This window comes from Borostomias antarcticus (genome assembly GCF_949987555.1).
Source record: "Borostomias antarcticus genome assembly, chromosome: 1".
In the NCBI taxonomy this organism is placed as follows: Eukaryota; Metazoa; Chordata; class Actinopteri; order Stomiiformes; family Stomiidae; genus Borostomias; species Borostomias antarcticus.
In genome coordinates this window covers 33,641,822-33,930,179 of record NC_140234.1, presented here as the reverse complement: position 1 = coordinate 33,930,179, position 288,358 = coordinate 33,641,822, and the positions used below count along the sequence as shown (strand labels likewise).

Sequence of the window (288,358 nt, the reverse complement as noted above, 5' to 3'; positions counted from 1 at the left end):
TTATGAGTACCTGGTCATGCCGTTTGGCCTCACCAACGCCCCCTCCGTCTTCCAGGAGGTGATGAATGACGTGCTCCGGGACATGTTGGACATCTTCGTTGTGCTCTACCTCGACGACATCCTGGTGTTCTCCAGGAGCGCTGTGGAACACGTCCAGCACGTCCGCCTCGTCATCCAGCGTCTCCTGGAGAATCGCCTCTTCATCAAGGCCGAGAAGTGCACCTTCCACGCTCCCTCTGTGGAGTTCCTGGGACTCATCGTGGAGGGTGGACAGACTCGGCCTGACCCTAAAAAGATCCAGGCTGTCGTCGAGTGGGGCCAGCCCACCTCCCGGAAGGCGCTGAGGGGGTTCCTTGGGTTCGCCAATTTCTACAGGCGTTTCATCCGGGACTACAGTCGGGTTGCCGCTCCCCTCACGGCTCTCACCTCCCCTCTGCATCCCTTCATCTGGACACCTGGGGCCAGTGCCGCCTTCGCCGGCCTCAAGGGGCGTTTCACCTCTGCACCCGTCCTCGTCCAGCCGGATCCGTCCAGGCCCTTCATCGTGGAGGTGGACGCCTCCGACACCGGGGTCGGCGGTGTCCTTTCACAGCAGTCAGCAGCGGACGGCAAGATGCACCCCTGTGCCTTCTTCTCCCGTCGTTACACCCCTGCGGAGGCCAACTACGACATCGGCAACCGAGAGCTGCTGGCTGTTGTGGAGGCGTTCGAGGAGTGGCGGCACTGGCTGGAGGGCGCAGAGAATCCCGTCCCCGTCTGGACCGACCACAAGAACCTGATGTACATCAGGTCGGCCAGGCGGTTGACTCCCCGACAGGCGCGCTGGGCCCAGTACCTCGGGCGGTTCGACTTCCACCTCACCTACCGCCCGGGGTCGAAGAACATCAAGGCCGATGCACTGTCTCGCATTCACGACTCTGGGGAGGACCCCGAGCCTCCTGGGACCATCGTCCCCTCGTCTCGGATTATCGGGGCCATCGTCATGAATGTCGAGGCAGTGGTCAGGAGGGCTCAGCGCGTCCAACCCTGTCCCCGAGGGGGACCCCCCAACCGGCTGTACGTCCCGGACAGCGTGCGGACCCAAGTGTTGGGGTGGGGCCACGGCAGCCGGTTCGCCTGCCACCCAGGGACGCACCGGACCCTCTCCTTCCTGCGCCGGCGGTTCTGGTGGGCCTCCATGGCGGCGGACGTTCGGGAGTACGTCGCCGCCTGTCCGGTCTGCGCCAGGAGCAAGACCTCCCACCAACCGCCAGCGGGCCTGCTGCGTCCTCTCCCTGAGCCCAGCTGTCCCTGGAGCCACATCGCGCTCGACTTCGTCACCGGTCTCCCTCCGTCCCATGGTAACACCGTCGTCCTGACCGTAGTGGACCGGTTTTCGAAGTCGGTGCACCTCGTGGCTCTCCCCAAGCTTCCCACCTCGGCGGAGACGGCTGGGCTGCTGGAGCAGCACGTCTTCCGCCTCCATGGCCTTCCCCTGGACGTTGTGTCTGACCGTGGTTCCCAGTTCACTTCAGGGGTGTGGCGGGCCTTCTGTGAGGGACTTGGAGCCACGGTCAGCCTATCGTCTGGGTACCATCCCCAGGCCAACGGGCAGGCGGAGAGGGCCAACCAGTGTATGGAGGCGGCCCTCAGGTGTGTATCTTCCCTCCACCCGTCCTCCTGGAGCCGGGACCTACCCTGGGTTGAGTACTCGTTGAACGCCATGGTCAACTCCTCCACCGGCAGGTCGCCCTTCGAGTGCTCCCTGGGGTTCCAGCCACCCCTGTTCCCGCTCCAGGAGGTCGAGGTGGCGGTCCCGTCCGTCCAGGCCCATCTCCCCCGCTGTCGGAGGGTCTGGAGGTCCGCACACGCGGCGTTGCTCCGTGCCGCTGAGCGAGCCAGCCGCGGGGCCAACCGTCGACGCACCCCGGCCCCGGAGTACACGGTCGGTCAGCGGGTCTGGCTCTCCACCGCCGACCTGCCTCTCAACACCGACTCCGGGAAGCTGTCGGCCCGCTTCATCGGTCCCTACCCTATCAGCCGGGTCATCAACCCTGTCACGGTCCGGCTGGACCTGCCCTCCTCCCTGCGGCGTGTCCACCCGGTCTTCCACGTCTCCCGGATCAAGCCCCACATCACCAGCCCCCTCGTGCCCCCGGCGGCGGCTCCCCCGGCTCCTCGACTGGTTGACGGCCACTCGCAGTGGTCTGTGAGGAGGCTGTTGAAGGTCCGTCGCCAGGGCCGGGGGTATGTTTACCTGGTGGACTGGGAGGGCTTCGGTCCGGAGGAGCGGTCGTGGGAGCCCTGCTCCCGCATCATGTCCCCAGCTCTCCTCCGGGACTTCTACCGGGAGTTCCCGGATGCCCCGGGTAGGTCGCCCGGTGGCTCCCGCATGGGGGGAGGTCCTGTTACGGCTCCGCCTCCGCCTGGGCGCTGTCCAGCTCCCACCACCGTTCCCGCAGCGCGCACACCACGGCCTTCCACTTCAGCGCGCGCCCTGCGCGCCCTCCGACGTAATCACCCCCGCACACCTGAACACGGTTCCGCTAACGAGCTCCAAGGGCGCGGCTCACCTGCTGCCACCACTCATCCAATCACCTCCCCTATAAGAACCCGGTCTTCCCAACGTTCGTCGCCAGTTCTTCCCTAAGATTCCTTGTGGCAAGTTGTGGTTTCTGAAGTTCCCGTTATAGTAGTTGTTATAGTTGTTTTTTTTCCCTTTACTCATTCTACTCTCCACCCCTCCAGATTCCGGTTTTGTTTGCTGCTCTTTTCCTGGACTGACACACGGCTTCCCCGACCCATTCTCACCGGACCTCGACCACGGCTTGGATTACGTTTTCTGGACTTTGTTTGTTGATCGATTGACCCCTGCCTGAACTTGACTACCCTTTTGCCTTGCCCTCTGTACTGCCGCTTTAATATTAAACCGCCCTCTGGGCTTGGAACTGTCCGTCTGTGTCCGTGGTCCTGCGTTTGGGTCAGCTAGCCAACCAGCCCCCTTACACTACCCTTATATCTCCAGACTCCTGTCTTATTGTACAAGCACCTATAGGCTACTACTAGACGAGCAGCAAATAGGATGCTTTTGGAAGTTCCCACGGTGCACGGAGCTTGGTAAAACCGCATTCTCCTTTTACGCCCCTTGGTTATGGAATAAGCTGCAGGATACCATTACTCTAGAAGCACTCCCTACTGTGAATGCCTTCAAAGGTATTTTACAATCAGCTCTTCAAGAAACATGCAGCTGTTTTACCTGATGATGACTGTTGTTATAGATTGCTATGCCTCCCTCTCTACTGCCCTTATAATGCTGTTTGTGTTTTTTTTTTAATGTATGATGTATCTCATGTACTTAATTGTATGTAGGCTAGTTGATTTTATGTGTGCAACTATCTGTGTGCCGTCTTGGCCAGGACTCCCTGGAAGAAGATATCTTGTATCTCAACGGGACATTTTCCAAATGAATGATAAATAAATAAATCTGTCAGCTTCAAAAAGAAAGGACACACACATCCACATGATCTCACTTGGAGGTATTGCTGCTCATCCAAAATATTTTTTTTGTTTGCACCCTGCTTTTAATGCTCCCCTATGCTAGCCTTGTGCAGTTGCTAAACAACACAGTGCATAGGAGCATACAAAGAGTTTTCATATCTCTTTATGGTCACTTTTCTTGTTAGGCATTCCTCATCCTTCTCTGCTGAGTGATGTCTTGGCTGTGAATAGCAGTAGGCTAGAATAACTTGTGCGGTAGCCTATCTTCATGCAAGTGTGACGGACTTCATTACGGTGTCCATATTAGGACATCCTCACACCTCAGACGAAAAGGCATCAGTCCTCAGACAAAAGGTTGTCAGTTCTTGTGTCTCACACAAAAAGGCATCACTCCTCAGAGGAAACGGCCTCACTCCTCAAACAAAAATGTATCGGTTCTCGTGACTCACACTAAACGCCATCGTTCGTTCAGGAGTGAGGCCGTTTCATCCGAGGAGTGATGCCTTTTAGTGTGAGACATGAGAACTGACAACCTTTTGTCTGAGGACTGATGCCTGAGGTGTGAGGATGTCCTAATATGGACACCGTACTTCATTTCACTCTGCGCAGTTTTTCTGTGTCAGTCGTTCCTTTGATCCATCACTGTCCAGGGGTGGGACGTGAATCTACAACCTTAAGCTTGCAAGCCGAATGTGCTAACAACTATGCCAAGATATAGGCCCAATCCCAATCCCCTTAGCCCTAGCCCTTGGCCCTACACCTACATTTTGCGTGTTCACGCGTAGGGTAGTGTGTCCCATTCCTTTTAGCTTCGAGGGCTAGGGGGCATATCGAGGGCTAGTGGACGTTCAAACAGCCCTCCAAAACGAGGGTTTTCAGATGCTGAATTGAAACCGAGGAGTAGATGAAAATTCACACAATGCTTTGCGAACCGAAGCAGTGATATGAAACATGGCTGCCGGTGCTGTGAAAAACCATGGTGAAAAAGCCCAATATCTTCGCAAATAATCATTAAAATTTTTTAAAATCTGTGGAAAAGCTTAGTTTAATGTAGATGCAAAGGAACATGTCATTGGATCGTTATGACACGCATTTCAGAAAAAAATCGGAGCAAAAACGCAAAAAATGATATACTCTAATTGAAATGGCTGTAACTTCAGAACCACACTGGCTATATGCATGAATGAAGTCTTGCCAGAAAGGACACCCAGAGAGTGTCTTGTAAAATTGTCAGAAACACTGCAGGTATTACAGGAACAGATCAGTGTGCCTTTGAAGTCAGTAGAAATTGAAGATTTTTGTCCGCCTAAAATAAAATAAAAACATTATTCAGCATAAATAACTCTGTGTGGCTTTATCTGTAAGTAAGTAGTGCAGAGTAGAGAGTAGTGGAGGTGTCTTTCTCGGCCGGGCAGCAGTAGAGACTGGTGGAGGAGTCACTCTGGACTGGGCAGCAGTAGAGACTGGTGGAGGGGTCACTCTGGACTGGGCAGCAGTAGAGACTGGTGGAGGGGTCACTCTGGACTGGGCAGCAGTAGAGACTGGTGGAGGAGTCACTCTGGACTGGGCAGCAGTAGAGACTGGTGAGGTGTCACTCTGAACTGGGCAGCAGTAGAGACTGGTGGAGGTGTCACTCTGGACTGGGCAGCAGTAGAGACTGGTGGAGGGGTCACTCTGGACTGGGCAGCAGTAGAGACTGGTGAGGTGTCACTCTGGACTGGGCAGCAGTAGAGACTGGTGGAGGGGTCACTCTTGGCTGGGCAGCAGTAGAGACTGGTGGAGGGGTCACTCTGGGCTGGGCAGCAGTACAGACTGGTGGAGGGGTCACTCTGGGCTGGGCAGCAGTAAAGACTGGTGGAGGGGTCACTCTGGACTGGGCAGCTGTAATGAAATATGAAAACGTTACTACTGGACTATTACACCACCATCTGAAATATCTAGTCTTCTGTTTCCAAAATTACCTTGAGGACTTTTCCCTTGATGAGTCCTGGCTTGTTGGCGCTGAGACTGGGTAGCTGTAATGAAATATGAAAACGTTACTACTGGACTATTTACACTACCATCTGAAATATCTGGTCTGCCATTTCCAAAATTACAATGAGAACTTTTTAGATTCCTTGACTAAAACCCGGATATAGCGGCACAGAATAGACTACCGACGACATTAAACAACATACCCCTTGTACTGACATTGCAAACATGATGGAATATAGGCAACAACGACAGTGAAACAGTTTTGACTAGAAGTTGGCTACATATAGCCGGGCTAAATTTTGGCTACGCATAAACCAAGTCCAACAAATTAAATTAAAATCATTGAAATCACTGTTTATTTAGCTTACATGAGGGGGATATATATATCGCAAGATGTGTTGGCCAAAACTACAGTGAAACAGTTTGGACTAGAAGTGGGTTACATAAAGCCGGGCTAATTTTTGGCTACGCATAAACCATGTCAAAAATGTGAAACTGAAAGCCTTGAAATCACTGTTGATTTAGCTTACATGATGGTAATATCATATATCTCGCAAGCTGCGTTGGCAAAAACTAAATTTAACACATTTGTAGATAATTTGGCTAGAACTGGGTTATAGATAGCCAGTATAAATCAGGGCTAGATCTAGCCAAGACGGCTAAATGACAACTATTGCTTGCTGGGTAGTTGATGACCCCTGGTCTATAGTGTGGTTCTGGGCAGGTTTATAGGGTAAACAGTCTTGAACAGAGCAGTAGACAGGCCATTTACTTGCCATAAGCTACAGTTGGGGAAGTATTTTGAAGCAGGATGGGATTAATGCTCTTGAGTTTAGGAGACAAAACAACAGGTTTCAAATCAGCTCCCGACCACTGTATAAATCATTCATGAGTTCAGGCCAACACATTTAAAGGAGGTAGAGCACTATGCTCAGACTCTCCAGTGACTCCATTCATCTGTGTGTCATTTGCGTTCATGTAACGCCTGTAATACGCTAAGAGCTGAAGAGGAGGGTGTCAGGCTCCTGTTTGGAGGCTACGCTGGACTATGACGGACATTAGCGTGCAGCGCGATAGTCATGGGTGTTCCTCTAGAGCCTTTATAGTCGGGCAGACTGAGGAGATTTTTAGAGTATTCCCTGGACAACAGAGTGAAGGGAAGAAGGAGAAGGTATTGATTTATGGGCCCGTGGAACACTCCTCCCTCATTCGTCAGCCCGTCCCCGGGTACCCAGCAGTCCTGGGCCACCGGCAGGCCACCCGTCTTCCTCCTTTGAGAAGCTGGCCCCTCCTGCTCACATGTCGGAGTAAAGATCTGCCTGCTCCACTCGGAGCCCGCCCCCCCACACACACACGCACACACACACATGCACACAAACACATGCACACACGTACACAAACGCATGCAGACACACACACACATGCAAACACACACACATGCACACACACGCACACACACAAACGCATGCATGCACACATACACACACGCGCACACACACATGCACACAAACGCATGCACACACGCACAAACACACAAACACACGGCTGTACACGCACACACACACACACACACACACACACACACACACACACACATAGGGAGAGTGTCACAGCGCAGGCACCCCTACCCCCCACCTCCTTACTCACTACACGGAAATATGGAGAAGCCAGATATGTCCAGACAGATTATACCAGCCATAGCTCATCGAAGAGCCTCTCAACACAGCGTTTCATTATCATAATTCCATTCCATTTGTCTTTCCATATATTATCCTTAATGTTCCTCTTTATTGGCCATCATTACATGATTGCAATAAAACAAATAGTTTTGTGATTTCAGCTGAAATGTAGGGAGCTTGGAGTGAGATGCAGACGCTCACAATGTCATTAGCATTCCAACAGGCTCCACTGAAGAGCAGGGTTCACCTCAGATCTGTTTACAGGAGCTAGCCCTTGGAAGTGATGTCTCTTCTATTATTCAAGAAAGAAAAAAAGGAACAAAATTGCACCTGTGTGTAATTTGCTCATCGTAACATGTTGGATTAGCTTCACGTTAATTAACATGAGGTTTCTCTTGGTGGGAGGTCTAAATAATTTAATAGCTCAACTTTATCACTGCGCTCTTCAGCTCCATTTCGGGGAAAAGGATTTATTATTCTGTCACATTTTAATGACCTCCTCCAGCAAGCCATACAACTTTATTGCTTCTTTACTGCCGCATTGATTTTTATAAATATTTTTTCTTTTATTCATGGATTTAAACGGAGGTCTAAGGCTGCCACTGGTTATGAATATTCATATCAGGCGCCCTTTAAAAGGGAAAAGCAGCGCCGTCAGGGATAAGCTGTATGAACGTACTGGGAAACTTCACCAGTAGGCCTACGCAATGACCACTTTGGCTACATGCTTTTTACAAGACAAGACATGACAAATACCTTTTTATATTCATACCTTTTTTCTTTTTTTTTTTACATATGCATATGATATTTTCTACGAAGTAACCGACACAATTGTACATCGTTTTGTCCTCCAACCAGGTGTCAGTGCATGCCTTTATCAAGGTTATATCCAGTAGGGTGAATAGAGCACATTGATCTCTGACCCAAGACAAATGTCTAAAGTGTTGTCAAGGCTGACACTGAACGGGGGTGAAAATCAAGGTACCACCCAGCCCTCATAAATCCCATGATTCCAATGGTGCTGTCAAGTGGTTCCAGTCACAGTCCCAGCCTGGGTCAACAGTTCAAGGATATGGCATCGAACAATCACTGGCTGAAGAGGCCAGGCAGATGAAGGTTGAAGACGATATAGAGTAGATGTTGAGGAAAGAAGGTTGAAGACGGTATAGAGTAGATATTGAGGACAGTAAAGACAGACACTAGACAACATTCAAATGGTTATAGTTCATTGATAATATACAGTATACTGTATGTATATATATCAAAAAAAAATCATGACAGATTCCTATAAAACCCTAATTTCTCACGAGAGATTTCTCACAAGAGACTTCTCATGAGAGACGGTGAGAATGCTCCCACAGACCTGGCGGTTCTCTGTCTATTCTCACCCGCCTTCCTACTGCACCACTCGCCTTCCCTGGCACATGACCCAGCAGCATAGCAACAGCACCTTCACATTCCAATTCTCCATACCTTCCTTCAAGGCCCTCACAAAGTCAGAGCCAATTTATACCCGGGGGGACGGACCCGGACTGATCATCAGCCAGGGCTGGTTTCATTCTGCTCCAGTAACGTGACAACAAGGTCCCCTTTCTCATCTCACAACTGCATACCTAGAAGCAGTTGCAAATGGACTTTCTTGATCAATCATTCTTCAAAAAAATAGCAATGGCCATCAAACACGTGGGTTAGTCACTGCATCTAAAATGATGGGCATAATCCCTCCTCTCGCAAACTGATATTGGTAACGCCATTACGTTTGCAATTAACGCTCTCTCTAATCCACCAGCAGATGTTCCTTTTTCTTTGAACATCTTTCACAGAACTGTCAAGGAAGGGATAAAGCTAACGGCATGGGAGAATAGTGGACCCCTGTTATGACACCAGTGTGTTTGGGAGATGTTTAAACCCTGTAAGAACAACTTTGCAAAATTCCAGGAATATTCAAAGTTGGAAACTTTCCATGGGAATTAACAAGAATTTATGGGAATTAATGGGAATAAACTGGGAATTTTGGGGCTATTTATACCAACTGTATTTACCTCATCATAAACAGACATAAATATAAACATTTTGTATTGTCATATGCAGACATTTCTAATACAAAATTTAAAGATCACATTAGTCTATTTGTGAGTGGATTCTACAGCCCTCTTGGTGTGCAGGATTCTAGGGATTTGCTGTGCATGTGATGGAAGAATGCCACTGCACCTGTTATGGATAAATGCACAGTACAGGGTTGAAAGTCAACTGAATGTAAGGGGGCTGGTTGGCTAGCTGACCCAAACGCAGACCACGGACACAGACGGACAGTTCCAAGCCAAGAGGGCGGTTTAATATAGAAGCGGCAGTACAGAGGGCAAGGCAAAAGGGTAGTCAAGTTCAGGCAGGGGTCAATCGATCAACAAACAAAGTCCAGAAAACGTAATCCAAGCCGTGGTCGAGGTCCGGGGAGAATGGGTCGGGGAAGCCGTGTGTCAGTCCAGGAAACGAGCAGCAAACAAACCGGAATCTGGAGGAGGGGAGAGTAGAATGAGTAAAGGGAAAAAAACAACTATAACGACTACTAGCACGGGAACTTCAGAAAACCACAACTTGCCACAAGGAATCTTAGGGAAGAACTGGCAACGAACGTTGGGAAGACTGGGTTCTTATAGGGGAGGTGATTGGATAAGTAGTGGCAGCAGGTGAGCCGCGCCCTCGGAGCTCGTTAGCGGAACTGTGTTCAGGTGTGCGGGGGTGATTACGTCGGAGGGCGCGCAGAGCGCGCGCTGAAGTGGAAGGCCGTGGTGTGCGCGCTGCGGAAACGGTGGTGGGAGCTGGAGAGCGCCCAGGCGGAGGCGGAGCCGTAACAGGACCCCCCCCCATGTGGGAGCCACCGGGCGACCTACCCGGGGCATCCGGGAACTCCCGGTAGAAGTCCCGGAGGAGAGCTGGGGACATGATGCGGGAGCGGGGCTCCCACGACCGCTCCTCCGGACCGAAGCCCTCCCAGTCAACCAGGTAAACATACCCCCGGCCCTGGCGACCGACCTTCAACAGCCTCCTCACAGACCACTGCGGGTGGCCGTCAACCAGTTGAGGAGCCGGGGGAGCCGCCGCCGGGGGCATGAGGGGGCTGGTGACGTGGGGCTTGATCCGGGAGACGTGGAAGACCGGGTGGACACGCCGCAGGGAGGAGGGCAGGACCAGCCGGACCGCGACAGGATTGATGACCCGGCTGATAGGGTAGGGACCGATGAAGCGGGCCGACAGCTTCCCAGAGTCGGTGTTGTGAGGCAGGTCGGCGGCGGAGAGCCAGACCCGCTGACCGACCTTGTACTCCGGGGCCGGGGTGCGTCGACGGTTGGCCCCACGGCTGGCGCACTCAGCAGCCCGGAGCAGCGCCGAGCGTGCGGACCTCCAGACCCTCCGACAGCGGCGGAGATGGGCCTGGACGGACGGGACCGCCACCTCGACCTCCTGGAGCGGGAACAGGGGTGGCTGGAACCCCAGGGAGCACTCGAAGGGCGACCTGCCGGTGGAGGAGTTGACCATGGCGTTCAACGAGTACTCAACCCAGGGCAGGTCCCGGCTCCAGGAGGACGGGTGGAGGGAAGATACACACCTGAGGGCCGCCTCCATACACTGGTTGGCCCTCTCCGCCTGCCCGTTGGTCTGGGGATGGTACCCAGACGACAGGCTGACCGTGGCCCCAAGTCCCTCACAGAAGGCCCGCCACACCCCTGAAGTGAACTGGGAACCACGGTCAGACACAATGTCCAGGGGAAGGCCATGGAGGCGGAAGACGTGCTGCTCCAGCAGCCCAGCCGTCTCTGCCGAGGTGGGAAGCTTGGGGAGAGCCACGAGGTGCACCGACTTCGAAAACCGGTCCACTACGGTCAGGACGACGGTGTTACCATGGGACGGAGGGAGGCCGGTGACGAAGTCGAGCGCGATGTGGCTCCAGGGACGGCTGGGCACAGGGAGGGTACGCAGCAGGCCCGCTGGCGGGAGGTCTTGCTCCTGGCGCAGACCGGACAGGCGGCGACGTACTCCCGAACGTCCGCCGCCATGGAGGCCCACCAGAACCGCCGGCGCAGGAAGGAGAGGGTCCGGTGCGTCCCTGGGTGGCAGGCGAACCTGCTGCCGTGGCCCCACCCCATCACTTGGGTCCGCAAGCTGTCCGGGACGTACAGCCGGTTGGGGGGTCCCCCTCGGGGACAGGGTTGGACGCGCTGAGCCCTCCTGACCACTGCCTCGACATTCATGACGATGGCCCCGATGATCCGAGACGAGGGGACGATGGTCCCCGGAGGCTCGGGGTCCTCCTCAGAGTCGTGAATGCGAGACCGTGCATCGGCCTTGATGTTCTTCGACCCCGGGCGGTAGGTGAAAGTCGAACCGCCCGAGGTACTGGGCCCAGCGCGCCTGTTGGGGAGTCAACCGCCTGGCCGACCTGATGTACATCAGGTTCTTGTGGTCGGTCCAGACGGTGACGGGATTCTCTGCGCCCTCCAGCCAGTGCCGCCACTCCTCGAACGCCTCCACAACAGCCAGCAGCTCCCAGTTGCCGATGTCGTAGTTGGCCTCCGCAGGGATGTAACGACGGGAGAAGAAGGCACAGGGGTGCATCTTGCCGTCCGCTGCTGACTGCTGTGAAAGGACTCCGCCCACCCCGGTGTCGGAGGCATCCACCTCCACGATGAAGGGCCTGGACGGGTCCGGCTGGACGAGGACGGGTGCAGAGGTGAAACGCCTCTTGAGGCCGGCGAAGGCGGCACTGGCCTCAGGTGTCCAGACGAAGGGACGCAGAGGGGAGGTGAGAGCCGTGAGGGGAGCGGCAACCCGGCTGGAGTCCCGGATGAAACGCCTGTAGAAATTGGCGAACCCAAGGAACCCCCTCAGCGCCTTCCGGGAGGTGGGCTGGCCCCACTCGACGACAGCCTGGATCTTCTTAGGGTCAGGCCGAGTCTGTCCACCCTCCACGATGAGTCCAAGGAACTCCACAGAGGGAGCGTGGAAGGTGCACTTCTCGGCCTTGATGAAGAGGCGATTCTCCAGGAGACGCTGGATGACGAGGCGGACCTGCTGGACGTGTTCCACAGCGCTCCTGGAGAACACCAGGATGTCGTTGAGGTAGAGCACAACGAAGATGTCCAACATGTCCCGGAGCACGTCATTCATCACCTCCTGGAAGACGGAGGGGGCGTTGGTGAGGCCAAACGGCATGACCAGGTACTCATAATGGCCTCTCGGGGTCTTGAACGCGGTCTTCCACTCATCCCCCTCACGAATGCGAACGAGGTGGTACGCACTCCGCAGGTCCAGTTTGGTGAAGATGGTCGCCTTTTGGAGGGGTTCGAAGTTCGCACTCATGAGGGGGAGAGGATACCTGTTCCTGATGGTGATCTCGTTCAGCTGCCTATAATCGATGCATGGCCTCAGGTCTCCTCCTTTCTTCTTCACGAAGAAGAACCCCGCTGCCACCGGGGAACGTGAAGGACGGATGAGACCCTCGGCCAAGCAATCGTTGAGGTAGCTGTCCATGGCCGCCCTCTCAGGAAGGGAGAGTAAAGGCGGCTCGCGGGGAGTTGTGCACAGGAGCGGAGCTCGATGGCGCAGTCGTAGGGCCGGTGAGGAGGGAGAGAGCGGGCCCGGTCCCTACTGAACACCTCTCCCAGGTCGTGGTACACCTCCGGCACAGTGGAGAGGTCCGGGGGTGCAGGGGCCGGACGGGCAGAGAGTGAGGGCGTCTGGGCGGCACGCAGGCACCGGGCATAACAGGCCGTGCTCCAGCTGAGTATACGTCCGGTGCCGTAATTGATGTGGGGGACGTGTTGCTCGAGCCATGGCCGGCCCAGGATGAGGCGAGTCAGAGGGGAACGGAGAACGTAGAGGCGGATCTCCTCCACGTGGTTGCCCGAACTGGTCAGGGTAATGGGCACCGTCTGTTCCACGACCGGACCCAGGCTGTGGCCATCCAGAGCTGTGACGGTGAGGGGTTTCTCCAGGTGGGTGAGGGGAAAAGCCGCCCCCCTGGCCAGGTCCGCGTCGATGAAATTACCGTCCGCTCCTGAATCGATGAGCGCACCGATGGTATGCGTGCGCCCATGCCAGGAGAGGGTGACGTCGAACCTGACCGGAAGGAGGGGCGAGGGAGACTGCGAGACATGGCTCACCAGGAGGCTCCACTCCCCTGATGAGCCAAGGCTTTTGGGCGGATGGGACAGTCCTCTCCCCTGTGGCCCTCCTGGGCACAGTAAAAACAGAGCCCCTGGACTCGCCGGCGGTGCCTCTCCTCAGGTGAAAGGCGGGCCCTGTTCACCTGCATGGGCTCCTCCCGGTCGGAGACAGCGGAGGATGCCGCGGTCGGGGGCATGCCAGGCTCCCGGGAGCACGGGTAGGTGAACGGAGCTCGGGTGGGAGGAGGACTGGCTCGGCGGGGGGTACGGCCGGTGGGCTCCGCCCGACGAGCGCGCCGACGTTTGGCCAGGCGGTGGTCGATGTTGACCGCCAGGCGGACGAGCTCGTCCAGGGTAGCGGGGTGATCCCTGACCGCCAATTCGTCCTTGAGGACCTCCGACAGCCCCTCCCGAAAGGCCACCTGGAGGGCCTGGTCGTTAAAACCACGGTCAGCGGCCAGGATACGGAGGTCGATGGCGTATTCCGAGACACTGCGAGCCCCCTGGCGGATGTGGTGGAGTCGGCCGGCAGCGTGGAGTTCCCGGGTGGGGTGGTCGAACACGGACCTGAACTCGGCACAAAAGTCACTGTAGGAGTCCATACAGGGAGCACCGACCTCCCACGCCGCCATGAACCAGGACAGGGGCTTGCCATTGAGGAGACTGGCAACGTACCTGATCCTGGAGATGTCTCTCAGGTACGCCTCCAGTTGCTCCGCGAAGAACCCGCACTGCATGAGGAACTCGCCGCAGGTCTCCACACCACCGTCGTAGGGCTTGGGGTGATGTAACTTGGGCTCCCTCCGGGGAGGGGCGTGGTCGGCCGGAGCCATGGGTGCGGGAGCGTTGGAGAGGCTCCAGTGGCAGATGCTGCAGGCGGCCGAGGGCGCGGGGAACACCCCTACGGGCACCAAGGAGGGACCCGAGGCGGGAGCTGGAGAGTTGGTGGCTGCAGCCGGAGTAGGTGAGGGAAGCAGGCGAGCCATCTGGTCGATGAGCTGAGCGAGGGTCTGGTTGAGATTCTGGCTGGTGGCGGCCTGGTGTTCTACCGCCTGTTGGAGTTCAGCCAGCGAAGCATCCGACGCAGCGACCTGGCGGGTAAGGTCCCCGATCTGCTGGCCGAGAGACCACACGGCAGCGTCAGCATTTCCCAGGGACTCCTCATGTTTCCTCAGCCAGGTCCCTTGCTGGGCTAGGACCGCTCCCTGCTGGGCTACCGCCTGGGACAGGGCATCCGGGTCTGCTGGGTCAGCGTTCATGGCCAGTTCTTCTGTAAGGGGGCTGGTTGGCTAGCTGACCCAAACGCAGACCACAGACACAGACGGACAGTTCCATGCCCAGAGGGCGGTTTATATAGAAGCGGCAGTACAGAGGGCAAGGCAAAAGGGTAGTCAAGTTCAGGCAGGGGTCAATCGATCAACAAACAAAGTCCAGAAAACGTAATCCAAGCCGTGTTCGAGGTCCGGGGAGAATGGGTCGGGGAAGCGGTGTGTCAGTCCAGGAAACGAGCAGCAAACAAACCGGAATCTGGAGGAGTGGAGAGTAGAATGAGTAAAGGGAAAAAAACAACTATAACGACTACTAGCACGGGAACTTCAGAAAACCACAACTTGCCACAAGGAATCTTAGGGAAGAACTGGCGACGAACGTTGGGAAGACTGGGTTCTTATAGGGGAGGTGATTGGATGAGTAGTGGCAGCAGGTGAGCCGCGCCCTCGGAGCTCGTTAGCGGAACCGTGTTCAGGTGTGCGGGGGTGATTACGTCGGAGGGCGCGCAGAGCGTGCGCTGAAGTGGAAGGCCGTGGCGTTCGCGCTGCGGGAACGGTGGTGGGAGCTGGAGAGCGCCCAGGCGGAGGCGGAGCCGTAACACTGAATTTGCATTAAATCAGGTTGTTTTAACCAAGATCATGCTGCAAGATCTAGAATTGCATTTTATGTTTTTTCCCTGAATAGGCTACATTTAAGTTCCCTGCTATTAGGGTCTGTGGTGGTGTAGCGGTCTAATGCATTGTGTTCCAGTGCAGCTGCCCACCGAGTATGGCCGGATCCCAGAGCGGCCTATTGGGCCACCGCTCCCAAGGATGGTTAATTTAATCTCGGCTTGAGAGTTCGTCACACAACAGCAATCCTGTCTGGTGTCGGAATTACGGTTGCGAGCTGAGATAGTCAGGGAGTTGTCTCTCCCTTTCGCATTGCTGACCGGCCTGGTTGTGTGACGAATCCTCAACAGTTAATAGGGGGTAACTGGACACTAGGTCAATTGGCTACCAAATTGGATGAAAAATTGATAAAATCCTAAAATAAGTTTCAGTCGAGATCACTTTAGTCAAAAATGACCCATTTATTAGCATGCAACAATATATACAGCATATGAATTTTTACGCATATGAATTTTGGCGGTGTGATCTGTTCGGGGGGCCCCCTGCCTTCCACGCATGTGGAGAGCGGCAATCTAGATGCCCCCCCCCCTCTTGGCCCAGAGTGCCGGAAGAGGGAATGGCATCTAGCCCCCTGCCTCTATGACGATCAGAGTGGGCCGCGATCGGGAAGACACTCGGAGGTAACTCAGCCCACTAAGACCGTCAAAGAGCGCCACAGGGGGACTGCTGTACATTATAGTCCCTGGCCTGCACGGGCCAGTGCATCGTGGAGTCCGAAGGAGATACAGCCTAGTGTCTCTGCCTCCATGCTGACCGGAGGTGCCACAGAGACTAAGCTAGTGTAATTCCCCAGCTTCCACTAGCCGACGCATAGTGGAATACCAGAAGAATGAGCGCTCTGACTAGGATGGCTAAGCCAATTTCAGCCTGTAAGAACCTGAATAGCCAGCAGGGGGAGCTCTTAACCAACAAACGTGCCATTTCACCATGGATGTATTAATAGAAGTTTATTAATAATAGTTAATTATAATTATTAGCCAATATTAATTCTAATTTTATTAATAAATGTATTAATTATTAATTTACTAGTAAGTTTATTAATTAATAGTTTCACGAGCAATTACATGCATTTTAAATAAGGCTATATCCGCGCAAACCACGTGAAATCCGCAGTGACACAACAAAACTTGGTTACGGTCCGCTCATCGCTTTGAGCATCCAAAACGGCCTGGACGCCGGGCCCGAGGTAGCGTTCGTATGCCGATGAAGGGGTCCAGGAAGCGCATGTGAAATTGTACACCTGCTACGACACTTTTAACCGACTGAGGCCGCAGCCGTCTGGACTCAACACAATGGACTATAAGTGCTGATAAAACCGAAATGTTAACGGGCATGAAGGTACATCAAATGTGGATCAGAACGCAGTGAAATGAGACCATGCCATCGTATTTGTTAATGTGGTCTTTGCTAGACCAGCTCTCATGTATCGGGCAGCGGATTACAGGAGGGCACAAGGGCATCGTTCGGTCCAGAACCGTCTGCCGAAAGGAGGGCAGACCAGGCCGGACGGGGCTGCAACCAGGCACAGACTGCGGAACTTAATTCAAACCGGAACAGCAAGTCAGCGATTTGATTGTTGAGGCCGGGGATGAGGACGCGTGGAAAATGAAGTTCCCTGCCCGGACAGCCATGTGAGGCAGCGGATGAATTATTAATGAATGGAATGTTCGAACGATCATAGTTGATAATATTCACGGTGCTTCGTTATCGCAGAAGAGAAAGCGTTTCCTAGACCACTGAGGGCCCCGCAAAATATTAGTGACGACAAAGAGATACAGCTCCATGCGCCGTGGAACTGACTTGGTAGGCGGCGAGGTCAGTTCGGTAGGCCAAGCGCTAGAAAATCGGTTACCGAACATATCCCCCAAAAACCACTGAGGCCGCGGCACCAATAAACACCGGAGGGACACGGACGAGTCACAGCCGACGGTGTAACAAACAGAAACGTCGGTCCACCCGTCGCACAACAGGACCCAAACGGAGGTTCGAATGACAGCACACGTCCGAGCTGACCAGGTCCCGCAGCGCTCGATGGACCGGGCAGTGTGGGCAGCCGGGAAACAAAGAGCGACCCGGAGGCATGACGTATGGGAAAAGTTCAAATCAGAATGTCGAGGTTCGGGATGTGCGCAGTTGGATCATGGATGTATTAATAGAACGAGTTGGATGCAACCTACAGGTAGACCTGGTCCAGGGAGATATCCTACGGATAACGCCCTGTTACTCTCAATGCAATTTGCCTATGAAAGTGCTTCATCGGCCCGGTCGTCCGAGTCTACAGACAAAACAGTTTCGTTACTCACCAAAGTAAACACATCGTTGGAAAGATGAAAGCCTTTTCTCCTAAGTCGCTACAGTTTGTAGTCCCCCACCTTTCAAATAAAAGGCAAATTTGTACACTTAAATGTTTTATATCCACAGCGCATCGACTGTCTTCTTCTACCGGCGAATCGGCGCTCTCCGCTTTGTTTAGCCTACTCACTGCTGCCGCCCATGTCGGGGATGATGCATTACATCTTAAAGTCTCTCAACACCATTTTAGATGTAATGCATCATCCCCGACATGGGCGGCAGCAGTGAGTAGGCTAAACAAAGTGGAGAGCGCCGATGGATGAGCCAAACATTTAAGTGTACAAATTTGCCTTCTATTGAAAGGTGGGGGACTACAAACTATAGCGACTTAGGAGAAAAGGCTTTCATCTTTCCAACGATGTGTTTACTTTGGTGAGTAACAAAACTGTTTTGTCTGTAGACTCGGACGACCGGGCCGATGAAGCGCTTTCATAGGCAAATTGCATTGAGAGTAACAGGGCGTTATCTGTAGATATCGCCCTGGACCAGGTCTAACCTACAGGTAGCCTGTGTGTAGGCCTACATTTGAATAGTACCGTTGCTACACCGGCCGGCGGGAAGTCAACTAACAGCATACGACTGCTGCGCCTGAACTGTTCAGTAAATGACCACAGTTCAGAAATGTCTTTGTCAACGTTCGCACACACCGGGAGAAAGAGGAGAGCAGACATCTGGATAAACTTCATATTTGATGCAAAGGAAAACAAAACCATTTGTGTGGGGTGAAAATGACTGGCAAAAATACAACAAACTTAAAGCGACATTTGGAGAACAGTCATCCCGAAATTCACGAGAAGGTAAGCACCCCCCCAACCCCGGCTAACGTTACTGTATTAGCTAAAACCAAGCTGGTGTGTTTCTGAAATACTTCAAATACAATACAAGCTAAAAGAAACCAGTGTTTCACGTAGGTTTGTGGCGGGGGAGAACTGAAGTGTCTGATCATTGCAACGCTAACGTTAGTGGCTAGCTAATGTTAGGCACAGGTTAGCTAGCAACAAGTGGGGCTATGCTTGTGGCGGCTGGAGGGGGTATCTAGCGTTAGCTAGTCTGGGTAAGCTAGCTAAGCAACTACTGCTGCTGTCTAATGTTATACTGTAGCTAGATGGATAAGACACGAACAGTTAGCTACCTGGCGCCGCCATAGCCCCTCTCCTCCGGTGTGACGTTAGCTAGCCTGTGCCTGATGTTAGCTAGCCTGACTAGCCAACTAGTGCTGACATGATAATGTTATAGCTTGCTATATCAGGCACAAACACAGTTAGCATAGCACAGATGTAGCTTACCGCCACCGGTATGACTGTCTGAATGAATACTGTACTCTGTAAAGCGCTCTGGGTTTCATGAAGGGCGCTATATAAATCCAACTTGATTGATTGAACTAAGCCTGTTAAATTTGAGTTGTCTAAATCTATGGTAGATTTTGTCGACTAAAATCGTAATGATATTTAGTCAACTAAAACTAGACTAAAACTAAAACAAGTCGGATGACTAAAATATGACTAAAACTAAATGGCATTTTAGTCAAAAGACTATGACTAAAACAAAATCATAATTTGCTGTCAAAATTAACACTGCATGACATGCATGGCGAAGTTCAGACACCCGAGCGTGGAGAGCAGCTCCCTCCCAGCAATAACTAAATGCCCCTGCGCGTCGCGCATAACACCCCGAATCCGATCCAGCTTCGAGGGGCAGAGAGCCTGCATTTGGCTTTTTTTTATTATAATTTTTATTTATTTTTTATTTTATTTTAACGCTATCCAAGAGGACACCGAGGAACTCTACCTGATTGTGCGGTCCGCCTGGTTCCCGTCAGACAGAGGAATGCCCAGCCGGGAGAAGGTGCTACGCAGGGCCGCGACACCCAGCCTATGGAATACCAAATGTGCCAATATTAAATAAATAAATATCCCTTCATTATATAAATAATCATATGTATAAATACAGGAATATAAATAAATAAATAGGTAAATTGTGAAATCGCTAAATAATTAAATACAATACAAACAATTAATATGAAATATTATTTCATAATGTATGTTTTATTTCATATTTCACATTTTATTTTCAAATTGCACTTTTTATTTATTTCATAATGGTACTTTTCCAAAGGACACTTTATTTCATAATGTCACATTTATTTATTTCATGTTGACTCTTTTCATAATGACTGCTTATTTATTTCATGTTGACTCTTTTCATAATGACTGCTTATTTATTTCATGTTGACTCTTTTCATAATGACACTCTTTTCATAATGACGTGCTTATCTGTCAATCAACGCGAATAGGGCTGGACCTATTTGCTGATTGGCTAATCCTCTGCAATTGATTACTCAGCCTGGGGCCTCATATATCACTGAGGTACGCCTTCTTTTACACGGGCCGTGTCCGAATTGCATACTACCTGCTACATGCTATATAGTAGGCACTATATAGTATGCATACTGCATACTATATAGTACCTACTGTTCCACAAAACGCGTGTAGTATGCGAGAAAATACAGCATGCTACTCGAGTCATCCAGCGGAAGTGACGGGATACGATACTGTTTACTCCCGCGAAGCTGTGGTACAATTATCCGTGTTTTCTGTGATCATTTTGTGTATTATCCACAAAAATGTAGCCTTTTCATGTCATGGGATGTGCTGCTGCTGCTGCTGCCGCCAGGAGAAGTCGTGTTCGCGCTGCAAGGAGAAGAGCCGTCATGAGATCTTCTCGACATGCTTGTAGTTGAGGTAAATATTGAACGTTAGCTTGCTAGCTACGCTAGTTAGCTAGGTTAGTTGACTGCCCCGCATGTGCTGGCTTGGGGCTAGCTATACTGTTACATTTGTACCAGGGATGTTATAGTAAATAGATTCTGAGAGGCAGGTAAGCAAAACAATAAAACTCAACTCATTTTAAAGAGGTGGGTAAACTGAGTTTACCTGGGTTTACTCATCACTACACGCCTGCTTTATAATGTTACATTTTAGCTCTACAGATAATGACATCTATCTATTATCATATTGTAAAGACAAGTATATGCCATACGCACAAATGAGTTAAAGTTTGCCCTAATAATATTCCCCCTGTAGGCTCACATGGAAGACAGAGGTCCTCACCAAGTCAACCTCCACGTCCCTGCTGAGGACCTATTTTGACGGCGCGGACACAAGGAGGGACTTCAGATTGTCAAAATCGACACAGAGGAACCTTGGTGATGGTCAGGAGGATGGGGCAAGACCATGGAGGTGCTAATAATAGCAATAACAATAATAATTCATTGCATTTAGAGCTTTTCTCAGTACTCACCCTTTACAATGGTCTTGTCATTCACACACAGGTGCTAGTCTTTGGAGGTAACATTACATCAGTCATTTAGCAGCCACTTTTGTCCAGCATTACCTTAGTCATTTATTTAGCAGACACTTTTGTGTGTCTGCTAAGCGACTTACAGTAGGCCTAATTGCATTTAACCATTTAAAGGTTGAAGACCTTGATGGTGGCATGGTCCTGCTGCTGCAGATCATCCCAACCCTGGAGATGGCCTCAGAAAGTGTCTCACAGCGGCAGCACCAGCACAAGCTGCCTGGATCGCAGCTCTTGGTGAGCACGACTACCCCCATCCTGCCATAAGTAGTCAGTCTATCAGTTCATGAGTGTGCTTTGCCTTGTTCCTTATAGACAGCCTTGAGGCTTTAAACACCGATCAGTTGGTTATAGGCAGCCTTGAGGCATTTGTTTAAATGTATTTGTATTTAAATTTATGTGTAACACTGTACATAGTAATCAGTTTAAGTATTTTAGGGGGAGACAACAGATCAGCGTTCTGTCAGTACCGTTTGCAAGGAAAGCTAATGATCTGACCAAATATAAACAAGTCAAAAGTATATTTGAAGACCATTGTGTAATAAAAATATCCAAGAAATGTTTATGGTTGTGTTTCTTCCATTATACATGTAAAGGTTACTTCTTGATGTATTAACATTTCAACAAAGTGTAATATCTACACATCAGACACATTGTCTTGATATGTGTACAGGTCATGTACAGTAACTTGGAAGGTCTTAACACAACACGCAGAGCGCTTTGGACATGTAACTCCCTTATCAAGTAGTCGTTAGTCAGACACATTAAACAGTGATGCTTTCATAACCGTCTCTGAATAATTCCAATGAAGCATTGTGAACCAACATGTGTGTTCCGTCTTTTATGCCTAATTGCAAACTACAATGTCCATTAGGAATGTTCTTTTACTCTAATGACTGGTTTTAGGTATAGTGACATTTGTTCTTTGACTGGGAATACATTACAAGGAATGACACACAAACACCAATTTAATTCAAGAAAATACATTTAATAAAAAATAACAAAAACAATAATGGAACAAGATAAAACAGTTTTTTTTGACTGAGGCTTCTAGAAGCAACATCAGCCGGTCCTCCCTCTCCTTAAACAACCCCCTTTCCTCCCTCCACTCAGCCTTCATCTCTGCCTTCTCTCTCCCCCATTCAACATCAGCCGGTCCTCCGGCCAACTCTTCCCTGTTTACGGGGAAGAGAAACACCACGCTGAAAGGCTTGGAGTAAGTTAACTAAAGTATGCATTGTTGTTCAGAAGCAATCCAGCGGCCTGTTTACTTTGAATATTGATTTATGTAGGACCTACATCTTAGAAGCTGGGCTGCAGGGGACGACGGAGACAGCCTGGATAAAGCACACAGAGAACCTTGTAGCCATGTACAAGGTGATTTTGATCTACAGGCTACATGATAGCAAATATATTGATAGGGACTCACAGTTTGTATGACACTAGAAAACTGTTATCTAACCTCATAGGACCTAAAGAGCCCCGGCCAGAACTGGGGTCAGCACAGAGGGAGGGGAGGCCACAGCCGCTTCGTGGAAGTGGTACGGGGTCTTGGAAGAGGCGATGGGGGCCACCCATGCAGCCGTCCTCCAGAGGATCATCGTCCCTGGTGTGGTCGTTGGTCCCTGTAATACATCCAGAAGTATTATGGGACAATGAATACTAATATATTAATATATGATATATTAACAGTTGAACTCGTTTAAATCACGGAATGAACTGACAATTATTTAAACAACTTCAAGTAACGTTAGGCTCGGTGGCTTAGGTTAGCCATTTAACAACTCATCACAATTTCGACATTTCTTATACATTTCTTAAGCAATCATGGTCATATTACATGGAAATGTTACTCTGTTTGTCTTGATTCTAGCTATAATAACATTTAAGCTATGAAATTAATACGTTTTGAGCAAGAGCCGTCTGAACACCTGTAACGTTAGCAGCCTATTAACGTTGGCTGGGCTAGCTAGCTAACGTAACGTCCACCACAGAGATCAATGCAAGCAGCTAGCTATCATGACGTTCTTTTTCGAAATGTCATTTCTACCCCACCTATATACACAAAACTGCATTTGTAGCTCTGTGTCGTTATAACTAAGATATCTGTCCGGAAAAATAATTTTTCCATCGACAAATTAAGTCAATACTTACATTTGAAAACTCCCGCTGCGGTCCCGGAGACCTCTTCGTTCGCCATCTTTTTTTATTTTTCTCACAGCCCAGTGACGTATCACGTCTCGACTTCCGGAACAGTGTGCTCTGGACTATGCTACATTTACGCCCATTTTTTCGCCGATTTCGCCTACTATATAGTACCTACTATATAGTAGGCGAAATACAGTATGCACAGTTTTGATGCAGCATGCTGCATCTCGCCTACTATATAGCAAGTTGTATGCAATTCGGACACGGCCACGGTCTTTTCCGCGATTTCAGGCGTACGCCATTTTCCCCCTCCACAGCGCGACCTATCAAGCCAAAAGGGCGGATATTTAGTCGCCTTTCTACGCGCTTTTGTAGGACACCTCTCAACTTATCGTACCGATTTACACGGGTTTCTACACCCTTTTTGAACACAGGGGGAACTGGCGACGCAGGTGGTGCGTCGGTGAATTAGCGTACACTGTTTGATGGAGAGAAGAAGAGCGAGAGTTTATGAACGCACAATCATGTAAGCTAATAAAGCCCAATTCAGCACAAACATATATCGCAATGCAAGATCGTATCCTCTAACCGGCTCATTAATGGTCCGATATGGATTTGTTCCCCAAACTTAACCTATGCGCACACCTAATGCAGGCACTCCATCAAACGGCAATAATTGACCAATTAGATTGTCATTAATATGTGATCATGTGGACCTGTTTACTGTTTGGTAAGCATATAAATGATAGTCCTCCTGTGCGTAATGCGAGCCTAAATGAATTCGGCGCTACTCGGCCTGCTGGCCGAGATAGAACTCCAAAGAGGTGACGGCGATGGCGACTGCACCCACATATTGATAAGGGCACCATCAGTGAATGAATATGTCTATGTGAATCGCAAAAATGTGCACACTATAAATACCCAAATCATATGTGACGCCGACATGCTCATCACAAGTGTAGTGGCACGGTGGCCTGGCTCCACGCATGACTCATTCATCCTGGCGCACAGCAGGGTAGGGGCTAGGCGCTGCGCGTGACGGCTGGCTTGTTGGTGTGTGCATAGCCAAGATATATTCTTTTTCTTCTTTACTTTAATCTTTATTAGCATTTTCCATCCATACAACGACAATACAATAAAACATAAAAACTTACAATAACAGCTTATGGGTACTTCCATCCATGCAGCTTTTTTCTCTTAATCAAATATTACAATTTCAATATAAGTGGTATCATCACACTTCCTTCTATAATCCATCCATTTTTCCCATCTCCCTTCAAACTTTCCTTCCTGCATCCTCAATGCATGCGTGAACTTCTCCCTAACATAAATCTCTTCCACAACATCCAGCCACTGCTCCTTGGTTGGGGGTTCCACCTAATACCAAGCCCTCGTTATTGTCTTTTTACTAGCAACCAATAGTACTTTCACTAGGTATCTGTCCCCTCCTTGTACATCATCCTGTGTTATGTTTGCCAAGATATATATTCGAAATGGAGAGTCAAGGGGTAGTGTTACTGTTAATTTGACACCCTCAGGAATCAGGATGACACTAGCCCTAAATGGCATCGTCAAAATCAAGAGGTAGGGCTAGTGTTAGGTCTAAGGGAAGAATTGGGATTCAGCCATTCTAACATTCAGTTCAATAACCATTCGGGATTATAAACGTTTTTGAAACTAAACTAATCAAAACATGCAACTATACAACAAACAAAGTTTTACCTTGAAATGAGATTCTTTTCTCCCCCAGACCAGCTGCTCCAAGCTGGATTTTAACAGCTTTGCTGGGTATTTTGTCTGTTAAATGATCACTTAAACAAAAGAATACATGGGTGTAGCTGATTCGTGGAGCCTTTGGAGCTGGTGGCCTGATAGACGACAGTGGCGTAGAGGGCCTTCTATTGTACGGAGCAAACAGCCTCGCCACTTCAGCTTCAAAATGTGGGGGAAAAGACATTGTTATGATGTTGTTATGATGATGTATTGGAGAAAAGGTGCAACATCTGTACAGTACTACTGTAGTTATGCATGGATACATTAGCCTAAATAGTGGCATGTAAAGATCCCATTTGAAAAGTGTTAGCTAGCAAGCCCAAGGTCCACACAGCACAGCCTCACGTCAAACTCGTCTCCAAAAGCCAGACCTATCTAATGCTGGCACAGTGTAGACAGGGCTATGCAAGACTAACTTTCTAAAAAGTACATGATACGAATGTTCAATGAACAGGTCTAGACCAACCATTATATTGCTATGGTGTAGTAGTATTTGTTGCTAGACTGTACCTTGAACAGGGGTTCTCGGGCTTGGAGCTGCAGCGGCCGTCGGACTAGGGACAGCTGCGGAGGTTGTCTGTTCCAAGCGGTTGGCTAATTCCCGCAGTAAGTCTGGGGTTGATTTCTCAGCAGCCATACCCCCTCTTTCTTCTTCTGGTAATGGTGGATCGCAAATTACACATTTATTAACATTTGTACATTCTAGAAATTAGATCATAATTAGCTAACGTTAGAGGCTGTAACCCCCTTAACCCCATGCTAGTCTCGCCTCCCAAACGTCAGTGACGTTAGCCTAGCTAGCTAACGTTAGCTCTCTAACCCCATGCACCATCCAGTCAAAATACAACATTTGATGCAACATATTGAACACGATGTTATATTATTTACCATGGGATTTCACAGGATGCTTCTTGTTAACGCGGGCCACGCAGGGTGGGGGGGGGGCGGCTTACCAGAAGTCGACTCGTCTCGGTGAGCTGTTGCTTTGGGCTGTACCATAGGTAACCATGACGACATTATGAAATGTCCTGTCATTATGAAAAGAGTCAACATGAAATAAATAAGCAGTCATTATGAAAAGAGTCAACATGAAATAAATAAGCAGTCATTATGAAAAGAGTCAACATGAAATAAATAAGCAGTCATTATGAAAAGAGTCAACATGAAATAATTTTAATTTAATTATTTAGCGATTTCACAATTTACCTATTTATTTATTTATTTATATTCCTGTATTTATACATATGATTATTTATATAATGAAGGGATATTTATTTATTTAATATTGGCACATTTGGTATTCCATACCAGCCCAGGTCGGCAGAGGGAAAATCGACAAGTTAAAACCGTCCAGCAGGCGAAGAACGAACGGGAGCCGGCATTCATACAGAGGGCCAGGCACGCAGATTGGCTGGGGCAAGGGGGGGGGGGGCGCAAACAGTCTGCAACGCGTCCAAAACATGTACTGTAGCCTAGAGACAGGGTCGCGACCGGACCGGAGAAATGCACCAAACAGCCTGGCTCCTGCATGTGTGAGAATTGATTGCTTCGCGGTGCCTATTCCCCATCCAGTTATGGGTGGATGAAAAACTACCAACCGAATGTTCATATTGTTCAGATATTTGTAGGCTATAGCAATATAAGAGTGGCAGCCTGACAGCAATCCAATGAGCTAATCCCACAGCTGCAGGCCTACCATTGCTAGCCATGAACGAACTGGTGGATACTGCATATTGCTGCGCAACGTAGGCCTATCGATCGTCCAGTTGACAAACCGATTATGCACGCAGCATTATTATTCTGGTGATTAGTCTTTGATATAAATGCAGAGAGGCTAAATGCGAAGAGGCAATTGCCGGATTCCAAACGCCGCTTATAATGACACATCCCGACATTGAAGCGTGAAAGGCGTAGCAAAGCCTACATTCCGTTTTAATTAAGAAATAAAAGCCCGTAAACCCTTCCCCAAAAGTCGGGAAAATTCTGCGATTATTGTGGTGAAAATGCAACCTTTCTAAAAAAGGGTAATCTGCCCCTTTTGGCATTAACATGCGATGGCATAATCATGTTTTTCTTTTGCGTTTCTGGGGTAACAGAAGACCCAGGGAACTAGGGCTGTCTTCGACTCAGGATTTTGTGATTCGACGCAGACTTGGTGTTCAAAGCGACGCGTCGAATCGTTGATGTGTTTTTTTCTCTTTCTCCTGGCTATCAGAAAATCACTTGACAGTTTCCGTGATTATTTTGGTTAGGCCTATATTGGTAGCCTATAGCCAAAAGAACCAATTGTTGCCGAGGCACATTTCTGAGTAGGCTAGGCTATTTAAAATCAACGAGAATGACAGTTACATAATTACAGCATTTTTAAATAGCTAGAATAGCCTGGCTGGAATAAGATGGAGCGATGCTTCATTTTGTTCAATATTTTTCTGAACGAACTTTCGTCCGTTTAGGTTATGCTTGAATAGCCTTTATTGGGCTATTTTACCTTGATTGGTGTTTATTATTTTCCTTTGAACAAAAACTAGAATAAAGTTTCAAAATAAATTATTAGGCTTGCTCATATTTCCGCTCAGCTAAAATCCTCTCCGCTGCCTCTCCATGTGATAGCTACTGAAACGTGGGTAACAACTTGGTCAGGTAGATGCAATTATGCAAGGTGAAATTGCTGCCTATTTGTTACATGCAAGATGCTGCACACATTTTTCAGAAACTTTTTTTTATTGAGTAGTTCTCTTTTCACCGATGCTCCGCTGTAAGCTATATGGCCGATCAACAACTCAATTCATATCGGCCGATCATCAGCACATTAACTCAAGTGTCTAATAAATAACAAATAACAGTTCAGTCCTCGCTTCTTTCTTCCTCCCACAGGAAAAAGACCACAAATAGCCTCGTCATAACTCGGTTATGGAGGAACTGGTGCTGCACCTGAAAATCACCGATGAGTTTGTTCGTTTCAGGCTATGCATAGCTGAACAACATAGGCTTACTGTAACTGATAAACCATAACCACGCCTTTTGTCCCCCCCCTGCATAGCAAATTCATAACATGGGAGATGATACTGTGCTTAAAAATAATTGTAGGCCTAGTCAACAATACTGCCTGTATATCTGATAGCCTACAAGTAACAGGCTAATAAACTAATTTAACAGCTGTCAGTCTTGTTATGTCAATCCTTTCCCCATATCGCAAATTCAAAGACAACACATTAATACCCATGCCCATGTGCCTATTAAACTGGCAAATGGCTCCCTTATAGGCTATTAAAAATCTCAATGTATGGTTGATAACATAGGCCTAGCCTATTCCTTTTGGCTCTCATTGGGCCGTGGCATGTTGCGGGTGAGGAAAATCAGCTTGTCCACATTTTTGGGGAGAAGGGAACTTCTTGTCTTGCTGACAATTAATCCAGCCTTGGAAAAAATTATTTCCGACGGTGTGGACGTTGTGGGTATGCAGTGCAGTCGTTTGGCTGCTATGGACAATGTTGGATATCGGTCCTCATTTATTTTCCACCACATCAGGGGCCCGCCTTTTTCGTCAACCTACAAATCAGAAATCATAATCATGTATAGTGAAAAATGAACTATTAGGCTACCAAACAGTAGGCCCAGTATCCAGGAGAGGAGACAATGATTATTTTTTGTAATATGCCTGTAAACAGATTCTAATTGTAGGCTATAATAGGCTTAGGCTAATTAGGCAAGGCATTAACGTCACTTAGTCCATTTTGAATTGTAGGCCTAAGGCCTAGCCTATATCTATTTCTAGCCTAATTTTAACCTAGGCCTACTATGCCTATATGTAGGCTATGTGATTGTTTATTCTGAATGGAGGGCTACTCTCTGTTTAATATCCTAAGTTTGAGATGGGCCTAAACAATAGAATTAAAAATGAACCTTTGTTTGGTCCTGTAAGTATATCTTCATTTCGTTCTGTAGACCTAGTCCTTCTGGTTCATCTTCATCTGCCATTCCCATCAGCATGGCAATCTCCTCCTCATCCCTTCTTCTTTTTTGAAAAGGCTCGGGGATAGGATCCGTAGTGGTTGCCTGTTCCACCTGGCCCGGCGCCCTGTGCGCAGAGGCTAGACTCTCCGCCAGATGTGCTACTGTTTCATATGCGTCCTGGCGTTCGGCTTCGTCTTTTATGAATCCAAGTTTTTAAAAACGCGGGTCAAGTACTGCGGCTTGTAAATAGAGTGTGCTGTGAAGTCTCCCTCTCAGGTCCCATCTCCTCTCAAATTCGGACACCGTCTTGGTGACTGGGCTGTCATCCTCATGCGCTCTGAGGTGGTGCGTCTTCACATTTATTATCATGGGCATCGCGGCAGACATTGAGGCATTTTTCTCCAGAGACAATTGCTTTGTGAGGGTAACCATAGGCTTCAGGATTGAAACAAGGTCTTCGGCTATTCTCCACTGGACTGTTGTCAGGTCCAAGTCCCGGTCAGCCCTCTTTGTGATGTTGGGGTCGGACAGGACCGCAGCAATGGGCCATCTCTGCTCCACTAAGCGTTCTAGCATGTAGAAGGATGAGTTCCAACGTGTAGGCACATCTTGTACAAGTTTGTTTTGATCCATCTTCTGAAGTACTTGTTTCTCTTTGAGGGCCGTCGTTGCTTTCATGCTTTTTTTAAAGTGCCAGACCAGTCGCCTCCCTGCTGCTATGGTGCGAGATACACAATCCTCTTGTAGGGCTGAGGTAATGCACAATTGCAATGTATGACCTGCACAGCGAACCCCCTTTACCGTTCCCCAGGATGGATCTTCTTTCAGTATATCAAGGCATCGAGTCATATTCGCGGCATTATCATGTACGACTGCCACTCGTTTTTCTGCTGGAATGCCATATGCATTGTCATAGAATTTTACAACTAGCCTCAAGACTATTCAGATAGCTTTCTGTTCTTAAAAACCTATTGATCCAGTCCCCTGCCTTTTGCTATTGTAAACACTTTAAACCTTTGTTCCCTCTCTCTTTTGTTATTCCAAACACCTCCTGAACCTCTGTCTTCCTCACTTCTCTTTTAAGACAGAGACCCCTGTTGTTGTATCCTCACCAGGACAGGAAGGCCTCACACTTCAACCTTCCCGTCCTGGCTCAGGCCTTTTGTTCCTTTGTCTATATTCAAAGTGTACCGCGCTTTTCTTTGCATCCCTCGACCACTGTTTGATATCCGTCACCTTACTATGACGTGTATAGATGAGTCAGCCAACCAAATGTCTGCTAGCGTCACATCCTTGTATTGAGCACATATAAGGCTGTACCAGACGAGCTTTGGCTCACTTCTTTTCTGATGAACCACTCTGTGTTTTATCTTGAGGTCCTTTTGCAATTGTATTGTTTTCTTAATAAATCTGACTGAACCTTTTTGTGCGAACCTGGGCAAATCCTTTATTTTTGACTTAAGATCAAAACTTCTACAACAGCATCCATGACTTCTCCGAGTCTCTGACAATATTTGCTGCAGTGTGACTCACCTCCATCTCTTTGGTCTCCAAAACAAATGACTGTAGGCGCCAGTCACTTGTAATAAAATGGGCTGTGACGATCATATAAGCTTCCATCTTCTGAGATGTCCAGATGTCTGTAGTGAAGCTGACAGCCTCGCTGTCCTTGATTTGCTGTTTGACCAACTCTCTCGTGGCATCATATTTTGCTGATATGCCATGCATTATAGTCTCACGTGTTGGCACCGTGTATCTTGGCTCCATAGTTTGCATTAATTTTTTGAAACCTGAGCCATTGACTACGTTCACAGGCCTCATATCTAATGCATTAAACTCCACAATGCTGTCTGTAATTTTTTTTAATAATAATAATTTCATTATTTATTTATTTATTATCACATTAAATCTGGCTAATTGCAGAAAGGCAGCCGCCTGCCTACAGTCTAGCTAGTTAGCTAGCTAGCAGGCCAAGCTAGCAAACAATAGGCCTAGAAACGTACCTGTGTCAAATGGTTCATACTGGCCGTAGAAGAGTGATATGCAAAAGTCCTGTTTGCATAGCTTGCATTTAACTTTCTTTTTATTGTCTGACAGTTCGAAATGCTGCCAGACCTTAGACGTTTTCTGAGACATTGTTAGCTAATGTTAACTCTCTTTTTTCGCACCTGTGGCCGACCCCGTCACACGCCAGAGCGAAATGGTTGCACGCACGCATTTCAAGTGATGCATATAAATACAGCCTGCCGTACCACATTATATTATGAATTTGAATTTATGATTTTTACATTTTAAATGTATCTATTTGTAATTGAGATAAGCTTCTACATGTTATAGCCTATTCAATTAATAGCATACAAATAAAAAATAAATAAACGGCTCGACTTGAGACATTCAGCTCTACTCGAGGCCTCAAGGCCGACGATTCAAATCGTCGACTTCATGGGGACAGCCCTACGGGGAACATAGGACCCTTTTTCGGGGGGAACATAGGACCCGGGGAGCATAGAACCTGGGGAACATAGGACCCGGGGAACATAGAACCCTTTTTTGGGGGGAACATAGGACCCGGGGAACATAGACATGTTCCCACGTGACCTAGCTAGCATTAGCTACACCGAACGGCTAACAACAGCTGTGTGGTGGCACTCGCAAATCATGGGTGCTAGCGAGTAGAGCAGCAGTTCTGCTGGAACCCTCGGGCTGCAACTAAATTGAAACGCGAGAATTATTCAGCTAGTATTAGCAATCTAAATATAACGATACCCCTATGTGCAATATAGGAAACCTTGACGAACGTCAGCTAGCTAGCAAGCGAGCAGTATAGCAAGTCATGTAGCTAGCACCAGCCAGCGAACTCACGAAACAAGTCGAGAAGGGAGTATTTTGATGAACCGATTATATTTTGAGAATCCACATAGGCACGTTCACGCCCGAACTGCTAACATTTCAATAGTGAATAGCACCCGGCATACATTTACAACAGTTGAGTAATTGCGGTGGACGAGGCATGAACAACCCGTGACACCAGCGGCTCATGAATGAAACCCAGTGGCTGGCGGTGGAGGTAACGCTTCAAAAATGGACTTCCCAACTCCCAACGCAAGCTACGCGACGCAACTGAACCATATGCAACCACAATCAAAATTATGGCACAACGGTGTTACAGAGGGACGTGCTCCTCGGAATCCGGCGCTCGACAACGCCACTAAACGGACCCCCCAAACCACGGACCGGAGAGGACATCGTGGGCAGCAGGTAGCAAAAACGCACCAAAACACAAACATGAGCACGGAACGCAAGAGCAGAGAACGCGGAAGCAGCGAGGACATCGCGGGCAGCAGGTAGCAAACGCACCAAAACACAAACATGAGCACGGAACGCAAGAGCAGAGAACGCGGAAGCAGCGAGCGCGCAGATACGAGCGATCAGCAGTAATGGCAAGAGCGAACAATGACATGTTTTGACAGCTTAAATACATGCGCTCTAGCGAGCTGAACCAATGCTATGACAGCTGACAGTCAGCTGGTGGGTTGCGTCATACGGGGTGTGACTGATTATCCTCTGCAGATTAGCCCGGCGTTGACATCCGTGCCTCGCCTGAGTTACGTTGGAGACTTCATATATAAAATAAAATAAAAATTTGAAAAAAAGCTGTTATAGGCTACAAAAAAGGTTACAATTTGAAAAATTCATGAGCTTAACGTCCCATGGAAAATTTCCAGAAAGTTTCCAGAAATTTACCGGAAATGTTCCGCCCCTTTGCAAACCCTAATTAGAACGTATGAATAAAACATGATTCAGGCTGGAGACCTCAGTCTTCAGTCTGCTTACCGCCTTTATTTTTCAGCTTCACTTAATAGTCTTGAGGAAGAAATGCTATTTTCAAAAGGGAATAAACACCCATGGGTTGTGAAAGGGCTTAAAATTCAGCATTATTCTGTAGTTTATTGCAAATGCTGATATCTCCCTGATGCTTCAATGTGCACAGTGGAACTGTTGAAAACCACAGTCTTGAATAAGGAGCATCTCTGTTGTATTTCAAACAATGAAAGTTGGCTTTATTCCCATTGGCTGTCTTTTGTCCTTCATGTTCCATTTACACAGACTCCACAATGAAGCCAAGCTGATTCTGAGGCAACCATGCTGAGCAAATGAAGCACAGCGTCTTTTTAAACTGTTTTGGCTTTGTGAACATAGCACTTGTTTAAAATGTACGCTGCTATGATTTCCTGTTAGAATGTACGCTGCTATGATTTCCTGCGGGTGCTAATTTCTGACTTGATAGTCCTATTTTACAGGTTTTTCAGTGCCAGAAATAAGTTAGCAGTGCATGCTGATTAGCAACGCCTCTGTTATCACAAGGTACCTTGTACGCTTGTTATTCAGGGAGTGTTTCTCATCACTGCGGTCTGATCAGCATGTGAAGGGGATGCATGTCAGAGGCCCGGTTTGCTGTGCCCACACCATGGTTGTCTACGTGTGATGGAGGCTGTGTGTCTGCAGCCACGCATGCTGTTGTGTTCTCTCTCTCTCCTGCCACAGGTCTGACCTTCCTCCTCTAGCTGCTTAACCTAATCAATTATGGTTCGGAACAGAAGCCAAGAGCGAGGGGAGACAGAGGGGGCCGGCGACCTTGTCAGAGCCCCGAGGAGACTGTGAATAATTCCCATTGAGCCCCATAAAGAACGGGTCCGTGGCAGGAAGAGAGGGAACTGCTGGAGGATGTGGAGGCAGCTTGTCGAGGACAGAGATACGGAGGCTGAACGACAGAGGAGGAGGGAAGCTCTGGACCCGAAGGTTTACCTCATAGAGTTTATATAGCACGTTAAAATGCAGCTGGACCAAAAAGCTTACTATAGGTAATTCATTGTTTATTTGGATCCCTTTTAGCGCATTGAGTTTCCTCCATGTATGAAATGTGCAATACAAATAAAGTTTGATTTGATTAGTTGTTACCAACTGGGGTCTTCCTGGGGTCCATATGAAAAACATCCATGTCCATCTATTAAATCAAACCCAGCAATGACCATGTCCACCAACAACACAGTCCCCATAAGATTGGGCCTCTTCTTAAAATCATAATGAAGCTAAATAATAGCTTAATCATTCATTATTTAATCCAAACATTAAATAATAAATGATTCAGAATTTAGCTTAATAAAGAAAAACAAAAAGTTGCATTCCATGTTAATATGAGATAAACTGTTAAGAACCTCTCACTGTTCGCACACTGCAGATCTTTGAATAATATAGAATCGTCCATATGCCTTTTTCCAAGTGAGTTGATCGGTCAGTGGGCAGTGCTTCATCTGTTTTGATCCGTAATCTGGAACTTAACCTGCCCCGGAGCAGGTTAGCTCGGCAGCATAAGTTACCATGGCGATATAGCACTGTGAAAAGTGATCCACCTTCGTGATACGGATAAACCAGGCTTGAACATGAAGTTATCACGCTAACCTTGTAATCCTGTTTCGTAGTACAGGGCCCTGGTCAAGCACAACTCTTTCCATGCGTTTACTTTACTTATCACAGAAAGAAAGCTCACCTGTAAACACGTTGTTGTAGTTGTTGAGTAAAGGAGTAACTTTTATAGCTTTCCATGCCAATAGACAATTGAAAATGTGGCATAGGGGTACTGCAATAGGGGCAGAAACCATTAGTTTGCCATCCAGATTATCTAATCTTGAGAGGTTTTCACAATTTACACTCACTCACTCACTCACTCACTCATGGACAGTACACGATCAGAAACCGCCCCAGTCATCATGGCAACACCACATGACATCACCTAGAGGGATTCCCTTACCCTTTGCTTCTTCCATGCACTATGCTAGAGAAAATGGAATACACATCACACATATAAACACAAATAAACACAAAACTGCTTTCCTACAGTAGATCAATCAATCTTGTATTAACTAAGATATTCGCTAATTTTGACCATGGACAGATTAAGCTGTAACGTCCGTTGTTGTACTGACAACGGCAAAATGCTACCTTGTTTTTTGCCTCTCAAAAACACCACTCAAACCATAAAGCCAACCACAGCAGGGCCTGCCCATCCATTAGGCAACAATAGTCAATCGCCCGGGGCCCCGGAATGGTGGCCCCCCTATTATTTTTGGTCAATAACATTGCTTCTAAAGGTTCTAGAGCTATGAAACTTGGTACGAGTGATGTTGGGGCCCTTACCCCTTGGCTCCACTGTGTCAACTGTCCACAGCGTCGTTGGCGATTCTTTAACCTCGGATGCAGGCATCAAATGCAATGCAACAGCTGCAGTGGAGACGCTGGCATTAATTACAATGAGTTAATTTCCTTAGCTTCTGATAGTTGTCACTGACGCTAACAGACCCAGTGAAGCCAAGCCGTAATAGAACAAGTCCATGGCCACACCCCCTCAATGCTGATTGGTCCACTGTTTTTGGTCAATAGATTTGCTTCTAAAGGTGCCAGAGCTACACAACTTGGTTGAAGTGATGTAGGGGATTGTTTCAAAGAATCCTATCTGATCAGATTTGTAGACTAACATAAAATTCAGACGATGTCAGTTGGTATAAGTGAACATAGCCATCTGGGAGGTTTGCACATTTTCTGATATATTAGTGCTCTGATAAGGACCCATGTATTTATTTGGACAATAATTGTCTCTTATAAATGTATGTGCGTTCCAACGCACATTGCATTTATAAGCACAATGACTTTCCACTCCATGATGTTGTGCGCCGTGGTCTTCAATCCACAATAGGTGCTTGTTCATAGTTATTAATCAATTGTTTTGAAAGTTTGTTATCTGAGGTAGTCTTTTAGTTTCTCAATCTCTCCCATAAAATATTCATTAAAATAGTTGGCAATATCTTTAGGTTTAGTAAGGAATGTGCATCTGACTAGGAAGGAAGGTGTATCTGAGATCTACCCATTATATAATTTAGAGTTTTCCACAATTTATTTCCGTCATGTTTAATTTCATTTATCCTACAGTTTTTTGATAATACCCACTTTTCCTTTTTCTATTTATTTTTGTCACTTGGTTTCTTAGTGAACAACATGACTTCCAATCAGTATTGCCAAACTTAATTGACTCCATTTTCATTCTATCCATCTGGGCCATCACAGCTTTCATTTTCTCATCAATCCAGGGAGCTTTTCTTCTTCTGACTGTGAATTTCCTGGGGACATGTTTATCAGCCATTTCTCAAAACATATTTGTAAAAAGTTCAAGTGCTGCGTCCACACTATTTATTGTACACACTTTATCCCATAGCACCTTATTTATGTCCCTAATAAAGTAATTCTCACAAATAAATATGTATGTGTGTGAGGTATAAGATGTATTTTCCTCACTTAAGCGTCAGTCTAACCCAGACAGAGGATCCTAGTGTAAGGCGAGTGTAAGAGTGTAAGGCGTCTACTGTAGACACTGATCAGCCCCAGTGCCCGGCCCTAGACCCAGCTCTCTGGCACTGCTTTGAAAGTCACCCTGGATAACCAGTGGACTGTGCCGCCATACCTCGGCCTACCCCACAGACAGGAACGGTCATTAAGCCGTCCATGGTGAGTGGTGAGATGTTTATTAACGCGGGGGCGAGCATGATTACAGCTTGTGGCTCTGTTGTTTTTGTGAGCTGGGCCAGGAAGCGTTAATGCTAATAATGGCGTGCGTGCGTTCTAGCCCCTGTCAACAGCAGCCCACTGGCTTCCCTGACGGGAGACAGAGCAGTCTCTGCTTAGAGATCGGCCGACAGACAATGGTGTGCAGTAGGAAACATGTTCACTGATTTCTTGATTTGCTTTGCGATATATTTTGTCAGTCTTAATTAATTGCCGTAACACTAATTGGCTAATTGCTTAATGGTCACAGTAGATGCTAGCCGCTACCTGAGCTGTATGTTATCAGCAAGTAATAGTACACTGACTTTTCCTACGTTAAATGCAACTATTGTAATTTGCTTTGGATTAAAGCGTCAGCTACAGTAAATTGTGGCAATGTAATGTAATGCCAATGCTCTTGTCACTGAGAAATACTGAAATACACACACATTCTGAGTGTGTTCCGATGATGACTACGTACCGGTATCCTAAACTCGCTTCAGCTTTTACTGCTTGCTTACACCGTTTCAACATTTTCAATAAGCAGCACTTCTCCATCTTAGTAGGAGTTTCAGTATGAGGTGACATTTTACATGGCAGCTTTTCATTTGAGGTTGTTTTGCTGAAGGGCTGGTTGTTCATGCAGCACATGGTTACATGAACAGCTTGTCTCTGCAGGCCGCTTCTGCTCAGACCCGCATATTACCTCCTGCCTTACTGCAGCTTGGGGGAGGCTTAAATCCTAGATCTATACAACTTTAAGACATTCTACAGTACATTCTCTCAGCACTACCTACTGTCTAGTGGTGGAGGCAGTAAAATATCTCTTATGGTAAAGTCTTGAATAGGCAGGTGAGCTCTAAAATGTCTCATGGCAGAAGGTGATGCTGAAAGATAAGTATAAAGTATAAACTAAGTATGTAAGTCCCTCCATTTAGCCATTCATGTCTGTCATTCGTGTTTCATGATAACCTTTGGATGAAATTCTAATCCTGTAATCGGTAATATTATTTATTTTTAAGTAAATATAATGGACTGATGGTGAATGCAGCATTATGTAATATACTGTACTTTTTATATGTCCACTATTTAAGTAGCTTTATTTACATAGGCTACCGTCTTATTGAGTCAGGATCATAATCATTAATCACTATACCAAACCCATAGAATGTAGTGGATGTTGTGATTTGGGCCGGGTCCGCCCCGGCTCGGCCCCTGCTCCCGGTCTGGACCCGCGTTCCTGCCCTGGACCCCCGATTTGCCCCGGACCCCTGGTTCGCCCCGGACCCCTGGTCCACTCTGCTCGCTCCTGGTCCGGACCCGCGTTCCTGCCCTGGACCCCCGATTTGCCCCGGACCCCTGGTCCACTCTGCTCGCTCCTGGTCCGGACCCGCGTTCCTGCCCTGGACCCCCGATTTGCCCCGGACCCCTGGTTCGCCCCGGACCCCTGGTCCACTCTGCTCGCTCCTGGTCCGGACCCTCGCCCCTGCCCGGGCCCCTGGTTCGCCCTGCTCACCCCCTGATCCTGGCCCTGAGCTCCTGTGCCCCCTGGACCTTCCTGGACCCTGAGCACCTCTCCCGGTGACTGCCCCTGCACTGCCCCCAGAGACTATTGTACACTTTGTCACTTGGTTTTGTTCTCCCTCCTTGTGTGTTTGGTCTTGTGTTCGTTGTCTTGTCTTCTATGTTGGTTTGTGTCCTCCCAGCCCCAGCTCTAGACACCTGTCCCCTCACTAGTCTCACGTCACTCAAGTCCCTCCTCTCCTGGCCCTTTAGTTCCCCCCTCTGCTTCTGCCCGGTCCCTTTCCCTGTCCCAGCCTCGTTCCCTGTTCCCTTCCTTTGTGTCCTTGTTCCTGTGTCCTTGTGTTGGTGTCTTGTTGGAATCCCTCCATGTCCTTGTCTGGGTGATTGTCTGCACCTGTGTCTCGTTATGTCTTGTTGCACACCTGTACATTGTTCCTTGATTGTTCTCCCAGAGTATATATGCCCTCCTGTTTCCTTTGTTCTCTGTCGGTTCATTGTCAATGTTAGTGTGTGTTTCCCCTGCGTTTCCTCCCGGTATTATTTGGATATTAAACTTATATTTTGAACCTGAGCTGCTTGCCTGCCGTCTGCTTTTGGGTCCTACCTCCACCAGCCTCAAACCCTAACAGAATGAACCGACCAATTATGGACCCAGCGGACGATTTAAGACAGGTACCATCGAATGCTTGGCGCTTTGTGGAGGCGGCTGTTAATGCCTTTCGCCTGACGGATGAAAAGATGTTTTATGAGTTGGCTCTCCAGGAGATCTCTAGCAGGCCTTTCTTGGCAGACTCTTTAGCCGGGACTACAAAGCGGTTGACCTCCGCCATCGCCTTGGCATCTGCCAGACTGCAGCCTGATTACAAGCCTGATTACCCCACTGAGTACATTGATCCGGGGTGGTACTGGTCTGAGGGCAAGGAGATGGCAGCGTCTCTCGGACCCCAGGTTCTTCCTGATGCCCCCCGGTGTCCTAAGAGGGCATCCAAGAGGCGGTGGTGTTCCCGTGGCAGCCGTTGCCTCCGCTCCTGCGCCCCGGCGTCTGCGCTCCCCAGTGCCCCGGCGTCTGCGCTCCCCAGTGCCCCGGCGTCTGCGCTCCCCAGTGCCCCGGCGTCTGCGCTCCCCAGTGCCCCGGCGTCTGCGCTCCCCGGTGCCCCGGCGTCTGCGCTCCCCGGTGCCCCGGCGTCTGCGCTCCCCGGTGCCCCGGCGTCTGCGCTCCCCGGTGCCCCGGCGTCTGCGCTCCCCGGTGCCCCGGCGTCTGCGCTCCCCGGTGCCCCGGCATCTGCGCTCCCCAGCGTATCAGACGTTCCCCTGCTGACCAGCGGCCCAGTGACTCCGCTGTCCAGTGTCCTCGAGCTACGGCAACCCAGCACCCCGGAGCATCTTTTGTTCAGCACTCTGGCGCCTCCTAGTCTCTGCACCGTGGGCACCTCCAGGTCTCCGTGCCACAGACGCCCCCTGTGTTCCATGCCTCAGCAATCCACGGAGTCCCAGCCGCAGCTGTCACCCATCAGTGACCTGCAGTGTTTCCTGGACACCGAGCTGCAAGCATCTCCAGTTCCTCATGTGCTCCAGTGGCCACCTGTGGTTGCATCCCAGCAGCCCTCCAGGACTGTGCTCCAGCAGGCCCCATTGGCTATGCTGTTCCCTGAGCTACAAGAGACTCCTGTTCCTCATGAGCCCCGGCAGCCTTCCATGGCTATGCTCCAGCAGGCCCCCTTGGCTGTGCTGTTCCCTGAGCTACAAGAGACTCCTGTTCCTCGTGAGCCTCAGCAGTCCTCCATGGCTGCTCCCCCACAGGGCCCTGTTCCAGGCCCTGTAGCTGTCCCTGGACCGGCAGCTGACACTGACCCTATAGCCGTCGCCATTGCTGTAGCCATAGCTGTGGCTATTGCGGTAGCAATTCCGGTTCCAGACTCCAACTCCTTACCTGACCCAGTTCCTGTCCCCTTAGTGGTGGCTGTCCCTGACCCCGGCAGCCCTGTTAGCTCCAGCCCTGTTAGCTCCAGCCCTGTTAGCTCCAGCCCTGTTAGCTCCAGCCCTGTTAGCTCCAGCCCTGTTAGCTCCAGCCCTGTTAGTAGCTCAGGCCCTGTTAGCCCCTGTTCCTCAAGCCCCAATCCTGTGAGACCTACTAGCCCCAGTCCCGTTGTCCCTGTAGTCATCCCATTCTCTGTAGATGACTCGGCCCCTGACCCCATAGTCATAGTCGTAGCTATAGTTGTAGGGGTAACGGTAGCAGTTGCAAGTCCTGACCCTGTCTGCCCAGCTAGTCTCGGTCCCGTTAGCCCTGTTAGGCCCAGGCTATCTAACCCGGTTCAGTTAGGGGATCCGGACTCTGATCACCAAGATACCCCTGGCTCAGCTGCCACGCCAGGCCCTGTGGCCACCCCAGCCCCAGGGCTGGTCCTCTGGCGATCTTCCAGCTCTGTTCCCCCAGACACCGCTCTTCTTGCCCTCCTGCTTCATGGCAGACCACCTGAGCGGTTTCGCCGGCCTCGGGGGTTCCGTCTACGTCGGCAGCCGCCTTGGTGGGTCCGTCTGTGGCGTCGGCCCCCTGAGCGGTCTCTCCTGTGCCGTCGGCCCCCTGAGCGGTCTCTCCTGCGCCGTCGGCCCCCTGAGCGGTCTCTCCTGCGCCGTCGGCCCCCTGAGCGGTCTCTCCTGCGCCGTCGGCCCCCTGAGCGGTCTCTCCTGCGCCGTCGGCCCCCTGAGCGGTCTCTCCTGCGCCGTCGGCCCCCTGAGCGGTCTCCTGCGCCGTCGGCCCCCTGAGCGGTCTCTCCTGCGCCGTCGGCCCCCTGAGCGGTCCTGCCTGCGCCGTCGGTCCCTTGAGCGATCCTGCCTGCGCCGTCGGTCCCCTGAGCGATCCTGCCGTTGCCTCTGGAGGCCAGCTCTGCTTCCCAGATGCTTCCGCCGTTCGGCCGGGCCTCCTGGTCATCCTCCGGACCTGCCCTGCCGTTTTGCTCTCTGGTTGCCCGCCTGAGTCGCCCTGTTCTGCTTCTGGCCAGTTCTCTGGTCGCCTGCCTGGGACGTTCTGCTCTGTCTCTGGTCAGCCCTCTGGCCGTCTGCCGGAGGGGTTCTGCTCTGTCCCTGGTCAGCCCTCTGGCCGTCCGCCAGAGGAGATCTGCACTGTCCCTGGCCAGTTCCCAGGCCGTCCGCCCGAGGCTCCCGGTGCTGTCCGTTTCCCTCCTCCGGGCCCCTCCTCCGGGCCCCCTCCGCCCTCCCTGGTTGGGGTTTTTTGGGCCGTCTGGGATTCGGCCTTTGAGGGGGGGGGGTACTGTTGTGAATTGGGCCAGGTCCGCCCCGGCTCGGCCCATGCTCCCGGTCTGGACCCGCGTTCCTGCCCTGGACCCCCGATTTGCCCCGGACCCCTGGTTCGCCCCGGACCCCTGGTCCACTCTGCTCGCTCCTGGTCCGGACCCTCGCCCTGAGCTCCTGTGCCCCCTGGACCTTCCTGGACCCTGAGCACCTCTCCCGGTGACTGCCCCTGCACTGCCCCCAGAGACTATTGTACACTTTGTCACTTGGTTTTGTTCTACCTCCTTGTGTTTGGTCTTGTGTTCGTTGTCTTGTCTTCTATGTTGGTTTGTGTCCTCCCAGCCCCAGCTCTAGACACCTGTCCCCTCACTAGTCTCACGTCACTCAAGTCCCTCCTCTCCTGGCCCTTTAGTTCCCCCCTCTGCTTCTGCCTGGTCCCTTTCCCTGTCCCAGCCTCGTTCCCTGTTCCCTTCCTTTGTGTCCTTGTTCCTGTGTCCTTGTGTTGGTGTCTTGTTGGAATCCCTCCATGTCCTTGTCTGGGTGATTGTCTGCACCTGTGTCTCGTTATGTCTTGTTGCACACCTGTACATTGTTCCTTGATTGTTCTCCCAGAGTATATATGCCCTCCTGTTTCCTTTGTTCTGTCAGTTCATTGTCAATGTTAGTGCGTGTTTCCCCTGCGTTTCCTCCCGGTATTATTTGGATATTAAACTTATATTTTGAACCTGAGCTGCTTGCCTGCCGTCTGCTTTTGGGTCCTACCTCCACCAGCCTCAAACCCTAACAGAGGAATGATCAAAGAGCTCTACCAAGACTAATTCAGTGTTCACAAGGAACTTTGATGGTTTTCAGACTAATTGGTCTGGCCTTCTGCCTGAGTACAAGCATGTATTAACCAAGGACCCATGAAGAGCCGCAACAATGACATGAGTCACAGTCTAGATCTCTAACTGAATCTCAACTCAAATTTTATTAAGCACATTTAAAACAACCGAGGTTGACCAAAGTGCTGTACAGCTTCAATCTCAACACCGGATGAAAAGAATGTTAATCAGTGCTGCTTTTATCAACTGAATATCATAAAACTTTACATGCAAACTATAGTAGAAAAATATAATCAGACCATCATTGGCCATATTAACATTATCATGTCATCACATGTTGGGGTTTGTTGTTTGACAAACTTTTGGTAAGACTTCACAATAATTGTCTTGGATGAGGAAATATAGTTTTGTATTTTCCAGGATGAAGGTACATTGAGGCATGATTGTGCTCAATTTGTTTAATATATTTCCTTGAGGAAGCTACAACTTTGCATTTAACTGAATTCATCATCAGCATGGATATTTCCTATATCTGTAGTCTGGCTATACTATAAGAGCAGCACAACCCCCACCAACTCATTTGTTTCTAAATCATCAATCACAGCCTGTCCCTAATGACTTATTCATTAAGCTCTTCAAACCACACATCTTGATGAGACTGGGAGGCACGTGTTTCTAGACACACAGTTGTAAGGGTCTGAGTCAGCGCTTTGTGCCGTTAGGTCCACTATTCAATTTTAGTTGAGCTAGGACAGATCCCAGATGTGTGATCTTAAGAATGAGAGGGACTTATCTTATGTGTATGTGTGTCTGTGTGTGTGGTGTCTGTGTGTGTGTGCGTGGTGTCTGTGTGTGTGTGTGGTGTCTGTGTGTGTGGTGTCTGTGTGTGTGTGTGTGTGTGTGTGGTGTCTGTGTGTGTGTGCGTGTGTGTTGGTGTGTGTGTGTAGGTGTGTATGAACGCACACGTGCGTGGGTGTGTGTGTTTGTGAGGGAGAGAGGAGAGAGAGAGACTGAAAGAGGAAGGGATGGTATGTACGAGGTGCAGAGACTGCAGAGGCAGAACGAGGGTAAAGGTAACCATAAAGGATATTGGGTATGGCGATTGCAAAGTTGGGGAAATGATCTTAGGACATGTGGATTAATGATGGGGAGTGTGTTTCAGCAGCAGGATTGCGCTGGCAGCTGCGTGTGGTTGGGGGTGGGGCTGTGGGGCTGTGGATGCTAGGGTTGTTAATAATTCGTAACAACATTATGGGACCACCCCCAAGCAAGTGACACCAAGTTTAACTACTTGCTGCTCAACACTGTTGTATACCACATAGGGATCAGACAGATCACCTATATACTGTTACTGCAGTTGCTCCCTTAAAATAAGAGCTAGGCCACAGAACGTCTAACTAAAAAACCCTTCCTTGCAGAATACTAAATGGGCAAAGACAGGTATTATATAGGAACCCAGAGCACACTGTATGTTTAGCTGCGTGTCCGACCGGGCAGCCTGCCACGATCAAGGGCGGGTCTCAAAGCATAGCTCCAGGATGCAGGGCGCCCCCCCCCCCCCCCCCCCCCGACGGGGAGAGAGAGGGAACACGGCTCCAGCTGTCAGACCCAGCTGCTGCTGCACTCTGAAGTAAGGCCCAGGGAAGGTGGGCAGCCTGCAGCGCCCCCTCAAAGTGGGGGCGGACACCGTCAGGGTGGGGGTGGTGCTGCCAGCGCCTGCCGTGCCCCATTTCAGCACGTCCCCGTTTTTTTTCCTTTTCTTCTTGCTTTCCTTCAAGACATAAGTGAAGCAGCACGGGCAGGTCCTGAAGTGCGGTGCAGACTCTTGTGCAGCGTATACGGTGAGATTGGAGTGCAGTAATGCTTGTGTGTGGCGTTTACGACTGGGATTGAACTTCAATCATTGAAGTGCATACTTTAAATTCAGATGTAGGCACGGTGCCGTTAAAATAAATAAAAAAGGAATAGGTCTATTGTTGACAACTCGCAGCCTTTGCTTCACCTCTCTCAGCAGAAATGTAGGGACTGAACATGAGATTGTATTATTACACTGGCATTATGATGATTATTTCTGTGGATAACATTTGACAATGAATGTTTAAAGAAACGACTCCATAGATGGTAGATACTGTATCTGTTAAACTCATTGCTGCAGATGACACTCTCTAGATTTATTAAGATAAAGCCAACCGAGCACAAAATAGCAATTAAATGTATTTGTTTGATTGTTTGTGCGTGCGTCCTCCCTCACTGGAGACATGGGTCCGTTTGAGTTAAAACCAAGTGAGTGGAAGATCTCTTTTCTTCTCTAGGAACTCCCAGCATTCCACCACTTGGCAAGAAAACGATTATGCGCTGCCTTCAGTTCTCAAAACACAAAACCCAAGTTTGTTTGACTGATCTATTCATTCCAGCTCAGTGAAACAAAGGAAAATGGTTTGAGTGCAATAACACCCCCCCCCCCTCCACACACACACACATATACACTTTCACATGGCTTCTTAGGGATCCACTGAGTCTGGTTTATCACCTGTGATGAGTCCCAGGTGCAGGGTGATATACATCTCTCATTACCTCAGGTCTAGGATGTGCACTGACACATGGCTAATTTCATATGAATCAATCATTGCACTGTTATAGATGTTATAGGTGGGTAAATACGTTTTGGGCCGTCTGTCCCGTGATACAGAGGCTAGCACAGCCCCCGGGACCACGGAGGCAGATGGAGGTGAGCTGTTGCCGCCGCTTAGTGAACAGGTAATGAATTACTCCAGTACAAACAGGGTTTGCCACATGGGGGATGCAGGGAAATCTTCCCTCAAATACTGTGAGCGAAGATAAAACAGATCCACACAGACCCAACAGATCCACAGAGGATCCGATAGATCACATCCTCCACACCCGATCCACCTAGGCAAGAGCAAAGGGAACGTGTCAGGTTATGTGAGACCGCTGTTCACCGACTACAGTTCAGCTTTCAACACTATAACCTCACCAAGACCGGATCGATATCTATCTTCTTACCCTTATTTTATACTGTATAGGAATTGTACTTATTGTGTAATTTGTACATTTGTAAATTGTAAATGTATAATTTGTAAATTAAGTATTGGAGAATATCTGTTGTTGAGCATAATCTTGGAGTCAGCAGCAACATTTCAATGTGACTGTACAGTGTACACGTATGTTACATGTGACAAATATAGAAATCTTGAACTGTGAACTCAAGATAATTGATATTCTCTTAAATGTTCATATTTTTATCTTATTAAAGGCATTTGGTTCTAATAGGCCCTCTGGATGGAATCATTATTATTTGAGATGTACAACCTTTCCAGTTACAGCGTTCAACCTTTCACATGGGTCCTGCTACTTCTTCACTGTAGCCATCTGATCAGTTATGACACCAGCCTAATGGTATTTCTCTGGTGGCACTCATGGCTGCAGGATATGATTACAATGTGGTGATTATCATGACTATTTGCAATCACAGCTACAGTAAACAGAGTCAGGGTGTTATTTCAGCACCATGGAGAGCTCCAGTGGGACTGGTCTTGGAGAAGCAAAGGAAGGGGGGTAGGATTGGAATATGTAGAGAGTGGGTCGTATGCCCACCTCCCTTGTTCTCTGTAAAGCGCATTGTGTTGCCTCTGGGTATGAAATGCGCTATACAAATAAAGCTTTGATTGATTGATTGGTTGATTGAGAGACTGGTCCGTCAGAACAGACCAGTCGTGGGGGGTGGGGGTGATAATGGGTCTTGGGGGATCTGACTCGGGCGGTGTCAATATCAGTCTACGGCAGCTGTTGGCTGTTGAGCTTGCGGACCTCGTCAGGAAAGATGCTGTTGTGAAACCTCTCCTTTGTCTCTCCGGTAAGATGGTGCGAACAGGTGGTAGCTGGTAGCTGCTCTGTAAGCGAACAGATGGTGTGAGTCTAGTGAGTCTGGTATGATAGTATTGGTGTGGGGTGCATTTTGTTGCCTCTGTGTATGAAATGTGCTATACAAATAAAGTTTGATTTGATTTAATTTGATTCATCACTGGTAGATACACTACTCGTAATGGACAAAAGTATTGGGCCACATACACATTACACCTACAGGAGCTTTTATGACGTCCCATTCTCAATTCATAGGCATTAATATGGAGTTGGCCCCCCCTTTGCAGCTATATAACATCTTCCACTCTTCTGGGAAGGCTTTCTACAAGATTGTGGAGTGTCTATAGGAATTTTTGCCCATTCATCCAGAAGAGAATTTGTGAGGTCAGCCACTGATGTTGGACAAAAGGGCCTAGCTCGCAATCTCTAGTTCTCTCTATTTCTAGTTCATCCCAAAAGTGTTCAATGGGGTTAAGGTCAGGGCTCTGTGCGGGCCAGGCAGGTTCTCCCACACCAACCTCACTCAACTATTCCTTTATTGACCTTGCTTTGGGCACAGGGGCACAGTCATGCTGGAACAGAAAAGGGCCATATAATTGTCAGGTTGTAGCATTAACATTTCCCTTCACTGGAACTAAGGGTAAGGCTTAGGTCAACCCCAGAAAAACAATCCCAGACCATTATCCCTCCTCCACCAAACTTTACAGTTGGCACAATGCAGTCAGGCAGGTAACACTGACATTTGCCAAACCCAGATTCTTCCATCAGACTGACAGATAGAAAAGCGTGATTCGTTACTCCACAGAAGACATTTCCACTGCTCCAGAGTTCAGTGGCGTTGTGCCTTTCACCACTCCATCCGACGCTTGGCATTGTGCTTGGTGATGTAAGGCTTGCATGCTGCTGCTCGGCCATGGAAACCCATGTCATTAAGCTCCCAGCTAATGCTCCCAGCGCAGTTTGTGCCGAAGTTAACGCCAGAGGAGGTTTGGAACTCTGCAGTTATTGAGTCAGCAGAGTGTTGGTGATTTTCACACACTTTGCACCTCAGCACTCAGCGACTCCACTCTGTAACTTTACGTGGTACTCAGTTAAAGAGGGAAAAATACATTTTGTTATGTTACGTTTTTTTTCTGTTTTCCTTGTTTTCATATTATGAAAATTGAAGTTGCAAAGAACCCACTCAATATAGCAAACAACAGTTTTAGGATCACTAAATTTGTCATATTTTGTTGTCAAAATGCATATCCTGTGAGAAGTGTGAACAGCTCAGAATCTTTAAAGCCCTTTTTCTCAGCTTAGTGATTTCAGGTGTACCAACATTCACAGAAGCATATCTTCAAATATTTGCAGATTTAAATGCATGACACATCATTTGAGAGCTTACAATTTACTCTTTCATAATCTGTAACAAACAAATAAAATGACCTTGGTAGACATCAGCACCAAACCTCCAGTGGCAGTCACAAATGTTTGTAGAGGCAGAGTGCATGGCTAGGTGCTTGATTTTATACACCTGTGGCAATGTGACTGAATGAAACACTTGAAGTCAATGATTAAAGGACAGGTTCGGAATTTAGCATTATGAGCCATGGTATGTTATTTACGATCATATACAATGGCCAATATAAAAGTTTCATCAAACAGTGCACTTTCAAGATATAGCCCGTCGCTGCTAACCATGGCCGCCGACAGGGGGGGACAAAGGGGACAGTTGTCCCCGGGCCCCAGATCAGGGGGGGCCCCAAACTGACCCTCTAACCTTGAAATAATCTGCTGGAATATTTTGTCAAAAATAAATATCCGTGAAGACTTAAGATAGTATTTGTCAGTCACATAAAAGCTTATATTTTATATTGATAATTTTCCTTGACATAGTGGTCAATAACAGATTCAAGTCCCCTCCCTGTAGCCCAATGCAAATGGTTTGGTCCGTCTTAAAGGACAATGCTCGTTTTTGACAACCTGGACCTTATTTACGACATATTCTAAGACGTTTGACTCACCGAGATCACTTTGGTGTAGTTCGGAGGCATGTAGAAGAAATTTAAAATCTAGCGCGAGCCAGTATATCCATGTAATGGTGGTGGTCGGGGCACTTAGAATGCAGTTTCTAAAAATCTATTTTCTGCCGCGAAACGGTTGTTTTCATCAATCTGTCTTGATGAATCGCTAGTTGTGCTTACATAGAGCATAGGCCTGTTGTGGTTTTCACATCACAACTTGCGCTCAACAATGTCACAATGTCACAGGAGAGGTTAAACAGCCTGGCAATACTCTCCATAGAGCGTGAACTGGCAGCGAAAATTAACTTCAATGACCTCATCAATGACTTTGCAACCCGAAAAGTTCGGCGCTTGTCTTTCATTCATTAAACATAGGAGCTGCTGTTTTTTGTTTATTGACAAAACAAAAGATTATTTCCTTTGCGATCCTTGATGTAAGTGATCTGTAGCCTACATGATTATATTTATCTGCGCAGTAAACAAGTTGGTAGCCATAAAGTGTTGTGTGTTTCATTCATTTATTGCATTAACACATTACTTTTTTTTTTGGAGGGGGGGGGGGCATGCAAGATCATCCTGCCGCTAACAGGCGCATAGACAAAATCCCTCAAAAACACCATAAACTCGTTTTGAAAGACAGAAAACTTGCAGAGTGGTCACTGGTGTCCGTTGATGTAATGGCAAAAAATTGCCACAAAGTAAGCTTCTGCAGTGTATTTCAAAAGCATAATCTTTGTGTGGAACAGATGTCATAGAATTTACAACTGGCCTCAAGACCTTTCTATTCCAAACACCTGAAACCTTTGTCCTCTATCTCCTTTTGTAATTCACCACCTCCCTCAACCGTTCACATAGACGGGATGGCCTCCAGGAGGTCCACACCAAGGTTATTATAGTTAACGAAAACTAACTAAAAAACGAAAACTAGGTGTGAAAAAACCCTTTAGTTAACTGAAATAAAAATAAAAACTAGACTTTACAGAAAAACGATAACTAACTAAAACTGTATTGTGTGTTTACAAAACTAACTAAAATAAACTACAATTATTGCGAAAATGTCCTTAGTTTTAGTCTTTTTCATTTCATACATAAGCCTAGTATTTTGGGTGGATATGAAATCTATCCTCCATGTTTTTTAGCTGTGCCCCTGAGCAGGAGTAACCTGACATGCACCAGATGGTTTGTTTCACACGGAGTGAAACAACGTGAGCTCACAAGATCAGGATGGTCTCACGAGGCTAGCACAGAAGAATAAAAAACTAAAACTAATACTGAAACTAATAAAAACGAAACTAAAACTAAGCATTTTCAAAAAATAAAAACGAAACGAAACTAGCAAACCTGCTTTAAAACTAATCAAAACTAAACTGAAATTGAAAACAAAAAGTTAAAACGATATAAAAATAAAAACTAATGAAAAAAGCAAAACTATTATAACCTTGGTCCACACACCTAGAAATCTGTCTACTCCAGAATAACCATCCTTTGTACCTTTGTCTCCAAGAAATTGCCGCCTTTTCTCATGTCACATGTCTGTATTCTCGGCCACGCCTGCCATTTCATATGACGTGCAATGGGTTAGCCAATCACATCCTAAAAGCGCCATACCTGTGTTTTGCTTGAGAATAAAGGCTGCACTGACCAAGAGGCGCCACTTCTTTGGATGAACCACTCATGTGCGTTGTCCGGAGGTCCTTGCGCTTGTATGTTTTCTCAATAAACCAGACTTAACCTGTTTGAGCGAATCTTGGTAAATCCTTTTTGACTAGATCAGTTAAAATCCATTACACAGAACTTCAAGGAGGCCAAAAACGTCGAATCAACAATTTATTGAGCATGCCTAACACAGGGACCAGAACTTCGGCAATACTAACTTTCTCAGGGAGTGTGCCGAGTTTATATCCTGGCTTCAGGCCAGGTATCACATGACAAACAAATTTGCATACAAGGAATGTTCATTAACACAAATATGGTCACAAACGGTCAACTTGTCTTCTTGAATGGTCAATGGGTCAGATGAGCTCTGCCCCCCCTCCGGACACGGGGGCTACTTTGGTCCTCCTAGGATCATGTTACAAACTGTAGGCTACTGACTCAAGAGGTGACCATTTGCTATAAGCAAAGGATCATGCTGACTCAGAGACATGTTTTAACTCACATGTTAAACTCCTTAATTTAACACAGTTCCAACTAAAGTGAAGTTTATTCATTATTCTAATAAAATGATCACTACATGAGAGTAATACAGTGTAATACAGTATAAAAATATACTACGCTTCCAATCTGGTTTTATTGATCATATTATATCCACTGATTTGTATTGACAACAAAGCCAGAGATGTTTAGATTAATCCTTGTTTTGCTCAATAAACACTTCTACCTAAACCCGATCGGAAGCATACTTTGCGGCAGTTTTTTTGTCAGAACATCATCGGACACCAGTGACCACTCAGTGTGTTTCCTGTCTTTGAAAATGAGAGTTTATGGTGTTTTTGAGAGATTGTGTCTATGCACCTATGGATCCATTGAGCTTGTTAGCGGCGTTTAGTGTGTTAGCGGCGTTTAGGTTAATGCACCGTTTGACGAAACTTTGACATCGGCCATTGTATATGATAGTAAATAACGTTATAACATGTCTTATAATGCTAAATTCCGAACTTGTCCTTTAAGAGACTCAATACATACAAATCATCCATGTGAATCATTTATTCCATAGAGCCATTGTAGGTCCCTTCTTATCTACCCTACTGTAGTTGTCTTAAAGCGGCACTGAAAAAAAAAAAAAAAAAAGGTTTAACTACTTACAGTATTCAGAATAAAAATCTTAATTTATTTATTGCCATGCCGTTTTTCAACGTAATAGGAATTTGCTTTCGGTCCTGGTGCATAACATGGAGACATTGGACAGGGTGCAGGGACGAGACAGGACAGTGCAAAGACAGGTCGTAAGTTATTGTGAGTAAGTGGACACAGAACACTATCATGCTGATTAATCTGAGTTGTAATTAGATTTTTTTTTTTTTAAACTACAACTTTAAACAAGCTCCTAATCTTTTATCTCCGATAGAGTTATTGTATGTTCCACATGCATACCTAAGTACCCCACCCTGCAGATGTTGCACCTGTTAATAATGAAAAGCTGCAATCTACAGTACCATTCAAATTATAATGCACCACCTCTATCTAGTCAGCATCTGCTCGGTAATAAAGAGAAATTGCTCAGATTTCCAGAGTGCCATAATTCAACTCACCATCTGTAGTTCAGAAACCACACTGCAAGATTACAAGGGAGATGACGGTGACAGACAAAATAAGCAAAGCCTGACCACACGCATGTACAGTAAGTACAAATGTACACATGTACAGTAAGTACAAACAACGCACATACAAACACAACTACACACTTGCTCACATTCATCAACTTGAATTACAATGGTCAAATGTATAGCAAAATCCATGAATGTTCAGCCGTTATTTTCATTTTGTCATGAATTACAACAAGCCACCACAACAGCTTCAATGATCCACAGTATGTGTACTGTATGTCTGAATAATGCAATGAAGGAACAGGATATCACATTTTACATCCACTGCCTCGGGGAGACGTGTATGATGTAGTAGTAGATTGAAAAGCAGTGCACTTAACAAGGCTTCCTGGGGTGTGTAATGAAGATTGATTAGAAACTGTCTTCTCTTGGAAGAGTTTCTGATAGATCAAGTGACAAATAATATTACTATCTTCTCCGGCACCATGTCTTAGGAGAATAGGACTCAGAGGGTGCTGCCATCATCACATGCCATCTGCAAGCACAGATGTCAAAGAGACTTGAGACAAGTCCGAGCACTGTTTCTCTCCCAGTCCGATAAGGACTTGGACGGACATGTGTAGAGACAGATTGCCCATCTGTCACCTATGTCTGGTGGTTAAACTTCCCAACCACAATCTATGACATTGGGGCTAGAGTAAGGTCTAGTGGTGTTGAAGGGTATATTTGTGTGTGGTTGGGTGTGCACTCTCATGAATGTTAACTCAAGTATATAAGGACTGGAAGCTACAGAATGACGGTGCAATATCTCAGTCCATGATATTTATCCCAGTGAACAAAGACTAAGGTGGACTGTAGCCTAGAGTACTGTATATCTCCCACGGTACTGCATGTACAAAGCATGCAGTCACCCAACTCCCTTGTCATTTAGCGGAGGAAAGAAACATCTTACAACAACCAGCTTTTAACAGTAAATTATTTCTTCATGGTACCACACAGGAGTAATCTCAGATCATAATAAGAGTGGAAAAATAGGACTAAGACACAACAGCTTCAGAGCTCCAGTGAGATCATCTTACTGTACAAGGTTGAATTCAAAAGAAAACACTTAAAATGTCATATCCCCCAGACTCACAGATATAAGTGATGCCATGAAATAACAGTTTAAAAAAAAAAGGGGAGGGGGGGGGGCTTTGAAGGGACGACGATAAATGCAGCCTCTACCGTACAGTATAATATATCTACTGCACATGAGGAGAACATAAGAGATGGTTCATTATGGATCTGGATGGAGATAAGCTATTAGCTCAGTGCCGTTCAGACACTCACAGCAGAGGGGGTGGGTGGGGGGGTAATGTAATTGATATTGGGACCAGGAGGAACCGATCTATACTCTGCTTTGATAGCATTCACAGTCACACTAAGGAGTGTCTCTTTTGGGAAGACAGGGATTGAGATATGACGCCGCTGTAAAGATAGATACCGCTTTGTAATCACCAGGTACAGTACAAAGGCATAACTAGGCAAGGGAGATTATTATAGGAAAGCTGGCTGCTCTTTTTGGTGATAACAGTGCTATAGCACCCCTATAGGAGACAGAGACAAGACGCAGCAAAACATCCCTGCTACACAGCCATCACTTGATGCTGGGTAAACATGCTTGCATTAAATCATTTAAGTTGCCCCCCCCCCTCCCCCCCAAAAAATAAAAATAAAATGTCAGAGCAGCAATGACCAGCAGACCTCCCTCCCCCTCCGCCTCTTAGGGGATTGGACACTACAATTTTCATCATAGATGTTCCTCTTCCTCTTTTTTTTAAGCCTAATTATTTTTAGATGAGAAATAAATGCAAGATGGTCTCTAGTGAATGAATGTCCCAGAAATAATTCATTTACTCTTTCTGCGAGGTGAAATACGCAGGACTCTGGGAGAGCCCAATGCCGTCTGAGAAAACTGACATTGATGTGAATGTGTGCTGGTGGCCTCAGCCAGACCCTCTCTTTGTGTGTTGGGTGCACTATAGCATGAAGAGCACGTTGAGTAGCTCTATTAATATACCCTGTAATGGAATCTAAAGTTCATAGAATTATTAGGCTGCTTGGCTAAAAACAGGACTGAACTCCGCAGGGAATTAACACACTCCATGGACGCTCCTAATACGTTGTAGGCCAACTGTTTGGAACATCTTAACCTATAAAACTAAACAAAAGTGCATTGAACAAATCAGCTACAACGAGTAAACTGTGATTATCCTCGATTCACTTAACTTGTTAATGTGATAAATTGAGAGTTTTCAAATGTATGCCTTTACATGGGAATATATTTATAATCAGATGTGGAAAGCCAACCAGCACGGTCAGGAACTGATGTGGTGTGATGGTACTGGCTATTACAGCAGCCTGCATCCCTGGGAGCGAGAGTGGGTTGAGGTCTACTGCTATACGCTGAAGATCAAGGCACACGCGCGGTGGAGCTGAGGCACACAGCCGCGGAGTCAACTCTGCTGTCATCACTGTTGGCGTTCAGACGACGGTCGACAGCGACCGACTCGGTTTCGGAAGTGGAGGCAAAGGTGAAGTGCCCCCGGAAAAAGGTGAACATTGAGGAAATCTACCCTACATGTCTAAGAAGACTGATAGGATGTATCATTCGCGTCGTTTTATCTTTTAGAGATACTGACGGACCCTTTGGAATCGGGTTTAGCCTACAATTCCGTAGTTCGGGACGAGCAAGACTGGTCCCCATTCCATTTCTCAGAGGGCGAAAATACCGTAACGTGACATTTCGCAGGAACAATCCCTATGGTCCCAGCATTGGCCGTGAGTAGACTCGCCTTCTATTTTACTGTTTTGTGTGTTTTTATGGGGGCTGCGCAAAGGGAACTGTGTAACTCTGAGACTGGGATTCTCAACCTCGTGGCACGCGTTCTCCTGACAGAGCCAAGTTTATTTGCGCTCAAAAATACAGGTAGCCTAGGCTATATCAAGTAGCCTAAGCAATAACCACACGGATTGACACATTTTACTATAACACCGTACATAGCCTACATTGTATCATGTGTAGGCCCATCTTTCATGACAGGTTGCTCTCTTTTAAATAATCTTCACACATTCCTCCAACACTAATAGACATATTGCTGAGGCTAGCCTATATGTTTTGTTTGCAAATGTATAAAACACAAAATAAATGCAACACCACAAACAAGATACTAAAAGACTCACTCATGAATATGGGAGAGCCTATATGAAAAGGATTGAAATTGCCAATTAAAAACGACTGAAGTTGTACCATTAAAAACGTATTGCATAGCGTAACGCCTTCATGTCACATTGAAGCAATGTGCTGGTTTGAATTATGGATGCCTTACCCCACACCAAGTATTAAAACTATCAGCTGGTGTTTACTCCCAGAAAATGTTTAAAGTTCCTCAAAGTTTTGACAATGTATTGTAGGCTCTGGCTAAAGCCTACAGGTAGGAACAGCCTTAATTGTTTTTCTCAGTGAGTGGAATCATGTGCAACACATGTTTCTATTTTTCTTCACACTCAAACAAATCTTTTTTCTTCTTCTTTTTTGTGTGTGTGTGTGGGGGTGTTATGTGCATTTTGTTGTGGATTTCATTCAGTGTTTAATGCACTTGTACTGTACTGTATTTCTCATTCCCTAAAATGTCCACACACTAGCAAATGCATTATCACCATCATTAGATGTAACTCAGATGTAGCGTTAATACACACTAATTTGGTGTGCAGTAGTTGAGCACAACGTAATGTGTTTTGTCATTTGTTATTCACTGTATTCCAGTGGGCACGGTGGGACAGTATCTTCACTGACCAGCGGGTTGAATACCCTCACTCTTCTAGTGAACCCATCAACTCACCCAATGGAAAGCAGCAGTGTCCCCATAGAACTGGTCAGATGGTCTAGGGTTTTATTTGCATAGTTCAGGTTGCATTTGCAAGGCTAGCAATATGCTGGAAACACAGAGAGAGAAACACAATTTTCTATTTCTAATCATCTGAATGCCTGCTCTTGAATCGGATTCCACTGTACCGTAAAATAGAAATAGGTCTACTCATGAAGACCCGTACAGTTTGCGATTGTCTTGCCTTTATTTGTACAAATATAATACAGATTTTATGAGATTGTTTGATGTGATACTAGACTGAGATTATTTGTGTTTGTGTTTATTTTATTATGGAGTAATGAGGCTGACACAGCAGATGTACTTTTGCAAATAGCTTTTCCCTTATTTACATACAACATGTCCCCTGTGTTGTGTGTTTGTTTAGAGGAAGTATAATACATGTCCATCATTAAGTTATAATTATAAACACGGTCTTGCTCTTGAGAATTGCTGAAGTGAAGATCACTGGGGTAAGTCAAGGCAGAATACTCTCTGCTTAAATCAAAGTAGCCTTACTAAATATAATGTGGCTATGTCTTAGAATATAATTTAAAAAGCAATGCATTCTCATGTAACCTCCCCTCGTTACATAAAGGATGAATGCATGAACAGATCAAATCCGGTTTCTGGTCCACTTTGTGAGAGAAGTGTCTCTGATTAGGTGATAGGTGATTTCTTCGAATGGTTAGGTGAGTATGTAGGGGTACTTGATTTAGAAACTACCAGTCTTGTGATAGTCAATCTGAGACTGGGAGGTTATCTGGACACACACACAAACTCTGAGCAGATTTTACACAGATTTTTTTAATATATTTTTTTTTAAATATATAAGCCTATATCTATTTCGGGGACATGATCTCTGATGTTATACCTGCTGAGAATAGCCAGATGCCAAGTGGTATTATGGAATTATATATTCCATATTTTCATAATTTATATGGTATCTTTATTTAAATGTTTGTTATGTTCAGAGTACACAGGTACTATGATCAGAAACTACTCTGGATGCATTTGAATGTGCAATTTGGCATTTTCCCTCAGTGAAATGGTTGCTGACATGCAGGCCGGCATTTGTATCTAATTCAAAGCGACAACTTTAGAGCAGACTAGCCCTTGGGAAACTTGAGCAAAACTGCGTCTTCAGAGTGTGAAGAGAGGGAGAGCGAGAGGGAGAGAGAGCGTGTGTTTGGATAAGATAAGATAATGGGTCTCAGGGGAGTTGCACTGGCAGGTCTGAGACTAATAAAGTGAGAATATACAAATATGCACAGTCTCTATAGGATCACATGTGATTCCACACTCAAAAATGGTAGAGAGTCGCTTTATATAGTACTGAAACTATGGAAAAATGGCCAGCAAATTGTATTGTGTTGTATCCATCGTGAGATCACAGAAGGGAGTTATTGTCAACATTCAGACAACATCTATACGGTTGAGGTAATGCTTACTATACTAGATTTTTTCTTTGGTCTGTATTCCATAGCGAATTCAAACCTTTAATAATATTCAAAACCAGTACATTATGTGCCTATATTCTTTAACTTATTTGCTGGATTAAACACGTTAATTTGATTTTATTTTCCCCTATGTTTTAGATGTTGGTGGGCTTGACAGCAACAAAGACTCAAGGCCATTTCATTGTTTTGCTTTATTAGCAGCAGCTCTATACTGTAGGTTGCTCTGTTGGTCGGTCACGCTTTTTTGAGGTCGGACGGACGGTCGGTCGGTTGAGTGCAATACTGCTGTCGTCCATAAAAGCATTGTGGCACCACAGCTCTTACTAATCCACTAATTAGACAAGAGAGGAGAAGATTCAGCCAGAATGTAAATGCTTGCAGCCTACTCTATAGCTTGTACGTGGTCGGAGCTATTGCTAATAGGTGCTTGTTTGCAAAGGAAACTCACAGTTTGAGAAGAAGACAAACATCCCTGCAGAACCATCTGACAAGTTCATTTATATAATTGCTTGTCTCTGCCTTTGCATTGGAAAGATTGACTTACAAATTCTTCACATTTCCACAGTTGTGTAAGACTCTGATTTGATGTGTAATGAATCAAACAGTCACATTCAAGTCAATTTGATGTCACATAACAGTAGGCCTATACTGTATGCAAAATGTCTTAATATTTGCATCCTTGGTGCAGAGCCTGCTCATTTGATTATAGCGTTACTGGCTTCTTACTGAACATCTCAGACTCAGTGTCAACCTGCCTGAGATTCGACCCTTCCTCTTCTATCCTCTTTTACAATTATGTTATTCAGAAACGGAATAAGAGAGAGTCCAGTGTCTGAATGAAGCATAGCAAATACTGTATGTGAAATTGAAAAGTTGAGTTTGCCCAGTAATTTGATTACCATTATAAACAAATGTACCAATACATTATATTTTATTCTTCATTGATGGCTCTCCCTTTGCCCCAAGCTGTCTTTAGACTATGTAAAGTAGATTGCCTGGGAGATGATTTACTGTAGGTTGTAGCACTAGTTTTGCATAGACCAATTCATCCCACAGATTGATGATACCTCATTTCCAGGCGATTCCTCTGGTGCTCTGTTTATTGTGTTACCTTTTTGCATATCATCTAAAGATATCCTGAGGCAGTCTCTCTCTGCAGGGTTACCGTGCTGGAGAAGATGTGTGTTAGAGATTTTCATTGGGTACTCCAGATTAGATGTATCCAGCTTCATCAGCGCAATGTCACTGAGAGCTGGCTGTTTGGAGAGCTCAGACCTACTGTACCTTTATCGGCTCTTCCAAAGCATTTTTTTTTTTTAAATTTGGGTAGGTCCGATCCTGATTTGGGTAGGTCCGATCCAGAGGTTTTGATCATCATGTATTTATTTTAAATAGTTGAAGTCGCTGAATGGCCCTTTACAGTATGTAATGCACGTTGATGTATTGATAAGTCAGTTTGCTAACAATCAATATTTTACTTAGAATAGGTTGTTTCTTAGATGAGAGACACATATTCAGAGAGTTGAAATGCAGGTGGTGGCTGTGATTGTGATGCTGAGCAATAGCCCACGGAAGGACTTTTTTCCAGAGCCAGCTTCTGATTTTATGTGACAGTGAAAGAGCCGTTTCTACTGGGTGCTACTTTGTTTGATGTTTTATTTTACCAGATATTTTACCCAGCGCCTGGTCAGCGAAGATCAGGGATATGAAGTTGTTCTGATGGGAGCAGCTATGTAGTTGCAGGGGAGTCAGATGGTTCAGGAGCAGGGGAGTCAGATGGTTCAGGAGCAGGGGAGTCAGATGGAGTCAGATGGTTCAGGGGCAGGGGAGTCAGATGGAGTCAGATGGTTCAGGAGCAGGGGAGTCAGATGGTTCAGGAGCAGGGGAGTCAGATGGTTCAGTAGCAGGGGAGTCAGATGGAGTCAGATGGTTCAGGGGCAGGGGAGTCAGATGGAGTCAGATGGTTCAGGAGCAGGGGAGTCAGATGGTTCAGGAGCAGGGGAGTCAGATGGTTCAGGAGCAGGGGAGTCAGAGGGAGTCAGATGGTTCAGGAGCAGGGGAGTCAGAGGGAGTCAGATGGTTTAGGAGCAGGGGAGTCAGATGGAGTCAGATGGTTCAGGAGCAGGGGAGTCAGATGGAGTCAGATGGTTCAGGAGCAGGGGAGTCAGAGGGAGTCAGATGGTTCAGGAGCAGGGGAGTCAGATGGTTCAGGAGCAGGGGAGTCAGAGGGAGTCAGATGGTTCAGGAGCAGGGGAGTCAGATAAGTCAGATGGTTCAGGAGCAGGGGAGTCAGATGGAGTCAGATGGTTCAGGAGCAGGGGAGTCAGATGGTTAAGGAGCAGGGGAGTCAGATGGAGTCAGATGGTTCAGGAGCAGGGGAGTCAGATGAGTCAGATGGTTCAGGAGCAGGGGAGTCAGATGGAGTCAGATGGTTCAAGAGCAGGGGAGTCAGAGGGAGTCAGATGGTTCAGGAGCAGGGGAGTCAGATGGAGTCAGATGGTTCAGGAGCAGGGGAGTCAGAGGGAGTCAGATGGTTCAGGAGCAGGGGAGTCAGATGGTTCAGGAGCAGGGGAGTCAGAGGGAGTCAGATGGTTCAGGAGCAGGGGAGTCAGATGGTTCAGGAGCAGGGGAGTCAGAGGGAGTCAGATGGTTCAGGAGCAGGGGAGTCAGAGGGAGTCAGATGGTTCAGGAGCAGGGGAGTCAGATGGAGTCAGATGGTTCAGGAGCAGGGGAGTCAGATGGAGTCAGATGGTTCAGGAGCAGGGGAGTCAGATGGAGTCAGATGGTTCAGGAGCAGGGGAGTCAGATGGAGTCAGATGGTTCAGGAGCAGGGGAGTCAGAGGGAGTCAGATGGTTCAGGAGCAGGGGAGTTGAATGGTTCAAGGCTGTATCTGCATCCTGCTGATAGCAACAAGAACAAGCAACAAGAACAAGCACAAATACATTGAAGCCCACGGCGCACTGGTGTGGCCATTCAGGACACTTAAGGAAATGCTTTGGGGGTAAACACAAGCTAAGTATACATCTCAGCAACATTATGCAATGTTAGTAACACAAATGTTAACTTTATGTCTAATCATAAAGGATGAGATGTTGACGTCATGAAAACTGATCTTTGAAAATAAAAACTGTGACTAAATCAATTTTCAATTTTGTTACGAGACTAAGACGAGACTTAAATAACAGTGGTGGACTAACGGACATACAAAATTGAATTAATTGATTTTTAGGAAATGCACCTCAGTAATGCAGTGCATCCTGTTGAATGTTGCCCGGTGGGCTAGTATCCACCTCCGCTCCCTGAGATCAGACAGGCAAGTGACGCCCACGTTATGATGGCTCCAGGCGTTCGGTACTGAATGGGGGGAAGAGTGGATATCTGGGCTGGCTGTTGATGGCTATGGTTAGCTCAGCTCTGTTAAATGAAGAATGGATATCTGTTACAAAAAACAACAAACACAAACATCTTAATTTGTCACAGTGAGACACACGCACATCACATGGTGCAGGCGGCAATGCCGAAACACACACACACACACACACACAAATGGCTGAGCATCCACCGATTATTTTTTTTCCTGCTCTAACCCTAACCCATCCCGTCATCCTTCCCCAAGGGCAGCCGGGAGCAGACAGTAGGCAGCGTGCATGGGACGCGCCCCAGGGGCCAACCAAGTGCTCCTGTCCGTCTTTGCCAGGGACGGACAGCGTTAGCGATCTGTTCTTCAGCATGTTTGGCTCCGCTCCGCGACCGCTGCGGAGGGTATATTTTGTCGTGTGTGTTATTTTGTTCATTCGTTCGTTCGTCACATAGCAGGATTATACAAAAACTACCATTATACAAATGATACCAACTACTACATTATACAATTTTCATGAAACTCGTTGGAGGGGTGTAGAATAGGCCAAGTTAGACCACATTAAATTTTGGTGTGGATCAGAATCACTGGGCGGATACACAAATGAAAAGAAAACAACATTTGCCATACTTGGACCGGCTTCCTTCCCTTTATGTCTACTTCTCCTGCTGGGTTTACTATACCGCTGGTGGCCGAGTGGTAATGTATCAGTCTAGAAATGCGTCGACCCGAATCTACTTTTTTTGCTGTTCACGCCCAATAATGTCTTATGTTTCTGTGCATGTAAAACAAAATCATATCTGATTCATAAAAAACAAATCAGATTAACTTTTTAGGTAAAGTTACATTTTCTTAGCCTGGATCCTGTGGTATTAGCCTCAATGGAGGGATGTAGCATAAGCCAACTTAGAACCCATTGTCCAGCCACACTGGACTAGTGCCCCTCTACCCCTCTCAGAGGCATGGACACAGGACTAGTGCCCTTCTACCCATCCCAGCAGGGGCGGGGTGGCCATCGGGAACCCCGGGAGTTTTCCCGGTGGACTGGCGTGCTAACTGGCCTCCCCGTCAACAAGTGAAATGAAAAAGATCTGTCGGCACAGATCAACTCGCCAACAATTTGTGATTCATAATCGGAAAGCCTGCTCATTTCAAGTTTACAAGACGATTGGCGAAACTGAAAGTGTTCCAACAAGATCTGGCTTAAAAAGTGCTCTGACTGGGGCTACATTTCCCGGCCTGAATTATTTCCCCAGTCTGGCCCTGCCTCCCAGAGACTGGGCTCATCCTTTTTACCCACCAGAGGAATGAACACTGGACTTCATTTCTGTATATAGTTTTGTAATGTATGTCTTCTGTTATTGTCTTTAATGGCTGATTGAAAAAATTACACAAGTACAGTATGTTCAGTTGTGTTCATACATGACCACCTCTAATAAAAAGAAAACTTTTTGGTGGTGTAACTGATAGTTTTCTCTTCAATGGTGCAAGTGTGCTATATTTATACTGAGAAGTGAGTTTAAAGGTAATATGTTGTATGTGGATTATTTCCCCATCTAGTGTCTAAAGATAAGAACTGCAACAACACAACGTATGCACTGTTTGAGTCATACTGTGATAAGATCTTCACTCCGAGAGGAACATACCGTTACACTAATCAGTAGTCACAATCAAGTATTTCAGAGTGCCATGTAATAAGTTACGTTAGATGCTGTAGTGTGGAGATAACGTTAGGTCTGGCTATGCAGATAATGATAGCTAGTTAGCTAGCTTACCGGTCTAGTAGAAAAGTAGCCATGTCACCATGCGACTTGTAATGGAATTTAACTGATCTAGTCAAAAAAGGATTTACCAAGATTCGCTCAAAAGGTTAAGTCTGGTTTATTGTGAAAACATACGAGCGCAAGGACCTTCCGGACAACGCAACAAGAGTGGTTTATCCAGAGAAGCGCCGCTCCTGCTCTGCCTTATATTCAAGCAAAACACAGGTACGGTGCTTCCAGGATGTGATTGGCTACTCCATTGTACGTCATATGAAATGGCAGGCGTGGCCAAGAGTACAGACATGTGACATGAGAAAAAGGCGGCAATTGGGGACAAAGGATGGTTATTCTGGTGTAGACAGATTCTAGGTGTGTGGACCTCCTGGAGGTTACCGTCTATGTGAAACGGTTAGGGGAGGTGGTGAATTACAAAAGAGAGAGAGGAACAAAGGTTTAAGGTGTTTGGATGTAAATTCTATAACAGACTTTATAAAAGGGCAAAAGAGCTGTGCGCACATCCAACCTTAGTAGGCCAGGTGCTGGATCTTAGAGTACATACGTGAGAAGAGGAAAGATCCGCACACTGATTTCTCCCGGTCCACTTTATTGAGAATATTGCAACGTTTCGCTTCGCGTCGGGTGGTTCTTCGCCTCCACGTCGTGGCTTAAAACTGTTTAACGCACACCTACTCGTTGATTATCCCTTACATATACCACGAGCAAAGCCTCTTTATCGTTCTATGTGAAATATTACTGCACCAATATAATTATTACTGACTGTAAAAATGTTAGTTCCATTGCGTAACGGTCTGTTGGTTACATTATGGTTTCTCCTCAAGGACAATGGAAACATTCAATGTCAATTTTGAGTTCTATCCATCCTGTAGCCTCTGGTTTATCGTCACCACTTTTGCAACTTGCAGTTGCACAGCAAAGGTAGGCTACACTTCGCTCTGAAACTCCATAGCAACGTGATAGTTTAATGAACTACCTTATTTTTTATTTTATTTTTTTTGCACAGATTTTAAAAAGTACAAAATTGACAGAGAACACAATTAATAAACGGTGCAGGGAGAGGCAAAAAACAAACAAACAGTGGGCTTATGTGGAGCCTCCACCTAATGATCGCCAAAAAGTGTTATAAAGAACACAAAAATAACATACAGAAATTAACGCAAATACATAAGAGTGATTGTAAACTAATAATAATAATAATAGCGACAAAATATATATCAACAACAATACCAAAATATAGCTGCAAGCAGCGATGACGGGGCCAAGCCCTTACGCATCAAAAACAACAAGACACCTCCTCCCCTACACCTCCTCCTCTACCCCTCCCCCCTCCTCTACATCTCATCCTCTACACCTCCTCTATACCTCCTCCCACCCTTACACCTCCTCCTCTACACCTCCTCCCTCCCCTATATCTCCTCCTCTACACCCCCCTCCTCTACACCTCCTCCCTCTACACCTCCTCATCTACCCTTCCCCTCTTCTATATACCTCCTCCCTCCCCTACACCTCCTCCCTCCCCTACACCTCCCCCCTCCTCTACACCTCCTCCCACCTCTACATCTCCCCCTCCTCTACACCTCCTCCCTCTTCTACACCTCCTCCTCTACCCCTCCCCCCTCCTCTACACCTCCCTCCCCTACACCTCCCCCCTCCACTACACCTTCCCCCTCCTCTACTCCTCCCTGAATGAATGAAAGCGCAATCGGGGTGTTGTTGCACAAAAACGCTTATATCAACATTATACTTTAATCTGACGATTTTGTGTCCAATTAGTAAAGGCTTGTAGAGCATGCCATCACCTACGCACACAAGCAAAATGAGCCCCATCCGGCCACAGGGGGCGCTACAGCAATCGATTGCATTTTAGCCACTTTTAAGCATTTTGGCTTGTTATAGCGCCATCCTGTGGCCAATTTGCTGCATATTTCTCAACTTACCTCAGGATATACTCTATACTGTACCAAGTTTTTGAAGAATCGGCATAACGGTTAGGTCTTAACAGGAAATTAGCTCTTTAGCGCCCCCATTTGAGTTGATTGGGCCAATAATGCAAGGATAGCCTTGGGGTATACAGTATGTGTGGATATGCTAGCAAAGATTTGTGGTGTTTTGTACAACCCTTCAGAAATTATACCACTTCATATGAAAAGCCACGCCCTCTGCAATATTCATTGGCCCATAGTTTCAGTTTTATTCAACTTTTCAAAAAATGCCGAATCATCTTTAAATATTGGTCCCAAGATTCTGTCTACCGAGTGTCATGTGAATCGGTGAAACTTTCTAGAAGGAGATAGATTTTAAGCGTTTTCCAAAAAATGCAAAATAGCAGATAATTTACATAACCAGAAGTTATAGGTTCTTGAGGCAAATTTGTTCATTGTGAGGACAGACATATGTCTCCAAAGTTTCATGACCCTATGTCAAACGGGGCATGAGCTATGCCTGTTCAAAGTTCGCAATTTCAGTCGGCTGCTATTGGCCAATCGATGTGAGACTTCTTCCATTGCCTCATCACATGATCCTCTCCCATCGTGCAAAGTTTCGTAAAAGGTTACCACTCGGCTCTATAGGCTGCCATTGACTTCAATGGCAGAAGCATAATAATAACACCATCAATTACAATAGGCGCTTCGCACTTCGTGCTTGGCCCCTATTAATGATAATACCATCATTACAATAGGGGCTTCGCACTTCGTGCTTGGCCCCTAAAAAAAGAAAATGTGAATGTGTGATTGTGTGGTGTAGATGCAAAATGGTGTGTGTATGCATGTATTTATGTATGTATGTATGTATGTTTGTATGTATGTATGCGTGATGCGTGATGCGTGTACATGATGTGGGAACCAGGTGAGGCCAGATGGGATGCACACAAATCGAGAGGAGACAGGGTTACTGCTCTCCTGCACAGATGTGCATTTATTGAGGGCCAAAAACAGAAAACACAGTGGGAAAAAAAAACAGGGACGCTGTCTCCCATCAGTCGGCCTCTCCCGGCAGTCGTGCTTCGTGGGGGTTGGCCCTGTTAATGAAATTCAAGTATCACCAATGTGTTACCCCCAATTTGTTCCTTTCCGTTTTCCTACTTGATTGATGTTCTCTAAGTTTCTCTGTGTGTTTTACAACCTCTGTAAAACTTCTTTCTTATCCGTTCCCAGAGAATCAGTCTGTTTGAAACACCATTTGCTCTGTGACACCTGTACCCTTCGTCTCTAAATGCACGTCACTTCCTCCATACCATTCTATAAGAGATTCTGCACTGTTGAGATACCAGTATTATGATGGGTGAAACACTTCCTGTTTCAGAATTCGGTTTGCAAATCGTCATCCAGAATAAAATTATTGTCTTTGTTTGAAACCAGCTTGAATCGACCACTCGCATGTTCTTTTGATTCTCTAATTTAACCCAGTTAGATTTTCATCCATAGCCCTCTTAGTCCTGGCGGGGACATACAGAAAAAACACCAGTCAGGACAATCAAAGTCAGCAAAACGGTTTGGAGCCAGCACTCCGTCTAAACTCGGTCTACTCACGTCTGCCCTAAGCCCCCAAATGAGGTCTGGAGTGTCCTTTTTGAGGGTGTTTGGCCCTGATGAGGTGATTTGCCCCAGCTGCTGCTCCCTCGGCAGGGCGGCTGACAAGACAAGTGGGGACAGCTGGGTCCGGTTGTTGCTTGGGAGACGGTGAGTCTCCTGTAAATGCCACTCACAACCAGGCCACGCTGTCCACGGTGCTGAAGTGGCTGTGGCCGGGGTCGCTGTCTGTCAAGGCGCTGAAGTGGCAGCCTGGCCTCTCCAAGTGGCCATGCCGGAGTCCTGGCCTCACCAGGGTTGCCAGACTGAGAAATATTAATATGGAACAAACAAGGAGTTCAGTAAAATATTATATCGATATTAAGGCACTGAAATAGTAGGTATTTATCCCTTAAATGTTTCCCGATGATGTAACCGTGGTATAAAAGCAATAACTCACTCGAGGATTTTGGTAAATGGACAATATACCACGGGTTGTGCTGCTCGATGGCACTCGGCTGTGCCTCGTGCCTATGACTGCAGCACAACCTGTGGTATATTGGCCATATACCACACCCTCTCATGAGTTATTGCTTCAACATACATACATACATACACGCACACACATACATACATACATACGAGGGCTGTAACAGACTCTGAATTTTCAAGTTGAATCAGATTTGCATATTCAAACCAGAGATTCAACATTTGTTCCTCCTTTTTATCCCCCATATGTCTAACGTTAGGCTGAGGGGAGACCGCGGGAGTCAAGACAGATGTCAAACTAACTCAAACTCGGAGGCAGCACAATAAAAGATGCCTGTTTTCCTTGCTAAAAATGAATCATCTAGCCCACATTATCCATCTACTTCTGATGCCTCCATGCTTTTATGCAGTGTTTCCCATAGCCTACAGTAGCATTCACTGCCTTCTTCCCTCCGCTATATCAGTCTTAAGTCTCCTTTTACTGGGAAACAAATAGCTATAGTAATAGCCTTGGTCGAAAATAAATGATTGGCCTGTCCTATATAAATCACAAGGCAGGTGAGTTGTCTTAGCCCACCAGTGCATCTTGACAGTGGAGCAAAAAAATGACTGCTCGACTTCAAGAATCTCAGTCGACTTAAGGGTCCCCAACTGATGATTTGATTCATCGACTTTTAGAGGGCAGCCCTAATACATACAAACAAACTAACAATCTACAATTTCCTTTGCCTGGATGGTAATAGGGTTTTGTTCCTTCTGAAGTCTACCACCAGCTCCTTGGTCTTGCCGATGTTGAGTTGGAGCTTGTTCTCCTCACACCATCTAATGAATCTCCCAACCACATCCTTGTACTCCTCCTCTATGACTTCTCCTGATAGAGGAATTGTCCGAGAACTCCTGGAGGTGGCATGCTCAAGAGTTGTGGCTGAAGTCGGAGGTGTAGAGGGTGAACAGGATAGGTAACAGTACTGTTCCTTAGGTGGCACCAGTGTTGCTCATCACCACATCAGACAGGCAGCCCTGCAGACAGACATACTGTGGCCTGCCGTTGAGGTAGTCCATAATCCAGGCCACCATGCTATGGTCTACCTGCATGGCTGGGAGTATTTCTGCGAGCTGGAGGGGCAGGATGATGTTGAATGCACTGGAAAAAAAACATGATTCTCATTGTGCTTCCTGGCCTCATCAGGTGTGAGTAAACTCTTTTGAGTAGGTAGATGATGGCATCGTCAATGTTGATTCAGGCCTGGTACGTGAACTGGAAGGAAGTCCAGGAAGTCACTCACCATGGGCCTAAGGCGCTGCAGAACCAGTCTCTCGAAGACCTTCATGACATGACATCAGTGCCACTGGCCTGCAGTCATTGACAATGCAGGAGGTCTTCCACCTTCTTCAGGCTTAGAGAGAGGTTGAATAGGTGCTGGGAGCTTGAGAAGCTCTCCTCTCACCTGGCTCATTGTGATGAACAGACTGGTTCTGGGGTGAAGCGGAAAGGGGGCGGGGGCATTGTGCTGTCCTATGAGCTAACAGGGGTGAGGGTGGGGGTGGGAAGTGAGTCAAGCCTTTTGAAATACTGGTTTAGCTCATTAGCCCGTCCTTGTCTTCCCCCACAGCTTAACCTGATAGACTTCCCCCACACTGCACTGGCACTGTTTTGCTCCAGTTTGCCCTCCAGCCTCTCCCTGTAGCTGTTCTTGGCCTTCCTGAACTCCCTCTTCAGCTTTTTATTTTGTATATATTTATTTCCAATTTTATTTTTCCAATTTTGTTTTTACAGTACACATTCATGAGCATTGCTGTAAATTCATCAGTATCAGCCGAGGCTGATCTGCCTATCAACAAAGCCTTGCACATCGTGACAGGATGCCTGCGTCCCACTCCTGTGGACAAACTTCCCAACCTTGCAGGCATCCAGCCCGCTGGCCTCTGCCGCGCAGGAACCACAGCACGTCTCGCCTGCCGGGCCGCGGAGCCTAACCACCTGCTCCACAACAGTCTCGCTGCAACAGTGGAGCGTCTCTGGCGTCTCAAGTCGAGACACCCTTGTGTGCCTGCCACACGGGATCTCCTGCAGCAATGCAGAGATCTTAAAATCAGGAGGCAGGATTGGCCGACTACACCTGGCGTGCAGAGTGGGAGGCGACCACCTCCAGACTCCGTGATTTTATCCCGGCCGCCAGTCCTTCCCGTACCGGGTTGGACTTACCCAGACCGGCGTGGGTGAGGCTTTATTGCCTCCGGACCAGCGTCGGACGCTTCCGCTCATCGATGCACAGATGGGGCTTGGCATCCTGTGTGGCGTGCAAGTGTGGGGCTGGGGAACAAACTGCAGACCACGTCATCCAGGACTGTCAGATATATCGGACACCCAACGGAATGCGTGGCCTGACGGTCGTGGATGACGAAACGGTGACGTGGATCCTGGAGGTGTGCCCGGATATATAGCCTGAGTTACCGTTATCCATGGTTTATTGTTGGGAAAGCAATGGACCTTTTTGGTGAGTACAATGCACTCGTTACAGAACCTAATGTAGTGTATACTACAATAGAAGAGACCTTCAATGTTGTCCCCATAGTCCTCCGTGAACAGCACACATCCAGAGTCCCTGATCATGCCGGCGTGATTGAATAGCAGCAATCTGGCAAAAAGCTGACTCCTAAGGGTTAAAACTCTGGCACTAGTCTACAGGGCAATGAAAGGAACAGCTCCCTCCTACCTCCAGGATATCGTCATTGGTGCTGGGGGGTTATTTGCAGACCTGCGACTGTGGAGTGGATAACGTCACAGGCACGTGCAGCCACTGCCGATGGTGGTATGTAAACAAGAATGGCAATGGCGTGTGAGGATTTGCGAGGGAGATGGTATGGTCTTAATCCTATTTAGTGCTGGGTTTAAAAAAACGATTCATCGATTCTGAATCGATTCCGAATCAAAAGATTCCGAATCGATTCATGAATCCCAAAATCAATCTTTTATTTAATGAATGAATGAATAAATGAAGGAATGAATAGTGAATAATCATTCATTTTTGTAAATCAGTATCGATACCCAGCCCTAGTATTGATGTGTTGCATAACTTGGCAGTCATGTAATTAAGGTTACAGCTAAAAAAAAAATTAGCGTTTTAGTATCACTAACCGAATCAATATTGAATCGAATCAAATCGTGATAATCGATTCTGAACCTTGTGAATCGGAATCGAATCGATTCTTGAAATTCAAATCGATACCCAGCCCTTATCCTATTGCCAGCAGCTCAATATCAGGAGTACAGATGCTCTCCTTCACAGCTAGTTGTCCGGGGTTACACCATTTGTCATTAACAAATACGGCTAAACCTCCCATTTTCTTACCGCTCTGCTGTCCCCTGTCCGCTTGCACCACCGTAAAACCCTCTAGTGGCTAAAGCAGTTACATTGATGATAACAAAGTTATCCCCACCTGGTCTTGAACCTCGTTCTCCCGGGTGGGAGTCCAATGCTCTGACCACTACTCTACTTGTGCAGTGGAGATCGGCTCGGCGGGTTGGTTTTGGTGTCCTTCTTCCAGTCCCTAGTGTGGGTTGGGGTTAGAATAGGATCTGACCTATAAGGCAAGGGGTAAAGGTTGGAGTGAAAGGATGAACATGTGGAGGTTTAAAGTCATCCCCACCGGGTCTGGAACTCCGGTCTCCCTTGTCCTCCTTCCAGTCCCTAGTGTGGGTTGGGGTTAGAATGAGGGTTGGGGTTGGGACAAGGTCTGACCTATAAAGCAAGGGGTAAAGGTTGGAGTGAAAGGATGAACATGTCTATGTTTATGTTTATTATGGATCCCCATTAGTCTTCACCTGAGGTGAAGACTATTCTTCCTGGGGTCCAGACACTCATACAGTACATAACAATCAAACATCGTACAGTGAAATTTAAGTATTAAATTATTAAAATATATATATTTTTTTTAAATACAGAAAACCAAAGAAAAATAATAATAAAACTCAGTGTTTCTATTCTTACAACAAACATCAATAAGTACAACTCATTCAACACATTTATACAAGGGTATTACAGAGTATTACAGTTCCAAAACGTCAATTTGCTAATTAAACCTAACTTTACAAATAATGGCCTCTTTTAATTTCTTTTTGAATCTCCATTTCTTTTCTATCTTGGTTATATGCGGTGGGAGCTTATTCCAGTATGCCACTGCTCTATACATACAGTTCTCTTAAGTGCATCAGTTCTTGGTAGAGGTAGAGTAAAGTGAACACTCAAGGCATTTCTAGTGGCATAGCCATGTCGAGCATTAGTAAGTTGTAGCTGTAACAACAGATTATTAGGTTTTCCAACATGATAAATATTAAACAGAAATGTCACAAGACTATAGGCCAGTCTTTGATCTACTGTCATCCAAGACAGCGCACCATGCATCCTCTCTACACTACTTCTCCCAGAGCAGCGGAGAGCAAGTCATGCCGCTCTGTTCTGTGTGATCTGGAGTCTTGTTTTGAGGCACTAGACCATATTGTTGGGAAATAGTCGAGACAGGAAAGTACTAGAGATTGCATTACAAGTTTAACTGCTGAGCTAGACAACAGATGTGCAGCCCTTCTTATCATTGAAATATTTCTACTCATTTTAGACACCACTTTATTAATATGTGACGACCAAGACAGTTTTTCATAAATAATCACACCCAATAATTTGGTCTCTCTAACCTACTCATTGCTCAATAATAATATCCTGTACAACAAGATGCAGTTCAGGATTTGATCTTACCATATATCTAGAGCCGAGCATGATACTCTTTGTTTTTAAAACTTTCAGCTTCAGCCTATTCTCACTAACCCAATTAGAGACTAATATTACCTCCTCTTGATATAATTTATTCACTAACACAGCATTCTCTCCGGAGACGTACATTGTAGTGTCATCCGCGTAGATTTCCATGCATGCACTTTTTAGTAACAGTTCCCAGTCCAGGGCGGCATCTCGCAGGGGGCGACGAACTCCGCAAAAAGTAAACAAACCCCCCCCCCCCCGTCAACAAATCGCACGACAATCAGAATTGCCTGTCAGCCAGCCCCCTCCCCCGCTCAACAACTTGCCGACAGTCTATTATTCACAATCGGAAAGCCCGTTCATTTCATGTTTACAAAACGAAACTGGGGGGCGCCGTAGCGGGGGGTTCACCCAGGGTGGCATATAAGCTATAAACGCTACTGTACATGAGGTAAATCGTTAACATAAATTGAGCACAGTAACGGGCCTAGGCAACTCCCCTGGGGGACACCACATTGAAGGGTCACCAAGTCTGAGATTGTGCCATTAAAATTGTACACATTGTTGCCTATTACAAAAATATATTTAATTTAATAGCACCATCTTCAAATGTATATGCTAATAGCTTCTTTATTAATAACACGATCTATTATATCAAATTCTGCGCTAAAGTCCAGGAGCACAGCACCAACCATTGACTTTGTGTCAATATATTTTAGCCAGTTATCATTTAGCAATGTTAGTGCTGTGCTCGTGGAATAGCCAGCCCTATATGCATGCTGACACTCAGTGTTGATGTTATTTACTTCAAGGTAACATTGAATTGCTTACACATAACTTTCTCCATCACTACTTAATACAGGTAGTATACTCACAGGCCTACTATTCGGACCAGCAAAGGTCTCCCTACTGTTTTTTGGCAGCGGGGTAACCTTTGCAATTTTCCATATATGTGGATAAACACCATTTTCAAAACATGTGGAGGTTTGGGGTATAGTCCCATAAAGTCATCCCCACCGGGTCTTGAACCCCAGTCTCCCAGGTGGAAATTGAATGCTCTCACCACTACTCTACTTGTGCAGTGGAGATCGGCGGGGTTGGTTTTGGTGTCCTTGATTTTGGTGTGCTGGGACTACTGCCTCTTGTGGTGCCAATAGAGAAATGCAGGCCAACATTGTCCGGAGTAACGGAGGGAGGGAGTGATAACCGGACAAACGCTATACTAGGTGCGCTGGCTTAAAGCCATGCACAAAAATCAACCACTCATGTCGTCCTCTCCTGGCAGACAAACACAGGCTAATTAGATACATCAAATGGACAATTTAAAGCAGTAGATTAACTTGCTTACACCTCATTTTAATCCACAACACCAGTGGTTTTCAAAATGTTCAAATCTCAAGGTACACCTGTGTTCATATCCCTGCAACAGAGAGGCTGCTTTCTCTGCTCCTCCTCGGGTGGAGGAATTTCAGTGAGCAATGTGTTATGGAGTTCAGAGCTCGTTTTGACAGGTTTTTGATCCTTTTTAGATTGGGTTGAACGACATTTTCATTTGAAGCCAAAAGAGTGGGGATTTCTGTATTTCATTTAATTGCCTGTGTGATATTGATATTCATTTCCTTTTGAAACCTTTTAATTATCTTTGAGATTAATTGAAGCGTAGGCTTTCTTGTTTCTTGTCTTTTTCAGCAACATCACACTGCACTTCTGTGGACTCAGTTTCAACAGTAACACGCTGCATATCATCCATTTTCAACAAACTGTTGAAACTGAGTCCATGTAAGTGCAGTGTGATGTTACTGAAAAAAGGAACAAGGAAGCCTACTTTTAAATGAATCTCAGTGATAATTGAAAGGCATCAAAAGGAAAGGAATATCAATATCACACTGGCAAAAAAAGACAAATATCACCACTCTTTTGGCTTCCAAGAAAAATGTTCAACAAAATCCAAAAAGGTTCAAAAACCTGTCAAAACACCTCTGAACTCCATAACAAATTGCTCACTGAATTTCCTCCACCCGAGGAGGAGCAGAGAAAGCAGCCTTGGATATTAAGACCGGGGTGCCTTGGGATTCTGGCTTGCTCTTTGGTGTGCCTTGGGCACAAAGAAAAAAGAAAACCACTGGTCTACACAAACAGGCACATTTTCCAGGATCTTGCTCCATCATGTTGTTAAGAGAGGTCAAGGACATTTTTTTATATTTATATTTAAATATAAAAAAAATATTTATATTTTTTATAGCTCTATTTCGGCCCTGTTTTTTTTCTTCCCTCCCCTTGAAAATGCTCACTGTGTCGCCTCTGTGTATGAAATGCGCTATACAAGCTTTCAAGATGCCGCCGGCTCCCACGCCTCTGTCTGCTCTCTTCCCTGGGGGGCGGGGGGGACGGACTAGTGCTGAGGTTAGTACTACTCCTGTACCTGTTGTTGGGGTCTGCAACTACTCCTAGTTGCAGCTTGCTGTTCGTGACAAACTCTGGATCTATTCAAAACTCGCTCCAGGCAAGCCTGCAGGCAGGGCGCAGTTTGTCTCATGACCTCCTCACCTCGGGGGTGGATTAAACTGCATATTCACCGCTTTGATGCTACTCTGACTCCAGGGTACTCTAGCCAACATCACACCTCTTGTCTCTGCACCTTCTTTGTGTCGGGTATTTGTCTATGTCCTGTTATCCCTGTATTAGATCAATCCCAGCCGTTTACAATACATCTGCCTTTATTCATCAGGGGCTTGGGATCCGGAAAGGGCACATAGCGCTACAGAGTACCATCCACATCAGCAACCTGGAGAGTAGGGACTATCTCAGGCTGTAACCATGACAACATATCCCCCCTCAGCCAAACAGGAGAAGTCAGGTGACATTGTGGGTATAAGGTCCTGACAGATGGGCTTTTTGACACAACCACTCATCTATTAGTTGGTTCCTCCTACCCATCTGTGGTTGTGTTAACCCTTATCAGTAATCCTCCCACATCAGTCATCTCCCGTCAAAAACAATACATAAATCATCAATGTAGCACCCATACCAGGTAATGCATTGATACCAAGGATTAATAGGATTCAAGACATGCATCTTTTCCCAGTACCCCAAATACAAACATGCATAATTAGGGGAAAAACAGGAGCCCATAGGAACCCAAGTTAGTTGTTTATATATCCCATCCATGAACATAAATACATTATTATGTATAACCCATCTGGTTAGTTGTAATAGAAACTCAGTAGGAGGTCTAGCCTCAGCCCTATTGGAGAGAAAATGCTCAAGTGCAACGAGACATTCCTCATGGTCAATATTAGTATATAAACATTCCACATCCATAGTGACCAAGTAATGTGATTGTCGATTAGAAAGGGTGGTAAGGCAGTTGAGCACATCAGTCGTATCCTCAATAAAAGAAGGAAGTTCCTTAACGGAAGGTTTAATAAAAGAATCAATGTACTTAGAGGCTGGTTCTGTTAAAGTACCATTACCAGATATAATGGGTTGGCCCAGAGGATTATCAAAAGGCTGTTTATGTATTTTGGGCATTAAATAAAATGCAGCCAATTTAGGGTGCTCGACCGATTGAAATTTGAATTCATCCTCACTAATCCAATTCTTGTCTCTAGCATCTTGTAAGATATTGTGAAATTGTAGAGACATCTCTGTTAGAGGATTTTTCGAGAGTTTCACATAATATCTGGACTCCAGCTGGCGATTAGCCTCCCTGATATATCCATATCCATGTCCTTGTCTGGGTGATTGTCTGCACCTGTATCTCGTTATGTCTTGTTGCACACCTGTACGTTGTTCCTTGATTGTTCTCCCAGAGTATATATGCCCTCCTGTTTCCTTTGTTCTCTGTCGGTTCATTGTCAATGTTTGTGCGTTTCTCCCTGGTGTTCCTCCCCCCTGTTTATTTTGCCTATTTGGAATTAAAACCTATGTTGCCTGCCTGCCGTCTGCATTTTGGGTCCCATCTCCACCACCCAACCCTAACACGTTTCTGCAGCACTCCATCAATCGGGTCTTTATGGTAGAGTGGCCAGACGGAATCCTGTCCTCAGTAAAAGGCACATGACAGCCCTCTTGGAGTTTGCTAAAAGGCACCTAAATGACTCTCAGACCATGAGAAATACAATTATTTTGCCTGAGGAAGCCAAGACTTAACTCTTTGGCCAGAATGTCAAGCGTCACATCTGGAGGAAACCAGGCACTGCTAATCACCTGACTAATACCGTCCCTATGGTGAAGCATGGTGGTGGCAGCATCATGCTGTGTGGGGATAAAAAAGTGAAGGGCGGTGAGTACTTTCCGGATGCACTGTACCTATATGTATGTATATGTTTATATACTGTATGTACTGTAATAGACCTATATATTTAAAATGTTTAACATACAGTACCATATCATGGACATGCCGCCTGTTAAACGTCCTATGACGTGACTTCATCACTGTAAATGAGGGAAACCTCAGTGCTTCACGTGTATAAATAAAGGTTTGAAATAAAAACTTGACCTGTTGGTCAGCGATCATCAAGCCGTCTGCAGTACTACTCCACTACTGAGCACCTGCATTTCTTCAAACATCACTGCTCTCTATTCTCTAGCCTGCGAGCCTGGAGAGGGGAAGTAAGAGGCATTGATAAAAATCGAGCGTGGGCTGTAATTCCAGTGTCTGCAGTTGATGACTCATGTATGAGCAGAGGTGTTAATTGGGCTGACTTAAGCTCAAGAGATATAAGAATCGGGCCTCATATACCAGATCATAGTCATTAAATCTCAATTTTCAACAGCACATTTTAAGCAGCACTCTTGTGATGTGCATAAAATCTGCATCCTATTATTTCCTGTGAATAGAGCACTATACTGTAGGTGAAACCCCAGCAAGCTTCACACGTTGAACAATAGTGTGCAAAGGTTTTGGATTTTGCAGTAGGACTAGTTGTTTTTTTGTTGTTGTTTTTTTATTCACAGTTTCACACAACAGAAAATTAAAGCACAGTTTGTTAATAGCATGCAATAAATTAATGAATGAATGATGGATAGTTGAAACTACAAGGTTGATTTAAGCAAACATTTCACCAGCGAAGGGAGGGAGGTCTTTTGTGTTTCAGTGATATACAGCAGCATGTAACCCAGTATGTTACCGTATGCAGAACTATCATGATTCTTACAGACAATCAATACAGTGTCTGGAAAAAAAGCAAAACAATAATCATGCATGGGGTATAGCAACAACACTGACATGATGTTGAAATGAAGGTCAAGTGGGTCTGAGTGGTGTGGACTGTGTTCTGCTTCAAAGAAGCAGGACTTGATAGATTGTGACTGGCCTCAACCTCTGTACACATTAGTTAAGACGTTCAGCATCCATCTCTAGTTTGAGATTGTTGACATTGCAGTCAAGGAGAGGGTGCTGTTTTTTTTCTAGCCGTCTATCATTTCTCTGGGAAACAAACAGGTAGCAGTACTTGGTTGTGAGAAGAATATCAAGTACCTGTGTGGTTTCTTGAGACTTTCAAATAACTTATTCAGACTCACGCGGACATGTTTACATTTTATCCGTTTTTGTTATTCAAGTAAGGAAGTCATTCAAAATCAGAAGTAAATATAGGCTAGATTCTATTTTCTCAGACCATTTCATGTTTGCTCAAGGTTATCCATAGCATTGATGATAAATGTCAGTGTCACACTTTAACTAGATTTTCCCCCCGCTGATGTATGTTATGGCTGGACACAAAATGAAAAGTCTTCAAAAGAAATGAAATGGCTTTTGAGAGTCTCATGGTCCTCTTGTGCTCTCTAATCCTTTTAGCAGCCAAACATGTGTGACACCCTTCACTGCAGGTCGCACTTATCTACCTGTCTCAGAAAAGTCTGTCTTCTCCTTACCATTCTGCTACTGTATGTGAGGTGGCTTGAGTGCTTGAGAGGATGGAATGTGTGTTCGACAGTCTTTTTCCCCATTTGATTCTATGATGCAAGATGCAGTATCCACAAAGAAATTCCTTAGATGTGTTTTCCATTAGAATTTGCAAAAGAGTAAGTAAGTAAATTTTATTCATATAGCACCTTTCACAGACAGGGATCACAAAGTGATTCACAAAACATCAGTAAATAAAAAAAATAGCAAAAAGCACAAAACACAAAAAACAAGGACACAGCAAGGATAAAGAAACACATAAAACAACACAGGAGGCTAGACAAAGGCTAGTCTGAATAGATTAGTCTTTAGCTGAGTTTTAAGCATCAACAGAGGCCACAAACATAGGTCTAATGGAAAGGCATTCCACAGCCTAGGAGCCACAATGTTGAAGGCTCGGTCACCTATAGTCTTTAGCCTTGAGCGGGGGACAACCAACAGGCCACGGTAAGATGACCTGAGAGACCTGCTTGTGATGTAGGGGTGGAGCTGTCACAGATGTACTGTATGCAGGTGCCAGACCATGCAGAGCTCTAAAAGTGATGACAAGTACCTTAAACTGTATCCCAAAACTGATAGGGAGCCAGTGTAAGGAGGCTAGGATGGGAGTAATGTGACAGGACTTTCTGGACCTAGTCGGCAGCCTTGCAGCAGCGTTTTGGACCATTTAGACGGTCCAGGGATGCCTTGCTGAGGCAGGTGAAAAGGGAATTACATTAGTCCAAACGAGAAGTTACAAAAGCATGAATAATCATTTCTAGCTCCGCTTGGGACACCATAGACCGGAGTTTAGCAATATTCCTAAAATGGAAAGAAACAATTTTGTGTCAGTGGCTTAATGTGATGATCAAAGTGCATTACCTACAGCTTATCAGTGCACTGCCTACACCTTATCACCTGACTAATAATAGTGATTTGGATGTTGCTCTGCTCTGAATTTAGGGCCTAGGGTCGAATCTTCTAGTTGTTTTTTTTACGACTGGCCATCTCAAGACGTCCTCTTCGACATATTTCTCAAAGTGACATTTTTTTCTCTAGGCCTACTCGCGTGTAATTGTACAATTATGAAATAATCTAAGTTACTTCTGTAACAGATTCTATGGACATAATTCACCATGATCTGTGGTTCACCATGATCTGTGGTTCAGTGTATGTTAAACACACACTGTTATATTGTGGGCCTTTCAGGGTTAGACACAGTCCCTTTAAGCTGATTGGCCTACTTTTGATTTTGTTTTGTTTTTCAGTTTCAGACAAATTATGGAAAATTTTGCAATATTCCACATTTTACAGTTGATTCCATTTTTATTACCAAATTCCATGATTCTGTCCGCATTTTCCACATCACAGAAATCAGAGGGCCCTATTCATTTTTGATAACAGCAATTCAGTCTGCAGCACAGGAGAATGATAACACAAGCTTTGTCTAGATGTTTGTTAGTATTAATCAATGTATGTATTTATTGATGTGCTCTTTAAGATGCAATACATAGGTTTACATCTCAATAGGAACATGAATGTAGGGCATGGGTAAGAGTGAATAACGTGGCCACAAAGGTTAGTAAGGAAAGTAATCATTCCATAATGATTGTTAGTTATCATAACATATGAAGAAATTCCGTGATGAACATCTTGAGACATACTGGGGCATGTCTGCTGTCATGTCTGGTGTTATGAATGCATGTCAAGCTGTCATTCTTCACAGAGTACAAAAGAATGTACGAATCCTGTGGAATGCCAGGCCTTCTTTTAATTGACACAAACTCTGAAGTTTTAATTAAGCAACAAAAAGTGTCTCATTCTATATGGATGTTTTGATTTAATGATAATACTGATTCCCCAGCAAGTACAACTTTTGATTGTTCTCATCCTTATCAGTCTGTTTTACAATCCAATCAGATACTCCCACATCTAACAGTGAATGCTGCCACTGTCGTCTCCCTTGGGGACAGACGCATCTTCAGTGACTACAGGAGCACAGTGCTATTTGAGAAGGCAGGGTTGGCATCTTTGCATTTGGAGGTTAATAGCACCAGTTATCCTTTCATTTCTGCCATCTGCTGTGCCCCGTATTCCTTGGAGGAAGGTATAAATAAATAAGTTGGCAGGACAGACACTGTTCCCACTGCTGTTGCTAGTAACCCATTACCATGGTCCACACGGAGCCTGTAATGGAAACTTCCTCATCAATGCAAACTCGTTTCAGACCACCATTAGAGAGGCCATGCTGAAATGTAATAGCTACATGCTGGACCAAAAATCATCCCATGGATCTGTTATCTGTGTGGATGTACTGTACAGCATCAACTGATGTCTGAATGTCTGAAGTGAGTTACAGGAAACTACAGTATGTGCTCATACTGATGATGCCTTAGCTATGATAACATTGTCTGGAGTTGATCTGTTTTTCCCAGTTTATAGAATGGCTGTATCATTTGGCATTTGCATTATTAGGCTCCGAGCAGTGGACCATGAGATGATAAGTACCACTGCAGGATTAATCTGTTATCTCAAACCACTGATACAAGCACCCCGTCAGAAACAGGTTCATCACCCCCTATGCTCTTCATCATTTTGTTGTCAGCTTGAACTAAAATCAATACCCCTGTGAGAAGCCATAGCTACATTCTCATATCCATTGCCCAATCGATAGCAGGGGAGTCATGGCTAAAATAGGCAGTCTTCACCATATCACAGACCATTGACAGTGTTGACAGAGGGAGGACAGGCCTCTACTTCCGTGGTCCTCAGCCTCGCCCTGTTAAATGCCTTTTACTGTATAGACTTAATTGTTGTCGAGAATCAACCTCAATATTGAACATTATCCTGTTCGAGACAAATGAAAATAGAACCATATCTGTATTCTGTTACCATCATGATGTAAAAGCTCAATGTGCCCTGAAGCAATCAAATCAGGCTTGTTCTCAGAGTATGGATTTTCACTCTCAAGAGAAAGTTTATACTGGTGCCTGGATAAAGTTTCATTGATGCCAGTTATTCATTTATTCAACAGCTCAATACGTATCTTTATTTAGTTTAGATGACTTGGGCCAGACGACGTCTGAGCTGTTTAGCCATATATCCCGTCTCCATAGCAGATAAAAAAACTAAATGAAAACATGGCATGGCAAGCCATCACCAGCGAACACCATATCACCACGTCCAGACAGAGGGGGCTGGACAGTGTAGTCCTTCTGGTGGGAGATGGGAGGGTTTACCAGGGGGCTTACCAGGGGGCTTACTTAATGCTGAGGATATCTTCACCGTGGAGAAACACAGAGAGGAGGCTGGGGATTGTTTGCCTGGCTTTGCCAGTCCTACCCAATTCACAAAAAATGAGAAGGGTCTGGAAATCCTGCGTTTACTTTCGATTTCCAAGGGGTGTTATCATCGGTCGTGGAACAAAAGGCCTCTGGACGCAATTGGATAGACCTACAACCAATCAGCAACGAAACGTGGGTTTGACATTGTATCAAGTGGGTACAGTTATTGTATCAAACCCGCCCCATATTAGAGAAATGGTTGTGATTGTCTCGACCAATATTTGGCTGGGTGGAAATCACTTTGAATGGGTGGAGTGAAATAGAATGTGAGCTCAAGTGATGGGGATGGCGATGCCAGGCTAGGGGAATGTGTAGGAGAGGCAGGAAGGTGCAGATGCCACCATGCTGTGTCAGGGGGACGTCTGGTATGGCAGATGGTTATGGTGAGGAGATGTACAGTAATTAATGCCATGATTACTGAATTGATGGTTGTGATTCATGACACCGGCGTTGGTGTGTTCATGCAAAGCAAGATCAAACTGTCAAATGTCTATTTTTGTACCACTTGTGATTTTATTCATTACATTACATCACAGTCATTTAGCAGACACTTTTATCCAAAGCTACTAACAGTAATTGCATTTAACGCAGGAAAAGCCAATGTACTACTACTTGCCAGAACTCAAGTGCATCTTCTTTCTAAAACAAGTGACTAAGAGCATAATCTAGTGCTGAAGGCAAAGTGCAAGAACAGCAATCTAAAATACAATAGGTGCTTAAGAGGGGGGATTGTTGTAATACTTCTTGAAGAGATGAGTTTTGATCCTGTGATGAAAGATGGGCAGCGACTCTGCTGTCCTGACGTCAGTTGGCAGTTCGTTCCACCACTGCGGGGCCAGGACAGAGAAGAGCTGTGACCGTGTCGACCGACCGCAGGGGCCTCGGAGTGACGGGGCAACCGGTTGCCCCAAGGTAGCAGAGCGTAGCGGTCGGGAGGGGGTGTAGGGTTTGACCATGGCCTGGAGGTAGCAGAGCGTAGCGGCGGGAGGGGGTGTAGGTTTTGACCATGGCCTGGAGGTAGGAGGGGGTTGTTCCTTTCATTCCTTTCCTATTCATAGTATAAGACTAAACTCCGCTAGGTTCATTGAAATAAGTTAGTCATTACATTTTGGCATGGAAATTATATTTTGTCAGTTTTCTAAGACAGAGGCCGTCATTGTAGCTATTTCAACACACTGTTCTCAGCACCCCAGTGATGTAGTGGAGAGTATACGGAGTATATCCACTTCTTTATCCATGGACGCACAGTATACCCACTTCTTTAAACACTACTAATGTAAAGACGGTAACATTTCTGCTACAGTATACCCACTTCTTTAAACACTACTAATGTAAAGACGGTAACATTTTTGCTACAGTATACCCACTTCTTTAGTCAGATTATACCCACTTTAGTCATCACTACACCCATGCAGAACCCCCAGGCTATACCTTGATCTTCATAATACATGGTTAGCAGCCAAGCTGGTTAGAACATTTCTACTCAGCTGTCACTGTCGGCCAGTCTGCCGCACAACCACATACAGTATGTACACCCAGACTTGGAGATGTTATTATCTTCTACAATTCTGTTCACACCAGAATCAGAATCACTGACATCCTTCACTATTCCAGAATGTCCTCAAATGAAGATGATGACTACTGGCACATCCATCCACACTTGCTGTCTGAGTAATTCATATTATATTTAGAAGCCCTACAGTATATATTATTCAGTTCATCAGACCCTACATGAAATTACCTCCAGTTTAATTTACTTGTGCAATTTTAAGGTTGGAAAATTATCTAGTGTTTGCATATTCTCTGCCTTTTCAAATATGATTTATTTCATAGTTGTTTGTAACGAGCAGAGCTCAAGGTAAGTTTGAAAATATAAAGCGGTAAAATGGTGAGATTAATAATTTTTAATGCTACCTCTCACATGCAGGCTCTTGATGGTGTGTGTGTGTGCGTGTGTGTGTGCGTGCGTGTGCGCGCGCGCCCCTGGCAGCTGTTTCTGGCTCAGGTCAATGTAATTCCCACTCCAGCTTCGTCTGTGACACCGATATCAAAATGACTTGACACCCTGGTCATTTCAAGAGAATTGCTTGACTAGGGCACATCATTCGGGAGAAACGGATGAATGGGGCAGTCCCAGAAACTGTTTATAATTAAAAACTAATTTGCCTTCCAGTGATATGCTTTTTTAATCTCTGCATGCCAGTGTATGGTATCTTGTTATTAACTTTGACACAGTACATGCATGCCACAGAACGTCACTGGATACAGTACTAGTTTGATTAAGCTAGAGGTTAAAATGCAGTATGTAACTTCTGCAATATGAGCCTGTTATGAGCTAGCCACGAGGGAAAATTCTGTGTGCCAAGTTGAATTCAGTCAGCTTGAATGAGGATATAATTCAGAATAATGTCAAAACAGCTTGAATGAGAATAGAATTCAGAATTATGAAAATTTCTTTTTTTTTCATGATCAGATTTATTGAATGATAATTTGCAGTAGCTGCATATATGTAAATGTTTTATTAAAACATTTTGATGCACTGTGGGTTCAATCAAGGATATTTCAAACCTGGATGGGCCACCCCTGAACTACTAACAGCTCCATTGATCCCTCAGGCTGTGGGAATGTGTGTTCCTGCACACCTGAGCGGAATGAGCAATCAGCCAGCAAATGCAGGTTTAATGAAAATGAGTTTTCTAACCCTGAGATTCAATTCAATTAAATCGCTGGGTTAGCAAACTCAGAGTTTTCACTAAACCCGCTTTCTGGAATACCCCCTTGGTGAGGTTCTGAGTTCAATCCCTGGGTGATGCAGAATAAACATGTTAATGCCTACTCAGGCATTGTACTGTGTGGATTTGAGCCCCACAATTCATGCAACAACAACAAACATCTTTATTTATCACACGGTGAGAGGCGGCACATGACACGGTGTAGGCGGCGAAACACACACACACACACACACACACACATACACACAAAACGTCTGGAGCATCCACTGATTAAACTTCTCTCTGCTCTTAACCCATCCCGATGTCCTTTTCTATGGGGGAAACCCTTGCGAACACAGGGAGAACATGCAAACTCTGCACAGAAAGGCTCGGAGACCTTCTTGCTGTGAGGCGATAGTACTAGGTACTGCCTGCCTCCTCATCACAGCAGCTTTATTTAGCCGTTCATAAATTTCACAGTGAAAGGTGCCTTGCTCCATTCAGGTGTGCTCAATCTCGCTGTGATGGAGGTAATTGTCTGCTGCCCCCACCTTGGTAATTGTCTTTTGATTGAGGTCATCAGGACAGTCAGAGCCGAGCGAGGTTAAGAGTTCCAGACAGAGACCCTGGGCCTGCCGTGCTGGGTGAGAGAGGCTGGGCAGAGTCCCGGAGTGGATGATTGAGCATCGGTAGATCTGTTGAGGACAGCCTGGGTAACCTGTTGTGCAGGAAGGGCTTTGTTTACCCGGTAGCCCTATGCTGCCTGCTATTAGAGGAATCTGTTATGATTGGGTTTGAAGGATCAGGATGAACCGGTGTTCTGCTAACAGTCAGCTCACTTTTCCAAACCAGTCAGTTTTCACTGAGCATTAGGCTATACTCCTCTTCTTGTACTGTAGCTGTACTCCAGCCACTCTTTTGGGGGTTAAATTCTGTGACGTAACACCAGAGAGATCTGGAATGAGAGTAACTTGTATTTAACACAAGGTTTGTTTAGTCTGTGTTAAGTCAAGGAAGCGATAAGCAGTACTGGGTGTGATCCTGGCTTTAACACTGTTTTTGTAACTTCATCCCTCAGATCACTGGGATTATTTCCCTCAGTATGTGCAACACGGCTCATGTCTTTGGAGAATGATTCAACATCAATAAGCAATGTCAGCTGTGATTAACTTTGTTCCACTCCAATCTAAAAACTAGCACTTATCGATTTTTTATGTCTGTTTTACAACACATGGATTTAGCTTTATTGTATTTTTGGCACAAGTCCAATCTGATATTGGGAAATATGTCAGAGTACTTCAATATGTAGCAATTAGTAGCACATACATTTTATTGATGTTGCCATGTTGAAATAAAAAATCATAATATAAAATCCTCAAGATTAAATTCCACACCTCTGCCTCTTTTTTATATTGCCACAGTACAAGTGTAAGACCCTAAATGCAGAGTTTAGATATTTGGTTCACTAGCAGGCAATCATTTAAGTTCATTTAATAGACATTACAACAATGGTTTACATGGTTAATTGATTAGATTAGATTTAGAATAGCAAAGAATATTTACAGTATTTACAGATTGATTGAAGTTCATATTTACAGTAATGTAATATGCATCTGAGCTCTTGTGTTATATTTGTAATTGCCAGGAATAGGTTATTATTTGGGATCTAGTAATTCATATTATTTTGGATGTTATCTAGTAACTGCACACTTTGATTTATCTTTGTATAGGCCTACTCTCGCGGGAAAATGTTAGGAGTTTATGGTTTTAGTCAGGCCTGTAGTTAGGCATGCAGAGAGAGTGGAGCCAGACAGTTTTTAGACCTCTCTCTCTGTCTTTATCCTTTTCTCTTTCGATGGAATTGGTATTGCAATTCAACATTTACGGAAGGATATTGTATGGATCATTTTTCTTTAACTAAACAGTTCGAATTTTTACCGAGTTGTCCTGTGGATTCTTTGATTTTGATGATGAAAGGGAATAGAGGAGCGTCAAGCTAAGGCTTCAGTCACCGCATATGGGAATCTATGACAAGTATTAGATAATGTATTTACAAGTTGAACACTGGGCCCTATTTTCATTATGCCCTAGTGCTGGAAAATTGCTAGTTTTGTCTGTTGCAAACTGCATTTCTTGTCACCGCCGGGTTTGGCAATTTTGTGGTGTGCAGTGACGGCATTTGTGTGACAATGGGTTGGCCAGTGCAATGTTACACTTCCCCAGGAGGAACACATTTGCCATTTGGACCCATAATGTCTACCATGATGGACTTTGCAGAAAGTAGAACATTTGGCAAAACCTATAATTTCACACATACATATCTGGTGCATGTCTCCCTTTAGGGTGTTGAAATCTAAAAACTTTCAGCGAAATTTGGTAAATGTGTGACACAATGACCTCACAATGGCGCTGTCATACCCTTCTGTCAAAATCCAGCTAGAACCAGCTATGAGCCGTAGCTGGTCATAAGCTGGTCTTGCTGGATTTACCTGGCGGGCCAGCTATAGTCAGCGGAGGATGGGTGGGACATGTCCTGCTCAATATTGAAAACAGTTGGATTTGTTCCACCCAAAAATTACACTGCGGTGTGGGTGGAGAGAAAACTGTGTATTTAAAACTTTTATTTTGGAAAGCGCAACACTGCTACCGACCAGCTGTTCACTTTCACTTTAGTTTAACTTTAATTTGTCTTTTGTAGAGCAGTAACCCCCACCAGCTTTGAATTAGAGGACGGTTTGGAGGAGGTAATTAGTCTCTGTAATGTGGGTAAAATTGCAAACCTCATGAAATTAAACAATGGATATGATTAAATCAACAAATGAGGTTTGAATCAGAACTTTTGACTGGCTGAGTTTTAGCCTGACTACTGTACATCTATAAAAGCCAAGCTGGTTGGCTAGCAAATATGGCTAAATAGTTATAAAAACGACTTGTTAGGTGGGCTAGCTTGTAGAAGCTAGCCCAACTTGTATTCCCACTAGGCTATTTCTTTCTTTCTTTCTTACTTTTAGTTCTCCCCAGTTTTTTTGGCCCTTAAGGGGAGACACCCCAGGTGAATAGGAAAAAAAAAAATCCTTAATAGGTATCACCATCAAACTCCCCAAGTTTGTTAGGTACATTAAGGAGCATCTTTTTTGTATTACAATTTTTCTGAAATCTTATGGATAAATATGCAAATTAGGCATTATATGCGCTAAATATGCGCTAATGTGCATAATTTCAGGAAATCAATTTTTTTAACTGGTTCAAGCCAGATTCAAAATTCTTGTTTCATTTTGTTCACATTATCCCTATTCAAACTTTGTCCAAGGGGGATTTTTGATATCTCTTTTCTTCACTTCAGAAATCAGAAAATACTGTCAACAGTCATTAAAAGACCAATTTTCGCCATGTTTTAGGGATAAACTGCTATATAAATCAGGCTATGAATGAAATTTTAAAAATCCCCCTTGGACAAACTCTCAGAATATGGATTGGAACAAAACTGGAAAGTTAGGTGTATGTAGGTGCTACTCAAGTGGTGGTTTTGATGTCCCTAAGATGAGAAACTCATTTTGAGAAAACGGGCTTTGAAAATATTATATGTATTATAAAAAACCATACATTTGCATTGTAAACCAATATTTACAAACACAATATCCAATCACATCATTAGTAACAACATTACACAACATCTGAAAACACATAGAAACAGAAAACTGAATAACACAGCATGTTGTGGATTCAGAATAGTCCAGGAGTAGACATTTTGTATAGAGAAGTAAGACCTGTTTAGTTGGAAGCCCACTCACCACGTCAAGGTACAGCCCACGAGTGGGATGTTAGTAAGACGAGACTAGAGACGAGACAATGTTAGTAGGGAAGAGAACATTCCCTTTTAGAAAGCTTGTATTATTTTGTTAAACAGATCATGGACAAAGATCATGGACACATTTGACGAGGACATGCATGAGAAAACAGATTATCTAGCTTTTTGTGTTTTTTTAAGCGTTTTACATGGAGAAAACATGAATGAATGAATGAACATGAAGAGTAAGCTGATTCATAAATACACAGGACAAGATGTGGTAAACAATGCAGGGTAAACACCAATAGAAGCTAAATATAGATTGCCAAACAAACAAGTGATATAACCATCGTCAAAAGCAACACCATAGGAGACATCAGGCTACGCCGTCATAGGTCTACAGAGTCACTCCTCAGATGGCACCACACTAGCTATCTACAAAACTGTTCTAGGCAGCTGGTTTGTAGATCCCACTCAGCTGCAGTCTACAAAACTATTCTAAGCAGCTGGTTTGTAGATCCCACTCAGCTGAAGTCCATAAAACTGTCCTAAAGCCACAATATGTTCCTGGTGCGCATGGGGTTGTCATCAGTGAAGCGGACTACCCCATATTGCCGCCTTCATGTTGTCCACTGAACGCTGGTTATTGAGAATTATTGTAATAATTCTCAATAACTGTAATACTTTTGTAACATTTTGCATTTATTGGCAGTCAGCTTACCTACCTCTGGGTCCACATCTGCCTGCCTAATCTGCTCTCTGCTTCTGTGCAAGGACTCCAGACCTCTCTCTATTTCAGCAACTGAAATTAAAACAGTTTATTTGGTCAGTTTATGGATGCATGTAGAAATGCCACAGGTAGAGAGAGGGAGACTACTGTGCATATGTATAGGCTTCTGATATTGGCTAGAGAGAGAGAGAGAGAGAGAGAGAGAGAGAGAGAAAGAGGGAACACGTTTCAATAGCCTACCTGTCACCCTCTCTGTCATGTTTCTGATACGTTTTCAGATGAAGCCCTGGGATCCCTAACACTTTACTAATCTTTTGGAGAGCTGCATACCCCAACCCTAACTCGTGCGCTAAGAGGACCATCCTCACATTGACATCAAATGCAACATCATTCCTAGTTGTTGACACTTTTGCGATAGCCATTTCTCACAAAGACTGCACTCTAAGAGCAAGGTACTACATAACCCACTATTCTGAGGATCTATGTTAATTTTAAGACCAGTTCCTGCACAATTCGGACAAATCAACCCAGTTATCAGCTCATTCAAACGCGCCGCATCTCTCTGCTGCTCACTGGACATGCTAACGCCAGCCCCATCTCCCTGCTGCTCACTGGACATGCTAGCACCGGCTAATGACAACTTGCGCGAATAGGCACTTTATATCTCATAAATGTAAACCTTTCCATTTAGTTTCTCTTGTTTTCTGTTCAACCTTGCGGGCAAACACTGTTGTCGTTGTTGCTTATTACGTTTAGAACGCTTTACAGACGGCATTGTTTGGATTAGATATCAGGAAATGGAAACGTGTCACATGACGCGCTGAACCAATCACGTTCTCAGAAATCAACAACAGCCAATGAGATTTCACGTTTAGCATCAAACCCGCCTTTGTATTTCCACGATTGGTTGCTGATACAAATGAAACTATCAGGTTTGGTTGCGATAACATCAGGCTTGAGAGAGAGATCTATCTATCGATATATCACATGAGCGGATCCAAAAGACGGCCGCGCTCTGGTTCGTTGCGAAAAAATGCTAACTTTTGGTGATTTTAGGAAGAATCTACAGACGCAAACAGACTAAATGAAGTAAAATAAACATCTAAATGCGTATTTTTGATGTTTTATTTCCACTAGTATGAAAGAAGACATGTTATGGAAGCAAACTAGCACAAAATCTCTAATTTGACCAGGGCGTTGAAAAACGATGTTTTCACCTACCGTGTCTCCCCTTAACTACTTCTTTATACTTTGTGCTAGAAACATCATTCAAACTTTAAAATGTTCATGATGTTTAGCTGTTTCCCAGACTTATTCAGATTTTTGATATTTTTTGTAGTTTTTTAATAATTTAACTTTTAATAGTATTTTTTGTGCCATTGAAACTACTGGTGGAATGTTCAGTATCTATGATTTTAGGGTGGTGGCAGCTGTTGCTTTGAAAATATTCACACATTTTGTAAACTGCTGGCACTCCAACAGTTTTGACAGCTCACACACATTATATATTAAAATGTTCACACAACTGTGCTGATTCATACAATGTAAGTATCTAAGCTGTGTGACTTATAGTTTTCTCTGTATGACGATTTGTTCGGCAACTGTGCTCCCCATTGAAACGTACTGTATGGCGCTGCACTCTAGCTTTTGAGCTGCTAATCTTGCATTTTTACTCTTTCTAACTTGTCGCTATGCCTACAGTTTTAACAGCTTATACACATATTATATATCTAAATGTTCACACAACTGTGCTGATTCGTACAATGTAAGTATCTAAGCTGTGTGACTTAGTTTTCGCTGTATGACGATTTGTTCGGCAACTGCGCTCCCCATTGAAGTGTATGGCGAGTGAGTCAGCGAATTCTGTGTGTTCTGTGCTTTGGTGCTGTAGAGCTGTGCTGCTGGCTGTGGTTGCTGTGGTGACAGTTCACAGGAGAGAGCTTGAAGGTATCTTAAAGAGATTTGCGTTATGACCATTTGTTTGACGACCATGCTCACCATTCAAACTAATGGCACTCCACTCTAGCTTTTGAGTTGCTCATTCTGAATTCATACCTGTTTTCTAACCTGTCACCACTCCTACAGTTTTTAAGCTAAATGGACATTATATCTCAAGATGTTCAGCTGGTTCCCAGGATTCCTATGATGTAAACATCTAAGCCATTTAGACAGCTAAAACATTAATATTTTTTTGAGCTGGAGCTGTCTGAAGCTGGTCATGCTTTCCCATGCAAACAATTGATGGAATGTTCAGAGTGTCAGTTGTGATTTGAATTCGGGTGCATGTGCAGCCTCTCTTAAAGGTACAGACACCCTTCTATGACTACTGTAGCATTATATTTCTACCTTCAGATGAATGATACAGATTAGATGTAACTCTTAACAATCTGGAGCTCAAGGCTCTCAAGACAGTGGAGATGATTGTAGACTTAAGGAAAAAAACAGCCACCACGTGCCACGCACGCACGCACGCACGTACACACACACACACACACACACACACACACACACACACACACCTTAGTATTCTAAACAATCTGGGATTAGTCTCGTCACACACAGTCTTCACTGGTGAGGGCAGGTGGGTAGCCCGGAGAGGGGTACACTGTCCCTGACCTGCTATGACATGAAGGGGCGTGTTTCGCCATCACGCCACTAACCACGCCTCGGACCCCTCAACTCAGCCTTTGAGTGAGCTAGAGACACACGGTCTTCACCGGTGGAATCAGGTAGGTGGCCCAGAGAGGGGTACACTGTCCCCGACTGGCTCTGATCTGAGGGGGCGGAGTCTCGCCACCACGCCACAGGCCCCACAATTCAGCCCCTGAGTGGCCTAGAGACACACGGTCTTCGCTGGTGGGTGCATGGAGATTGCCCGGAGGTCATTGCACTGCCCCCAACCGGCTCTGACCTGAGGGGGCGGAGTCTCACCACCACGCCACTATCCATGCCATGGGCCCCACAACTCAGCCCCTGAGTGAGCTAGAGACACAGTCTTCACTGGCCGCGGGGCGGGTAGGTGGCCCGGAGAGGGGTACACTGTCCCCAACCGGCTCTGACCTGAGGGGGCGGAGTCTCGCCACCACGCCACTGTCTACGCCACGGACCCCACAATTCAGCCCGAGTGGGCTAGAGACGCACGGTCTTCGCCGGTGGGTGCATGGGCCCACCTCCCATTTTCTCCAGGAAATGTACTTTCTAGTTTATATTAGCTACTCAGCTCTGACTTCAGTGGCAGGGACCCATCTCTCTGACTTCCAACCGACTAAATGCTTTACCTTAGACATGCATCACTGCAACCATAAACTATTTTTAGGAGCAGGAAGGCAGCAGCAGTATGGCTTAGTGATGACATGTTTTCTTCTGATGTAGGCCTAAACAGAGATGTCAGTGTATGAGCATTTGTGCATCTGCAAATAAGTGGTTTGAAATAACAAAAATCAATGGTTCAGTCTGTGACAAAACCTTACTAAATTTAGCTTTGTAATGGTTAAGTCCAGTACTGAGACTGTACATTATTTTTAGAGTAACTGTTTATGGTGTTCTTTGAAAAGTGTTGTAATTTACATTAACCTGATGCAGGAACATCAAATGGTTGAGACAGGCAGACAAAGAGAGGGAGAGAGTGGAGCAGGCCAACAGGAGAGAAACTGATACATTTTGTGAGCTTGATGTAGTACATCATAGCTTCCACAGACATTTTGGTATTGCTTGCTTGTAGTAAGTGTAGTCTCCTGGCTTTGAGTGCGACTTTTTTTCACTTTAGGGGGTTCAGAGCATGTATGACCAAAGCAGAAACAGGGACATAGTTGAAGCAATTTTCTTCAATATGAAAGAGGAGAATTTAATTGTATATAACCCAGAGATTACACTGATCATTTCATTTTGTGACTGACTTGGTATTGAATGCTCCTGCTAATAGTACCTACTTTCTGTGGCAAATGTGTCCCCCCCCAATGTCAAACTCGCTCCTACACCCTTGGGGCCAGCCTGTCTGTCTGTCTGTCTGTCTGTCTGTCTGTCTGTCTGTCCACACCCTATCAGTCTACCCGCCTGTTTGTCAGTCACCCCTGTCTGACGGTCGATAATATTTAAAGTTCTTTACAAAGCACTGGTCCAGCTGAGATGACTCTGGGCAAGCCTTTCCCCCTCCACACAGAACCCCAATATAAGAACATGCAGGAGAACAGATCGCTCTTCAGTCCTGACCAGGGCCCTGTACTACGAAACATGATTACAGGGTTTGCGTGATAACTTCAGGTTCAAGCCTGGTTTATCCGTATCACGAAGATGGATCACTTTTCACCGTGCATGCATCGCCACGGTAACTTATGCTGCCGAGCTAACCTGATTACAGATCAAAACGTATGAGGTACTGCTCGCTGACTGATCAATTCTCTTGGGAAATGGCATTGGACGTTAAGATCCCATAAGGAACTTCAGTGAGCGAATTTTAGTGCTCGAATAGTGAGAGGTTCTTTTACAGACTGACAAACCCCTCTTGGGCTTTTTCTGATATCATATGAAAGGTAGCCTGCATTGTGGAATGGCTTTGTCAGCTGATTTTGCCCGAACTTGTGCGTTTACAGTCCTGCAGACTTGCACTTTATAGGCTACAGTTTCATGTAGGTTAGGCTGTGGGTGATGCAGAGAACCAAGTACATTTTTATTCCATTTTCAAGTATTGTGATTTATTAGACTAGCTTCCTGTTCCTAGGAACAAAGATAAGCTTACTGTACATTTTAGTTGAATTGTTATAGCACCCATGCCTGGCAATAAATGGCATACTGAAATAGGCTACCTTCTTTTCGTAGGCTAACTTCACCTCGAGCTTCACTTTTTCCATCTTAATATTTTGCATCTTAATATAGCATTTTAAACTCCTCTTGTATAGATACATCACATCACTGTCTACTCCAACCTGAAACTAATCAAATAAATTATAGACTTGCTTTATTTAAGCAACCCTTGCAAGGCTCACGGGGTTGCAGCTGAAAGAATAAGATATAAGCATACAATACAAACTTTACACAGCATAAAAATATATTGCCCAATTATATAGATAGTATGTAGGATATTGATAAAACACATTCACACCATAGGCAATATTTGCAGTACGTTACTGCATGCTGCAGATCTCTCTATGGGTCTGGGACACTTCATGCAAAAATCTGGTGCAATCATTGGTTTTGCAGGAATCCCTACGACACCAATGACAAATCAGTAACGACTTTCATGATCAGGCGTTCCCGACCCATAGATATGCCCCGCCTATCTGACCTGGGCTAGTGTCTCTCCATTTTCTGCTACGACCTGTCTCTCAATTTTGACCCATCGATACACCCTCAGAATACCAGCTTGGGTGGCGAAGTGGCACAGACTCTTATTATTTAGTATGCAGAGCGCAGCGATTCAACGTAATATTTGAGTCTGGAGAGAGACTACCGTCACGGCACCGTTTATCTTTGATTGTAGCGTGCTAGTGACTCGAGCATGTTAGTGAAAAGTTATCTTGGATTTGTTGAACTAGCTTCATAGCACAGGGCCCTGGACTTGGACTGAGCACTTGTACTTGGTCCCCGGGCGCCAGTGATGTGGCTGCCCACTGCTCCTGGCTGCCTCTTCCAGAGCTTGGATGGCAGGACACATTTAGACTGCTAAATGTGTGTGTGTGTGTGTGTGTGTGTGTGTGTGCGCGCGCGCCTCTTTCAAAAAGCCAAACACCCTCTTTCCCAGTGGATTTGGTTTCTTCCAAATTAACACTGGACCTGGAAGCCCCCCCCCCCCCACCTCACCTCGTCTCAGATAAACACGTTTTCATGGTCTGCTTGCATACATTTAGATTAAGGTTGTCCTTAACTGATGAACAGGTCCTCCAAATATTAGGCTATTCAGTATATCAGATTCAATATACTTCATACTTCAGTATACAGTATATCATTCGGACCAATGCCAAGTGAGTAAAAAAAAAGTAGATTTGTTTTCCCTTACTTTTATTTTGAAAGTCCTTGAAAGAACGCTACCGGTAAGTTTAATTTCACACTGCTTGAGTAGCAACTGGTAGTGTGCTGTGTCCTGATTTTAAACTTCAAAAATGCACAAAAAAACACTAAAATTTTGCGTGCTAAATTTTACAACATGTTGTGTTGCATGACGCCGCTGTGTGTGTGTTCTTTCACCGCTCATTACACGCATATATGTTGGTTTATCAATTGCTGTGTGACTTCATTCACTCATTTCATTTCAGTGGATCTGTCTGTTCTGTGTATCTTTTTTTGCCTCAGATTTGAAATCAAATCATTTTTTTGTGTTATTTTGTATCTACTACTGACCATACTACAGTAAATATAACAGGTCATTTGCTGATAATTTCCTGCGGCATTACATCCACTTCACAACTACTATTTTTTGGTGCTCTATCATGTTTTGATTTTTTTGTTTGGGCATTCTTGATTTCTCTCTCACTTCTTTCTCAGTTTCTGTGTGTGATTTCTGCGTGTGCACACGACCCGGCAGTCTCTACCCTTTTATAGGGATTGGCAAGGCGTTTATGCTAATTAGGAACAACTGGCACAGGCTTTCAATTTACAAGGACAATGTGTTACAAGAACACAGACCAATTGTGGTATAAGAACACATTCATAAATCTGATGTATTGGGACTTTTATTACATATTTTTTGTGAACAAAACACTTCTCAAGAACATGAAAGAAAAAACTTACAAAGATATTAGTGAATGAGGCCCACTGTCTTGACGTCGTTCATTCTGATGTTATTTTCTGATGTTATTTTTGTTTTGCGAGAATATAATTGTTCTGTTAAATTGCTTGGAAGTGTTTATTGTTCCTGTCAGAATTAGTTGTCGGACAGGTTTGTCCCGACACTGCCTCTATGGAATGGTACAGAACGCATCAAGGTTGCCATGTCAGTGTTGGTGATCAGTGGTGATACGGCACATGCAGTAATCTGAACAGGAATACGTGCTGCGGTACGTCACTGGGTTCTAACTGTGTCAGCAGCCTCCTAAGGCTGTGAATGACAGCTTGTTGTTAATGATGATAATGAGCAGGGACATTCCTGACACACACAAGTGTTCCACATAAGTCAGGATGATAAGTTACCCACACGCGCCTCTGCCTTGCCCCTTCGCTTTGTGCTGTGTGTATCCAAAAGCGACAATTGGGCGAACAGTTTTCATTTTTTGAGTGTTTCAAGTTTTGAGTGTTGTCAGTGTTGTGCACAGGGGGAACAATTGTTACATTTTTAGCATTTTTACATTTTAGGCTCAGAAAAACCATATTTTTCTAGTTCATTGAATATGCTACCTAAGGTCTGATACATGATCCGCCAACAATGCTCTATGGCTCAATTAAGCATACAATAATAAATCCAAAGGACAGATTTGGAACACAAGATTTCACTCGAGCCGAAGTGGCTCACAGATGAATTCTCTCTGCAATTATAACTGACTTGGAACTAACATGCACCACATTTTGATAGGGAATGTGGTGAAGCGTATTCCCAGCATGCTCCTCTCTGAGCCTGGGTCCCTGTAAGTGCTTATATGATCCTTTAACTGCTTAATTTCCACAATCAGTTTAATGACGGCTGTGTTGAGGAGTGCCATAGAGAGAACACCAAGGTGTCAGTCCCTCAAGGTGTCTCATTATAGAGCATCAGTGATCATTAAAACCATTTTATCCAAATTAGGGTTTAGGTTATTGGGAGGCTAACCTTGACTATTAAGAAAAATATCAACATGCCAAGCTCAGATAACACACTGTAGATAATCAGGCCCAGGGGGGCGTTGTGGATCGAAGCATGGCAGCTTTAGCCTCAAGGTAAAATGACCGTGATATAGGCTACCACCTCCATAGCTCCACGTAGCTCGGGAGCGATCAATTTCCACTGGCGACCCCTGAAAAAATTGCATGTGTGTGTGCAGTGTCACCGCTCACTGTGTGTGCAATGTGTGTCACTGTGGCCAAATAAAGACGCCCCCCACCCGGGTCCTGTAATTTCTTTGTCATTTATTTATATAGTGCCGTGTGGTGTGACACTGATGTGATAAATGTACCGATCTGGAGGCGGCTGGGTGATTGGTCTGGTTTAGCTCAGAGTGTATGTAATGCCATGTACTGTAGTTCTGTGGTTGTCATGGTGCTGTAATGACAGGCAGGCAGTTGAGGTCCTCAAATTTTTCTCTGTAATTTATATTTTAAGTGATGCTTTGCACTTTTTTGTTATTATATGTAAGAGTCAAATAGAGTTTGTGCGTATACTTAATGAATAATGATTACAATTTTGAAACTTCCCATATTTTTTGTTATCGTTCTGATTTATTGGTTTTGATTGACAGCTTGGCCACTGATTGGCAGCTTGGCCACACCCATAGTAATTGTAGGTATGAGGCAATGGAAAAAAGGGAAGTGGAAATGTTTGAGGGAGAGGGGAGCCCTGGTTTTAGTTGAGAAAGTTTTGGAAGCGCTTTATAGTAACCATCCGTAATAAGCGTTAATTAATAGGTAATAAGGACCTTATAAGTCCTTATACGATGCTTAAGACATTGTGTTAATAAGACTATATTAATGTTTCATAATAGCATAATAAACACGCTTATTGATAAATTATAAGCATTAATTAATAGGTAATAAGGACCTTAAGTCCTTATACGATGCTTATAAGACATTGTGTTGATAAGACTATATTAATGTTTAATAATAGCATAATAAACACGCTTATTGATAAATTATATGCGTTAGTTAATAGGTAATAAGGACCTTATAAATCATTATAACATGTTTAAGACTATGCGTAAATAAGACGATACAAGTGTTTAATAATAGCATAATAAACACGTTTATTGTTCGATTATAAGACATTTATAATCACTTATTGGAAGCTTGTTAACTGTTTATAGACTGCTATTATGCACGTATTATGCATTTATTAGCAGTTAATTATGCACTTATGCAATTTTGCAGTAGTGGATCTAAAGTGAGACAATGCATTATTAAGGTCAATAAATCCTTTATTATGCACTTATTAACAGTTAACTATGCAATTCTGCAGTAGTGGATCTAAAGCGAGAATGCATTATTAAAGTTAATAAATCCTTTATTATGCACTTATTAACAGTATGTTTCACGCAGTTCCCCCAAAAGGGCTGTCTTTGTGTGTTTTTGTGTTTCACCTCTAAAATATTGCTTTAGTATGTAATATTTTATTCACATTGTATCAATCTTGACCACATGTAGTGCTCATTCCAGATGGGGGAGCTGCGTGAAACATATTGTTAATAAGTGCATAATAAAGGATTTATTAACCTTAATAATGCATTGTCTCGCTTTAGATCCACTACTGCAAAATTGCATAATAAGTGCATAATTAACTGCTAATAAATGCATAATAAGTGCATAATAGCAGTCTATAAAAAGTAAACAAGCTTCTTAAGTGCTTATAAATGTCTTATAATCTAACAATAAACGTGTTTATTATGCTATTATTAAACACTTGTATAGTCTTATTTATGCATAATAATGTCTTATAAGCATGTTAAGGATTTATAAGGTCCTTATTACTTATTAACTAATTTTTATAATCTATCAATAAGCGTGTTTATTATGCTATTAAACATGAATATAGTCTTCTGTCTTATAAGCATCTTATAAGGACTTATAAGGTCCTTATTACATATTAATTAACGCTTATTATGGATGTTTACTATAAAGCGCTTCCAAAGTTTTAAAAAAAAAATCATCTGCAATTATTTTCATTAGGCCTTCATCTGCACACAGATCTAACATTGCATAGGCCTACATCTATTTCTTCTCTTTAACACCCAAACACACGAAGACTTGCGAGGGCCTACAATTTGTTGGTACACATTCAGTTGCTGCTGGATCTACAAATAAAGGTGTGTAAAAACAATATCTTTGTTAAGTTAGTAACTATATTAGTAGATATACTGCAGTTGATGAGTTGAAGAGGTTCAGGTGTGCCGCTTTGATTATCCCCTGATGAGGAACGGGTGAGCCCACTAGAGTCCCCTGACAGAGGTAATGCGCAACCCGACCATCTGGGGCGCAGGCGAGGGGTCTCAAAGGATAGACTCGACCATCCGCTCCTCCGTCAAGAATCTTGGACTGTTTTTCGATAGAGCTTTTAAATTTGATAAACAGGTCAGCTCTGTAGTTAAAACCAGCTTTTTCCAGCTAAGACTTTTAGTCAAGACTAAGGCATATCTCTCCCCAAAAGATCTAGAGAGGGTAATTCATGCTTTTATTTCCTTGTGTCTTGACTACTGCAACTCCCTGTATGTGGGCATTGACCAGTCCTCACTCAGACACCTGCAGCTTGTCCAAAACAGCCGCTCGCCTTCTCACTGGCAAAAAAAGTGTGACCACATTACCCCAGTATTGGCCTCATTCCATTGGCTCCCTGTCCGCTTCCGCATTGATTTTAAGCTTCTGCTCTTTGCTTTTAAAGCTCTAAATGGTCTGGCTCCCTTCTACCTGGCTGCACTCTTGCATCGCCACACTCCAGCCAGAGCCTTAAGGTCGGCTGACCAGCTGCTATGGACATGCCCAAGACTAGGCTAAAGACCAGAGGTGACCGAGCCTTTGCTGCCCCTAGGCTCTGGAACAACTTGCCCCTCCACATCAGATCCGCCCAGACACTCAATGTTTTTACATTTTTATTGAAGACCCACTTTTTCTCCCTGGCCTTCAATTCCAGTTGAGCATGACTCCCAGGCTAGTGTATGTATTGTTGTCTTTGTGGGTATTGTTGTGTTCGCGTGTATGGTTGTGTCTTTGTTGATATTCGTTTTTCACTTACCTGTACAGCACTTTGCTCGATTTTAGTTGTTTTAAACGTGCTTTATGAATAAAGGTTGAGTTGAGTGTCCCGAGGGGAAGAGGCAGAGAGTGTGACAGTACCCCCTCCTTTACGGCCGCCACCGGGCGGACAGCGGAGAGCCCCAGGATGGTCACAGTAGAAATCCGAGATCAGGGAGGGATCCAAAATGAGGCTTCGAGAGATTCAGGAACACTCCTCTGGCCCATATCCCTCCCAGTCCTCCAGGTACTGCAGCTCGCAACCCCGACGACTCACGTCCAGCAGCCGCTGGACCGTCCAGACGGGATGGTCATCAATGAGCCCAGGCGGCGGAGGGGCAGGAACAGGACTGGTAGACACAGGCTTTACTTGAGACATGTGGAATGTGGGATGGATTCTCATACTGTACTTGCAGGTAGCTTAAGCCGAACTGCACTAGGGTTGATGACAGCTTCGATCTTGAATGGACCGACATACCGAGGGGACAGCTTCCTAGACTCCGTCCGGAGGGGCAGGTCCTTGGCGAGCAACCAGTGGTTTGCGGCTCGTTGAGACCGGGCGGAGGCACGGCGGAGAGCTGCATGGGTCTTCTTCCAGATATGGCGGCACCGGTGCATGTGGGCCTGGACACTCAGAATTGCCATCTCAGTCTCCTGCTCAGGGAATGGGGGGGGCTGGTATCCGAGAGAACAAAGGAAAGGGGACAAGCCAGTGGAAGCATTGATCAGTGTGCTGTGGGCATACTCCATCTAAGGCAACTGGGAACTCCAGGTGATTGTGTTGGGCGAGGTGATACATTGGAGAGCAGCCTCCATTTCCTTATTGGCTCTCTTGGTCTGTCTGTTGGTCTGGGGATGGTAACCAAACGACAGGCTGACAGTGGCTCCGATAGCTGCACAGAAGGCTTTCCAGACCTGGGAGGTAAACTGGGGTCCACGGTCAGAAACAATATTAGAAAGAAGGCCATGTTGGCTGGCCACTATGTCAGCAGTCTCCTTAGTGGATAGCAATTTAGGCAGGGCAATAAAAAGAGCAGTCTTAGAAAAACGGTCTATAACATAGAGTATAGTGGTGTTACCTCCAGAGGGGGGCAGCCCGGTGACAAAGTCCAGGGCTATGTGAGACCAGGGACGGCTGGGAACGGGTAGAGGGCGGAGGAGGCCCGAGCTGGGTCTTGATTCTGGCACAGGTGGAGCACGCATCAACAAAGTTCTTCATATCAGAGACCATGGTGGGCCAACAATAACGGTGACGGATGAACTGAGTGCGGCGAACCCCAGGATGAGGAGTGTGCAGTCTAGAGGAGTGTGCCCACTGAAGTACCATGGACCGAGTGGGTACGAACCGTCGATGAGGGGGACCTGTGCCTGGGTCAGGCTGGTTCTTTTGGGCCTAGGAGACAGCAGACTCGACCTCCCAGGTAAGGGCAGCGACGGGCTCAGGAGTGGTCTCTGTCTCCTCCTCAGAGTAGGTCATGTGAGACGAGGCATCTGGCTTGGCATTACGGAACACTGGGCGGTAGGTTAGAGTAAGGTTGAACATCCCGAGCAGCAGAGCCCACCTAGCCAGACTGGAGGTAGGGGAGATTTTTGTGATCAGTCCAAATCACGAACAGCACAACAGTGCCCTATAGCCAGTGACGCCACTCCACCAGCGATGCCACCACTGTGAGGAGTTCCTTCTTGCCCACGTCATAATTCCTCTCAGCAGGAGTGAAGCATCTAGACAGGAAAGCACAGGGATGAAGTTTATGGTCTACAGGAGAACGCTGGGACAACACAACCCCCGAGTCAGAGGCAGGTGTAGGATCAGGTTGCATGACAACTGGCTTGGAGACGAGACAACGTTGTAGGCTCTGGAAGGCATTCTCTGCCTCGGGAGTCAAACTGAATGTGATAGCTGGGGAGGTTAGAGCATTGAGAGGCGCAGCAATACGACTATAGTTCTTGATGAACTATCTGTAATAATTAGCAAACCCCAGGATCTTTCTTAGTTGCTTACGGGTCCTGAGGGTGGTCCACTCTGCTACTACGGTAACTTTCGCTGGATCCATCTTGATACACCCTGGACTGATGACGTAACCAATGAAGGGCACAGTGGTGACGTTGAACATGCATTTCTCTGCCTTGACATAAAGTTTGTTCTCCAACAAGCATTAGAGAACCTGGCACAGATGAGATGTGTGTTCAGTAAGGCCAGATCAATCTGTTAAGCTCATAACTAGAGCTGGACCCTAAACGCAGACTCAGGAAATGGTATGCTAAAAGATAGGATATTTTAATGAATAACAAAAGGAGGTACACCAGGAGGTGGACTGTATTTTCCAGGCTGAAGGGGAAGGGACCCTGGCTCCGGGCCCAAATCGGTGGAGCGATACTGCAAAAAAAGCAGAACAATAGTGGGGGTTAGACTCCACAGCAAGAGTACGGCAGAACAATGACAAGACTCAAAGAGCAGCTCGAAACTAACGTGGTCAAACAATTGATCTGGCATCGAGGTGTAGGGACCCAGGGTAGATATACTGTAGTTGATGAGCTGAGGAGGTTCATGTGTGCAGCTCTGATTATCCCCTGATGAGGAACAGGTGAGCCCGCTAGAGTCAGAGCGGGAATGCCTAACCCGACCATCGAGGGCGCAGGCGATGGGTCTCGAGGGAGAGACCCGACCAGTGTCCCGAGGGGAGGAGGCAGAGGGCGTGACACTTCTATTGCTGGGGCAGTGGCTATAGTGTCTCTCAAAGGAATAGCCACTACATTTTAAGTTTTGTGATTAAAGTTATAGTATGCTTTTGTGGACATTTAGCCCTATGTATGTCTAACATGAACCTGACACGTTTGCACGTATGCAAAAATGTGTAGTTTTTCCGAGACAGGAAGCTCATTTAAACGAATTTGATCTATTTGATGCTGTCCTGTTAAATGTAGACTATTTGCAAACCGAATCTTGAAACTAGTTACATTTGTACGTTGTAGAGACGACACATAGTCCTCTGGAGGGTAGAAGTTTAGTCTGGTTGTGTGGTGCAGTGGTCGTGCAGTATATATTATAATTGTCTTCACACAAAGTATGTGTAGGTCAAGCTAAGCTTCGCCACCTCAAATGAAGACTTCTAGAAACATGGCCGCATACAGTACAGTATTTGCTTTCGTAGAGGGCCAATGCTAGCTTGATGAACTTGACTGTAATCTTAGCTCCGATTCTCAGATGTACTTACTTACTTTGGTCACATAAGAATGCTGATAGGATTTGTTTCCAAGGTGAGGTTAGTGGATATGAAGACTATACTCATAATCAGGATATTGGTGTTACTGATTGCTATGGGAATTATATCTGTCATTATCCTGTGCAAACAGCTCTAGCTGCACGGTTATCTTGCAAGGTCATCAGATAGGTATGCTATTTGTCAGGCCAGCCAGGATGTCTCGGTTGAGGAAAAACAAGGAAGCCTCTGGGTATTATAATTTATGTACAGTATGGCGTGATTTTACTTTGCAGACAAGAGTCCCCTCTCTCCCACTATGCACGTCCTGTTCTCTGAGCCTAATTACAGCTTCATAGGCCACTGGAGCCACATTATTCATCCCTGAATCCTGATTTTGATCCGGGAGGGTATGGCATGGTAGCCAAAGTCACCACTGCACCCTCACCAGGGGACTACCACAGTACAGGAGGGACTTATTTGGCTAGAACTCAATTGCAATTGCAAATGACACTGTAGCGTAGTTCCCTTGTGCCAACATGGATTTAATGACATTTAATAACTGTAGTAGTTTAAATAGGATGATGGGCCTGCAGTGGTTTCATTAAATAGATGATATCAGAACTGGGATGAGTAGGATGAGTCCCAGTTCTGGCCCAGATGTTCCACCTTCCCACTGAGGTCACCGCTGTGGTCGTGTCTCATGTCCGAACCCCTCTAATACCCCTCCCTCAGGAGGGACCTTACTCTGGATCTAGCCCTGGTGATTAATTAATAATACAAAGACACATGTTGCAAGGGTTTGCACGAGCACATAAACACTTGATTGTTTTTATAGAAAAATAAAAAAATAAAGGTCTCATTCCCTAAAAGTGTCTAGGTGCTTTAATAAGGGCCGTGAGAACACGTTGAGGTATTCCCAAGGATACAGTGATGAATCGATAGGTGAAGTCAGGATCTACCCACCTCAAAGCACCTCCCCAGCCTGCCTCAGTGCTCGTGTTTCAGCATCAGTGGAACTGCTGACAGAGAGACACCCTGTGGTGTGTGACCAGACACCGAATGTTGTAGTAGGAATATGAGAGCCGCTTAGCCTCGCACATAGAGTATCTTTTGGAATCTTTCTCAAAGGCACAATGGTAGGCAATGATTGTGTTATGGTTCGGGCCGGGTCAGTCCCGGCTCACCCCCTGCTCCCTGTCTGGACCCCCGTTTCTGCCCCGGACCCCCGATTCGCCCCGGACCCCCGATTCGCCCCGGACCCCTGGTTCGCCCCGGACCCTTGGTCCACTCTGCTTGCTCCTGGTCCAGACCCTCGCCCCTGCCCCGGACCCCCGATTCGCCCCGGACCCCCGATTCGCCCCGGACCCCTGGTTCGCCCCGGACCCCTGGTCCACTCTGCTTGCTCCTGGTCCAGACCCTCGCCCCTGCCCCGGACCCCTGGTTCGCCCTGCTCACCCCCTGATCCTGGCCTGGATTCCTGACCCTGAGCTCCTGTGCCCTATGGACCTTCCTGGACCCTGAGCACCTCTCCCAGTGACTGCCCCTGCTCTACCCCCAGAGACTATTGTACACTTTGTCACTTGGTTTTGTTCTACCTCCGTGTGTTTGGTCTTGTGTTCGTTGTCTTGTCTTCCATGTTGGTTGTGTCCTCCCAGCCCCAGCTCTAGACACCTGTCCCCTCACTAGTCTCACGTCCCTCCTCTCCTGGCCCTTTAGTTCCCCCCTCTGCTTCTGCCCGGTCCCTTTCCCTGTCCCAGCCTCGTTCCCCGTTCCCTTCCATTGTGTCCTTGTTCCTGTGTCCTTGTGTTGGTGTCTTGTTGGAATCCCTCCATGTCCTTGTCTGGGTGATTGTCTGCACCTGTGTCTCGTTATGTCTTGTTGCACACCTGTACATTGTTCCTTGATTGTTCTCCCTGAGTATATATGCCCTCCTGTTTCCTTTGTTCTCTGTCGGTTCATTGTCAATGTTAGTGCGTGTTTCCCCTGCGTTTCCTCCCAGTATTATTTTGAAATTAAAACCCTTATTTTGAACCTGAGCTGCTTGCCTGCCGTCTGCTTTTGGGTCCTGCCTCAAACCCTAACAGATTGTCAAGCGGCATGGGCCAGTCAGTTGAACCAGCAACATTTCTGTCGCTGGCCAGGTGCTCTAACCATCATACTTCCACTTTAGGAACAATTGAACTATTTGGGTTTCAGTCAGTGAGTCATACTGTAGGATATTGCACAGTCTGTATAACAGCATGTGCTCTTGCCTAACAATTAATGATTATTATGATGGTGCTAATAATGCTACTACTGTATCTATTTTATGACTTGTTTTATACAACATTGTTGTATAACTACAGTTCCTTAACGATTTAATTTAACTTGTAGTTGGCGGATTATTGTCCATGTAACGCAGTTACTGTCTAAGTGAAGATGGTGACTGCAATGACACCAAACTAAAGGTTAGAGTGCTATTGCTCCAACTAAGCAGTATGTGAAATTCCACAGCCCGGTATAGACCTTGATTGGATACAGTGATGATTTATGTCTGTCTGTTTGAGTCCTATGTGTGGCTCTGCCCTGGATGTACGTATCATTGCCTTTGTCCAGAACTGTGCTCCACTGTCCTGGCGTATGGATAGCTGTGCATGGAAAGGGAAGACAGCTGGGATGACAGGTCTGATGTGGAGCAGTCAAGTGAGATGAACTTTGGACAGGCTGACTGCAAGCCCACATAATTTCATGTACACCAGGGGCCTCGCCTCTGATAAAAAATGGTAAACACTTTTGTGAAAATGATTGGATTTTCAACTTGAAATCCATTGTGTTTTTGTTATCCAGTGTATGAGAAATTATTTTTAAATAATAATCATCAAACCCAATCATGGAATTAGGGTTCTTGATTTTCATTCATATGAGAAATGCATTTCCAAAATACCTGACGGGAAAAATGAAGGGAAAGTGCATGAAATATGTGTTTGCCTGAGAAGCGCTGTTTTCAATTGTTTGATTGTTTTATTTGCATGGTTAAACATAATTTTGAGGGGATGAAAGAAAATCAATCATAGATACTGTAGGCATGGTGATGCCTCCATGACAAAACGCTTGTTAATCGGTTCATCTATTCACAGCTTGCTTTTCCTTTGATAGCCAGTTTGAAGATAGACCGGGAAATTTGCCTTTTGTGTCTTGACAGTCAGTCTTAACAGAACAATATGACTCCTTGATTCTATACTTCAGCTTCCCCATCCTTTTGCAGAACACTAAAATGTCATCCATTATAAAACCTGGTCAAAGTTTCTAAACACTATAGACTTTTTAACCACTATAAACTCTTTACAGTAGAAAGCTTGGGAATCTTTGTTGGAATCCATTGCATTGAGCAGAGGGATACAGGTGATTAGAAGTGTTGTGTTAATAGGTGGATAGGAGGGGAGGGTAGGGAGCCAGAGAGGTGAAGAGGCAGGTGGCATTATTAATGAATCTGGCGAGACTCCTCTTGGGTTTGCTCCTTCAGTCCTTGTTGCTCAGAGCAGTCTGTGTCGCCATTATAGTTTTTCCAGTAAAATAAATGAGGTTCAGGCAGACAGACAGACAGGAATAGAATATAAAGTTTATTTGCCATGTGTAACTGGTACGGGTACAGGTACAGACACATTGGAATTATTTTAATCACTTGTCATTACAGTATTTTATGAGTTAGATTATCAGATAGATTATATTAAGTAAAATAAACATAAAACATTATGCATATCCTACATCTGTGTGATCATACAGTGTGTGTATGTGCATTGACTGCCTGAGGTTGTGTGTCAAGCAACATACCCTATCGAATCAGAAACAACAATACTCTCGGTTTGAGCAGACAAGGGAAAGGAGACAAGGTGCCGTATTAAACTTCTGGTTATCTGCTGCATGTTACCCAGGGGCCAACCAGTACAGTACATCTGCAACTCAAACCATCCTTAATTGTCTCTTGAGCTGTACGGAAAAGCTCATTTCTGAAATAGCCCTTCTATGAGAACCTGGGGTGCCTTCAAACCGGTCTGCATTTTTTCTCTCCACGTTTTTCCCTTCCCAGGCACAGCTTTAATGAAGAAACAGATCTGCTAACAATCACGCTGAGGGGACCCTCCTGAACAAGCATGGGGTCACCATGGAAACCACTTCTCCTCCTGTCCATCATCGGTGGCCTTTCAGGTAGGAGAAGCGTGCTGCATTGTTCTAAGATAAGAGTGTGGTTTATCTGTCCTTCTCACCGTGTGGCAGTGTGCCAGAGAACACGCAGCGATCACAGTGATAAGCTTAGCTGTTGATTTCCAAAAACGTTCTTTTCTTCTTGTGCCATTGGTGTCTTGATATGCCGTATGGTGATCCTATTTGCATAACTATTTTATCTATCCATCTGTACTTTCCATAGGAAAATTCTGTTGCTCAGTGTTATACTTTCTATTGCTCAGGAGACAAAATGGTAATTCTCATTTGTGGATCATTTAAGTATTACTTTTGTCATATTTTTTTCCCTAAGGATCCCTTAAGAGAAATAAGACAGCAAAAGAGGATTCATTGCTATGAGACAGGGTTAGCGAAGGATGAATCACATTAGATATGTTATTTTGAGAAGCAAGAGAAATAGTGGGGATCTCAGTCACCACAGTCATGTTGTTGTGGTAAGCCGAAATGAAAACATTAGAAAAAAAGTCAGTCCCAGCAAGCCATTCAGATCTTCCGTGTCACTTTACGTCACAGTCGGGGACCTATTATAATAATCCCGCCTCCATCTGAATGCCTCCAATCAGCTGCGTTTGTTTACCTGGCTATAGAGCAGAAATGTGCAAAAATACATCAAAATGTATTTTGATACAAAATACAAAATACCCCTCAAATAAATGTAGCAAAATAAAATACAAAATACTGGTGCCAGAAAATGTATCAAAATACAATACATGTATTTTGTATTTAAAATATAGGAAATGCTTTTTTTGTATTTTTTCTCTCAATTTTGTATAGCAGAGTATTCAGGTTTAGGCTATATGATATAGGCTACACAAAGCTCTGGTGAACCCCACAAAAAGGGAGAACAGTCACAATGTCAGTGTAACTAAGCAAAGCTATTAAAAGACAACTTCTGACAGGAGCTCTGTCGTCCTAGACAGCATGCTAGCATTATTAGCATGTTAGCATCAATCGCTAGCTTTGTTAAACACTGGCTATGCTGCACACTAGCCTAGACAGCATGCTAGCGTCATCAGCATGTTAGCATTGATCACTAGTTTGAGATGACAATTTACTTTGACAGACAATCCGTCGAATTTGAAGATCTGAAGTTGTGAGCAGCGTGGCACTGGTAGTGTGGGTCAATTTGCATCCATGCGAGCATGCCTGTAAAGTCTAAGAGCTGCGCGTTCACTGTCCACCAACGGTCTAGGTAGTTTAACAGCAGCAAGATAGCCAGTGTTGCCAACTCTTCAGTAAGGGAAGTAGCTATTGGCTGTCCCAGAAGTCGCTAGAAGTAGCTAGATGGTGGGGGGGTAATGAACTATTTACATATTTACAAACTTGTTTTTTTTGTTGCTGTATAAAATTAGCTTTTTTTTCTCGTTTTTTTATTTTATTTTTTACAGTGCAACCCTAGTAGCCTACATCAGCCATGTGATGATGATGGGCATGGAAAAAACAATCAAACCATTAACTTATTTACAAACTTGTTTTTTTGTTGCTGTATAACATTAGCTCTGTATAACATTAGCTTTTTTTGTTGCTGTATAACATTTTCTTTTAAACAATGTAGGTCTGTAAACCTAAAGGGAAAATAATATAGCCTACAATTTCCTTAATTATAACGTAGGCTATTTACAGACATGTAATACGATTATCTAGGTAAAGTAACCTTTTCTGACAATACGATTGGTTGTTGCGGGAGGGATCCCAGCGCGTGTGGTGTGTGTGTGAGCAAGCGATGGAGAGAGGATGTGAAGGCAGCTTGACTCGTCATGACTCGTGAGCTGAGCTCGCTTCCTTGTCAACACAATAATTCCCTAAATGACCAGAAAAAGTAGCTAGATTTGTCGCTAGTCGCTTTTCATGAAATAAGTCGCCAGGGGGGTCTGGAAAGTCGCTAAATCTAGTGACAAAGTCGCTAAGTTGGCATCACTGAAGATAGCTAGCTAGTTAACTTGTTCACTGTCTACAGTCTTTGGAGCCCTGTGCTCAACTTTTTTCAACTGAAAAAAGGGGGAAAAAGCCTTGGGACATGTGCCTTAAAACATTATTTATTGTTATATCAAACATTATAAGAATGTTTTATTTTTTTATTCGTGGAAGACGTATTTTGAGTATTTTAAATACAAAATAACTCCACTCTAAAATATTTTGTTACAAATTAAATTAGATTTTTATCTGCCTTATCAAATACAAATTACAAAATACTCCAAAGTAATTGAAATACGTATTTCAAATACAAGTAATAGAAATACTGCCCATCCCTGCAATAGAGACATTATTTGCAGATCCCTCTAGCTAGCATAGTGTCTTTGCACGGCAAATGCTCTGTTCTTGGATGTACTAAGCAGCACAGATCGTCTCCCAAGCTCGAACAACAGCAGAGCTGAGTGGATACATTTTATTTTTGATGCAAATGTTCCCGCTGAAATTGGCAAAACACTGGCAGTGTGTGCTAGCCATTTTTTGCCCGACCTGGGTCAGTACAATGCAGGATTTTCAGAAAAACTCTTTCTGAATGAACAAGCAATACCAACTGTCCTTGGAAATGATGCAGAAACTAAGTAATTATGCTGTGTGTTTGTTTGCATAGTACTAACGCTAGCTAGCTAACAAACTCGTCTCATCACATGTTAGAGTAACGTTAGTGACAGTAACGTTAGTATCAATCACCAGAGGAAATTAAGGCATCATCAGACGTAGTGCAAACCATACTAAAAACAATGGGTGGATATAGTGCAGAGATACATGCGTGTGAGATGAGTGAAGTACATACAGAATATGTGCAGAAATGTTCAAATATACATTGCAGATACAAATTACAGAATACAGTATGAGCAAATCTGAGACGCACCAAAAACAGCTGAAATGAGAACTGTTCAAGATTGTGTAGAGACCTCTAGAGACAGAGCCTAATATGAGATGGAACAAACAAGTCTGGAATTTGAATTATGTGAGTTTATGTAGAGAGCTCTCTAGTGGATCAGCCTGAGTCAAGTATGAGGTAGATACATTGGGAAAAACTGAGTATTATTTGACTTCAAAATCAAAAGGGGTCTAAAGTGAGTTGACTAAAGTATTTTGCTCCTGAGAAAAAAACAGAGAAACAGGAGACATAAGCAATAGTCTCATTAATATGACACTGATCTCATTGCTGTCTAGGAGAAACAATGGTGAAATAGAAGAGATCTCATTGCAGATTTTTATTTTCTCTGCGTTGTCATACATACCAACTCTATTTCAAATGCTAAGAAAATCTAAGAAACATTTTACAAAAAAGTAGTGTACCCTGTGGTAGATTATTGTACCTGTTGTATTTGAAGTTTACACAGGGTATAATGGTACACTTAACTACTGTTCACACTATAATGCACTGTGAGTCAATGGATAACTTGTATGTTTGCTGGGGCCCCGCCGTCAGCCATTAAACCCCTGGAACTTGTCCAGAAAGCTGCTGCTTGCCTGGTGTTCAACCACTCCAAGTTCTCCCACACAACTTCCCTTCTCCGTTCCCTACACTGTGTCCCTGTAGCGGCTCACATCCAGTTTAAAACTCTGGTACTAGCCTACAAGGCAATGAAAGGAACAGTCCCCCCACTACCTCCAGGCCATGGTCAAACCCTATGCCCCCTCCCGACCACTATGCTCTGCTACCTCGGGGCGATTGGTTGCCCCGTCACTCCGAGGCCCCTGCAGTCGATCGACACGGTCACGGCTCTTCTCTGTCCTGGCCCTGCAATGGTGGAACGAACTGCTCACTGACATCAGGACAGCAGAATCGCTGCCCATCTTTTGTCGCAGGCTCAATACTCATCTCATCAAGAAGTACTACCACGATCCTCCCTCTTAAGCACCTATTGTATTTTAGATTGCTATTCTTGCACTTTGCCTTCAGCACTAGACTATGCTCTTAGTCACTTGTTTTAGAAAGGAGATGCACTTGTGAGTTCTGGCAATAGTAGTACATTGGCTTTTCCTACGTTAAAGTCACTTTGGATAAAAACCAACATTGTTGTAATGTAGTTTACAATTATAGCTTCTCTTTTTCAGTGAGTGACCAGGTGATGTGAGGTCATTCTGGGAGGTGGAGGAGTGGGACACCAGTGTAATGTCAGGTCATTCTGGGAGGTGGTACACCAGGGTGATCCCTACTAACACAGTGGGTTGCAGATACGTTGTACTTAGGTAAGTTGCAACGTTACCATCAGGCGATGTTGTGACAACGTCCATCTATGGTCGAAAATAACTTTACCCTCCTAAGTCTAATTAGACTTTACTGCAACGTTGCAGAAACATTGGCAACATGGGTCCCTGCAACATCATTACATAACGTGACAGTAACGTTGTATTACAGTCATATTAGGCTAGCAATCGGGCTATCCCGTGACGTCACTGCTTGCTGGTTCACAGTTAAAGTAGGCAGGATTCTTTGCCAAACTGCTCCTGTATTATTATTATTTTTAAATTTTCGCTTATATCCTTCATATTGTACTGTATGTTGAGGTTAATAACTCATTTTAGAAATGTTATTGATTGTATATTTCCCTGTTTGTTATAAATTGAATGCTTTTTCATTAATTAAAAAAAATTCTACTAACTTTTCGGTGTCGACCAAGATATCATTTTTCAAAAGACGTGTCGAGAAATCCCATTCATTCTCTCGACATTATGGAACGCTACCACTAGGGGGCGATGAGATTACTTTCCCTCCCTATAGATGTGTTCGCCGCCTACGTCACAGCAGAGTGAGCACGCAGCCTCTGGGTAAAAAGGCAAACGAACTCGCTAGCCACAGTAGCTCCGTTTCATGTAGCTAATTATGCCTCAAAGCTGCTGTGCTGTGAACTGTACAAACAGAAAAGGACAAGATGATGGCCTCAGATTCTTCAGCATCTCCTCGAGATGTCACCCTTTTCAGAGGAACCGCCGAAAGCTGTGGTTTAAAGCCATAAAGAGAGCAGATTGGGGACCAACAAACACTTTTTTGTGTGGTGCGCACTTCATCTCTGGTAAGTTATCTAGCTAACGTCACCTAAGGGTTTTTTTCTCATCTAATTACATTGATTTGACTGTTGGTTTAGCTATTTATTTGTTTACTTACCGGTAATAATTTAAGTAAATTGAAGTAACTCAACCTGCACGCTGAACTAAGTTCAGGAATTGGAAGCCCAATGCTAGCTAGCTAACGTTAGCTAATGCTAGCTAGCACGCTACCTTGTGTTAGCTAGCTAAGTCAAGGCCCGAACTTGACTAACGTTTAGACAATATTGCAAATACTCCGACAAACTATTGCAAACCTTTTTTCTGTTACTGCTGGCTTTGTGTTCGCCGCGAACATTTGCAGAAACATAAGCGAACGGTCTGGGCTGGTAGTTTGTGTTAGTTAACGTTACTCTAAAATGGCCGCTGGATTGAGGGAAATGTGAATTGTTTGTTTGACTCTGCTGAATTTGAGACTCACATTGGGAGCTTGCTCGTATCAGGCTTTCTAAGGCCATCACGAATCTTAGGCTAATTTTACAAAAGTGAAGGCGAAGCCAAGATAATGCTTTATATATTTTCCATTTGTCTGGAAAGTGGGAGACTGAGAACGATGCCACCCACGAGGTAAGCGGGGTACCATGGACAATAACGTTAGCTCGAAACAAAGATGGAGGCAGCTTTGTTTGCCACATTAGTAGTATCGGTGTGTATTGTTGGAAACGGGCGTTCCTGTTAAAACTGCGAGTAGTAACGCGTGATTCACGGGCCTTATACATTTAATCTGTGCACTGCAGTGGCTAATGCCTAAACTAGCTTCATGTTTCCCACACTGATGATTGACCGCATCTGTCCTGGGCAGATACCGGCAGAGAATAAAAAAAAAAAAAGAATAGAATAGTGGCGTGTCACTAATTACTTATCGGCTGTAAGTATTGTAACACTTGTTGAATTGTTGTTTTAGTCGCTTCTTCCCCTCTGCCTACTTTCCCATAGGGTCCTTATGTGTTTATAAACTTAATATCTTTTTGTTTATTGGGCAGACTGTATTGCAGTGTGGAGTTTCTGGGGGAGGACACTGTCGGTTGTCCCAGTATCCTGGCTCTCCAAAAAGGATGGGGTAAGAACATGTTTGTGTGAACAATGTTTCTGATTGGTGTGCTACTTTTCAATTGTACAGGGAAGCGGGTACTAACATGGTTTCACTCACAGTTGCAGATGTGTTCCTGGCCAATGAATGAGTCAGCCAACGGATAAAGAGCTGTGTGGAACCTAACCCTGTCTGGGCGCTCCAGAGTCCGGGTTTTCCCAAAGTCCACAACTGGTACTGTTTGCATTTTAAGCTGTTAAAAAATACTGATGGGGGGGGTAAAAGATCATGACTCATTATTCTGAGGAAAAAGGATGGCTGAAATGTATTGATTATGGTACTTTATGCACACAGATCATTACGAAGGTGCCAGGCTCATGGCAAAAGTCTTTGAGCAGCAGTCGTCAATGGACGAGTGCCAAGACGTTCGAAAGAGACGGCGCAACACGCGCTATCACTCCAGTGACGAAGGTAATATACTAAAGTGCATTCAACAGTCCCAAAAGAGTAGTACTTTTGAAATCGAGTAATCTGAGCTAATATACTGATATTCCACTAGATATTCCAAGCCCCGGGCAGCCGTTGGTCCCCACAATGCAGGCCAAAGACGGTATGCCAGGTGCAGGAGTTGAAAGGCCTCTGCCGGCTGTCCAGTACAATCCACGTGTGCTGTACAATCCAGGTATGCATGTTTGTGTTGAAATGAAATGTCTATGCCTGCTGCACACTGATAGTTGGACTATTATTTATTTATTTTGAATACCATTTTACTCATCTTGCAGATTTTCCAAGCTTGTCCCATGTGAGCGAGCGGGGCCCAGACCCCAGGTATAGCACCCCAGCCAGACCAGGTAAGAGTGGCATGTACTGCTGTGGTGTTGTGATTTCTACCTGTTAATGTCTTAATTTATTTTCCTTCAAATGCCAGAAGCCAAAGCATGCTGCCAACACCATAAAGTTTCCTGCTAATACCTTTCCTTTATCCCTTTTGGTTTTCAGTTAGGTCTGTGATGCCGTCGCCCAAGAAAACGGCTCCAGCACCATTGACTCCATGTACCCCTCTACCCAATCGATGCTGCTCTGCAGATGCTGGTATGGAACTACTTCATGTTGCATGCAGGGATATATTTTGAGTTTCATTTAGTTTTATGTCAATGTACTTATAGCCACATCTGTGTTTATCTAGATTTCCAGAGGTCTGTACATCAGCAGTTCTGAGACTTGCGGGAGCAACTCTGTGAGCTTGCACAGAGTGTGAGGGAACTGGCCCAGAGCATGCGGCCTGGGGAGTCTGGAGCCCAGGGAGAAGTGCTGGATGTACTGGACCCTGCCCAAACGGAGGAGGAGCTGCAGGTCTTTGAGGCCAGGTTGAAGGACCGGGAACATCAGAGGAAGATGGTGAGTGTCTCCAGGGCAGAACTTTGTCTTATTTTTGCAGGGAAGGGTACAGTAAATGACTGTCTTTGTTTTGCAGACACAATACCTAGGTGCCATTGGTGGCAGAGACTTGGCGGACACAGTCCGGCGGGTGCTGTCAGCTGTTGCCACACATGCGGTGTGGAGCGCCTACAGTGTGCACGGGAAGAAGGGGAAGAAGCCACTGAAGAGTATGACACTTCAATGTTCTAACACGTAAGAAATGGTTCATATTTTTAATATTTTTTAATACATCGTCTTTGTTCCATGGCCGATGTGAATTGAAACCATTACCTTTCTTGATAACTTAAAGGTGCAGTTATGGTCTCCATGCCGAAGGCTACGATGGCGGAGGTGGCCGCCCAGCTGCAGGAGACATTAAAACATGCCCCTGCTAAATGCAGAAGGGTAAGTGATGTATTTTTTTTTTGGTTTCTCCTACCCAGTGACACTGCATGGTTCCAAAGATTGTGTACCACTTTTTTGTGCATGTATGTGCGTTGTGTATTTACGGCCATTTCATTATGTCTTTAGGTATCTGCAGAAGTCCGTCTGAGCACAGCCCATCCAAGAACAGTCCATCTGAGCACTCCCCAGCATTCTGATGAGGAAGACTTCCCTTCCTAGCTGCCCCCCAGCCCATCTGACGCCCACCCACAGCCTATCTGAGCACAGCCCCCCTCCCCCCCCAGCCTATCTGAGCACAGCCTGTCATTTTTTTTGTATAACTTTTTTTGTAAATAACTGTTTTTTTGTTGTTGTTTTTTAAAATCCTTTTTGTTTTTAAAACTTGTTTATCATGTTGCAGGCCAGACATTGTGTGTACTTTTTTAATAAAATAAATTGTTCTTAACTGTTAATGGTGTTGTCATAACTTTTGTACCATCATTTTGCTTGCTGCATTGACTATGACATTAATAGGCTCTTTGCAGAAGCTCCACTACTTCCTGACACTCTACAGGCGTATTTCTTTCCTGTCCTATACTAGTGGATGGAAGTGATTGATCAGGTGTGCTGCACACCGGATTCATCGCAATTGCTATCCAATAGTATAGGACGGTAAAGAAATATGCCTGTAGAGTTTCAGGAAGTAGAGGAGCTTGTGCAAGGAGCTGATTTGTTTTGTAATGCAAATTATAAAGGACGCCAACAGAAGTGTAGACCACGTTGCAGCAACGTAACAAAGTTACGTGTATAATAATAATAACGTAATAAAATAAAAATAAAATAATATATAAACGTGTATACAACGTTGCAGCCATATACATCGAAATCATCACGGAAATCACAACGTTGTGTGGACATTGCAGGCACGTTGCAGACACGTTGGACCTGCACGTTGCAGCAACTTGTGTGCAGATACCGCGTTTGCGTTGCATGCACGTTTAACTTGACGTTGAGTGGACCATACAAAAGTCTAAATTGCACGTTTCTGCAACATTGCTGCAACCTGATTGTGTTAGTAGGGATGTCAGGTCAATCTCGGAAGCTACCACTGGTACAACAGGGGCAGTATCTCGAGGGTTTACAAGTCGAGTATTCAACAGAACCTTAGATTTACCAATATTCTTAGAGACAAGGTTGGAGATGTGTTCAGTTTTCGCAGCCTTCATGGCTCTCTGATACTCCATTAAACAGTTCTGTAGAATCCCAAAGGAGACATGCAACTTGTCCTTCTTCCACTTTCTCTCAGCATGCAGGCATGATCGTCTGCGCAAACAGATAGTCCTTCATCCATGGTTCAGAACATGCCATGGGGTGTTTGCTCCTCAAAGGGGCGATGGAGTCCAGGATGCTAGTGCAAGTGGAGTTAAAAAGAGCAACAAGCTCCTCCACAAACCCGTTCACACTAGAAAGCAAAGTCATTAAAAGCTGTAGAAAACTGCAGTGAGGTGTCAGTGTTTATAGCACGAAAACCGCATGTAGGGGGACGAGTAGCAACTACAAAGCATGGGACAACAGCAGAAAATAAAATAGGCATGTGATCAGAAATACAAGCACTATCACATATTTCTCAAACCTTGAGACAGTGTTCCTGTCAGGAGCCGAGCAGCAGCATTTTGTACAAACTGTAAGCGTGACAGTGAGGCCTGGCTAACACCAGCATACAGGGCATTGTGGTAGTCAAGTTGAGTAGAGTAGCATGAATGACACTCTCAAAATCCAAGTGGGCCGGTGAGGGACCCGCGCCCCCCCTCCCCCACTCAACAAATCGGAAAGCCTGTTCAGTGGGCCGACTGGGGCTGCATTGCCCAACCTGAATTATGTCCCCAGTCCGCCCCTGTTATCCAGCAACAACTCGGCATCCATTTTCACACCCAGGTTTCTTACTATAGCCGAATCCCAATCTGAGTGCGCAAACCACCCTTGCGGCCCCTCGCACTTGCGGCCTGAGGCCTGAGCACTTAATTGACATCAGCTGGAAGGGCCAGAGGGTGCAGGGCCGTGAATTAAATGGGACAGCACTTCCAGCGGAGTGCCAACGATTCCCAAGCCAGTTTAGCTCAATGCCCCTCCCACTTCGTTTTCATTGGCTGCCGCGTCCCTCCACGCAGAGGCTGCTCTGATGCACTCCTCAGTTCCGCTCGGCTCTGCAAACTGACGTCTGTTTTAAATTAATAATAATATAATGTATGTTGGGTGGGATATGTTTGCAGCATGTGGATTTCAAGATAAATGTGTTATCGGCAAATGTCATCATTTATGTGTGACTCGGATCATGACTCGGATGCACTCAAGCACTGTGTCACATGAGACGCTGTGGACTGTGGGTATTTTCTGCTCCCAAGTCTGCGAAATTGCGGACTTTCGGTAAGTGCAGTTAAAGTGTGCAAAATGGCGGCAGTGGCGCACTTGTAGACCTAGCAATTCCGTTTTGGGACTACCCTGAGCCCTTGTGGACTTGGTGGGAACGCGCATGTAAGGCCACAAGGCCGCGAGTGCTCTGCACTTTCGCCTAAGTGCGCGATTTGGGATTCAGCTTATGAGTTTGACAGACGAGTTAAGGGGGCCCAGGTCAGGGGGTGCAGTACCAGGACCACTGGGTCCAAACATAATGACCTCAGTTCTACTCTCATTGAGGTAAAAAATAGACAGACAGCCAGGCGTTCATGTCCTTGAGACACTCCAACAGAGGAATTACATTAAAGCATTAGGGTAATTGCGTTTCAGAGGCAGGTACTGTATACTTGGGAGTCGTCTGCCTAAAAATGGAATGATATGCCATGTTTTTTAATAATAGACCCTAGGGGAAGCAAATCAAGGGCTAAAAGGAGAGACCCAAGGATAGAACCTTGGGGAACCCCACATGGAAGGGACGCAGGAAAAGATAAAGTGCCAATGCTTCTTTGATCTTCTCCTGCGTCTCTTCTATGTGGGGTTCCCCACATGGAACATGTTGCTTTGTCACATATACCATCTGCAATGTATGCCAGGACTAAATAGCCTTGTGGGGGAAGTGTGATAGTAATATAACTGATCTAGTCAAAAAGGATTTACCAAGATTCGTTCAAAAGGTTAGGTCTGGTTTATTGTGAAAAGCATACGAGCGCAAGGACTTCCTGAAAACGCAACAAGGGTGGTTTAGTCAGCGAAGTCCCGATTATGGGTTTTGCTGTGCCTTATATGCAATCAAAACAAAGGTACGGTGCTTCCAGGATGTGATTGGCTACTCCATTGTACGTCATATGAAATGGCAGGCGTGGCCAAGAGTACAGACATGTGACATGAGAAAAAGGGCGGCAATTGGGGACAAAGGATGGTTAATCTATTGTAGACAGATGGCCTTCTCTGGAAGCCATTTTGTATGTTAGCACAGCTATGTGAAGATTTGGGGGAGGTGATGAATTACAAGAGAAGTGAGAGGACAAAGGTTTAAGGTGTTTGGATGTAAATTCCTGAACAGAAGCAAGGTACAAAAGTTTCAACAACGCGCACACAATCTCTCCCACACGCGCCCTCTCTTTCGTCGTGTGAAGCTCTGTTCTCTCGCATGCAAGCTGGGGCAGGCCTGAAAGGTAGTTTGAAAGGTAGTTTGCAGTGAACAAAAATAGATGCTGGACTGAGGGAAATGTGTTCCCAGATGAGGATTTCAATTCACTTCCAATTAATGTTAAGTTAGGCTACATTCTGTAGCCTATGTTCGTTCGCTGGAGGGCAGCCCCTGGAATTCAAGACTCAGGATAGTGTAGAACAGCCATTGTCAACAGGCGGACCGATCCGGATCCGGACCCAGAAGCCATTCATTCCGGACCGCGTCTTATAACACGATAAATCATTGAGAATTTCTCCCTTTTGACGGAGCGTAGGCAACTAGTTTGAGCCTGCGCAGCCTTTGTAGTATTTTACAGCATTTGTTTAATATCTCACGTGTCGCTAGCCAATCAAATCTGCGTGTTCATTGTCTGACATCACCCAGTCTACATGTGACAGCCTAGCTATCGTTAATGTTACTGTTATCAGAGCCATTCCTTGCAAATATTAGTTGGAGTTGGACACTGCATGACCGGAGAAACGTAACGACAAACAAAGAGGGCTGTGAGATAATATAATACAGAAGTAACGTCAGCCTATACATGCCTTGCTCTAAAATAAGAAAAATAGATGTTTAAAATAGGACGTTCCATCAAGCAGACCGAGTTGTATATATTCATTCTCCCCGCGGGTAGCTCTAAACCTGTTTGTCTCATATGTTCCGAGAAATGTAGCCTACTTTATTTGATTTTAAAGTAAGTTGGGGACCATACAACTGAAGTCAACAATATTTTAACTTCCATGCATATTTCACATTAACATACCTGCTGCTATACAACAATTTGATAGGAATATGCAAGGAAACAAATCTGCGTTGAGGGCATAAAAAACGCACCCATCACCACCGGACCCTGGCTTGACCTCTTAGAACTTTACTTGATTACCCAGGGGCGGACTGGGGAAATAATTCAGCCGTGGAAATGTTGCCCCAGTCAGGCCACGAGCCGAGGCGGTGAGATGGAACACTTTCAGTTTCGTTTTGTTGAGGGGGGGGGGGCAGGGGGGGGCGTTGCTGACAGGCAATTCTGATTGTCGTGCGATTTGTTGATTGGGGGGGGGGGGGGCATTCAGCGTGGGCCAGGCCAGTTAGCGCGCCAGGCCGCCCCTGCCTGGTGTAGAATGTGGTCACTACTCCCGTTATCTCGCTAAGTCATGTTGTGCAACCTAGAAAGCACGCACATGGTATTGTTTACATACAGTAATGTAAACATTACCATGCGAATATTGAGGTAATGATTATATATTGAGGTAATGAATGATGAATATTGAGCAAATGTGAGTAGGCCTACTGTGAACTTAATTTGATGGATGAAATGTATTTAAATGGAACTGTACTGCTATACCAGCTGCTATCACAAAACAAAAACAAAACGATCAGTATTGGCAGTGTGGAACAAGATGGAACGTCCACAAAATGTGTCTGGGATGCAAATACTTGCGCTGAGATGTACTTAAGCTTCCTTTGACAATGAGGCTCCAGGCTTGTTTGGTGCACTTGCTCTGTCTTCTCTGATCTAATCCTGTACCCCAGGCAATTACTGTGCCACAAGGTTGCCGGGTAGTTTAGGAAACACAGAAAAGAGCAGCTGATTAAATGTTTACAGTGTGTGATCAGCTGCCGAGTCAGGAGTTCCATGTGAAACAAAGCCCGTCCTCTCTGCTTTCTCTTGCTAAAATTATTGATCAGTCTGTCTGAAAGTCTGTCTGCACATGATGCAGGTGGCAGATTAGAAACATTTGCCTTTCTGGAGGAATACAAGTGTGATAACCTAATAGCAATCGCACCGCTGCATGGGACTTTAATGTCGCTTCCGTAATGTAAGGCCGAATCCAATTTCTCATTTTTAACCTTACCTCTACCCCTTGCCCCTCAGTACAGAGTGCCAAGGGCTAGTGGGCTGAAATCTCCCCCTATGTAATGGGACACCCCTTCAAGACAGATACATCATCAGTAGGTCCTCTATTTTAATCCGCCGGTCTGCATAGAGCGGTAACAAGCGCAGCAACTTCGTTGATGGACTAGTTACATTTCGAATGTCACTCATATACTATCAAAGGGGGGTAAATGCGACATAGAGATGTGTCAAAATGCGGGACTGTCATGCACAAATCAGCCTTAAAACAATGTTGTTAGCATATCAGCATGCCATAGAGATGTTTCGTTTTCTAGGCTTGTTATAAAGAAAAGGTAATTTAAACAATATTAAACAAAAATAATACAATAGTTATCATAGTCTTATGATAGATGGGCTATCTATCATAGCCCATCTTTCTTAATGAAGAAAATATTAGGCTACATTTGTGCTTGTCTGCCTAATGTTAGCCTACCCTAAATGGACCACAACACAGCCATTAGACCCAGCGGAAGATTTCTAAACTATTTGCCGAGATCAGGCTGTTGGCAGTGTACCATGAGTGCTGACCGCCCAGTCATCTTGATGGCTAGCAGCTCCGGAAACGTCTAAGCAAATTTTCCAATTGGCTCTATCTTGATACATTGACCACAGATTTGAAGTTGAACAAGTATATTCCCGCCTAAAAACAAAACCTTAAAATGATATTCTGTGACACAACAACAGTAGTATTTTGGAAATGTGTGGTGTTCTTTTGTTGCCTTCTCATAGCCCTTGATTTGAAGTGTGGGTCTGAAAAATGTCTGTTTCAATGGCTATGTACCCTCGCCCTTACCCCTACACTTGACACCCTCGAGGATTCGGACGACCCTACGCCTAAATATGACTGTGCAAAATGAAGTGTTAGGAGTAAGGGGTAGGGCCCCTCCCTTGTAATGCTGACCCTTCTTTATATCTACTGTATTGTCAGCTTTCGACTGGCTTACCAGGTCTGAGTGGCTAGTACAGTTAATTTGTTTTTGCTGAGTCAATTTCTCTCCATTGATTTTTGATCTGAGCAATTCATTCCATGGTGTCTGGGTTGTTAACAGCTGACAGCACTTGGTCAGGTTATTTATTCCAGAGGACTGTGCAGGTATCTCTCTGTGCCCTGCACCAATCCATCACCTCTCGTTGGCCTGGTTTGCACAATTATTGTTTCTGGAATAAATGCACACACCCTCTCATGTAGGACTTTGCTCTAGACTCTCTACCCGGTCTATCCATAACATGTTTATGAAAGGAGGCTGTGCTCTCAACCCAGTCCCAGTCCCTATCCATATTATGCATAGCTACTAGGTTCAACTATACATGTGTCTTGTATGTGAGGAGATTTTAGTGTATCAAATCTGTGCAAATGTCGCTTGCACTGGTAGTTGTGCCTCAGTGCAGCAGTAGCCTACATTTTATTATTTCTGCATGTCCGTAAAACAGGTTTTCCAATTAATTAGCCTCGTGTAATTTATGCAGGACAGGGGTCATGCGCCTCAGCTGTAATCAGCTGTAATTGCTGAACAATCAGCAATTTCAATCATTCAATCATTCATTATCCAACCACAGTAGTTGAGGGAATTGGAAAAAAAAAAAAAAAAGTTTCTGAAATGTCGCATGGTGTGAGGTATGGGCATAAGGATGTCAAAAACCACTGCATACAAGTTGGGGTAGCTGCCTGGTGGCCGGTATGCAGAATCTCCAATGTGGCCCTCGGCGGAAAGAGAGAATATCAAAGTTCCTGTTAGTACTAGATCATTGTATAATATTAATGTTTCAATTTTGCTGGTGCAAGGAATCCAAATCAGAAGTAATTTTGTCCCAAGAAGTAGCATATCCAAGGTCAAAATAATTTTCAAGGTTATTTCTAGCAAAAAAGCAGCCATGACGTTGGAAATAAGTCACATGGAAAGATGATCTAAGGCTCTAGACCTATGTTTTCAGCCCCAAGGTATTCATTTTTCAGTTTATTCAGAATCAGTTTATTGGCAAGGTAGTTTTACACATACTAGGAATTAGCTTTGGTCAATGGTGCATACCACTGATGGAGACAACATTAGACAGGGTGCAAGGACAAGGTGAGTGTATATAGAGTATATGTACAGAGTGTAATGTCAACGGCTAAGAACATTTATAGAGCAATAAATTACATTAAATTACATTTTCAGAGCAAGAAAGGCTAAGGGCATCATGGGAGAGGTATGGCAAATACTGGTGTGTGTCTGTGTGTGCGTGAGTGTGCCTGGGCCCAGATAGAGGCAGGGGTTGGGGTAGAGAGGGGGTAGGAAAAGGATACGGACCCGGGTTAGGGGAAGGGGATCTGAGCACAGGACTGGTGTATGTCTGTGTGTGTGTGAGCATGAGTGTGCTTGGGTCCAGGTAGAGGTGTAGGGTGGGGGTGGGTAAAGGATACGGACCCGGGTTAGGGTGAGGGGAAGGGGGACTGGGCCCAGGTCCAGGCCTAAGCCGGATGTGGACTGATGTATGTCTGTGTGTACGTGTGTGTGTGTTAACTAAATGCTACGACATCCACAGCTGACATGGGGGTATCTATTGGACTCAGGGTGGTCTGCGGGTGATAGTGGGGCATCCACTGGACCTGGTTAGAAGATAGGAGGGAGAGAGAGAGGCACTAGGGAGAGGGGAGGCAGAAAACGGTTAGTAGCACGCCATAGAAGCAACACAGATATTAGAACAGAACATGCCTGTTTCAGGGCAACCAGCTTCTGTACGCATCTCGATATACATACAGTGCATAGCAAGGTATACACCAATGTATACAGAGGATTCACAGGTAGGTTGGAGACTGCCTTTCTGTGTCTCAAGGTCCTGGCTAGTGATTGTAGGCTAGGCCGAAAAGGTACGTCTTGAGATCTCGCTTAAAGACCTCCGTTGTTTCGGCTCTTCTTAGGCACTCCGGCAGGGTGTTCCAGAGGTTGGGGGCATAGAAACTAAAAGCTGCCTCTCCGTGTTTCTTGGTCCAGGCTTTTGGAACTGTTAAGAGTTAAGTAGCTGAGGATCTGAGTGGTCTGTTGGGCATGTACCTGACAAGCATGTCTGAAATGTATCCAGGCGCGTGACTGGAGAGATTTATAGACTAGTAATAGTATTTTAAAGTCTATTCTAGAGTTGACAGGTAACCAGTGTAGTGATTTTAAGACTGGTGTGATGTGTGCCCTCGGTCTAGTCTTAGTGAGGACTCGTGCTGCAGCATTCTGTATCATTTGTAGTTTAGAGATTGCTTTCTTTGGTAGGCCTGATAGTAGAGCATTGCAGTAGTCCAGCCTGCTTGTGATGAAAGCATGCATTAGTCTTTTGGTGTCAGCCTGAGAGAGAAACGGTTGCACCTTGGCAATGTTCCTTAAGTGGTAAAAAGATGTCTTCGTAATATTCTTGATGTGGTTTTCGAAATTAAGATCTGAGTCAAGTATGACACCTAGGTTTTTAGCCTGGCATTTGGTGTCAATTTACAGAGTTTTTAAATGTGCAGATAGTTTCTCTCTTTCAGCCTTTTCTCCAATGATCAGTACTTCTGTTTTGTCCTGGTTTAGTTGGAGGAAATTATGTGACATCCATACATTTATATCCATAATGTCCATGACTGCAACAACCTCAGTGGAAAACCCAGATTGCTGTCTGCTGGTGGATAAGTGTGTGGAAGTATTTGATTCAGTCTTGTTGTGTTTTTCATACAGCAGGCCTATATTTTGCCCTCAAAATCAGATACATTAGGCTGTGTAGCTAAACAGTTCCAAGCTTACAGCTGCTTTAGAGTGCACTGGACAAGCTTGGCTAGGTTACCAATGTTTGACAGTTCTGTTAGCACAGAGTGTTGTGTTTTTGCAGACTGGGGTATAAGTTCAGATAGATAGCTAGTGTTAGCTAGTGCTAATGTTCGCTGTCTCTGTAGTCTTGACAGTCATTGTCGTCAGAACAGTCGTTTACAGCCTGCACTTTAGCCTTAAAATGTCAACTTTTTCAACTGCAAAATAAAAGCTTAGAGGTCATATGGCACTATAGTGCTAAAAAGTGCTTGGAACAAAGGTCTCCTCTCTAGAGCTCATTACCCATTGGAAACAACAAGAAAACAGTGCTGGCTCTAAAATAAAGTTTGCCGGTGGACCCGCACCTTTAAAGTAGTTGGCCACCACAATACTCTACTGTACATTAAGTGCAGACTGGTCCTTGTACAGTATTTGGTCTTCAGAGATACACTAGGCCTACAGTTTGTCCTAGTGGTTCATGGTAGAGTAATGGTGTTCTAAATGGTGAGAAAAGCCTACCATAATCCTCCCACAAGAAAAGCCTCCCATCTCCTGCCTTCTTCAAAACATTAATCTCAGTACATTATTCATATCCAAGGATTCAAACTAAATTAAATCAAATTCAAATAGAACTGATTGGCTGTTTCATTTTTAAGGAGTATGTGATTGGCTATTATTGTTCTTCTGCCTGGGCAACTTTAGACAATATGACTAATCATATTTTTGTGATGAAGAAAAAACAAAAGATCAGAAGATATTTGACATTTTGATATTTAATATTTGTCTCAATAGAAAATGAATGAATGTTTATTATGAATGTTTATGCATGTTTATGTATTACCATATTAGTATTTAGATGATTTTGTCTGAGATTTCCAGTTATTTATATAGTTACTATGCTGGGTATGCTTACTGTATACATGCTGAGTATACAGTAAGCATACTGTATATGTTCTGTATACTATACTGTATATGTGCTGAGTTCTTATTTTCTGTTGGGTTAGATACAGTATGAGAGAGCTTGTGTTTCAGCCATAGAATAGCTCTGATTTGTAACCAGAACTTTCATTATTTTGAGAGATTAGGGAGAAGGAGGGCCCAGTGTGACGGTGAAGACTGATTACCATCTGCCGCAGTAGATATTTTTCGGGGAGCATTAGAATTGATATGGAAGTGAAAGGAATGTGATTTTTATTTATTTTTTAATAATTATTGGAACATTTAAGTAATTTCTGAACCGAGCATGGTGATGGGGATAACACTGGAACTATTTAGAGTATTGCTTTAGAGCAGGGGTTTAAAAGTCTAAGACAGTGGGCCTCCCTTCAGAGAACTGGGATATACAACCCAACATGCCCACAGAATCCTGTTCAATGACTTATCCGGCATGCCATAGTTTGTCTGTGCTGCTGCTTTCCCATCATTATGGAGCACATTGCAGCTGGTAACACTAAGGTTTCTCCAATAGCCTATTGTGCAGTTTACCTGCTTTTGCGAGGCGTACTGTAGATATAAGCCTCAGTGGCCTTGACATTTAGCTGGGGTCTCGATTCCACCCACTCCGCCTAAGTTGACTGACTGTTGATTTTTGGAAAAAAAAAAAAAACTGGTGGTTTTGATGCTAGCTCGTTGTGCTTAGCTTCCAGATGTCGGCGATGTTTAGCAGGTCTCATGCTATCATTAGCCAGCACTTCTTTGCTAACCACACATTGTGGTTGTGGGCTATCGCTAGATCCTAGCCATGACATCCCAAATTGATGTACGCTTCATAATATTTTCGATGCTTCAGTTTGTTGCGCATTGCCACGGCAGGGTTAGAAATAGAACGGCGGGGAGGCTACATTTATTGAATTTACAGCCCACCATGTACTCAAATTTAACACATCTCTATCATTATTTGTTTTATTTTTCTCTTTTCATTCAAATACATAAAATCACATTACACGTTAGTTTCTCTAGCCACGTGAGCAAACCACCTGGCGAGTCAGGTTTGGGTTTCTGTGCGCCTACTCAGGCGCCCCCGAGGGGAGGCGCTCCTCACACTTTGAAAACTACTGCCTTTGACTATTGTTTTAGAGTTTTAGAGTAGTGTTTTATAGTATTGTTTTTAGAGTATTCTTTTAATGTTGTGTTATTTAAGCATATTGTACAGTTTTTAAGCTTAATTGTAATTCACTCTGCCTCAGCTAACTCATAAGGTGTCTCACAATATTGAATCTGGGCTGGAGGGAATATAGATGTGTACTGCAGTCTAACTGATGCATGAAATCATTTTCACCAAGGGCAAAGGGGTCGTACATCAGAAATATGGTTTCATAAGTGAACCTCTGAGGAGAAGGGTTGATATTTGCATGCAGCGCACAAAGAGAGAGAAAGTCATGAATAAATACAATGAGAAATGCAAAATATCCAGTATGAGATTTAGAAAACTGTAAACTATGATGAAATGTATTAAAGTTAATTGCTGATGACTGATTGATGTTGATACTGGTAACTTGAATATTATCTGTTGATTTTGGCATTTTGGCAGCAGCGAATATAAAAGCTATTGAGGAGATGTAGATCAGAACTGGAGTCTGAATGAGGATATATCCTTTAGAATTTGTGCATATCAAATGAGTCAACATCTGTTGAACAAGGACACATATCCATACAGTACTTCTCCTTTGCAGAGTCCTGACAGTAAGACTAAACATCAGGATACGTCAGATACCTGTATACAGTGCTGTGTTAGCAGCCCTGTGGTATCAACGTTTCATTTGCGTGGCTGAAGTCAGACTCAATTTGTGCACATGAATGCCTCACTGTGTGAAAAGCACCAGGGGGGAAAGACTGGGTTTTAGTAAGATGTCAGATCTGCAGGGAGTGGGAATCCACATACAGTATGAAATATGGACTGTTCTATCAGTAATGATATTCCTCTGACTAAACGGTCTCAAGCATAATCAGCTTCCGTCAATATAATCTCCCTCAGAGGGCCTTCATTAATCTTACAGGCTATGGGTAATCATGTACGTCTACTTGAGCCCCAATCAACGTCTCACCTACTTATGTTATTCTTATTAATTTTCCACACCACAGTTCCGCAGGCTGCAGACAAGGGGTGGTTCATGGTCACAGCTAAATCAGCCATTTCCCCCAGCTTAGAAATGTAGTTCAACTGCTGCATGTTGCCTGTCCACCCTGTCTGTGGTATCGCCTGTCCACCCTGTCTGTGGTATCGCCTGTCCACCCTGTCTGTGGTATCGCCTGTCCACCCTGTCTGTGGTATCGCCTGACCACCCTGTCTGTGGTATCACCTGACCACCCTGTCTGTGGTATCGCCTGACCACCCTGTCTGTGGTATCGCCTGTTCACCCTGTCTGTGGTATCGCCTGTCCACCCTGTAGACACTTCTCATGCGGACTCTCAGGAGCATAGGCCACGGTCACACACTACATCACTTTTTAAAACTGGATCGCCTTCTTGCAATTTTCTCTCCAGGCACCTCGGGTTGAAAATAGACCAAAGCCTTTTTGATCAAGGCACATTGCTATGTCAAGAAAAGCATTGTGTGAAAAAGAAGCGGAATACTGACGGCCTCACAAATCCGAGCAGATGTCACCAGATTAGGAACATGATGCCATCCTCACAGTGTGATCATCATCACATCATGCATGGCTGGACTATGTTGATCACCTGCCACACTGGCTCCACTGTGAATCTCACAACTTTGCCAGACCCCTATAGAGGTGCTAATTACAATTCCTGGCACTAATTACAGACATTGTCGTTCTAGGATAATTATCTCAAGAGTAAAAGCAGCTACTGCGGGATAGTATTGGGCAGCGTGCCCATGTTGTGGCTCTTGTGTGATGTTATCATTGAGGTGATGTTAGGGCTTGGAATGATCTCTTCTGACATCAGTTCACTAACCTCTGTAGCACCGCAGTGTTCAGTGTACTCAGCCTCCGGGCTGTGATATATTTTTTCTACCCCTCTGGAAGGCGAGGATCAGAGGGAACTGCGAGGGTCATTGCCTTTATCAGATGAAGGTGACTGTTGACAAGAGCCTGCTTCCTGTCAGCGCTACCAGTCAAACACACAAAAGAGTCTTTCCCTTTATAATAGGCTTTGTCTGGAGTTAACCACCAGTGTGAACTCTGAATGTGACTTTCCACAGAGAATCTGATAAGTTTATACCCTGTTGTGGTTCATGTTCTTGATGGTTATTGCCCTATACAATGTTAAGATATGTTATTGCCCTTCCATGATGCACCAATGAGATTGTCTATGATTGACACAGCAGAGGGTGAGTGTGGCTGAGGCATGGAAACTGAGGCCTGGACACGGAGGCCTGGACACGGAGGCCTGCCTTTTACTATTAAGGCATTCTAGACTGACAGACAGACCCAGTAAACACATACTTTCAATTGAATTTGCTCTCCTTTCTTCATGTAAGTTTTCTAGCATAAAAAAATATCCACTGCAGGATGATTAGACTTTAATGCAATTATGAATAAGTAGAGTAATTGCCAACCTTACATTTGAAGATAGCAACATATTTTGCAGCAGACAACTCCCCAAAGGCACATGATTATTGTTCAGCTCCTTCAAAGCACTTTATCCAATGGTGAGAAGTAAACTGATTAAAGACTCTCTACCAGTCTTCTCTTCCCTCTAGAAGCATGGATGATTTGCAGACATTCTCCTGCCTGCAATATTTTTATTTTTTCATTTAATCTGGGATTTTAAGTCACACAAACACAGCAAGATGTTTATTCATTATTTGCATGTATGATGATGGACGGATAGGTCATAAAGGAATCTTTAAGCTTTAAGATTAACAAAAATAATTTTGTTAATGCAAAAATCACGCTCACATACTGTAAGATTATGGCACCAGCAGCACGCAGCTCACTTACATGCTTAATTAAATAACACACACACTAACCAATTCAGTCCCTGACTGACATCACAAAACGTTCAAGTGAACCACCACGCCACCATCTTAGAATAGAATGGAAATGGATGGAATACATGAAAATAATATGAGAAAGTTATGCTCGCATAATTTTGTTAATGCGAATATGACGCTCAAATTCAGATTAAACGAGACCAACAGGCACCTTACACAAGCTTCCACAATAATAAAATAATCCCCTATGAATGAAGTTCATTTATACAACGGTATAGATCCGGTCCATTGTCTCTATTGGTCAGTTTGCATTCCAGCCGTGGCGATAACCACGATATCCCCACGCTAAAATGGAATGTTCGCACATCTTTTAATATCAATCCACCTCTTATTAGTAGCCTATAGATTTACAAAGATGTGCCGTAGCATTGTCGTTGCGTGCCAACGTTCCCTTTTTCAGAGGAAGTATCTGCAAATGATTAATAAATAGTTCCATTAAAAATAATTGTATTTAATATTCGTATTGTCTTTCTTTTTTTTCCATAAAAGCATTATGGAACTCGAAGCCGTGGGATGTCACGGATATCGCCACGGCTAGCGGGGTGTAACGGTACTCCGCTGCGCGTCGTGCCTAACCAGTCCCGCTATCCGTGGCGATATCCGTGCGTCCCACTGCCTCTCGTTCCATAATGCTTTATTATACAACAGTATAGATCCAGTCCATTGTCTCTATTGGTCAGTTTGCATTCCAGCCGTGGCGATAACCAAAATGGCCCCACGCTAAAATGGAATGTTCGCACATCTTTTAATATCAATCCTTTTTTTTTTGCTGTTTGCGCCCACTATTGTCTTATGTTTCTATGCATGTAAAACAAAATCATATCTGGTTCATGAAAAACAAATCAGATAAACACTGTATTGGGAAAAGTTACATTTCCTTAGCCTGGATCCTGTGGTATTAGTCTATAAGTCATAAACTACCTGCACATCTGGGCTGAGGTTTTACCCCTTGAGTGTCAGGTTTCACTCACTGTGTGCTTTTTCATTTGAGTGTTTAAGCAAATGAAAAAAAAACTGTATTATCCATCACATGCCTCCCAGAGGCATGGACACCATTGTCCGGAGAAAGGGAGGGAGGGAGGAATGGAGTGATAACCGGACAAACGCTATACTAGGTGCGCTGGCTTCCAGCCAAGCACAAAAATTACACATTTACATTACATTACATTACAGTCATTTAGCAGACGCTTTTATCCAAAGCGACTAACAATAATTGCATTTAACGTAGGAAGAGCCAATGTACTACTACTTGCCAGAACTCACAAGTGCATCTTCTTTCTAAAACAAACAAGTGACTAAGAGCATAATCTAGTGCTGAAGCAAAGTGCAAGAATCACAATCTAAAGTACAGTGCAATATAATATAATAAGTGCTTAGGTGGGAGGATTGTTGTAGTACTTCTTGAAGAGATGAGTTTTGAGCCTGCGACGAAAGATGGGCAGCGACTCTGCTGTCCTGACATCAGTGGGCAGCTCATTCCACCACTGCGGGGCCAGGACAGAGAAGAGCCGTGACCGTGTCGATCGACCGCAGGAGCCTCGGAGTGACGGGGCAACCAGTCGCCCTGAGGTAGCAGAGCGTAGTGGTCGGGAGGGGATGTAGGGTTTGACCATGGCCTGGAGGTAGGAGGGGGCTGTTCCTTTCATTGCCCTGTAGGTTAGCGCCAGAGTTTTAAACTGGATGCGAGCCGCTACAGGGAGCCAGTGTAGGGAACGGAGAAGGGAAGTTGTGTGGGAGAACTTGGGGTGGTTGAACACCAGGCGAGCAGCAGCTTTCTGGACAAGTTCCAGAGGTTTAATGGCTGACGCCGGTGCCCCCGCGAGGAGGGAGTTGCAGTAGTCCAGGCGGGAGATGACCAGGGCCTGGATGAGTACCTGCGCCGTTTCATTAGTGAGGAAAGGGCGAATCCTCCTGATGTTGTAGAGCATGAATCACGAGTACACAAGTATGTTCAGTTGTGTTCATACATGACCACCTCTAATAAAAAAACCACTATCAGTTACAACACCAAAAAGCTTACTCCTCAATGGTGCAAGTGTGCTATATTTATACTGAGAAGTGAGTTTAACCATTTCAACTCAATTACACCAACAAAATGCATTAATGGGCGGAGCCCTGTGCTCTCTGAGCACCATTTGTAGTATTATTAATTATTAATAAGCGCAACAATCGAGCAAGACTGCAGAAGTCAGCACTGCAATGCAGGCGCTCTTTCAGGCCAAATAATAAATGCAACTCTATCTCGTTCACACACACACACACACACACACACACACACACACACACACACACACACACACACACACACACACACAGGTAAATGCACGGCATGGCGGCTATGGTTGGAATTGAAAAATAATCATGTACCCTACCTTAAGTAGTCAGAAGACGTCACATCAGTGCACTTTACTCTTCCACCCTGTCGATGATGCAGTCCATGTCCAAAACAATCAGAACGTCCTGCCATTAGCATGAAGGCTTCATGATGATCTTGTCATGCTGTACTCCTTAATCGGTTCTTGATAAACATGAGTTGAAAAGCTTATCTCGCAAGTGACATGGGTCACGGAGAGAGTCGGAGAGTTTGAAATTTGTAACTAATAAGTCCAATAAGATGGTATGCATCAGTCAGCAGACTATATCGACACAGTACTTGATAACACCAAATCGCACACGTCTTATAAGATGAGCAGGTCTTGTTTATTACATCCCATTGTTCATCCGAGGGGTCATCTGTCGGGACTGTCAGCTCATTTCCATCTTGACCACATACTCTGACACTGACACCTTCACCTTATCCCAATGGGTAGCCAGATTATGCAGCTCTGTTCGCAAGGCCTCGGTTGTAGCTCTGTGGTCATATTTGAGCAACTTTTTACTCAGCTCGTTCAGTCCTGATGCTGGGAGCCCTTTGCCTCTTATTTCTGGGAAGTTTCGCGGTCAAGAAGGGCAAAGTTTGCGTATAGCTTTCCATTTTTTTCAAAACATTGACCAATGCTCTCAAACACAGTATCCAGGAGCATGTTATGGACTTTGATCTCGTAATCACGGTTTGAATCAGATATGTTCTCATCCTCTGCCAACTCGCCCGGCATCCTTTTCTTCTTCTTTGGCCTTCGATTAGGCAGCGGCCTGCACTTCTGCCTCCCTGTCACTCTCCTCCTGTTTTCCATTTGCCCAATTCACAAAAAGGGAACTGCTGCTCCCTTCACAGCCTCAAAATCCCTCGCATGTTTCTGTAGGTTTTCCTCTGTGCCGGTGACAAAGCGGTGCGCTGTCAGAATGTCCACGCTGCTTGTTCAGAGGTATTTTTACAGTGGAGTCGTCAGCGCAAAGATACTCAAAAATATCTGGGCTGTGAGGACTGGCTCGTATTTGAGCAAGGCCTCTACATACCCATCTGCTTTCGCTCGCGCTGTCGGTTTCACTTTCTCTGGATCCATTATGCCCATCGACGTGACAATCAGGTCAATGTAGAGATGTTTTTCTGGGTCACCAAACACCTTGCCCAGTGCCAAGTCTTTGGACCACCACCTGGTCTCTCCAATAGGTGACACATGCCTTTGATGCACGTCCTGGCTTACTTCTTCCCAGAGATTCATATTTGTATGACTCATTCAAGAATACTGCTGCATCATTTAAGAGACACAAGAGGGATGTACTCGCTGTGACCGCACCAGCGGTGTCTGACTGTGGGTACCAGGTTTAAGAACATGCACATAGCAGCACCAGATGTGCACTTGCGATGAATGGGCTGACAACAGGGCAGAGAAGACCCTGTTTTCCCCTTGCATGTTCGTGGCCCCGTCCACGGAATTACCGGCACACTCACTAATATCAGTATCCATCTTGTCCAGCACCTGCACCTGTTAGGTTACGTAACAGATCACATCTGTTACGGATTATTACTGAGCACTGGTCTTTGCTTGCAATGTCTTGAGTGGTGTCAATTTGAATGGAATACATTGCTGCCTTCTTAACCTCAGCAGCTATTAATTCTTGAGTAAGCCGGCCGATAACTTCAATTACAGTGTTTACTGTTGTTTTCGAGAGGAGAGTGACAGGTGATCCCCTGCCTGTAGGCTGACCAGCTCTGTGTACTTTCTGGCTTTTTTCTGTGCACTTATTTACAAGCTGTTGCAGAGACAATAAATTTGTTGACCAAAATAACTCAAAAATGTTCCACGGTCTACAGTATCATCATCTGCACTCTACTGTTAGTCATGTCTCTTTTATGAAGTATTTAGCCCATGTTTACTGAAGCAATATCTCATGAGAGGGTGTTGTGTATGGCCAATATACCATAGGTTGTGCTGCAGTCATAGGCACGACATCACGTTGCTATGGAGTTTCAAAGCGACGGACAATCAGCCCTAGCATCCAAACTAATAAAGCCATGAACGAAGTGTAGCCTACCTTTGCTGTGCAACTGCAAGTTCCAAAAGGGGTGACGATAAACCAGAGTGGTCGGCTACAGGACGGATAGAACAACTCAAAATTGACATTGAATGTTTCCATTTTCCTTGAGGAGAAACCGTAATGTAACCAACAGACCGTAACGCAATGGAACTAACATTTTTACAGGCAGTAATAGGCAAAAATTGGTGCAATAATATTTCACATTGAACTATAAAGAGGCTTTGCCTGTGGTATATTGTGAATATACAACGGCTCTTAACCAATCAGATTGCGAGCTTGGAACTACCCATTATCTAATGCTCTGTATATGTTCTTAGCCAATAGACAAACATTTGCTTTCACGTTGAGAGAGGTCAGGGAAAAAATCTTAAAGATCACTTTTCTGGCCTCCGGGTGAAACTGTTTTTTTGCTTCCCTCTGGAATATGTAGGTATGGGACCCCTGCCCACCCCGCATTGCTCTCTATAAAGCGCATTGTGTTGCCTGAAATGAGATATACAAATAAAGTTTGATTTGATTTGATGATCTAAAGTTAAAGCAGCTTCATTTTCTTCCCCCTGTAACTGAGGCTGCGCTTCCCTGTGACCTTAACTATCTTTATTACTGTACCTGCTCTATCACTTGTCTCCTTGGTGCACCTGTTCTCTCATGGCAGACATCTGATTGACATTGAGTTAATCTTTTATGTTTCCTATGCTGATCCGTAGCAGGTAGGCATCTGCATTTCACTTCTCTCTTGTTCTGTGATTCACAGGTGAATATGTCACCAATCGTTCATCCCTTCAATAAATGGAATGCTGTCCCTTTTAGCAAAAGCTTAATATACTGAGCAATACAATGTATTCTTATCAGTACAGCATGTAAGCCAGCGAAAAAGACTTTCAGTCATGTCTGGTGCTGGTGTGATTCGGGTGATGATTAAAAAACAAATCTAGCTCATGCGATTTTCGTGTGTGTGAAATACATAAGAGCCCTCTCATCAATGATGCTAGCCTTACCTCCTCCTGTAACATGAGCTTGTGTCTCTCCCTCTACGGTAACACTGGGACTGGGCCAGCAACTGCGGTGTGGAGGTGGTGGACGTTCTAGCTGGATTGCTGCTAGCTGCACCTTGCTGCTAACATCACCTGTAACTTTAGTATGTGTTTCTCACTCCTTCTCTGACTCCTCTTCACTCGACTTGACATACAGTACAGTAGGCCAGTAACGGTAGTGGTGGACGTAGCTGGATTGCTGCTGCTGCTAGCCATGGGTAGATTAGCTTTATCACTGCTATCACTGGCTTGGGCGGACACGGCGGGAAAAAACAACTGCGTCAACTTCAGATATTTCGCTGCGGCAGCCTCTAACACAGCCTTTTTTTGTTATGTTATGTTATGTTATTTTTATTTATAATGCGCCCCCCAACCAACTGTTACATCAGCCCGGGGCGCAGCCCGGGTACAAAAGGAGACAAACAAAAACAAAGGACTGCAGAGACACAAAATGAAACTACATTTAAGACACAAGACAAGGACATAAATTATAGATCGTCTGTGACAAAGAGGTGAGTTTTAAGCTGTGCTCTAAAAGATTCCAGGGTGGTGGTGGACTTAATGTTCAGAGGAAGCTTGTTCCATAGCCCAGGTGCCATCACAGAGAATGCACGGTCTCCCTTTGTGACAAGTTTTGACCGTGGGACCTTCAGGGTCATCTGGTTGTCAGATCTGAGCCGGCAACCAGGCCTGAAGCTGGTAGGTTGGTCCAGGAGATCTTTGATGTAAGATGGGGCGAGACCATTGAGGGCTTTAATGACATACGTGAGGATCTTGAATTTCACTCTGCGCTTCACTGGGAGCCAGTGAAGGGAGGAGAGGACAGGAGAAATGTGTTCCCTCATCTTAGTGCCTGTCACCAGCCTGGCAGCGGCATTTTGGACTAGCTGCATGCTGTGGATGGTCTTGTCGGTGACCCCGGCATAGAGGGCATTACAATAGTCCAGTCTGGAGAAGATGAGCATTAGTACGACCCTCCGTAGGTCGCTGGAGGAGAGGAAGGACTTGATTTTGGATACTGTGCGCAGTTGGAAAAAACAGGATTGCACCACAGATCTCACTTGCTTGTCAAACTTGAGGTGAAATATGACCCCAAGGTTTCTGACGTGGGATTTTTCAAGGGTAGACAAACTTCCTAGATTATTTCTGATCTGACTGATCGAGGTGGAGTTGCCGATCAGAAGGATTTCACTCTTGGTGTCATTGAGCTGCAGGAAGTTTTGTGACATCCACTCCTTTATGTCCCGCAAGCAGTCCTTCAGACGGTCCAGCCCAGAGGGATCGTCTGCCCTGAGTGGAAGATAGATTTGAGTATCGTCTGCGTAGCAATGGAAGGAAATCTTATGGCGATGAATGACTTTTTACCTTTCTTATTTTTTCAGCACCTCCTTTTCTTTCTTTTTTGTGCTGCTTTTATCCATTTTTATCTTAGATTTTTGTCTCTGATAATGGTTCTAAATTTACCACTCTCTGGTTCTAAATTTAGCTTGTTATTGACCTTCAACACTGTTACCGTTACTGCAGTTTGAATCATAATCCTACTGGGCCGATCCACTTCGGGAGGGGCCGCTCACCTGTTTACACAAACATCAGCCAGCAAGGAGCCCCCCAGCCCCCAAATGGGCCAGCCCATTCAATATATGATTAGATTGCCAGTCCGCCCATGGTGTTGGTGGTAGAAGGGGGGATGGTGGTGCTAGTGGTGATGGTGGTGGTGATGGGTGGACGAGTATGTGGTGAGAATGTAATACCATGCTCGAACGTACTGTAGGCTTCGTTCAAACAGATTGCATGATTGCATTGCATTACACCTGAAGCCCTGTCATTTTCAATGGTAGGCTGCAACACAGTGCATCATTGCATTGCAGAAGCAGCTGCGTTGTATTTGTGTTCTGCATGAGTTCGATTTTCCCAACGTGTGTAGTAATAATGCGTGCATTCCTTGAACCGGAAGTGAACCACCCCCTCTCATCCACCGGCATTTCTTTTCCGACTCAACTGTTGTAATTTTGTCTGTCCGACTGTTAATATGTCACTTTATTAAATAGTAATACATTTTCAGGCGAGAAAGTTGCGTTGCTGCTTCAAACTATGTGCTCATTTTATCAAAATAACCCCAGGAACATGACTTTTTGGTATAATGTTACTGGTGCTAGCTACCATACTGTATAACGCTAGCTACTATGACGTCGAGATTACGAGCTTGAAAGTGAACATACGTGATCGTGGACAGTATACCTCCGGTCGCGTCTTGCGTGACGCATTACAATCTGCATGATCTGTGTGAATGAAGCGTTGCACATCCAAGGATTGCGAACCTCCTGTTTCTCTATAAAGAAAGTTTCGGACTCAGTGGGGCACGGGGGAGCTTTTGTATCGCATTTGCCACTGATGTAACGTTATGTGTTGTGAACCTGAAGTTGAGTGAGCGAAAGAAAAATGGCCCCCTGACAGAGGATATTGTGGTCTGTATGGTGTGCTGGAGATATTATTTCAAGACTCCTCATGAAACATTTGTCTAGCTAAGCTTTTTGTGTGTGTGTGTGTGTGTGTGTGTGTGCGTGTGCGTGTGCGTGTGCGTGTGCGCGCACGTCTGTCTGTCTGTGGGTCTGTCTGCCTCTCTGTCTGTCTGTCTGTTGAAGTGTCTTTGTGGGAGGGAAGAACTAGTGTTTTAAAGTGAGCCAGACAATATCAATGTGCTATGAGGTTTCATTAACATCAAACCTGGACTATATTTAACTCAGTAAAGTAATGGCACAGTGTTACCATGATCTCTACTGCAAATGTTGTTTCTGTCTTATCTTGCAGACTTTGCCAAAGCTGTAGCAGGAAGGCCTGTGTTGTATGCAGCGGTGTTGAGAATGAAGCCAGACAGCTCGTCCTCATTTCTCAGTTCACGGAGCAGACCTCAACATGACCATCACGGCGGGCTGCTGACACCTGACTGGCCGTCTTTCTCCGGTCATCACCTGTCAGCTCTCAGGCTGCCTGGCTCTCAGGAGGACTACGGGAGGGAAGGTGAGCATCGGCCCTGATCTGGGCCAGTGGTCAGCCATCTCTGTCTGGCCCTCAGTCAGCTGACTGGACACTCGGTTAGATTCGGACGGTAAATGAATCTGACCTATCCATCACCAGTGTGTACAGTCTGCAGTGACCCGGTCGGTGCCCTTGGTGAAATTGAAGAAGGATCATGGCAATATGCAAGACCCTGCTTGTCAACACAGAAACTGTAGATATGATGGATAAAATTGTCAAAAAAGGAAAGATTCAGTTCCTCAAATCCAGGAGGGGGGAGGATGTAGCAGATTAAACAAATAATTTCTTCATCAGTCAGATTCTTCTAGTGAGTCTAGAGACCGTCATACCATGAGTATATTTTTTTATAAGTTGTAAGGTTATGGTATTAATATCTATTCTATGGTATTAATGTCTTGGCACAAAGACACTGAAATCGATATAATGGGGGTGAGGTTAAGGCAAGCGTTACATCTGCTGTATATTGTCGACATTATATCGCATCAGTATTGTTGTTCAGGGCATCAGCCTGATATCTAATCACGTGAGGCAAGCACAAGAGCTCCTGACCAGAGTGGAAAGGAAATGTGCCAAGGTGGATCTTTGACTGAATGCCAAGATGTGGCTGAGGTCATCACCTATAACATCCGGGACCATCTGCCCCTAGTGACAGCTGAAGGTCCTGTTCTGAAGGAGGTTGAGGACTTCAAAAGTTTCTGGAATGTTTCCTACCAGGCTGGCAGTGGGATGTAACATCGTCTAGGTGGCATTAAGGGAGAGATGCTGAAGTTGTGCCTGACAGATGGAGACACTGCTCTCACTTGACTGATGACGGTGACCTTATCAAACTGCACACTCTTAAGATCTGCACCAGAAACAAAGACAGAGCTGTGTTGGACTGTACTTTTCTGCTGCTGAGTGGGTGGGTGGGGTATCAAGTATTGCTCCAATTGGGAGTCTCAGTCAGTCAACCCAATATCACAGCTAAACGTGTAATAGACATGGAGAGGCACTTAAAAACTCGGCTCCTGGCTGCCACACTATTGTTACTATATGCGATAAGAGAAACGTCTCTATTACACGTTTAAGCAACGGGTCTATTTCACGTTTTTAAACAACGTGTTTGTTTAAGCATGGCTAAAACGTGATACTGAGCCGTTTCACACAAGTGCCTCTGCTCATCTATTACACGTTTAGCCATGATATCCTGTAGGTAGTGTCCAATCCAAGGCCATCAGCACCCACCAAGCTGTCTCAGGTCCATTTGTCCAGGCAGACAGAGGGAATCGATTGAACCGTCTGATGGCAGCTGGTACAAAGGACCTCCAGAAGTGCTCTGTTGAACAATGTGGCAGAAGCAGCTGAATGCGCACCAGGGAGTCATGTAGGGGGAGAGCGACGTTAGCCATGATGGCCAACAGTTTGGTCACCGTTCGTCTCTCTGCAACCACAGTCACAGAGTCCAGGCTGACCGCCACCGATCAGCTTGTCCATCCTGTAGGTTTCAAGGCAATGTAGCTAGAGATTTAGCCAACTGGAGCTAGATAGCTCTCGCTGTCTAGGTAATATGCAGGTATGTGTCTAGGTAATAAATAAATAAAAATGTGGCTTTACTGGTCATGCAACCAGCCCCTCCCTCTGCCTCGTGCATTTTAAAACTCAACCCTCTTATAAAGAATATGCTGGGTGGGAATGACTTGCTTCGGCGTTCTGACCCGCAAAGGACTCACCGGCCTTTTCTATATTTAGACTGAATCCACTCTGTATTTCATTCTGTTTCATATGAGCGCTTTGTGATGAGTTACTCACGGCTGGTTGGCTCTCCACTCCTCATCTCCGTTGTCCTTAAGACAAAAAAGCTCCTGACCCGTCCCAGTAGGACTCCTTCTGCTCTTAGTCATCCCACTTGATACTGTGACATAATGGCACGTAAGCAAGATGAAGAGCACACTGAAGCCCAGACCAGACTGAGCCTGCTGTGTTATTATACAGGTGTATATGCTCCACGGGAGGGACATTTATATCCACCGCAGTCTACAGTGTATATAGATACCATGTAGGTACACACTTTGTTTTGTTTTAGCGCTTGGAGAAAGGTCTGGCTGCAATCCATTATCATTCTGGGATAGGGAGGGGGGACACTGTATTTGTTTAAACCAATCACAATCGTCTTGGGTATCGCTAAGGTCCCCCCCCCCCCCCCCCCCCCCCCCCAACGGTGCCCTTGCAAAATAGTGTTGAACAATGTCAGGCTTATCCCAAAAACCTCCATCCTGTGAGTCAGACTACCATGTACAGTAGGCAACTTGGATATGGCATCCCTGTGGCTATGCTGTTACAGTATACCCTTGACAATGATACCCACACATCATTTGATGTGGTGGATTGATGTCCTGCAGTCCATAGAGGGTGGCAGATGACTGGCAGTGTAAAGTGTTTGGATAAAGGGTTAAAGGGTGTTGGATTTTAAATTGCGCATGGTCCATTTAGCAAATCCATGAAATGCCTCAAGCTGTGTCCTTTCTCATCAGCCCTTGTGTATAGGCCTACTACTGGATCTGAAAGCAGTTGCAGTTTTTTGCTGACACTCCACATTTCAAAGTAGTGGTGTTTTACTTTTGATAAATATTACAACTTTACTGATAATATTTGAGGGACTCACACTGTGTTTTACCTTCCAGAAACCTGAAGAAGTACTGTATTTTATTTCTGTTTTGAGACGCGGATATTTGATCATGTCCGAGAAGTGAAACATAGTCTGAGTGTCTTCTATGGCACAGAACAGTTTTGTTGTGTTTTGAAAGATTCATTATTATCATTATTATTAAAATCCTTCACAACAGAAAAGTACCTGTTAAAAGCAGGTCAACATATAGTACTTATATATTCAAGATTATCTAGGTTTTGGTAGAATACAGTACTAACTTATATCTTACCTAAGATAGTTAGGCACATTTTCAGTATACTACATAGTACAATAGAGAAGACTAGATTAATCTAGGCTACTGTATGCAAGAAATTATGATGCATTCACCCCCTGAACTAGTATTCCTGCTGTTGTAACCAGGGGGAAGGGGGGGGGGGGATAACAAATATGTAAATGGCTGAAACAAACAAAAAACCACAAGACTTACACTTCATGAACTAAACAAAAAAATCATCATAGCAGAAGCATTTCCATCAAGTCTCTGTTATAACGTTGGTTATGATGGACCTCTAAGCCGTAATGTTAGCCCTCAACACATATCGAATGAGTTGCAAGATGAACAGGTTGCACATGCAAAATTACAGTAATAGAATACAATTGTAAACTGTATTGGAATAAAATTGCAGTGGAACTATTTTTATGTAATATGCATGTGATTGTCTGTTTTATATTGATCAACACTGTAATGGTTGTGTTTGTTAGTTTTTTTGCTTTTGGGGGGGGATGCACAAAATAGTGCATAATGCATTATGATGGCTTACTTGGCTGGAACGGATATCACTAACAAAGGTCAGGCTAAGGTGAGGTTATCAGAATAATAATCATCAGAGTTTCAATCTATAGTAAATGTGTCTGGAGATCAGCTAAAGACTACATTAAAGACAGAATACCTGGCAGAGTGTAAGGAGTTGTAGCTGTGGAAGAGAATTGAATTGAATTGAAAGCTTTATTGTCATTATACAACGAAATGTCCTAAGAGATTCCTCTAAAACAATACTCACAGCCACACAGCCACCCCCCCCCCCCCCCCCCCCCACACACACACACACAGAGAGGTTACATACACAGACCAACATAAGAGCATATATAAGAGCACACAGAAAATTGCACAGTCCCATATTTCTTCCATCAATATTCCGTTCAGTCCGAGTTATAAGTCCCATAGGGTGATAGAGGGCGTGGGAGGGGAGTGTTTGTTCAGCTCCATGACAGCTCTAGGAAAGAAGCTGTTTCTCAGCCTGGAGGTGCGGGCTTTGAAGGCCCTATAACGCCTCCCGGATGGGAGCAGGGGGAAGAGGTGGTGGGAGGGGTGTGCTTTGTCCTTTAGGATGCTGCCTGCTCGGCCTAGGCAGCGGGTCCTAAAGATGTTGTCGAAAGTGGGCAAGGGGAGTCCGATGATGTTTTTGGCAGTCTTTATGACTCTGGAGGGACTTCCTGTCGGCTTCCGTGCAGTTCTCATACCATGCTGTGATGCAATATGTCAAGGTACTGTACTCTCAATGGAGCACTGGTAGAACACTTTCAGCAGGTCAGTAGACAGGTGTTTTTTCTTGAGTGTCCTCAGAAAGTAGAGACGCTGTTGCGCTTAAAACAGGATACTCTCTCCACCTCCTCGCGGTTGATGGTTAGGGGAGAGAGGTCCTCTTTGACTCGTCTGAAGTCGATGATTATTTCTTTAGTTTTCTTGATGTTCAGGGTGAGATTGTTGTTTTTGCACCATTCAGCCAATTTGTCGACTTCATCTCTGTAGGCTGTCTCGTCTCCATCACAGATCTGTCCCACTACTGTTGGATCATCAGCACATTTGATTATGGTGTTTGAGGGGTGGGAGGAGATGCAGTCAGATGTGTAGATGGAGTAGAGCAATGGGCTCAGAACGCAACCTTGTGGTGCGCCGGTGCTGAGAGACAGACTGGAGGAGAGGTGTGGGCCGAGTCTAACTGTCTGTGGGCGGTCAAATAGGAAGTCCTTAACACAGGGTGTTACTGAAGCCCAGCTCAAGGAGTTTGTTGACCAGCAGACTAGGGACAATAGTATTGAACGCCGAGCTGTAGTCTACGAAGAGCATCCTCACATATGACCCTGTCTTGTCAAGGTGTCAGGAAGGGGACTAACTAGAGAACATACTGTATGGGCGCGTGGGAGTGTTGATGCAGAGGAGGGCTGTATAATTTCCAAGGGCATAGGTTTGCAGTGAGGAAGACTGTCATCCACTTAAACACTCGCACGCGCGTGCTCTGCACACATCTGTAGCATTACTTTTTGTAGCGTGGATTAGAAACAGTGCAAAGACACTAATTGCCAGTAAATCATCTGCAGTTCAGCATTAAGGTCACAAATTTAGCGAAACAAAGCCCTTTTCTTTTATGTTGTAATTACAGCAGACAAAAATAGCTACAGCATATTTCCCATAGTGCCTGTGATACATGATGTGATGGCAAGAGAGGGCTGAAAGTTAGATTGAAAAACCTGTTGTTTATGTGTCAATTACTTTTAGAGGAAATCTTATAATCATCTTCTTCACCTGGGATGTGAATAGTTCAGACCGACTATAGAAAAAGGTGAGCACGGTCGACAAAAAACTCAGCAGAAACTCCTAGCATTGCCCCACACACGCACGCACATACGGTACACACGCGCACACACTCACACACACACACACGCATGCACGCACACAGGCACACACATACACTCGCACACACACACACACACACACACACACACACACACACACACACACACACACACACTTTCTCTCAGGCTCTCCTCTGAACACAAGCTACAGTATTTTTTTTTCCCACCAGCAAACATAGTGGTTACTTTACAATGCGATACATGCACAAGATACCCTAGACATGCTTTGCAAAGCTGAATGTCAATGATAAAGCAGGATTTCAGTGTCCCAGAGATAATTCAACAGGTACATAGTTGGCTTAAGCTATAGGTTGTGAGAGACTGGGAGAAGAAAATTAGTTAAAGTGCTGTTTCCTCCCCCTGCAGGAAAAGGGTTGTTAGACTGCCCGCCTCACTACAAGCTTTGGAATAAGATACAATTTCAACCCCAGATGACCTGTAATGTGGAGTCAATGAGCCAGGGAATGTCCAACCTTCACCAGGTGAACTGGGGGTCCTGGTGCATTGATGCGTGCTGACCTGTGGCTGCTGGGTGTGCACTAGGGGAGATGAAGCCATGTTATGATCTCCCTATGAGCTAATCTCCCTGTTCTGCTTTCAGAAAGTGAAGAGTTTGGACCAGTGTTCATCCAGGAGCCGGGCGATGGCATTTTTGCGTTGGACTCGGACGAGAAGAAGGTGATGATGAACTGTGAAGCTCGCGGCAACCCTCCGCCAGCGTATGGGTAGGCTACAGTATTTGTTTCCCTCCATGCTAATTAACATCTCGTCCTCTTGTTTGTCCCTGCAATGACACGTCTTCGATATCATTACGTTGGCAGCTGGTTGATCAACGGTACAGAGGTAAACGAGGAGTCAGATCACCGCTACACCTTCATCAATGGCAACCTGATCATCACCAATGCCAGCGAGGTCTCAGACTACGGGAGGTACCAGTGCAAAGCAGAGAACCGCTATGGATCTATCCTGAGCCGGGCCGCACTCCTACAGTTTGCCTGTGAGTATATTCCCAGGCCTTTTCATAATATGTCCCAAAGGCCTGGAAAGTCCACTAATGGCATGTAGAGTACATTGGCATTCAGTGCTTAAACATTTCAGAATAGTTAGTGATTGCAGAAAATATTGTTACTGTAGTGCTTCTAGAGTGTAGTGTTTCCTTTCAGAACTACACCGCTTAGGGGATATAATTCCCCTAAAATGTACAGTAAATGATTCTCTGCAAGCCTGGCACTTTTTGACTTGGGGAGTAGATAAAGAATATCCATGCCAGGTACTGCTGCTCCATTGGCGCCATCCTTATACCACCAAATTGTCCTATTTTAGCTGGGTAAGAGTCCTCAACTCTGCTTCGCTGGTGAGTTAAAGCAAAAAAAGGCAAATTCTAACCCAATCCCTGCTTGGCACTCAGCATCAAGGGTTGGACTGGGGGAGGTCCCTGCGACATACTAGCGTCATGTCCAGGGGGTGTACTGTACTTGTACATCAAGCTGCCTCACGCTAAGGAATTGGGAGATAGGCTCCAGAACCATTGGTTCAAGGCTACCCCTAGTAATCCCCTGGCCTATAGCTCCAGAACATCATCACAAGCCAGGGAAGCATAGAGAGGGAGAGGCCCGGGGTGCCATGCTCATGAGAAAACATATTGTTGATTTTCCCTACAGTTTCCTCAGGAGCAATGACCTTAATAGTCTTATTGGCATGCCCACCGGGGGTGTGCGCTTCACCGTGCTCAGTCAGTGGACTGTTGCTGGGAAATACATGATGTTAGCTATGGTTCCTTCTAGGGACTTATTCTGTGGTTCTGGTGGAGAGGTGGACGTGATGAATTTCCCCCGTCAAAAGGCGAAAATATTGGCCATAATACTAAGCAGTGCCCACTGTTTCTGCCTACTCCTGAAGAGAGGCCTGTGGAATTTGCTATGCACCTTTACTGAATCAGTGAATTCATTTACAATACAGTGTTGTCGTTCTATCCTACAGTAGCATGTTGATGTGCCTGAAACCACCGCCTGAAACCAGGCCACTGAATAGTCGACTGTTTTATTCATGCTCTGGGTGTGAGTTCTTGGAGAATCGGTGTTGCCATTGTTGGTTATTTATAGTGCATCTACATTCATGAGCTGTAACCTCTGGGTAACGCGTACCTCTGCTTCAACACCATGCAGCTCCACCACCAGCTCCAGGCCCCCAGCCTGTTCCGGTATGTTGCACAAACAGGCAGGGGAGGTAATGCTGCTCAGTAGGTGCAGCGTCACGGTGTGGGGCGGCCGCTGTTTGATGCTAAGCTAGCTTCCACAGGCTCTCTCTCTTACTGGCTCTGCTCCGTGTGGAGAAATGCAATGTTACGTGAAGCAGTGTCAGCGTGTGCTCAATGTTCCAGATGCTTATTTTTGCATGGATATTGCTCTCAGAAGCGACTTAGCAGTTTGCTCAACTGGCCAACGATTGGGTACTTCGAAAGCACTCTGTTGAAATACCCCCCCACCCCCCACCTTCCCCGGTAAGCACAAAGAGATATATGGTTAGATGATCATTCTGGAGTGTCTCCTTGAGGGAGACGGTTATGAGTCTGGGTGCTGCCTAGACTGGTCCCAGTGTGAGAGATCAGTAGGTCCTCCTGCCTGCTGAGTCTGGTCAGACCAGCACTAGGGGTGTGCCCGAATACGAATACGGTATTCAGATGAGCACAAATAGTAGCTTTTTCCCGAATAGTAAATTCGTACGAATATTGTAAAATATATTCGGGAGGGGGGAGAACAGTCAAATACTGTATGAGCAAGAGATACGCGCACATTCTGTCTGCTTGTTGACATGACACGACGAGGGAGAGAGAGAGACAGAGGCGCACGCGCTTGCAGTCTCGCACCTGCTGTCTGTCTAGACATCTAGACAATGCGGAGAGGGAGAGAAAGTTTGGAGTGCACTGAGGAGCCAGATAGTAGGCAGGCAACGAACATAAGCAGCACCGAGGGCTTTTGTCCCTGTTTATTGAGACAGTTATTGGATTTTGTTTTCTTGTCGTAGCCTACCTGCTGCAATAGCCTATATGAACTGTAGCGTTTGTTTGAGCAGAGGAGGACTGGTAGCTAGCTTGTTAGCTCAGTGTAGTATATCTAGCTAACGCTAGCTATTTCACCTATGCATGCTCAGCCTCTCACTAGCCTATATAATATCCGGCTATTTTGAAATATGAAATAATTATGAAAGTATATTTTAACAACTGAAACACAATTGATCAAATGTTTGATCCATGCCATTCAGTTATCAGCACAACAGAGTAGTCTAGTGTAGGCCTAAGATAGGCTATAATCAAAGTCCTTATCTCTGATATAACAATAATAAACTATTTAAACAGATTTAAAAAATAATAAGAATAATAAGAATAATTTCACTACAATGCCCATGCTTTAAGCACTGTTGAAACTTGAGTAGGCTATAGGCCTACAATTAGGCCTATAGTCATTTTCCTCGGCTTATTAGCCTATAGCCTAGGCTACATTTAATTTTATAATTAATTTCAATTATATTTAAAGTAATACTTGTGTATTGCTGGGTTTGTGAAAACCATTACTAGTAGGCTACACAACGCTGCCTGTGTCACATGGTTGCAGATAATATATTAGATATTATGACACGTAAGAAAATACTTACATTTTGATTTAGAAAAATGTTTTTCAGCTTCTAACTAAATGTAGAATGTCCCCCAGTTAAGGGTGGTGGTGGGGTTCTGACACTTCATAGTTTGTTAAAATAAAAACATACAGGATGATGAGGAGGAGGAATTATACTTCATAACTAGAAAGTACATTTCCTGGAGAAAATGTGAGGTGGGCTAGCTGCTGCAGCTGTATGTAACAGCTACTGCTAAAACTACTATGGACCAGGCAATCTCCATGCACCCATCGGCGAAGACCGTGCGTCTCTAGCCCACTCAGGGGCTGAGTTGTGGGGTCTGTGGCGTGGACAGTGGCATGGTGGTGAGACTCCGCCCCCTCAGGTCAGAGCTGGTCGAGGACAGTGCACCCCTCTCCGGGCCACCTACCCGCCCGCACCGGTGAAGACCATGTGTCTCTAGCCCACTCAGGGGCTGAGTTGTGGGGCCATGGCGTGGATAGTGGCGTGGGGGTGAGACTCCGCCCCCTCAGGTCAGAGCCAGTCAGGGACAGTGTAGCCCTCTCCGGGCCACCTACCTGACTCAACCGGTGAAGACCGTGTGTCTCTAGCCCACTCAGGGGCTGAGTTGTGGGGCCCGTGGCGTGGATAGTGGTGTGCTGGTTAGGCCCCGCCCCCTTGAGACTACCCCCTCAGGTCAGAGCCAGTCGGGGACAGTGTACCCCTCTCCGGGCCACCTACCTGACTCCACCATGAAGACCTCCGGGCAGAAGGAAGGAAAGAAAGAAGGAAGGAAGGATAGAAGTAAGGGAAGGAAGGAAGGAAGGAAGGAAGGAAGGAAGGAAGGAAGGAAGGAAGGAAGGAAGGAAGGAAGGAAGGAAGGAAGGAAAGGAAATTAATGAAGGATCGAAGGAAAGAAAGAAGGAAGGGAAGGAAGGATGGAAGGAAGGAAGGAAAGAAAGGAGGAAGGAAGGATGGAAGGAAGGAAAGAAAGGAGGAAGGAAGGATGGAAGGAAGGAAGGAAAGAAAGAAGGATGGAAGGAAGGAAGGATGGATGGAAGGATGGAAGGAAGGAAGGATGGAAGGAAGGAAGGAAAGAAGGATAGAAGGAAGGGATGGAAGGAAGGAAGGAACGATGGAAGGAGGGAAGGAAGGGAAGGAAGGAAGGAAAGAAAGAAAGAAAGAAGGAAGGGAAGGATGGAAGGAAAGCAAGGAAAGAAAGAAAGAAAGCAAGAAGGAATGAAGGAAGGAATGGAAGGAAGGATGGAAGGATGGAAGGAAGGAAGGATGGAATGAAGGAAAGGAAGGAAGGAAGGAAAGGAAGGAAAGATGGAAGGAAGGAAGGAAAGGAAAGGAAAGGAAGGAAGGAAGGATGGAAGGAAGGAAGGAAGGAAGGAAGGGAAGGAAGGAAGGATGGAAGGAAGGAAGGAAGGATGGAAGGAAGGGAAGGAAGGAAGGAAAGGAAGGATGGAAGGAAGGAAAGAAAGAAAGAAGGAAGGTTGGAAGTAAGGGAAGGAAGGAAGGAAGGAAGGAAGGAAGGATGGAAGGAAGGATGGAAGGAAGGAAAGGAAGGAAAGATGGAAGGAAGGAAGGAAAGGAAGGAAGGATGGAAGGAAAGAAAGAAGGAAGGATGGAAGGACGGGAGGGAAGGAAGGATGGAAGGGAGGATGGAAGGAAGGAAGGAAGGAAGGATGGAAGGAAGAAAGGAAAGGAAGGAAAGATGGAAGGAAAGAAAGAAGGAAGGATGGAAGGACGGGAGGGAAGGAAGGATGGAAGGGAGGATGGAAGGAAGGAAGGAAGGAAGGAAGGAAGGAAGGATGGAAGGAAAGGAAGGAAAGGAAGGAAAGGAAGGAAAGGAAGGAAGGATGAAAGGAAGGAAAGAAAGAAGGAAGGAAGGATGGAAGTAAGGGAAGGAAGGAAGGATGGAAGGAAGGAAGAAAAGGAAATGAATGAAGGATCGAAGGAAAGAAAGAAAGAAGGAAGGGAAGGAAGGAAAGAAAGGAGGAAGGAAGGAAGGAAGGAAGGAAGGAAGGAAGGAAGGATGGAAGGAAGGAAGGAAGGAAAGAAAGAAAGAAAGAAAGAAAGAAAGAAAGAAAGAAAGAAAGAAAGAAAGAAAGAAGGAAGGATGGAAGAAAAGAAGGATGGAAGGAAAGAAGGATGGAAGGAAGGGATGGAAGGAAGGAACCATGGAAGGAAGGAAGGAAGGGAAGGAAGGAAGGAAAGAAAGAAAGAAGGAAGGGAAGGATGGAAGGAAGGAAAGCAAGTAAAGAAAGAAAGAAAGCAAGAAGGAAGGAAGGAATGGAAGGAAGGATGGAAGGATGGAAGGAAGGAAGGAAGGAAAGAAGGAAGGAAGGAAGGAAAGGAAAGATGGAAGGAAGGAAAGATGGAAGGAAGGAAAGGAAGGAAGGAAGGAAGGAAGGAAGGATGGAAGGAAGGAAGGAAAGAAAGAAAGAAAGAAGGAAGGAAGGGAAGGAAGGAAGGAAGGAAGGATGGAAGGAAGGAAGGAAGGATGGAAGGAAGGAAGGAAGGAAAGGAAAGGAAAGGAAGGAAAGGAAGGATGGAAGGATGGAAGGAAGGAAAGAAAGAAAGAAAGAAAGAAAGAAAGAAGGAAGGATGGAAGTAAGGGAAGGAAGGATGGAAGGAAGGATGGAAGGAACGAAGGAAAGGAAAGGAATGAAGGATCGAAGGAAAGGAAGAAAGAAGGAAGGGAAGGAAGGAAGGATGGATGGAAGGATGGAAGGAAGGAAAGAAAGGAGGAAGGAAGGAAAGAAAGGAGGAAGGAAGGATGGAAGGAAGGAAGGAAAGAAAGAAGGATGGAAGGAAAGGAAGGATGGATGGATGGATGGAAGGAAGGAAGGATGGAAGGAAGGAAGGAAGGAAGGAAGGATGGAAGGAAGGGAAGGATGGAAGGAAGGATGGAAGAAAGGATGGAAGGAAGGAAGGAAAGAAGGAAGGATGGAAGGAAGGGAAGGATGGAAGGAAGGATGGAAGGAAGGAAGGATGGAGAAAGGAAGGAAGGAAAGAAAGAAGGAAGGGAAGGAAGGAAGGAAGGAAGGAAGGAAGGAAGGAAGGAAGGAAGGAAAGAAAGAAAGAAGGAAGGAAGGAAGGAAGGGAAGGAAGGATGGAAGGAAGGAAAGGAAGGAAAGGAAGGATGGGAGGAAGGAAGGATGGAAGGATGGAAGGAAGGAAAGAAGGAAGGAAGGAAGGAAGGAATGAATATGAATGCTACCACAGTAGTCAATAAAGGGTGCCTGTACAGAGAGCATGCACGTGTCCCCAAATTCAAATCCCAACTGACACTGAGCATCCTCTCATTCACTTCAATGGAAAGGCATGTTGGCTTCAGACAGCTCTCTCTCAAAAAGTATAAAGGTCACAGCCTAGATTTTGACACTGTATGAATCCTGAGAAAATGCTGAACATTTTAGGCTATTATATGTCCGTGTAGCTTAACTGTAGGCATTGCGACAAGTTAGAAAAAGAGTAAAAATGCAAAATTAGCAGCTCAAAAGCTAGAGTGTGTTGCCATACGTTTCAATGAGGAGCGCAGTTGCCGAACAAATCGTCATACAGCGAAAACTATAAGTCATACGGCTTAGATACTTACATTGTACGAATCAGCACAGTTGTGTGAACATTTTGATGTATAATATGTGTGTGAGCTTTCAAAACTGTAGGAGTGCCAGCAGTTTACAAAATGTGTGAATATTTTCAAAGCAACTGCTGCCACCACTCTAAAAACATAACATTTCTGAACATTCCAAAAGCATTTCAAGCAGTTTCAATAGGACAAAAAAATGTTTTAAAAGTTAAATTTCTTAAAAACTATAAAAAATATCAAAAATCTGAATGGATCCGTTCAAGAGCTGAACGTCATGAACATTTTAAAGTTTGAATGAAGTTTCTAGCAAAAAGTATGAAGAACTAGTTAAGGTTCAAAAAAGCGGGGAGAATAATAATAAGAAAGAAAGAAAGAAAGAAAGAAAGAAAGAAAGAAAGAAAGAAAGAAAGAAAGAAAGAAAGAAAGAAATAGTATTCACAAGTTGGGCTAGCTTCTGCAAGCTAGCCCACCTAATTAATGATAATATAATAATAATATATATAAACAGCAATTCTGATGCGTTGAAAGCACAGCAATTGCAATGCCAATTAATATTAGGCTAAATAAATGACATTTCCCCTCAGTTTAAACCGTTTTGAACTGACTTCTGGTTTAAGCCCCGCCCACTTCCGAATACGAATATGAATCCGAATAATTAGCTGTCAAATACAAATAGTGGGCTCCTGGCACACCCCTAACCAGCACCAGCAAATCTGTATGGCTAAATGACAAGTCTGTCTGTCTGTCTGTCTGTCTGTCTGTCTGTCTATCCGTCCATCCGTCCATCCATCCATCCATCCATCCATCCATCCATCCATCCATCCATCCATCCATCCATCCATCCATCCATCGCCCTCTGTATCTGTGATCGGTCTTCCCATGTTTGTGTGTGTGAGACGTGATATCAGGGTATACAGTATATCTCTATTGAGACAGGTACATTTGCAGTATGACAGTTTTGCCTCATTCGAAGGGTTTATCTATTTGTCTTTCTAGAGTCACTTAAGAAAATACATCTGCTTACGCAATGCATTTCAATACGTTTCCTGGAAAATTTACTGTCCCAAATCACGGTTAGGATTACGAGGGTTAGGGTTATTGCATAGATCCGTCCTAAAATCTGATATGACATTACATGTCATTACATTACACATTACATTAGTCATTTAGCTGACACTTTTATCCAAAGTGACTTACAATAATTGCATTTAACGTAGGAAGCGTCAGTGTACTACTACTTGCTAGAACTCAGGTGCATCTCCTTTCTAGAACAAGTAACTAAGAGCATACTCTAGTGCTGAAGACAAAGTGAAGATTAGCAAACAAAAAAAAAAACATGTCAAACATGTAAAAATATTCAGATTGCGATAGATGTCGCAGGAGAGCATACTGAGGCTGGTAAGATCACAATCTTTGCTTCCCGTCTTGGAAAAGCACATTTATCTTAGTTTTTCCAACGCATGCATTGGTGCCCAATTGACTTCCTTTGTAGCCCAGTGAGAGCCTGCAGAAAAACTGCAGCTAGCTCAATACTCAGTGAAATTATGTTTCAGGTTCATATGGTAGACAGGCCACAAATTAGGCTGAATGTCCAAAATAGCACAATACCCCTTAAAGAGGCAGGATCCTGGTAGTATTTCTTGAAGAGGGGAGTTTTGAGCCTGCGGCGAAAGATGGGCAGCGACTCTGCTGTCCTGACATCAGTGGGCAGTTCATTCCACCACAGGACAGAGAAGAGCCGTGACCGTGTTGTTACATAATTCCAACACACTGGATAGATGACTTGTGTATCTACATACTTCTTCTGATACTGTATATCACTTCAATTTCCAGACATAAGTATGAAGCCATAAAACCATAGAGGTGTGTGTGTGTGTGTGTGTGTGTGTGTGTGTGTGTGTGTGTGTGTGTGTGTGTGTGTGTGTGTGTATGTATGTATGTTAGAGACTTTGATTGTGCATGCTTGTTTTAGGTAGTCAGGTACAGTAGGTAGGTAGTGCTCTTGATTTTTAAACCTGTGTCTCCAGGTACAGTATGTTCATGCTAATCGTTCTGATCTGTTAAAGCTGATGAAGTGGTCTCTTCAGCGTGGTAAACAGCATACAGTACGCCGTGGGAGGGAAACAAAGAAGAGTGCCTGGCAGCTAACAAACATAGCAAACATTTGGATGCAGAGCCATCCTCCTTTCTCTCTTCATACCCAATGGCCACCATTCATCACTCTGCTTGAAACTCAGGGTTTTTGTTTGTTTGTTTTTCATCTTGTCAAGGTGTGATCCCATCCCCGGAAGGTTAGCGCTGACCACACAAAGTATACAGTTCAGAGTCACTGTGAGAAATCTCTCTTAGAATGTTGTCATAGACTAACAAAACTCAGTATATTGGTAAGGTTTTTTACGGTGTGTGAGAGAATATTCAAACTATGATTGCTCGTTCGGGGCATTTGGTAGATGTTGTGTAATGATAATAATTATGTTGCCTAGTCCTACTGATCTCCTTCCTTGTATTTGTCAGTAGAGTGGGCTGGTCAGCACTCAGCGCTGGTCCTCTCCAGTTCCTCTCCAGTATGTCGGGATGCGCATCGAAAACCGGTTCTTGTTGCGAACCGGTTCCCAGTGAATCGATTCCTTGGAGTCGTAAGCCAAAATCCTTAACGATTCCGCTATCGATTCCTGTCGTTGCTGCGCATGCGCGATGACGTCGCACGCACAATGCCTTGTTTTGTTTTATTAGACCGTGGTAGAAGAAGCCAGCAACATGTCGTCTAGGCATAAACGTTCGAAAGTGTGGTTACATTTCACGCAACAAGATGACAACACGGCCACTTGCAATGCTTGCAAAAAAACTTATATCATCAAAGGGGGAAAATACTACAAATATGCAAAAACATTTGGCCACACAGCATGCGATAACTTTGCAGGAATGCCCCGTTTTTGATGCACTCCGGAGTGACGACAGCAACGCAGCTAACGTTAGTGTAGTCGAAGGTAAACTCCTCCAGAGTCCCTGTCTATTGTGTTAGTGCCATTTGTTTAATTGTGCAAACCAGCTTTCACTATATGAATAATCTCCATTTGCATCCATGTTATTAAGATGATGCTGTTCAGAGTCAGGCTGGTGGCAGTCGGTCTGGGTCAGAGGCTACTTCTTGTAGAAGTAGTAGAATTGTTTATTCTCCATACAGTTTGATGGTTGCAGACCTACTCAGTTACATTTGGACTTCACTTGATTGTATTTGTTGCCAGTTGCCGCTGCTAGTTTTATTTTTGTCAGCTCAGCTCATATACCCTTTTTAAATGGAAGGTGCATTGTAATTTCTACTAGTAACATGTTAGACTGTTATTGGATTTAAAATTCAACAGAATGATTCATGTTTTATTTATCTTTTTCTATAGAAAAAATACAGATTTGTTTATGTCAGTTTTATTTTTAGTTCAAGGTGAATACACCTAAAAAAAACACCACTGTAGCCTAATTGGCATGTTGAAACTATATATAAAAGAAAATTAATGTTAATAAACCTGTTTGTACTCTTTTGCCCAATGAGAATCGATAAGAGAATCGATAAGGAATCGGATCGATAAGCAGAATCGAAAATGGAATCGGAATCGCTAAAATCTTATCAATATCCATCCCTACCAGTATGTGGTCTGAGCGTGACCGGACACTAGACATGAGCGGGGAGGGGCGACCTTCATGAGGTGTACGGAGAAAAGCTGCTGCCAAGAGGTTTCAATATCCTCCCCACCAGCCACGTACTCGCCGTCCAAAACCTGTCCCAGTACGGCCTCTCTTCTCTCTGTTTTGAAATTCTTTTTTTTTTTTTTTGTTGATATTTTTAAGGTATTTCTGCTTTATTAGGGATAGGACAGTGTAGATGACAGACAGGAAAGGTGGGAGAGAAAGAGAGGGGAAGACATGCAGCAAAGGGCATGGGCCGGATTCGAACCCACGGCGCTGCAGAAAGGACTAGCCTTTACATGGTAAGCGCCCCAGCCCATTGAGCTACTGGGGCGCCCCTGTTTTGAAATTCTGAGCTGCTGAACTTAAACTACACAGAGGAGTAGTTGAAAACAGCAGGAGGAGAGGGTCTGATCTGCCTCCCCAGTGAGATCCTCTCTTCCCTGTGCCGACTGGAGGGAGTCTGGTATTGAGCCTCAGTGAGCAGCACAGTTACGATAAGTCTCTCTCTTTAACACCAGACATGGCAGGCTACAGCTCCCTCTTTAGGGTTGTCTTCTCTGTGAACCTCTGGGCCTGATTATAGCACAGACAGAGATTATATCACACAATCTAGGAAACTGTACAGCTGAACAAGATGATCCTGCAAAGAAAGGTTTGTTTGCTCATCGATATCCATGAGCATTAAGTGTTAAGTGTGTGTGTGTGTGTGTGTGTGTGTGTGTGTGTGTGTGTGTGTGTGTGTGTGACATAAACTGAACAATTTAAAGATTTCACATTTCCTGCTGTTCATATTATAGTACATTACAAACTCTTAGATTGGCAGATTTGTATGCAAATGAAGAGGATTGTTGTGTTATTAAAGATGGATTTATGTTGATCCTTTAAGATCGGGGGAGTATTCCAGAAAGTCTGAGTTTGCTAACTCTGAGATTGAATTGGATTGAATCTCCGGCTAAACCAACTTTCTCAAACTCTCATGGATGCATGAGAGACAAGAGTGTAAAATCATCAATTAATCTTATTTCTCTTCACACCTTCATCAGACTTCTGCCTTCCAATCTGCCTTCCCTTGTCTTCCAATCCAATCCAACTTTATTTAAAGAGCGCATTTAAAACAACAAGAGTTGACCAAAGTGCTTTCCATTTCAATCAATACAAAAAACACATTAGACAACACAGTAGGACAATTAGAAGCATAATGCAAGATAATAAAAAGAGCTACTCTGATACTTATTAAAACGGCAGGAAAACAAATGTGTTTTTAGGCGGGACTGGAAGCGTTGGGGCCAGCCTAATGTCGGGCGGCAGCTCGTTCCAGAGTTTGGGGGCAACGACGGCAAAGGCTCGGTCCCCGCTGTGCTTTAGCCTAGATTTAGGGATTGAGGAGCGACTGGTCAGCGGACCTGAGAGAACTTAGTGGGATGTACGGATGTAGGGTGTCAGCGAGATGGGGTGGGGCCAGACCATTCAAGGCTTTATAAGCAAACAATGAAATCTTAAAATTAATCCTTAATCCTAATTAACTGCACAAGAAGCCAATGGAGGGAGGCAAGAACAGGACTAATGTGTTCTCGTCTACGTGTCCCTGTCAGTAGCCGGGTAGCAGCATTTTGCACTAGTAAGTAAGTAACAGACACGCACATGCCCAGTGTTTATAACAGACACACGCATGCCCAGTGTTTATAACAGACACACACATGCCCAGTGTTTATAACAGACACACACATGCCCAGTGTTTATAACAGACACACACATGCCCAGTGTTTATAACAGACACGCGCATGCCCAGTGTTTATAACAGACACGCGCATGCCTAGTGTTTATAACAGACACGCGCATGCCCAGTGTTTATAACAGACACGCGCATGCCCAGTGTTTATAACAGACACGCGCATGCCCAGTGTTTATAACAGACACGCGCATGCCCAGTGTTTATAACAGACACGCGCATGCCCAGTGTTTATAACAGACACTAGAGACTGGAGAGGTGACAGCGAGGCCTGCATGGCCCAGACCAACATAAATGGTGTTGCAGTAATCAAGGCGGGGGGACACAAACATGCATGACTCTCAAAGTCACGAAAGGAAAGAAAATACTTCACTTTCGAGAGTTGCTTCAGCTGAAAAAAGCTAGACCTGACCACAGCATTAATCTATTTGTCCATTTTTATCTCACTTTCAATTTTCACCCCCAGTTTGGTTATTATGGGCTTAACATATGACTCAAGGGGGCCAGGGTCTGGAGTTAAAGTGCCAGGACCACTAGGTCCAAACATAATTACCTCAGTTTTACTGTCATTACAGTTTAGAAAATTCAAGGCCAGCCAGGCTTTAATGTCCCTGAGACATTCCAATATGTGTTTAAGAGTTAGGGTCATCACGTCTTAAAGGCATGTATATTTGTGAATCTTCTGCATAAAAATGGAACGAGGTGCCATGTTTTTTTTAATAATAGACCCTAGAGGAAGCAGATAAAGTGTGAAAAGGAGGGGCCCTGGAATGGAACCTTGGGGTACACCACATGGGAGGGATGCAAATGATGATGGAAATTCACCATGACTCACAGAAAAAACTCCTCTCAGACAGATATGACCTAAACCACTCTAGAGCAGTCTTAATTTCCTTTTTATGGCAAAGCCCCTCACAAAAGCCTTAATTTGGTCTTTGACACCTCTGCAAATCATATACGTTTTTACTGGTATCACCTGTCATCAATATTTATAGCCAGCCCTAAAATCGTTGTTCCCTTGTCGTCTTGTCTTCGGTTGATACTTTAATTATTTATTTAACACATATTTCTCTCTGCATTGGGAGAACACAAAGAAAATCTATTTTCTCTTTCCATCTACAAGAGTAGAAATTGATTAGCTATAATTCATATTATGTCCTCTTTGAATGGAGGCCAGAGCAGAGGAGGAGCCCTCAGACAGCTGCTGACATGGGCTGGTGATCGATGTGGACATGGTGTCAGTGCCATTCCGATGCTCTGCAGCACTAGGCTCTAACGGAGGCTTGTTAGTGCAGATACTGTACTATCCTCAACCATAGTATCATGCAGGATGGACAGTACTGTATGTGCTCTCTGTATTCCCTCTTGAACTCCTAGGGCTTGGCTGGACAGTCTTATCCTCTCACTGTTTTTTTTTAATGGAGGATGTTTCTGCCTGTGATCTCTCCAGTATCACGAGAATATGGCCCTGTGGATCACCAAATCACAGAAGGTCAATGGGCTGGCCGACTTGTCTCTGTTTCTGCCGAGTATGCTCTGACACACAGATCATCTTTGTAAATATGGAGCGTCTAGCAGAACACCCTGCAGGCGAGCACTGTGTGAAAGCTGCTGAATTCCTGTTGTGAAAGGATTCTAATGTCTCTTCAAAGATAAAAGGCATGTGATGCCTTCGTTATGGAGTCAGGAAATATACTTAGTCTTTATCTAACAAATGTTTCAAATAAAAATCAGTTCATGTAAACAGCATGAAAATGAGTTGCATGCTTTATAATTACTAGTTTCAAATAACATGTTTTTCGTCTTTGCACCTTCCAAGAGCTCTTTAAATGTACTCCAATTGCTCCACTGTTCCTCTTCCACAGCTGTACAAATGAAGTGTGACACTCATTTGAAAAAAGCAAACACTGTTAACAGGAAATTGAACTTGAACCTTGATTCTTTTTAATTTGGAGAAGGAATGGTAAACATGGCCCTCAGTGTGGAAGTGCAGGGGACTCCCCGGTCTGCCCACTGTCGACAGCCTGTCACATGCCGTGTGTGGCACTGCACACACCACAAATTAAAATGGCAAGCATCAGCCTGAGAGGCCATATTTAAAAGCTCTGCAGCTCGATCAAACCTACATTTGTCTGTCAGTGTCTACGTTTTATTCTTGTAGTGTCATTCTTGTAGTGTCAGGGGAGCAGTAAGGGGGGGGGTGGGGGTAGGATAATTCCTATTATTTTTATTATTATAACTATTATTGTTATTATTATTATTATTATTATTATTATTACAGTATTATTATCATAAGGTCTAGGTTTGGGCGGCCCAATATTATATTCTTTCATAGGGCCCAAAATTTCTAGTGGCACCTCTGTGTAGTGTGAAAAACCCCTCTACATCCACCAGAGATATGCGTAAACCAGCTCTGAACTGCATCGTGAAGCTCATCATGGTGTTATAATTACATAATCACAACTTGATTATGATTATCTGCGCTATCACACACTTAACACTCACCTTAGTCATAATGTCTGTTTCCATTTCTCCATTTGCCCTTCTCATTTGTTAATCTGGAGAACTGCTTTCAAGCATACTGAATATGGAGATGAAATTGACCTTTTAAACAAAACATTGTAACAAGAGTAAAACATAAAAACTGCTCTCGCTTAGAACCACATTAGTAAATGTCAGTGGTCCGTAAGCAGATTGCTAATTGCAAAATGTAAATGTGATTGGCCAGTTGAGTAGTATGTTAAATTATCAATTTGACTACATCTACAGAGATTGTAAATGCTTCTCCCCTGTCTCTGTGTTCCAGATCTGGGTGTCTTCAGCGGGAGAACACGAGGGGGCGTGTCCGTGCGCGAGGGACAGGGCGTGGTGCTCATGTGTACTCCTCCCACTCACTCTCCAGGTAAGACGTGCTTCCAGCTTCCTCAGAAAGCGAGGATTTTATTCAGATTCAAATTCAGAGTGAATTAGGTTAAGAAGTTCTGGCGCTCACCTCTAGTCCGTCAAGCTGTCAGTCATTCGAGACATAATATTAGATGCACCATGGTGCTCATCAGTAATCAAAATGAGTGATCAAACTCCCACTGTGACACAGCAAGCGCCATCAGCCAACCGTCCTTGATTAGGTCACTACCATACTACTCACTAGATAAGAATAGGATGATTGATCTGTCCTTCCTCAATATGAACTGTATGATATGCTCAGCTGATTGCCTCCTCACTATTGCATTTTGCGCCATTGTATTTTGTACGGTCCTGTCTTGTCCTTGCACCTTGTTTATTTGTTGTCTATTTATTGTTTTCCACCAACAGTCCAAAGCAAATTCCTCATAAGTGTGCAACTAAACCTGATTTGGATTCTGAGCACACAGCAATACTAAATCTCAAGTTCAACTTTGTCAGGATTGTGTATAGAATACATTGAAATGCTTGTGCTCTGGCTTTCTCTGCCTTAACACTAAAGACACCAAATCCCAAAACCAACAAAAAGATTACATTCAAAGGCTTACATTCCAACAGGTAAAAAGCCAATGTTATTCTACCCAGCTAAACACCAAACTGATACTATTTAGTTGCAGCTTTTTTGTTCATATTCCTCCTCTGCTTGTCTCTCTCCAGCTGGTCAGTGATTGGTTTCCAACAGACAGTGAGTCTCAGAGTTCAAATTTACTGGATCGTTAGAAACTAAAATAAATTCTACACTGGCAGTTATATGCGTTGCATGCCGAGTCTGTTGGGGGATGTTAAACGGCCAAATCCCAAATCTCACTGAAGTCTGACTGACACTGAAGACTGAATCCTCTAACGTGAGATCATGTGTGAGACTTTCTCTGTAGAACTGAATCGGCCAGGTTTTCTGTATGGATCGGCCCCTGTTCCTCTGGTCTAGCACCCCCATGGGCATGTTTGCCAAGTGTTCTTCAACTGAGGAACACTTCCTGGATGCCATATTGCATGTTGTCGTGGTTATGTGTCAGAATCAGAGACTGCACAGCTGGTGGGGAGAGGAGATTGAAACTCATTCATATGAACAATTCCCTGTTGAATAAATCCTAGTCAGGTAACATGATTAAATGGCAGGTGTGGTTTTCTAGATTGTCCTTGAGCAGGTGTTTCCATGTTTAGCTGTTTTTGAGTCATTATTGTCATTGATCTGTTAAAATACCTCTACATTTGATTGAAATCACACATTAGTTGCAGTAAATGCCAATACTGATTTACTATCAAGGCAAGTGTGTGAGGACCTTTTTACCTGTGAACAGAGAGAATGGAAATGGTAACATTGAATGAATACCTTATGTGTTATAGATGCAATTAGAATAGGCTTGATTGAGTAGATCAATAGCGTACAGTATGTTCCATGAATGTACTTAGCCTTTCACATGAAGGTCAATATATTTAATGATTAGTTAGCTAAAAGTGAGGAGATGCAGTGAATTTGTTATTTTGTGTTGTAGGAGGATTCATATGGATTCAACACATTAATATGGAGGAAGGATTGCTAAATTAGACTGGTAATATAATTGAAAATAATGTGGAGTCGCTGAGATGTGAAGAGGTTATTATTTTAAATGTTATGGCTTTGACTCCATTAGTTTTTTTATGCCTTTGATAAACACTGTGAAACTTTATGAAGTAACTATGACTTCTGTGTTCTGATTTCTAGCAGCTTGCCTCATTGGCCTTAATCATTGGTGTTTTATGTTCAAATTATTAGTAGCCGCTCAGTTTATGTAACATAATTTATTAACAACCCCATATATCGGACACCCAACGGAATGCGTGGCCTGACGGCTGTGGATGACGAAATGGTGACATGGCTCCTGGAGGTGTGCCCGGATATATAGCCCGGGTGAACCCCTCACCCAGGCTCGGGGTGGTAAAAGGATAGCCCCTCGGCCCCAAGCCTGGGCGGGAGAGGACAATTACATCCAACCCACACAAAGAAGAAGAAGAAACCCCATGTGTCCATCTATTCAGATATTGTTAATTAGGATCCCCATTAACTCTCACCATGACCCCAGCTAGTCTTCCTAGGGTCTGACAGAAATCATACATTTAACAGACAAATGCATGGTAAATGGTAAATGCATTCTATGTATAATGTACTGTGATATATTGTCATTTAAAACTAGGGGTGTAACAATATATCGTGCCACAATATATCGCAATACAGAAACGTCACAATACGTATCGTCAAGGTGAAAACAATATCGTAATATGTTTATTGTTTATCAGTGAACACTGGCTACACAACACTGGTAACAAACATGTCTTTTGTCTAGGCCTATCCATGATATTACAACAGTTAATCTCTAAATTGTAGTGGAGTAGAAATGTGGAGAAATGCACTATTGGTGTGAACAGCAGCGCTACTGCAACGCTTCACACCTGCCCTTAGTGTATCGTATCGTATTGTTATCGTCAACCCAATATCGTGTATCATATCGTATCGTGAGATTAGTGTATCGTTACACCCCTATTTAAAACATTCCTGAAGAAGATCAGAAGACTGGATTGTAATATGTTCTCTTCTGGAAGCCATGTGAGATTTATGTGCATTTGCAAGACATTTGTGCACATTGAACAATGAAGAGTTTCTTTAGGCAACACAGCACACACAACACACATACAAACACACACACACAGATCATTTGTAAATAGAAAATAGAGGAGAGGTCCTAGGCAACTACCCTGAGGAACCCCATATTGTAACTCTGCTATCAGAAAAGCTACCATTGAACAATTGTTATGAACCCAACTGTTTTTTAATCCGGCTCTCATGGCACCAGTGTGACCGATCTGATCTTGTCTGCGTTGTGTTTTGTTATTGCCGAGGGGCGGATTCCACAAATGCACGATCCTTACAAGATGTACCTCATTGTAAAGGTGACTAATCAGGTTTTCCAATGATCTGAAATACAATACCAATTGGTATTACTAAAGGGGCGAAATAATCGACCGAAATAATGTTTCCGAACATGTTTTTTTGAGGAGTATAGATGAAATAGATTTTTTTTTATTAAAGGATGGAAGAGGTCGGCCATGATCTTAGGGTCTTGAAGGTGTGCAAGTCCTGTAGGGATGTCAGTTTACAGCTGATCACCCTCTCAGCGGAGCCGATGACACTGCAGTCTGTCCTTGTCCTTGTCTGTTCTGGCTGAGAACCAGATGGTGATGGAGGAGGTGAGGATGGACTCGATGATGGAGGTGTAGAAGAGTGCCATCATTGCCTTTGGCATGTTGAATTTCTTCAGCTGCCTCAGGAAATACATCCTCTGCTGTGTTTTTTTGGTGAGGGAGCTGATATACAGCTCCCACTTCAGGTCCCGGGAGATGGTGGTGCCGGCTGAGTGTATTTATAAGCTCCTAAATACACTCAGTACTTTCTCTGGATTTTCCTCTTTACATACATGCAGCCTTTGCACACTCTTAATCTCTTTGATTGAACCCTTTGTAAGACCTTCTGTATTTTATCCAGGGGCGATTCTAGGATCAAACCATTAGGGGTGCTCAGCTCCTAGAGTTTAAACTGATTTGCCAATGTGCACACAATTGCATGTGTCTCCCTCATTGCACTGACAATCACACAAAAGCACATTATATTCAGCTAGAAAATTACATAATTTGATAATAAATAACGCAAACAGTATTTGTGATGTAAATAAATGTAAGAGGAGGTTCCACTTTTGATAACAGTATATCAGAACACAGCTTAGTTACTGTATGTGAAATCCTTGTGGAGGCTACTGCAAGGATTAGAAAGTGGGCGAAACAGAAGCTGCCATACTACATTACGTTGTCTTGACTACTTGTCCACTTTCTCACCTGGTTTTTGCTCTCTCTCTCCTTCTCTCCCTCTCTCTCCTCGTCTCCCTCTTTTGTTATCAACCAAAAGGCAAACATAACAACCAGAGTATTTATTTTTAATCTCAAAATAGGTATTGATCCATATCAATTCATAACTTTATTCTAATTGAATATATGTAGTCAGTTAACATCCTTTTGACCTTACTTACACCTGGAAAAAAAAAGTATGTCCATGTATGGAAAAACAGACCGATGAATGAGTGAGCATATAGTGTACTATATACAGTCAGTGGCGTCTGGTGCGCACAATTTCTTTTGGGGGTGCACTTTCAGAGCATGCCCTGATGGGAGGTTTCACAGCACCAGAAGGGCGCTGAGCATTGGCATTTTATATGTAAAAAACATACAGGAAAACTACAGTAGCCTAGGCTACTGATGTTTTTTAGCACATCAACAAAGGCCAATAATTTGAGAGCGAGCGAATAAGAGGGCAATATTTAGGCCGAAACAACCAAGATTTTAGGGACACACTAAATAAACTACAGAGCCATTATATGACAACAATGGCCAAGCACCACGAAGAGGAATGACAGGAGGAAAAAATATACCCCCTTAGGGCACAGCACTCAATACTCCCCTACTTCTCCTACTCCTCTACTTCACTAATCAGTGTTTAGGCTACTACTAGCCTACTAGGCCTATTAGCCCACTTCTCCAGGAAGCAAAGTTCACACTCGAGTGCTGATTAAATCTAGGCAAAGCAAAACGCCATAGCAACTGGTAATTAATCACAAAAGACCTACCTTATATCATAACCCAAACTCGTTTAATCCACTTCATGTTGGAATCAACTTTCAACAAATACTCAAGATCTCCGTTTTCCATGGTCATTGATGCTACCAGTAGCTAAAGTGGGTAACGTGAATACTCTGTAACCCACGGCAGCGACCGCATAACAATTAGTATTAATGCGCCGTCAAACTCATTGACGAGGCCAGCGATAAGATCAAGCGGTAGGCTATGCTTTGCGTAGCAACCACCCGCAGCAACCTCGTCTTTTTCGTATCCTATTACAAAAACGCACTCATCAGTCCGACTCCAACACTTCCACACCCCTACCAGCAAAAACGAGTGCTCTGGAGAACTGTTTTAATAACTGCACCATAGCTGGAAATATTCAAATAAACGTGAACCACCCGAATTATGCCTATATAGGCGTATGTGAACAAGGCCAACCCAAATAGGCGAGAGCCTATGTTGCCCAGCAACCATTTAATTCAGAACTATAGCCTATTGCGGAAAACCGCTGTCGCGTCGGGCCTAACAATGCCCCGTAGCTGTGGTAAAATCCTGTGTAACCCACTGCCTCTCGTGGTCAATTGCTTAATTGTAGCACTCCGTATTGAGCTCAAAACATCTTTTATATCCTCTGACAGTGAATTTCTTTGGGGGGAAAAAAAGACTTAATTTTAGCTCCAAGGTTACCGCTGTTGGCCTCTCGCGGGCAAGCACAGCGCCGGCGGAATAGAGAACAGGGCCCTCTGGGACCCGGTGTGATGCACATTAGTCTCACCTGTATGCCGTCTTCCTGCTCCCCCAGAGATCATCTACAGCTGGGTCTTCAACGAGTTCCCTTCCTTTGTGGCGGAGGACAGCCGGCGTTTCATCTCGCAGGAAACGGGAAACCTCTACATCTCCAAGGTGCAGCGGTCAGATGTGGGCAGCTACATCTGTCTGGTCAAGAACACCGTGACCAACGCCAGGGTCCTCAGCCCCCCAACTCCGCTGACGCTCAAAACTGATGGTGAGGCCCCGCACACCCCTACCGTGTACCTCTGCACCCCTCTCAACACAACACACCTACATTCCTCACCCTCTCAACACTACACACCTCTGCACCCCTCTCAACACAACACACCTTTACCCCTCACCCTCTCAACATAACACACCTACTCCTCACCCTCTCAACACAACACACATCTGCACCCCTCTCAACACAACACACCGACACCCCTCACCCGTTCAACACAACACACCTTCACCCCTCACCCTCTCAACACAACACACATCTGCACCCCTCTCAACACAACACACCTACACCCCTCACCCTCTCAACACAACACACCTACACCCTGGTGACAGGACCAGTTTTAGGTGAATTCCTTGGTTGGATCAAAACTTAAGGGATTGCCTCACATATTTTCATGAAGTTTAAATGTAATCTTGACCTTGTGTGAATGTGCTATTTGGAACTCTTACCTCCAACGCAAAATACACAAATAACTACTGTACCTTGAATGAGTACAAACCGATCTCAGATTAAGATTGGATCATTATCCTTACATTGCAAGCCTTCTTGGGAAAGTGTCATGAGTTCTAAACGTAGTCTAAACCGATACTGAAGAGTGTTTTATCATTGCCACGGAGTGCTCTCTGCAATGACAATGTGCTTTGTGAAACTGGCCATTAGGGAAATCATTTCCCAGCATGAAATTAACTGAATCAATGGTCCTCAATCTGGATGGGGTTTCAGTCCTTTCTACCGGCCTCTTGGGGCTCGTGCGGGAGAGCTGCTGGATTCACATGCAGCTTTCGCCTGTACAGGCTTTTAACTCTGGCTACATAGAGGAGCATCCATCACCCGGAGCAGGTGCTTGTCATTGTCAAGGTTTTTAGAGGGCCAATGAGACGGCCTCCCAGTTTAAAAAGGACTTCCATGCCTGTAGAGACCGGGCTGCGCTGGATGTTGTATCACGTGTTTACAGTTACAGTACCTCCCCAAAATGACTTCTCCTTTCCCCCCCATTTGCATTTGTTTTGCCTCACATTTGGCACTTGTGACACTGTTTCCGTTTTATTGCACTGGGGGAGATACATGAAGCTGACCCTAATCTCTGTATTTGACAGTATTATTGAGCTGGCAGTTGGAACCCTTCTGCAGGTGAAGGCTGATAAAGTCTTTGCTGCCCCACTCATGTGAGGCGTTCAGGCTAAGGGCCGAAACGCTTGTCACCCTGAAATACCTGCTGATGATGCAGAAGGGTTCCCTGAGCATCGAGCCACCAAGAAATCCTTTCAGGAGGAGAGATGTGCAACATGGTGGCACAAGGTGCTCCTGCAGTTTTTGATGTTTATTTCAGCATCTTTGTTGTTTATTTCACCGCAAATAGCAATTGGCCCAGGACAGCTGAGCTGTTGTTATCTTACCATGTGGTTACCTAGCTGTTCTCTTACCATGTGTTCACCTAGCTGTTCTCTTACCATATGGTTACCTACAGTAGCTGTTCTCTTACCATGTGGTTACCTAGCTGTTCTCTTACCATGTGGTTACCTAGTTATTCTCTTACCATGTGGCCATTTTGTTGTTCTCTTACTTTGTTCTAGACTCCACTCTCCACTCACTCATAAAACCATTACAGGGGGAGAGAGAGAGAGAGAGAGAGGCACACACCTCACAGCAGAGCCCCGGCGCTCAAGCCGGGTGCCACGCCGTTGCCAGGGTTTGGCCAATCAGCAGCCGCAATCTGGGTCCCTCTGAAAGTGAAGGATAATTAGAAAATAGGCTGGCTCAAGCTGGATCTTCATTTGATTCACCCTTGTGCCTCTCCGGCTCCCACTCTCTTAATCAAAGATGCCTCTGTGCATCTGGGTTCTGCCATAGCCTGCGGTGCATCATGGATCTTCACTCCAACGCAATCCACACGAACACCTACTGTACAAGAGACGTCCTATAGGATCTAGGAGGAACCACTCTTTATGTGAACAAAATACAGTACAGTAACGTAACAGGGTTTCTTGTAGAATGTGGTCGTTTATATAGCTTGCCAGCTACAAAGTAACATTTTATTTTGCATTTTTTCAGCTCCCACCAGTAGCCAAACATGGCGTGCCAATACACCCACAGCCTACACACCCACCAGCCTGCCAGTGTGGCATGCTATTGTAACAGACACACAGCCTACACACCCACCAGCCTGCCAAGGCTGGAGGTCCGATAATGATGGTCCCACATAGGAAGGCTGCATGGAGAAGCCAAGGTTAGACTCTCCTTCTCATCACCCCTGGGAGCCAGAGCATCACTGGTGTCATAAGACATTTTCTTTCCACAAACTGACATGTGAATCCCTATTATGTTTCCAGGTACTTCCACTGTGCCTAGAGAGGTATATTTCCTACATCAGACTAAAAATTATGCTGCCTGAGGATATAATGGAAGTGCTGTGGGTATTTTATTAATTTCTGGACAAACACAATGTTTACTGTTGAGCTATTTTTATCTGCAGTTGAATGGTAACAACATTTCTTACTCAGAGATAATGAATGTGCAATCTGATGAGTACGGTGACTCGCAGTGTTTCCCACAAATAGGTGTTGTTGACAACAATTGCAATGACTTCCCTAGCTGGGGAACAGTAGATATGTGCAACAGCATTTGTTGAGAATCAACATAAGGGCTGTGAGTTAGTCATCCCCAGAAAAGTCATTATTTAAAATGTCTTTTAAATTTAAAATGCCCTTGTTTCCTTCAAACAATTGGAGCAGGATGTGAACACCATTGAGGGGGTTTTCATCCAGGCTAAACGGCATATCATGCAATTGGTTTGGGCTAGAAAAGAAACTAAAACAAAACATACATGTTTGATATTTTGATGTTTTTTTGTTTTGTTTTTTAAAACTACAGTAATGATGTATTAAACAAATTAAATCCTCCATACTACAAATGCAGGTCAGGTTGTGTTTTAGCGCAGAAAGCCTAGACAGCCTATTTCTATCAATTCCAACTACTGCAGGGACTAATGTGATATTGGATATACTGTGGCATAAACCAATAGGATATTGCACATTCATTATATGGGAAGGACCGCTGTGGAGCCATAATTGTGCGGAATGAGATTGAAATTGAAAAGTTCTTTGAAGCAAAAATCATAATGTATTGTTTGTGAACAGTGGCCTGCCAGCAGTCTTCTTTTCCTCCATGACCTCATCTCGTAAAACCAGGCCAGGTCCAGCTTGCTAATGTGTGTTGGCTGGCTTGTTTCTGTGCGGGACTGGTAGGACGGTAATGTCTGATAAATAAAGATGGGTGTTGTCACCTGGACACATCAGTCCAATGCTGTCCAATGCTTCCAGTGCTAATCCAGCACAATGAGAGTGGGATAGCCCATGGGCTCACAACAACTAGCAGCAGCTTCCATGGTAGCGGTCAGTGGCTAAAGCAGTTACACTGATGATTCCTGTAATGTTAGCTATTTTGTTGCAATGGCTCAAGTCCCGTTGTCGCATTCCACTCGCTCATGCCAGACAGTCCTTTGCTGGTCAATTCACTTTGCCGTCAAAATAAATCGGTGTCGGCCTAGTTAGGAGAGGCGCTCATATTTACAAGTGTCAGATAAACATGAAATTTACTTCACTTACCTAAGCAAAAGGGTCTATTTTAACAAATGCTGGGTTTTGAAGCCTCGGCGCTACCATTAAATAACTTATTTAGACGCGTTCTGTCCGAGTGAAATTATTTTTCCGAGGTATTCTTCTTCTGTGGTGGTGGCGGTGCTTTTAAGCTTCAACCCAGCATTTGTTATAATAGACACTTTTGCGGAATGCGACAATGGGACTGAGAAGGGCTACATTTCAACCAGACATTCCAATGAAACCAGGTAGTCAAAATAACTTACCTGATATAAAATGGGCACCGCATTTCTGATGATGCCCTCAGTCCAGTTCGTACGCTTAATAATGGCGATTTCGTCTGTCTTCCTCTGCTACTGTTTCAAGAATGCGCGCGCATACTTGTGCTGACTAGGCTGTAAAAGGGTCTATAATTAACAAATATGACCCACGCTCGTTACATAACTTCTATAACATCCAGTGACAAAATATGTCATGGTACCTTGGTATGTCCACACCAAGGATTGAACTCCCAACCTTCACGGTGATATGCAGTGCACTATCCACTCAGCCACCGCTGACCTGGGAAATCTGTGGAGTCTTTTTGTTTTGATGTTCTGGGACCACTGCCTCTTGTGGTAGCAACATAGAACTGCAGGTCACTAACCCGACAGAAGGACGAGAAAGGGAGCGACAAATAGGATTCCCTCTTCACAAAAACGCTGTGATATACAGCTGGTATGTGTAATGTGAAAGTGCGGCTCCCCAAAATGTAATTTACAGATGGTCATTTATCTGAGTGACCGCTGCTCAGTTAAATTGTCTGATCAGTTCCATGTGAATTCATGGGTGGTGCTGATGCAGACATGTTCAAAGCTTGCCCTACTGCTACTGCAGTGTGCAATGTTTGTTGTAGTATCTTAAATGTCTGTGCAAAGAGACGCCGCTCTCATGTAAAATTCATAGCACAATCTCGCATTTAATAAGACGAATAACGGTAATTAGGCTGTGAATGGGAGTGTTTTCCTTCGTTATTGCAAATTTTCTCAATGCCATCTGACATACAGTGTCTTCTGGGTAAATGGATATAGATGGATCTTTAAATTGTAGATCAATGAACTAAACATGTCCTCTGGCTATGACACGGGGAGGAGATGGCAGCTGAAGTGGCGCTTGCTTGGTGTCACTTTGCTTGGCTGTGTGTTGAATAGAGGTGGGGGATTATTTTACATGATAGAAACACTAATTTCCCCTCTGGCTACGGTGGCGCAGTTGGTAAATCTTTAAACATATCTCAGCCGGATGAACTTGCCAACTGTTGTTGTTGTTGTTGTTGCTGCTGCTGTTGTTATTGACGTTAATTAAAACCAATCACTCTTCTGCCAACAGCACCATGGCTTTACACTAGCTAGAGCTGCTGGATTCATTTAAAGTGACGCTCAGAGCACATCCTCAATTCAGTCTGACCAACTGTAGTTCGCCACTGTGACTCAGAGCTCATCTCTGATCAGCTGTAGTTAACTACAGTACTGTGACACACAGAGCTCATCTCTAGGGCTGGGTATTGGCAAGGACCTCATGATACGATACATATCACGATACATGGGTCATGTTCCATTGCGATACTCTACTGTACATCATTTACTGAAAATGTTAAAATACAGCTAAAAATACCAACTCCATCCCCCTCTCCCTGGAGGTGATCCTGAGGGCGGAGGGAACATTTTAAATCCATTTAAAACATGAATTATGTATAGATTATGGAGATGGAGCTAATAGCGCCCCCATTTTGTTTGATCGGGCCAATAACAGAGAGTTAGCCTCCCTCCATGGGTGTTGATAGGCATACAACGTATGGTGATGTTTGGTCAAACCGTTCAGAAATTATACACCTTTATGTGAAAAGCCACACCCTCTGCAATCTTCATTGACTCGCCATATCTCTGACTTTTGACTTTTGCCGAATTAGATCATTAGATATTGGTCCCTAGATTGTGTAAATCGAGGGACATGCAGATTGGTGAATGTTCCTCGGAGGAGATAGATTTTAAGTGTTTTTCACAAAATCCAAAATGGCGGAAAATCCAATATGGTGGAAAAGATGTCATAGGACGCGGCATGAGCCACAGAATCCAACAGTACCTCGTTTTTGAAATCCGGCTGATGGCTCAAAAGTTGCATGCCTAAACGCACCTCCAACTTTGACACGTTGGTGGCGCTAGAGGGTTCGAGGTGTGGACATGAGACTTGGTCAGGAGGGTCATGGCACTGTCCCAAATGAGTAGGCCAATTTTCACAACTTTTTACCGTATGGTTCTATGGGCTGCCATAGACTCCCATTGCGGAAGAATAATAAGAAGAAGAAGAAAACGTAGAATCACTTAGGGTGCCTACGCAGCTTCGCTGCTTGGCCCCAAATAATAATACTACTAATAATAATGCAGTGACTACAACATCCTTATCCTTATTTGTGTAGATCACCCTTGGGGCTGACTGTGTAGGCTATAGTAGATGCTTTGCACTGGCTTGGAAAAAGTGAAATGTCCAGATGATGTTTGAAATATCTCAGAAAATCAACATCCTCTTCAGAAACCTTCACCCAGTGAAACATGGCTTGAATATCAGTCCAATTGGCTCCTGGCAGAATCTGGTGAGCACCCCTATGAGACGATTGGTTAGGTCAGGACCTTGAAGCAATTCAGAGTTGAGTAAGGTGCCATTGAAGGATTCTCCACAGTCAAAAGCAACTCTGAGTTTTCCTTTTCTGGGGTGGTACACCCCAGGGGCAAGGCCACTGGGCGGCCTGCGTGGGCCAGTGCCGCCCAGATTGACAGCTGGCCCACCCAATCAAAAGTGCTGTAGCCAAACATTTGAATGAAGGAAGTAGAAACAACATGAAAATAAGTTTAAATGTATTCAATAAATTGTAATAAAATTAAAAGAAACAAGACTACACGTTTTGTTAGATTTTTAATGTGAATAATAATCATTCATAATATGATCGGTGCTGCTACAGGCTCTGTCAACGTGAGCTGCCTGCGTCAGTCCTCACTAGTTGAAAGTAACATTTGGCTGTTAAGCCCTGTTGGCCGAGCTGCTAGCTAGCTAGAATGTTGTTGTCGAAACATGTTAAGCAAACGTCGTTGTCAAACTACTTTAAAATACCACGCAGAAAGGAAAGGGAAGATATACCCACACCACCTGATAATGGTCGTTAATCCGAAATGTCTTTATTCCGAAGGTTCGCTATTCCTAAAAAGCTCCGAAAGGTCGTTATTCCAAAAAGCTGATTTTGAAATCCATAGTCTAGGCTACTACAGCTTTTGATTATTGAGTTGTCGCTTTAATGAAAATATATTCCATGTATTGTAAATATATTACAAGAAAAATAAAGCTTTGAAATGTAATTATAAAATACAAAATTTATATCCAATTTATCACAAATTACAAAAATACAATGTAGTAAAACTTATGGTGTAGGTATAGGTACAGCTCTGATTTTGCTTCAGCCAGTCTTTAACACCTCTATTGAAGCCTTTACTATATTGGATTAACTTCCAAATTCTGTTGGAAATGTATTCCACAATTGAGCTCCCTTAATGGAAAAGGCTGACTGACCAAAGGAGGTCTTACGCCACACAACTTTACAATTCCCATTTGCTACGCCTCTGGTGATCAAGCCCCCAGGAATCGAAATCTAAAGTGAAGGCCTATTGAACCGCGCCATCTATTTTGCTATTTTACTATTTTGCCTACTAATAAATAGGCATAGAACTGCTGGTGCCAAATTATTGAGACATTTAAAAAACAATTTGAGAGTTAAAAAAACTAAAAAGCTATCAAACTGAGCAGATTATATTGCTCCAGTACATGACAGTGATGCAATCTCATGGGCTTTTTAGCCATTATTTTTAAGGCTTGGTTATACAGGGATGCCAAAGGCTGGACTGTGGTCAGAGAGGCTTGGCTCCACACAATAAGACATATGCGAAAAGATCATGGCATGCATACTGTATACAACTGTGCTGCTTTGATTGGTATAAAGTGTCTGATCAGCTTTAAGCAATTCAGGTTCGATTTTATTGTTTTAGATATATTTTTGATATGCTGGTCAAATTTTAGATTTGAATCCAAAACAGCCCAAATATTTCATTATACTCCTGGGCAACTTTCAGCCAGGTCATTAATATAAATGCTAAAGAGCAACGGCCCCAGGATTGAGCCCTGGGGAATGCCCATTTTATTTTGTCGAGTATCTGATTTTTTAGAATCAATTTTCATAAATTGCTCTCTCGAATACAAATATGAAGTAAACCACCTGAGGGCTTGTTTAGAAGAATTTAACTTAGACAGTTTGGACAGGAGGATGTGGTGGCTGACAGTGTCAAAGGCCTTCTTCAGATCCAGAAACACTGCCACCACGACATCCCCCCTGTCCATACATTGCTTCAGATTTTCGACAAAAAGGCAATTTGCGGTTTCAGTAGTGTTCACGTCTAAATCCTAATTGCTCACGATATAGTAGTTGGTTTGAGTCTAGGCAATCAACCAAAGAAAGAAGAAAGAAAAAAGAAAAAAAATTGACCAAAGAAATCCTATTGACAGAGACTGAGTGACTACTCTTGCCTTTACCTCCTCTCAGTGGTCCATTGACCACCCAGCCTAGCAAGGTCTTCACTGCATATGGACCCTCTCCTTGGCTATTGATGATGGTTCCATTACAGCCGATCAACAAGCCATGGTTCCATTACAGCCGATCAACAAGCCAATCTCGGCATCTATGTTGTGGAGACTGACATCTTTGAGGTATGGCCACTTGGCTAGATTATTCAGGTTTGGGATGTTTTGTTTATTGACAGGCATGGTCTTCTGGTTGTAAGCCACTGGGAGGGCTGTGAATGTTTTGCCATGTAGCTCACTCACCTCCAGACCTGAGACTATATGATTGCTGACTGTCTTTTCTTGACCCATGGTGCGGAAAAGGATGTTAGTTTCCTTTCCTCTGATATTCAACTAGTGCATGAGTTGGTCTGTGCAAAAGGTAGCTGAGCTGCCAGGATCAAGGAATGCATATGTATGGACAATCTTGTTTCCTTTGCTGGACTTCACTTTAACACTGTGGCACAATACATAGTACACACTCCTCTTCACCGGCCTCAATATGCCCACCTGCATTTAAAGAAACCTTCACACCGCTCTTTGATGTCACATCAAAGTCTTTGAGTCTTCTGCTGGTCCTGGTACTGTTCATTTTCCATTTTACCTTTGTGAAGCACAGTTGGGTGGGTTTGATTGCACACAATTGCCCTGGTATGAGACACCCAAAACAGACTCCCTTTTCCTTTAGGAAGCTGATCTTGTCTCTGCATTTTCCTTTTTGAGTTGCGGACACGTGTCCATCGTATGCCCACCTGAACAGAACAGACAGAATGGCTCTTTTGTGAGTTGAGATGAGATGGCTTGTGAGTTGCCATTTTGAGGATGGGGTAAACTCGCTGCACTGGTGGCAAAGCTGCTGCCTGTCAAATTTGGCCTGTGGGCTATGGGCTTCTTTGCCATAGTGTTTGATCCTGAATGTTGCCAAATACAGGGTTTGTTATGATCTTTACTTGTGTTTCAATGAACTTTACCAGGACCGCGTTTCCCAGAGCCATCGTAGCACTACGTTCATCGTAAGATACGTCATGAGCTCTCCCTGGAGCTGACGCAGTTTCCCAGAGCCTGCTTAGCCAAGGTATACCTTACCCAAGGGATACTTTCTTAAGGGTGGTGTGAACCCATCGTAAGCTGTCTCTTAGCGATGCTCTCCCTTCATTAGTTTTAGCCCGATTAGAGCAAAATTATACTTTTAGAAAGGAGAATTGCAATATAGCGCACATCTATCTACAGGTACCCTACCTGCATGAATTACATCATTAGTGTACAATAAAAGGAGAGTTGCAATATAGTGCACATCTATCTACCCTACCTGCCGGCCTACATAACACATCACAGGAATGTTGTCTTTTGAAATTGTATTGAGCCAAATAAAATATAGGGACTATCCATAATATAAATTCTAAATTTTCTTATGTAAAGTAGCAACATTTTCTTATGTAAAGGAAACATTTGATGGCATATGGCTTTTCTGTCTGTCTGTCGGCTACCGCACCACTATATAGGATACCAACAGATATTAGGCGAAGTGATAAATCCAATGAGGCCTTCTAGACCCATAGTAGGGTAGACACAGGTAATTAATCAAGGTCCCCTTCTATTTAGTGTGTCACAGCCAACTCGTGCTTCATGTAGGCCTATACATCATGGCTGCATTAAAACAATATTGTGTTTAATTAGTAGCGTATTGTGTCATGTACAGTAGGAAATTTCGAAATGCCTATCAACATTTCCTACCTGACAGGATGCGCTACCCATGAATTGAACATAAAATAATGGGTGGTAGGTCATCCTGAGGAGATAGGCTATATGCCAACTTTTCAGAACACCGGGTGAACAAAATCAGTCACTCATTTAGCTATCATCATCATCAGCCATCATCATTATCATTTAAGTCCCAATAAATGGTCTTTATTTTATATTTTGTAGACTAATGTATGAATTGGAGCAATCACAAGTTCTCGTCTTGACTCTTAAATAGATTATCAGATGAGCTTTAGTAGGCATAGCTTCCTTTTTGTAAATATTAGCTTGGGGTAAAATCAAAATGATTACGAGAACGCTTGAAAACGTCATCGACAAGGGACGGCTCCACTAACGATGTACCTTATGATGGATCTTCAGACGCCCACTAAGGGATAGTCTGGGAAACACTCATAGGAAAAACTGTCCCTTCGCCAAGGTATACCTTAAGAAGCGTCGTAGATCACCAAGGTACATCTTAACTGGGAAACGTGGCCCAGATCACTGAATCTTGCCTTGCTGTACTGCCTTTCCTGTAGCTTATAGGCTTCAGCTCTCCATCTCTCCCAGAGTTTAAATGGCAACTTGGTGACCAGAGATCTTAGATTGGATGATAAGTCAAGCTCCTCCAGGTATGCAATTTCTTCCATCGCAATACAGCATCCCCTGAGGTATAAAGCAAAGGCCTGTAATGCTTTGGAGTCCTCTGGCTTGATGGGAGAGATAGGAGAGGGCCTTTTCTATATATGCATTGGCAATTTTAAACTCATTGCCATAATGCTCTTGGAGGAGATCTTCAGCTTTCCTATAACCTCTCTCTGGACCCATATACAGGCAGGTCCTAACAAGTTCCCTAGTCTCTCCCCCCTAGTGTACTGCTCTAAATAACACAACCTATCTTTTCCACTGTCAGTCTTGACAATCTATGATATGCTCAAAGGACCTAATAAAAATGACCTGTATTCAACCGGATCACCTTCAAAGACCTTGATGTCCTTTGGAGGCAGAGAGGACAGTTGTTGTTGCTTGATAAGAGCAGCAGTAATTAGGGCCCGAGTACTGGTGGTGCGAGGCCCTATTGAAATTGTAAGGATTATTATTCCGAGTACTGGCGGTGCGAGGCCCTAGTGAAATTGTAAGTATTATTCTTCTTCTCCCCAAACAAATGCCTTTTTGGCAGCCTAAACATCGATGAAAACACATTAAACTTTGCAGATACATCAGTCCCGGTGAAAAATGTGATATTTCATGGGTGGCGGAAATGGGCGTGGCAAAACGGCTCAAGAGCGCCCCCTGGAAAATTTAAAAAGGCAAGCCCCACCTTTCAGTTTGATGTAGGCGAACGAAATTCGGTGGGTATATGTAGTTCATCATACCCAACATCCAACCGGAAGTCAGCCATTTTGCTCTTAATGTGCCATTTTTTTCCTTGTTTTTACCATTTCCATGCCTCGTACTTTAACAAACTCCTCCTACAGATTTCATCCGATCAACTTTATATTCGGTCAGCTTCATCTTAAGACCTTTGTGATCAAAAGTTATCGAATTGAGTTTTCACCAAACACCCTTGCCGTGGCGCCCTGCCAAATTCTGACATTTCGCCATAAAAAAGGAAGGCCTCATTACTCCTATATACATTTATATTATATATTATATTATATTATATTACATTTACATTACATTACAGTCATTTAGCAGACGCTTTTATCCAAAGCGACTAACAATAATTGCATTTAACGTAGGAAAAGCCAATGTACTGTACTACTACTTGCCAGAACTCACAAGTGCATCTTCTTTCTAAAACAAGTGACTAAGAGCATCATCTAGTGCTGAAGGCAAAGTGCAATAATAGCAATCTAAAGTACAGTGCAATACAATACAATGCCATACAATAAGTGCTTAGGAGGGAGGATTGTTGTAGTACTTCTTGAAGAGATGAGTTTTGAGCCTGCGACAAAAGATGGGCAGCGACTCTGCTGTCCTGACATCAGTGGGCAGTTCATTCCACCACTGCGGGGCCAGGACAGAGAAGAGCCGTGACCGTGTCGATCGACCGTAGGGGCCTCGGAGTGACGGGGCAACCAGTCGCCCCGAGGTAGCAGAGCATAGCGGTCGGGAGGGGGTGTAGGGTTTGACCATGGCCTGGAGGTAGGAGGGGGCTGTTCCTTTCATTGCCCTGTAGGCTAGCGCCAGAGTTTTAAACTGGATGTGAGCTGCTACAGGGAGCCAGTGTAGGAAACGGAGAAGGGAGGTTGTGTGGGAGAACTTGGGGTGGTTGTACACCAGGCGAGCAGCAGCTTTCTGGACAAGTTCCAGAGGTTTAATGGCTGACGCTGCAGCCCCAGCGAGGAGGGAGTTGCAGTAGTCCAGGCGGGAGATGACCAGGGCCTGGATGAGTACCTGCGCCGTTTCATCAGTGAGGAAAGGGCAAATCCTCCTGATGTTGTAGAGCATGAATCTGCAGGAGCGTGTGACAGATGTGACATGTGCGGAAAACGACAGTTGGTCATCCAGGGTCACACCCAGATTCCTCGCAGTCCGAGTCGGGGTCACCACTGTGTCTTCAATGGTGATGGCCAGGTCCCAGTGCGGGCAGCCCTTCCCCGGGAGGATCAGTCTTGTCCAGATTGAGCTTGAGGTGATGTGTCGTCATCCACTCCGAGATGTCAGCCAAGCACCCAGCTATGCGTGTCTCCACTTGTGTATCAGAAGGCGGAAATGACAGGACCAGTTGGGTGTCATCGGCATAGCAGTGATAGGAGAAGCCATGCGAGCGAATGACAGAGCCCAGAGATGTAGTGTAGAGGGAAAACAGGAGAGGACCCAGGACAGACCCTTGTGGAACCCCCGTAGTCAGACTACGCGGTTCCGTCATCGACCCTCTCCATGTCACTTGGTAGGAGCGGCCCGTAAGGTAGGATGCAAACAGGGAGTGTGCAGAGCCAGCGACGCCTTTCTCCTCGAGGGTGGAGAGGAGGATCTGGTGGTCTACCGTATCAAATGCTGCTGACAGGTCTAGGAGTATCAGGACAGAGGAGAGAGAGTTCGCTCTCGCGGCATGGAGTGACTGGAGTGTCACTGCAAGGAGGGTGGACTCTGTCGAGTGGGCAGCCTTGAACCCGGACTGGTGGGGATCTAGGAGGTTGTTCTGATAGAGGTACGAAGACAGTTGGTTAAAGATGGCATTATCAATGTTTAGTCCTGTTGTTATTACTAGGTCCAGAGTGTTACCATGCTGATGAGTGATTTAATCTACATGTTGGGTAAGTTCAAAGCTGTCCAGTAGATTCAAAAGCTCCATTGCTTTGGAGTCATTCTTCTTATTAATATGAATGTTCAGGTCACCACAAAGATGAATCGATCATATCTAGTGACACCAATTTAAATCAGCTCTGAGAATTCCTGTAGAAATACTGATGAACATCTTGGTGGCTGATATAATGTAATGATCAGCACTGAGAATTCTGCTTTGAGCTCAAGAGCAAGATATTCAAACAATGTAAATTCACCAGGTCAGTGTCATTACAAACAAACTGAGAAAATGGCTGCAATCCCTCCTCCTTTCTTGTTCGGTCTAACTGACTCATTGAAATGATAGTTTAGAGGACAAGCCTCTATCAGTGTTGCTATATCAGTAGAGTTAAGTCAGGTCACGACTAAAAACATGCAATGCAAATTCTTTCCAGTTATTAGATCATTAACCAAAAAGGATTTGTTAGGCATTAAAAACATTAACAAGACATTAAAAAGAGCTAATTTCAGCTGCAGAGTTCCTGTGACATATCAATATCTATTCCCTGTCTTGTTCTGTATATTTTCCTTGTGGAAAAAAAACTAAATTATGTATCGATACTGTACCGCGGAAAATCGATACAGTATCACAGAAAAACAAAATTGCCATGTATTGCTGTATTGATTTTATTGCATAGCCCTACTCATCTCTCTGACCAGCTGCAGTACACTACTGTGACTCTCAGAACTCATCTCTCTGACTAGCTGTAGGTCACTACTGCCTGAGCTGTATGCCAAATAACACAAATAAAATCCAGACGGGATCTTTCTCTGTAATCACTAATATCCCTGCTGTTGTGTCTCCATACACATGCAACTTTACCAACGTAGCACTGTGGCCACAAAAGAAAGAAAATAGTATGCTTCAAACTATTCCCTCCACTGCGTCCCCTGGACTTATTTTCCCCAAAAAACATTATTCCAGAAGAGAACATTCTGTTAATCTGGGACACGCTTTTGCTCCCTACGACACATAATTAATGAGCGGAGCGATTGGAAGACACTGAGGTGGATTACTTGGCGTAAGCAGCAGACGGGGTGAGTAATGCGTAGTCCCAGACCCGTGAACTGTGTGATTTACTGTGTGGTGCACGTTCGGAGCCCAGAGCAGTCCCTCTTAACACCGGGAACCCCTGATGCTCCGGATCAGTAGACACAACACGACACATTTTGTTTTCTGTGTTGCTGTATCTTCGGCTCACACCCGCGGGGTGGTACACATAGTTATCAGACCTGGGCTGAAGTACTGAAATCCGTATAATTACGTCAGCGTTTGCTTGAGTCTGTCTGGAGTGTCAGGTTGTGCCAGACAAGAGCAATCAAGCACAGACAGGGAATTTAAATGATTTCAAATAGTATTTCAACCCAGGTCTGATAGTTATGTATGAGGACATTGCAGGTGGGTAGATGAGGAGTTGTAGCTATTCTCTCTTGCTCTAGAACCTTCCCTCTGATAAATCTCTCTATACATCTATCTCTCTCCTGTTTCTCTCTATCCGTCTACTGTATCTCTCCTACTGTATGTATCTCTTTCCTATATCTCTATACATCTGTCTCTCTCCTGTGTATCTCTCTCCTATGTCTTTGCCTTCTGTTTTACAGGTGTGATGGGGGAGTATGAGCCAAAAATCGAGGTACATTTCTCTCCATCTGTTCTGGCAGCCAAAGGAGTGACCGTGCGTCTGGAGTGCTTTGCCCTGGGGAAGTAAGTACGCTACTGTAGACATTTTCTTTAAAAAAAATAATAATAATAAAAATAAAAAAGGTATATACAGTAAACCGAAAAGAAACCCTAATGCTTATTATTTTGATCTTCAGAAGAACCACTATCGCTCTAATGTGGAAATAGTCTCTGGGCCGGGCTGTGAGTGACTGCAGCGTGGTGCAGGGCCTCATGGCCAGCCTGCTTGATGGCATGTTGGTCCTCATGGGACAGAAGTGAAGAGAGGGCTGTGCCCCAGGGAGCCACGTCCTCTGATAATAGAGAGCCAGTAATATGCCTATGTTTGCAGGGTGCCTTTAATATCTGTTGATGTGTGTGGAGGGCCAAGGTTAGGGCGATGATGAATGGAACTGTCCGTCACTAGGGAACCGCCAGGAGGTGAAAATGCACTAACATTTTTCAGTAACGTTGCGCAGAAGCAAACTAACGAGCCCTGGGCACTTGCCTTTGTCATGATTACTAAAATTAGTCAGCCCAGCTGGTTTCTTAGTTTTAAAAAGCACCTTGAAATGCAAAGGTGTAATTATGTAGCAATTTTTTTGTTATTTTCATACAGTCTGTTGGATCTCTCAGTGTTTGAAGATTCAGTTCAGTTGAGGTTGTTTAGGGACAGTGAATAATCAACAACAAAATGTAAAATGTCTTCTTGAGGGAGAATGGTTAACTTTGATGATGTTAAAGCTGGCCTGCCTGCAATTTAAATTCAGGAACTCCATACAGATCATCAGATGCTCAAGACAAGATAATTAGTGAAAGACTCTTGTCTACTTTCCCTTCATCAACAAAGCAGAACTGATTTGTTTTGCATAGCACAATTCAGTATTCATTTCACAACATAATCCTGTATCATCCCTACTTCATTTTTGTTTATCATTATTGCTTATGTATAATTCATGGCTGAAGTTTAAACAGCTTATACTGTAATCTATGGAATTCTATGGAGCTTGTAATTGTCTACAATGCTTTTAAGTGGCTCCTTCAGAGCAGAAGTCATCTACAATTAATTATCAGCATAAGAATAATACAAATTTTCCTAAACATATAGACATTGGCTACACGATCGCATGCTACTTTCTCCATTCAAATGAGCAGAGGCTTTGGCAGGCTCAGCAAACAGGCCTGTTCTCCCTCAGTGATGGCTCTCAGTCTGACCCTGATCCTGGCGACTTACCCCTCTAAATACAAATGAATGATTTATCAATGCGGCCTATTAAGAAATGCCAGTCTTTATATATCGCTGAAAATTAACACAGAATTGGTTTTGTTCGTCTGTCGATCAATATGCGTGATGGCCCCTGCGGGCCAGACAGGAGACTGTTCTCTGTGTGTGGAAAGTCTGTGGCTTCTATTTTCAGCAGGAGAAGCGGATGCTTAAAGATGCTAAAAGGCTGAGAATATCGGCTTTTTGGAACTGGTATTTGTGCTCTAGTTTCTTTACATTTTCAATCAATAAGCCGACAGTGAAGGGATCCATTGTGTTGCTGTATCACAATGTCAGCGCTCATGTTCCGTGTCCGTGCAAAAATGTGCAAGGAAAATACAGGCATGGACGTAGGCCTACTGGTGACCTTCTCAAGTTCTGAAGAATAATAGACTTAAATATCCCCAGATCTCTTCAGTTAGTGTTCCACACAGACACAGAGACATATGCCTTAAGTTATTCTGTAGAATGAAGCAAGATTAATGTTGTATCCGTAAAATATAATTGTATAATTTTCATTCGGTTTGTTAATCTCCTGTGGAAATGTTAACACCCAGATTCTGACTCCCTACAGTGTCATGGTCATGTTTCACCATCATTACATAAAGACATCCCTTGCTAATACTGGTCAGAAGGCTTTCTGAGACGTTAAGACTGTGCTTAATCGCGAACGTGCTCTGAATCCCAGCCCGGCGACCGGGACGGCATAAACGCCCTTGTGAATGTAAAGATTTAAGAAAAGCTATGGGATGTAATGTTTTGATCAGGTTGAGATGATTGATGGGCGCAGTGGAGGTTTCCACGGCGTCACATTTCCATCTTCCTGAGGCCTGTCAGATCGAGCTGTCATACTAGCGCAGCACTGATAAAGTACAGTGAGACATGCTGTGTCTCCAAGTGCAGATGATTTGTCATGAGGGGCCTGGGGGGATAACACCAACAAACACTGATAAACGACGCTGCTCTCTAACACCGATCATAATATATATATATATATATATATATATATATACATACATACACACACACACACACACACACACACACACACACACACACGAGTCTGGTCACCTGATTTGAATATATAATTCACTTGCACAAAAAACGAAAGCATCCTTCTCTGCTTCAACTGGAAGTCGTCAACTGACAACAGCATCTGAAGAGCCCAAAATCACAAAATCATGATGACCTATAGATAGATAGATAGATAGATAGATAGATAGATAAATACTTTATTAATCCCCTTGAGGAAATTCGGGATATAGCTATAGCTACTTCTTACTTGATTGCTCACTGAGTATACTCATGTTGCTCTTTCGCTTGGGGATCGTAAATTGTATGCAATGAACGCAATCGATTATTTAGAGAGCAACGCCGGATTGTCATATAGGCGAATGTACGGTATGTTAAACACACTGTACTGTATACTGTATGTATGATGTATTCGTTTACACTCCGGCTGCTTCTGTGTAGACAGAGCTGTGATATGGAGCGTTCTAAGTGTCATCCCCTCCACCACCCCCCAGTCCCGTTCCCACCATCACGTGGAGGAAGCTGAACGGCAACATTCCCAAGAAGGCGCGCCTGCGGAAGTCGCAGGCCGTGCTGGAGATTACCAACATCCAGCTGGAGGACTCCGGGATGTACGAGTGCAAGGCGGAGAACCCGAGGGGCGGCACGTCCTTCAAAGGCCACCTGCAGGTCTACAGTGAGTCCTGACCTGGATCTGCTCTTTGTTTATCTGTTTCACCATCCTGCTACAGTACGCCTCAGTCGTGAATAATGTTATCTTTAAAGGAAAGGTGTTTCATATGTGGGCCGGCCAGAACAAAAAACGCCTTTGTCTTATTGTGTTCTGGTGCTTTTTGTCCCAGATTTATGGGCAGGGGCAGTAACTCAGGGCCTGTCTCTGGTAGACTTAACTCAAGCTGTCCCTCCACCGTCACCTGGGAATGTGATACCGTACACTGAATAAAATGCAGCAAACCGAAACCATTGATTTAGCATTGAACGGCGAATAAATAAACTGAAACTGTAGTATTGATACGTACAATAGTATTGGCCCAGTATTGGCCCAATTTTATCTCCTCCGCAGCAGTTTAGATGACTGATTATTGTCTGGTTTGATCTAGATTGAATCCCCAGATATTTTCACTGATAGTTGTCTTACTCTGGGGTACTGGAGAGTCCTGTTCATCTCTGGTCTTATCTCTGCACCGGTGCCACTGACTCCAATCCAGCCAGCATTATGTCATAAACAGCACAACACATATTGCCTAGAGTGAAAATATGCCACTTCATGACTTGGCCTTTCTTTGTCATGTGTTGGTTCTTAAGGATTGTACAGTACGGTAATACAGTCTTAATGAGTATCGAAAGGTGTCAAGGTTTTCCTCTTATATAAATGTGGTATAAATGTAAATTGTATAAATGCATATACAGTAACATGCAGAGTATTTCCTTTTATTGTGCTTGGCCATTTTTCCAGATAGGAAATGTATGCAAGGTCCATTTACCTAGTGTGACCAATGATACGTTTTGAACTGAAACCTTTTAGTTGTAACAGGGACTGTCTGCGGTGTCGTATTACAAAGGCACATGTCGCCCACATGTGCGGGTGAGTGTCTGAGTAGTCTGCTGCAGTAATGTGCTGTCAGAGCTTCCCATCAACTGGCCGGTACCCACAGACACGAGGCCTCTGCTGAGCTAGCAGCCCCGGCATGCTACACACGTACAACACTCTACTCTTTGCATATGGCACCTTCTGTGTGATACCTTTTTTTCTCCCTGTGGTTTGATTGAATGATTATGCATGGGAGAAAGAGACTTGCCAGGGAGGACAGGGGCCTGGGAATCATGTTGTTTCTAAGGGTGGGGTGGCTCATTATCTGGGCCCAGTCTGCATGGAGGGCAGGGCGCCCAGACAGAGAGGTTTATGGCCGTGGGCAGGGGCAGTAACTCAGGGCCTGTGTCTCTGCTAGACTTAACTCAAGCTGTCCCTCCACCGGCACCTGGGAATGTGATACCGTACACTGAATAAAACGCAGCAAACCGAAACCATTGATTAGTATTGAACGGTGAACAAACAAACAAACTGTTATGGCTGGTTGGCAAAGGACTCAAACGCACAACTCAGGAGACAGTGGACGGTTTGCCCAGCAGGGCATTTAATGGTGCAACAAAACAGTTTGGGGGCAAGGTAAAAATCTGAGTTAAAGTCACAGGCGGGGTCAGGCGATCAGCGTACGTAATCCAGTAAATATAATCCAAGATCGAGGTCGGGGGCGAGGCAGGGGTCGAGGAATCAATAGTGTCAGTCCAGAGGTGGATTGACAGGCAAGCAGCACTGCACACCAGGTCTGGGGATAAACGGAAAACACGATAAGAAAAACGACAGAAAAAACACAACTGAGATACGGACAGCAGTCAAAGTAGGCTCAACTATCTAGGTACTTGCCACAGGAACGCTATGGGAAGATCTGGCGATGAGCGCCGAGAAGACCAGGATTCTTGTAGGTTGAGGTTGATTAGATGAATGAGACCCGGTGTGCAGAGCTCCGCCGTAAGCTCGTTCATCAATCACCGTGATTGCCTTCATCTGCGGCGTCGGAGGGATTGTGCCAGGTCTCTCGGGGTCGCTCTCCGGGGATGAGGAGCGTGAACACCCACCAGCTCCGGAGGCGGGGGGTGGGAATTCTGGAGATCCTGAACGCCACGGAACGGAGCCTGAACGGCGCACAGTATGTACCGGCTGCGGAAGGGCTGGAGTGGATGAGTGTGGAGGCGGCCCCGTAACAGAAACTGTATAGTGTTGATACGCAGTATTGAACAGTGAAAGTGGAAATATTGTTTTCTATCTCCATCTGTATTCTGGAATGACCATGCTGCCTATGCCACATACTGTAGGTTACATTACTCAAGCCTAGTGGTGTGTGCTGTGTGTACAGTATCTGTATGCCTGCATTGTGTGTGCACGCATGTGTGCGCACGCATCTGTGTGTGTGTGCTTGCGCGCACGTGTGTGGTGTGTTTGTGTGTGTGTGCATTCTTGCCCTTCATTTTGTTTGTGTATGTGTGTGTGTGTGTGTGCTCGCGCGCACGTTTTTCAAGGCTTTACGCGTTCTATCTTCCAGCCTACCCGCAGTGGATCAGCGTGATTAATGACACCCAGCTGGATAGCGGAGAACATCTCCAGTGGGAATGCAAGGCCACGGGGAAGCCCAGACCCACCTATCGCTGGCTACGCAATGGCATCCCGCTAACCCCGCAGGTACATACTATCACACACATCACTGCTCAGTCTGTACATACTACAACCTACAGAACACTGTCTGTACACACTACAACCTACAGAACCATAAACAACACTGCTCTGTTCACTACAACCATAATCACACACAACAGTGCTACTGTATATATACCACAGCCATAGATAACCATACTGTACATCCAGAGAGCTGCAAGGCTGCCGAGACAACGCTGTACTATCACTGTACATCACTGTATCATCATTATCAAACAATATCATTATTGTTGACTGTATCTGTGTGCTCTCCTTCCCTGCTTCATGTGAGTCATGCTACTGTTTGTATCGTAGTAAGTCTTTTCTTTGTTACAGGGCAGAGTGGACAAGGTGAACGGAGAGCTGATTATCCAGAAAGTGCAGAAGGAAGACTCTGGGATGTACCAGTGTATCGCTGAGAATAAATACGGAGCCATCTACTCCAGCGCAGAGCTCAAGATCTTAGGTATTTATCCTGATTTCAGTGGTTGGTCAGTTCGAGATCTTAACACTAACACTACTTTTACGTGAGACAGACGTCACACCTTAACCTCACAACATCACACCTTAACCTCACGACATCACACCTCCTCATGACATCACACCTTAACCTCACAACGTCACACCTTAACCTCACGACATCACACCTTAACCTCACAACATCACACCTTAACCTCACAACATCACACCTTAACCTCACAACATCACACCTTAACCTCACAACATCACACCTTAACCTCACATCACACCTTAACTTCACTACATCACACCTTAACCTCACGACATCACACCTTAACTTCACTGCATCACACCTTAACCTCACGACATCACACCTTAACCTCACAACATCACACCTTAACTTCACAACATCACACCTTAACCTCCTGGCATCACACCTTAACCTCACAACATCACACCTTAACTTCACGACATCACACCTGAACCTCACATGATCAGACCTTAACCTCACAACATCACACCTTAACCTCACAACATCACACCTTCACCTCACGACATCACACCTTAACCTCACGACATCACACCTTAACCTCACAACATCACACTTTAACCTCACGACATAACACCTTAACCTCACGACATCACACCTTAACCTCACGCTACTCCCCGTCTGTGTGTGTTTGTTATTCTGTGAGAATGAGAGTTCATATTAGGCTTTTCTGAATGAAATAGCCTTCATCCTTGAATTTAAAAGGGGCAGTTTTTCCATTTGGGAAAGTTTGCTTCTTGACAGTCGATAAAGAACAAAATTGCTGTCAGAGTATTGGCATATGACAAGGAATACGAGGTAGGAGAGATAGAAAACTAAACCTTGAGGTGGGCTGGTCATTGGTCAATGATTTAACAGTTGTTGGCATGAATAAAAAGAAGGGCCTCTTGTGGGTGATTTCAGTGAGGTGCCTGTCAGGACGGGGCTGTGGAGGGCATCGAGCAGTGTGTCCTTTGTCTGGGGTGGAATGGAAAACAAGGCCTTGAGCTCAGGGGAAGACAGCTAGGGAAGGGCATTGGTTGTTTCTCTGAGACTCAACCATCATAAAATCCTAGGGTTTTTTGACGTATGTCTCTCCGTGCGAAACGTCACTGTTCATACAGTACTGTACCAGCGCGCCAGTCGTGTCGACGCAACTCCCCGTCTGCTGAACATGAGGTGTGCAGAGTTGGCTCGTGGCCTCGTTGGATCGTCTTGGCGGAACAGCTGAACAATGGAGGAAACGCCTGAAGAATTCCACCTCATTTGTGTTTCTTTATAAATGTAACAGAATATTATTCACAAGATGACTCAAGCACAGAATTGAATCTTCCAGGGAACTGCTTCTTGAGCTAGTCATCATTTTACTTGCACATTTACTCCGTGTGTGAGCATTTTAGAGAGCATTTTTCCTGTATTATTCACTTGTTCGGAGAAGCTGTTCTCAGCTGAGGTGGTGGCTCTGTGAACGGCGACGCGTCAGCTCTGACAGAGGACTGAACCTCCGTCGTCCACTACTGAGTTGAAACACTCATTTTCTCCCTGTCAGCTCCAATACTGAGACACATCGGGTGCTGCCTTCATCCTGTGGGTCAGTTTGATTTACAGTCTGCTTTATGTCCCCCCTGCACGGCAGAGGAGGCCAGTTCCTTCTTTTAAAAAATGTGAATGCATCGTGTTTCTCGGGGGATGGATTACAGTACCTCTTGGCTTCCATAAACAGAAGGCAGAGTTACAGCGATTGCACCGCGAGATGCAACAGAAGAACCAGCGTGTTTAAAGAGATCCAGTGTCTAGGGTACTCTGAAGGCCTAGATTCTGATAATGTTTATGTATGCTGACAAGGAGCTCCACGCCCCCCGCCCCAGCTGATGGATGCTCGGGTATCCGTATCCCCCAGGCGTTGGCTTCCAGGTGACCTGCGTCCTTCGTGAGATGTCCACAAGCAAATACTATCAGGACAGATTACATGGCTAATAACAGCCTGGCAGATGAGTCACCATCGGAGGCTACACGGCAGCGCCCTCGCCCGCGATCTCGCCCCAGATCTAGCTCTACAGGGAGGGAGAGAGAGAGAGAGAGAGAGAGAGAGATGGGGGGGGGGGGAAGAGAGAGAGAATGAGAAGGAGAGAGAGAGAGGGGAGGCACCAAAGGGAGGGTTGTCACCAGCTGCAGGCCAGCTCTTACTATTTTGATTAAAACAAACACAAACAGCCACAACAAGCACTCTGTTCTCTCCTGCTTTCCTCCGGGACTTGGGGGGCGCATGCCTGTCGGGGGGGGGGGGGGGGGGGGGGAGGGCACATGCCTGTCAGGGGGCTGGAGGGGGGGGCTGGATGCAAGGGAGGAGGGCCTGGCTGGCAGCCAACTCTGGGATTGAATTGTCATCATCTTTAATGTCACCTACACAGCATCACTCAGTATTTGAATAACGAGTCTTGACAAAGCCTTGCAGCTTATAGATGGTGGCGATGTCTAGGGCAGCTGTACACACCGGACAGGACCCGCCAACACCAACCAGGGATCTGCACTTGACACACGTCCCTCAGCATGGTGCTGCTGTGCCATGTTGAGTTATTGAGTTAATAACCTTGTCTCTGTCACCGCCACAACTATGAACCGCACATGATAATGAACATGGCTGCAATTGCCATTTACTGTATAGCAAGAAAGTTGAGAATGCAATGCATTTGATGTTCCCCACAATTTTATGCATTAGACACTGTATGCAAAGGTCATTCGAATTATGTCTGGAATTTGAATAGTGGATTTCTGCCTGTAGCAAAATTTGACTCATCAGATGTGTCGACCCGCGGTTGCTGCCGGACAGTAAGCATCACTGACGGTAACTGTTAAATGTTAAGGTTCAGCAGCAGAGATGACATATTTCACATCTGCTAGAAATGCCAGTCTAACAGTATAATTATAACTGCCTAATCCACACAGCAATGCAGATCGCTAGAATTGTTAGAATGCTGATACAATATTACACAACAACCGCGATGACTCATTTATCATTGGTCCGCCTGTTAATGATAACATTATTATTAGGAGAAGGAATTTCGGTCGGCACCAAAGTGTTTGTGGAAGACCATCAGACACCTCAGGAAGAGAAAGCGGGGGACCATCCAAGCTGTATACAGCAAGGAGGGGACACTGCTGACCTCAACTGAGGAGGTTGTTGAGCTTTGGAAGGAGCACTTTGAGGAACTCCTGAACCCGACTTATCCACCCTCTACGATCGAGGCAGAGCCGGAAGATGATGGGGGGTCGTCAATTTCCTTGGAGGAGGTCACTGAGGTAGTCAAACAAGTCCACAGTGGCAAAGCCCCAGGGACTGATGAGATCCGTCCAGAAATGCTGAAGGCGCTGGGTGGTAAGGGGCTGTCTTAGTTGACACGCCTCTTAAACATTGCATGGAAGTCAGGGTCAGTGCCAAAGGAGTGGCAGACTGGGGTGGTGGTCCCAATATTCAAAAATGGGGACCAGAGGGTGTGTGACAATTATAGAGGCATAATATTACTCAGCCTCCCAGGGAAAGTGTACTCCAAGGTGCTGGAAAGGAGGGTCCGGCCGATAGTCGAACCTCAGATCGAAGAGGAACAATGCGGATTTCGTCCTGGTCGTGGAACCACCGACCAGCTCTTCACTCTCGCGAGGATCTTGGAGGGGGCTTGGGAGTTTGCCCAACCTGTCTACATGTGTTTTGTGGACTTGGAGAAGGCTTACGACCGGGTCCCTCGAGAGGTCTTGTGGACGGTTATGCGGGAGTATGGGGTGAGGGGGTCCCTACTTAGGGCCATCCAATCCCTGTACACCCAGAGCGAGAGCTGTGTCCGGGTCCTTGGCAGTAAGTCGTCTTCCTTTCCGGTGGGGGTTGACCTCCGCCAGGGCTGCGCTTTGTCACCAATCCTGTTTGTGATGTTCATGGACAGGATATCGAGGCGTAGCCGTGGGGAGGTGGGTTTGCAGTTCGGTGAGCTGGGGATCGCGTCGCTGCTATTTGCAGGTGATGTGGTCCTGATGGCATCATCTGCCTGCGACCTCCAGCACTCTCTGGATAGGTTCGCAACTGAGTGTGAAGCAGCTGGGATGAGAATCAGCACTTCTAAATCTGAGGCCATGGTTCTCAGCAGGAAACCGGTGGCCTGTCCGCTCTGAGTAGGAAATGAGTCCTTACCCCAAGTGAAGGAGTTCAAGTATCTGGGGGTCTTGTTCACAAGTGAGGGAACCATGGAGAGGGAGTTTGGCCGGAGAATCGGAGCAGCTGGTGCGGTTCTGCAGTCGCTTTACTGCACTGTTGTGACGAAAAGACAGCTGAGCCAAAAGGCAAAGCTCTCGATCTACCGGTCTATCTTCGTCCCCACCCTCACCTATGGTCATGAAGGATTGGTCATGACCGAAACAACGAGATCACGGATACAAGCGGCCGAAATTAGTTTTCTCCGGAGGGTGGCTGGCGTCTCCCTGAGAGATCAGGTGAGAAATTCAGTAATCCGGGAGAGACTCGGAGTAGAGCCGCTGCTCCTTTGCGTCGAAAGGGTGAGGCTGCCTTCTGGGCGCCTCCCTAGGGAAGTGTTCCAGGCATGTCCGGCTGGGAGGAGGCCGCTGGGTAGACTAAGGACTAGGTGGCGGGACTACATCTCCGCACTGGCCTGTGAGCGGCTAAAGATTCCCCAGGCAGAGCTGGTTGATGCTGCTAGGGAAAGGGATGTCTGGGGCCCCCTGCTGGAGCTGCTGCCTCCACGACCCGACCCCGGATAAGCGGATGAAGATGGATGGATGGATTATTATTATTATTATTATTATTATTATTATTATTATTGGCTCCACCCAGCGACCGCTGGCGGAGGGTATATTTTCAGTCGTGTGTGTTATTTATTTCGTTTGTTCGGTCACATAGCAGGATTATACAAAAACTATCAGAGCGATTTTCATGAAACTCGGTGGAGGGGTGTAGCCTGGGCCAAATTAGAACACATTACATTTTATTACGGATCAGAATCACTGGGTGGATACACAAATTAAAAGAAAACAACATTTGCCATACTTGGACCAGCTTCCTTCCCTTTATATCTACTCCTGCCGGGTTTACTATTCCACTGGTGGCCGAACGGTAAAGTATCAGTCTAGCAATGCGTCGACCCAAATCTACTTTTTTCTGCTGTGTACGCCCAATATTGTCTTTTGTTTCTATGCATGTAAAACAAAATCATATCTGATTCATGAAAAACAAATCAGATAAACACTGTATTAGGAAAATTCTTACCCTGGATCCTGTGGTATTAGCCTACATATAAATCATAAGCTACCTGCACATCTGGGCTGAGGTTTTGCCCACTATGTGTTCTTTTTAATGAGTGTTGAAACAAACGGGGAAAAAAAACAGTATTATCCGTCACATAGCCCTCCCAGAGGCATGGACACAGGACTAATGCCCTTCTACCCCTCCCAGAGACATGGACACTGGGCTAGTGCACGTCCATTTTACCCCCCAGAGGAATGAACATTGGACTTAATTTCTGTATCTTATGTCTTCTGTTATTGTCTGTAATGGCTGATTGAAAAAAATTCACAAAGCATGTTCAGTTGTGTTCATACATGACCACCTCTAAAAAAAACACTATTAGTTACAACACCAAAAAGTTTACTCTTCACTGGTGCAAGTGTGCTATATTTATATTGAGAAGTGAGTTTAACCATTTCAACTTGATTACACCAACAAAATGCATTGATGGGCGGAGTCCTGTGCTCTCTGAGTACCCTTTCTAGTTATTATTATTATTATTATTATTATTATTATTATGAAGGAGTATTGTACTATGATCAGATTCCTCTTCAGCCGTGGTGTTTGTCTCCTCCATAGCGTCGCCGCCCATCTTCAGCCGCAGCCCCGTCAGGGTGATAGCCACTTTGGGGAGGGACGTGTACCTGGAGTGCAAGCCCCGAGCCTCTCCTCGACCCAGAGTGACCTGGAGGAGAGGAGACCGCAGGATTCAGCCCAGCAGTAGGTGAGGAGGCTGAGCTCCTGATACGTTACAATTATGTACAATTAGGTACATAATTAAGTACAATTATGAAGTATTGATTATGTTTTAACCATTATGGACATTTACCATTAAGGGATAACTATTTCTGGGGCCGATAAAGATTTTTGATAATCCCTTGATGATCAGCGTAATGATGTGTGTCTTGTGTGTGCGAGATGAGTGATGGTTCAGTGCATGGTGCTGGCTACAGTAGATATTGTAGATGTGCTCCTTGGACAGCTTTGCTGCATACTGCTGCATTTATATGCAGCTCTGGTTACAGTGTGTAAAGTATAGATAGGTGTAAAGTGTTTTTTCCCCCAATTAATGATTCCCACAGTGGCATCTAGGAAATGGATAATGTTCCCAAATAAATAAAGTCATAATAGTGATGATTTCCAATAAGATATAAGTCGGAGGGGCAAATTCGCAAAGAGTAGATTGTGGCCGCTAATAGGACCATGAACTGCGTGTCATTTGTGCCCGCTATGTGCTCCGGGGAACGTCACTGTCATAGCAAGTTTAGCTCAAATGTCACTTTGTCCTCAATGAAACCGATCTGTTCACACCAACATTTAACCAATCCGTGTAGTAGAAAGCTAGCTCCTTTTTCCTCTTTGCGCGCACCCCCTTTATAATGGAGGTCTATGGGCCTCTGCTATGATATGATAAACATGCATTTTCAAGGCAGGAAGCTCAGGGTGTGATCTTACCATTGTCATTATGCTGTCGCTTATGCTGTCGATTCAATTACCACCAACTCTCTGAAGACGCAAATAATAATAACAACTGCATGCGGCAATTAGCGGCAATCTTTGTGAATATACTATTATTGCAACAAAGCTAGCACAATATTTCACCCTTTGAGAGTACAAATTAATTGTGAATAGCAAGGTTTCTTTTGAGGTTATTTGCACAGGTATATAGCGTTAACAAAAGCCGTGCAATCTCTTAGTAAATTCACCCCAGACTGTCAGGGGAAGTGAGCATGAGGAATTAAGCCTCGCTGTGTTAAGCTGAGGATACACTACAAGATATTATGCCCGATTTTATACTTATACTTATACTTTATATATTGGCACAGAAATCTGTAAGTGTATGAGGGGTACAGATTTAAATCGGCAAGAGTATGATGAGAACAGACTTCTCCCGATCCAAGTCGGAGCGAGTCAGAGCATATCAAACATGTTTGATATTTTTGAGCAGATTCTGGACGCAATCGTGTAGTGTAAACTCATTACCACCTGGTCAAGTCGTTAAATGTGCGATACCCAGTTGTTCAGTTGTCATACAAAAATCAGCAGAAGCCAGTCTAGTGTATACTCCCAGTAATTTCATAATCTCTTAATATTGTGAAAGTCTTCTAGTGTATCCAAGGCTTTAGTGTTAAATCGTGAAGTCCTGAGAGGAACGGTTTGCACCTCTCATTTTAACAAGTCTCTATCTCATTACAGGGACTGGAATTAAGTGTCATCTTTGGAATAAAACACCTCAGGTGTCTTCGTGCTCATGAGGCTGTCTTTGATCTCTTCTCAGGGATGAGCGAGGGTTTAGGGCCCTGTGATTGCATTTGAGCTTCTGGTGCAGTTTGATGCATCATCTTTTTATGAGAGGCAGCTCCGTGCAGCTCTCCTGAGGTTGGGGGGGGGGCATCAATCAGGCAGAGCGACAGCGTTGAAACGATCACTAGGTACCTCACATCACATGCTGTGAGGGAAGGAGCAGGCCCTTTGTTTATTAGCAGAGATTCATTCAAAAAAGATGCTGGTTGATTGTCATTGTGGCTAATTTGAGCCCTCCCGCTAAACACATTCCTATACAGCCTGCCACAAACAGTTTGAAATGCGGGTGTTCACTAAATGTAGGCTTGCTTGTCCCGCGGGGATAGGGAATTGATTTAGGCAATGAAGTTTCCAGCCTCTGAGTATTACATTAGAGTATTTTACGGGAGTGATTGCTTGCAGCTAACTATTTGCATTTGTGGGGAAGAATGGCTTGACGCTTTATCAAATTAGAATAAAGTCGCTTAAGTGTTCCCATCTGTAGACCTGTATTTTTGAGGTCAGAATGCAATACAAGCCATCGCACATCAAGAGACTCCATCTTTACCTCCGCCCCAGGGGCAAAGCCCCGCAGAGCGGTAGGTAATGTTTTGCCCCTGTCTGTCTGTCTGTCTGTCTGTCTGTCTGTCTGTCTGTCTGTCTGTCTGTCTGTCTGTCTGTCTGTCTGTCTGTCTGTCTGTGTGTGTGTGTGTGTGTGTGTGTGTGTCTGTCTGGATGCAGGCGGACAGGATTAAACAAAAACTACCGCCCCGATATGCATGAAACTCGGTGGAGGGGTGCAGCATGGGCCAAGGAACTCGCCATTAAATTTTGACCATGATTCATTCATAGGTGGCTCTATAGTACCCATATTACTGTAACTTCAGTGTAGTGGGGGATTTAGGTTTCAGTTTCCTCATAGGTTTCAGGTTCTTGGCGCCACTTGCAATACCGAGCTTGGATTGAATGGGCCGCCATCTTTGCATGCCTTATCCACTTCTTATAATACATCCATGATCCAGCCATGATCAGTTATGCTCGCGTCAACAGGCTGGTGTCTATTTACTTTTTCAGCTTGATCCAGAAGGTCTAGAGCCCGTCTACCATAATTTTTCCGTCCAGCAGATGGAAGATGATGCTGCAGCAGTGTTATTATTTAAATCAGCAATATTTAAATTTCGCCTTGCGCCTGACGAGACTACTGGCTGCAGTGTAGAGAGCGACAAACAAGCTGCTAAAGCTATTGCTGATTATGGTGTTTTGTGTGCACAATACCACTTAGTGCGTTGTTATCAACTTGTTTGCTAACAAAGGCTAGAGCTACTAGTTAGGTGTTGATAACGAGATCAGCTGTTGCAACTGGAACGCTCACCTCGGGAGTGACCATTGCCAGTTCCCACTCGCACCTCCCGAGACAAATGGAATGCACCATAACGTAATATTTCTCATTCGTGTGGATAGTTGTAGATGTAGGCTACCTCAATAGAGTCCACTAAATTACCATGTTTAATGCTTTATGTATACTATCTGTTAGTGTGAAGTGTGATGATTTCTGTACAGCCAAGATCGAACCCAGCATGGGCAAGTGAGCATAAAGACAATACTGCCAAGCAACACAGTGACACCTGTTATATAGACTAGTGTCTCAAATTGCATTTTAACGATAATAACTTCAAGCATTCAAAGTAAACTGCAGACACTTTCAGGTGGATGAAAATAAAGTGTCTGCACATTAAAATGATTGACTTCATAGAAAACTATATCTCGCCTATAGACTATATATCTCGCCTATAGACTATAGATTTAACATGTCATTGGCCGTATAACTCTCATCTCAAATGTACATCTTGTAAACTACTGTCTGCAGACTCTGAACCAGCCCACTCCTCCCTCCACTACTGCTCTGCTTGGCTGTTAATGAATGTGAATGGGAAGTCTTCACAAAACTAGCAACGTTTTGGAAATTGGAGAGGAAAGATGTCAAGCAGAAAGAGGAAACTACAGGTGGTGCTACAGTAACCAATTCAAAAAGCCAGTAGGAGAGCACAGCACATGAGAGGTGGTGGTGGGAGGAAAGGTAGAGGAAAGGTAGAGGGGGGGGGCGTGGAAGGGGGAGAGCAGTTGAGGTGGGGGGGGGGGGGGCAGGGGCGGAGCTCTGCACTCTGAGTGCAAGCCCCTCTAGTTCTTTATGGAATGATACTGTATCTGACTGTTGAGTCCAGTGTGGGATAGATGTTGGTTTATTGGTAGTGAATGGAACTGACGGATGGGGGCAGGTTATTGACCACAGAAGGGTGATGAATGACCACAGTTTGTATATATATCTGATGAAGTGTACCAGAGATTTGTCAAATTTTACAAATCTATTTTCAGTTCCCTTGCTATGGACCAAGAAAGATAGCCTGGCTTCCCCGAACCCAATTTGCAAAAATGAGATGAGTCTAGAAATTCCAAAGGGCGTTACCAATGGTTGCAGACCAATATGCCTCTGGAAGCAATTGGATAGACCTACAACGAATCAGAGCAAGGAAACATATGGTAGTCATCGTATCAAGTGGGTACAGTCATCATATCAAACCCCGCCCTATATTAGATAAACGTGACTGGCCTGATCGAGAGCAGACCGGGTGGAAATCTGTCTGAATGGGAGCGTTACCAGACTGATCTATGGAGAGAATGTGAGCTCACGTGATCAGGAGGGTGATGCCAGGCTACAAGGTCCACGCTTGCTCTTATTGGTATGTTATTTTTGTATTGACACTAGGAAGATATTAGTCTAGACATGATAGTCAGGTATCACAGTGTTTCGGAATATTGATTTATGGGAATATGACATTGGTAGCCTATATGAAACAGGGATGTAGAGTGTGTTGTTCCCATGCTCATCTGAGACTGATATTGATGGTGAATTACTAGTCATCATTGAGTAGTAAGAGATGAGCCTTCTGTGGCACAGCTGGGATGATTGGTGGGGACCCTGTTTTTCCATGTGTTGGCCAGGGTGACATTAGCCACAGAAAAGAAAGACCTCTGTGGTGTGAATGAAGTTCAGTTGTGGGATGAGCAGGGCTGGAATCGAAGCAGCTTCACAGTTATCTGATGGTGACAGCTGTGCTGACTTAATGAAGATTTGTAATTAACATGGATTTCCGTTAACGTTCAGGGCTTTTGTCTCCTAAATGATAAGTATTAATCCCATTAGTCTGAGACTGTGAAAGATTCAAGTGAAACCAAAAGCTTTGTTTTTTTGTTTTGTGTTTTGTTTTTGAGAGAGAGAGAGAGAGAGAGAGAGAGAGAGATTGAGAAAGGCATACAAAAGAACATGCAATGTCCATGAACGTTTTCTCTCATAAGCACCCATCATCACACTGGATGTATTATCACCCGACAGTTTTGAACATTATATACAACGGGTAGTTCTGACCTTGCAATCAGATTTTTACCAATTATTACTGCCTGTAAAAACGTTAGTTCCATTGCGTAACCAACCGTCTGTTGGTTACATTAACTGTTGATTACATTAACCGTCTGTTGGTCGCAAGTTTCTCCTCAAGAAAAATGGAAACATTCAATGTCAATTTTGAGTTGTTCTATCCGTCCTGTAACCTACCACTCTGGTTTATCATCACCACTTTTGCAACTCGCAGTTGCACAACAAAGGAAGGCTACACTTCGCTTATGGCTAGCTAGGTTGGTCAGCAGTATTAGTTTTGGTTGCTAGAGCTCATTGTTCATCGTTTTGAAACTCCATAGCAACGCAATAGTTTTAGGGACTACCTTTCCTGGCGGAGTTCCCCAAAAATTATATTAAGACACTGAAATAGTAGGCATTTATCCCATAAATGTTTCCCGATGATGTAACCGTTGTACCGCTGTAACTCACTCGAGGATTGTGGTATATGGACAATATACCACGGGTTGTGCTGGTCAACGGCACTTGGCTGCACCTCGTGCCTATGACTGTGGTATATAGGCCATACACCACACCTTATCATGAGTTATTGCTTCAATGAAGGGTGATTCTATCCTACAGCCTGTGGTGTGTTTTAACCTGCTTTCCTTATTAGTTTCATATTCCCTCATGTTGTCACGTTGGCTTATTTGCATACCCAGCACACCCCGCAGCCTGTATCACCTGACCGCCGTGGCCGAGTGTCCTTGTCGGTTGTGGATTATTTCCCTAATTTGAAGAATGTAATCTATATAGTCTCCTTATGAATTTTCAATGTGTGGCTGGATTTGGTCACGCCGTTATGAGTTTCTGCCTGCCAATTCCAGTCACCCTCTCCTTGATGAAAGAGCTTAGCGCCGTAAATATTACTGACAAACAACACGAGTAAAATTAAAAAGCCAGGAGAAGACCCTTTACCCTTGCACTTAGATCCTTTGATCTGGGTAGAGAATCTTTTTTGGAATAAAAACGGATAACTTTGTAAATATTCATGCTCACTCTTTCCGCCCCAGCTCGAATAGAGAATGTGAAATATTGATACAGAGCATGAAAGGACCTGACTGAATACTCTGCAGGGGATAACAGAGATGAGCTATGATCCCTGATCCTACACCTTCTGATCCCTTTTCCTCGCACTCACGCGCTATCGTTCCGGGAGAACGGAACAGAAAGGAAACTGGAGTTTTCTTATGGAATATTTTATTTTATGATTTAATTTACATGTTTCTAGTTTGAATTGGTATTCTAGCAGATCAGTCCTCCTGAGTAGGTGATGGATTAGGTTGGTGTTGATGAGAAGGCAGACTTGCTGCTTATTTCATGTATTAGATTTGTTTTACCTCTGTTTCTTCTGCATCTCCCGAGGACAGCTGTGTGAAACGCTTGTCTTTGTTTGACAGCCCTTTGCATTTTATTTATTGAATGTAACAGTTGTCAGGGTTTGACACATCCAGTTATTCTGTAAGTTCCTTGTTTATTTAAATTTTATTTGTATATACTGTGGTTGTTGTTGTTGTTGTTTTATTTGTGCATGTGTCTAGTGCATGACTGGCACATTATAATTATAATTATAATGAATAAAGGGTAATAAAATAAATTTTGCTTGGTCAGCAGTTGTCACTATCTATTTAGAAAATTGTACCGTGTACATGTTCCCAGATCCTCTATGGAGCCCTGATTAGAGGGGTTGAGTTTTCATTTTGAGTCGAACTCTTGTACCCTATTAGTTCATCCTTATCTATGCAGATAGGATCTGTGTGGTAATCCTCTGAGACGGCTGTATCAGATCAGCTTCATTAACACATTTAAATCATTGATCTTGTATAGATGGACACACATTTGTTTGGGCATTTTTACTTGCTTAGTCTCACTGGTACCGTGGCCTGTTGAAGGTTAGCCAGAAAATAGCATTGCTGCCCTTGAGTTCTCAGAAACATAGTCCTTATCCTGTATTTCTGTACCAGAGAAACTTTGTATCAGAACATCCGTGTCCTTATTAGGAATAAGACGATATTGTCCTGTTTAATCTCGCTCCCCCGCATCCGTTGATGTTCATGAATAATATTACAAATACAGTAGCTATTTATGTAACAGTGCTTGTTTCTCATTCCTGTATTGATCTTGAATGTCCTCTCTGCCAGGATCATGCTGTTACGGAACAACACCCTGAGGATCGTTAACTCCAGCCATGTGGACGAGGGGAGCTACGTGTGCCGGGCGGAGAATCACCTCGGTACGGCTGAGATGACGGCCACCCTGTGGGTAAAAGGTAAGCGATGCCCAAGGGGGCCTTTGTTTTCTGCCAAATTAGCGCATGTAAGCCACCAGCAAACAGTCCTCTGTGTCGTTTCCCCCCCCTCACCCACCCTGGGCGCATGCGACACCAGCCGAGTTCACTGTGGTCGCCCAGCCGTGAAGTAAGGTCCTTCACGTTGAAGAATTATTTCACAAGGGCACACGTTGACAGCGTTAAGGCTGTCACATAGATGGAACGTTCACAGTCAAGACCAGAATGTTTACAGATCACTATGTTTCACAGGAAGGATAGGCAATTGTTGAGGCCATGTAAGTGAGAATCGTGTTATTTGTGTGATAATTAAATCTTCAGTAAACCACTGAAAAATGGTGTGTCTACAGACGATGCTGGGAAGCTTCAAAAAGTAGTGATGTCCACACTCAGAAATATTTTCAATACATTCTCTTTTCATTTATTTGAGTAATGTGTGATAAAGACACATTTGTTGTGGTTGCCGAGCGTTGCCCTATGGTAGCCTGATGGTTGCACCATCACAGTGCTACAGTGCTGTGCTTTCAGAGGCCATGCGTGTGGAGCTGAGTCCCAGCAAGGTGGAGGTGACCGTGGGGGAGAGCGTGGTGCTGAGCTGCAAAGCCTCACACGACCCGTCGCTGGACGTGGCCTTCCAGTGGCTCCTCAACCAGAAACCACTCAACTTCCAACAGGAGGGCGGCCATTTCGAATACATCCAGACAGTAAGGGGCTATTATTCGCATCCTCACAGCTCTGTGGTTTCTGCTATTCTGTGTGATGGATATACGTTCAGCAACAGTTTAGAAGGTCATTAGTGTCCTTGCTGAAAGCTAAACAGCAGTGTAGCCTGTGTAAGCTGTGGGTAGCCGTGTGTGTGTGAATGGATTTGAGTGGTGAGTATCCCACGCCCGCTCGCGGGGCTGTTCTTTCACTCTCACAAAGAGGCTCCCTGCCACTCTGCTCAAAATCACTCATCGTACACCCCCCCTGCTCTGCTCACATCAACTCACCAGTCTAAAAAACACAAATAAAAAAGATAGAAAAAAGCTGAATTGTTATTTTTCTGCATCTTAATTTTAACTTAAAAACATAATTTCACAGATTTAAAAACAAGACCAGGTTAAAACCTAATATACGGCTCACCTGAACCAATAATGACTAGACTAACGCGTTCCACTAACTCCACTTGTGTTGTGTTCCGGTTCCACCAGACATGGCGCATCGTGTTTCAGAAGATACACATAAAAATACACACCGTCTTCTTTTTTTTTGACCGGAGTCAGTCCTGCCCCCCCCCTGTAGTTTTTGTACATACAACGTAAAATGTGCTCTGACCAAGGCACTTTTAACGCTGCACTCGCTAACGTACGCACGTCTACCCCAATTTTGTGACACCACAGATCCTTTCTATGAGGAGAACACCAGAAAGGACAAGACATGGAATTTAATTGCAGGAGTTTTGGGAGTGGAAGAAAAAATGACTAAGTCAGGAAGTCAACAAAAGCAGGCAGACTAAACGCACGCCCTGTGGGGTATGAAACGCAACACAGCCAGACCTGGTGGAACTCAGGCATGATATTATTGCTACTATTCTGTTCTATTCTATTCTGATGTTGTATGAACCTGGCCATGTGCCACGATTTTGACCGAATAAGATTTAGCAGGCAATAACTGGGAAATAAAAGCAAGAAGTGGACTTATGTGAGCCTGAAGTCAGTCAAACCAAAGCCATAGCCAACAGAAAACCAAATCAAAGGCAATAGTCTAAATGAATGAAATGAAATGAGATGGCTGTGGGTGACACTGGTGAGTGTATGGTTGGAACAATGGGACCTCGGAGCCATGGGATTTGCGTTGCCGGAATAACGGGCTGTCTGACCAATGGGATGCCGGACTAGTGGTGCATTTGTCAGACTATTGAGTGGTTGGAATAATGGGGTGTCGGAACAATGACATGGCACCATTTGTATGAGTGGCGATCCGCAGTCGCAGATCATCCATTTTATTCACCAAAGACCGTACAATGCTGGACGGAGATAGCCGATGAGAAGTTAGCCTTAGTTTAGCCTTTAGCCATCCTCTGTTCCCTTGCCTTTGTTTATGTTGATGATAGCGTCCGGTGTCTTCATGATGTCAGTACTGAGCCGGAGATCACCAACACATTAGTCTGAGTTGTGTACAATAAATCAATATCTACAATTTCTTAAGAGGTGTATGTTAAGTAGGCAAAGCTGTTCTGAGTGAGCAGACTTAAACCAAGTAGGTAGATAATAGTTAATTTGGATAATCTGGAGAAATGCTCGGTGTTGTGCACGCGCCGCCATCTTGGTCACATCAAGTTACACTACTAGGCTCGTTCCGGCCGACCAATGACATAACATCACGTGTGCGAAATTCGACCAATGGTGTAACTTCATCACTCAGTCACTCTGTCAGTAGTCTGGGTCAACAGATGTAGGTTTCTGAGATGTAGGCTAAGCCTCTCATTGGTGCCACTCAATTCCAGAGATTCAGTTCCCCGACACTGTTTTGTAAGGGCACCGTTGAAGAGAAAAAACAAGCTTAGTGCCAGCCAAGACAATTGTGATTGGTTTAAAGAAATACAGCGTTTTTCTCCCCCTATCTCAGAATGATAATTGGATGCAGCCAGACCCTTCTCCAGCACTGGAACAGCTCGAAACGAAGTGTGAAGAAAGGTCTGGCCATGCAAGACTACTCAGTCACTCAGTCACATCGTATTTGTAGGGCTGGCCCTACTGTTGCAGTCCAGCCAAAAACACAACCCGGCTAACGCTAACTTAAGGTTGTAATAGATAAATTCAAATAAGTACACACTTATTATGTCTCTTTTCAAGACATTGTCATAGGAAATCTACATTGTGAATCCTGTGTGTTATACAGCTGATGCTGCTGTCTCCTGTTTATTGCTCTGACCCCACTTTCTGCTTAATGGCAGGAGACCTCACCAGGGGTGCCCTCCTCCCAACTATCTTTGATCTCTGTAAATGTTTACTTTAGCTGTTGACCCTCAGACTTAGCCTACTCACTGATAATTGGCTAGTGAAGTTTTGCATATGCATGTATGGTTACACCCACAGTGTTCATATTGCTCTGTTTGATGATAATCGTCTCTTTGGTGGATTTTCCCTTCACTGAGAGCCCGACTTTGCAACTATTTGGAATAAAAGTAACCAGCTTGGACTTACAAAGATGAACCTTGGCATTCTCGACTACTCTTTTCTTAATTATTAGAATAAATCGATGACAAGGTTAATGTTTCTTCTCATCGTGTGAAACTACTGGAGACAAATTGGAATGGGAGGGCTGGCCCCCAATGGCTCAAGCTTTTTAGAAGCCTGCTCCACGCACTGAAATCCACCCGCTCCGCTCACATGCTCCGGTCACGGCCATGCTCGAGTACGCTCCTTCTCTGTCACTCTGTCTATGTATCCATGTCCAGACTTTGTTAATATTCAATATCAATTTCAGTGTCTGTCTCTTTTGTGGGAATTCAATTCTACTCACCTTCAGGGAGATTAGAGCTATCAATACTATTTCTCTTATCTTTCTCACTCTGTCTTCATATGACTTCATTTAGCATTCTCTGCTTCTCTCTCTCTCTCTCTCTCTCTCTATCTATCTCTATCTGTCTATCTACAGTATTCATGCCTTTCTTACTATTCCATATTTATTCTGTTTATATTATTTATGACTATTAGAATCTTCAAATAATAGGTTGTCTGCTTGTCTTGTCTGCGTTCAGCAAACACATTCAATTAATTTTCCTTTTGCAGTTTTTGTTGAGTAATTGTTTTTATTTACATTGCCCACCCATTACTCATGTTTTATTTCATAAATATACCCTACAATCATACATTCTCAGACTGCTGTTGTATGTAAGAGGTTGTATGGTTACTGATTTTAGGCACGGCTCATTGCACCAAAGACTTGTTAAAGTTGAATGAGAATCAATCCACTGAAATGTCACACAACCCCAGATGTCTCTGTGATTAAGGACTGGCGGTGAATCACACAATCATGTCGATCAAAGTCTACAAGAAGCGTCAGATAAGAGCAGATGTTAGGGCTCTCCTGTGATCTGACAAGCGGTGCATGTCCGAAACAGACACCGCTGACCGTGGTTTCCAGGTCACCTTCAACACGATTCCTCTTCTACTATCCCACTGAATGGCGTATCTGAATTGGAGTGAAGACTTATGTGAAAATGTAGCAGCACACTCTCGGTGTAAGATGAGTGACAGGAAAGACTGACTCCCTCGGATGCCTCAGATTGCCTTGGTAGGGAAATAAAGAGGTAAACAGCCTCCAACTATCGATTTGGAGTGAGTGATGGGAAAAGAACCCAGACCGGGATATTCAGACACACACACACACACCCATGCATGCTCATGTACATACAGTATACACAGACAGACACACACACCGTCAGGAGTCAGATGTCAGATATCACCTAGATATTGTCAGATGTCACCTAGATATGTGCAGATACAGTATCACCTAGATATTTGTCAGATGTCACATACAGTACAGTAGATATGTGTCAGATATCACCTAGATATTGTCAGACATCACCTACCGTAGATATTTGTCAGATGTCACATAGATATTTGTCAGATGTCAGGTGTCAGAGGTCAGGTGTCAGAGGTCAGAAATCAGTTGTCAGGTGTCAGATTGTCAGATGTCAAGTATCAGTTATAAGAGGTCAGATATCAACTGGCTCTGACCTGAGGGGGCAGAGTCTCACCACCACGCCACTATCCACGCCACAAACCCCACAACTCGGCCCCTGAGTGGGCTAGAGGCACACGGTCATCACCGGGGGGTGGCCCAGAGAGGGCTACACTGTCCCCAACTGCCTTTGACCCGAGGGGGCAAAGTCTCGCCACCACACCACTATCCACACCACAAACCCACAACTCGTCCTCTGAGAGGGCTAGAGACACACGGTCTTCACCGGTGGGTGCATAGAGATTGCCTGGAGGTCACTACACTGTCTCTGACTGGCTCTTACCCGAGTTGGCGGAGTCTCGCCACCACGCCACTATCCACGCCACAAACCCCACAACTTGGTCCCTGTTGTGAAGACTCATCACTGCGGAGCTGTGAAGAACTCACTGTAATTGGGATAGCCAGAAGTAAAGGGTGTAGCATGTGAGATGGGCTTCATCAGACGCATTAATCATTGATAAGGTCAAAATGGGAATTAAATGCAAGCGTAGAGGCGGACTAGTTGACCCAACTGATTGAGAGAATATTGGATTACACTTGAAATATTTATGCAGTTACACCACACGACCAATTCCGTCTTAACTGAACATGAATGATACAGCAGTGCATATTTCAGGAAGGGTGCCCATACAGAGAAATGGTCGATCTCTGATGCCTGCCTTTTAAGTATGTGCTCTTTCAGCAGTTATCTGTAGTGGTTAATATATCACTCCCCATCCATTTTCATTCGCTTCCTTTTTAATAAATCTTCATTCACTCCCTTTTCAATAAAGGTTTCTCAGAGGCGAGTAGAGCCGCTGGTCAGAGCTGTGTTTGGGTATCTGGGCCCTGTCTCTTTATCAACACCTCAAGTGAGCTGCAGCAAAAGATGAAATTCACATATTGGCGTGTCCTCGGCCATATCCTGCCCCCCCCCCCCCCCGTACCCCGGAGAGACAAAGCATTTGCGGTGACAGGGCTCTACAGCCACAGAGGACGACCCCCCCCTACTTGATTCACGGGTTGCAATTTAATCAGGTTCTGTGCTAAACAGCTGCCAGTAGACCTTGAATAATTCCCATTCTTGCCTTAGGCGTTTCTCATTTCAAGAAAGATAGGAGATCGCACAGGTGGCGTGGAAAAGAGTAATCGCAAGCAAACAGTTGCACCTGATTTTAACAAGAATCTCTCAAGCCGCGCCGTGCGGACGCTGCTTCTGAGGTGTCAGTCACACCGAGGCCTCCCTAACACTCCCTCTCCCATTCGCCCTTTGTCCCCCACGTGCAGCAGTCTTCGACGGTGGATCTGATGATCAGGAGCATCCTGCTGAAACATGCTGGGAAGTACGGCTGCCGGGCCCAGACGAGCGCCGACACGGTGGAGGCCGAGGCTGACCTGCTCGTTAGAGGTGAGCCTGCTACCTGCTACCGTACTCGCTTTCGTTTGCCCTCGCTGCCAGTCGCAGGCTGGCACGCGGCCATCTTCGATACGGTTTGACTGGCGCCGGCAGCATCATGCCGTGACATCTATGGCTGTATGTGTGTGCTTAAGCCAGAAGCAATGGCAACACTTCTCCCTGTGAGCCCTCACTACTATAATGACGCAAGATTCCAATTGAGCTCAGCAGTGCTCAATACTGCATTAACTCAGTTGCATTTGGTCACATAGTTTTATACGCCACTGTTGTAATGGTTGTCGCTGAGGCTTTTAAGCTCTGACAGGCGAGCTTATTTCATAGTGTCCCTCCAGTCCTAGAAGAGGCCCCTTGATGTTGCTCTTACAAGTGACACAGAATGCATATTAATGTCCTAAAATGCAAATCTACCTTTCAATGCAACCTTTTAATGGACCCTTCCTGGAGACACACAACATTGGTTTTCATAAGGGCATACCAGCTGTCAGCGTTTCATTTACAGCTGTTTCCTCTAGAGGCGTCAGACCTTTGCTGCACTTGCAGATTACATTTACCTCTGAGGTAAACATATGTTTGGCAGTATTAACTAATCTACCACCACACAGTCATGCTCAACTGAGTTGGCTAACTGCTTCAGAATAGCCCGCGTAGCCCCTCCATAAAAACAAACCTCAGTAGACCTTAATCAGCATGAAGTCCCTGTTGAGAAATCTATGTCAGCCCAAATCCTGGTCTGGGTAAAGAAGTATTTGTGTTATTTTTTGTTTGTGTTTGCCGAGATTACCACAGGGAATTAAAACCCAGCCCATATGCACACATCTCCACTGCTCCCTGCATGCTTGCATGAGCGCATGCATGGGCTTAATAGCAGCAATGCGTGTTAAAGACACAGAGACGCAAACAAGCTAATTTAGTATTCATTAAACAGCAGAGGAGATTGCGTTACTGTTCTTGTCTGGTAGGGGCGTATGCACGCAAGGTGTGTGTGTGTGTGTGTGTGTGTGTGTGTGTGTGTGTGTGTGTGTGTGTGTGTGTGTGTGTGTGTGTGTGTGTGTGTGTGTGTGTGTGTGTGTGTGTGTGTGTGTGTGTGTGCGCGTGTGTGTGTGCGCGTGTGTGCCTGCGTGTGTGTATACAGCCACATTGAGGTTTCGCCTCAGTGGTCCCGCTTCTTAAGTCGGTAATTTAGACTGTTTCTCACAACCTTCTCCTCTTTCCACCAGGGCCCCCTGGGCCCCCTGGAGTGGTGATAGTGGAGGAAATCACTGACACCACCGCCACGCTGTCCTGGAGTCGTGGGCTGGACAACCACAGTCCTATCAGCGCCTATAATTTACAGGCCCGCAGCCCCTTCTCATTAGGCTGGCAGACGGTCAGAACAGGTAATCAATACAGAAGGAAATGTGACCACTGCATCTGGGGGCCGGGTGGGGTGCAAGGAGGTTATTTTAGTAATATTAGAAGGCAGGTTGAGGCTGTGGGTGGAGTTTGGAGTTGGGGTGGAGTTTGAGGTGGGGTTCGGGGGTAAGGTTCGTGGAGGGGATGTGGGTCCAGTCAGAAATTCCTATTTCCTGGCTGGTTTGTTGAGAACAGAGTTTCAGAAATGGAGTCTATTATCAACTGTTCAGGTGTAGGTATACCACAGACTCAAGCTTAACTTGGACGTTTTAATACCTTTTTCTTCTAAATCCCCCCTCAGCAGATAATGGAAACGCTTACACAACATGCCTGACCTTCAGCAAAATCTGAAGTCAAGAGTTTCTTTAGAAATTGGCAAACCCTTAAAGAGTTTACCACTCTCGGGACTGTTTTCCTCATTTCATTGTCATTTTATGTCAGAACTTGGCTGTTGCTCAGTGGAGCTTAATGAAAAATCTGTTGAGCTCATATTAAATGTCAGTTGTTTGAATTACACACAGACACATGTGAGAGGTTACAAGGAAATTAACCTCTCTTGGCTGGAATTACGAAGCTGACTTCTGTTCATCTGCAGCACTGGGGGAGAGAATGTACTCACCAAGTATTTTACTGAACTGTCAGAAGTTAAATAGCTTTATTTTCTCTACCTTGCAACCCTGTATTTTATTATCCTTTAATGCCAAAGGATAATAGTTCGCTAAGTCCTGTATGTGTAATCTGTCCTGCAAATACTGAGTATGGATAAAAAAAATACCGCTGTAAGTCCCGATAATGACTCGCCCCTGCATGAATCACCCTGTTCATCTTCTCCTCTCACGCTATGGCTGTTCAACAACATTTACAGATAAAACACAATTAGGGTCTACATGACGCATGGTAAGTGGTGAACTTGTTAAGATTAGCATGAAACACATAGGGGCCTTTTAATGCTGACTCCTTGCAAACAGAGTGATGGGCTCATGTTTGAAGAGCAGCTGGCTTGACAGAGTGTCCTAATGGAAATGTGTGTGGAATGATAAGAGGCTTCTAGCAACACACCTGCTAGGCCCGGATATTCTGTCAGTATTAACAGGGTGGTAAACTAGGCCCAGATAGTCTGCTAGTGTTAACAGGGTGGTAATCTAGGCCCAGATAGTCTGCTAGTGTTACTGTAACATAGTGGTAAACTAGGCCCAGATAGTCTGCTAGTGTTACTGTAACATAGTGGTAAACTAGGCCAAGGTAATCTGCTAGTGTTACTGTAACATAGTGGTAAACTAGGCCCAGGTAATCTGCTAGTGTTACTGTAACATAGTGGTAAACTAGGCCCAGGTAATCTGCTAGTGTTACTGTAACATAGTGGTAAACTAGGCCCAGGTAATCTGCTAGTGTTACTGTAACATAGTGGTAAACTAGGCCCAGGTAATCTGCTAGTGTTACTGTAACATAGTGGTAAACTAGGCCCAGGTAATCTGCTAGTGTTACTGTAACATAGTGGTAAACTAGGCCCAGATAGTCTGCTAGTGTTACTGTAACATATTGGTAAACTAGGCCCAGATAGTCTGCTAGTGCGATGTACTTCATGGATACATGAGTGAAGGAGTGTGGTTTCTCCTGCAGACCCAGAGCCAGTCACCGGGGACATGGAGTCGGCCATGGCAGTGGAGCTCAACCCGTGGGTGGAGTATGAGTTCAGGGTGGTGGCCAGCAACGCCATCGGGACCGGAGATCCCAGTGCTCCCTCCAGGGGCGTCAGAACCAAAGAAGCAGGTAAAACTCACCGGCACACTGGAACGCTGACACGCCCATCTTAGCTGCAGGTCGGGGAGCTGATACATCCATCATATAGTTGCATAAAAGTATCTTAAATGTCAATGAATGTGTTTGTCCTAAACGATAGCATTAAAACCTGTGGAGTGAGTTTATGCCACAGCATAAAGTGACTGAGCGGAGCCCGCACACAACTATCCCTGACCACACAATGCAATCCCTTTGTGAACCTGCTCCGTTTTAATTGGGCTAGAATTGGGAAAATAAGCCTGCATGAATTTAGATTAGTTAAGTCTTGAAGCCAAAAGCAGCCAGCCACTGGTTCCACTGAGGCAAAGCAGGACAAAGGAGAATCAACTATTCATGATAAGCACCAGCCCGCCGTGACGGTCTGGTTTAAATGAGTAGCCTTACTCGGCTCTCATTTCCTTGTTATGCTGGACTGATATGGGGAAAACCAGGGTCAGGGGTCATTTATGTAAAATGCTCTATTTTACCTGGCACCCCTGCTTGGTACAGTTAACAAGCTAGAAACATTTAATGAGTGTTTTGTTCAGCCATTCATGGGGTTGTTTGCTCAGTGTCGGGTCCCAACCAACAGGCAGCTGTTTTGCTGAACTTATAGTGCAAGAGTTAATAATAGATCTAGCTAAATAGCATTTCATTGTACATGGTACTTGTATATTATAACAAATACACATACTTGAATCCTTGAATAGAGCATGTGAACAGGCTCTGTGGTTAAGCAGGAGACATGTCGTGATGCATGGATGGATGGATGGATGGATGGATGGATGGATGGATGGATGGATGGATGGATGGATGGATGAATGGATGGATGGATGAATGAATGGATGGATGACTTTATTAATCCCCTAAGGGAAATTCAATCATCATATTGTAGCAGCCAAGTACATAACATAATACATAACAACCAGTAGACATGATGTGTTGTGTTGGTTTAGCATATACTGTACATGAGGGGTAGTGCTGGTTTAGCATATATATGGTGTGTTGCGTTGGTTTAGCATACTGTATACACAATGTGTTGTGCTGTTTTAGTATACATGCTTGTGTTGTGTTGGTTTAGCATATACATGATGTGTTGTGTTGGTTTATCATATACATGATGTGTTGGTTTAGCATATGCATGATGTGTTTGCTTTGGTTTTGTATATACATGCTTGTGTTGTGTTGGTTTAGCATACATGATGTGTTGCATTGGTTTAGTATATTCATGATGTGTTGTGTTGGTTTAGTATATACATGATATGTTGTGCTGGTTTAGCATATACATGATGTATTGTGTTGGTTTAGCATATACATGATGTGTTGTGTTGGTTTACATGATGTGTTGTGTTGGTTTAGCATTTACATGATGTGTTGGTTTAGTATACACGATGGGTTGTGTTGGTTAAGCATATACTTGATGTGTTGTATCTCTCTTTTGTGTCTCACAGTCCCATCAGTAGCCCCGGCCAACGTCAGTGGAGGAAATGGCCGCCGGCATGAACTGGTCATCTCCTGGGAGGTAAGGTCCTCAGTTCACCCACACTCATCAACAGCACTGCCAGAACACATGTAGCACATGAGCTTCTTTTTATATCCATGATCCGAGGTTCATTCCAAATCCACCACGTTTCCCAGGTCAGGTCTAGCAGTGTTCCCTGAATTCAAATGTCAAACAGTCATGAAGACAGAAAGTGGTGGTGTGGAATGTAGCCCTAATGATCATGCAGTTTGCTAGGTTCATTTTCTTTAAATACTCTCCCTCACGTTTACCAGGGGATGCCTGTCAGACATTTTTAAGATGATTAAGCAGGGTTGATGGATGATGCTTGTACTGCAGGCCCCTAAGCAGGGAGGAAACACTAGTTCATGACTGTCTGGAGGACACTCAGATCATCCAACCAGTTTACTGTCAGTTTGCTTCAGTGTGAATGGGAGATGAGAGACGGCTGTCTCCAGCAAGCTACAGTATGCCCACATGGAGATCTCTAGACACAATGGCCCTCATTTATCAAAGGAGAGCAGATCCGAGCGCAGATTGGAGTACAGGAATGACAGTACGACAGCGTCCACGTGTGATCTATCAAACATTCGTATGCTATCAATCCCATCGTATGAATGATCGGGCGGTGAAAACAATTGTCATTTCAATATCACACATGAAGGAAGGCACCGGCACACAAGATAGACAATGGTCTTCACAACTTTAATGGGCAGGAACGAACATTTTGGTCTTAAGCCTTCATCAGCATAAAAGTCACATTTCTGACAGACAGTTATATAGGTAAGGGGTGGGGGGCAAGGGCCAATCACCACACAGAATCTCTAATAGCAAATAGGATTCATCTATGTACAGGCCGCCTAGTCCGGCCTAGTAGAGCAGGAAGATGTAAGACTAGGGCCTAGTAATTAGGCCTACCATATATGGGCCTTACCAAATTAGTATGTTAAAAGGCTTTATATACAATAAATACAAAGGGACATCATCTACATTACATCAATGCATAATATACAGTACAAAGTAGTATAAAGCAAATACAGAATCAACGGTATAAACAATCAGTATATAAGGGAACGCATAGCATGTGCAAAAAGGTAAAGTTAGAGTTAAGAGCTATGCGACCCTTTGTGGTGAATGTCAGAAATATAATACAAATAACAAAAGCAGCAATAACAATCATGATGATAAAGGAGAGCTAAGTGATAGCACAGAGCATTTCTCAGGAGGTTCCTTACAGAAGCAAATTAAAGTATAAGAAACATTCAAAAAGTAACTTCATTTAAACCTTTAGGGCTCTCTGTTTGTAGTATATGGATCCAGGCTGCTTCTATCTGTCGTCTGTCCCTATCACCTCCTCTTTTTAAGGCACCCGTGACTGCTCCAGATTAATTTGGAGTTGTGCGCACTCGTATGCTTTTTTGTATTTGAATATCACACCCCTACATATTCTGGCCTCGCCCCTGTAGTTTACAGCATGGAGATACGAAATATGGCCAAAACAAGAAATTTATCAGACTCTCGTCCAATAACAATTCTTCACTCTTCATGGAAAGATCCCGGAAAACCATCTTGCATTTTACAATTGTATTTTTACGGGTAGTACACGCATGTAAATTCATACAATCAGACAGTGTGTGAGCTGGGCAAAAACCATTGCACATTGCTGTCAATTTGAGGAATAATAATAATAATAATAATTATCACATCTGTGTGAATGTAAAATAACCTATTTTGCCCACTCCTCACACCTCGGCTGAACAATAGGACACACATAGGTCTTCTTCAGAGCATGGCATTACCCATATGATGATTGTCAAAGCTCTTATTTAAATAAGTGACTGAAGCCTACCCATTGCTTTTCAATTGTTAATTTGTATTGATTGTCACCAATACATTGATTGATTGATTGATTGATTGATTGATTGGTTTATTTATTTGTTTATTTATTGATTGGTGTAACATTAATTTCGCTTTCAGTTTGTAAGGCTGCATGGTCTAAGTAGGCTCAAATTGAAAGCAAAATTATTCTTACACCAAAACCCTGTTAATTGCAAATAATTGGAAAATATCAATTTATGTTAGGGATATATGACACATACTGTAGAAGAGGCCTTTACCAAATATATTTTGCCATAGTGTAGGCTACATATTTTGAAGTGTTGAATAGGCCTATATGGCTGCGCTTAGATGCCGTTCCAAATCAGTCTCATGACAATTCTCAAACTTGCGTACACGAGCTGAGACTTGTTATGAGATTTGGTCGCAGTCTCCTTTCCATTCCAAATTGATAAATGCCGAACTTGGTGTGGAAATGACCGTACGCCCAGTTTTCTGTCTTACGATCGATAAATGAGGGCCATTGACTCTGCATACCCAAGAATATTTCTCTCATGATGCTGTTGATGTCAACTGTTAGAACAACTAACTGTTTCTTTAGACATGACACAGTTCAAAGGTTAAATGGCAGAAATGTTTTTTTAAAGAAAAGAAAACAAACACTATTCCTGATCATCATTAGCTGTTTTCTGTAGGGCCCAGACTATGAGCCATAGGAAACTAATTTGGTTTTATTTATTGCTGTCAGTATTGCCATGAAGCCAGCTGTGATGAAACAGCGGCTTGGCAGAGTGAATTATAAGTTTTGTCTCACCAGAGAGGCATGACAGATGATTAACCTTCAGTCTAGAATCGACAACCCCGTAAAGCCAGGGAGGTTTTGGGAACATCTGTTTGGAATCTCATCCTTTACAATGCTTGTACAAAATGTAATTCATCTCCCGCCACGTTAAGAGGATATTAGTGTGAAATGTTTGTCAATGGAGAAAGCACCTCATCTCAGCCAGGTGTGGGGGTAGAATTGTGCAGATGAGCATGTAATGAACAAAGCTGTACGGTTTTCAAATGAGGGCAGTTAAAGGTGCTACTGACTGGGGGCCGGTAAACAGATGTGTGAGTTAGCGATGGCTGTTCTAGTGGTTATTAAGTAGGGAGGCCCAATCGTCGCCAGGAAAATAACCTTCAGATGAGGAGAAGTACTCCTCAGTGTGACGTTGTGGAGGAGAAGGCACATGCCAGATGGGGTCGCTCCCCGCAGTGACCTTTTTGTGTTTATAACCTCTCAGGACAGGCATTAGAGGAACCACAAAATAATCTCAATTCTACTCTTTTTGTTTGTGCATACTGTACAGTTCAATTAGTTCAACGAGCGCCAGCGCACAAAATTGTCTCAGTAGTCTCTTATCTTCACGGAGTGCCGCTCTCTGTTTCTTGATTCAGTTTGCTTGTTTGGCGTCATGGTATCCCTTTGCTTTAACCTCAGTTTGCTCTGACGCTTAAATACGATGAAGCAAAAGCAGAACCCAATGACCCTGCCTAGTGCCTTTAATCTGTGAGACAGGAATTATTCACTCATCAATAAATCTGTCAATTAAGAGGAGCCTCAACTGACAATGTCCACATGCTCTATTTGGGCACGGTGCCTTCTCTCTCTCTCTCTCTCCTGACGTTTCAACACGTTTTTTTTTTCTTTCTTCAAATTCTCTCCCTGACTCATTCCGGTTCCAGTTAAATGCTCCTGGAAATGAACCAGGACTCTGTCAGTGATCAATGGGGATGTGTACTGGAGGAGACAGGGAAGGAGTGTCAGCTCATGCAGACAGCCATGGCCAGTACTCGGCAGGCCTGCCTCTCCGATCATCTGTGGAGGGTTGTCAGAGGTGACACGGCTGGGGTGGGCAGGCCTATTAAGCAGGATGAATGACTAAACGGTCGTTGCAGCTTCACTCAACCTTCTCATTAGAGAGAGAGTGCGTTTTCACAGGGAACCACTGAGAGGATCGTTCAAGAAGCCTCCTCGGTCAGCCTGGCTGAGTCCAGCGGGCGGTATACCACCGACTGTTGGAATTACCCCTGCGTTACAGCAGTTCCTTTCATACTAGCTCCTGTCATTCTTCTTGTCCCTCTCGTCATGTCATTTCCACAGCCGTGTGATGCGCAGCGTCTTCACAGATGAACTGATTAGGCCCTGCTGCTTTGAGAGCCCTGGAGTCTAAGATCTCCCCCCCCCCCCCCCGGCCAACTCTGGTTAATACAGATCTTTGTTGGATGCTAATCCACCTTCCATGAGCAGCATGCTTGTTAATTACAGTAGCCTGCCGTGGAGAATGGCTCTGGTGGAGGGAAAGGTGAACTACAGCTCTGTCGTGTCTCCTCCCTCCCTGGCGCTGCTGGCTGATCTGAGATGGGCCTCGAGGAGTTATTGCTATTTTGAAGCCTGCACAAATCATCACATTACACCATGACAGACAGATGACGTGCAAGCCAGAAACCAGAATGTACAGGTGTTCATCGTTCATTTAATTTAGCCTCGGATTTAATTCCAGTAGCTCACATTTTAATTAAATTTCTATCTCCCCTAATGAATTGCATTCGGTTCCATTAAACGTAGCGTGTAGCAGGTGTTGGAGGCAGCCCCCAGGATCAGCTCTTTAGGAAAACTGCAGAGAGGCAGAAACGCCCGCAAACCAAACATGTGTCCCAAATACTTCATCTCCTGCAGTCCAGGGAAAGTCTCCTCCGAACATAGCAGCAGATGGGGTTTCCAAAGCCATCCACACGGAACCTGAGTTTACCTTCACAGGGAAGCCTTTGTTTGCTCAGTTACTAGTGCAGTGCCCTACAGGGCCAGGTTCTCGAGAAAATATACAGACAGACATACTGACTCCTTCTACAGTATTATAGTATGATAGGTTCAAGGCTGCCAACTTCCAGAAATAATTTGTAGTGAGAAACAAATAACAAAGTAGCTAAATGCTGTATTCTCTATTCCTCAGCCCAATTTAGAACAATTTATTTACCTGTAAAGACTAAATGTGAAGTTATCATATAGATGCAACTGTGCATTAGTTTCCAGCTGATCAATAGAACTCAGAACCATGGCCTGGTGCTGCCAGAGGCAGGATGAGACACTACATGTATTTTTGAGTGGGCCATTTTGGGGGGCTGATTTGAGGGTGATGCAATTGTACAGTTTTGCCCTGCTGAGTCATATCAGTTGGACGGGAAACATGACATTTTGGGTGGGCGTCCGACCCTTCAACCCGAAAGAGCAAGACCTGGCTGGTGCAAAATAAGATCATGTCAAAACCCTATCCATGAAAGCACAGCACTTAGATGTTGGATCTATGGTAACGTGTTATGTTATGCCTGAGGGGTCAGTTGGCAATAAACATGGATATGGTCTATAAGGAACAAATTCTTAATTGTATTCATTATTACTGTATTTTTATTATAACTATTATAGTATTGTTAGTCTTACAATACCAGACTTCAGCATTTAGAGACTGACTCGTGTCGTGAGTCTATAGAATAGGCTATATTGAAGTCTACTGAATAAATCTACAGTCCTATCAAATCTGAACCAGAGCGCTGTTTTTGTGGGGGGGGGGGGTTAATTCAGTGTGAAAAATAATAGGCTTAAGAGTGGCCTTCTACAAATATTGTACCTTGGGATATTCATTGATGAAATGTTGTCTTTTAAAAAGCATGTCAGTGAGCTAACTAAAATATTGAGTGTTCAGTTCTTGCTTAGATCTTGATCTTGATCTACATCTTGCTTTTCATGTGAAAATAGAAAGCTTTTAGTTCAGTCTATTTTCCTGTCAGTACTTGATAATGGTGACATTATATGCACGCTGCCCCTACCACTTTGAAGCAGCTTGACACTGCCTAACATTCAACACTTTTTATCCCTGGTGATCATCTTACAACGCACCACTGTCATTTGGGCAGTGGGTTGGCTGGCTGCAAGGAGAGCACAGCACTGGCTCCTGTATGTGAATAAAGCATACAGCATAAAGCAAAGAATCTTACAAAAGCTACCTAACTACTTACTGAAACATCCCTTATTACATGGAGTTCAAGCAATTACCAGACAAGGTCTCAGGATTTGGGCTCTTGTGGTCCCTCGAGTCAAAGCCGAACTAGGAAAGACTAGTTCCAGGAGACTTTTAGCCTTAGTCACTTTGGACATTTTTAAACATATATTATAATTGAGGAATATGGGGTCGAGGTCTTTTAAGGTCATTCAATTTTTTTTAAATGTGTGAAATGCACTGTACAAATGTGATTTTATATTGTTATATTGTTTTTATAACAATATACGTTAGAACAAATTACATGTTATATTGATGCTACTACTGTATGTAACCAGGGCACCGTTGTAAATGAGATCTTTCACCTCAATGGGCTCCCCTGGTTAAATAAAGGTAAAATAATGTGAGAGCATGTGATCAGAATCAATTATGCGTGTCACTATGAATGCGTCAGAGTTGGTAGCCCTGTCTAGGTTAGCTAACATCAGCTGTGTGGTCCTGTTGGTAGATGTTAGCATTAGTCATGGCCCTACTGGTACGTTGTCACTGTACAGTAAATCCCATATTTCACACTTCTAATCTAACTATCTAACTATTAAGACAGGAATCTTTGTCCAGATGTAAGAATCGTTCATCCAAACAACTTCACAACTATTGCAACACACTCAACACCGCACTGCCTTGGTTCCTGAGCAATACGGTCAGACAGACAGACAGACAGACAGACAGACAGACAGACAGACAGACAGACACACAGACACACAGACACACAGACACACAGACAGACACACAGACAGACAGACACACACACAGACAGACAGACATACAGACAGAGATTTCTGCCTTTATTAGATATAGATGGGGATATTTTGGGAGTATTGTGTCAAAATCCATCCAGAGGCATTTTGCTACAATGTGCCCGGTATGTTACCATAGTGGCTCATGATCCCTTAAGAAGATCATCCCTCTCTTCATGGAATAATCAAGCTCATCATTCGTTAGCCTACTAATAATTTAGAATGGAATTCAGAGAATGATGAGGTAGTATGCCAAGCCAAGTCATTGGTGATCCCAATGAACTTAAGTGTTTCACATCAGCTGATGTAACAGAGTTAGAAATATACTATACTATCTATGTGTGTCTTCCACCCAAAATAAACTGCTAAAAGCAGTTGCCTGTCCATCTGTCCGACTGTCTGACCAACGTTACACTGAGATCATGGCATTTACAAGGGATTTATTTCATTACACCTGATGAGAGAAGAGGATTTATCTGGGACTTATTGACATTTCCATCTGATCCCTTCATTTTTAACATGTTATTTGCAAACATCAATCACACCAGGGAGGATATGTAAATGATACGCCTGTCAATGAAAGAGGTATATATAGCACAGGTGTGACTGGTGGTGGATGTCGGAGCCAGGTCCCATCATGAACCTGTCATCTGATGTGTGACAGATGCGTAGTTACCAGTGTCTGCTGTGCTGACACCACTGAAACACTCTACTCCATCTGTGTGAGCTCTGCTGCTCTCTCATGGTCTCTCTGCTGGTCTCTCATGGAGAACTGGTCTCTCTGCTGGTCTCTCATGGTCTCTCTGCTGGTCTCTCATGGAGAACTGGTCTCTCTGCTGGTCTCTCATGGTCTCTCTTCTGGTCTCTCATGGATAACTTGTCTTTCTGCTGGTCTTTCATGGTCTCTGCTGGTCTCATGGAGAACTGGTCTCTCTACTGGTCTCTCATGGAGAACTGGTCTCTGCTGGTCTCATGGAGAACTGGTCTCTCATCTGGTCTCTCACAGAGAACCCGCAGCAGAGGTCCCGTAGGAGGGGCTGGTCTGAACGGGGCTCCCAGAGGACAGGCGAGCTATGTTTAGCACCAGGGTTAGCACAGCCTCCCCTCAGCCTGCAGACGGATGTTTGTTCAGAGAGGTTTGTTCCCCCTGTCGAGGGACTGCTGCTATTTCCAGAGGAGTGACATTTAAATGAAGAAGATAGCTAATAGCTTACAGATAATGAGGATAAAGTACAGTAGACAATGAGAATATTTTCCTATTAGAATTGGTCATCTCCGTGGTCGGTTGTGGTGTCGCAGGAGTGGTCGATGACGTCCTAGTTCTTTCCTTCCTCCTTGCCCGCAGCCCGTGTCCGAAGAGTTCCAGAATGGCGAAGGCTTTGGATACATCGTGGCATTCCGAGCCAACGGGACTCGAGGATGGAAGGAGAAGATGGTGACCTCAGCGGATTCTACCACCTACAAGTACCGGGACGAGACGTTCCCGCCTCTCACCCCCTTCGAGGTGAAGGTGGGCGTGTACAATAACAAGGGGGACGGGCCCTTCAGCGTGGTGGTCACTGTCTACTCTGCTGAGGGGGGTAAGTCCTGCTCTGTCCTGACAGGCCATGTTCCACCATTTGTAAATGACCACACGATTTGCCCTAGAGAAGAATAGACGAGGCTCACCCAATTGAGCTGATGAAGAAGTGATATAAATATTTTGCTAACCATGTTGAGCTGTTTTGACTTGTTTTAATCATTTCATTATACAGTAGGACTCCACTTATCCGAACCCAACGGGACCGAAGGTCGTTCGTATCTCTGAAATGTCCGGATGACTGAAAATTATGTTAAAATGCATCAAATTCAATAAGTGGTACTTGTTTCATATAGACTCATAATAGACCAATAAATACCCTTAATTACTTGTGAAAATGCATCAAAATTGCAATCAAATAGCCAACTAAACTCATACAGCCTAGCCTATAATAGACCTACAGTAGCCTATAATAAAATAACCGAATTTCCACTTGAGTGCATGCTTTGATCAAATACAGTAGCCTACTTTATTCTCAAATGAGGCGTACGCTGCATCGATAGGCTAATGTATTCGCAGAACAACATGGTATAGCCTAAAAACAACCCAACATTAGAACAATTAGAGCAAATGATAAAAAAGAAATAAATAAATGAAATGACAGACAAGTTGTCGTGTCTTAGGCTATTGTAGCCTAAAAGAAAGTCTCTAAAACAACCGATGTAGGCTAACGTGGCCTAGGCTGTAGGCTATTATTTAACAAATACAGTAGGTCTAGTAGGCTAATCTACATGCTCACAACACGTCTGTGTTCCTGAAGTCCATTAACTGGGAACGAAAAATGACTCGATGCTCATCTGCTTCAGGTTGCTGACGCGCTTTCTGGCTACCAAGGAATGCAGCTCTCGCGCAGCAGACTCGTTTGTGTTTTGAGCTCGACATTAGAGTAACAAATAAATGAAACGTGACAGTAGGCTACAGCCTACAGGCAACATGTAGGTCTACATACAGTTCTGTTTTTATTCACAGTAGGGTACAGTACCTACTGTAATGAAAATCCCACCAGTAACCAGATAGCAGGCTAAAAAAAAAAAAAAACGTTTTTTAAGCCTGTCCGGTAGACCGGGAGGTTCGGATCTCTGAAGTTCGGATGAGTGGGGTCCTACTGTAGTCATTTAGTTGAAGCTTTCATCCAAAGTGACTTACAATAATTGCATTTAATGTAAGAAAAGTCAGTGTAGTGGTAAACGGACTGCACTTATATGCGCTTTTATCCAAAGCGCTTTACAATGAAGGCCTCTCATTCACCCATTCACACACATACAGTACACACACCAATGGCGGCAGCTGCCATGCAAGGCACTAGCCTGCTCATTGGGAACAATTTGGGTTTCAGTGTCTTGCCCAAGGACACTTCGACATGTCATCAGGAGGAGCCGGGATTTGAACCGCTCGTCATACCCGCTCGAGCTATACAGCCGCCCACAGTGTAATACTACTTGCCAGAACTCAAGTGCATCTCCTTTCTAAAACAAGTGACTAAGAGCATAATCTAGTGCTGAAGGCAAAGTGAAGAATATCAAAATAAAAATACACAAGGTGCTTAAGAAGGAGGATCCTGGTAGTAGTTCTTGAAGAAGTGAGTTTTGAGTCTGCGGCGAAAGATGTATTGTGACACTGTTGTCCTGACATCAGTAGGCAGTTCATTCCACCACTGCGGGGCCAGGACAGAGAAGAGCCGTGACCAGGTCGATCAACCACAGGGGCCTCAGAGTGATGGGGCAGCCAGTTGCTCCGAGGTAGCAGAGCGTAGTGGTCAGGAGGTAGAGTCAGTAAACACCATAGGTCCTTTCGCCTCTGCATTTCAACAGCTAACTTGTAAACAGTACTACTTTCACCAAACATACAACAACCATCTCTTCACGCTGTAAACCTCCGCACAGCTGTTGTTAGCTGTTGTTTCGAAATGCAGAGGTGAAAGGACCTATGGTGTTTACAGGATGACTTCAGAGCTTGGTAAGCATAAACCATGTAATTCCTGAACTTGAAATCCACGTATATCATACTTTTTAGAGTTTTTCAAGTGTGCCCATAGCTAGCAACGAGCCAGGGCGCGCGCGCCGACGTTATTGACACAGAACTCTGTACTGCGCAAAACAGAAATATTTTAACCTGTACTAGTCAGATACATGCCAGGGAAGCCAGGACTAGGGCTAAACATGAAATTCAGTGTACTTATCCTTTAAATGTCTAGCTGCATACCTGTAGGACTGGAATGAGAAACTAATTAGCACTGATAAGATAGTGTAAGGACAAGAGATGACAGGAATTCCAATGTACCTGTACCCGTACTTGTTCCACATTGCAAATAAACATTCTACAACGGAAAGTTTGGATACTTGATTCTGATTGGCTAGCATAACAATTAGTATTAAGGCGCGTCAATCTCATTGACGAGGCCATTGATAAAATCAAGCGGTTGAAGTTGGTGAAGTTCACTCTTCTCCTCCACAGAACCCAGGGAGGCTCCATCCGATCTGAAAGCTTCCAGCATTTCCTCATCGGAAATTAGGGTCACTTGGAAACCACCCAATCCTGGCCCTGGAAGACCAAAAGGATACGAAGTATGTATGCCGTGTGTGTGTGTGTGTGCGTGTGCGTGTGCGCGTGCGAGTTTTGCATTACTAACACATGGTTGGTTATGAAGGTGAGCTACTGGAAGGAGGCTGAGCAGGAGGAGGCGGGACAGAAGAGGAGGACCGTGGGAGACGAGACCTTGGCTGTTCTGACGGGGCTGGAGGGGAACAGCCAGTACCTCATCACAGTCAGAGGCTTCAATGGCATCGGCCAAGGTCCAGCCAGCGCCTTTATCTCAGCCAAGACCAGGAAAGCCCGTGAGTGCAGGACTGTTGCAATACTGCAATACATAAATGCATCTGTCCTTCTCCGTGTCCCAGATTGTATGTTTGTAGATCATCTACAGCAAGACTAAATACAAGAATAGTCATGTCCTCGATGGAAGTCACCTCATTTGGTCCTTGTTTGTATCTGTTAATTCGACTTAGCGCTGTGCTCTCTCTCTCTCTCTCTCTTTGTCTTTCTATCCCTCTCTCTGTCTTTCTATCTCTCTTTCTTTCTCTCTCTCTCCTCAGCTCCAGCGCAGCCTCCCAGCAACTTGATGTGGATTCAGGAGGGCAACAACGTGTCTTTGAGCTGGGACCCAGTCAAATCAATGGACAACGAATCAGCCGTCATCGGCTACACGGTGATCTCCCCCTGCTAGCTCATATTCATTCTCTGAGCATTCAGACGACCACGAACAATCAGCTTGGCCAACACCATTAGAACTGTAGCAGCAGGGTGGGGAGGTGGGGGGGTTCGGGGGCGGGGGAAGGTGGGGGGTGGGGGGGTTCGGGGGCGGGGGAGGGTGGGGGGGTAGTAACCTGGGGGCAGCCATACGCTATAGAGTTATCCGCCCTGGCAGAGAGACCAGCGTGATGAATATGCAGGCTGTGTGTGTCCTGTAGGTGTTGCTGCGTCAGGAAGGAAGAGGACACCACCAGGTGACCAGGACCACCAGCCCCTCCACGGTGCTCTCCTTGCCCGAAGGGGGCACCTACATCATGGAGGTCCGAGCGGTCAGCGCCGGTGGGGAGGGGGCAGCCAGCTCCCAGGTCCGGGTCCTTACCTCCTCTGGTAAGACACCGCGGCCTCTCTTGAAGACCACCCTCCATCTCCTGCACTCGGCCACCCAGCTTTTCTCCCTGGCTGGTTTGTCTTTGGTAACGAAATAATGTTGGGACATTAATTGAGGCCTTTCGATGAATAACCATATTATTTCTGTTGAAGAGTAGGCTACTGACCTTTCGACCTCAAGGTGATGGCTTATTATGTGAAGTCCCTACCACGGCTTATAGAACCTCACCACCAGGTTTTATTGTTATCCGTGGCTCATGAATCTAATGTGTTATTGCTTAAACTACCATCACATGAGTCAATCAGTCACAGCCTCTCTTAAAATGCTTCTCCCAATTCTCTCTCCCAAATGTGTGTGTGCTCCAATGCGCTCTCTCTGTCAGAGCGGTGCCACTTGATTTAGAACTCTGTTCGTGCTCACAGCTCAAAGGTCAACTCCTCAGTGTCAACTCACACACACGCATTCCTCTTCAACCTCCCTCTCCGGAGGAAAGGCCCAGGTTAGACCATCTTTAGTCGACCTGGGTGTACGGGCCTAATCGCCCTGCTGTAAGACCTTTAAGATAAATTTCAATCATCAATTCAATGACTCAAGTAAGATATATTAATACTCACCAAACCAATAAAGGCGAGGAGAAAATATCTGATGCAAGGGTAAAAATCTTTATATAAAATTGTATGTTATACATAAATTATACAGATAATCCAGTTACATGAAAAATACAGGTTACAAAAGAAAAACATGAAAGAGAATAGCTCCCAGGTCTCCAGCCTCTGACTTCTTCCACACCTCTGTTGGTGGAAAGAAAAGTCTAACTTGCTCCATTCCTCTGTTGATGGAAAGAAGAAGTGCCTCTCCCTCCTTGCGAGCTGTTTTTTGAACCCAGCAGGGCAGGGTGTTGACGTCACGTCTCGTCGGGTGAACACAGTCCTTCTCTCCTCCCTGGCAGATTAACAATCCCTGCATTCAACATCTTCTCTCTCTCTCACCCAAAGCAGGACATCACAGAATAAATGTCTAATTAACATCAGTGTTAATTTTGACAGCAAATTATGATTTTGTTTTAGTCATAGTCTTTTGACTAAAATGCCATTTAGTTTTAGTCATATTTTGGTCATCTGACTTGTTTTAGTTTTAGTCTAGTTTTAGTTGACTAAATATCATTACGATTTTAGTCGACAAAATCTACCATAAATTTAGACAACTCAAATTTAACAGGCTTAGTTCAATCAATCAATCAAGTTGGATTTATATAGCGCCCTTCATGAAACCCAGAGCGCTTTACAGAGTCCAGTATTCATTCAGACAGTCATACCGGTGGTGGTAAGATACATCTGTAGCCACAGCTGCCCTGGGGCAGACTGACAGAAGCGTGGTTGCTTCTGTCAGACAGTTTCATAATGAAGCATTCCTCTCCCCCAGTCTGATGCTAACTGTGTTTGTGCCTGATATAGCAAGCTATAACATTATCATGTCAGCACTAGTTGGCTAGTCAGGCTAGCTAACATCAGGCACAGGCTAGCTAACGTCACCGGAGGAGAGGGGCTATGGCGGCGCCAGGTAGCTAACTGTTCGTGTCTTATCCATCTAGCTACAGTATAACATTAGACAGCAGCAGTAGTTGCTTAGCTAGCTTACCCAGACTAGCTAATGCTAGATACCCCCGCCAGCCGCCACAAGCATAGCCCCACTTGTTGCTACACAGTGTAACGTTAGCTAACCTGTGCCTAACATTAGCTAGCCACTAACGTTAGCGTTGCAATGATCAGACACTTCAGTTCTCCCCCGCCATAAACCTGCGTGAAACACTGGTTTCTTTTAGCTTGTATTGTATTTGAAGTATTTCAGAAACACACCAGCTTGGGTTTAGCTAATACAGTAACGTTAGCCGGGGGTGGGGGGGTGCTTACCTTCTCGTGAATTTCGGGATGACTGTTCTCCAAATGTCGCTTTAAGTTTGTTGTATTTTTGCCAGTCATTTTCACCCCACACGGTTTACAAATGGTTGTTTTCCTTTGCATCAAATATGAAGTTTATCCAGATGTCTGCTCTCCTCTTTCTCCAGGTGTGTGCGAACGTTGACAAAGACATTTCTGAACTGTGATCATTTACTGAACAGTTCAGGTGCAGCAGTCGTATGCTGTTAGTTGACTTCCCACCGGCCGGTGTAGCAACGGTACTATTCAAATGTAGGCTACACACAGGCTACCTGTAGGTTGCATCCAACTCGTTCTATTAATACATCCATGATCCAACTGCGCACATCCCGAACCTCGACATTCTGATATGAACTTTTCCCATACGTCCCTCCATAACCATTTTAGTCTAGTTTTTATTTGTTGACGAAAATGTGAATAGATATAGTCATAGTTTTAGTCATCATACATTCATTTTTATTTAGTTATCGTCTTGTGACGATAACCCAAAAAATGTCATTGACGAATAGTTTTCGTCATAGTTCTCGTCAACGAAATTAACACTGATTAACATCTTATTAAATATCCTACTTTAAGCATTACCTATATACTCAAACAGTTGATACATGGATGCATTCTCCAATCATTCCATTGTCATTACATGTATACGAGGTTACATAGTCTCACATGTATACGAGGTTACATAGTTGATCTTGACTAAGAACAGATACATGACTTATAAATGTCTACTTCTACTTTAAGTGATTACATTTCCAATAAATGATATTCACTCTGTGTTACTTGCTTGATTACACCTTCTCCTTTTAACATCTATTATTCGCAACCTCATTCAGGAAAGTTGTTTGTCTTCAGGCAGTTCATCCAACACTATCCCTTTGTTCCTTCTGATAAGCGCCAGACCCTGGCTAGAGAGGGGGGGGGGTTCCCTATCACCAGAGCTAGCTGGGCCCTTGTCAGTTCCATGTGTGTGTGGACCATTCATTATTCATCCATCCATCCGTTTTTTAGAGGAATCCACTTATTTATTACTACCTTCCCGGCCTGTCCCAGATGCTTGGACCGGATCTGCCACCATAGGCCTCTCGTCTCTCATGTCTGACTCTTGGGCCTAATGTGCCAGCCCTTGGTGCACTTGACAGTCCACCTCGTTCCTGACTGGTGGTCGGGATCACTACAATTTCCATTTGGGTTTTTTGGGGAGAGCTTGGTCAGTAACAGTAAAGACCATCCTAATAATATTTTGTGTCAATGATATATGTGATATTTGTGTGAGTGATATATCACTTGCAAGTACACCGCGTCTTCTATGTAATGCCATGCATTTAACCGTCTTCTGATCTAAAAGTCAGAAGTATCTGAGATTACAAAACCTGTAAATTAAATGGGATTTACAGCATATAGTTATTAATCTGTAGTCTTCAATTGAGTCAGCACCTACACCTACATTGCACATCCAATTAAGTTTCAACCAACAAGACAAACACAGACTTGAATGCAATTAATAGAGCAAAATAAACAAGCCATTTGTGGCAAACACGTCTGAATCTGCCTCCCTGTTGTTCTCTGCTAAAGAAAGTTTCAAAGCGCCAAAAGAATATTTCATGACAAAATCGATCACACATTCAATCTCAGCAAGCGAATACAAAAGCAGACTTCCCTTTGAATGTTTTTCCCTCCCTTTCTCACCCCTCTCCCAGGTGTCCGAGCCAAAAGTGGCCAGTGCTCGTTGCACAACGGCCTGCCGTGGGGCCTGAGGTGGACAGCCCTGCTCATGGTTTCTCTGGTGCCTTCAGCTTCCTGGTGAGGAAGCCTGCGCGCTCCTCCTCCTCCGCCAGGATTGACCCTGACGCCCCCCCCCCCGTCCCCCCCGTCACCCTCCCCATCCTTTCAGACTGTCTGCTTGCTTTGGCCTGGCCTATCCCACAGGGCCTGGGGGCCCGGGGCCAGCCAAGGGGGTCTGCTTCTGCCAGTGCAGTCTGGCGTGGACAGTCTCAAGTAACACCTCATCCACTTTAGTTTCCTGTTCAGTTTTTGAGCCTCAGCATTTGATCTCAGTTTCTTTTTCTTTCTTTATTTGCATTTCTTTCCAGCATCACTGTAGTGTTGTACCGTGGTGTACATTGTGTGGAAAGGCTTGTTTAATCATTTTCTTTAACTTTATGGGCTGTTTTCCCATCGACTGACATCTAACTGCTTCCAGAAGGTTCCTGCAGTTCGGAGGTTTCTCCAGCTGTGAATAATTCTCCGAAAGCTGCTGTGATTGAAATACAGGGATCAGTCCGACCGCTTCTTTTCTTTATCTGCATCGATTTCCCCCTGGCTGCCTAACAAGCGACGCAGTGCAAGCTCTGTAGAGATAAGTGCATTGTTTTTCTTATACACACATGAAGAGGTAAAAAAATGTTTTTATAGTACCGAGAATCTTACTATTTCCAGACTTGCTTTTTGTACATTGTGTTACCTTTAGAGAAAACCAGTGGTGTGTGTCAGCTCCGTCAAAGTTTCTGTTGTTCTGGTAGCAAAAAATCAATGATTGGTGACATGTGGACCGGTGGATGTATGAGGCCTAGAGGACAGGGCTACCTGTAGTGCCCAAACACATCATTAGTTCACAAAGATGACTGTGGAGACTCATGTTGTCATTACAAATAAATGTGATGTATATTTTTTAATAAACGTCTGTGGTCTGTTATTTCTGGAAAGATGGAGGTGAGAGAGAAACATGGGTCATGATGTTATCCAAATGCCTTACATGTATGTTGAACAGCATGTCCGTCACCTCAAGGCGGAGGTGATATTTCTAGCTTACTCCAAACCGCACAAACATACCTATCAGAGATCACACCTGCAGGGCTCTGTAAGTAAGTCCCTAGGTGGTTTCCACAGTTGTGGGGTGAGGAATGGGAACAGTGCTGCTGCCTCCCCTCAGCGCTCCTTCCCTGTGGTTACAATCACAGGACTGTGATTAGATTCCGCACATGAGGAGGAGGAGAAGACTATAAAACTCCCTGTGATGGAAAAGTGCCGCAGTAAAGTCAAATGGGGCAGGGTCCACCCAAGGTGTTTCTCCTTACTTTTTACAGCTCCATTCTCATCTGGTTGAAGGGAAAAGCCTTATCTCCCACCGGGCAGAAAATCCAAATGAATTTGCTTCAAGAGTAATTCATGTGAGAGAATAGCTATCTGTAACCCCAGGAATACTGAACCCCACTTTGCCTGGCCAGACCTCTCCTTGAGAAGCACTGAATCACACCCTGCCCTGGCCCACGGTGGCTACATCACTGCCCCTGAATAACCCGGCTCTCCCGTACAAGTTCAGCCAGGAGGGTTAGCTTGACCACCCAAGGTCCAGACACATTGCAAGATTAAGGATGAATGTGGCTCCAGGCTTTCTCTCTTAAGGTGAACTCTTTTTAAGTCATTTTTTGATTTGTTGGTTTGAAAATGTTTTTCTCCTTCTCGTTTTCCTTTTTTTGCAGGGTGTGGGGGACAGTTCATCATTTCTGTCAGGAAAAAAAGGCCATTAGACCAGTACACAGACTGGAGCTTTTAGGCTGCTCAATGACGTTGTCCTCGACACATATGGTACCTCCACTCAAGTGCTAATGTACCGACCTTAATTATTCATGCAGCAGCTGTCTGTGTTGCTGCATCTGATTCATGATAATGGATTGTGTACCCTGCAAGGGGACCTGTCTGCTTCAGGGAGCCAGGAGCTACGGAGTCAGCAGTTAAAACATGAACTCCCTCCAGGTTAATGACACATAGTGCATTTGAGAAACCGGTGATTTCATGTGCATTAATATCACTCCTCAGTTTTCCAACTGCACATACTCAAATCAATGAATCAATCAAAGCTTTATTTGTATAGCGCATTTCATACACAGAGGTAACAAAATGCGCTTTACAGAGAACAAGGGAGGTGTGTTACATACTGTAACGCTGGGAACAGTTCTGATGTGTTGATGTACTTTAGAATCGGAATTTACCTAATGCACTTTTTAGAACTGTAGCATAAGGGCAAGCAAAACGTGTGTGTGTGTGTGTGTGTGTGTGTGTGTGTGTGTGTGTGTGTGTGTGTGATCAGGTTTGAGGAATGTGCTGCCTGATGATCTCTCACTGACTTTATTGAATAAAACAGTTTCTCTAATTTAATTTTGCCAGCAATATTTCTCAATAAGCTTTAATTAATTGCCTGTCATTAATTATTTCCAGCCAATGAATGCCTGTTTAATAGTCCTAGGGCATATTTAAAAGCTCAGTTGCTAATTGAAACCTGCAGGCATGAAGAAAAGCTTGACGTAATTCAAATCCTCCAGGTTTTAAAAAGATGCTTTTCAAGATGTGCAGAGGTGTGAAGATAAGCTCAAGATCAAGATTTCTTCTGAGAGAGCCAGTGTCGCCTGAGCTGATACAGACATTTTCAACGTTATTCACTAGTGATGCTGCAGTAAACAGAAACCATGTTCTTGCCCTGCACTAATAAACTAAAGAACAAGTCAGTACTTCTGCAAAGAAAAGAGATTTTATTTAGATATGGCAGCTAGCACATTTGTGTTGACTGTACGTAGCCTAGGCTACTATATTTTAGCTAGGGGGTAGCTCGGAGCAGTGGGTGGCGGAATGGGTTATCAAAGTTGGCTGTTCCTCTGTTGGCTACATATGGCTGTGTGCGATGGTTGAGGATTAAAGGAGTCATCACCCCCTCCGCTGTGCTCTCCCTCCCTACTCCGCATCATCGCATCTAGGTTGCATTCTGGACTTTGCACTGTGGGAAGGACACTGAGGACAGCATGCTATTTACCACAGGGGAGTGTCAGAGCCAGGATGCTCGCTGATTTTATACACAGTGCAGTATGGGGGGGTGGCTGTGGGTTTATTTCCTTATCCGGTTCTCTCTTTTATCCAGGTTCAAAAGCACAGTCCTGTGTAATGTTCTTTCTATGGCATGCTGTCTGTAATCGTATGCCTCCCGTGTGCAGGTGTGCGTCTTGGTTATTCTCATGCTGCAGCCTGTTTGGCTGGTGTTTCTTGTTCCGGTGTGCAAGCGCTCTAAACCACATGGGGCACTAATTCAACAACAGAATTTGTCTTTGTCTTTCAAGATTTATTCTTAAATACTCTTTCCTAATTAGACATCCCAGCGGGGCACTTTTCCCTACATATCCTATGCAAATGTACCACAGGTTGAAGTGTAGCAACTGGCTGCTTGTTCGTTTCAGTTACTTCCTCCAACAGCAATAATAACAAAGCATCTGCTTAATATTGGCATCAATTGTCTTACAACTATAACCAAGTGATGCAAGAGATCAGATTCCTTTTTTTAAATCTAGCGATAGATTATGGTGGTGGTCATTTTTCAGAGATTATATTCTCAAAGGATTTGAATTAACCCAGGATTCAGTTTTGTGAAGTATGTTTTTTTTAATTGTGTTGCACCCTCTGAATAATGAAATGTTTGTTTTAGCCTAAAAACAAGGTTACCTAGAAGACGTTCTCTAACTGAAAGTGCATTCAGTCCAAAAAGTTATCCTGTCCTCTTTACCATTAGCATATGTAGTTGTTTGATACCTTAATAACCTTGAATCTGGAGATAATACCAATGTTTTATTCATATATTTTAGTTTCGGGTTAAAGAAAGCCTCATCAGCTCCTTTAATGCCTAGGCTTCCTCCAAGATCACACTGGCTGTGCCGTGGACAAGACCCCCCCCCCCCCCCCCCCTCCCCACACACACACACACACACACATCTACTCCTGGGGGATGGAGGGAAAGGTAAATGCTGGATTTATCCTTCATCTGAAGCCTGGCTGTACCAGGGAGCATCCCGTTCATCGCCTGGCCTTTTAGAGATTCATTCATACCCTCCAGTAGAGCCAGGTGTGGTGACCCTTGGTGGGGTTGACGTACTGGCTGATTTGAAGCTTCCCTGGGTGGCAGGGCTGCCATAATACCTGGATCAGCTAGGCCAACTCTCACTCCTGCTGCCTGAAACCAGGGGATTAGACAATAGAGAACGACACGCTCTCCTCCATCCCTCAGATACCTTTTAGGCTGCTTAGTTTAAATTGGATGGATCGGCAAAAAGAGAATTTTGCCCACAACCCATGGCTTTGCCTAGTTGAAGTTGATTCGTTTGCAGATTAATTAGGGTATAAAAAGCTTAACAGCTCCAGACAAGCACTTACTCAACATGTGGAAAGGTACAGTAGCTGTGAGGGGTCACTTGAACACATTTAATATTCGCTAGACCGAGCAATCAGACTCAGTAGAATACTGGCCTAATGTATTTGCAAGCTATTATTGAAATGTACTGTAGAGAACTGGATGGGCATTAAATGCAATCAGAAGGATTATGATAACATAAAATAATTAAGAAATTGTTGTAGGAGCCGCGTTTAGGTTTATGTTTATGTCCAGACTTGAGGCTTATTTGCGTGTGTCAGTGTGCCCCCCCTGTAGGTGGTGAGCGCTCCCGCATATAGGGGTGCATGCAACGCGCAGCATGGAGAAGGCGGATACAGCAGATACCGTCATTGATTTCAGCCTTAGTAGCAGGCACGGCCTCATGCCGAACATTTAAGATTTTCTATTTGTTATATTTATTTTTGTGAATAAACGTGACCAAAGAGCAACAGTGGACTCAACTCTGGCTCAATGGATTAATGGATGGATTTATTGAGGAATGGAGACAATGTTGACATAAGGAGAAGGGCTGTGAGTCTGACAACTGAACCCGCACTCCGAACGTAGTACAAACAATTGAACATTGGGGTTATAGGAAAACCAATCTTTTGTTTTTGCCACTTCATTGTAATTGAAAAGGATGAAGTCCCCGGGGCTGTTGAAGCCGGTGTGTTAGCTAACTTAACAATGGTTGGAGAATCCTACAGTATTTCTCGATAATGTGAAGGTAAGATGAGTCCGTATCAAGAGGGAAAGGCCCAATCCCAATGTCCCCCCTAAACCCTCAAGCCCTGAGCCCTCACAGACTTATTGACGTCACCTGGTGAAGTGATCGAGTGTGAGAGGCTGCAAGGGCTCGAATTGGTATAACAAGGAATGGGACAGCACTTGTGACATCACATTACGTTGACGTGAAAACATATTTCTTACTATTGTGGGCGTGGGGCTTTTTTTTAAATCAATTTGTAAATTGTACATGTTTTTCTTGTAGGCCTTCGTGTAAATTAATTTTGGCTGAGTCAAATCCCCTTTACATTATCAGAACTCTCTGTGTTACCCTCAAAACATTTGTTCAACTTGAAATCATTTCATTTTGTGGTCATATGCGATCGCATCTGCGATCAAATATCAACCCAACCCAGTATTTGTTAGTAGGATCGCATCGATCCTACATTACTGCCTGTGATTCTTGTTTGTGATGAATCCAAAAGTATTAACTTAAGAATGATTATATATTATGTATACACATTCCTGCACCTCACAACTCTTTCCATATTCATATTGGAAATCTCAATTCAAAGAACACTGCACCGAAATGGGTAATTAATGTCATACTGCTTTTAACTGGGCAATCATATGATTTAGAGCAACAGAAATCGATGTAAATTATAACCATAGCCTACATATTTTTAAACAAATCACATTATACAAACCCATGGGGTTAATAACCCATACTTAAAAATAATGAAACCAAATTAATTATAAGGCTACTTGTGCAGATAAGCAAGTCCAGCTGAAAACATGAAAACATATTTTGTTTTGTAACGTGAACATTAGGGTTGGTTGATCTGTCCATGCTTGTTTATTGGCTGTTCTTCAGGTAACCCCGTGTTTCACGTCACGACGCTATGAACTGTGGGTAATTCCCTTGGGCTAAGTCTGCAGAAGTGCAGACTTACGGGAAGGGGCCATAAAGGGCTCAAAATGGCTGCCGGAGAGCCCTCGCGCACTTGCCGAGTTGACATTGGGACACCCCTAAGCCCTCGCGGACTTCGCGGGAGCGCGCCCTTAAGTCTGCGAGTCTGCAAGGGTGGACATTGGGACTGGGCCAAAGAATAGGCTTATCTGCTAAGCCTCCCATTCCAGAAATCTATTAACACCAGCAGCACACTGTTAGTCTACAACCAGCTGTACGGTGGTGTGTGTGTGTGCGCGCGCGCGCGCAAGCGTGTGCTTTACATGTGTAAAAGATACAAAGCTTTTCACTGCACCGTGTAATCATTGTGATGCAGTTACCAGCAAATCGAATCTGTGTTGCTATAGTCTAAAGGTCAAAAGTACATTGCGAAAGCAAACTCTTGTTTTTTCTTTTCACTCCAGACTTGCCTCATTTTATTGTCTTGCTTGTTTTATCCTGAGCTTACCTATGCTTTAGACCAGCAACCCTCTTGCGTGTTTTTCAAGGAGACAACAAGTTTATTCATGTTCAAAAAATCCATGACAGCACAGAGTGGCTTTTCCAGAATAGATTCCTCAGGTTGAATGTCAAGTTTAAGATGTGCTGAACCACAGGGATGTGGCACTGCAGCCTGACCACAGTACAGTAGGCCATGTCCCCGTCACCCTCAAAAGCCCGGAGCACAACCAACGTCTATGGTGATGCAATTAGATAAGATAATGGCCCCCATCGACTGCATGCGGTTACTCAATGATGGCAGCCAAAAAGCTCTGCTCGAGGCAGTGAGCATTCAGATCCTTCTAGAAGAGCTCCCCGGCTCCTCAGCTCTGCGAGGTGAGAATACCTCAGACAGACCCGCCATGTCGAGTCCCACTCCCTTGGGAAGTCCCAGAGCTTTTAACAGAACTAGAAATAACATAGGACGCTGGTCTAGTGCAGACATGAGTGAGAAAATGACTGAGACGGACTCTGAGGCGATGGTACACATCTGCTCAGAAGGAGGTGTATTTATATGCACAATGATGTTTTCTCTTAATTGGCAGCTAGTAGAGGTTCATCACCCGAGGTGAACAAAGCTCTGCACCATAGGCAACCGAAAGGAAATCCAATTCAGATTTAATGAGGTGTGAGCTGAATATCCAGGCTTACTCTTATTGGATGATTAGAGAACCACTTCCTTTTGTGTTGAGGTGCAGATACTTTCTCTATTTTTTTTTCTTTTTTTTTTTTTTTACCTGAGCGATTAATGAGTAATGACTGACCCTCATCACTGGAACAGAGATGTTATCATCAAGAAACCCTTTAAGACACAATGATCATTGCGATTGTCATGCCATGAAATCGTTCATGGCTGTTCTGTGAGAGTGAGAGAAATTGGTAACCCTCTCTTGTACTTGTGAGTCTTGCATGCTTGTCTTCATATTCATCTCAATGAATACCTGCCCTTCAGAGGTTCATCTCCACACAATCCACAGAAAGTCAGTAAAATGATTTACACATTGGGTCAGATTTGACTCAGAAGGTTCAAGGATCTTTTATTTGTCATTATGTATGATTATGATTGTATGGTACAATGAAATGCTTGACACGGTCACGGTATGCAATCAGTCTCTGATCACATCCAGACCCTAACCCTATGAGGTGGTTGGTTGTTTTTCTTGTCTTTGTTGTGTTAAAGCAACCTTTTTTGCACCAAGGACCAGTTTCATATAGCCAAATTTTCTGAGGCCCGGGGGGTAGCCTATCACATTTTTTTTTCTGAGCCTATAACCTTGTAGTGTAGTTGCTTTTTCATAAGTCTAAGTAGGCCTAACAACTAGGGATGGGAATTGATCCCCCGATTTTATTGATACCAATGCCATTATCGATTCTGCTTATCGATCCGATTCTTTATCGATTCCCTTATTGATTCCTGATTAATTGTTGGGTGAAAAAAAGAGTAGGGGAGAGCCGGGTCAAAAGTCGCATTTTTTGGTTCGATTCCATTTACTCCGAAATTAATAGAGATAGAGATTCCACATTTTATGACACACAACGTGCACATGTCCTTCACTATTATCAACTGTAATGTTCGTGCTAGGATATAAGAGTTTAACATAAATAGGGCGAGAACGGACAGAGCGCAATGCGACTTTTGTCCCTGCCGAGCGGGACAAAAGTCTCATAGGAGAGGGGCAAAAGTCGCACTGCTGCAAAGTGTGTCCTATCTGTTTTTTTTGGCATGTAATTCTCTTTACTTTCAACAAATGTATTATTAGACATAATATCATAATAATATATATCTGAAACGGACGTTTGAGATCATCTAACTTCCGTAGTTTGACGTATTTCTGACGCAAACAAGCTATGAGGGTGGGACATATGTTTAGAGGAATTTGATTGGAACATTGACAAGTGGACGGGTTTTAAGAACTTTAGACAGATTCGATTAGCCTCGCGTCACCAGTCTCTCCTCGGGGAGAAGAGCCTGGTATCTATTTACTTCACTGCTTTAAGCCCGCCCCATCATCCGGCTCGAGCCTGTAGAGCCCGCCTCCAACATCCGCTTGCTTTATTTTTAAGCCATGCCATAAACTTGGTCCTTTACATAACAAAATGATGGTCCTTTACATAAGAAAATGTTTAATTTATATTATGGATAGTCCCTATATTTTCTTTGGCTCAATACAATTTCAAAAGACAACATTCCTGTGATTTGTTATGTCGGCTACAAAAACATTGTTTTCATTGTTAATTGACATAATGTTTATTGTACACTAATGATGTAATTTGCGCAGGTAGGGTAGATAGATGTGATATATTGCAACTCTCCTTTTTGAAAGTATAATTTTGCTCTAATCAGGCTAAAACTATAACAGGATGAAGGGAGCACATTGCTAAGGAACAGCTTACGATGAGTTCAGACCGCCCTTAAGAAAATATCCCTTTGGTAAGGTATACCTTGGCTAAGGAGGCTCTGGGAAACGATGCGCCACCTAGAGGGAGAGCTTACGACGTATCTTACGATGAACGTAGCGCTACGATGGCTCTGGGAAACGGGGCAAGTAGGCTATATCCCTCATATTCTTCTATTCACGCATGCCTATTAGGCACGAAGTGGGGCCGTGTTCTCACCGTTTTCACAAGAACAGCGGATTGCCAGTTTACACGGCAACGATAAGGGTGCCGTTCTTGAATAATTCCACTCTGGATCCCGGTTTCAAAGGTTTGCGGTTTCAGGCCCCCAAAACGCTGTTGTCATGTAAACGAAAGGCCACACCGCAACTAAAGTTTGCCGTTTTATGCAGGGATTGTTGTTGTGTAAACAGGGCCTGACGGTGTCAGGATTTTGTTCGTGGAAACAGCACAACTTTACAGTAAACACAACTGTTAACTATGTGTCAGTTGATCAAAGCCACAGGTTAAGAGTTGAGAAAGTATGAGAAAAATATGGTAGGCTACATGCACATTTCACGAGCTGTATAGTAAATCTTAGACCTCCAAGAATTCAAACCGTGTGGGAACAGATCGAGGGCAGGGAGCCGTTGGTGTGCGCTCGGCGTGACTTTTCACCGAGGTGAACGATGAGAGACGGAAAACCAAGGACCACTCCGAAGGACTCCTGAGCCAGGTTGTCATGGCGACATATCAAGTCTTCTCTGAAGGGTCCTTTTGTGAGTGGTGACAAATCACGAAAGAGATATTCAAGGAAAGAGTGGAGGGCCAAACTGCAGGAGCTAGAAGGACAAGATTCCCAAACAAAGCAGATACTCATACACACACAAGGGGGAGGGTTATGATAAATAATCAAATAATAGCAGGAGCTGTCTGGAACCATCTCAGCATGCACACCCCTCACAGTGAAGGAGATGGCCTTTCATATTTAAATAGCTGTAGTAGCCCACATGAATGTTTGATGTTGCATATGAAGAGATTAGCAGTGTTCAGAGAATGTTAATTCATCCATTGTAAACCACAGACACCAGTACACAATGGGTGGAAACAGGGTGTTGCTGCAGGAAGCAGAGAACTGATGCACGCTTATTCCACATCAGTGACAAACAATGATCCATGATTATTTGCAACTTTGTCTGCTTTTATCACTAAATACTCAATACTAATACTCTGTGAATCTTAAAACCACAGTTTTAAAAGCACAGTTAAAACCACGCAGAGGTACAGTATGTCACTTGGATTGTCTTTTGCTTTGAGAAACACGGACGTTTCTGTTGATTACAACAGACCAAGTGAAAACACAGGCAATGCTGGACAGCTGTCATACTATGGCCCCCAGAGCAGCTCATCAGCCTTCTACAGTATGGCTCTTGTCCCCAGGATGTCATTGTTCTGCGGCATGTTCAGAGGTTCAGAGCTCTCGGCCATCACAGCAACCAACCATGACTAGCAGAGATTCCCCTCTAAATCTCTGTGTAGTCTGCTTGACTTTTGCTGCTAATCTCGGTTTAGCATTTCCAAACAAAGGCTGACTTTTGTAGATATTTGAGCAATCACATACAAGCCTCAGTTCAACCCTTTTTCAAACAATGGCACGTAAGCCCTGTTTGACTCTTCTCAGTTGGCTGCAGTACATGCACGGCTGAACCATCTTTTAACTCTTTTCCCGAGGGCCTTGGTCTGCCGTCCGCGACTGAGCCACATGCTGAAGTACAGTTTTTATGTCCACTGCTAGTATTTTGGAGGGCATATGGTCCAAAAAAGTGGCGGAATACCTCCGCTCCTTCAGGGGGGTGTCAACAAACACATATTTCTTCTCCAGGGCCAATGGGAGAGCTGGTGACAATATATCATGAGTCATTCCCCAGATTGTGCAAACATAAGAATTTATGCTTGAAGCTCAGTGGGTACCTGGGGTTTCTTTATTGGGGGAGTGAGATAGGGTTGAGTAGACCCTGTTTGAGTAGACTCTGTTTATGCAGCTATATGCCAGGAGATAATCATTCAGGTCAAAGTAAAAAAGCTTTAACATGCAAGCAAGACAACAATCATGAGTAGAAACACCACCCCGATCTTTACAAACGTGACATGGCTTTTTTGTGGCAATATCAATCCAAATTAATTCAATCAAATCAAACTTTATTTGAATGCCGCATTTCATACACCGAGGCAACACAATGCGCTTAGGGTCATTGCACACTAATGATTGTATATGTCATCAATGGTCCTGTACAAAGCAAGCTGCCGTTTCACTGGTATATTCCACATGCCTGGCATTTTCAGTTGACCTTCTGGCATTAGGTTTAGAGTCAGAGCTATCCTGGGATATCTCAATTATGATAATCTAATGATGAAAATTCAATGAACGATCCAAACGAATGCTCATCGAAAAGTTTAGCCAGGAAGCATAAGAATACTCTGCACACAGATAGTAAATACCAAGACACTAGGGAAAAGACTTCTGACAGCCTTGAGAATTATTAGAACTCTCTTGAACCATGGCCAGGAGAATCCTGACAACAGCCTCTTCTCTCTGCTCAGGTCAGGGAGGAGGTACCACATACTCAAAACCATCTTGGAGAGGCTCAGAAGAAGTTTCTTCCCTCAGACCATCAGGATCCTGAATGAAGATCTGTTGAACTAAACTCAGTAGCTACACTCAGAACAACTGCTCTTTATATTTATACTCAGTAGAATATACATATCTACATTCTGTAAATATAGTGTACTTATATATACTGTACACCTACTTCCTTCAGACCCATACAGTACATACACTTATTTATTTAACCCAACTGCATTCTTCTGCACACTGTTTGTATTTAGCAATATAATGCATTGTTTCTTTTATCTTTTTACCTCTCTATATTGCTTTGTGTGTGTACAATCTAGGAGGTAACAGACGAATATTTCACTACTGGTTGTACCTATATTATGTAGTATGTGACAAATAAACCTGACTTTGACTTTCAGTCGCAAATATTCTACTGTGGGCTGCATCTGGTCAGACAATAGGGACTTTAAACAACAACCGCTATGACGGGCCGCTACGGTGACCGGAAATGGATCAGTGCCATCCATCCATCCATCTTCATCCGCTTATCCGGGGTCGGGTCACGGAGGCAGCAGCTCCAGCAGGGGACCCCAGACATCCCTTTCCCTAGCAGCATCAACCAGCTCTGCCTGGGGAATCTTTAGCCGCTCACAGGCCAGTGCGGAGATGTAGTCCCGCCACCTGGTCCTGGGTCTACCCCGCGGCCTCCTCCCAGCCGGACACGCCTGGAACACCTCCCTAGGGAGGCGCCCAGGAGGCATCCTCACTAGATGCCCGAACCACCTCAACTGGCTCCTTTCGACGCAAAGGAGCAGCGGCTCTACTCCGAGTCTCTCCCGGATGACTGAACTTCTCACCCGATCTCTCAGGGAGACCCCAGCCACCCTCCGGAGAAAACTCATTTCGGCCGCTTGTATCCGTGATCTCGTTCTTTCGGTCATGACCCATCCTTCATGACCATAGGTGAGGGTGGTCCCCCCACTGTGGAGTTGTTTGACTACCTCAGTGACCTCCTCCAAGGAAATTGACGACCCCCCATCATCTTCCGGCTCTGCCTCGATCGTAGAGGGTGGATTAGTCGGGTTCAGGAGTTCCTCAAAGTGCTCCTTCCAACGCTCAACAAACTCCTCAGTTGAGGTCAGCAGTGTCCCCTCCTTGCTGTATACAGCTTGGATGGTCCCCCGCTTTCCCTTCCTGAGGTGTCTGATGGTCTTCCAGAAACACTTTGGTGCCGACCGAAAGTCCTTTTCCATGGTTTCTCCGAACTCCTCCCACACCCGCTGCTTTGCCTTGGTCACGGCCGAAGCCGCAGCCCTCCGGGCCAGTCGATACCCTGCAACTGCTTCTGGGGTCTCCCGGGCTAACATATCCCGGAAGGCCTCCTTCAGTCGGACGGCTTCCCTGACCACCGCTGTCCACCACGGTGTCCGAGGGTTACCGCCCCTTGAGGTACCTATGGCCCTCAGGCCACAGCTCCCAGCCGCAGCTTCAGCAATGGAGGCTTTGAACACCGACCACTCATGCTCAATGTCCCCAACCTACACAGGGATGCCTGAGAAGCTCCGCCGGAGGTGGCAATTGAAATCTCTCCGGACAGGCTCTTCCTCCAGACGTTCCCAGTTCACCCTTACTACACACTTGGGTTTTCCAGGTCTGTCCAGAAGCTTCCCCCGCCATCGAAACCAGCTCACCACCAGATGGTGATCAGTGGACAGCTCTGCCCCTCTCTTTACCCGAGTGTCCAAAACGCATGGCCTCAGATCAGATGATACGATAACGAAATCGATCATCGACCTTCGGCCTAAGGTGTTCTGATGCCAGGTGTACTTGTGGGCATCCTTGTGTTCGAACATGGTGTTTGTTATGGACAAACCGTGACTAGCACAGAAGTCCAACAACAAAACACCACTCGGGTTCAGATCGTGGTGGCCATGCCTCCCAATCACGCCCCTCCAAGTTTCTCCATCATTGCCTACGTGTGCATTGAAGTCCCCCAGTAGGACAGTGGAGTCCCCTGCAGGAGCCCCCAAAAGGACTCCACTCAGGGTCTGCAGGAAGGCCGAGTACTCTGAACTGCTGTTCGGTGCATAAGCACAAACCACAGTCAGAGCCCCCCCCCCCCACAGTCCCAAGGTGCAGGGAGGCGACCCTCTCATCCACTGGGGTGAACTCCAGCACAGAGGCGCTCAGCTGGGGGCTAGCTAGTATAGCCACACCTGCCTTACGCCTCATACCGTGAGCAACTCCAGAACTCCTCCGGGCCGGGTCTCTCTTCCTTTTGGTTGTTTCGTCATCGGGATTTTTACCTGTAACCCCAGGTAGGGGGGCTAGGGGGTACTACCACTTGCCCAAGGTGGACCCCCAGACTAGTGGAGGGAAGGAGGCGGCTTACTTCTCCATTCTAGTTTTGCAACTAGCCACTGCCACATGGATCAGTGCTTGATAGATAAACCTGCCTGCCGTAGCCGCTGATTCTACTACGGCAAAACCCCCTGTTTCACGTAGTGGCTACAATGTCTCGGCTGTTTGCTTAACGATTTTGACCGCTACGGCGATAGCGTCATAACAGATCTATATCTGGCCACCGTAGCAGTCCTGAAAACCGTCGTTGCTTAAAGTCCCTAAAGAGGAGTACAGGAATGTGATCAGTAGATTCGTTGAATGGTCTGAGGAGAACCAGCTCCAACTCAACATCAGCAAGACCAAGGAGCTGGTGGTGGACTTCAGAAGGAAGAAGAGGCCTCCAACCCCCATCCCCATCCAGGGTGAGGATGTGGAGATGGTGGACTCATACAAGTTCCTGGGAGTGCACCTGAGCAACAAACTGGACTGGACTGACAACACTGAGGCCCTCTACAGGAAAGGACAGAGCAGACTATTCTTCCTCAGGAGGCTCAGGTCCTTCGATGTGAGTAGCAGGCTGCTGCCGATGTTCTACCAGTCTGTTGTAGCTAGCACACTGTTCTTTGTGGTCGCCTGCTGAGTAGGTGGCATCAAGGCTGGGGAGTCAAATAAGCTGAACAAGCTGGCGAGGAGGGAGGGCAACAACTGGACAGCCTGGAGTCTGTCGCAGAGAGGAGGATGAGGGACAAACTGAAGTCTATCCTGGACAACCCCTCCCATCTCCTCTATGACGAGCTGTGACAGATGGGGAGCACCTTCAGCCACAGGCTCCTCCCACCCAGGTGCAATACGGGGTGGTTCAGACGTTCCTTTGTGCCAGCAACCATCAGAATGCATAACACTGCCTTAGCATTTCCCAGTGTTGTGGATGTGTGCATGTGTGTATGTGTATGTGTATGTCTGTGCATTATTACTAGATATGTGTGTGTATTACTATATATACAGTATGTATACAGCATGTATGTATGTATGTATGTATGTATGTATGTATGTATGTATGTATGTATGTATGTATGTCTATCTATCTATCTATCTATCTATCTATCTATCTATCTATCGTGTATTTGACTAAACTGTTTATTAAATAAAATTACAGTGCTTCGCTCAGAGGGGCACTCCATGTAATGTAAACATCAACATATATGCAGCTTTGCATAACAATAATTGGGCAGAGTACAACATTATACACCCCTCTACACATACACACAAAGTGTAAAGTCTTCTATAAAGTGTCCAATGTTACAAGGTGGTCCAGAACATTGTGAAATCAATTAAGTCTTATTCAGTGTTGATTTATGTCTGCAAGCCTATAAAAAGTTTTTCAAACAAGATTAAAATTATTGTTTTCATAATGATGTTAACAAGTTAATTGTTATAGCAAAAGCATTTCTTGTGTGGATATCCAGATATCTTTGTTTTAATAAATGTATTCAAACCATGCTACCGTACCGTGAGGACATACAGTAGAGTATGATATGTTTTTGTGTGTTTTTTTTTGTTGTAATTAATGGTCATACTGAATTACTGAAGAAACAATGGAAATTGGTCATATTTCTCTCCCCCTGTTAGCTTAGTGTATCTACTCATACATTCTAGTAATAGTGAACTGAGTGATAATGGAACCACAGATTACTTCATCAAGTTTCAATTGAGAGAATGTGACTGCCCATTTTGAGTGTCTCATTGCTAAAATCATAGAGAGCTAAATGTCAGATTCTTCATCCAGCTCTGTGCTCTTATACGGGAGCCTATTAGCTAGTCATATGCAGCATCCAGCCTCCTCCGGCCTCCCTCACCAGGGTGCCTCCCTGAAAGACGTGATTGTGCAGTTCTCCCTGTGTGTAAAAGGATTGGACTCATTCTTTTTAAGTGCTGACTACATATATCGGATGTCTGCTTTATGCAAATGAGAACAGACAGGGGAATGAGAGTCAGACATCCCATTCACATACTGTACGCTGATAGAGCCTGCTGGTTAGTTAGGAGAGGCTGAAGCACATTGATGATAGCTTTCACTTTGCCACTGAACTCGGCCGCTTTTAAGCACTTTCAAGATGCAAATAGCCTGCTGAAGAGGAATCGCTTGATGACAGTAACAGATGCTTAAAGGTTGCGTGTACGCAGTGAGTGAACGAAAATGATGGTTACATATTGTAACATTAGTTCTATGAGTGGAGCGGAGCCCCACAGAGCTAGCTCTTATTTGCTTGTGAAATATAACCAGCTACAATTGACTAAAAAAAACAAAAAACATACACCTGTGTCCAACCAGGTCCAGTGCACCACTGTATAAGCGGGCTTCGCCTGCACATCTGCTCCTAACCGAAACTTTCAGCGAGCTGACTGCTGGTTCAGCAAAGTGAACCAGCTCCGCTCCACTCATAGAACTAGGGTTACAATACATAACCATCATTCTATTTCTTTGACCTATTGGCATAAGCAGAGCTCACCCCTTTTTTCCCCAATCATCTCTTTTTTCCCCTGTTCTGTCAAAATTGAGTTACCATCTCTGTCAAAGATTAAATTATTAGTGCACCTGCTTGGAGTTAATTTGTTTTTACTGGAAAGCCCCGGCCGGGTCTGAAGGAGACATATTTGGCCATGACCTGGTGTAGAAATTTCTGACACCATTAGATTTGTGCCAATTTAGGGGCGTGTTTTAAAAATGGGTTGTGGTTAAGATAGGAGGGCACAGATGACAGAGTTGTTGACTTCTCGAGGGGCCACCGGTTTTACTGCTGTTTTAATTGAAGGCACAATAAAATATGCTACATCGGACTCTGTTTTCTTCAAGTGCCTTTCTTATTTGGACTTAGATTTTTACACAACAGCACTCACCAGACGGTCCCACCCTGGAACAACATGTATAACGCTGACTTCCGTTGGCGGCTGTGCCCAGCACAGACGACGCAGACAAACGACATGGGCAAAAGATAATAACGGACAAAAGGAGACGGTGACGACCAAGTCACTGCCGCACAAATGTCCTCCACAGACACACCATTGAACGGGGCAACCGACATGGCCATGTCCCTCATTTCATGAGCGAACCCCTCATGACACGTGGAAATAGCACATGCATACACTCTGATAGTGGATGCCGCTAGACTGTCCTCATGATCAAGTAGGTGTTGGAGGAATTCCAGAATCATTTCAACTGAGCAGGACATGGGAGAGATTTCCCGTTCCCAACACAGTCGCACCAAAGCAGCCCACTCTCCAGAGCAAACTGTAGCAGTGGATGCCGCACGTGCACTCTGAATAGTCAGAATAGCCAGAGAGAGTCCTCTACTAGACAATCTCCGCCGCTCACGAGTAAGGCCACCAGCGGCCGCTCCGAGAACCGGCCATTGAGAGATGAACCATGGTTCCACAGACATCATGGCTGTCACCTCCGCATACCATCTCGCCCAGTGTCAGTCCGGCGCTATCAGTATCACTGATAGACCCTCCGACCGTACCCTGGCCAACAATGGTAGGATTAAACCCACTGGTGGGAAGGCATACAGCAGCGCCTTCGGCCAGGGGGCATGCTCGAACACATCCACCCCCAACGGAGGCTGGTCCTGCTGCCTCAGAGAGAACCAGAGGGGACACTGCATTCTCTCTTGAAGCAAAAAGATCCACTTTGGCCCTTCTGAACCGAGGCCATAGTTGAGCCACTATCTGAGGATACAGGTGTAGAAATTAACTTTTTAGTTCACCAGCCAAATGTATGGTAGATGAAAATTTGTACCCGCCAAACCTTTTTTTTTACCAGCCAAAAAATAACATTTATATAAAGCCTTTTTATATCGCGTGGACATATAGTACATTTACTCTGCATAATAACATGCTATGGTGGTGAATAAAAACAGTGGTCAGAGCAGATTCCTGGTGCCACAGTTCCACAGCACAGGTGGGGTTTTAGTCCTGTCCCCCACTAAAAATATTGATCTAGTGAGTAGCCAACACATTGTTAAATAACAAACTACTAAGCTATTCCATAGGAATGAACTTTGACTTTCAACTTAGACTTTGCTAGCTACTAACCTGGCCCTAATGATATTGTCCTGCTTGATTGCTGTGCAACATACTGTATCAACTGACCAGTTGTTAAAACGTATTTCACAACACTGGTTATTCTTGTCAAATATATGTGATGCTTGTTTTGGCTTTCTGGCATAATATGGTTAGTGTTACGGCTCCGCCTCCACCTGGGCGCTCTCCAGCTCCCATCGCCGTTCCCGCGGTGCGCGCGCCACAGCCTTCCACTTCAGCTCGCGTTCTGGGCGCCCTCCGACGTCATCACCCTCGCACACCTGATGACGGTTCTGTTAACCAGCTCCGAAGGCGCGGCTCACCAGCTGCCACCACTCACCCAATCACCTCCCCTAGAAAAACCCGGTCTTCCCAACGTTCGTCGCCAGTTCTTCCCTAAGATTCGTTGTGGCAAGTAGTATCTTCTGTAGTCTCTGTGCGATCAGTTGCTATAGTTTTTTTTACTCCGTGACCTTGTTCTTCCTGTGACTCATTCTACTCTCCACTCCTCCTCCGGATTCCGGTTTATTTGCTGCTCATTTCCTTGACTGACACACGGTTTCCCCGAGCCATTTTCCTCGGACCTCGACCACAGCTTGGATTACGTTTTCCGGACATTGTTTGTTGATCGATTGACCCCCTGCCTGAACTTGACTACTCTTTTGCCTTGCCCCTCTGTACCTCAGCTTTTCATATTAAACCACCCACTGGGCTTGGAACTGTCCATCTGTGTCCGTCCATCCAGGCACATCTCCGTTGCTGTTGGAAAGTCTGGAGGTCCTCACGCTAGGCGCTGCTCCGGGCCAATGAGCGCGCCAGCAGCGGGGCCAACCGTCGGAGCTTGGAGCTGTCCATCTGTGTCCGTGGTCCTGTGTTTGGGTCAGCTAGCCAACCAGTCCCCTTACAGTTAGCTACATTAGCTAGCTAACGTTAGCTAGTCACGAGACAGTCCCAGTCAGCTAATGTAGCATATAGCTTTAGATGACAAAAAGTTTGCTTGCTGGGAATAGCCAACGTACGTTGGTTCACCTGTTAACAGAAATGTTAGCCAATTAGTATTCTAGTAACTTTACCTTGCAGGCTGGAGATAGGCCCCCAAATAATTTTACAGCTCTTCGATGCAGTTCGATGCACAACAACAAGCAGATCCACCAAGAGTGCTCTTTTCAAGTACCGTTCATTCACGTGTGTGCTCACTGCGCTGTATGAGCCACCCAGGCTGATCTTACTTGCGCTGCATCAATGCCGATACTTATTGCAAAAACGCTGTCTGTGCTATGATCCACAAAGGCTGATATTTTGTTAAGCACTGAACCATCAATGCTGATATTTTGTTGCAAAAAACGTCACCTGCCAAAGTGTCGGGTGGCTTCCAAAACATATACGCCAAATAAAAATATACCCGCATTTGGCGCTTGGCGGGTATTAATTTTGAATAGGGGATGTAGGCTCCACTCGCTTGGAAGATGCCCCCCTTGGGACATCAAGTCCACCCGGCGGTGGGCAATGTGGCACGCCATCAGGCACCGGAGGTGGACATGATCCCATCGCCACAGCGCCACCACCGGTGAAGCGCTGGCGACCGAACTCCCCCTTGCTGGTTGATGTAAGCTACTGTGGTCCGATTGTCCAACCGCACCAGCACATCACACCCCTTACGAAGTGGGCAAAGAGGAGCAATACCAGTGACAACGTCTCTAACTCTAGGAGGTTCGTGGGGCGCCATTCCCCTGACGGCTCACAAACCACCTACGGCCTGGGACAAACATGTACCACCCCAGCCGCCCAGAGATGCGTCTGTGAAAATGGTAACGTGAGCCGACACTACTTATAGGAACTCTGTGCGTTATCACATGTCGGCCCCTCCCATAGCTGAGGTCCGCTTCCAATGACCTGGGAACCCACACAAGGTGTCGTCTGTGTCTCACAGGATCTAGCCGTGTGAACCACCTCTGGGTGTGTCTCATGTGCAGCAGTCCCAGTGATACTACCACATGAGCTGCTGCCATGAGGCCCAGAAGTTGCATGACCGACAGGACAGAGACCTTCCGAGATGGGCAGAAAACGCTGAGACTCTCTTCTAGCCTTTCCCTCCTTGGATCAGACAGACACACTCATGGCCCCCGTGTCCAGATTGATACCCAAGTAAACAATCTGACGGGCTGGCCACAGAGCGCTCTTTTCCCAGTTGAATGCAAACCCCAGGTCGGTGAGGTGTCTCACCTCCGTGGCAGTGTGCGTCAAAGCCAGAAGAGGCGACGGAGCCAGAACCAGCAGGTCATCCAGGTACGCAAAGATGCTGATGCCCTGCAGGCACAGTGGCCTCAGCGCCATCTCCACAGAAACGGAGAAGGTCCTGGGGGCAAGCGCATATCCAAACGGGAATCTGGTATATTCTTACGCCACTCCCTGGAAGGCAAAATGCAAATACAGTTAGGTCCATAAATATTTGGACAGTGACACACTTTTCATCATTTTGGCTCTATACACCTCCACAATGGATTTGAAATGAAATATTCAATATGTGTTTTAAGAGCAGACTTTCAGCTTTAATTTGAGGGTATTTACATCCAAAGCAGATGAACGGTGTAGGAATTACAGTACAACAAATTATACATGTGGTAGCCCCCTTTTTAAGGGACCAATAGTAGACTTCGCCAGATGCCGGGTTTCGTCCCTGGTTCTCTACCAGGCCTCTACTGCAACTGTCTTTAGTTCATGCTTGTTCTTTAGGCGTTTTCCCTTCAGTTTTGTCTTCAGCAAGTGAAATACATGCTCAATTGGATTCAAGTCAGGTGATTGACTTGGCCATTGCAGAACATTTCACTTCTTTGCCTTGAGAAACTCTTAGGTTGCTTTCGGAGTATGCTTTGGATCATGAGCAGTTCCTTCCCTTCTCCATACTTTTCTCTTCCCATCATTCTGGTACAAGTTCAAGACTTTGTCTCATCTGTCCATATTGTTCCATATTGTGGATATTGTTCCAGAGCTGTACAGGCTTTTTTAGATGTGTTATGGTAAACTCAAATCTGGTCTTCCTGTTTTTGAGGCTCGCCAAAGGTTTACATCTTGTGGTGAACCCTTTGTATTTACTCTGGTGAAGTCTTCTCTTGATTGTTGACTTTGACTCCTGGGGAGTGTTCTTGATCAAGCCAACTGTTGTGAAGGGGTCTTTCTTCACCAGGGAAATAATTCTTCTGTCATCCACCACAGTTGTTTTCCGTGGTCTAGTGGGTCTTTTCTTTGGATTTCATATCAAGAGGTGACAGAAACAGATTCCAAATGCAAGTACCACACTTGTAATTAACTTTAGACCTTTTATCTGTTCCTTGAAAATGAAATAACGAGGTAATGACACACACTTGGCCATGGAACAGCTGAGCAGCCAACTGTCCAATTACTTTTGGTTCCTTAAAAAGGGTGGGGGGCACGAGTAGTTAGTAGAGGGCACTCCCCTCTGGGGGCATACATTTTTGCATAAGTATGTCCACTGTGGTTATGAGTGTGCATGTGTGTGCACGTGTGTGTGTATGCTGCCCTGTCCATGTCCAGACAATGTGTCTCCAGTTTGGTGTGTGTGTATGCAAGGGTTTGTTTTGTGTGTGAACATGTGTGCTCCAGCCAGAGAGCCTGTCTCTAGTTTGGTGTGTGTGCTTACCTGCGTTTGTGTGTGGTGTCCCCAACAGATTGGTATGTGGGTGATCAAGGCACTTTGGCCTCCAATGATCCCCAGCCATTACTGTAACAAGTCCAGGTGTGTGTGGTTTGTTTTTTGTGTAAATGCTGTGTGCTCTGGCCTACACAGAGAGCATGTCTCTAGTTTGGGGTGTCTTTGTACAGCCCCCCTCAAATTGGTGTGTGGGGTGGTCAAGGTGTTTTGGCCCCCAATGATCCCCACCCATTACTGTAACAAATCCAGGTGCATGCTGTGTTTGTGTGCATGCTGTGGTCCTATACAGACGGATCCCAAGTTGATCTGCATTTTTCACGCCACTGCCCAAACTGGTGTCTAGTGATGCAAATGTAATGTTCATTGTTACATGGGTCTCGTAGTAGAATGTATAAAGATAGATTCGACAAACTGTTAGTTACAAGCTCAGTTCTTTTCAATGGCTCTGACTGACAACTCTAAGCATGGCAACATGACCCAGACCCAGGAGACTGGTATGGACTTGTACTCTCTTATCCACAGAATATTTTTATTTTAGATGTGTGTTACATTTATTTATTTTGAACCACTTTTTCTAACGTTTACAGGTATCCAACTTTCTCTGGTATAGGTGAGGAAATCGTCTCCAAAGCCCTAGTGCTCATTGACGAATGTAAGTAATGTAAGGCCCGCCATGGCGTGCTGCGGCCCCATGCAGCAGAGGCAGAGTGGATGTCCCACGTCGCTGTTGGGAGCACCGCAACCTTAGAATCTTTCCGGTAGACTGGGAAGCGCTGGCCGGGGATCTCAGAGGGGCACCCGCTGGCTTCACAGTGAGTTGCTGCGAAGTCATCTTCTTTCTACTTATCACTTGCAGTCTTCTAGCGAGCTGAAAGTTTCAAGGAGCAGATGTGTACTGTACTTATACAGTGGTGCACTAGACCTGGTTGGACACAGGTGCGTGTATGGGTTTTTTTCTCCACGAAATACGATACGATAGTACTTTATTGTCAGCAAGCTGAAATTTGTTTTGCATCCATGGCACCTCCGTCCAAGAGTAACATACACGTGGAGGACACAACAAGACAGACATAAAACACATCCAGAACATATCCACAGAATACAAAAGGCAACCAGTTGGAAATAGAACATAAATGAGCATGCCTGGGTCCTGGTTAGAACCTCCAGAGGACAACAGGCTTTCTGACACATGTCCACCTCTTCACACATATAATGCAGCTACAGAAGAGAAGACTAACGATAGTCAAACCTTCAAAACAACAACGAAAACTAAAAGTGCCACAGTTCCTGTCTACAAATGTGCTCTGTACAATCTCCCTGCCTGTCTCTATTAATCTGGCTGTGACTTGTCCTTTCACGTTCATGAAGTCTGACACCAAAACCATAGCAAGGTTAGTGATTTCAACAGAGGCCTGTTGATTAGCATAAATCTTTAAGTAGGAGCTGTCACTCACCACTCTTACTGGCATCGATGGGGATGGAAGTCAAGAGGAAAGTGGTTAGATAAGCCCTTTGTCTTTGTCTGTTAAATGCTGTGACCTTGAATTATTGAGCCCCTTGTCAGAAGCAGTGGCCACACGGTTGCTCATTCCCCAGTCGTCTGGTACACTGGTAGTCTGGAGATTGATGGCAGCCGCCCAGCTGTCTGTATCCAGGACATCAGAGACAGAGATGTGCTGTATTCCCCCACCTTCTGGGGCTTGATTTAGTGTTAAAGATCATATTGCAGTGTACAGCATCAGTGTAACTTATACAGACATGATCTTACCACTTTCAAGAGCACCATCTGGAATTCATAGAATGGAGTGCCCAGGAAAAAAAATAACTTGCTCAAACTGTGGATCACTAGAGAACATCTCTGGGGACTAGTAACTGCCTAAATAGTGACTTAAACAGCAGCTTTTATATGGATTCATTGATTTATTTGTGTGTGTTCTTGACTGTTCATCATGTTTCTGTGTGATCAATCTAACAGTCACCATTTTACAGTTCCTTAAGGGGAAATTAAGAGCTTTGATTTAGATTAAAACCTGGATCAACACTATCAAAAGAGCTGCAGTGTTTTTAATGGAAATGCAGAGCCATGATCCAATCATGGGTGTTGAATATGAACACTAATGGTTGGGGAATGGATCGTCAGTAACACACAAACAGTCACTAAGGCTGCAGTCTGTGTCATGCCCTTCTCCTCTGTGCTCATTTTCAGAATTGTGTCTTAACAGCCTTCTGCATCAGCATGTCTCCTATAACTGAAAATGTGTTTGGTTGCACTGGTTAGAGTGTGCGTCAACATTGGTTCATGTGAATGAATGCATTATAACCAAAGACCTTGCTATGCAGTGGTATAGTAGGACAGTACTACTACTAGACAGGTACCAGTTTTATAACACTAGTACATAACTGCTAATAGACAAGTACCAGTGGTACAACACTAGTACAGTACTGCTATAGGTAACTAGTGGTATATGTTTCTCTAGACACTTGACCATTTTGCTGCAAGGCTGACAAGAGCTTTCTAACTTGATTATTGGTTCTTTCAGACACCATTGGGGGTCTTTCTCAACTCACACAGACTCCTTTTTCCAATCTCCTTAAGAAATCCATCAGGATGTTACAAAGAGATGGTGCTATCGGTCAATCAGCAACCACAGAGACATTTTGATTTTTGTAAGTGAAGAATGACCGTTTTTTTCACAGTTGCATATACAAGTGCTAAAAAAAAAATCTTATTGCAGTACTACCCAACTTCAAAAATAATTAATGACATAAATGTCTTATTAGGTAAACAGGCAGCTGCAAAATCATCATGTTAATGAATTGGGCACCATCATGTTGACATTATGAGAAAACATGGTGCAGTATTGGCAAAGAAGAAATAGTTCCCCCTCAGGAAAATAATCAAATGTGCGTCTGGAGGGTTGTCTGTAAACAAGTGCACAGTGAACCCTACCCATGATGCATGTCATGTGAAGTTGTTGAATGTACATACGTGGAGTGGGCCTTTCTAGATTAGATTCATTGGTAGCACTTTATATTAACGTCCTTGTAATAAGTGTTAGTTGATACAGGTACTTATAAGATGCTTATTAACATGTTAATAAGACATGTGTAGTGTTAGTGTTAATAGTATTATAAATATGTTTATTGTTAGATTATAAGACATTTATAAGAAACGTTTTAACAGTTCATGAACTGCGTAAGCATGTTAATAAATCCCTCATTAGTTTCTCATACATACTTGTACACAAAGGGACATGTATTCTTCATTACCTCTGCCCCAGGGGCAAAGCACCGCAGGGCGGAAGGTAATGTTTTCGCCCCTGTCTGTGTGTGTCTGTGTGTGTCTGTCTGCATGCGGACAGAATTAAACAAAAACTACCGGCCCGATATGCATGAAACTCGGTGGAGGGGTGCAGCATGGGCCAAGGAACTCACCATTAAATTTTGACCATGATTCATTCATAGTTGGCTCTACAGTACCCATATTACTGTAACTTCAGTGTAGTGGGGGATTTAGGTTTCAGTTTCCTCATAGGTTTCAGGTTCTTGGCGCCACTTGCATTACCGAGCTTGGCCACTACGCCAAAAACGGGCTGTTCCTGGCCATGGGGGCTTGCTTCATGCGCCACTGAGCAACTTTCATTGGATTGAATGGGCCGCCATCTTTGCATGCCTTATCCACTTCTTATAATACATCCATGATCCAGACATCTTCAGTTATGCTCGCATCAACAGGCTGGTGTCTATTTACTTTTTCAGCTCGATCCGGAAGGTAGAACGCTAGAGCCCACCTACCATAATTTTTCCGTTCGGCGGATGGAAGATGATGCTGCAGCATTGTTATTATTTAAATCAGCAACATTTAAATTTCGCCTTGCGCCTGACGAGACTACTGGCTGCAGTGTAGAGAGCGACAAACAAGCTGCTAAAGCTATTGCTGATTATGGTGTTTTGTGCGCACAATACCACTTAGTGCTAACAAAGGCTAGAGCTACTAGTTAGCTGTTGATAACAAGATCAGCTGTTGCAACTGGAACGCTCACCTCGGGAGTGACAGTTCCCACTCGCACCTCCCGAGACAGAAAGAATGCACCATAATGTTATATTTATCATTCGTGTGGATAGTTGAAGCGATGCATTCTGTAGGCTCGCTCACCTCGGGAGTGACCATTGCCAGTTCCCACTTGCACCTCCCGAGACAAATGGAATAGACCATAACGTTATATTTCTCATTCGTGTGGATAGTTGAAGCGATGCATTCTGTAGGCTACCTCAATAGAGTCCGCTAAATTACCATGTTTAATGCTTTATGTATACTATCTGTTAGTGTGAAGTGTGATGATTTCTCTACAGCCAAGATCGAACCCAGCATGGGCAAGTGAGTGTAAAGGCAATACTTCCAAGCAACACAGTGACACCTGTTATATAGACTAGTGTCTCAACTTGCATATAAACGATAATGTAAACTTCAAGCATTCAAAGTAAACTGCAGACACTTTCAGGTGGATGGAAATAAAGGGTTTGCACATTAAAATGATTGACTTCATAGAAAACTATATCTCGACTATACACTATAGATTTAACATGTCATTGGCTCCATGCCTCCAGCCATCTCACATGTACATCTTGTAAACTACTGTCTGCAGACTCTGAACCAGCCCACTCCTCCCTCCACTACTGCTCTGCTTGGCTGTTAATGAATGTGAATGGTCTTCACAAAACTAGCAACGTTTTGGAAATTGGAGAGGAAAGATGTCAAGCAGAAAGAGGAAACTACAGGTGGTGCTACAGTAACCAATTCAAAAAGCCAGTAGGAGAGCACAGCACATGAGAGGTGGTGGTGGGAGGAAAGGTAGAGAGCGGGGGGGGAGCAGTTGAGGGGGGGGGGGGGGGACAGGGCCGGAGGTCTGCACTCTGAGTGCAAGCCCCTCTAGTTGTAGATTGTATTTAGTCCAGGGTGCATTAACTATATACCAGCATACTATTTCAACAAAAGTAATACACACATACATATGTAGAGAAGAATATCCCATCTGTAATTATGAGCTCACAGTGTTTCTATTTTTAGTGGATCAGCAGGTGTGGCTGCATCCTGTTCTCACCACAGGTAATCCTGCATGCTGGGCCTGGGGTGAGAGGCCATCAGAGGGGTGTGGAGACCGGGAGCTTCCGTGAATCACACACCCTGTCCAGGGAATAACATATAAAGACATCACACTACCAGCCTATTAGGCACAAAACACATACGCCAGAGCTCACATGCACACACACTTGCGCGCACATACACATACACACACACACACATGAACACAATATTAAAGGTCTTTTTGTGATTCATTTGAAGAACTGAAAATCAAACGCAGCTGCCAGCACTTCAAGTGGTAACCTGGGTCTTCAATCCGGTTTAAAGACAAGAACAAAGGCTTCCCCCGCCGGGCTCTTAAATCCCTCCAACACTGGATTTGCAGTCCTTCAATTGATGTAATGATTCTTGATGTGCTAAAATGTCACTTCAGTGTGGAGATATTAGATGAGCTGACTGGCGGGGCCGGCCACAGCAGAGCCCTTTATCTGTCCTGACAGGGGCATGGAGTGGATGAGAGCCCCTTGAGTGTCCACAGGTCCAAATTAAAGAGAAAATACAGGGCAGAACACAAACAAGGTTTGCTTACCAAGCTGGGGAGGCTGGGCTTCCTAATTCATCACCTGGAGCTGCCGCTGTGCCTGGGCTCCTAACAAGACAGGTCCCTCTCCGTGAAGGTCACAGAGGCGGTGAAGGAAAACAGGTTCTCCACAATCGAGCAACTCTCTTAACTCTGCTAGGCGAGGATTTGAGAGAGCAAAAGGCGCGGGGCTGCACAGCACAGCTGCGTCGCTGGGGTTGAACTCAGCAGCCTCAGGACCCCGGGCGATGCAGAGCAGTTTCAGCATCGCACCCCCACCCCTTAGTAAGAGCATCCTCTGTGGAGGAGGGGCTTTGTTTTCTGACCTGGCGGCACACTTAATGGTGGTGGAGCAGCGACATGCTAAACCACTACGCTGGCCACATCCCTTCCTCGCCATCGCAGGCGGAGGAACAGGAAGGCACTAACGTGGCGCAGGCAGCGCTGGGCTCCCTCGCGCTGCAGCGGGGACGTTTGGAGGAGGAAATACTGTAATCAGGCCCATTTCACAGCACATCTGGACACGGGAGTGGTAACCGGGAAGCAACGGTGGCGGCAGCGGCGGCCTTTGCAGGTCACTCTCAGCCGAGACGCACACACAGAGGCGGAGGAGGGGTCTCGTCGGATACTAAATGCTACAGCCTGTAATAGATTAGAAATTAATCTCAATTAGGGTCATTAATCACTGGCTGAAGAAAACAAAACGCTGATGGCTCCCCAGCTCGACAGGAGCTACAGTATGCTCAGCCGTGGCCGGAAATTGTGCAATTACCTTAACATTAAAATAAAGGGGGCAGGCGTACAGTAGCATTGACACCGCCATTGTCGACTGCTAATGGGGAGACAATAGTTTGCATTTACAAGCAATCTCCCTGACAATGAGAAGCATCGTTTATAAAGCTCTGCGTTCCACACTGTGGCACACGGGAGAGGTTTTTGAATTTGCCCAATGAGACGGCCTCCAATTTGAAGATCTCTTGAATCTGGTCCCATGCTCTAGGAGCAAAATAAAAGCAGTTTTCCCAGCTCAGTTTTGACTTGAAGGACCTCAACTCTGTGGGGGGAGAAATCCAAAAAGGACTTGTGTTTTTGGATTTCTCCCCACAAGAGCTGAAGGGCCCCTAAAGTCCTAGATAAACAGAGGGGATAAACATTCACTTAAAAGGCATCATTTGGTTGGTTGGTTTCTTTCTTGTATGAGACAAGAAATGCAAAGTTAATAACGATTTCACGTTCATTCAGAGACTCTTGCTTAGGGACCCCATGCTCTTGGGCCCCTGGGCCTGGGCCCGGTAGGCCCGTTTGGCAATATGCCGGTAAAATTATGCTTCAACCCCCCACCCCCCCTCCAAGCATCACCGTTTCCTGGGTTCCTTTCTGTGGCCAGGGAAGTACACACAGCCATTATATCTTGGCAGCGTGTTCCCACTAATGCATTGTGTTCCTTTGCATGTTACATTGATGAGACAGTGACCCCGCCCCCCTCCACCCCCCCCCCCCCCCCCCCGAAGGCCGCCAGCGTAGCAGGAGACCAAGATTCACATGGATGTAATACACTCACACTCACACACACGCCAACAACACACACACACTCCGTCCCCGCGCTGCAGTGCTCCTCACGCAGAAATACGCTGACGTCAGAAGAAATCTAATCAAAGGGTGCTTGACTCGCAAATAACCCGCACGCATGGGAAAGGCTAATCGATGCGTTTTATGCATGGCTTATTGATATCCGACGGCGGCAGTCGTCAGACGAATCCTCTCGTGAAAACTAAGCCTCTCTCCTTCTGAACTAGTGATTCTCCATTAGGCGGGGGCAGAGGTCCCCTGGGCAAACGCACTGACTAGGAGAGGGAGAGTGTGGGAGGCTGTGTGGCTCTGTGTGTGTGTGCGTGTGTGTGTGTGTATGTGTGTGCGTGTGTTTGTGCACACTGGTTATGTGTTATATGTGCACTGTACTGTATCATGTGTGTATACGTGTGTGTGCGTGTGTGTGTGAGTGTGTTGTGTTTTTTTTTCCTGTGTTTTGAGGCTCCTCATCCCTCACAGAAGCAGTGAGAGAGAGAAAGAGAGAGAGAGAGAGAGACAAAGAGCGAGAGAGTATGCTGCTCTTGTGTACAGACCTGTGATTTCATGGCTGATATGAGTGTGATCCAGAATCGTCCTGTTTCTGAGGGGGGTAGGGGCAGTGTGTGTGTGTGTGTGTGTGTGTGTGTGTGTGTGCATGCATGTGTGTGTTTCTGAGATGGGTGGAGACAGTGTGTGTGTATGTGTGTGTGTGTGTGTGTGTGTTTCTGAGAGGGGTAGGGACAGTGTGTGAGAGCACGTTTCAGAGAGGGTTAGGGGAAGTGCATGAGTGTGTGTGTGTTTCTGAGAGGGGTAAGGACAGTGTGTGAGAGCACGTTTCAGAGAGGGTTAGGGGAAGTGTGTGTGTGTGTGTTCTGTTTCTGAGAGGGGTAAGGACAGTGAGTGAGAGTGCGTTTCAGAGAGGGAGAATATGCTGCTCTTGTGTACAGACCCGTGATTTCATGGCTGATATGAGTGTGATCCAGAATTGTCCTGTTTCTGAGGGGTGTAGGGGCAGTGTGTGTATGTGTGTGTGTGTGCGTGTGTGTTTCTGAGAGGGGTAGGGACAGTGTGTGAGAGTACGTTATAGAGAGGGTTAGGGGCAGTGCATGAGTGTGTGTGTGTGTGTGTGTGTGTGTGTGTGTGTGTGTGTGTGTGTGTGTGTGTGTGTGTGTGTGTGTGTGTGTGTGTGTGTGTGTGTGTGTGTGTGTGAGAGAGAGTGTGTGAGAGAGTGTGTGAGAGAGTGTGTTTCTGAGTGGGGTAGAGACAGCGCATGTTTCCTTATTGGGTATCATCGTAATTAAACAGATTTGCCCTGAAAGACACCACATGCCGGCAGCCATGGTAAGTCTACAATCAGCTAAGCCTCTTACTGGCCACCCAAAGCGTGTTATTCTTTTCTAAAAATACTTCACAGTCTAATTTCCTGCTGAATTCCCATTCAAGCAACACAAAAGGGCACTGCACTGCTCATTTACAGAGCTATAATTTGACAGTTTTTTCTGTTCTATGGTCATCTGCAGACGAGATGATGATCTGAGACGTCATCAGACAAGCTTTAACCCTACGTCTGTCTGACCAGGATAGAAATGCTGTGTACCAAACACTTTATTATTGTGACGGACAGCAATCGATCTTGCATCCTCTCCCCCACTAGTACACAACAGGACCCAAAGCTTCAGCCCTTCCCTGTAATATTTAAATTAGATACATCAAATTGAGTTCATACACAGAGCCACTGGAGAGACAATGATAGGATGCTCATCATAACTGGTGGGCCTAATTTAAGCAGCGGAATCCAGTCTGAACCAAGACCATCATCATTATCTTCTCTCTGTTCCATGTCATGTGACTGATTCCTCTGGCTCCAATTAGGCTAAAGTCTAATTACCTCCATTTACCAAGGTATTAATTCAGAGCTCTGCATCCTCATAGCTCATTAGTTCCAGCAGAAGACATAATTACACACAAAGTTTGCCACACTTAACTGTACTGGCTCTGAAACATATGTCTTATATTTTTTATTTATACAGTACCATGGCCTGGGTGAATACTGGATTCTGATTGGCTCGAGGGTGTGGATTATTTCTCGACAAACGCGCGGCTAGAGCATCATCACAAATCACAAATGAATGCGCTTGTTTTACATCACAATGAAACAGCCTTGTAATCTTAGCTCTACAACTGTAAATGTGTCATTATACAACGGTTAGTTCTGGTTCTTGATGCTGATTGGCTGGAAGCCGTGTTAAAATAATTTGTAACACACAACTGGGACCGCATATCATTCCATTTTCAGTATTAGGGTCAGTGACAAATAAGGGTGGGAAAGATGAAATTTTTTGGGGGAGTAAATACTGTTTTAAAAGCATGCATCAGGTGTGTTAATATCCAATATATGGATTTTGTATTTATGTTGGTTTTATGTCATTTGAAATTACATTTGCACTTTTTTTTTCAAAAAGTAAGACCAAATGCGCCAGAAAATGTCAAGTGGTGTAACCAGAGAAAAGTGGTAAATATTCAATATTTCATCAACTTAGTGTGTATGTAGGTGTACTCATAATAATAATCAACTGCAAGATGTTACCTAAGAATAGATTTTATCAGGGTGATCTCAAATTTTTATATTTCACCAGTTTTGCAACATCGAGCAGGTCATATGGTATGCTGAAAACACCTTGGTTTTTGAAAATGGCTAAAAACATGTTCTTACACTACAGTAGAATATAATGCTTAGATATGAATAGGAATATAATTAATATTCCTGTATAATTTCATATTTTCATGAACAAACACTGGTTACACCATTTGACACAACCCAGTGTCAATTGGTGTAACCATCCACATTTACCACATTTATTATATTGTATTAATGATGGAATGGCAGACAAGTATCTGACTTATTAGGCAGGCCATCTCTGAGTCTCTGAGTCTGACAATTCCCCTTTTCTCTAAAGAATACTTGGAAAATAAATAAAACTGACTAATAAACTAAACATTTCTTCTTAATATGGCTAAATGTCCTTGTGCTGCATCATAAAATATTGGTCCTTGCCTAAAAAAGCATCAAACAGAAAGACTTATAATAGGAATCATATTTGACTCAAATGGTGTAACTGGTTAAACCATTTGACATTTACTTTAAAAATCAAATGTGTCAGGCATTTACATGGACACCCATGAAAGCTAGCTAGTTGACCGAGCTACTTTCAAAAATACTTTTTAAAGTAAATACTTGTTTTTATGATAAAGATCAATAATCAATGTTTTCACTGGTTACACCATTTTCCACTGGTTACACCATTTGACATGTAAACCTAATCATACCTGACCATACCCTACAATGTCAAATTATCTCAATATTTCTAAGAGAGTTACTAAACATGACATGCAACCATGAAGAGCAGAGAGGGGTCCTTCTCTGTGATACATTTCCCACCAAAATTGTCGTCTTGTAAAGAAAAAAAACCCTCCTTATATGGTGGTTACACCATCTAGACACTTATGTAAGTTGACCTGACTGACATGATTCCCCGGATTATTCATAATATCCAGAACAATATAGTTCCACTTCTTTTATTAACTTTAAAATAGTTCTTATGTAAGATTATGCCAAACTAGTTTATATGTTTGTTTTTTTAGACTTTCAGCTCTTTTGATCAATTTGAATTTTTCTGTATTCAGTTTTTATGGTTACACCACTTAGACATTTTTGCCATTTTTACTCAATAATTCTCTCAAAATGAATTAAAACCACAACTTTTTATGGCAGGTTGTCAGAAAATAATGTTTGCAAGTAATCTTTAAGTTTATTTTCAATTTTTAACCTAAAAAATGTAAAGTTAACCAAAAGGACACACAAAAATAAGTGTCACGTCTTTGACCCATTAAAGGTGGGATAGGTAGTTTGCTTTTTGCTTTATTTGGTAAAATTGGCATAATATCCTTTCATCTATCAGTAACAGAAGTGCTCTGAGAATAAACTTGCATCTTCGTGTTTACCGCTGCCTCTGTATTTTGGATTCAAAGAATGCACCGCGCCCGAATGTATTGACCAATCAGGGTCTCTCTTGCCACGCCTACCAGTCATGTTTGGAGGGAGGGACTACATCATGATTGACAGGAGGGAGGGGCGGGATCTTTTGAAAAAGATGACCAATCGGAGGCCTTGTTGACATCAAACTACCTACCCCACCTTTAATGCGCCTCCCATTTGATCCATTGCATTGTAGGCCTATCATTGTGTTTTTTCAAAACAACTGAACATTCCATCCAATGCATCTGTTGCTTGGCAACCCTTTTGTTAGAGGAACTATTTTGCTCGGCGGAATTGAGGGAATGATGCTTCGTTTTGAATAAATGTTAATATTTTGGTGGGCTAGCTTGTAGAAGCTAGCCCAACTTGTAATATTCCCACTATTTCTTTCTTACTTATTGTTCTCCACAGTTTTTTTGGCCCTTAACTACTTCTTCATACTTTGTGCTAGAAACCTTATTTAAACTTTAAAATGTTCATCGTCTTTAGCTGTTTCCCGGATGTATTCAGATTTTTGATATTTTTAATAGTTTTTTAGTAATTTAACTTTTAATAGTAATTTTTGTGCCGTCCCTGACTGGCTATGACGAAAAGGGGCGGAGCCTCGCAACCACGCCACTATTCACGCCACAGAATCCACTTTTCAGCCCCTGAGTGGGCAAGAGACACACAGTCTTCAATGGTGGATGCATGGAAATTGCCCGGAGGTCACTGTACTATCCCCGACGAGCTGTGACCCAAGGGAGCGGAGCCTAACCAGCACACCACTCTCCACGCCACGGGCCCCACAACTCAGCCCCTGAGTGGGCTAGAGACACACGGTCTTCACCAGTGGAGTCAGGTAGGTGGCCCAGAGAGGGATACACTGTCCGGTTCGCGTCGTGCCTAACAACGCCCCCTAGCTGTTATAAAATCACTATAACACACGGCCTCTCGTGGTTTATTGCTTAATTTTAGTATGTTTGAATAATTTTTCAGGTGAGAAAGTAACCATATGTTGATTCCCAGTATGTGGTCAGTTTCTAATTATATGCCACGACTTTTTCGGAGTTCCCTGTGTGCTTGCATCAAACACCATGTTTTGCACTTGACTGAAGCACATCATCCTCCTGCGATTACGCACGCAGTATTATTCTTTTGGCAATTTTTATTTTTCCAAGACAGAGATAGAAATGCAGATATGTATGTGCAGAGGCAATTGCTCTATTCTAATACCCTGTTTCTTCACTTATAATGACACATCCCGTCTTCGCAATTCAGTTAGAGTTAGAGTTAGTTAGAGTAGGCGCTTGATTGACAGTTGCCATGACAATCAAACGCGTGGTTAGAACTAGCTGTTGTAAATCATATTTTTGAAATAGCTAGTGTAGTTTTTCTAAATTGCGGGCACAGGAACTGTAGCTATATTCAGTCTGACCAGAAGCAGGGATAAAAACGTATCCCCACCGGCGATAAAAATGAATGATCAGAGGAGGGGATATCAAAACCAGAGGGGGAGAAATCTCCCCCAGCAATTCGCACGCTGCATGGCTGATTCTGTAGTTGTTGTTAGATATGCGTTTTAAATATTTAATATTAATAATTCATAATATGCATAATATCGTTTTACTTACCTGTAGAGCTACAATGTAATGCATTAAATGCATGTTATTCATGCACCACTCGTATATGATTACACTGTACTGTAATGTACTGTAAATACATTGCATGTTCATAAAAATAAAATAAAAATTTAAATGCTGCGGTATCGTGATACTTTGGCTGGTATAGTAACGCAGGTCAAATATTGGTATCGTGACAACACTAATAGGTAGTATGATTGTAGACATTGTGTAACATCTTGACCACAGATGTCTCTTATGATCCACGGTACAAATTTCTGAGTTGCAAACAGTACACTGATCTCAACCTAGGAGAAAGGGTCCTTAAAGTGTCCAGCCTGGCAGAAGTTGATCTAATCACAGCCCTGGAAAATAACTTTCGAAAAAGCATCACCTCAGTGACACACGCAGATGGCTTGGGGGGGGGGGGGGGTTATTTACCAGTAGTATGAAGATTCTGAGTGAGTGCAACAGAGTGGTGTGTGACAGGAAGACGTGCCAAGAATCAGTCATCTACATGGTCAAATTATTGTTACGCATCAGAATCCATCACATCCTGTGGGAGGAAAACCGCCGTATCTCTCAGCCAAACCAGAAAGGAAACAGAACATTTCTCAAAATAAGTCATCAGTAAAACAAACATTAGTGTAGCTTTGTTGAGGAGAGAGAGACGAGAATAATTGTTACCAGGTATTAAAGTGAGTGGCCTGTTCCACTTCCTGCCCCTTCATGATAACAGGCTTGAAGGCAGGCCTTATGCTGCTCCCATCCTACCTCCCAGACACATCTCCTTGGTATTACTGAAGGTGGCAAGTCTTGCCAAGTTATAGCTTGTAATGGGTATGAACATAAAATTAAATTCAGTGAAAAAGGGAAAATCTTGTGTCAAGTTTTACATTTTGTAAACCTGTGTGGATGTACTGTAGCTGTATCAGTCTACTGCATATAGAATAAGTAACTTGCATTTCTGCAGATTTTATTTTATATTTTCAATGAAGACAAAAAAAAAAAGTGAGATTGTAATAGTGGGAATTTCTGATTATTTATTGTTTAGTAAACGCAAGTGTCAAAATGAAAAAGTGAGTCCATGCCACTGACAACTAACAGTGCAGCAAAGGTTGTGCAATCAACTTGACAGTCCAAAATGGCGGCGGTCCGACTCAGCCCCTGGACGTTTTGGTTCAATAGCAGGATGAATGGAGTGTCCCCTCTTGGCATTCCATACTCTTTGATTTAAGTGCAAAAAGTGTTTTTATATAAAAGGTGGGGGGCTACAACTGTAGGCTACAGTGGAATGTAGCCTACATGAACCATTTAAGTTTGAACCAACGTATTCCTTGGAAACCCCTCACTTTATTAGGTCACTTTTACAAAGTTAAGAGCGCCCACGTCCAAAACTAACCAGTAGGAGTCACACAATCACTAGTTATGTTATAGGCTGATAGGCACTAAACATTGTAGGCTAGACGTAACCTGCTAGGAGCCTATCGGAAGTTCGGGTAAAGGGGAAGGAAAAGTTTCAACAACTTTGAGTTCGAATCAGCGGCGGCACTGGACGATGAATAGCCTACTGCAATGAACTTTTAACCAAATACTTTTCTGTTTCTAACGGAGCAATAGCCTAGCTCACGGCTTTTCTTGTTGGACTCTTTTTTTAGTGGACTTGATCGTCTGTAGGCTAGGCTAGCCTACATAATGGGTCTCCCTACATTGGAGTTCAGCGATTCTTTCTTGGATAGCCCCGATTTCAGAGAACGCCTAAAATGCCATGAAATTGAGCTGGACCGGACAAATAAATTCATCAAAGAACTTATCAAAGACGGAAACATGTTAATTACGGCGCTGAAAAGTAAGTAACCTGATTATCCTGACCTGGAGTGGTGCATGCTATACTGTATACTGTAGCTGGAGGCGACGCTCTGTAGAATAATGTTATTAGTTAGAGCGGCAGGGAATGGGAAATGCGGTAGTCATGTTTTAAAGTTTAAAGTTACCGCCATAGATATACTCGGGTCAATTCAAATTCGAATCGAGGGCCATCTCGTATCTCTATTGTGCATTCATATGGCTTCTCTGATATTAATCAAGGCAGACACCCTCATCCGCGCTCCCGAGGTGGACACTTGGACGTTTTACCGTAGGCTACCAGACGCCCTTTAGGCTACTGGAGAGAATGATAGCATACCATTGACTAATTTTGTACACTCAGGATGCGTAATTCCTAAATAATTATAGCCTAGCCTCTCAAATGTAAGATCGTATAGAATGCAAGGCCTAGGCTATAAAATACGATTTGTAGGCTATAATATCTTTCCCTAGCCTACAAAATCAGCATTCAGATATGTTCATTTGTTGCAATTACCATTAGCCAATAACACTTTACAGTATGGCAGGCATCTTGGAAGGAAAAGTGGAGCGAGACCCCTAGGAAATGCTGAGATGCACAGCAGGTCTATGCGTCCAGACATAGGCTACTGGCTGTTCAACGTCCATATGGCAGCGGCTCAGACACTTAAGAGATCATTAGCGAGACGCCTGTACACTTCTCTCTCTTTCCCATTTACTGCTGCAGGGCGTCACTCTCCAGGGCTCTTCAGCCACTTAAGGAAGGAATGGAAGTTTAAAACCCACCCATACCAGCACATTAAGACAGCTGGACATAAAGTTCTGAGACTGAGTCTGGTAATGCAGTAGCCTACTGAATAGTGATGCCCATCTGTTTCATAAGATGCACATTAGCAAGGTCTTTGGATCTTAAACAGTGCAGGCTCTTACAAGTTTCAGTGAGAAGGAAAAAAAAATGCATTGGATTCAACACAGTGCAGTATTGCGTTATTGCAGTGGCCGTGCACACAATAACAACCTTACGAGAGACAATAATAGATCTGAGTCCTGAGACTTCTCCAGGAAACCAGGCACGTTTGCGACACTGTCAAGAAGCCCAGATGGTTGCTTGTTGCCAAGGACAAGGATTTGTCTATGTCCACTTGATCTCCTGGTGCGTACTGGGGGCCAGCAGCTGGGGGCCAAAGGGCCAATGACAGTGAGTGACAGAAAGACAGTAGAGTACGCTGTCCTAGTACTGAAACAGCCTGAATGCTGCAAGCTGTCACTCCTAGTTAGAGTAGGGGGTAAGGGGGTGAAAGGTTGCTTAACGAGTTACATCACCACCTGTACTGGAATTCACTTCACTCTGTCATATTCAACACAGATAAACAGCACACCAGGGATGATACTCGGTAAGGTGCAACTCTCATGGAACGAAGACAAACATTCACAGACACGCACGCATGCACGCACACACACAGATGCAAGCACTCACACTCACTCACTCTCACACGCACACACACACACTCAAGGCCAGAGTGATGTCATACCAAATGCTATGCAGGAGGACGGAGGGTTGATTACGCAAGCATGTTTATAGCTCACTTCCTTTGGCCCGGCCTTGGGAGCCTCATCCTCGCTGACACAAACAAACAGAGTTCTCAAAGCTAGAAGACAAACAAACAAACAAACACAGAGTTCCCAAAGCTAGAAGACACCGCTTTACTATGAACAACAAGCACATATGTCATTACAGTAAAAAACTGAAACTGTATTGAGAAGCATTTCTGAATCCCACCAATATAATTCTCATAAAACATGAAACAGCCTCATCGAGATTCAGATGATGTTTTGTTGGTGCACTCTCAGCCTATTTCACAATGAAATATAAAACAGTGTTGTTTTTCTAAACCTGTGAGGCAATCTTGATTCTTACTACAGACGACAGTGGGCACGGGGCTCGGTTCAAGCCAAGCCATTCTGTCCAAATAATTTATCCGTCCACTGGACACTACAAAGGCTTCTATTTGCGGAACCGTCAGTGCCACAACAGGAAGCGCTAAACCTGTCACAGGGGAGCGCAGGGCGGCGTGAGTAATTAACCCCCAGGGTTAGGCCCGACCTCAGCAGCACCTGAATCTCTGCGCCTCAGAGCTGCTGGGTATACAGGAAGCAGAGCCATGAGATGCTGTGCACAAGCTCGGCCAATAACTGGGGGATGAACAGAGGCAGGTTAGACTGGAGTCGTATTTGAGAGGGAGAACCGGGAAACAGACCGACTGGTACGATGACAGAGGCCGCAACTGGCTGCAAAAACACAATTGACACCAGCTAGCAACAAGGAGTGTTTCTGCTTACGGTACTTCTAAACCACAGAGGCTTTGAGGCTGTGTGTTAAATTGCTTAGTCTCTTTAGGGGCACTCCAGTAACCTGAAGCACATGCTGAAGAAAATACTACATGGTTATTTCAGTGGGCCCCGAAGTCATAAACAGTGTGGAACAAGAGGCTAGTTGATAGCAGTAACCTTCACTGGTATAAAGTGACAGCCTCCTCCACCATAGTAGTTCAGCTGTCTAGTATGTTACTGCAGCATACCAAGGCTGATGAACACTATCTGATCTTGTGTATGTCATTTATCTTGATGTACTGTTGTGCATTCCATTCCATTTATGTTTATCAACACACAGTCGGAAAATATCTTCTGATACTCTCCTTTGAGAACACAGTGTAACTCCAGCTAACGCAGAGCTTAGTACTGAGTTACAGTAAGGAAGTTCAGCTAGCTTCTTACACCGGTGTTTGAGACTAAACATAGCACTGTTATCACGCATGCAGACTGTGTATGTGCTAGTCTAGACGAGTCACAGAGTAACTTTAAAAACACAGAGATGAAAGTTAAAGCATCTCCCTTAGGCCACTGTCCTGGAGAGATCTCGTCTTTCAACCCATCTGTTGTATTCCCCTGCACTGTTGTTCGCTCCATAATTCAACATTTCAGCAGAAATGGTGTGTGGAGTGATTGAAGGATGTGTTGGCGGTTTAGGCCAGGATCACATTCTCTGTGTGATATTGGTCTCCTTTCACCCACTGACTCCTTGAGCTTTTGTTGTCATTAAGCGTCTCCTCTGTTAAGTCAACAACTGATAAATTAGAGGCGCCTTGCTTCTCTTGCTGATCTCCAGGCACGTGTGCAGGGCGCTCTAATGGCTCCACCGCTTGTTTGCACATAAACATTTTAGTGCTTTCCTTCATAGTCTCAAGGAGGAGCCATGTAATTCAAGTATCGTGTGTGTGTGTGTGGTCCATCAGAGCGTGTTACACAGAACCTTGTCGTAATATGTTGAGTATAAAGATTTATGCAGTTTACTTACTTATAATGACATATAAACTGTTTTATATTCTTCTTACCTCATTACATGTCGTTATATTCGCCTATACTCACTGTCTCCCAGGGAGACAAAACTAGCATTATATTTATGATCTTGCATGTCTTGTACAGTATGTGTCTTGCATGTTTTTGCAGACTATGAAGTCACACTGTGATTCATCCCTGGTTGGCTACATTACTTGGACTATTATATAAAATCAGTTACAAAGTCATGAAGGTGGCTTTCTACATCACTAAGGAAGCGCTCAGTTTGTTTCCTCTGATGTGATCTGGCCTCTCTGTTGTGTAGGGAGTGACCTGACCTAGTGCCACATTGAGTTACTCCATAGGGCGTAGTAGAGCTAGTGTGAGTCAGCAAGCTCCTGGTAGCTGGAGGTAGTAGGTATAGTGCTTGGGGTGGTTAGTCTGCTCTGTGCTTTTCGAATACAGGCCCTCCCCTCCTGGGTGTCTGACAGGCAGGTGAGGGAGGACTTTTGCTGCCGTGTGGTCCACCTTCCCTCTATGCCCCTACTATAGATAGAATGAAAGAGACATAGAACACCTACAGAGGCATCAAAAGGATCCCCAGTCTCTCGTTAAGCTAGCAAGAGGGAAGCGTTTCCCTTTGAAGACCTTTTCACAAATCACTTCTCTGTCTGATAGGATAAGATATTTGAGGAGTGAGGAATACTCTGTTTATGGGTAGATAATAGACAAGGTCACAAAGGCTGAACAAAAAGCCTTTTATTTAGGGATGCACCGATTGCAAAATTCTGGGCCGATGCCGATGTTTAAAATAACAATCCGGCCGATGGCCGATGCCGATGGCCGATGTTTACTTTATTTTATTTTTATTCCCCCTTTTGTGCCAGGGAAACAAAGAAATGAAGTGTGGTTCCAAAACGCAGATTTTTATTTAACTTTAATTGGAAAGCAAACTACACGTGCGTTTGCAGTGTTAAGTCATGGATCTTCTCTGAATCTGCAGCTGGGTAGGCTACGTTTTGCAACAAAAAAAGCCGTAATTGTTGCGACATAACATCGGCCACTACCATCGGTGAATGTCATTTTATTTGCCGATGGGCCGATGGCAGTCAACAAGGCCAACATCGGCCGATGCCGATGTTCGGCCGATGCATCGGTGCATTCCTACTTTTATTGTGTCGTTACTCACAGTGTTCCTGGTTATCTCAGTTAAAGTGGGAGAAGGAAAAACAACAATAGCTTGAAGGACAAAGTTAACGTTTGTGAAGATGATTTTTAATTAGACCTACTTCCTCATTTGAAATAAGAGAGCTGCTGTGAATGGGAAGTGTGACACTACTATCACAGCAATTAGTGTCCTGATGGAAATGGCTGTCACATGGAACAAGGTGCTGGGAGCTCCATGCTGGGGAAGTTCTTAACTTCCACATGTGTCAACCTGTAGACAGCAGCATGGGAAAGTGAAATACACCTCTCTTTTCATGTTTTGTGTGTAATTTGAATACCCAAAAACATTTTTGTTGCTATTTGTTGTTGCAACAGTCTTGGTAGCAGGAATTGTTTACTGGTGTTGAGCTAGAAAATAAATGCAGTTGAAGCAAAGTTTTTTCCTTTTTTCTGACTGGACAGGGGTCGTCCATTTTCAGCTTGAGGAATGCGTTTGTGTTTGGTCGCCCTGGAGACGAGACATAGGGCCTACCCAGGGGTCTGTGGTCGTGTAGCAACTGGCCCTTCCACAGCTCTCGCACCAAGCTCTGGTCTGCAAGGGCTCACCTGCTCTTACTGGGCGCAGGTGACACAAACCTGTTAAGTACTGTACACCAACCCTGTTGTTAGGTACACGATAAGCTGTGTTCTTCCCATTATAGTGTTCAGACCTGCTGTCTGAGGAATATGTAAGGGATAATCAACGAGTAGGTGTGCGTTAAACGGTTTTAAGGCACGACGTGGAGGCGAAGAACCACCCGACGCGCAGCGGAGAGGTGTATTTCACTTTCCCATGCTGCTGTCTACAGGTTGACACATGTGGAAGTTAAGAACTTCCCCAGCATGGAGCTCCCAGCACCTTGTTCCATGTGACAGCCATTTCCATCAGGACACTAATTGCTGTGATAGTAGTGTCACACTTCCCATTCACAGCAGCTCTCTTATTTCAAATGAGGAAGTAGGTCTAATTAAAAATCATCTTCACAAACGTTAACTTTGTCCTTCAAGCTATTGTTGTTCTTCCTTTTCCCACTTTAACTGAGATAACCAGGAACACTGTGAGTAACGACACAATAAAAGGCTTTTTTTTCAGCCTTTGTGACCTTGTCTATAATTTACCCATAAACAGAGTATTCCTCACTCCTCAAATATCTTATCCTCTCAGACACAGAAGGGATTTGTGAAAAGGTCTTCAAAGGGAAACGCTTCCCTCTTGCTAGCTTAACGAGAGACTGGGGATCATTTTGATGCATCTGTAGGTGTTCTATGTCTCTTTCATTCTATCTATAGTAGGGGCATAGAGGGAAGGTGGACCACACGGCAGCAAAGTCCTCCCTCACCTGCCTGTCAGCCACCCAGGAGGGGAGGGCCTGTATTCGAAAAGCACAGAGCAGACTACATTACATTACATTACAGTCATTTAGCAGACGATTTTATCCAAAGCGACTAACAATAATTGCATTTAACGTAGGAAGAGCCAATGTACTACTACTTGCCAGAACTCACAAGTGCATCTTCTTTCTAAAACAAGTGACTAAGAGCATAATCTAGTGCTTAAGGCAAAGTGCAAGAATCACAATCTAAAGTACAGTGCAATATAATATAATACAATAAGTGCTTAGGTGGGAGGATTGTTGTAGTACTTCTTGAAGACATGAGATGAGACTAACCACCCCAAGCACTATACCTACTACCTCCAGCTACCAGGAGCTTGCTGACACACACTAGCTCTACTACGCCCTATGGAGTAACTCAATGTGGCACACAGCCTCCGCGAAGTGCCTTAAAACCGTTTAACACACACCTATGAGTTGATTATCCCGCTTATACCATGGCCCCACATGCCAAAAACAAATAAATATGTGCCATTTACTCGCATTTTCTACATTAAAATATAAAGAAATGTTATTTATGTGTTGCTCATTGCTCAGTGTCATTATACAGTAGTCCCTCACTGCTAAATCACGTTGCTATGGAATTACAAATTGAATATCATATTTCTTGGAGGAACAGCGATGACATCCAATAGTTAACATGGGTTTGGAACCATAAGTGAAATGGAAAGTGTCCGTTACCTTTTCTTTCAGCAATGTCTCTCAACCCTGGATACGACCTAGCAACCAAACAATGATCCTAGCAACCCAAACTAGCTAATTCCATAGCCTACTGTACCCATATATCTATGACTGTAGCTACCCGATATTGCTAGATAGCAATGAGCGAAGTGTAGGCTACTGCATATTTGCTGTGCAACATATAAATCGTCCAGCTGTCAAACCTATGTATGATAGCCAGATTGTCCTCAACTCCAAAAGTATTGTTTTCATGTCGTGGTATATCACTGTCAGTCGTACCTTACGTTCATTGCGAGTTGATTTGCGAGGACTGGCTGTGTCATATCATTATGTGAAGCAACAGGGTATTAGAATCCAGCAATTGCCTCTTCACACTGTGATATATTTGGATGCCGTATATATTGTAAATTAATAAACGAGGCGGAGACCGTTTTCCATAAGTCTGGCTTCTTTTACTGCAACTCTTATGCTGTGTTCACACCCAGTTCGCCCAATCTCGCCGTGGGATCAATGGGTGTCCTGGAATCCTGGCCGCCGAGTTCGGCGATTTGCGCCACCCGCCGCCCAGTTCGTGCGAATTGTGTTGACGTTCTATGTAAACTCGCCGTGCCGCAGGAAAAATTTGCGCCCGGTGTGAACACAGCATTAGACTGACGTTCCAAAATCATATCTGGCTACTACACCACTAACGTGCACCACCACGTTATCAAAGTGAAAAAACAGTTTTTGATTTAGGGACAGTGAGGTGTCTGGCTATCATAAAGAGTTTGTTGGCAAATCGATTTGACAACTGGACAATGGATGCATTGCACAGCAAATATGCAGTATCCAACCCTTTGTTCATGGCTAGCTAGCAATGGTACAGCAGGCTATGGGATTAGCTCATTTGGGTTGCTGTCAAAGCCGGCGCATTAATTTAGATCGGTAATTAAACTTCAGCCGAACTACGTGTGCGTATACACGGTTTTAACGTCTGCTGGCCAATCAGAAAAGAGTATTTACCCAGGCCATGGTATAATGTACATTATGGCATATGTGTAATTACATAGGTTAGATGAGGTGTGTGTTGATTACACCTGGTAAATATTCCAGAGCAGACTGGAGCAAGAACTACATGTTCAAAGGGGAAACCTTGAATAGATTACTATTGGTAGTGAAATCTTATAAATACTGGTATTTGAGCTAATGTCTGCAAAGTGCTTTTAGCCCTACATTGTGACCCTCTTCCTCTGGACACGCTGAGGCTAATATTCTCACTGTAGCTCAGTGTGCTAAATGATACGTTTGGCACCCTAGACACCGAAATTGTGTAACTTCCCTGAATGATACACAGATATATGACTTATCTACTGTCTTAGTGCCTTTAAGCCAGTCTCAACAGCATTGTGGCTTTGAGAGGTGGGAGGAGAAATGTGGAAGTGTGTATGTGTGTGTGCGCGCGCATGAGCAGCATGTTTGTGTGTGTGTGTGTGCATGTGTGTGGGAATCTCTAGGCGTGTGTGTGTATAGGCGGTCCTTTACTCCCTGCATTCCCACCTCTAGTGAGTCAGTGAAGCAGCGTGATGTTGCAGCTCCCATGTACTGTATGTGTCACAGTCCCATGTGACCTGCTTTACCAGATCCCGTCGTCATCACACCTGCTGTACTCTGGGACTCCCATCCTGGTATTCTCTAGCCTGGTACAGGTTAGACGTTTTCACTGAGTCTGGACTTTCAGCCGCTTAAAGCGATTTGAGTGGGTGGAAGTACTTGCCATCACAGACAAATTCCTTCAGTCAATCAGCATACCAAAACATAGATCAAACCAAATCCAGTCGGAAGAACGGAGAAAACATTTTCTGCTGTGAAACTCCGCTAGTGCATACTCTTGTTCTTCTTTAATTGTTGTTATTGAGTCTATTTCTGCAATAACTTTTTTTAACACTCATTGCTTCAGGAGCTGCCATTACTGTTCTACTACTAGTGGACCCCTGTATTTCACGTCATCATCTACGGGAACCAATCAGGCACTGGGGGCTAAGGCCTGATTAATGCACGGGCTCACGGGGCTGAAGCCCTGGGCCCAGAGCTCCAGGGGGGCCCGTTGATGGGTCTTGCGCAAGCGGCAATCAATCATGTTTATTTTTATTTTTTTTACATTTTTCCTCCAGTCAACTTACAGCCTGTGTGTGTGAATGGGGGGGGGTTGTTTTGGCTTGATTTGTTTCAGCCAATAAAATTTTAGGCTGGCCGATTACGTACTTACGTGGGTCGGTTGGGCGCGTGATCTGCTGAGTGCTGAGCTGTATTCTGTCAATGTTGTTGACGAGTTTGTGCACAATTAAAGCAATATTTCTACTCTGTATCGATCTACAATCAGCCTTCTCACTAAGTGGCAGACAAAAACGTAAAAAGGCCAAAGAAAAGGAAGCTAGAGAAGCTGCACTTCTTACAAAGATCACCAAATTAACGGGTATTTCACAAAAGCCAGTGATCCTACCCCACCTCAGCAGCAGCAAAAAGGTGAAGGTTCAGCAACATTTGCAAGCATTGCAAGTGGCCGTGTTGTCATCTTGTCGTGTGACAAGAACGTTTATGCCTAGATGACATGTTGCTGGCTTCTTCTACCACGGTCTAATAAAACAAAACAAGGCATTGTGCGTGCGACGTCATCGCACATGCACAGCAACAACAGGAATCGATAGCGGAATCGTTAAGGATTTTGGCTTACGATTCCAAGGAATCGATTCACTGGGAACCGGTTCTCAACAAGAACCGGTTTTCGATGTGCATCCCTACCCACCTCCATTCATTTTTTGGACTTAAGGCTCAGGAGGGAAAAATACCCCCCATTCATTGTCAATGGGGGGAATTGAAACAGACATATCTCGACATTGACCTTATTCACATGGCGGCCATTTCGCTCTTACGTCACGCTCAGGGTGGAAGAATGCGGAAGTATCCATAGACCATATAGTACAAGTTTGTTATAAAAATAACACTTCAAGATTCGAAATAGTTAAAAATAACATCCAGAATACACTACTGGAATTACAAACTCATGATTACCGGACTCTGATTGTTTTTTACCGCGGTAGTTTTCACGTTATGAAATACATGGACGGGAATAAGCTGATGACTAATGCGCTCCTATGTATTTCAGAACGTGAAAACTACCGCGTTATGTAAGAGCGAAATGGCCGCCGTGTGAATAGGGTCAATGGGAAGGTCACAGAGACACAGGGTTTGGACTGGCATAAAGCTCTCGACCTAATGAATGCAGTAATACCAAACGCACGTTTGCGCGCAGAGCCACAAAATGCATTGATGGGTGGAAGTCTGCTCTCAGCACCATTTCTAGTATTTGTTCGGCGTGTGTGCTGCCCCATGTTCATTATCGCTGTGATCTGCAGATAAAAGATTAAAACGAGCAGAATGATATACTGTAGTATATCACCGTGATCCTGAGGCCAGGTATGAGATGAAGCAGATATCCGTCAAACTGTATGGAGTGTGATGTGACGCACATTGTCTTCTGAGAGGAGACAGAGAGAGTGACAGGTAAGCCCTGTTCTGCCTGCCATACAGCAGACGAGCTCTCACTCCGCCTTCAGACACAATAGACGGGGTACTGGGAGAGAAGAGGTTGAAACGAACGTGGAGGCTGAGAGTATATCGTGAGCAGAGCAGAACCAGGGACACCTTTGATCTTGCTATTGTAGAGCTGTAAAGATCCTTTTCCATCCTTTGTCGCGGTCTACTCCTCAGTAAGGGGAGCTTCTGGGCAGACATGCAGAACGCTGCTGCTTCCTGGAGTGGAAGACGGGCAGTAGGTCACCTCCACCGGACTGGGAGGCATAGGTCACAGGTCATCCATAATTGATGGGCCTGGTTGCCTGCTCTGACAACTGGAGCGAGCTATCGATCTCAGGCCTGCAGCCTCGGCGCCGGAGTGGGAGCCTAAGCAGTGCTTAATTGACACCATGCATCTTCTTCTGCAGTCTCCATTTAGTATCTCTCAATACTGCAATGTTCATCAGTCTTAAAAATGCACACTGGATTCACCTAAGAAGCCCAGTCTTATGACCTGATGCCTAGAAATTATCCAGAATAAAAGACAATAAATGGTTCTCTTGGCCACGCTACTCGATTGTTGTGCCTGTTTGTAACAGGCAGCAATTTTCTTTTAACTGAAAGGGTACGCATCACTGAAATAAAAGCAAATAAATATTTTTATTATAAATACTGTATGTATTGTCACGATTAATACAATACAGAAAATTACATTGCAGCGTGTGCATTTTCTCAATTGTTTAGCAATAACGGTAGATTTTTTGGACGTTTCAAAAGCTGTTCCAGAATTTTCATTGTGCCTAGAAGTTCAAAACCAGACAAAACTTTTTTTCACAATAGCAGCTCCCCACACTGTAAAATATGATAACTTACGGTAACATACGGTACGTTCATCTGACTTAATTTTTGGTGCTCTGTTGACGTTACATATTTTGACTGAGTTTGTTCTACTTTTTGTACTTAAACATTTGAAATTAGATTACTGAACTTGGTTATCTGTGTTCCTGTGAATATTCCTCTCACAAAATAAGTTCCTTTACTTAATGGTTATTAAGGCAACAGTTTTCCTCATCATGCAACACATCTTAGGCTGTCTTCACACTTAATTTATTTTTTATAAATATGCTTTATGTGCCTTTTCAGTGCTTTCTGCGCAAGTATTATTTAACCTTAACAACGGGAATCATACATTCTAGCCGACATTGACTAAACCATTATCAAAATTATCACCCTTAACATCAACTAAATTAGTCATATTATACAGGGCGTACTATAAATTAATATCCATCAACTAAAATCCTGGTTAATGAATTAGTAAATCCTACTCTTTCATGTGTATGTGGCTGTATCGTTTGTCTCATATCATACTGTATAACTCCATGCCATGTGAATCGTCCTGATTGGTCAGCTGTCAGAAAGGCACTTGATATCACGCTTTTCTGAAAAGTTAAATGAAATTCAACTCAAAAAGGCAGTGGCCTTTTGCCTTTTCCCATAGGGTTGCATGTAAAAAAAAGCGCTAGTCGTTAGAAGTCTACTGTGAATTTAGAGCTGGCTAGGTTACCTACATTAGCTCAAGATCAAGATTTCTTTATTTGTCACATGTAATGCACGTGTACATTTACAGTGAACTGTGAACAGTGAGTTGCCGTGCTGTTAGCAGACTGCAGATTAACTAGCCAAGTTAAGATAGCTAGCTAATGTTAGCTAGTGCTAATGTTCGCTGTCTCTGTAGTTTTGCCAAAAACCAACCGTTGTCATAGTCAAAACAGCGTTTTACAGCGTACGCTCTAGCACAAAAAGTAAAACTTTTTTCAACTGCAATAAAATCCTAGAGCTCATGGCGCTCACAGCTCTAAAATACTACTTGTCGGTGGACACGCAGCCTTTTACAAAATTCAACTCAAAAAGGCGGTGGCAGCTGAGCTTTTTCCTTTTCCCGTAAGTCTAGTGTGAACACGGATCTTACAGTGCATCAAGCGTGAATAGCAAAAGTTGAGCAATTTCCTGTTCTACATTTTTTCTAATGTCTTCAGTCACAGTATCTTGCCTAACAGACGAGTCTTTCAAGAGCAAAACTCTTTGAACTAAATAAATGGCTGCCAAAGAGACAGTGAAAACAATAGGTGACTCTTTGTTTTCTGCAATGGTCTGTCTGCAATGAATACCTGTATCTTCGACTGTGAAGTACAGTAGTATGCAATCTGAATCACTTCAGTACTGTTGTGTACTGTTACGATTTGAAGCTATCCTACAGCTTTGTCTTAACAATTACGTATTTATAACTTGTGTTTTTATTCGCTGCATTTTGGCAGCAGACTGTTACAAGCACCATTCCACACTTGAAGGTAGACGTTACTTGACAAGATTGAATCACATTGATTGGAGATTTTCTCATCTTTTAACAGACTTGGTCTCACAGGGCGGTTGCATCTGAGCAATTACCGATGACTCATTCCCACTGTGCAGAAATATCCATGCCTACTGTATATGGGCGATTTCACCCTGGCTTAATGCACCCACCTATTGCTCTTATCCTATGTGACAAGGGAGTTAGTATGTCATCCAGAAAGGTCTAGTTTTGCCCACTGAAACGTGTCCAGTGAACAAAGCACACATGAGCTATCTATCCATAGATATGTATCTGATCAACATAATACTGAACATTCATTTCCTCTTTCTCCTGCTCTCCAGACCTGTCTGTCGCTGTCCAGAAGTTCTCCCAGTCCCTGCAGGAGTTCCAGTTTGAGTGTATCGGTGATGCAGAGACGGATGACGAAATGAATATAGGTAAGTCCAGTTAGACCCACACGTAGACACCCAGGGGGTCTCTCTCTCTCTCTCTCTCTCTCTCTCTCTCACCTCTCTCTCTCCCTCTCCTCTTACTAAGCCCTCCAAGATAGGCTGAGCTGTCATCTTAATTAGGACCTTTCCCTGGCATTTCCGTGAGGGTGCCCCTGAGAGACGTATCCTGTGCTGGGTTGGCTCTTGGCTGCACTCCTGAACCAGTGAAGGTCCCTCACTGGGACTCCCTCCCTGCCTCGGACCTAAGAGAGATGATACAGTCCTTTGATTTATCGACTGAATACTGTACCCTGTCAATGAAGAACGGTTAAAGGGAATGGCCTATATCAGGAAATGTTTTCAGACAAAGTTAAGCTTGCTAATTCCTGGAAATAGGATCGAGGCTTCATCTCGCTGCCGTCTGTGGCGCATGCATGATTAATGGTATTGATTTGCTTATGATGTTTCCCCGGTAACTCCTTTCGTCCTGTTAAGAGATCAAAGAGAGACAAATTGTGATCTGTGTCAGAGATTAATGGAGGCGTGAACCTCCCCACTTCCAAAAGGAGCGCGAAAGGAGTGTGGAGGCAGGGCCTGCCTGGGCCCTAACGGGCGGGTCTATCCGCCCGGCTCCACCTCTCAGCCTGCCCCACCCCCTGAGCAGCCCAGCGCTGGCTTCCGTGGCGCTGGAGAACGGTGACTCACAGTCCGGCTGGGTGGTCTAAACTGGATGTGAAACCTTCCGTTTGAGTTTGCTACACTCATATGAATTTGTCCCTATTTTTTTTTTTACACTAAGCTCCTGCCAAAGCTGGCTGATGAGCACAGTTGAAGAGGACCAATTACGCTCATCGCAAAAAAAAAAAGAAAATAAGAACCGCCTGGAAACATGCCTCATTATGAGATGATGTTCTCTAATTTGGAGTGATACGACCCTGCAATGGCCCCAATCAAGAGTTCTGTTGGCCTTCGTTTGAACAGTGGAGATTTAGCTGTTCACCTGCTATGCTATTCTCTCTGCCCAGACATACACACTCTATTGGGCAAAGTGGAAGACCCCTGGATCAGGCTCTGATCACTGTGCTACATGCATCTGCTCAAATCATGTCATTGACTGTCTGATGTAAGCAAATGGGGATACATCTTTAGTTAGCAGCTCCATACACAAAATGCAGGCTTTATATACTAAACATATGTATACATATGTCTGTGTTTATATGTATGTATGTTTGTATGTACAGTATGTATTCCATATTTTACACATGCTGTATGTATGTATATATTACTTGTTATATTTTATGTTTATTTTCTATGTGTGTCTATTCTGCATTTCCAACCTTTGTTGTAATTTCCCACTGCTGAAACATGGGTATCTTCCAAGAATGGAGATTATTAAAGTTCATATCTATCTAAACGGTGGACAATGCAATACTGTAGTTAGATTTGAAAGCAGTTGTTTGCACTTTGCAGTCATTCTCACAAAATAACATTGATGATTCCAGTGGTAAGCTACTGCACTCTAAAACAACACGGGGCTCAAAAATAAGAGCTAGATTAAGATATACTGTAGGTGATGGTGATTCCCTTGACTGGACTCGCTCCATGTAAACAAAATAATGTTTGCAGAATTTGCACTTCCAGGATGCCAATAGATTCTGGCACAAAGTAATCCTCTGGCCAGCTAGGATTCTCACTCACATGTCTCTGTCACTGACGGTGATACGCCACAGACCTACATTATAGTGCACAATGCTGAGGCATGAGCAGAATTCAAGCCAACACGTGCGGTCGATGGCGTGACAGCATAGCAAACACAGCTGTCTGTCTTCTACACACCACAGCCTACTTCAGCCCCCTTTCTCCATTATGATTCAATACCCTATAGGGTAGAGTTCTTCGTCATAGCTCCATGATACAGTCATATACCGTACGGCCCAACCAGGAAGTGGATGCTTGTGCAAACATTACATTACATTACAGTCATTTAGCAGAAGCTTTTATCCAGCATACACGTGGGGTGAATGTATATGTAGGCTCACGTCCATCCCTCTTCTGATCATCTTCTTTAATTTACATTTTTCACATCTGGGTTTTTTTCTGAAGCTTTCAACAGGAATTCCCTCTTTCGCTCATGTTAACCAATCAGGGCATGTTCACTTGTCTGAGTATTTCAAAATACTGGCCTCTATAACAAAGAAATTCACTTCCTCCATCTTATTGCTCAAATAAATCAATTTTCTGTTTTTTTGGTATGTTTATTGTAAACGAGAAATAATTACATTATGGTTGGTGGTTAGAGGCCACAAAGTCATAGAATGCAATACCCCTTTCAACAGATTTTACAGTATAAGCCAATACATTTGAGCAGTATCGTTCAATAGCTGCTTAAAGAGAAAAACTTTTTCAAAAGTGTTTTGGTATCGTCTCTGTGATTCCTTGCCAATTGACAGCAAAAAGGGCAGAATTACTATCAGAAGAGAGAAATAAAATTGCTTTTGCTGAAATCAATCTGGTCATCAATGAAACCTGGCTTTCTGACTGACATGGCCAGACCCTTGCACCAACCCCAGCCTGCCTCTTGAAGCAGCGCTGGTGAAATTCACTTTGATGCTCCCAACTTCCCAACAGAACACCAGGAGACTGTTTGTGGTTCCAGACGAGTTCAGCTGACCTTCTATCGATTTCTCTCTGACTTCCTGCAGTGACATTCAGAATCCACCAGTTATCTAGGAATCTATTGGGACAGCAAGATTGATGTATTGGCCTTTTGATGTGGTTATAGAAATATTTTAATTGCTCTAAAAGTTACAGGATCTTGTTCCTCCTAAGGTCATGCTTTTATTCTACCAGAGGTGTCCAAAAAGGCTGCAAGGTGACCTGAAGAATTCAGCGAAGAGTATTGTTGCCTTTTTCAAGCCATCAGAGATAGAATGTGAGCTAGGGCAGGGATTCTCAACCTAGTGTAACTTAAGACCCACTTTAGAGTGTTACAAAAATTCCGAGGACCACCTTCCCAAATACATAAGGAAAAAAAACTTAACATGACAAAAAAAATTGCTTGGCGTGGTGATATTCAAATGTTATTGGTCATTTTTTATTTATATGCAAGTTCTTGAGTACATTTACATATAAAAATAACTAAATAGTAAATTACCAAGCTTATTCTTTTCTAACCATTTGGCACTAGGCTACCCCCGCGGCTCACTTGATCACACTCTGCAGACCACTGGTTGAGTGGCTGAGCTCGGGGATATGCTAGCGTGGAGTTATTCCAAGATGATAACTTTCAAACTAAATTTAAATCAGAGGGTCCAGTTGTGTTCCCCACAGGGGACCTGTTGTATTAATCTGAATCACTGTTTGCAGCTCCTCCTGATGGAGCAGATCGACTCAGGAGATCAATTACTTTTCCTGCATTAACCAGTGAATGATATGAAGGCTGTAACCCCACTCAGACTTCCATTTCCAGTTTAAAGTGTCTAATCTTGTCCCATCAACGTCTCCAGCTGTGTCCCACCCCCCCCCCCCCCCCACCTGGCTCTGTGCTGTTGTTAAAGGAGGCTGGGGCATTAATAGGAGTCCTAACCGCCCATAGGCTCATTGGCACAGACTCACGTCTCCCTTGCATATGAGGCCACTAAAAGCTTTTGGTATGTAAATGGACAGAGTGTTGGAGATGATGCTCGGCCTCTGGGCCAGGCGGCCCCGGCTGATAATGATGTTGTTGTGTTGGCAAGCAGATCAGCTCAGGCTTCTGCTCGACGACTGAACGCAGAGCGACATGGAGGCTTACCAACGGAGGCCAGCTGTTTTCCGGCCCTGCTTGAGTGAAGCTTGGAGGCCATCAACGTACAACGTACAGTCCACTGCCAGATGAGACCATATCAGCAGATACATCTGCCTTTCATCAGCAGGACTGGGACACTGTGCAGGAAGTACACAAGCACTTCTACTCTACTGTTATCATCACAGTGCTTGCAAGGATGCCAAAGCAGCGCTGCATTCGGACTGTACTGCGGGAAGATTACGTGTTAACGTCCTGAAACTGCGACTTTCCCTTACAGACAGCATGAATGCTCTGAGGTTTCACACTCCTGAAGAGGCTCTAATGATGGTCCTTGAACAAAGTTTATTGATGAAATGCAATAAACTCAAGGTTCTTTGTGTCACAAGTAGCTACTGCACCTATTGGTCCAGCATACAAATGCATTAGTGTAACGACTTGGAGCAACAGATCGATGTGTGGTATTTGCTTAGTGGAGTTCATTATCATCCAGTATACCACTATATTCCACTCACTGTACATTCTGTTTTACAGCCCAGTCCTTCAAAGAATTCTCCCAGCTGTTGAACACAGTCGAAGAGGAGAGGAGACGCTTGGTGAGAACACTTTTTTTTTTTATGTCATCTCAATGTTCCCCTGAGACATTGTCTCTTATGAAACTGTTTTTGTTTTGTTTTTGTTCTCTTTTAAGCTTCTCTTCGTCTCTTCTATCTTTTATCTGGCCTTAGACTATTTGTGTTTTAACACAATTTTGCACATGGCACATTTAAGATTCTCTTGTCAAGGATTAAAAAAATATTATTATATTTTGTTCTTCTCTGGCATAGAAAGCAGAATGATTCTGAATATCACTGGTCTCTCAATGTCTCTCATTGGTACTGTCCCAAATTGCCACCTAGCTGATTATCTTTAAGAAGAGTCCACGCTGAGCTGAAGCCTCTGTCCTATAAGTCAGACCAGCCATCCCAGGGCATTAATAATTCGAAGGGACTTTGCAGGAGTGTGTGGCATACTAACCCCTTTAAGTCAGCGTGACTGGACTGGGTGGCTTTCCTTGTCCCTCCAGACTGGACCCTGGCACACAGCTCTGGCATCGTCTAGCTGGCAGAACGCAAGCTGGCTGATGGGCTGTGGGCCATAATAGCCATGGCAGAGCTGCTGCCCTGTTTTCTGCTTACTGTATCCGTATGAACCACAGCTTCTGAGCAGCCAGTCTGATTATAGCCCAATTTAGAATGTTCAGACTGAGTGATGGTCTGCCTGGCAACAGCTTACAACACTCATGTACCTCTTCTAATTGCGTGGATATTAAAGGGTCAACCTTGGAATATATAGCCACAGCCATCATATTTATGAATCAGAGAAGAAAACAACACATTCTTTACGTACTGTAAAAGCCTCAAAACAATCTTACAAATACATACAATAAATAAATGAAGTGAGGAGGCCTAGTCTGAGATGGCTAAAACTCCAGCCAATTAAATCACACATACACATAGCGAGTCAGATCAAAGTGACGGCTAGCCGGAGACAGACGGAGAGGATTGGTTGTGAAACTTCTTCTTTCTTCTCTCATTTCCTGAGTTGAGCAGCCCTTAAGAGAACTTGCATGACAGTAGAACAAAAAACCTTTTCAGGCGAGAACTGGTCGCCTTCTCCATATCACGCACTCAAGTGTTGAAGAGAATTAGATGTCCAGGTTTTTCAGGAGTGTATTAGAAAGAATTATAATTGGATTTTACAAACTTCTGACAGATGTTCTCCATCTGACAGTTAAAGAATCTGTAGTAGGTGTAAACTAATTAACTAATTAGTGTGACCTCTCTCTGCCTGGTTTCTCTGTGTCCTCATGGCGTATTCATCATTAGACATGATTTAGATGACAGATACAGCATATAACAAAGACACACCTGTGTGTTCCAAAGGCTCCTAGGCTTTGCAGTTGTCTGTTCAACTTAATTCCAATAAGTGTTCTGTGCTGACGATTTACACAACGTTTGTTCTATTGTTTGATTTTCAAATCAAATCAAATGTTATTTGCATGGCACATTTCATACACAGAGGCCACATAATGCGCTTTACAGAGAGCAATGTGGGGATTGACATAGATCCTACCCCTACATTTTCCAGAGATAGATGACAGATAGATACATAGAGAGACAGACAGACAGGAAGAAAAGTGCTTTTTTCTAACCACATAAAAAGATATACTTTGCATGCAAAGATGTATAGGTAATGAGCACAGGTCAAGATGTCTTAGAATAGCCATCTTAAAAATCAGTCAGAGCTTTTGCTCCACTCCTGAGACTTCCCTGCTCCTCATATTCAACCTATAACTAATAGGATGATGTCGGGCAGCTCATGAAGGAAATTCTCCAAATATTTTCCATCATGCAGTGGATCATCTTTCTCTGATTCTCTGGAGCTGCATCACCTGCTAGGGGTGAAAAAAGGCAGAGAGCTGCTAATAGCCAGAAGGAAAGATCTTCTACCAGGATAATTCTGAAGCAGACAGTCAGTGAAACTAAGTTTCCCCATCACATCCTAACACATGTTCATCTAAATCTATGCAGTCTTTCATAATGAGGAGTATCCTGTGTCCTTAAAACATGATGTATGATTAAATGTATTATCTGGGACTTCTTAGCCCTCTATAGTTAAAGCACAATGTGTGCTAAATGAGAGTCAGCTTTTAACCTGTGTTGATAACTACTAGTAGATTACTATGGACAGATGTGATCAGGGCCAGACATGAAGTAGCTTGTTAAAGGAGTCCTATTATGCTAATTTTCTAGACACCGCCAGGCTATATGACACCATTCGACTACAAACAATAAAAGCAAGATTCTGTAGGCCGAGGGGAATCCAATGATGTCCACTTCTTAACATTTGATCATTTTTAATGACCGCTCGATGAACTAGAAGTCTACAAATTTCATTCCACTAATGTTACTCTAACATACGATGAGAGGCAAAAGGGGAGTTTGTTCGTTTTAGCTAGCGTTAGTACTATATGCAAACAAACACACAGCATAATTACTTACAGTTTCTGTATAATTTCCACGGACAGTTGGTATTGCTTGATCATTCAGAAAGAGTTTATCTGAAAATCCTTTATTGTACTGACCCAGGTTGGAAAATGGCTAGCACACACTGCCAGTGTTTTGCCAATTTCATCAGGAACGTTGCCACCAAAAATAAAATGTATCCACTCAGCTCTGCTGTCCTTTGAGCTTGGGAGACGATCTGTGCTGCTTAGTACATCCAAATACAAAGCATTTTTCATGCGAAGACATTATGCTAGCTAGCGGGACCTGCAAATAATGTCAGCCTTTATAGCCATGTAAACAAACACAGGTGATTGGAGGTATTCAGATGGGGGCGGGATTATTATAATAGGTCCCCGACTGTGACGCAAAGTGACACGGGAGATTTGAATGGCTTGCAGGGAATGACTTTTTTTTCTAATGTTTTCAATTCGGCTGACCACAACAAAATGACTGGGTTGTTTCACTTCATACTTTGTGTGTTAGTAGGCCCATCAGAGACTCAGATGTACATGCAAAAACAATGAAAAAGTTAGTTTTGAAAACGTGGACCCCTTTAAATAATGAACGTCACTTTCGCCGCAAGTCTCAACTTCTACCATCTGCTCCTGCAATGGAACCCTCTACCCCCTACCCCATCCCCTCTCTCATCCTCTCCCCCATCCTTCTCCCTCCCACCTCCTCCCCCCATCACCTGCCTCCTCCTCTCTCTTCTCCCCCATCCCCATAGCCTTAACATCTGGACTGAATCTGGAACCAAAAATAGAAAGTCTCTGACTGATAAGAGAACTTTGAGAGAGTCCACAAATGCAGGAGGAACGTTCATGTGTCTCCAATAAAGCCTTCTTCCTGTGGTGGATTATTAACTAACATATATATTTAAGGTGCTCAGGATAAGGTCTGTCTCCCTGGGAGCCCAGAGCGCAGCCCTGCCCTGTCAGGCATGAAGAGTTTTATTGTCTGGCGGTTTGGCAGGAGGCCTGGTCTTGATTCTCCTTGCCTGTGCACTCAGTGATGTGGCTTGCCAGCTAGCCAAGTGTGTTATTCTAGGAGAAGACTTATCAAATTCTTCTTTTAAAGACGAGCCTGGTATAATTCCTCTGCTGCTCGTCTCAGCAGAAAAAGGGAGAGGAGAGAGTGAGAGTGAAAGAGGTTCTAGTTCTGCATGATTTGACGTGGTTCAGCACCGCTGGGCTTGGATGGCATTTAAAGGGGAAGGGCACTGCCCTGATCTTGTGGCTTCTGCAGTGCTGATCAGATCCCCGTGGGAGGCTTCTTTGTGGCTCGGTTGGAAAATGGATTTCCCCTTCCTGTGTTCTGTTGCTGATAAGCTTTCAGAGAGAAGCTATCATCGGGTGCTCCTTTTTAGATTCAGCCCCATGCTAATATCGATACGTGCCACATGGCTGATTAAATTAGCTCCCTTCTTCATAGCCATTATCACAGGCTTTGTTTTTTGCTCTGAAGCTTGAGGTGCAGAATCAGTTGTGAGCGTGGAACTCACTGAATTAGATCAGCCAGCTACTCTTTCCCTTGCTAACGTGTTGGTTATTGGTCCAGAGTTAAGAGTGAGGTTTTCTTTGGATGGTAACAGCTCAGACGGTCGGCGTTTCACTTGTTTCAGTCGTCTAGAGAAACAAAATTGAATCGTCTGTGTCACTGAATGCCTTTGTGCTAGAATACGAAATGATCACACAGAGAGAGATGTTTCATGCTGCTGTTGTTTACCAGTATGCCAGTACAGTGGGCTGAGTGTGTGGGCACCTTGTGTGCAGGCCTGCGTGCCCAGAAACTTCCCACTGACTGGGAGGCAGCGGCGGCAGCAGAGAAAGGAGTCTTTTGTTCCTGACATTTGTGGTGGCTTGTTAAATTAGCCCCCGGAGAGTACAGTATCTGGATACATGGCTTGTATGGAAGCTTTGTAGTCCATGGCCCGCGTTTCAATGTCAACCGTAGCTAACTAAAGCTGTTTACCAGTGCGGGGGGAAAAGTTGAGCTGCCTATAAAAGCACATGTAGATCGTGTCTCAGGCAGAGTCATTTATCTTGTGAGGGATGAAGTCATCCAACTTCTGTGTCTCTGTTGCAGCACATATTGTTAACGAGAGAACTAACCGGATCCATCTACTGCAGTCTGTATGCCAGACTGCTCCCAGCACAAACACCACGTCCCCTGTCAGAGAGGCACTTCTTAGGAATGATAAATGCTTCAATTAAAGAAGAACACGCCACAAAAGCTTATCTCCATGCTCAGATTAACTGTCTAATACCAAGGTCCAGTAGGAGGAGATTAACTGTCTAATACCAAGGCCCCTGTAACAAGCAGGGCAGATCAAGTTAGTCCTCCCCAGGTTTACGTAAATCCAAATTATGGGCTCCGGGAGATTAAGCCAGTAAACCAGTCTTTAGAAGACAGACAGACAGAGCCATGTCTCTGTTTTAAGACGCATTGTATCATTCCTGCCCCACCTGTACTTAACAGTGGTTTTTCCGTTCTGTGAACTATGTGCTGGACCTTGTATGAGTATGCATGCGCTGTTTGTGAATACTGTATGTGTTACCACAGCCAGGTCAGTTATAAGACTATGAATTCCTGGTCTGGGAAACATTTTCTCTCACAGTGTACATAATCAGTCTGCAGACACAGAGTGGGAACCTCCCTTGAGCAATGAGAGCAGTACTGAGACGTATCCAAGAGATTGAAGGGTCTAACGATTTCCCTCACTGGTCTATGAGGTCAATGAGAAGTAAATTTATCTTATACGGTCACAGAGAAACAGGTGTAATTGGCTTGTGTGACTATGTGGCTATTGACCACAATTATGTGTGTGGGTGTCTGTGTGTGTGTGTGTGTGTGTGTGTGTGTGTGTGTGTGTGTGTGTGTGTGTGTGTGTGTGTGTGTGTGTGTGCGTGTGTGTGTGCGTGTGTGTGTTTAGTGCAGTGCTGGTGCCATTTGGACAGGGCTTCTGGGTGAGCTGTTTGCTAACATAATGCATTTCCTGTTGGTCCTCTGTGCTCTGTAGAATTGGATTCCACACTGCCAGGGGTGTTGAAACTACTCCTCACACACATACAAATTGTACAGTATTCTCCACTGTATTGCACTGAAGGCTCACTTTGCAGTCATTAATATATAAAACATCTTCATTAAAAATCAGTGTTAGTTCAGTAGAGAAATTAAGGTGGAAGTTGGAAGAATTGCGTTCGGGGGAAATACAGTATGTTGTCAGAAATAGAGATCCCTATAAAAGTGCTTTGTCACCCTGACTTATCAGGCCCCTGCACAGCCCATTCTCTGTTTTGGCTGAGGTTTCAGTAAAAAGTGAATGATTCATTCTGTCTCCTAGTGCCTCTAACGAGAATGTTAATCATTACGTGTTATTAGGAAGTATAGAGATTTGAGAGGTTTTCACAGACTAGCTCTAGGTGTTACTGCCATATGAGATGAAGACTGACTTGCCAAGCTCATCTCACACACTAGTCCCATTCTCGCTGTTGGAGATGTGAGTGTACGACTGAAACATTCCTCTGGCTCTCACTGCCTCTTCTCTAATGTCATGGAATGTGGTTCTTCTTCTGTCACTCTGAAATGTGAGTGTCTGTAATTCTCATGATGAAACAGGAAGTGACCTCATCCTCTCAGTAGCATCACATGATTTGTGGCAACAGTCTTCTCCTGGCTTCATTCTATGGTCCAGCTTGTCTACTAGCATAGGCGATTTTACCCTCTGAGAGTAGGGGGGGCAACATTTTGACGTGAGAAAAAAAACAGTTCTCCCGTCCCGTCCCATCTATTTACAAAGAATTACAGTTGTGAACAGTATGCTAATAAGAAATCCGTATGACAATTCAATATGCACAACACATCAAACTTAATCTAGACACCACGAGCATGTCAATATGACTTTATGACCGAGCACTAGGCCATACCCAACATCACAACATCAAACTGCAGCTGCCTGCTGGTGCTAGCTTCCTCGCCGATGGTGATGTTGCTAGTGCTAGTGCTAGCTTCGATAGCCTCTGGAGCACTTCTGCATTCGATTGCACCTGCTGCGGTTTCATTTCGAGTGGTAGCTTCTTCATTAGCATTGCCTTTTTTTTTTTTTTTTTTTTATGAAGAAGTGGTCAGTTGTTTCATTGCTCTTTTCTCCATTGTGAGCAGGTTAGCTAGTTGTAGCTTGTTGAGCACTGAGCAGTACAGTCAGATCTCATTTTTTTGCGGTAACAGATCAAACCGGAAATAGTTGAGGTCCACGGACAAGTTGTGCCATTGGTGGATTAAGATTTTTTTTTTTTTTTTAAAGGTAGTTTTTTGTAATGAAAAAAGTAATGAATACACTTTTAAAATGAATGATGACCTAACACAAACTGGTACAAACCACAATTATTTATTTATTTATTTGTGTTAATTAGTTTAAAAAAAAAAAATGTTTCGCCCATGTCTACTAGTGTGATGCCAGCATGCATAGTTGTAGATCTGATGATAATTTGGTTTTGGGAGCTTTGTAATGTATAACAGTATAGAGATAACTATTATTTTTGAAGAAATGTAGTTAATTTGTGATTAGTAATTCATCACATTGAATGATTATTCTATCAGTTTAGATGTTACTGCTTTTGACTTGGTGTATTCACCTGTTTGTATCATGGATACTAATGTGAAGTATTAGGCACTAACAAAAAAAACCATTCACATTTCCCATAGGGATTTAGAAAAATTACCTAAATAAACTTTTTAAAACAGGCTTTAAGATAGTTTATATAACATGTTGTTTTATGAGTTATATCTCCCAAGGTATTGCTGCTGTTACATTGTCTGTAGTAGAATGTATTCTTAGAAAAAGTATTCCCTCCCAGCTGAAAGAGATGAACTCGTACAACAAAACGTATAGAAGCCACTGGCCTTTCGAAAGAGCACTGCAACACCCACAGACACACCAGGCTCTCTTCATTCCGCAGAGCTGCCGTACCGCAGCATGGACTGAAAAGGCTAATTGAAACCCAGTGTCTTTTCAAACAGGGTTCAGCTCTCAAGGACATAGACTGGACTCACTGCTTACATTCAGTGAATTCTTCACTTATTTGGACCAGATGTTTATATTGTATGACTTCTTTTTGTTAATGACCGCTCTGCCCAAAGGTCAAATTGGAATCACCTTTCCCGGCAAGTAATACCAGACTATTTTCCACGAAATGTGAAATTTTAAGACAGATTTGTTAATATGAAATAGCTTTAGTTAGAAATGCTTGCCATGGATTTGTACCTTGATGTAAGTCCCCCCCCCCCAATTTCAATCCAGCCTTTGACCCCAGACTGGTCCAGTGGGAACCAGTTCACCACAACAATCCTATTGACACACACACATATGCATATGCACACACACACACACACCATATCAACATATCAACGACAATGAACATTCACACCCACCACATCAGCTGGGTTGTCTGTGACAATGAACACACACTCACACACCATACGGTATCACCTGGCAATGAACACACACACACACACACACACACACACACACACCATATCAACTGACAATGAACACACACACACACCATACATGCACGGATCATCATGAGCACAGGCCCTGGACACAATGGGCCATGGGCCCTTACATGCGCAAATAGTAGCCTACACACACTCGCAGAACAAGTTACACCCGGGCCCAGGTGCAGAAGGCACGACCAGGCCCTGTATATGCTGTATATAAACACAGTCTGGTGGGCGCCCTGGTGGCTCATCGGGTTAAGGTGCGTACCATAAAGGCGAGCCCTTACCGCAGCGGCCCGGGTTTGCATCCGGCTCAGTCCCTGTGCTGCATGTCCTCCCCCCCCTCTCAATCTCCCACATTTCCTGTCAATCTTCACTATCCTATCCCAATATGCAGAAATGCCATAAAAAAATCTTAGAAATAAATAAATACAGTCCTGTGCATGGTGGTGAAGCCAGGTTCAGAAACACACTACAGGCTACTGTTGTTATGGGGCTTAATAATCCATTAGACCTCGTTTGTCTTTGTTACATCGCTTACAAGCCTTAATTGCGACATTTTTCTCACATGTTACAGAATATAGAACTTATTTAGACCATTTTGGTTCATCTATAATCTGTCTTAAATAACTACTCACTACTCCTACAGTTTTTAAGCTACATTGACATAATATTAATAGTCAATCAAATAAAATAGCACTATGTGCCAGCCTGCACACGGAGCACAAATCATAGACCACAGCACACCCCCAAGAGTTTAGCACCACTCACAGTTCACTTAGGCCTATTAGCAATGGCACAGCAGCCAGTTCATCAAGCAGGCGTACTCACCACTATTGGAAGGGCACTCTGAGAGCCTTGTAAGTCATCCACATTGCACCCAATGTCCAACTTCTTTTCCCTGGTCATTTTTGATCAATAATATTGCCAATCGAGTTTTCAATTAGTTTTAGTTTGGAGAATGAGCACTCGGCAGTTGCAACGCGATGGGGAGAGTGAGAAATAACAGCAAGGCTGTATTATCATCACTGAATGATGACGGCCAACGGTAAATGGTAAATGGACTGCACTTCTAGAGCGCTTTTATCCAAAGCGCTTTACAATGGCCTCTCATTCACCCATTCACACACACATACACACACCAATGGTGGCAGCTGCCATGCAAAGTTCTAGCCTGCTCATTGGGAGCAATTTGAGTTTCAGTGTCTTGCCCAAGGACACTTCAACATGTGGACAGGAGCAGCCGGGAACCGCCAACCCGATGATCATTGGACGACCCGCTCTACCACTGTGCCACAGCCGCCCCCAACAAAATTTGTCTTAATTTTGGCAGGCTGGATTTTCCTTGTTCCAGATTTTTTTTCTTTTCATTTTTTGAGCTCCACTTTTGTGTTTATATCTGCTCATGTTGCTCAAGTTGTCCATTGAACTTCTACTAGTTACAGTAACAATGCGCGCCAAGTGATTGATGATGACATAGCTTACTGATTTTTTGGCAAAGCGTTGATGAGCAGCATGTATTACCCAACATACATTGGCGGCGATTAATTCACTCCTACATCGGCTGAATACAATGGCTGCCCGGGTCGCGGAACTGGTTAATTGACAAAACATTCAAACAATTTATTAAATTTTTTTGAAAGCCAAGGGCCCTTATTGGCTCCCAGGCCCTCAGCACCTGCCTCTTTTGCCCGTGCGGTAATCAGTGTATGACACCATACAGTAACACCTGGTAATGAATGCACACACACACACCATATCAACTGGGTTGCCTGTGATGGTGACTCAGTGTGAATCAGCACATCCTGGCCCAAGGCTTCTATAATTAAGACAATGAATCAGACCTGATAACAGCTTGGAAACACAGACACATAAGCCAGACATGACTGAAAATCTGCTCTGGAGCCAACACTGTTCATTAATAACACCCTTAATGACATTCCAATCACTTTCCGCAAATTAATCTGAGAATAACATTGTTGATTTGTTTGCTACTTCGACTAGCCAAGCAAGCGCCAGTGAGATCCGGTGTATTGACAGTCCTTCCTGTGGCCAGTAATGAAATAGCTGAGGGCTATTGCATCCTCCCATCACGCTCCACTCCTTCATGTGGATCTAATCCTGCTGAGGGAGGATGTTCCCCAGGGGAACCAGTCCAGAGAGCCTTATATAGAAGTTATGCATGAATGTTAGATTCAATTCATCGATAAATAATTATCAGCTGCAATCTGAGAAACTAAAAAGAGTCAAGTTTGCTTTCTAGGATTTAAAATGACATGATATATAATGTAATAAACATTCTGTTCATTAAATCTGGCCCTTGTATTTGAATTACTGAGGGTTCTAACGATGTAAACACAATTGAGTTTCTGCTAGAAAAAGTAGAAGCTTTAACACGTACATTATATTAAGCACCAGTGTTGAGGGGGAATGAAAAAAGAGAGACCGGCACTCATGGTAGTCTATATTAAATTGCCATTTTAATGGGCAGAAAGAGAGAACGTTTTGGCGTGGAGCCTTCGTCAGCAATCAAAAAAGCTTGCTGACGAAGGCTCCACGCCGAAACGTTCTCTCTTTCTGCCCATTAAAATGGCAATTTCATATAGACTACCATGAGTGCCGGTCTCTCTTTTTTCATTTGAACTTCACCAACCGGGCATCTGGACACTGTTACTTATTCAGGAGTTGTGCGTTTTACCTCTTTTTCTTCTGTGTATGAGGGGGCCCACAGGTTATTTTTAGACAATGAAATGAAAAATGAAAAACACTGTGATTTATGGGTCATACCAACATGTATTTTTCTCCAGAAGGAAGGGGTGAGAGAGAGAGGGAGAGAGAGAGAGAAAGAATTTGCAGTGTCACAGTAATTACATAACATTAATCAACATTAAGAAAACATATTACATTAACAATAATAAACAAAATGACATAAACAAGAATCAATAAACAGAATTGCATAAACAGGAAACGGGAAACAATTCAAAAACAATTTTTTAAATATGTAAAAACTGTGGCCAATGTTCTAAACCGACCCATGGACACTAGAGTACCTAGTTTCAATGTGCTGTGCTGTTGTTTTTTACATCACAGAGCTCAACCTGTAGTTTAGCACATACAGACCTACTTTACACGCAGAATACCATGTTAAATCTGGCACCAACAAATGACACCGTCTCACTCCCAACAGCGCTCCAGCCCTCAAGATATCGAAAACAAAGGAAGGGACATTACGTCACTTGTGTAGCCTGTGCAAGCCGATTGGTGCCAACTGTGAAAACTTTCTGGTCGGCTGTCATTGAAATGAAAGGGATTGCCATCTTGCATTTCATTTCAAGTCTTTATTTCCACTCGGGGTCCACTGAGGGAGACCCTCATTTTCGGCGGAGCTGAGTTTACAAGAATAAAGCATATAAAGTACATACACAAACAATTAAATAGGATAATAAAACACATTTCTTCAAGCAAAGCAATTACAAATAGAAACAAAATGACCCTTTGTTATGACCTTAAAACGATTAGTGGATGGGAGATAGTGTTTTGTAGTAGGTTCCAGGAGTGAGGAGCAGCAAATGAAAAGGCAGTTTTGCCGAGCTCAGTCCGAGTACAAGGGACATCCAGAACAAGCCAAGCATTGGAATGAGTAGGATAAGGATTAACACATTGAGTTAATAACCTGCAGATGTAAGGAGGCAATTTACCAAAAAGTGCCTTAAGG

General features: G+C 44.6%; 2 protein-coding genes across 4 annotated transcripts in view; both read left to right on the top strand.

Moving 5' to 3' along the window:
- Nucleotides 1–105,005: 105,005 nt before the first annotated feature.
- cntn5 (contactin 5) lies at nt 105,006–223,001 on the top strand (the record flags this gene model as incomplete). Its single annotated transcript, XM_084437795.1, has 23 exons — nt 105,006–105,111; nt 135,516–135,725; nt 141,665–141,788; nt 141,885–142,060; nt 156,496–156,591; nt 162,100–162,303; nt 177,177–177,279; nt 180,025–180,206; nt 182,632–182,768; nt 183,117–183,246; nt 189,134–189,278; nt 196,430–196,557; nt 197,104–197,279; nt 202,573–202,693; nt 203,920–204,078; nt 205,715–205,864; nt 207,325–207,395; nt 215,390–215,624; nt 218,078–218,187; nt 218,271–218,457; nt 218,716–218,828; nt 219,091–219,259; nt 222,895–223,001. Exons 1-23 carry the CDS (start codon nt 105,057–105,059, stop codon nt 222,999–223,001), a joined length of 3,288 nt encoding a protein of 1,095 aa, XP_084293921.1. The 5' UTR covers nt 105,006–105,056.
- A 36,021-nt stretch (nt 223,002–259,022) lies between these two features.
- The window catches only part of arhgap42b (Rho GTPase activating protein 42b), a 70,787-nt gene continuing 41,451 nt past the window's right edge, over nt 259,023–288,358 (top strand). For all 3 annotated transcript variants that reach the window (XM_084446178.1, XM_084446177.1, XM_084446176.1), the window contains exons 1-3: nt 259,023–259,361; nt 272,221–272,316; nt 276,629–276,690. In XM_084446178.1, the coding sequence (XP_084302304.1) occupies nt 259,208–259,361; nt 272,221–272,316; nt 276,629–276,690 (312 nt within the window). In that variant the 5' untranslated portion in view covers nt 259,023–259,207. The remainder of the gene's footprint in view (nt 259,362–272,220; nt 272,317–276,628; nt 276,691–288,358) is intronic.